The sequence below is a fragment of the Brachyistius frenatus genome, unplaced genomic scaffold, assembly GCF_029030835.1.
Source record: "Brachyistius frenatus isolate BFR_SWC_R1_liver_20210118 unplaced genomic scaffold, ASM2903083v1 Contig_148, whole genome shotgun sequence".
Taxonomy (NCBI): Eukaryota; Metazoa; Chordata; class Actinopteri; family Embiotocidae; genus Brachyistius; species Brachyistius frenatus.
In genome coordinates, this window is record NW_027210747.1 from 428091 (window position 1) to 715409 (window position 287319).

Here is a 287319-nt window from a genome sequence, read left to right on the forward strand (position 1 = left end):
ATGTTGCATTTGTTTGTTTTGCATATTTTAATCCCTACTTGACAATATAGCAAAATAATTACATACATTATATTTTTTTTCATTGTTATTCCCTTTTCATGAATGTCCTGCATGCTTATCAACTATTTTATTAATTGCTTTTCCTTATACTTTCCTGGCTTTAACATTTTTGTCCAGGAATTAGATCAAAAATATCTTATTGCCGACCGCAATGTCCATTAATGTGCACCGTCCATGTTAAATAACTCTATGAATAAATTGTTAATTTAATTACCAATTTTTTTTATTTTTTTTATTTTTTAATGCACAAATTGCATTTTGAAATGAAATTGTTCATCTTTGTTGTTTTCCTCACAGGAACTGCAACAGTTGAAGCATTTTATTTTCTTCTCGACACGAGATGTCTCCAACTGTCCCACGACAGCTCTTTACATAACTCTGATGAGGAATTTAAAAAGAGCTCAGAATTGACGTCGCGGTTTGCATTTTTTTAAGTGCCGTTTTATCCCGCTCTCCCTAAGACGACATGCATGTTCTAAAAACATTAGGAACTGCATCTTGGGACTTTATAATCTGATCAGTGCACCATATGCATGTCCCCATCCAGACTGCCGCTCCACTCCGCCTTAAGAGGCTTTTAAAAACTGCCGCTGAACTTTAGGTGGCTTGCACTTTCCTCGCTGCCCTGAATCCCGCTCACGTTTACAAAACCTGATTAAACCCTAAAACGCGGCATGTGTGTGTGAGTGAGTGAGAGAGAGAGAGAGAGAGAGAGAGAGTGAGGGGTTTATCTGTTGGGAGCAGCACCTTATGTCATCCTAAAAGCTGCTCATGTGAAGGTTTGAATGCCCCCCCCCCCCCCGCCCCCACCTCCACCATACCACCCACCCACCCAAGATGGTTTGATTGTCTACCTCAAACGGACGTTGTATAACGTATCAAGCAAATGGCCGGTATGAATAAACACATCACCACCAGGCGGGTTGAAGTGCCTTTCAGCAACACGACGGAGCTTTTTCTCGGGGTAAGAGGAACCTAAATGTCTGCTTACGACACTCGCAGCAAACTGCTGGCTTCGCTGGGAGTGAGAACAGAAAGCACTTCTTTTGCCTGAGCGCGGCGGTCGTGTTAGGAACAGGGGTGGGGGGGGTGTTGTGGCTCTAACTAATATCACGATATTATAATCATTTTACTTTCAAGTGACATAAAGAAAATCAGCAGTTCTCACAGTCTGGAAGCTATAACTGAGGCGAGGCTGCTTGAAAAAAAAAATTTGAACAATTAATCAATTATCAAAATGTTTGCAGATAGATTCAGTAAAAGACATTTGCAGAGGAGCAATCGTCTTCTATAACGCCCGACATGTGAAGTGTTACCTGTAGTACTCGTAGTTTAGTGCCTTCACTGACACCTATCAGATTTACTCAAAAGTGTGAATGTTCACGTAGATTATGAAAGAAGACAATGAAACTAAAAGAAAAAAATCTGTTAATTACAGTCTTAATTCAATTCTCACAACAGGTAAAGTAACTCAAGTTTAGAATTACCGCACCTTTGAGAAACATTTTAAAAAAGGACAATACAGGAACCTGAATTTACACTAAATATATTTTGATGCTACGACAGAGTAGATCTCTGTCATTTCATCGACGCCCTCCTGATGAAGAAAAGGTGAGCCATCACCCCCGCCTCGTCGCCCTCTTTTCCCCGTGGCGGGTCAGTGCGGGTGCCGCTGGTCGAGGTGAGGCATGAGTGACCACAGCATCTGCTCTTTCTGGGCCTCGTTCCATTTCAATCTCCGCTCCACTCCTCAATCTCTGGCCGGTTTTCATAACAATAACTGCAACAACAAAAATTGCCGTTTCTCTGTCTACTCGTTACGTAGCCACGTCTGTGTTTCCCTCAATTAGACCAAACCATCTGGGCAGATGGGCGAGGGAAGGTGGAGCAGTCGAGGAGATACGGGAAGCGACCCAACGCGGAACGAGTTCTGGCTTTAAGCCCTCTGGCTTGAGGAGGGAAAGCAATAAAGGTGGCGCGCAGCTGAGCCAGCAGCTGACAGGAACAGGAACCAATGTTTGGCCAAGGTCAGTAAAAACAGAGCGCACACACACACACACACACACACACACACACACAACACACGTGGTGAGCGTGCAACAGCAAAACAGGGTCAAAAAAAACCCCAGGGGAACGCTACCGTGGCGACCCGGTACTCGAGGGGTGCCGGAGATCCAATGGTCAGAGAGCAGAGGGACGACACCCGAGTGTGTCTGTGCGGTAAGTTGAGCACGAGGGCTGGCATCTGAGAGAGCCGTGCAATCAGTGGAGCTGCTATTGTTGGCAGGCATCACACACACACACACACACACACACACACACACACACACACACACACACACACACAGTTGAGCTGAAGCTTGTGATTTTTTTTTTAAACTTCCCCCATTTAAATTCTCACTACTTATAAATATCTCCCCACATTTGAACAGATTTTAATGTTTTGTTTATGCATAAAATTGAAAAGTAGCCCACATGTTATGAATGCGACCCGAAAAACAATTAGTCAATAAGTGAATTAATAGAACATCCAATTTATTCGAGCAGTGAGACGTAATCAGTTTCTAAAACAGTTTTTTTTGGCCACATTCATTTCAATCTCGCACATGTAGTGAACTCCCACGAGCTGACGCTCAGACGTGCCTCGCACCTCCTTCCTCCGAGGACGTACGTGTGCGACTGTATTCGGGCTCCCCGTTGCCCACTTTTCCAAAGTGTGCACGCGTGTGTGTGTGTGTGTCGCCGTGTTTGGCTGCCAACCTGAAAAACTGCATGCACAATTACACGCTGCATGGCCACGAGCTTGAAAAATAGCAGTGAAAAATTAATGAGAGGAAAGGGGGGGGGAGGGCAATACGAAAGAGAACAGAGAGAGGAAGAAAACCAAAATGAAAGTCTTAGACAGCAGACGGAAAGCCGGAGGGGAGCTTTATTTCGTTTGAAACGGGACCTTTTTTTTTTTAAAGCTCCTGGGAGTCCACGTGCGACTGCAGACCTCTCACCGGGAAACTGGAACGCTTTAAATATCAGCCTGCGCCTCCAAACAGTCGCTGCTGCTAAAGCAGGCTAATTGGCCGTGTAGGCCTCTGAACTTTACATATTAAATGAACTTTTCGGAGGAGATGCTGTTATTCGGGGCACAATTTACACTCCAGATATTCAAAACCAATCCCCGATTTTTTTTTGGTTTTTTTTGCTCTCTCGCTGTGGACTCTTTGCATTTTCTTGGCGCTCGTTTCGTCAAAACAACGGTCCATTTTTTTACAATCAACAAGGGCTCGGTGTCCTTTGTCCGCCCTCATTTCTAAATCCATTAAAATCCAAATAAATCTGAAGCCACAAAGGGACACAAGGAACACAGCGAGACACTTCAGAGAGCGTGTAAACATTTTTGATCGCACTCGCGGGTGCCAGAGCTGAATTCATTTTTTAGACATTAAAAAGGCAAACAAAATTCAGGAGAAGGACAAAAAAAGCCTCACCCTCTGTTTTTTAAAGTCCCGGTCATGCCACAGTGAATTAGCACTTGCAGCGTGACAGACATCAGAGGCTGCGGAGAGGAAACCCTGGGCCTGCTGTAACCGAGAGGGGGAAAGTGGTGTCAGCAGTGTGGAGACACTCAAGACAGCCAGATAGCTGTAATTACTTCAGCAGCAGACAAAGATTAATTAAGCAAGAGAGAGAGGAGGATAAATGAGGTTAGCTCGCATTTCAACCAGACTTTAAAAACTTCACACCGTTTCCTGTGGAGACTCTTAAATGCACGTGGTAAAGAAGATGCATTCAAAAAATGAGAGGGAAAAAAAAAAAAGAAAGTCACAGGATTCAATATCGTCCCAGTTTACAATTTGAAAAAAAAAAAAAAAAAAACTAATTAGAGATGTTATTACAAGAATATAAACTCGGAGGGATAATGAGGTTCTTTAAAAGCGCACAAAGCCGGACAAAATTTTGCAGATTCGACTCAAATAGCTTAAACCTAATCCCACTTTTAAGGCTTTACGGAGGTATCGGATGTTTTATTTCAACTTTGGAAGGCAACGAGATCACAGCTGATTATCTGAACTTGGTAGAGCGGTCAACACCAGATGAGACCAGCAACAAGAAACCTGGAAGCATTTACATCACCCACTAAAGGACAGTTTATATAGCTTCAACATACCTTCTGGTATTTCATGTTTTTCTTGAAAAGAGGAGCTCAAACGGTACAAAACGCACTTTCTGCATTTGTTTTCAAATGTTTTATAATGATATCATCTCAGCTTCTTCATGCACAAATTCACTCACTGACATAACCAGTGAGGTTCTTTAAAAGTTAATTCAACAATTACACCAAAAGAACATTACTTGCCTTCTTTTTTTTTTTTTTTTTTTTTTACTACAACTACAAAAATTATATGAGGTGTAAGGTGTGATAGATATTGTGGTAATAAAACCACAAGAGAGGATGTTGATCATTTGAACACTGAGAAAGACGTGTAGGCCTCCTTTATTTTTATTTTTAAAGACATGTATCATGTAAAATCTGCATTAGGTTGATAAACATTTCCTTCAACCTAAAAATTTAACATTCTGTAGATTTACATATATCCTATGTATATGGTTTTCATTTTATATAACTTCTCACAGCTGTCGTACTCTAGAAGGCAAAATAAAAACAGTTTAACCTCACAGTATTTTCTGCATGACATATCAGGTCATCTCATTTTTAACTTTTATACTGTTCTTTGCCTTAAGTGCAAAAAGACGGGAAAAAAACAAATACATTCTCTGAATCCTGTTAAACAAGTTATTAAGCCATACTCTCATGCAAGTAATCTATCCTGACAACACCTACGATATTCTCTCCTTATTCTGGCTGTGAATATCTACTTTCAGGATGGGTGAGAAGGAGGGAGGACGTCTGCAAATATCTCTGATATATTCATAAACTGACAGGATTATCACCAAGAAGGAAAGAACCACTGTAAAGTCAAAACTTTACAGGCAACACAGTCAAGACACGACAACATTGCAGCGTTTGTTTATCTTCTATAAATTACACTCACATTGCAGCACACCGCATAACAGTATCAATACATCCTGAGCAGATATCAATACGTTCTCCAGGGACTTCCACAAGGGAAGGAAATCTGTTGATTGAATTTTAAAGCACCAATCGGGAAGAGTACAGTGTTAAAAAAAAAACTAAAAAAAACAGACATCAGCAGTGTTCAGAAATGTTGAAATGCAGCTTTACTTTTATTCATTTACTGCATTTTTGTGCAAACAACTCTTACTAGACCTGGAATCTATATCACTGTGAATAGGTTTGACAGATAACAGCATGTGAAGGGACTTTCTGTCACATACACTCAAAGTACAGAGCCGTTTTAAAACAGTCTGAACAAAGTCAAAGCTTCCCCAAAGATTGTAAATCCTTTTTCAAAAGTGCTGAGAACAGGAAATGGCTCAGTAGTAAGACAACGTTCAGGTAAAAATGGGTGTAAAAAGTGGTATGTAGAGTTGAAATGGATCGGTATAAAGTTTTTCAAAAAAGCAATTGCACCAAATGCACCAAAAGGGATTTTCATAGCATCAGCAAGTGGAAACTTGAAAGTACAAATAGTTCAGAAATACAAATAGCTTCCCATGCTTTTGGAGAAAAATCTGGATGCAATTTTTAACGTTTAAATTATTTAATCTTGGTATCCATTTTTAATGCTCATCAAAGTGCACCAAAATGTCCATTTTCTGCTGGTGGATTGAGAAGGTATAACTATACGCAGTACCGTACACAAAACCCCGCAGCATTCCCACTCAGACTACGAGGCTGCAGAGCAAAGAAAAAGCTTTGGAAGCGTCGCTGCTGAAGGCGAGCTTCAGACCAGACGGGAGATTTACCATCAAACATGGAGAAAGTCAAGAGTTCAGAAGGCACCACAGCACAGACGAGTCAAACGCACCTCGTGACTTCTAAACGGCTCAGCAGACGTGCAGGGTAGCTTATATTGATCACATACAGCGGAGTGGAACGTCTCTCACCTCTCATGCAGTAATGTTCAGCCCTAATAAAATATGGATTAACATTTATTATTCACATTTGATCCGCTGCGAGGATCGCATGTTTTCAGCCTGTTGATCCTCATCTCTTAATTAGCGATGATTGAAAGCGTGCTCGTCGATCCTGATCACATAAATGTCTTCGTTTTTTTTGTTGTTGTTTTTTTTTTATAAGATATTTGAATTTATTTATATTCTTTACTTTACTGTGTAAAAGAGGACGATTGAAGCGGGACGCTTGCGTGGTGCGTCGACACTCTCAGCATTTGATTGTCGCCGGAGACGGGTTTTTTTTGTATATATAAATGATTGTAAACTGTCGAGTCAGCGGGGTCATTTGAACTCCAGGTGTGTAATGGTCTACTTCAACCCTAAACGCAGTAAAGCACATTGCAGTCAAAATATGTAAACCGTGTATCTGAGAAATACGTCGTCGTTCTGGGATGCAAAAGCTTCCAGTTCAGCCTCGTTGCAAGCGTCCTCTTTCGGCCAGCGCTGTCGTCACGCCACCCTGCGGAGGAGGTAGAGGATGCCGATGTTGTCGATGGTGACGAAGGTGGAGAAGTCGGACGACACGTGGATCTTCTTCAAAGCGCTTCCCGTTGGGTGGAAGGTCTGCAGGGCTTCGCCTCGCTCCACGTCCCACCACTGGATACGAGACAAAGAAAGAGAAACGGTCGCTTTAAACAGACCTGACGCGGTTGTAGGATATCTGGACAGGAGGAAGAATGAAGAAGAGGACATCGTGTACAAATCCAGGGAGCTTACAGAGGGATGTTTCTTTGGAAAATGTGACAGATCATCTCTCAAATAATAATGAATCTGATACTGATCACCAAGAAATAGTTTGACATTTTGGGAGCGAGCTTTTCTCTTCCGGAGGGAGTTGGAGGACGAGATTGATTCCACCCGTCATCCCCTTCACTGCTGCATTACTGATAAAAATTTTTTTTTTAAAAATCAGACGCGTTCGAAACTCTCACTGCTTCTGGACCATCGGACACGCCGGCCTGCGCGACTTGACATACACATTTAAAAACTGAAAACATTTCTCTGCGACGAGTAAATCGTGGCAGAAGTCGTGCAGCGACTGAATCAGACCCTGAAACTACGACGGAATAAGTCTGACAGACTGGCAGCTTTATGATGGTTGCCCAGGAGACCATGCTAAATTTAATGGTATAATATTAACACGCGCACACACACACACACGCCAACACACACCAGAAGCTTTCCTGAGTGATTCTGTTTAATCTCGGTTTAAAGTTGACATTTCCCATTGAAGCATCGTCTCACTGGGATGAAACATCAAAGGCACATCCAGTCAATCAGTCGCAGCGTGTGCACGTTCAAACTGGACAATATCAGCAAAGATAATGACACATCAGAACAAGACATTGTTCTCCTTCCAGCTAAATAAAAGACGACATGCATCAAATCGTTAGGTTGAAGCTTTCGTAGAGTAGTATGTTTTTCTTTTTTATGAAGCTAGCTGCTCTGTGAGTGTGTGTGTGTGTGTGTGTGTGTGTGTGTGTGTGTGTGTGTGTGTGTGTGTGTGTGTGTGTGTGTGTGTGTGTGTGTGTGTGTGTGTGTGTGTGTGTGTGTGTGTGTGTGTGTGTGTTCAGAAAAGAAGGCCAAGTGCTCTGTCAGGCGGACAAGCTGACTGCAACAGACGAGGTGGCAGCAACAGATGTCTGGCTTGTAGGACACACACACACACACACACACACACACACACACACACACACACACACAGTTCATTAATCACACAAACCCTTCATCAACTTTAAAGGGAAGCTCATTTACATATTTCACAATATTTTAAAGTTTTCCTCTTCTTTTTTTTCCTCACAGATTGTCATGCTGTACCATCGATATACTGCAGTGTGTGTGTGTGTGTGTGTGTGTGTGTGTGTGTGTGTGTGTGTGTGTGTGTGTGTGTGTGGGGTACGTACACCAAAAAATGGCCCACTCCATTTGTGTTGCTGCAGGGGGTTGGCGCTACTTCCTGTGTTTGGACTTCCTCCACTGCAACCATCACTCACACGAAGCGTGTTGGTGAAGCGCCGGCAGACAGAACCACGTCAAATGGTACAAGAACTGTCATCTTCAAATTATACACTATTTTATAATCATAATAACACCGTCTGTTTTAAATTGTTTTGAGTCGTCCGTTTTGTTTGTTTGTTTGATGTCGTACGTTTTAGTAATGGATTGATTTACGTTGAAAAAATTGTGAATAAGCTAAATAAAAGGGACAAGTGGTGGGATTTTGGACTCTAAAAGACAAAAGAAGAGTCTACTTTGACCGAATGGGGCAAACAAAACTGGGGGATCTAAAAAAAAAAAAAAAAAAAAAAAAAAAAATCTGTATCTCATGGTCTTCTGGTTGATACGATTTTAAAACTGCATAAATGAATATTAAAGATGCTTCCACAAATACAGCATGAATAGTTTTTGCAGCTGACCTGCGGTTGGAGAGTTTGGTGGACTTCACTTCACAGTGCCGTTAACTCCTTTCCTTTCTTTCCCTTTCTAAAAATAACTCTCATTATTGTCACACCATTTGCTTCTTCAGTCCTGCTAATCGACTTGAAGCTCGGATTGATTTTCTCCCTTAATTCAGGTAACTCTCTGCTGGACTCCTGCTGGCAGCCCAACGCCTGGGCACACCAGTGTGAAACAATGAATGAATGAAATAACACGGGTCAGATCCAACAATAAAACCTTTTTCATTTTCTGTTTGAAAACACACAGTCATCAATAATTCACCGTGTGGAGTCACGGTTTCTCTCCTCACGCGCGTTCTTTACGAACCCTCCGACTATCCCCGAGAATAAGGAAAGGAAATTATTTTTACAATGCATGCCATCAAAAAAAATACTTGTAAATGAATGCAAGAAAACACGTGCATGCTACGGCTGCTTTACATAACGCCAAACAGTGTTTACGTATGCAGCATCATGATGAATCTGTGTGATGTTTACTTGAACATTAGAGCTACACTGTGTAATTACATTTTGCCTTGGAGGCTGAATGTGACCTGAGAGTGAACACGGCATGAAGTAGTTCATTCTATATTTACACGTGGTTCATAAATAGAAACACGCAGGCCAAACATGATAAATCGTTGTTTTACATGATATCCGACATCCTTTGTAGATAACGCCTGATGATAAGGCACCAATATGACATGCCAGCGTTGTGATGATTATGATCAGACCACAGACCGTTATGATACAACGCCAGCTGCAACTTTAACCTGACTTCACCACGATGTCGCTCCAACTGCTGACGGTCAAATTAACCGTTTAGTTGTAGTTTTTAGAACTAAAAGCCCGTTTTCATCTCATGTCTGAGCAAAGAACTTTTCAAGGTCAAACAATGACGCCAGCAGTACAGCCTTAGTTTTAAACACTAAATTAGTGCCTGAGAAATCACAACATCAAAAGGTTGTAACACACTCTTTTTGTACAGATGATTCATTATAGATCAAATCTGGATTGTTTTTTTTCTTTTCTTTTTTGAGGGATTAAGACGAGAAGTGTGACTGGATGGAAAAAGACAGATAAGATAAAGGTGGAATCGGTTCGATCGGTTGGAGAGATGAAACACGAACACACAGCAGACACCGGAGGAGGGAACGAGACGCTTGGTTAAAATGTAATTGCCTCTCAATGGAAGGAAAGATGGCTGCCGGCTGCCAAAGCGCTGACAGCTCAAACAAAGAGGTAATACTCAGATGGCTGCTGCACACACATTTATGTATATATCGAGGAGTAAACAGCCAAACAAACAGGCCGAAACAGACGAGGGAGAGAACAAGTAGAGTCGAAGAACAACAAGACTGAATCCCACAATAAACAACGGCAACAGACGAGTGATGAAACTCTGCGACGAAACAGAGAATGAGACGAGGAAAAACACTCCCGAGCTCCAACTGGTTATAAAAAAAGGATTAGCAGAGAAATGTAATGTATGGAGAACAGAGCCGGTGCAAGATAAATGTTTAAAAGAGTCGACTGGCTTGATGGAGGGAGATGGAGGCAGATGTGGGGACAGAAAGTGTGAAAATGATGTTAGTTTCAGAGCGAGACTGGATTTTACTATGAGGAGAAAAAAAAAAGGCCAGAAAAATACTATGTTGGAATCATTTGCACGGGAGGACGGTGACGACACCAGACTGGACGGCATGCATATTTATGAGGTTGTAGGAGAGTGAGGACAGTAAGTTTTTTTGTATTATTCGGGACAGAGAGAAAAAAAAAAAAAAAAGAGAAAGGCTGCACATGGGAGGAAAGTAAACGACAGAAGGTACACAAACAGAGAAGTGTGCACTGAAAAGGAAAACATGCAGATTAAAGACGTAAAGATGCTGCAAACAGTGAAATGTTGCACATTTATCATTACAACAACTACATAAAGGATTGTTCTCTCTTATGGGAATACACAGAGTGTGACACAGTGCCTATATCCTCAGAGCAGATGGCTGGTATCAACACCATCACTGTAGGACCACTGATTTATGGGTGAGCCAGTGAAAGTGCATAGATGCTATAGTATGTGAATATATTTGTGTTGCTGGGCATGTGGACTGTGTGCGTTTTGTGTGTGACCATATTGTTTGTTGTTTCTCTCTGCTGCACTTTTATCTCTCTGCTCTCCCCTCACCCCGCCCGGTCGAGGCGGATGGCCACCCACCTCTGAGTCTGGTTCCATCTTCCTGTTAAAAGAAAGTTTTTCCTTCCCACTGAAGCTCACGTAGGAACTGTTGAACCGTCGGTTTGTACCGTAAAATGTGACTTTACAAAGTTGGCCCGAGATTACTTATGTTGTGATTTGGTCATTGACTGTATATAAAAGCGGGTGTAGTTTCTAGGTCTGAAAAATGAGGCCACTGAGAGTGCGTTAAGCTGCAATACCACCGAGGCCACTAGACTCCCATTCAACTTCTCTCATGAAATACGAACTCAAGGCCTCATAATGGCTGTTCACAAACCAATGGGTGACCCATATTTGACCAAATATGATGTCACATCTCGTGACACATGTCAAAATCCACTCTGGGGAAGCTGTGTGAGTGCGAGTAACCGAAACAACAGAGGAACACCAGATCTGCTCCAACAGGGCCTCACCATTAGCTGCGGTGAGGCTAAATAGGTCTGCTTATTCAGGCTACCTGAGGGAGCGTCAGCATCGCTTACATAACAGAAAAACCTGTGCGTTCTTGTCAGGGCCGGAGCCATGCTTATGTGTGAGCGAGCGCACAGTTGGGTCTTTCAGAAGGGAGTAATTTATCTTCCTCTTATATAAATAGCTCCAATGCAGAGTCCGGTGGGGGAAAAGGGACAGTTTCTGAGCTTTGTGAGGAAAAAAAAAAATCATAAATACTCTTCAGAATGAGTGGAGGGGGATTAAAGAAAGAGGGGACACCAGCTGGAGTAGATTTGAGGAGATTTTTGTAAGGCTACTTCCATTCAATAAATAAAAGTGTGTGTGTGTGTGTGTGTGTGTGTGTGTGTGTGTGTGTGTGTGTGTGTGTGTGTGTGTGTGTGTGTGTGTGTGTGTGTGTGTGTGTGTGTGTGTGTGTGTGTGTGTGTGTGTGTGTGTGTGACCAAGTCAAGAGTCTCGCGAAGCGGGACACGGTGTGACTCTGAATTATTCATCCAAGGTACCGTCCAGTGAAATATTGATGCTCAGAAAATCCTCTAGTCATCTCTCCCTCACACACTTTGTTCTTTCACTTTCTTTCTCACCGGCAGTTCCTCCAGCAACTCTTTGTTCATCACAGATAAGAGCAGGGAGACGGAGAAATGAAAATGAATATGGATTGTGATGAGCAGGAAGACGGAAGCTGAAGAGTATAAGAGATATTATGTCCTTGTATTAAACAGATTTTTGTTTTCCTCTTTTCATCTGTGCTGTCTCATTGTTGTTTCTCTCACACATCTCTATTTTTTGGCAAAAAAAAGATACATAACAAAAATAACAATATAATATTTATATATTAAATATATATATGTATATATATATATATATATATATATATAACTGGGAAAGAACATGAAAAAAAAAGAGACAGAAATATAAAATATATATATGCGAGAAACACAGATGGAAATAATAAGAGGAAGGAACGTTCAGAGTAGAATATACACTTTCTGTTTAGCCCAAATCAGGGAGAGCTATAAAAAAATAACATTTTAAAACTGGGTGACGATAAAGAAAAGCTTCTCCGAGTAGCGAGTGTGATTTCGGTTCAAATGCAATCTGCACCGCTGTGGTACAAAAATCGCATGATGTCATTGAAAGCAAAAACAATGCAACAGAAAAAACATCTCACTGATTACTGGTGCATTTTTCTCATTACTGTTATTAAAAAGGGCTGCTCATTGCGTCTTTTACTTTTTAAAACATACAGGTGTTTAATAGATTATCGTCCATTTTTCCCACCAATACTTGAAAGAAAAGTTGAAATCCACTTATTCTCTTTCCTGCTGAGAGTTCGACGGGATGATCGACACCACGATTGTATCTGGAGGGTAAAATCTTTTAGCTACAACCTGCAGGTGGGTACCTTTGCTTAGCACAAACACTGGAAACAGAGGCAACTAAATCTGCCAACTGGAACCTCTCACGCTCACTAATTTGTCTAATCTGTCCTTTTACTTGCGCTGTGAAAATAATGACATTGCATCTGCTGGTTGCCGGGCAACTGAGCTGCCTTTGTGGATTGGAAGATGTGAAAAAGATCCCAAAACTCTGCACGCACCCCAATCGACACGTGTCCGGCGAGACAATAATCTGTAAAGGCTACAAAACTTCACCAGTGCTCATCATTATATAAATTTATCATCAAAACTTAATGACTTTTCAACATGTCCATTTTGTGTTTTGTTTTGCTTGAAGATGAATCGTGAGCGAGGCAGAACTGCTGAGAGTAAAGGTGCAGAAATAAAACTCCTAAATGTGTCATTTTGATGACTGGGAAGGAGTTTAATCACTTTAAGGGACTTAAAGTTGAATTTGGAAGTAAATATGAACAATATGAGCTCCTATTTTAAGATGCATGTATTTGTAAAATTGCTTTAAATTCATGAAATTCAAGCGTGTTTGTAGATAAGAAGAGCCATATGTGAACGCCATAACTTATTCCCACTTATTTATGCACATTTGTAAATCTGGCATACATTTGGCCCAAACTTTTGAGACGCATTTTTCTTTGACTATTTTCTGGCGACAGCAGTAAGCGGCCGAACTAGATGCAAATGCACCGCAGATCAGAACAACAGTGAGCGGCCACACAAGTAGGAAAGACGAGAGACAAACGGAGTTTTGAGGGAGTTGGTGAGCATCAGAGCATTTTGCAAAGCACGGCAGTTTCTCGCTCTCTTCGTCTCGGTGCGATTCAAGCGCACACACAAAAGCCCCTTCTTCTCCAGCCAGAGAGACAATTAACCCCGGCTTAATGAGCAACGCAGGGGGAAACAACTGCCTCCCAGAGATAGATAAATATTTCACCAGCTTGTGTTTGTACCCGCAGCCCGACGACGAGAGTACAGAAAACCAGGCCACATTCATGCCGAGCGTAACTCTTTCAAAGTTCTTCGCTCTCGCTTTGTCTCATGCAGAAACCAACAGCAGAGATTGAAGGACGTGCGGGAGATGTTTCTGCTTCCGAGAGTGCGTTGACCACAAGAGGAACAGCGTGCTAAAATATGCAGTTTTACAATCTCTGGGAAAGGAAAAAGAGAACAATGATTTCAGAGAAAAAAAACAAAAAACAGACAGATGCACTTTCAGAGGCTGTTTTACATCTTACGAGTATGTGGAGGTATTTTTAGAGACAGGTCTTGTTCTTCATCCGAGTGGCACTGCGGGACGCTTATTCCAAGAAACAGCGTGAAGGAAGAAAAGCGCTCAATGAAAATCAAAACTGCCTGAACCAACACAATGGCCTGCTACTCTGGCTCATTTACAAACGCGTCCTCTCGGAAGACAGCAGTCATCAAAATGTGTTATTTCCATCTCTGGCCCCATTTTCAAAATAAAAAGGGTGGGGGGTGAGAGGGGGGGGTCAAAGTAAAAGTCGAGGGGGGTGCAACCAACATGCGGAAGCAGTAAGACCCAAATGGCTGTCGCAACTCAAAAGATTCAAACGTACGCAAAACTGTTACAGGGAGATCAAATGAACCTCATGAAGGAATCCAGTCATTGTTCTTGCAAATAGTCTTCAAAGCACAACAAAAAGAGAAAACAACAAAGTCAGCTAACTCACAAGCATCTATAAAAGTTGCAGCTATTAATAAAGCTGTGGTTTACTGTATTAATAGACTATTGACATGGCAACTTTTGTCCGATTAATTACAACATAAAATTACAACTGCAAGCAGTGACCTACGGGCCCTCGCAGCTGCACATCGGGGATCTAGCGGGTCGGGGTCGGGAACGGTTGTTCAAAATATGACCGGCATTTTCAAAGTCAAAACTGACTTATGACTTCTTTTTTTTTAAGTCATAACAAAGGGGGGAATTGAACCTTCTGGCTGAGAGGCAGCAGTGCTAACCACTGCGCCAACAATTTCCAGGAGTTGGACTCCATTGTGACAAATCTTTGGCTCACTGCAACCTATAACTCCACCGTCCATAAATATTCGTTCAAATGTGACCAAAATTGCCGCCGACATTCTTATAGTAGGATAGTAGATATACGTGTTTTCAAGGGGATCTGCAGTGATATTAAATATCTTCCTGTAATGTGTAGTGTATGGAAAACTTTTTCAAATTCTCCAAATGTTTCAACTTCACTAAAAGTTGAATCACCATCAACAGGCTAAAGTGGAATCTGAACCATTAATAGCAGCCTTGGTGAAGTAGAATCTTTTACCTGTTGAGTTAACCAGACTGTCGGTTGAGTCTCTGGAAGCTCTGAGTGAACTCCGTCAAACACTTTCTCCTGCCGCGACTTGTCCTCCGGCGCCGAAGATAGTCCAGCGGTCTACGACGCCGACTCCGAGCTGGAAACGACCTCATGAAGACACGGGTTCGAGCCCCGCCGAGGTAACACACACACACGGTTCACGGTTTACCCGCCGAGGTAACACACGCACGGTTCACGGTTTACCCGCCGAGGTAACACACGCAAGGTTCACGGTTTACCCGCCGAGGTAACACGCAAGGTTCACGGTTTACCCGCCGAGGTAACACGCAAGGTTCACGGTTTACTGAGGGCGAGTCCCCTTAATAAGCCACACGGTTCACGGAGAGCGAATCCCTCTAAGGGTAAGCCACGTGGTTCACGGAGGGCGAGACCTCCTAAGGCGAGTCCCTCTAAGGGTAAGCCACACAGGTTCAGGTTTGTATGTGCAGTCATACTAATACCAAACCAAAGGTCAACAACAACAAAAAAGTTTAAGTGACTTCTTTTTTCCCCATTGTCCACTGGTTAGAGTAGTAGTAGAAGTAACTTGAGGCATGTCAGTTTAGAAAAAGGTCATACTCCAAAAAGTGATAAAAAAAAAAAATAAAAAAAAAAAAAGTCAGTCATGTATATAGTATAGCCAGGGCAATGCAGCTAAGTTTGATGTTTCGCCGTGACACAGGAAGTTGATGTTTAAGGTCAAACGATGCTCCAAACCTCACGAAACATGCGTCAGGCACCAACTTGAGTTTTTTAAGATGTTAAAGCCGCCAAAAGAGGAACGAGATCGAGAAAAAAATTAAAACCAAGCAGGAATATGCGGACCTTGGCGTGCTGCACGTCGGGGAACCGGCGGCCCCGGCCCCAACCCGCTGGATCCCCGACGTGCAGCGTGCGAGGGCCCGCATATCAACGCTTGCAGTTTTAATTTTGTACACGTGTCCCAATTTGTTGTTACTTCCGATCAAAAGCACTCGCATATCCAATAAGTCAGGTCGTCTGAAACAAAAACAGACCTGAGAAAGATGGACAGGCAACATCTTGGATGTTTGAGCCTTGAGAGAAAGCATTGGGATCTGCTTTGCTAGACATAAAAAAACACATTTATTCATGGTTTAGTCAATCTAATTATACAAGAATCTTGACTGCTTGATACTCCGTCCATCCCTCAGAGAGGCGACTTCATTCACTCTGTCCTTTTTTTTTTTTTGCTCAGACTCGCGCCGCTCGCCGCTACGCAACCGTTTCTTAATCTTTGACAGATTCTCCATCCATCAGCCGTCTCTCGAGGGAAGGTCAGTGCAACCTTCAATACTTAATTTCATCTCGTCTCCCTGCCCTCCCGTCTCACTTCGCTTGGAGTCTTGCTTAGAGTGATGACTGGCTGTAACAGTTCACGGACCGCCGAGGCCTCGTTAGGATGCGCTTTAACGACGACGGCTAAAGCTGAGAATGAAGCAGAGGGACAGACTCAGACCTGATGGGTAGGAGCAATCCTCCAGCATTTTAAAATGGTTTAAAAAAAAACACCCAAAAAAACATTTAAAAAAACACCATCACGTAGGGAGTGTGGAAATCGAAAAAAAGCTCGCCAGTGTTACCTTCCAGCAAAATAAGACCGCTTTAAACATAAGGTCACCAAAGTGGACAGACAAAGAAAAAGACAGCAGAAAGAAAAAACAAAAACAAAGAAAGGTGTGAAGCAGAAAGATAACACTGGAGCAGAACACAGGAAGAGCGGGTCTGGTGGGAACTCAGAGACAGAAAAATCGGGAATGACGGCGAGGGGGGAGTGTAAGGTGAGATAAGGTGAAATTGTGTTTCTCTCTTTCTCCTCCATCACAGGCTCGCCTGAAAAGTGATGTCTGACAACAGAGGTGACAGGGGAAAACTGTCATCTAAAGCACTCCCATCCATCTGGGCATACACTGTTTGGGTGGGTGTGGGTGTGTGTGTGTGTGTGTGTGAGCTGCAAATGTCAAGAGGGTGAACATGTGGGCGTGCGAGTTAGCGTGAGTGCGTACAAGTCTGGAGGACAAAAATGAAGCTCGAGAAAAGCAGCTGCATGTTGTTATTGTCTTGTTTATGTTCAGAGTTGACATGTCTATTACTGGGCTGACCAAATATCCACAAATCTACAAACTTCACCGACTGCAGAGAGCAGTTATGTGGATGTGAAGATATACAGGTTTAAAACATTCCTTTTTAATAGGGATTATAGTTCGGGCGCCACAGGTGAACCATCCATTAGTTACGCTGCTATAAGTCTACAGGTCACTTTATTTCATAACACTGATGTTGTACTGTGTTTGCTTGTTATTTTTATTTGCTTGCTGTATGTAATTCTGGAATCCGTGTTACGTGGGGATTTTACACTTTAAATAAAATGTAATTGCAGTCCAGAAACCAGATGAACTTTTGAACTCTTAAGGACAAACAGAAGCTCATGAAATAGGCGATGTTAGAGGCTTTGTGAGGAAGTGACCACTCGCAGTTAGTAAGTGAGCTACTTTAACTAGAGAGGTGGATAACCCGCCAGCCAACCCGGAACACGCCAACGTTTAGCTTCAGTACCATTGACCCGTGTGTCTTAGCGGTCTGTGAACATTCCTCTTTTATGTTGGTTTTAATCCATTTTTGTCCTCATCTTCCAGAACTGTCTTGACAGTCCAGTTCTGCTTCAACGGTGCAAATTCCTGTGTCAAAATTGACCAAGTTGAACTGGAATGCAAAACATTTGCATTAATCTGTTTTTGCCTCTGAAAGAGAATTCCACTGATTGGAGCAATTCAGGCAAAATGTAATTTTAAGCACTGGTGTGAGTTGGCCCACATACTCATCAACAGCTGATTGCAGTAAGTTGCCAACAGATGTGCCGATGCACCCACAAAAGGGAGGGAGGAGGACACGCGTTATAAAACACACACATTTTTAAATTCCCTTTCGTCTGTTCTCTGCTATCAATGTACATACTCACAGAACTGAAGTTACATCCAACTAACTTCTACGTTGTGTGAATGGAGACTCGTGTACTTTGTTAATCAGCTTGTTGCAACTGTCTGTATTAAATGTAACCAAGTCTCTCCAGCTCCATGTCATTTTTGCAGCAATTCTGACATGTTAAAATTACTCCAACATTGAGGGAGGATGGAGGCTGTAATTGAACTACTATTCACACTCAAGTACAACCATATGCACGACTAAGCAGCAAACTGGGTGTTTGGTTGTTGATGGTTGATGGTTATAATTTCCCCTGCATCGATTTTTCCCATATAAAGGTTTTTCCTTTTTAAATTTGTGGTAACTCACTGGACTCTAAATGTTTGAAAATGTAATGGCTGCTTCAGTAAGTGTGAGCCAACTGAAATTAACCAAACAGAGCAGGTGTTGACGAGATGCATCCTCAGTCTGTCTTTTGACGGCTGGCTTATGGAAATAGACAAAGCCAAGAGCTCCCAGAGTTATTGACTAAGGCTGAAGGAGGACGAGTCTTTCTTGTCTCTGCTCGTTTGAATCCGAGAAACTGCTCCCAAAAATAAATTAGATGCAGTTACAAAGGCCCGTGTCAGTATTTACAGAGACACTTTAGTGCTATTCTTTTGTGTGCAACATGATGGTGTGAATTATTCTGGGCCGCCGGGCGTGTGCGTGTGTGTGTGTGTGTGTGTGTGTGTGTGTGTGTGTGTGTGTGTGTGTGTGTGTGTGTGTGTGTGTGTGTGTGTGTGTGGTCGGGATGAGCCTTTTCACACCTGCCGCCTCCCTCTTGGACCACGGCACTGTGACGGATTGTCTCATCGCCGTTGGGAGACTTTGTGTGTGTGTGTGTGTGTGTGTGTGTGTGTGTGTGTGTGTGTGTGTGTGTGTGTGTGTGTGTGTGTGTGTGTGTGTGTGTGTGTGTGTGTGTGTGTGTGTGTGTGTGTGTGTGTGTGTGTGTGTGCGCATCAAGGCCAGGTGTGAGACAGGTACAGCATTTCCTGGCAGGACCCAGAGCAGAAAGAGAAATGATGGGAGTCAGTGTAGGATGTAACAGCTTCTCTCAGCAGGCTGGGCCACGCCACTACAGCTCAACCTGACACAGACACAGACACACACACACACACACACACACACACACACACACACACACACACACACACACACACACACATCCTATGCTTGCAAGCGTGTATGTTTTCCAACTAAAAGCACTGATAAAACCCATTTTTTTATCATTTTTTTTGTGATGGAAAAATAAAATATTGGCGATAAAGAGAAAGAAATGTTTAGTTAAACACTCTACACCGGTACCTCCCCCACAACAAGGGGATTGGACAAGCGCATACCGCCACACAATGCCCTGCTGCTTTTAATTACACTCACACCATTCGCCCAGCCACGCAGAGAGGGGAGGGAGTGACACAACACGCAGTATGAACAAGTGAGGCAAAGACAAAAAAGCAGCTCCAGCCTGGATTAAGGCAGGAGCGCTGATGGAGACACGGCGAAAAGAAACATCAGGACAAACAAGAACACATCAGTCTACACGGGGAGCCATAGGAGACAAATAGAAAGAGGCAAGCAATAAGAACTCCTCCCGCTGCAGGCCTCGCGTTGCATCATATCAACCCATCATCTGAACGAGAGCAATGGGAGACATCACCCACTGTCACTGCTCTGGCTCTTATCCGACCAATAACAACATCATTCTGCTTAGCAGCAACACGCCGAGTCAAACCGTGGCAGAGCTTTTGATGTTCAGAGCTGCGATCAGAAGGCTGAAAACTCTCCACTGAATCACATACTGATGCAAAGTACAGTCTCCAGCCTCCCCCGCCTTGTTTACTACTTGTTTACTTCCAGTGCATACTTAACATATACTACAGTTTTTGTTTTGTTTTTGTGTGAAGATCTGCTAGAAAAACCTTATCTTAACAGTGCGGGTTTTAGGGGGAAGTACAGAATTTCTGACAGATCCAGATTATGATCAATGAAACAATCATCGTAGTAATTACACAAACAATGCTTAAAGGGATTTCGTTCATGTCAAATATAATCCAAATTATGCTTATCTTGCTGGTACTTACAAATAGCCCTTAAGATGTATTTGCTACAAACTCTGATCCGTTTGTTGCTCCGGATAAACAAAATGGTTTAGGTTTGTAGTGGAGCGACATCATTCAAGGGAGCTTAGAGCCGTGTAATACTATTCACACGTGATGTTTATTGAACCTCACATCAGAAAACATTACAGGCCCTGACCTCATTTTTCTAAATCAGATTTTTTTTTTTACGATGCGTGAAAAAAAAAAAATCCTACGTGAACACGCTGTTGATTTTCTTTTTCTTCTGACTCGATTGAAGTAGGCGGAGCTCAGGCTGGAGAAAGGTGATGTCACGTACTATTCTGCACCGACCGCATCAATCGGATGCTGGTGCATCTTCCCAATCCAGCTGCAGAGTGGGAGGAGCCGGTCCGTGCAAAAGCCCCATTCATTTTTTGAAATGTTCAGCGGCCTCTTCGGTGAAGAACTTCTGTGGCTTCGATCGGCATTAAAACTCTCCCAGACTGCAGCGATAAAACGTTTTGAACTCCCTCCCGTTCCGCTCCGTAGAAATGTAGCGCTCGAGGGTCACAGGTATTAAGAAAACATGATTTCTCAGAAGCTTTAACTGGCGGCTACAACATACACATGCGAGGTTGTTACGTTATCCGAGAGAGTGATTCCTTTTCGTCATGCAGAAAAGATCATATACATTTTTTGTTCATACGGTGAAGGTGTTGTTATTTTATGTTTTTAAATCAAGATTTTCTGTGACAAGTTACTTTATTCTCAAGTTTTTTCATCCCGCCTACTCCTCAACAGAGCTTCTTTTTTCTCTGTTTAAAGCTTTTATGGTTTTAACGCCAAACTTCAATATCTATCAGATTTCATCTATGATCCAAATGCACATCTTACACAATCCCACTGATCCGCCGTAATGAAATCGGTCCCGTACACCAGCTGAGGATGAATACAAACCAAATACCCTCGTGAGGACGTTCAGACGAATGCCAAACCTTTTTCCAAGACTGACAGAACAATAATTTCGACAGGAAAATAATGAATTGTTTTAAGATGTCAGTAAATGAGTTATTTGACCACGCTGGTATGGTGGCTTCAAATGTATATAAAAACGACTATAAATTAGAGACATGGAAGAGCGAAGAAACACCCCCTGACAAGAATCATTACAACGGATAGACTAGTGAGTATTGTGCCCTCTCGCTCCGCGGGCTATATTATCTCCCATACGAGGAACACACACTGTCACAGTAATTACTATGACAGACAGGATGGCTTCTCATCGCCGTCCGGCCGACACGCGGTACGATTAATCAATCACGGCTCGTGACTGCGAGGAGGAAGGGGCGGGAGAGAGGGTGAGTGAGGGGGGCGGGGAGGGGAGGGTTCACCCTTCACGACAGGCAGAACGATCCATCACCTCTCCTCACACCCACCCGCTGATCCATCAAATCAATAGGCTTTGCTGAAGGAGAGAGAGCGAGCGAGAGAGTCTGAGGAGGGCAGTGATGGAGTGATCTGATCCCCAGAATAATCATGACGGACATCATGATGTGACACAAGATGGAGCTTACGAGAACTACATTAGTGCTGCGAGCAGAGCAGCCCTGCCAGTAAAGTTTATTAATAAACAAGAAGACGGGTATATCAGTGGACTTCAGCTGCTATGATGGTTGTGGTTGTGGATCAGACTGCACCACGTATTTGTCTTGGCATGGTGATAAATATGTCGAAGCGGCGTAAATCGTTGCCACGTCTTTGTGGAAAGACGGCCAATAATAAAGTTATGATCCGGACAAATCATCACTCACACTCGTGCACGAGTTCATTATATGTTAGCTGTCTTTTGTTTACAAATGCACGCCAGAGAGCACTTTGTGATCCCATTGGTCACCATCAAGGATATAATAATAATAATAACAAAAGATTCTGACATGCTTGATTTTTCATCGGGGTGTCATGTGGCGTTCCAGACGCCGTATCGGTGTTCTTCAATTATGTCACGCTACAAAACCCATTTGTCTTTCCTGACATTTATACTCGGGCAGATTATGAACCGGAAGTTTGTCGGGGATGATTAAATCGTGTCTAAAATTTGGGCTGAATTTGTGTAGCGGGAGCAGATTTGATGAAATACAGAGCTGTTTCTTTAAAGCTCAGGAAATATTTGGGCTCAAATTTTGACTTGATTCATGTCATGATGTAACTGTAATAATGGAAATAAATCTTTTTTTTGTTTTTGTTTTGTTTTTTTGCTATATTATCCATCTGGATTATCCAACACCAGGAATACAAGCAAAAGTGCCGCTTATTATCTACATGCTCATCAATTTGCTTGTGTGCTTAAAATTGATTCAAGTATGATCTCATGCACTTTCCTAATAGAAAGGCAGCGACTTCAATACCTTTAAGTGTTCTCACATGACGTCATGCTAATACGTTTGGTGTTCTTTCAAGCATATCTTTGTAGTTTATAACAGCTTCTACTAAACTGCACGTGCAATGTGTATCCTGAGGAACACGACAAGGTCACAACCTAGTGCGTGGATGGACCACGTATGAAAGGGCTTTTAATTTGAAATGGACACAGGAAGTCAAGACGTTGGGTCAACCGATGTTGTAACTTTATCACTCCATCAGTCTGTGACAGATGTTAATATTTATAAGGACAAAAATGATGAATCTCACAACAGAGACTTTTTACAAAATCGTCAGATTCTGAATAAACAAACAGAAATTATATGAAGTAAAGGAAGTAAATTCGGGGCTGTTATTATGTTCAAACTCATTTCCAGGCTTTATGATCTTGTCAACAGGAGTCTGCTGTGGATGAGATTAAGATGTGATTTCGCCATCTGTCCATAAAAAAGCCCGAACAAGAGCATCCTCTGCTCTCAGCACAAACATCGACCCACACACACACACACACACACACACACACACACACACACACACACACACGAACAAAAGCGCGCACGACACCACCCCACACAGAGGCATCAGGAGTAATCTGAGATACAAAGCCTCATCGATCAGAAGTGTTCTCCCTGGAGAATTACATCATTGCTCGACAAATGGCCAATCAGAGCCGGGCTGAGGCTGCCCGCTCTGTGACCCCATCTGCTGTAAAGTAAAGGCGATAAGAAAGAAGCACACACACTATTCCAGTCACGTCAAAGGGAGGCTTTGATATCTTTCTCCAAGGTATTGAGTGTCTTTATGTAAACCTGCAGCACTGCAACAGTCCTCTGATTAATGCACACAAGGGGGCATCTTTCTGTCCGTTCACTGTGAAACGTCAAACATCTGCCGATCAACAACTCTTACAATACATACACATGAATATTGGGATTGTTTTAAAATTGCAAAAAGGTGTGCGTACATTTATGCTGCATAATTTTGCAGAAAAAGCTTTTTTCGAACATATATACTCGAGTTCATGAGTGGGCAGGAAAGGGACACGATGCTTTTTGGTGCACTACCCATCTACTTCTTTCCTATCAACTGCAAAGCATATAAGCAATGCAGTAGAAATATTTTACATATGATACATAATGTCACATGTTAAGATTTCTGAAACTCTGCTTGTGCACTGGAAATAAATAAATCTTGACCTGACTTCATTTTTGTAATATTTCTGGGGTTGTTTTTTTAAACTAAAAAATTTAATTAAAAGACTCGGTGACCAGAAAAAGTCTATATTTTGGGCCGTCCTGGTAGCAGAGGGGGGGTCGCATGTTTCCTATCAAAAACAGATGAATTTCCTCCTAAAAAAAACCAACAACCCATAACCTGTTATATAAAGGTGATTTTTCAGCACGCAACATCTCCACGTCATATCCGGCTGGAGACATTTGTCTTTTATTATTTCATATCTCCTTCATCATCTCGAACTGACTTCCTAATGAAGAAAAATGTCAAATGAAATGCATTTTAAGAGTGAACATATACAGTTCAAGTCTTAAGTTTCAGATTTTCTTGTTCTTGAAGCTTTAGCCCATTTAGCTGAAATAACATAATGGATACAACATTACAGCACCTAATCTGAGGTTTAATTTGAGGATGTTTATATCAGTATTGAAACACAGAAAAGTTGCAGTGGTTCAAATGTGAGTCGACACTAACTGTTTCAAAAAATAGTTCATTCACGGAGGAGCTGATGCGTGGCTCAGAGCTGATGGAGAGTTGACAGTAGCCATTCACATTGAGGCGGAGTTGTCTGTCAGTGTGAGGAGAGAAGAGGTGGCCGAGCGAGAAGATGGCAGTGACGGAAAAAGGAAACGGCTCATGATCCAAGACGTCTGTCTTCTGGTTCTTGGTTTTTGCATGAAACGAGCATACTGGCATTTATTAATGATTTACCAGCGACGCAAGCAACAGAATGAGCGCAGGCGAATACATTTATTATGTGTGCCGAGTCAGCCGTCAAACCTCACTGGACGACATTTTATTATACAGAAGGAACCAAAACATTACAACCGAAGAGCTTTTCAGCGCGACGCGGTGGAAAATCCTCGACTGGTCAAATCACCAAACCGTCTTTCTTTTCATCACACAACCGACGCAGCCCCCGAGAAGTGTCTGAACGTGAAGTGTGCGTTAGCGTACCTTGACGTAGCCCCCGGTCGAGACCAGAAGAGAGTCGTCGGGGGAGAAGTGCAGGTCTGTCACCCAGCCTCCGTGGAGGGAGTCCATGCCATCCTTACTGTCCCGGGAACAAATCTTCAGCAAGGAGCCTTCAGTGACGCTCCAGAGCTGCAGAGGACAGACACACATAATGAATTCAAAAGCGGATCAACTAAGGCCGGAGATATATTTACTTTAAACTATGCTTTTGCCTGAGAAAAAGATAGTAGGTAGCTAAAATATTAAATTTCATGAATTAGTTTGGTGGCGAGGCTCTCTAATTTTAAAGATGTTTTTGTTAAAATACACTTTTCTTGTTGATATACATGCATGTTTTTTCTTGTGTTTTTTCATGCTGATTGAAGCGACTCTGAGGTACTGTGATTACTAGGTTGTTGGGTTTTGATTCGTAAGAATTGTGTCTTCAGCCTGGTCAGTGTGTCCATGGCGTTTGGAGGTCGGCTGATGAAGGTCAGTTACTGAGACTTCATGGTTTGCATGAATTTTGCTGGAACCGCAGCATACAGGTTTATTGACTTTGCAATGCTGCGCCACCCTGCTGGTACCTGTGATGCCGTGAGCTTCTCTTCATCTTAAAAACACGACAAGGGCGACAAATAAGACTACAAACACGGCTCCTTATGATGTGAAACGAGCCAAAATACTGCGTGATAAACGACATGTGATGAAATGGTGGTCTGCGAGTTACTTGTGCGGCACCTCATGTCTATTGCAGCTGTTATGCAACTGTTCACATGCCATGTTCGTTTGACAATGACACATCACACGTACAGCTATATTTAACACTTGGCATGCTTTTGTGCTGAATGACTCACATTTGTTTCCATAGAAACAGGGGTGAGATTTCAGTGTAGTTTATGTAATTGGATCAGATGGAGTCGGTCATTTCTGAATAATGGAGCTGCTCGGCTCAGAGGCCACCACAGAGCATTAACCCTTTGTCGACGGATTTTCCCAATACGGCCTCAACGTGTTCCTCTCCACCTCTCACACAGTCTGACTTTACTTTTACTTTGCGTGTGCAAAGTGTGTTTGTGTACACGCAGCTCAGCTTCCAAAGCCTTGGAGAGTCAATTTGGCAGCCCGAGTCCTCTCCTTCACCTCCAACTGTCAGACAACTCCTCCTCTTCCTGCTCTCTTCATCCCAACTTGGTACACACTCCTCCAGCCCCCACACCCTCTCCTGAGAAGGAGCCCTGCCTCCTTTCATCTCATCCCTCCTCTGTGCACTGCAGCAATCATGATGTATTAGTAAGCACTTTATCTAAATGAGTGATGAGAGGTAATTATGGGGTGATTTCTGATATAAACACTGTATTTGCGTTTTTCTTCCGCTTGGTGCACCACAAATTAGATGGTTTAGGGCATTGTCGCTGCTTCTTATACCAGTAATATGGAGCAATTTGGTGTGTTGATACACTTATGAGTATCTAGAGGCACAAGTCTCAGTGGGAAGTCTTTACTCACCTCTCGTGCAGCCTCAGTTCTTTCTTTCTTGCTTGTATCCCATTTTTATTTTTTCTTACCAGTTTTCCCACATAAATCCCTAAAATCTACTTACTTGCGGCAACATTTTGCACATAGGCATTAGGCCAAAATCGATTTCCAACAGCAGAACGAGGCCTAATGAGTCTCCATTTCTAGATCAGCAACCATAAATGAAAACCGCAAAGTTGAAAAAAAGAAGGGTTGAAAGCTTTGAATACACACCCGGATCTCCCCGTTGTCATCTCCCGTAGCGAGGCGTTGGCTGTCCCACGAGAATCGGCAGCTTCGGACACACTCTTGGTGACCGCTCAGTGTGTAGATGCACTGCCAGGACTCACAGTGCCACAACTAAGGATGGAAAGCAGGAAGTGGTACAGGAGTTATATATCAAATTTACCCCTTCTGACTTGGTTATAAACACAAATCTGCATGTATTTCATACTAACCCTTACTTATTCAAGGGCTACATGTTTCTGTAATTCGGCGGAGTTGAGATAAAGTGTGTGACATCTACAATATGTGCTTTATGTCTGTGTGGATTGCAGTGTTTACCTCTGAACAACAGGTAATGACAATAAAGAAGTTTTATTTTGGTAGCTTCCTACCAGTCATCACCCCATGATAGGTCTTCTGAGGACAAATACTTGTGCCAAATGAAGCTAATGTTGTTCCAGCGCCGATATCTGTTAATGAGTCATCCCTCTCACTTTTTTTGGGGGGGGGGATAGGGTTTCCCTTTTTTCACTTCCTCCCCCATCCATTGTTCCCTTTGTACTCTTTCCTTCCTAGTTTTCCACTCTACGTTTCTTCCTTACCCTGCTGGCATCCTGCGCTGCACAGAAAATAACACGGCTCATAATTAGACACTACATTTGGCAGCCGACAAACTACGTCTGCACACAAAGTCCCATTCATCTGAAGGTCAGGGGAAAAGGAAAGGACAGAGGGATGAAGAGACACAAAGAGATGGAGGAAAAAGAACGAGCCGAACAGAGCGTTCTCCCTCTTTTTGTGGCGCTACACAAAGACACTCATGGCTGAGTCTTCTGGTTTGACCTCAGCATAGATGGAAACCAGGGTTTTTGTGTGTGTTTTTGAGCAAGCAAAGTCCCTATTCGGTCTGGCGAGCAAAGACGATGTGACTGGCTGCTAACCAGCCCTACAACACACACACACACGCACACCTCAATTATGATTTCTGCCAAATCCATAAAACACACATTCTCTCTCACTACCATTCACTGACAAAAGCCAGGTTGGCTGGCAACCCAGCGCCTGTTCTCTACAGTAAGTGTCAACCGAATCCAAATTCCCGTGTGAAACTCGGTGGCAGTGGCTCTCGATCAGCTGCTTTGACAAATGCCAGACAGAGTGGCTTTGAATTGTTTCTAATGTCGGACACTCAGGAGCAGCAGTTGTCATCCGTGACTGAACAACTGATGGAGAGTTATAAACCCGACACTGAACCCGCAGCTGTATTCACAGTGCAGGGAAATGAATGACACTGAAAAGAAGTCTATGTCAAAGAGCGTGCAGTCTAAGAACAGCTCAGCTTGTGGTGTGCGGTTCACTTGAGCCGGAAAAGTTGTGATTTAAAAGCTGCCTGCAGAGAAAAAAATGCATCTCCAGCCCACTGAGTCAGTCAAAGTCGGGCCAAAGTCAAGCGCAGTGGTGTCGGTGAAAGCTCCGTCCAGACAGGGAGGTGGTTCAGTTTTGGGCCAGCCAGCCTGCCAGAAGGACCGCGGGCTGCAGCGAGACCAGACATGGATGTTTGACAAACGGACATGCAGCAAACTCGCCATGCCAGGGGCCATCTGCTGCACGCTAATCTCTGAGGTCCCTTCGCCTACCTGCAGAAACTTGGAGCCTCTGATATCACACGTAGCAACGCTTCCATGTGTACGTACTGTAAGTAATCAGTTCGGAAGGAGCTTTGAGAGATGATGCGTAATAGGTTGTGTTGTTACTGGGAGCACTAAGAGACATGTCTCATCACGCGTGTGTGTGTGTGTGTGTGTGTGTGTGTGTGTGTGTGTGTGTGTGTGTGTGTGTGTGTGTGTGTGTGTGTGTGTGTGTGTGTGTGTGTGTGTGTGTGTGTGTGTGTGTGTGTGTGTGTGTGTTGCACCTTAGCACTCTTGTCAGCAGAGGTGGTGGCGAAAAGGCATCTGTCTGGCGAGACATGACAGGACAGAATGGCTCCCCGATGAGCCTCGACGTCCTGCAGTTTCTCTCCGCTCTCCGTGTCCCACACCTCACCATGTGCACAGGAAAAAAAAAAAAAAAAAAAAAGACATTATTTACTGTTTGATTTCATTTCTGCTGGTAAATCTGTTGTGAGCGTGTGTGTGTGTGAGGGAGTTTCACCTTCACGGTACCGTCGAAGGACCAGGACAGCAGTCTGGCATCGTTTGGAGAGTTGGAGAGCAGAGAGAAGCATCTGACCTGCTCCTTGTGACCCTGCAGTACTTTACACTCACCTGATTGCCACCTCCACACCTGCAGGGGACAACAGAGAGAGCGATCTTTCAACCACTAGTAATTTTACTTCAGTTCAAGAGCTGCTTGACGGATAGCCCATGAAAAAAAAACTTCGCCCCAAAACCTTTTACATTCACACTTTTTTTCATTCTGATTGTTCAGGTCAGCTGTTTACACGGGATGTGATCTATTACGATCTTTAAATGCATCAAATGATGAAAGCCTTTTAAGTGATGGTACTTTGGGATTCCTGTAGGCGTCCAATAATGTTCAGCTTTTCAAGAGTTTATATCAGAAAACAAACTCTCATCTGCAGTCCAGTTTAGCTTAAAGCTGTGATTTTTTTTGTTTGTTGAAGTGCCGGGAGAAATGTACATCCCCACACATTTAGGTCAATACTGAAGGCTTGCACAGGAAGTATTTATTTACATGGTACAATTTATCTTTTAATATATGTAAATAAAAAAAGGTTTAACAACCGATTGGAAACTCAATCTGTTTGGGCTTGTTTCTTTTGATGAAGGAGTTTATATGAGGCATTTTTATTATGTTTGGTCTTTCAATCTGAATAAGCTTCATGTAAATGTGGTTAGGATTCAGTGTTGCCTCCTGTTTATGTGCTATTTCAGTAAGTTCATGAGTGCAGAGATGCAACTGTGCAACACTGCTGATGGTAAAATTGATCACAGAATTTCATGTTTTTCGTCTCCTTTTGCTCTTCCATCTTTGATGAAGGTCCGCTGGGTCAATACATCTGTGAAGCTGTGTAGCCGTCGACGGGGTGCTTGGATTGTGTAAGAAAGCAGGTGAAAGAGAAACAGGAGAGAAGCTGAGCTCAAAGCCAGGACAGACAGAATCACCCGGATAATCCTATCAATCATGGCCTTGAGTGCAACGTTGCACTTTTATTCCCTGGAAGGAACCCGTCACTGGTCCAAAGGCTAGAATCCATCACCAGGTGACATCAGTGTCATTAGATCTATTGGCATTCGCTCTGCGTCTGCATTAACATCTCAATACACACTTGCCATTCCCTGGCAGCAAACGGCATGAATCCAAATAGTGTCTGAATAAGTGGCGGATGGTCCGAGTATAGTGATGGTGTACGGCAGCAGCCGCATGAATACGGAATGGGGCGCTGCGCTGTCGGAGAGAGGGAGGGAAGTGCTGCAGTGGACAGGTCTGTCGGCAAAAAGAAAAGATGAAGAAGGAGGAGCAGGATGAGGAGGAGGAGATGAGAAAGGAAAATGAGCATCAGAGCGTGAACGGTGGGGGTTGACGGAGCATAACGGCTGCGAAATGCACACACACACACAAACAGATAGTCAACACAAGAAGAAGAGGGAGATAAAGAGCTATCGAGTGTGGCGTAGCCAGAGGCAAAGAAAGGGAAAAAGGAAGGAGAGGAGACCAAAAGAGGGGGATGAGGAATGGAGAGGTGACGAGGCCGACGAAGACGCTGGTAGAGTGTAGCAGGTAGGGGAAGGTGAAGAGACCCGAAACACTGCGTGGATGAATGATGCAGCGCAGCAGACATTTTTACTCAAGGTTAGGAACGTGGGATGGGGAATTGGGGGTGGGGGGGTAATCAATAACAGGAGAAGAAAAATGGAAAGCGAGTAGGGGAAAGAGGTGAAAGAACATGCCATCAATTAGGCAGGGAAAAAAGGTGAGGAAGAGGGACAGAGTGATGAATGAGAGAAGGAGAAGCAGAAATGTATAAGGAGAGAAAAGGAGCAGCTGAGGGAGGAGAGGAGTCAAACCTACCCTGATGGTGGTGTCCTCAGAGGATGTGATGAGTGTTCGGCCGTTCTGGCTGAACTGGCAGTGGAGCACGGTCTTCGTGTGTCCCAGCAGAGTGGCTAGAAGTTTCCCAGAGGGCACCACCAACACCTGGAGGCAAGAAACAAAGAAGCATTAGCACCAGAAATAGTCAAGTAAACAGCAAGAAGAAGGGTTCAAGCACACAAAGATAGTGTGTTTGCAAAAAAAAAAAAAGAAAAAAGAGACCGATTGAGCAGAGAAGTCACACACGGTGTCTTAGAATGTGTATTCAAACCTCAAGAGTTTGAGGAAGATACACTCGGGTGACAACAAGTGTCCCAGAAAGTTTCCTTTAAAAAGATCCAGATAAAAAAAGTCGCAGTCCGAGGGAGTGCTTGGAGAAGGAAAGGCGTAAAGCGGCGCTGTTGGCTCGATGGTGATAAGCGCATCAAAAAAGAAAGTTTACAGCTGGAGAGGAAAAAGTCGGAGCTTTGAGTGTAATTGTTCGGTCTGGTCAAGACTGCAGAGGGCAGCCGGAGGTCTGACATCACTGCAGATGTTACTGGGGGGAAGAGGGGGACTCGGAGAACAAAACAACTTTGATGCTGAAAAGATCCAGCTCTAGCAAAAACAAAAACAAAATGTCCTCATGTGCTCTCTTGGGATTGCCACTTCTGCATAAAACCTAGTTTCTATGCGTTTTGAGATGGGAATCAGTTCAGAATATTCCTACCTGGTTTTCACACAGACATAAGATGTTGCAAATACCCTAAAAAGGTCAGCTGGATGGAGCCTGATGGTCCGAGACTTTCAAAAGGTCCTTACTGAGGCTTCAGGTAGGGCGGTCACCATGTCACAAATTTTAGCTGACCATTAGTAATTAAGTGATTAACGATTTAATCATCTTTTTTTGCTTCATTTTAAACCTCTACTACAGTATAAGCCTAATTATAGTTTAATAGCTGTGGTTTTTGGCTTTGCAACTTAATCCATGATGTTAATGTCAATATATGCTCGTAGAAATGTTTAAAGCTCTTGGTATGGCAGCATAAGTCTGTTGGTCCACCACTTTGGTCTGGACAGAAAAACCTCAGCAGCATGTTCACTTATTTATGTTTATTAAGTGTCAAATATCTTGACAATTACTGGATGGAATCTGGTTCCAGACTCAGTGTCTCACTCAGAATTAATTATAATAATTTGGATTTTCCCTTAACTTTTCCTTTAGCACCATCATCAGGTCAAAACTGTAACTTGTCCAGTAGTTTGGTTCATAACTGTGTTTCGCTCCAAGCACTTCTGTGCCTCTGTACAAGAGGGCTGCAAGCTTGGCTGTAGAGTCTGGTAAAGGGTTTTTCTGGAAGAATACAACATCAGAACAAAAATCCTCACCGATAATATTGCTTTGACAACTGTTTGTAGCTTTCTGGTAACCTCTAACCTTAAAAAAAAAAAAAAACTATTTGAATAGCGGAGGTTTATTTTATAACCAACCTATAACTTATTCTATTTGTCAAACACAGTGCAGTCTCATCAGGGTATTAAGAGGAGAAACATGGTGATAGATTACAATATTAACATATATTGTAATACTTATCAAAAACTTTGATTTGTCTAATTAACTACCTGACAGATTTATCCAGTAAAATAAAGAAATGTCTAGATATGAGATGGTTTCATGGCCAAGTCATTGGAGTGCATACCACATGGGTGAAAATGGCCTCTGCAGCCGAGTTCCCAGTTTAACTCAGCTGGACCTTTGCTGCATGTCACCCTGCTGCCGCTCTTTCCCAACATGTCCTGTCTATCTCCACAGGAACTATCCAATATAGGCAAAAAACATGGAAGAAAAACTTTCAAGAAGGACTCAGATTTCGCTTTGCTTCAGTTGAATCTGCAACTTTGCATACTTCAAGACAGCAAATTACTTTTAAGTAAAACATAAACGATCCAAAAAAAATATGTAGACACATCAAACAAATACAATTAAAGAAGTACAGCCCATTATCTTCAGTCCAGCACAGCACCTGTAGCTTTGAAAGGATAAAAGAAAGGCCGACGACACCTGGGATTTTACCAGGCACTAAAATATTTATGTTCCGGAGGGGAGGGTTGAAATGTCTGAGCAAGAACAAGCCTCGGGGCACGCCAACCATGTTTGTCAAGCTGCACGCACTGAGACGCGGGTTTCAAAGCCTGTGAGAAAACGCCTTGGCAATCTTTACGCATTCGGCTCAAGTATTTCTGGGATGGAGCAGTAAAGAAAATGCCTGAGGGTATTTGGTACAAAAAAAACAACAACAAAAAAAATATATATAAATAAATAAATAAAGTAATGTAGAGGGAAAACATGGGGAACACTTGTTTTGGAAACCAGTACCAAGGGACTTAAACAAGCCACTGAGTCGGTACCGAACTCATACAAAGTCAAAGAAACGTGGATAAGGAAGGTGATGATGATGAGAGGTGATGACCGATACTCTGCCTTTTCTATTACCAGTTAAAAAAAAAAAAAAAGCCCTTTGAAAAAGTAAATAAAGAGCCAAAAGTACACACAAACTGCAATTAGTGATTACGTGACACTTTCCCTGCCATACCTGCACGCTGCCTGCGCACAGAGCGAATGCCAGCACCAACCTCCTGTAGGAGGTCAGCAGTCGTCGGATCCTGCTGCCAAACGTCCCGAGTACCTGACTAGCTGTCAGCCCTGATGCCTGGCACACAACGCACACACAACGCACACAAACACAATTGCATTTTTCCAATCATAAAGAAACACACAGGGACTTGCTGTTCTCCCCTGCACATCTTTCAAAGTTGACAACTTTGTACATTAGCATAACAAAGCTGGCATCTCACACTGACAGATTATTACTAATTTTCCTCCAGTACACTGTTATGAATAAGGCAAGATGAGGGATGGAAATTTTTTTTGTTGTTTAAATGAATGCACTGCAGTCTTTAATGGCACCAGGAATCTGTGCCGCGAACACCAGAGCTCCACCCGGTGGTAGCTCAGGGGACTGCAACAAGGACTCAAAAAGAGGTTAAAGCACTTAAAATGTATCTAAATCTTTTCGTGGATGTAACTGATAAAATACAAAATATAGATAATGCTTAATGTGCATGCTGGCTTAAAATGTCAAGCTACACAACACAAAATCTCAAATTAAAAGGATTTGAGTGATTGCAAAATGACTTGGTCATTAACAATATAATCAACAGAAAAATGAAACCAAACAGTGTTATTTTATTTTCAAATTAATAAAATTGTAATTCAATAAATGAGGGTGTTATTATGTTGCAGGAGAGCGACAAAGCAACAGTGGTTACTTTTACAATGATTTCTTTCTCATTGTGAGACTGTTTTGCCACCGGCTGTTACCAAAGTCAAGAATGAAGTAATGACATATTTGAAAACTTATCCTAAATGTATTCTTCTAAAACTGGCCAAGTTCTGACTTGTTTTTCCTCCCCTCAATATCTGAAAATTATTAGTTTGTTCATTTAAATAAAACTCTCCAATCTATGTTTATGGTTGAATCTATCTTTTTTTTTTGGATACAATATGAATCACTGTCTAACAATTTTTATTCTGTAGAGTGCTGGTTTTGTTACTTTTTGACATATTTCAGTTGTTACTAAAACATGACTGTATTTAATTAGTCAGAGCAACACCACTAGTGCAAAAATCAGCAAGTTCAAAAGCTCATTCTGAGGCAACAAGTCCCGCACAAAAACGTTTTTTTTTTTACGTGCATTTACTGCTGTTATAGCTTGTTTTGCCTGATATGTCTTTATCCTCTCTTCATTCAAGAGCTCAGATCACTAATCATCTGTGCTCCTTTAAGTCCTGGCTGCATTAATCCTGCCCTCTCGTAATTTTTTTATTTTTTTCTCAGGCACATGAAGGGCCACAGAAGAGCTGTAATTAAAATCATTAACTCCTGTATTCATTAAAGCTGCAGGACCTTGGAATTCATTAGAGCTGCTCTCTGCTGTAGGCCGCTGGCCTGACCGCAGCACTGATGTGTCGGGGGACTCGGCTAGATAAGTGTTTGTGTTTTAATATAGGACGGTAACTTTGGGGGATGTCCTCTACCTCTGCAGTATATTCATAGCGTGAAATAGACACAAACATTCAAAGTACACAATAATACACACTTGCCACAAACCAGGCCAGGATCTCACTCTCACTCTCGGCCTGCAAACAACTATTTATCACCGAGACAAAGAGCAATGGAGCAGAGAGAGCACGGGGACAGACAGAACAAAGGCGGAAGAGAGATAAACAAAACAATAGAGGGAATAAAACAAAAAAGGATGTGACAAGAGATGTGGAAGATAAAAACAGCAAAGGAGGCGTGAAGAGCGCGGAGAATAAATCACAGGTAAAAAGACAAAAGGGAAGCGAGTGAAGGGAAAGGGAGATGAAAGAGGAGCCGAGCTGACGTACAGCTGACAGGACAGATGTGAAAGGGTGACAGTGCTGATGTCAGATCTCATGACTCGACATGACCTGAGAAACACCTCCTGCACAATGTGGATTTGAGATTTACACACGAATGCACAAAAGACACATCTTTACTCAAAAACACGCACACAAAAAAAGAAAAATCAGAACAATGCTTTTAGAAAATTGTCTTTTTGCTTAATTATTTGTTGAAGATGTTTGGAAATTTGCAGCAAAGATGTTTGAATTCATTGTCAAATTAAAACTGCTTTTATCAAACAGCAGCAATTGTTTAATATTTTCTGGAAATACGCTCAAACCACCACATCAGTACTCCTCATGTCTATGTTTGTTATATATAGAGCCCAGATTAGCTTTGCATAAATACAGAAAGCAGCAGGAAACTGTCCAAAGTTTAACGTGTCAAGACTCAACAATGGAGCCACAACTCATCAAATTCACATTTCAGTTTTTGTAGGGATTAAGTAAAGAGATATAAAATGCTCATTAGTTTCTTAAGCAGCATTTAAGCTGAGCTAATTGTCCCCCTGACAGTTTCATATTTAATAGACAGATATTCGAGTGGTATTGCTCTTCTGATGTAACTATTTCCTGACATGTCAAACTGTTCTTTAACACAGATAAGGCCGGTTGACTTGTACACCGTTTCCATTTATTGAAAAAATTTAATTATATTTGACAGTGAAATAAATTAGTGCTGCTACCACATTATTCTGCAGGATGTTTTTTTCGATTGTTTGTTTAGTCACAATTTCACAAAGCTCCGTGTAAAATCTTCAAAGTGTTTGTTTTATCGAACCGACAGTCCAAAACTGAAAACTATTAAATTTCCAATGGTATAAAATCCAATTTTGTGAATTTGAAACCAGCCTTTTTCTTTCTTCTCTAGTTATCAAAACACTCGCCATTTTATTGAATTGAGTTCCTGCGTAATAGAATTTTAGTATCATTTAAATATAGTGTCCAAAAGAATAGTTTTGTCATGCACGCAGACAGTGCGTGTTTTTACCTGCACAGTGCCGTCCTCTTGGCCGAGGACCACAGCAGGGGGCTGCCTGCACATACAGGTACATCGGATCCTGGACGACTTCTCCTCTGACTGGAACAGCACCGATCCCGTTCTGCCATCACGCACCTGGCATACACACACACACACACACATTGTTTTCTACGACAACCTGGTACTGTAGAACAGTAAATGCTTCTCTGCACTTGTCTGCACTCGCGTAAAAGTATTCCAGCTTCGTATTCCTGCTTCAAACAGGCACCCCGCCTTATTTATGAATGTCCAACTCACCTGCAGCCTGTTGGAGTTGTCTGCAGCCGACACGATGATCTCGCCATCGTTGAAGAGAACGTCAGAATCTCTCTTCAGGCAGATGGCTGAGGACGTGTGAAGCTTCTTGGTCTCCCATAACTACGAAACAAGAAACACAAGACATGTAAAGCCTGAATAGAAGATCATTTAGACTTCCAGGGAAAGAGAAACACACTGCGTTTCGCTCATCTCGTAAGCCGAATCAATTCAATTCTGTTTAATGTAATTTAACACGGCCCCAAAACACTTTACAGTTACAAAAGAATATGCCGCAAGAACAGAAAATAATCGTTCACATTAAAACATTAGTGTTAAAAGTGGAACAATCTATGCTGATAGCAATAGAACTCGTGGAGGGCGGGGGGGGGGGGGGTTTCAGGGTCACCTGAAAAGTATGGAACCAAACACAGAACCCTGTGGAACTCCATGACTGTTGTCATCGCTGGCATAAACAAATTGACCATCAGATATAATTCAATTTCTTCATGCCAATGATGACTCTTGACCAAGTCTAACACTGTGCTCGCAGATGAACTCTTGCCACAAAAATAATATTGAAAATTCAGGTGGAATAAGGTTATAATAACTACTTTGTACAGAAGGCTCTTTTGTAGCCAGTTTAGGATGGTTAAGGCCTTATGTTAACTTGTATTAAAACAAACAACACGTTTAACCACCTTAATATAAAACAACTGTAAATACCACCCTGACAACTTAAAACTGCTGAGAGATTTTATATTACATTGTTTTCAGGCCGTTTATGGTAAATACTTCACTGTTTAAAGGAGCGAGGAGTCAAGACAAATGAGTTTAAAAAAAACCTGTTTACATATCCTCATAAGCGAAAAGCCTCGAGCAAGTCGAGGAAAAAATTGCATGGAGCTCCAGTTTCTCAGTTTGATTTCATAATACTGTAAATTCATTATTTATTCTGTGGTTTGTGTACATCATTGCCTTTACCACAACATAAAGCTCGATAATTTCTTTGCACTACAGCTACGACACCATCCCTGAGCAGAACAGATGGTGGGGCAGACACAGACAGCCATTAGTCAACTTGTGATGCTCAGTGATAGCATGACTTTGAGTTTACTGTCAGAAAGATGTAATTAAAACAATACTGACAGTATCTCTAACAAGCTGGGAGCCTGACGTAGATCTATCAGACACGCACACACACGCACGCACACATACACACCCTGACAGTCTGGTCATCCGAGCAGGATAGCAGCTGTGAGCCGTCAGGAGAAAACTGGACACGCTGGACCCAACTCAGGTGACCACTGCAGTCAGCCATCTTCTTATTGGCTTCAAGATCCCACAGCTGGAAGACACGCATATTTTACACCTATTCAAAACTGTATTTAAACACATTAAAAACTTTTTACTGTGAAACTTTTATCCTATTTTTAGCTTGCTTCATGTTTTAATCACTGTTCTTAATTGTTTTTAAATGTCCTTTTCTTTTGCATTATGTTTTGATGCTTTCAATAGTTTTATGTGAAGCACTTTGAATTGTCTTGTTGCTAAAATGTGCAATACAAATAAACTTGCCTTGCCTTACAATGAGTCAGAAAGAAGAAATAATGCATAAAAAAACTTACAAAATATAATAAATAAAAATAACCCCTACATGTATTTAAAAAAAAAAAAAAGAAGAATCATCTATAAAGTATGATCTATAATGTAATGATTATAAATAAAGACATTGATTTTTAGGTCAAACAGGGGGCATGTGTGTGAGTGTGTGTGCTGTACCTCCACAGCATAGTTTGAGAAGGCGATGGCCAGCAGGTTGCTGGTGGGACAGGCATGACAGTGTTGCACTGTGCTCAAACGATTGGTCCTGATCTCCAACAACATGTCTGACGTCTCCACATCAAACACCTGAGAGACATTTACAGAAAACAAATCAGTGTCTGCTCTGACTTTGCACTTGGTCACAACAAATCTAACTGGAAATACAGCCGAGCAGTTGTCCGACTCCACCACCCACTCAAGTCTCATATCTGTCCAGAATCATGTAATATATGTCGCAAAGACTTTGAAGGAAATTGGCCAATAAATTTGATTCTGATAGAAGAAAAAGTTGTCGCCATGATGGCAGACGATGCTTCAAATATAGATGTTGCTGCAAAGAAGCTACAAATTCTAAAACGTGGATGCTTCATACACATCTTTAACCCGACAGCTCAGAAAATCTATACTATCACCAGAGTCTCAAGATGAATGAATGAATTAGTGTCATCAATTCAATAATTGTTGAATTTAGCCAGAAACGTTTTTCTGCAGAACGTCATGATGTCACAGTGAAGTCGGCCTTTGACCTTTTGGATATAACAGATCATCAATTCATTATTTTATCCTATTAAATATTTGTTTTATAACAAAGGACAAACTGTGGTGGATAAACTATGTAATGACAACTTTTAGTTAGTGACCTCAAACACAAGTAGGTGTATAAGAAAATAAGATCATCTGAAAATATCTGGCTTTCCAGTGTATTAGTGAGCTATGCTGTACTATACACTATACTATAACGACCATACACAGTGTGTACCATATTATAAAAAGTATTATCTTTTGCCTGAATATATAAAGCAGGTTTTTCCACCATACAAGTTCTCTTTTGCCCTCTATTTAAAGCCAAAGACACCAGCTCAGACATCTCCGCAGTGTTTGGGTTGTTTCCAGGAACACGAACGAATGTGGAGGACACAGACAGACTTATTGCGGAACAAGACTGACTGATTTGGGAAAGCTCAGGAAGAGGAGAGGCGGCGCGCATTTACAACCAGGACACGCACACTCCGGACCCTCGAGAAGACAAACAGACTCTCCTTCCTGTCTCCTTTGATGAAACCTCACACCAATAACAACAAGGGCAGAGAGGACGGAATGAGTGTTGCACTTTTACCTGTGCAACTGAGACATGATCGAGTTTAACATCCAAACTTCTGCCCACAAAATAACATACTAAAGCGTCTGATTTCCACGCTAAACACTCACCAAAACAGCATTCCTGGCAGCACAAATGATGCGTTTGCCGTCAGCCGTCCAGGTGCTGCACTTGACGAGGACGTCGTCGTCGTCGCTGTCTGTAAATATGCTCCTCACATCGATTGTCTTCCACTCATTGGCAGACGACACCTGAAATAGCTGCAGGAACAAAAAAAAACAGTCAGAAGAGAGGATGTAATAAACCTCGGTAGAAAGTTAAGTTTAGTAAATTGTTGAATGCATTTTGTATCGTGCAGGACAAATTCATTACCATGTCTTATAACGATTACTTTATCAGCCAGAAGAAAGCAACATCTTTTATTTATTACTTTTTTTTATTGCTTTTTCGGCTTTTGGGGAATTAAAGTTCTCCTGGAAATAAATTACAAATTGATTGGTTTTAGCATCTTGTATAACTTTTTAATTGTGTGCCCAGTCAGGGAAATAGCTGCTAATACTGAATTGTACCATAGTAAGATACCTTTAATATTTAAGGTATTTTTCTTAATCAAATAACTATGACAAGTTTGAGGGTGTTTTTTTGAGCTGATGTTACAAATAAACAGTTTAATGTGCATCGGGTTAGGAAAGGTGTGAGTTTTAAAGTGTTGAGGTTTAATGGAAGTCACCTTAACGGTCCCGTCGTTGGAGGAAGTGGACAAGTAGCTGTCGTCAGGGGAGAAACAGCAGTGGTTGACTGGCTGAAAGTGGCCAAACATGGTGTTCTGGCAGGAAGGCTTGTTGAGGTTCCACAGCTACAGAAACAAAAGGAAACAAGAATGAATTAGGACAAACAAGGTCATGAGAAAGAAAAATATACGAGTAAACATAAAAACAAGACAGCCTTGTAGAGGCAAATCACACAGACGAGCACACCTTGACATTGGAGATCGGGTCGTTGGAGCAGGTGGCCAGCAGGAGGCGCTGTGATGTGTTGGTAAACTGACAGTGGTTGACCTGCTCCTCATGCTCCTCATTGAAGACCCTCAGCAGCCTAGTTCGATCTGCATTCCACACCTAAAAAAAACAAGAATCACAAATGTTATGATAAAATGGCTGGAAATTTTGGGATTCAACGTGTGACATTGATGGAATTAAGTCGGTCATCACGAACCAGCGGATTGCATACCTTGACTTTCCTGTCACTGGAGCAGGTTGCAAGGAGATGGTCGTCAGGGGAGAAGGCGCAGCACAGTACTTCGTCATCGTGGGCCTGGGTCTCTGTGAGCTTCTCACCCGAGGTACTTCTAAACACCTGAGCACACAGGTACGATGGCAGCGGTTCAATAACAATGCATAAAGGCAGTACGAGCACTGAATTACTTACTAGAACCACAAGTTTACTTTACTTGTGTGACAACTATGCTGAAAGAAACATTTACAGATTTCAGAGGTCTGAAATGTCGCTGCTAAAACTGTAGAATTTTGGAATAAATAAGCCCTTGATGATTGTATTAATTTGTTTTATTCTGATATTCTGTTGAAAATGTTTTTTTCCTGTGTGAGGACCAGAGAAACGTTTAAATTGCCGATTAAAAAATTTAAAATTGACAGATAGAGATAAACATATAATACCAAAATCGAACATCAAAATCAGTATATCGTAGAAAAATATGTAGATAAGTAAAAAAGGTACATGCAGACCTAAGGTAGGGTGTTTTAAAAAGCTACAGTCCCTCTTATTGACAGAGGAAGTCTTGTTTATTAAAAATAAAAAAATGCAGCCCTGTGGTGAAAGTGGATTGCTTTTCATGTTTTCCAATATTTTGTCTCCATGGAAACTATTTGGCCTTCATAAGGCACTCTGTGAACGGATACCTTGACTGTCTTGCTCGCGCCACAAGAGGCGATCTTTGTTCCATCATGGGAGAAGCAGGCGGAGTAGACGGAGCCCTGTTGGGGGTGGATCACCAAACGGGACAGACTCTCCACACCGCTCTGGTTCCTGTATAAAAAAAAAAACAGTCAAAACCTGGTTAAACAGCTTGTGATTAAAGTTTTTGCACCATGTGGCAATAATTTACATTAGGGCTAAAACATTCAGGTTAAAGTTCATTTTACAAACATGTGTTTGGTTTCACATTACACCATAAATAAGAGACTTTCTTACAGTTACATTATTCCATTTTAGATGCATTTATTTGAGAAAATAAATGCTCATATATTACAATAAAAACCCAGCTGATCCTTAGATGCACAATAACAACTTGATTTTGACGTTATTATTAAGGAACCCCATTTTAAAATGCATCCTTTTCGTACAGCAAGTCAAAGTAGATTCCCCCGGCGCTGGCCCGGTCCTGCGCCTGCAGCCGGGCTTGTCTGTAGACCTCAGAGGTGTGTGGCTGAGACAGAGCGAGCTGCACGACGTCCGGGAAAGGACGCTGCTCCAGCTGATGGCCGTTCAGAGACAGAAACTCCTGGAAATGACTGCGCACGTCACAGTTCTGGGAGGACAGAAAGGACAAGCAGATATATCTGTGACGGACAGAAGAAAATCTGAAAATAACACAGAGGTAAAAAAAAAAAAAAAAAAAAGTTTGATGTCTGCTGACCTCTTTGTCCAGAATGGATCCATACTCCACGTAGTCATTGATGAGGTGGGCTGGACCTATTACCTGGGCCTTAACACTGACCCAGTCCAGAGAGAACATGAGGGAGTAGAGCTCCTAGACAGTGAGACAAGTAGAGACACAGAGAGACAGAGACAAGCAGAGAGACACAGAGAGAGAAAAAAGAGAAAAAACTATTGATATGCTAATGAAGTAACACCCTGCCATCAATCCTCTCCTGAACAGTGGTTGTGTGGGGCTGTGTAATATGAGTTAAATCAATGTCATCATAATAATATAAATGTTTTGCAAAGATTAAAACATGTGATGAATTGGAAAAGACTGGAAAGTCATGATTTTTTGTTTACTGAAATTTGATTTCACAACAAATTACAAACCCACTGAAAAGTGAGTCAGTAAATAAAACTATTGAATTTCCCTGTGTGTGTGTGTGTGTGTGTGTGTGTGTGTGTGTGTGTGTGTGTGTGTGTGTGTGTGTGTGTGTGTGTGTGTGTGTGTGTGTGTGTGTGTGTGTGTGTGTGTGTGTGTGTGTGTGTTACCTGGGAGAGGTTGGCTTTGGCCATGTGGTAGGTCAAAAATCTGATCCAGTAAAGACACTCTTCATCTCCTGTGGTGGGAGGACCATCTCTGTAGTACTGCTGGTACTGACGCACCACCTTAGTGTGAAGGCTCTAAAGTACACACACACACACACACACACACACACACACACACACACACACACACACACACACACACACACACACAGATATAATAAGTATTTTCTAATTATAGTTTTAATTAAAGCCGTGTTTATTATTCAGTAGCTGTTATAGCAAATCAGCCAACATGGCCTCTTAGGGCTTCTTGCTTCACTGACTTAATTACTGCCCACTTAATAACAAGTTTGAACTCCAAAAGCTTGAGCTCCTCTAAAGTTGCATCCACACTGACCTGGAGCTGCGTGCGGTTCTGCTCCACCAGGAAGTCCAGCTGGAGGTCATGGAGATAGTACAGGTAGGGTTTATTGTGACTGTCCACAAACAGCAGAGACTTGTTGACGAACTCCTGGAGGATGTCCTCCACCTCCTCCGCCTCCAGATCCCACAGAACAGACAGCACCTGGGACGGGAAATAACATTCGAAGTAACAGGTGTCCTTCACCTTTGTGGAGAAGAATCCTCTCATACCTTCCAAATACTGGTATTTACAGTTATCATTTCTCATAGGTTCAGGCATGTACAGGTGATATAAGCAGAATTAAACCTGATTTTAGAGTATTAAACCACAAAGAGTCATTCCTGAAAGCTTCCAGAAAAAAGAAAAAAAAAGCACTTTTACGACTAAAAGCATTATGATATATACACAGAACACTGGTGTTGTGTCCCACCGAGAGGTAACAAATGATAGGAATCATGTGACAGAAGCATGTGTTGCGCAGCCAAACCTTGGCCGGGATTTTGATGTCCTGCTCCAGCACGGTCAGGTCCTTGTAGAGCTCCCGATGCTCGTCAGGTAAGACCTCGATACTGGCGGCCATGGCCTGGTCCAGGGCATCGTAGTCGTAGGATGACGACTTCCTTATGCGCTTGAACTGCTTCTGCTGCAGCTGGCGGAGGTAGTACTGCCAGCGGGTGGGTTTCTCTTTGAGCAGAGCGCCGATCAGGGACACCACCAGAGGGGAGCCTGACGTGATGCACAAAGAAGCCCAACATGTGTATTAGAAGCACAACTTGTGCGCAAAAGCAAAAGATCTGATCCTGCACGAAGCACAAGGCTGACAGACAGCTCTTAAAATAATGAACACAACCACTAAATCAAAGTTATTATTGCTTTCTAATTTCAAAGATTAAATTAAATCAAGTAGTACGTGTGGTTTTACAGACCTTTACATTCTCGGACGATACTGCGAGCCTCGTCAGGTAGCCCATTAAGCTTCATGTTCGTGTACAGAGAAAGGACCTCCAGCGCCTTGTCTTCATCCAGACCACTTTCCACTCCCACCTCATATTTAGCGCCTGCAACAACAAAAAAGCACAAGTGCGGTGCAACTGTCTTTTTTTGTGAAAAGAAAAACCATCACAGAAGGTTTCATTCAGTGCAGTTTTCATGTTGACCAGAGTGAACAACAGGACACGTACCGCTGACAGAATCAGCGAGGCTTCTATTTCTGGTGGTCAGAAGGATCCGACAGTGGATATCAAACGCCTTCACCACCATGCTGTCCCAGACGTCATCTAGAATCAGCAAAGATCTAAAAAAACAAAAACAGAAAAAAACAGTTTACCACAACAACTAGACTAAACACGGCGAACATACTGTATGAGCATTTAAAGGGAAAAAAACAAAAAAGGGACAAAATATTGAAAAAAATCTCCACTAAAACAACAACTTGGCTGCAGCTAAAAGATCCTTCCAAACCTAATGTAGTAAATATCCAAACACTGACACCTGCTGTTGACTGAAACCAGTAAATAATTAAATATGTATATTTTCATTCTGGCTGTTAACTGATAGTAATTTCTGCCATTGTTTTATCGTTGTATCCTTTCCTGTAATTTTATAACCGCCGTCCTTTTTCCTTTAACATAATTTATGGTTTTACTGTTACCATAAACATTTAATCTGCTTTTTTATTAATAATTCTTAGTAATATGATGATTTTTGTGTCCTTATTTTTCAAATCATTTAGAAAAAAATCTACAAAAACACATCAAAAATTGGTGTGGTTATTACGATTCACCAAATGAGTTTTGTTTATGTCAATTTTCTTGCTTATATTTTCACTGTGTAATTCTTTAATGTTGAAATAAACTAGCTCTATTCTCTTCTGTCACAGTTTTACATCGTGAATTGACATCAGAAGAGTCTGAATTACTACACAGTACACAAGGATTATGTCATTGTAGGAACCTGGGATATTTGCGCAGCATGAGGAAGCGCAGACACTCCTTGGCCTCATCCAGAGAGGTGGGGGGCCGGTGGAGGGGCTGGGAATCCAGGCCCTGCTCCAGACGAAAACACAGAGACTGGATCTTCACCAGCAGGTTCGGTTTGTCCAGCTGGCCGATGGACAGCCAGTGGATGCCTCCAGGAAAGCACTCTGGACATAAAGACAGGAGTCAAAGGAGGACGAGGTGAAAAGCTACGGAGGAGTGATCGTAAGGCGTCCATGTTTGAAACTATTCTGTCACACTTTAGTGTTACCACTGTGTCATTTCATGGATCATTAAGAACACTTCTAGCAGGTTAATTGAGTACATTAGTGTCAATGAAATTCATTAGGAGAGACAAAGAGAAAGTTCAACTTTCTCCACTTGGATGTATTTCTTTCTTTAACACTTTTATTGTTTCAAAATAATCCATACTACGAGTAAGAGTTTAGGTAGAGTCACCTTCGATGAGTCCATGGTGCCTGACAGCCTCAGCAGCCAGGATAGACTTCCCCGAGCCAGCCATCCCGAAGACAGTGACCCAGCCGGGGTCCTTCTGGAGCTGGTAGAATTTCTCCCTGACCCGGTTCACCAGCTTTGGTCTGCTGACGAACACCACGGGCCTCTGTGGTACTCCGCCTTCACTGAGCACGGTCTGGACTGTTAAGTAGATCAGAAGGGGATCGATATAAAACACTGTGAAGGCATTTCAGTTGCGACTGAGTGTAGGAGGTTAAACATGAAAAAAGGGACACAAAGGAGTCAAATGAGAAGAAGAAGATTGAGTTTACAAGATGGCTCATTGAGCTGGTAACCAAAACAGCGCCCACACAAGTCTCTGCACTCTCCACAGCACTCATGGACTCCCACACGCTGACAGCACAACCTTCAAAAGTTCCACTCCCACCCCACGCACAGCTTCCCACTGCTCACCGTATGATGTAAAGCTATCAGAGGAGCTCTTCTGTGCCTCGAGTGAGAAGTGCGGTAAGTCGTCATGGAGCAGATTGGCCAGATCATCATATGTCTCCTTGACCAGAGCGTTGTAGAAAGAGATGTAAGCACGGTTGTCCTTCCTCAGCACGAGCTCAAGTAGGGCTGCAGCCTGATCCTTCCTGGTGGGCTACAGAGAGAAATATCAGAGATGAGAGGTGGACTTTGATTTTAACATGCTGCTATTTTGAAAGTTTTCGTATGAGCTGATGCCAAAACAATGCCAGAGAAAGTTCTGAAAGGATCTCTGATGTCAAAAGCTGAATTCTGACATCTTACTTTTTACTTACTTTTTGTGTGTAGGTTTTAGGAGGCTCAGTTGGCAGAAAGAGAATATAATAGCCATAATTATATTTCTAAAGTAGCCCAGATGGGACAAACCCCACTCTCTTAGACACTTTGATGAGGAAAGCCAGCGGAGGGGTATTTAGTTGGTTGCAATATGCAAACCCACCGCTAGATGTCACTAATTCTCCCACACTGGCCCTTTAAAAGATTCCAGTTGAATTACTTCATATTCCTGTTCCAATGATATTCTAGAAATTAAACACTTGAGTGTGAGATTGTGTGTTTTACAATTTGGGATTCTGCATGTCATGCTTGTTCACAGCATGCAAGCCAATAAAATCAGAAGTGCAAAGTGCAAAGTTCAGAACCACATCACCCAGGCAGTAAATGAAATATTCCTGTGATTCATAGACCTGAATTCAAAGACAGAACGTGAAGATTAAGATTAAGAAGAAATTTGAATACATATGTTGGTTACTTTGCTTCCTGTAACAGCCAATGAGTATACTGTTCATGTGTCCCTCAGCAAGGCACCAGAACAAAATCTGTTGACTCATCATTTAGTCGCTTTGATGATGTGCAAGTTAACTGATAAAAAAATCAATATTTTGAGCATGAGGTGATGAAGGGAGAGGCGTGTCCAGATCATCTGCACATAAAATAACAAGTAATGGGGAATACCAAGACCCAGAGCATGAATCAGTAAACTCCGGTAGGAAGAGAGTGACTCAGTAGTCAGTAGACTTTTTAGTATTTCCTCTTTTATACCTTCAGCAGAAACTCACCTGAGTCCTGATCTTTTCCTCCTCATCCACAGTCATCACACCATCACTGATCATGTGGTCCATCAGGTAGGCCGGCTTCATGTCCTGCTCCAGTCTGTGGCGAAAGCGCAGCAGACAGCTCCTCGGCCGTTCCTCCAGAGCCATCTCGGCACCACAAGCCGACCATGCAGGGTCTTTTATACTGCGAATAAATGAAGAAGATGCAATGGAAGATTAATGACCGAAGGACGGGTGGATTTATCACATGACGTGACATCAATAAAAGGGCAAAACCTTCCTGCCTAAAACATTAAAAAATAACTGAAACAATTTGTTGACAGCCAGTCTGCAACTATTAAAAAAAAAAAAGCTGTTAGAGAACTTCGTAATGGGCATTCAATGTGGAGATTTCCCATTAATCAATACAGTAAAAAAAAAAAAAAGTAATTGTCACATTTATTCACACTGAAAATAATGTGTCTTTAAATGAAGGAGAATACACAAAAGTTCATGACTATTTGAAGACAACACAATAAGAAACTGAGGAACGGGAAGGTAATGAAAGTGAAACCACACGAAGTTAAACAGGTGTTCACAGAGTTACCAGTCGATTAACCTCCCATTGTGTCAACAAAATAAAGGTGAGCGGTTAATTTCTGACATCTCTGCTCTGTTGCTGAACATGGAAGTGAATACCAACACCACATGTCGGGGTTAAACGGAACTGTGCTCTGACATACTTTACCTATCATCCTATTTTTTACTACCCGATCCACTTACAGCAAGCTCATTTCAATACTTGCCACGACAAGTTCACTCGCTTTGACTGGCATGAGAATGAAACAAAGAAAACAATCGCCAGCAGATACTTACAAATATCTTCTTTTGGCCAACGAGGAAGGTATTTGCTGGCTTGTATGTGCTTGAAAGGTAAAGTCACGGTTTGCAGAATAAAATGGATAGAAATGCCATTTATTTCTCAGCGGTAACGTCTTACTTACACGCCCAATTTTTAAAGGGTGGCTTCCTGAGTCCCTACAATAACAACTTGCCACGGTGCGAGACGGCCAATGGTGTGATGAGTTTTAAATCACGTGACCGATGACCTCACGCATTTAACAAACGTGTAACCGGGCAAACTGATGCGGCGTTCAGATACTACTCATTTGTCGTAAATATGGCTTTTTTACTCATTTAAAAACCTTTTCTCAACGCTAATAACATTCAAAGATACATCAATAAGATGCTTTATCCAAACAGGAAAAGTTTGATTTGTAAACTGATGCGGCACAGAGCTATTAGACGTTGATGAGACAAATAAGTAGGAGAAATCCCTTTTGTACTTTTTTAATCTTGAAATTAGTCGAATCAAAAGTGTTTTTGAGCTGGGTTTTTTTTTTTTATCTTAATCATTGAAACAGTCTTAATGCTTTCTATCTGCAAATTTTTTTTATCTTTGCATGCTTAGGAATTACAAAATTTGTTAGTTTGTGTTTTCAACACATACTTTCTTCAGTTTCCGTACTACAAGTGAAGGCAACAGTACTGCCTGGTGACAACAAGCGATGAGAGCATGTTTATTGCACGGTACACTGATGCACTGATAATGCAATTATAGGTAGCCATAAGTAGATTACCTGTATAATGCTGTAAACAAATCAGCTTTTTGTCACACCTGCATAGCAATACTAATATACTAATTTCTGAAAAGGACATTAAATTATGGTAGTCTGAGAATCTAAATCCACCGACTGTATCTCAAAAAAGAGAAAATACTGGCACCTGGAATTACTGTCACCCATATTTCACGAGTAGGCGTGTAAATCTCAATTTTTATTGTAGTTTGTTGATCATTAACTAACAACTATTTCTAATCACGGGTCTGATCTTTGTGATATAAAAAGTTGTATGTCATACTATTAATCCCTCTGCATTAATAGTATGTATTATGGTATAATGTTCTGTGCTCAAATACACCTGCCTTTTTATGTCTATTTTGTTTTTGTATATATAATGTAATATCCTTATAACTAGTAAAAGGATAAAATAGAAATTTAAGTTTTAGGGTTGAAGCCTAGCTTTCTATTAAGACTGTAAATTATTTATTTCACATATTTATACTATTGTATCCATGTTTTAAGATGTTCTGTTCCCTGTAATCCACTGTATTTGTAGTTATCTTTTACGTAATGTATTTTTACATTATTCTTGTGAAAAAAATCATATTTATGTCAAGTTTAATGCGTCACAAATTCATGCTTAATTTTCTTTTTAAAGTTTTATTATATTAGTTGTGTTACAGACGAAAAGAAAGAACAATACATTTTCATGTAAACTTCTGTAAAACTAACATAACCTCTGTTCTTTGTGCAATTTTAGCTCCGCTGGAAATTCTGGACAACAAAAGTCACTTTTGAGTTCAGCAACTTTTCATTTCTCTACACGTTCCAACAGCCAACACAACAATACCGTAAAAACTGCAGTACCTCAAAATGTAACAAGAATATAGCGACAAAATCAATATAAGTCCACTGGCAGATAATAAGTAAAAGTACAGAACACACAACATGAGAAATATTACAACTAATTACTTGAAGTAAGAACTCAAATGACCAAACCCCAACACAAAGCTACTCATGCAGACAAATGCTATTTCCTTCTTCGAGAAATTATAACGCAGAGTGGATTAAAAACAATGCAGAGCGTTTAGTTCTCTGGCTGATACAAAAAAATAAAAAATGGTAAGGACAACAATCCAAGTATTAACTTCATGGATAAAGGACTCCCTCATGTTTTACATTAATATAATGAAATGTGGCACTTACTATGACAATATATAGTTATCTTGAACAGTTATAAAGAACTTGTTCTTTGTAAAGAATCTGAAATGCTACTCTGCTATTATTCTAAATATATAAGCTTCTTCTTCTTTGATTTATAAAACTTGCTGTATGAATTATATGGTTTTACTTTTTATCTCTTATTTACTGCCTCCTAAATTAATAAAAAAAAATTTAAAAAAAATAATGAAATGAGGTGTCACCATGCGGTTGAAAAATGGATCATTGTAACACTGGTTTTTTTTCCTTGTAGTTTGTGCCTTTTCTTTCCTTCTTTCTACTAAAACAACCAGTTTGACAGTGCTCAAATCAACTTTTGACATGTCAAAGCTGCCTCCCCCCCGACACACACACACACACAAACACACTTCCTCAGCTTTAGTTGTTTCTGGTAGAAAAACAGACTCCTTCAACTGCATGAGCCAGATCTTGCTTTTAATTGGAGGCGACAGAGTCCTGAGCGGCGTCCTGAGGAGGGCGTCCTGCTGCTGGGCTGCTGATGAACATAAGCTTCCTGATGATGTCCGCATAAAAAGGTCCATAGACAGCCTTGTTGTAGTTGACCAGGGAGATGAACTTTGCTCCCAACATTGCTAGTTCAGGCTTGACAGCGGCCAAGCCAGCCGGTACCTGTTCAAGTTTGACCCGGGGTTTGGGGTCACAGATGAGCGCCTTGAAGTACTGCAGCACACGATCCTCTGCAGAAAAAAACAAAACATAGAAAGTGAGACAAGTTTAATACACTCGCACCAACGCACATTTCTCTTCCAATTAAAATAGTCTTTATGGTACAGACTCTTCACGTCACAGTCACCCCAGCTCACTCTAACTTACCAACTAGAGTGCGGATGGGATTGTCCTTCTGGGTGATGCTGCAGATCTGCCCCGTGAGGGTGGTCTGCAGCGCTGGGCTCAGTGCAGGGTAGTCCCTCTCTGTTAAAGACTTGTTGAGCTCACAGCAGATCTGAGCGCTGACGCCTTCCAGTGACTTTTCGAGGTTAAAGTCCCTGTAGACATAGAGGGAGAAGTGCGTTTCGGGTACGATCGAATGTTTCATGTGAGCAAGATCTTAGATAATCTGTAATAATGGATTTAATGTAAATTTGTGGATTTATGAGGGATAAAATAAAAAGGGAACTGACGGCCTGTGCATCCCATCCAACAGCACACTGATCATCTTCTTCAGGCGGTCAGACAGGGAGGGCAGACCCTCGATAGGGCCTCCGATGGTGCTGAAGATGATGAGCAGCACCTCATTCACCGCCTGACTCCGCTGAAGCTGCCACTGAATCTCCTGAAGACGCGTCTCATCTGTCACCAACGTCTAAAGGATATCCATAAAACACACACGGCCACATAAAGGGTGGAATACGCCCTCAGGTCACGCAAAATATTTAGATGTATAAGCATCACCTCCCAAGCACAAACTGTCTAAATGTCTTCTAAACTTTTATCTTAAACTGTCAAGAGGTATATTATATATATATATATCTATATATATCTATGTATATCTATATATATATATATATATATATAGATATATATATATATTTCACACATAAAGAGCAGAGAAATTGAAATGTTATACGAGGGACGATCAAAAAGTTCCAAGATTGCTACCGTTACACGTGAACAGAGCATAGTACCGTGATGTGCACAGAGTAGAGGGAGGTTATAACCTTCAGAGGTTATACCTACAGTATTCATTACAGTATTACATCGCTTGATCAACACCAGCACCTAAGCTTCACCTGTTTTTCTGCTCACTGGTATGTGTGCAGCCGCAATGTCACCATGGACCTGAAACTTGCGGAGAGAGTTCGCACATCAAATTTTGCGTCACATTTTTTGGGAGAGAAGTCACAGGGAGCTAATAAGGGTGGTAGAAAGCAACGATTGTGCTGTTGTGGGCGAGAAACGCTGTGATCGGGCACCTTTTCATGTCGGAGAACCAAAACGCCATCGCGCCACAGTTCAGGTCGTTTGCATCGGATGTTTCCGCTCAGACACTTCAGAACGTCACGGTAGCTCTCGGCGTTGACAGTCAGACGCCGGGTGACAGACGTACGGGTGCACAACCACCTCGGGTGTCAAAGAAAACCCACCTGGTTGTGCTTCTGACCTGAAACACCGGCTTTGGGTCTTGGACAGCGACCTCCTGCTCCCTCTCCTTCCACCTCTCCCGGCTCATTGCTTGTGTGTCGGCTTTCTGAAGCATTTCAAGGGTCTCTGTTGACGATTTCCTGAGTTTGACACACTATTCGATGTGCTCTGTCTGCTCAGGTTTACGGTGAAATCTAAGCTGCGCCCAGACCAGTGGTCACAAAAATGTGTGTGACTCAGGTGCCGATGTTGATCAAGCGACATAACTTGGAATACTAAAATTGCTCTGCTCGCAAACAGGAACAGTCTCAGTTCAAAAAGCCCTTTGTAAAATCTCTTTCTCTTAACTGCATATACAAATACAAGCCATTACCTCGGGCAGTAGGTTCTTATTGTAGTCCCATGTGAGGATGCGGAGGAAGGCAGCATTGAGGATCTGGAAAGGCCCGGGCACCGGTGGCTGTCCTTTCTGTTCCTGAGGGACGGCGGCTGACAGCAGCTCCTCCAGCACTGACTTCATCCAGGAGGTGGTGCGGTCTAAAGAATCTGAGGAAGTTTCACAGTAACTCAATATCGTAGTGGTATTTCAGATTTTTCTTTCACGTTGTTTTGTGGTGTAATTCCAGGACTTTCTCATACAAAATATCATATCCTTAAATTCTGTCAGATTCTGTTTGTCAGCAACAAATTCCTAACTACATACGAGTATATTTTCTGTAATGCGGCAAGTTATGTAAGCTGCTTTCACACATGAACTGCAACCCTGAGCAGACATTACCCAAAGGAGCTTCACGTGAGAGGGCAAATGATTGAATCGGTAGGATCAGACATTAAACAGACTTTACCCTGCCGGCTTTATGGTACAGAGTCTGTGCAATGTCCAATTAAACTCACATGAATAGAGTAAATTTTTGTCCAGAGAATTCACAGCGAACGAGTGGGCATGCTTTACATCGCCTGAACCACATCGAGTATTTCCAGCAGGTGAAACCGTGTGACGCATAGAATCTCTACTTGTGTGCACGAAAAGCGCAGCTCCAGACAATGTCCAGGCCTGATTCTCAGGACGCTGTCCAGAGGTTATATGAGAGAACAGCTATATATAGAAGAATGTGTTATTGTGAACTTACTGGGTACTGCATCCAGGATGCTCTGAAACCGTGCCCTCTCGTATTCGACACCGTGGCAAGCCAGCACCGGCTTTAAGCTCTTAATTGAATGGTTGACCATGTCCGCCTTCATCAGGTCCAGCACACGGAATATCTCCCTAGTGTGTAGAAACAAGCCACAGGAGTTACCTTGCTTCTTTTAATGTACATAAATAAGAAAAGTCACAGTTTATGCATTTTTCTTTGGTAATAAATGTTTGATAGCAGTATTGAAACCAAAGTTATGTAGTTACCTGAAGAGTGTCACTATGTTCTCTGGGCTTTCCTTTAGCTTCTTGATTTCCTCATCCCTCACTGGTGCACACATCTTGCCCATGGTGGTGATAATGTAAGAGGCAAGCCCCTTGATGTCAACCGCGTCGTTGTCAACCTGCTGACGAATCAGGTCCATGTCCAGCACCTCCATGATCTGAGTCCGCATCCGATTAGCACCCGGATTAAGGAACGACAGTAAGACCTGTGCATTGAGGGAAAAAAAGTTTATTTTTGAATATCATAATAAAAAAATTAAAAAAAATGCTCAGTTATCTTCTTCAGCCAGAGCAATGTGGTAATAGATTTAGATTTAGACTTTATTAATCCCACAATGGGGAAATTTAGTCATCACAACAGCATAGAACCACAAAAAAGGTGCACACAATATGAAAAAAATGTATAAATACGTATACATAAAATAAGATGAATAAAAATAATTATTTTAGAAAAAAATAAGAGCAATGAATAAATACACATACACAGACTATATACACAAAAACAAATACAATTTAATTAAAATAAATAAATACAGCTTGGGATGAATGGAAAAGTGTCAGGTGCTACGAAATGAAATGAACAGTGCAAAGTTATTTTAGGGTGGTGTTGAATAGTCTGATAGCCGTTGGAACAAACGACCTGCAGTAGCGCTCTTTCCTGCACTGAGGGTGCAGCAGTCTGCCACTGAAGGAGCTACTTAAATAAAATAAAAAATAATAATAAATAATTCCTACAGATGTAGTGAAGCAGTGAGCATCAGATTGTGTGTACTGACCTCTCTGATCTCCCCCAATAATCTGATGGCTTGTTCATACTCAGGCGGGTCGTTGTTCAACTCAGCCTCCAGGATGTCCCAGAATGCCTTGTGGAGATTATCACGAACTACCTTCAGTAAACTTTAAAAAAAAAAAGAAAAGAAAGAAAAACAGAAAGGGGAGTTTTAGTTTTGCAAACTCCCGGTTCGCTTGGAAACAACTCAACTGAATTCATTAGATCCACCTTTACTCTAAAGTAACTAAATTACCTTTAAAGAAGGAAACAGAAGTTAATGTTTTGTGGTTCCACGCCAATCATAAGCATTAGTAGACAAGTCCAAATAAACTGTGCATCTACTCTTTGTCCCTTTTGGTTAGTTTACATTTGTAACAGTGTGCTCCCTCTTCTCGGTACTGTGTTTGTTAGAGTTCGCCACAATTTCTGAAGCTGTTCTTGTTTTCTTATTTAAATATTTCATCAGTCTTTTGTGTGAACTTCTGGGCAGTTGAGACACAAATAATGGTGTTGCTTTTTTGCAGTCTCAGTCACCAGCTATTCAACTGTAAGTAAAACAAGACTCACATTCATCCTTGGTGATAACAGTCTTCTTTCATGAGAATTACACATTTTTATTAATTCTGTAAAGCTCTATATTTGTATAAAGCATAGATACCACTAGCAGCCCTCTCCGATCACGAACATGTTCCGAATTTCAAGTTAAATGTCTGTGAACATGACTGATAACAGTGTTAAGTGTGAGAGGCATCAATGGTATAAACCTAAAAAAAATTATGTTATTAGTCAGCAAAGCTTGTGTAATCAAGTCGTTTGCATTATTAAAAATTTTCTTAAGTCCCTTATATGACAAAATTATATTTAGGTTCACTACTAATCTACAAAACATAATGGCGTGTGCACGAATGGAGACCAAAGATCTTTTTCAAGCTTAGTGTATACCCGTCCTGACGAAGGCTATCTCGGTCCACATGGAAACTGGGGTTCACAGTGATCTCATGGGAAATGCTGAGATTGAACAGGTCTTTCGCAGTATCCATGACTTCATCCAGGGTTATAGTTTTGGGCGGGCTTGCTGTGGAAACCAAACATTGAACAACAACTTCGTAACTTGACAAACGAGAGTTTGTGTTAATCTATTAAAGTTGCATGATAACATGTAACTACTGATAAAATACTGGAAACCTAACAACACGTACAAACAATACAGCATTGTAAATATACTTTTTCAAAATCAAGCCTGACTCTGTGCAGAAACCAAACCAGCAAAGGGTCGAGGGGACCAAACTCACAGGAGGGCGTGCAATGCTTGCTGGAGCAGTCGCTAGTGAAGCTTTCGCGCGAGCAGTCCAGGTCGCTGGTCAACGTCATGCTGTCGCAGCGGTCCGACGACGAGTCCACATCGCTGCCTTGGTCCTCACCGCTGGACGTGGAGGTGGGTCGCTCATCATTTAGAGGCATCTTGGGTTACGGCTGCACACGAGAAGGTGGTAATGACTCTTAGCTTGTTGACAGTAACTTAAACACAAAGCCATTTCTTAACACTTTGTCAAACTCAAACAGCAAGTCTGAAATCAATGGATATGTTAATATTTTCAGAAAAACTTGGAAGAAACCAGTTTAGACCGAATTATCGTTAAGAAAACTATAGTTCTTAGCAGTTCCTGAAAGACACCTACAAAAACAGTAAAAAAAAAAAGTAAAAAAAATTAAAAAAAAGATCTCTGATGTGGCGATATTACATCAATATGAAGAAATCCCACAAAAAGACCAAAACAAACCAAATAATCCAACTGAGCTGTATTGTTTGGGTTGTTCAAGCCGGGTACTTTGTTCTCTGCAACGTATAGTTTTGTTGTTGTCCAAAAGCTATTTGAATGATGCAAATGTTTACAAGGGATGAGATGTTCCTTAGTGAATATATACACAAACACTGTAGTTAATTTTGAGGAAACCCTATGTAAACTATCTCAGAGTCCCAGATGAAGCTTTACCTTAATTTACTTGCGCTTGTATGAATGGGAGAGCGAGCATGTGACTGCCAGAGAGAGAACGCACATTTTTCATCTAAGTAAGAGTCGTCGTTGCCAATGCAGTTAACAGAGTGTAACAAAAACACCAGGCACGCTCAATAAAACAGCTGGCAGGCCAGTCACCATGGAAACAGAGATAGCAGCCTTTTTGTGCAGAGTTTCAACATCAACATCTTATTAAACTCACTGACAGAGCATGAAGCAATTCAATGGAAAAACACTGGTTACGTGTTTGTTTTTCTGCCACCGGGGTTACAACCCCATCCAAAGTCTACACACAAACAGAACCCACGTCCACATAGGTTTAAACAAAAACCTGTATTCCTTGAAGATGAAAGGGACCCTGTGTCCGTCTGTCTGAGATCAATTGTGTCTCCAGGGCAACGTGGGACAACAGAGGGCTTCTCAACCGTCAAACCGATCCCATTACACCTGTCCCTGTGTTGTCTGCCTTCCACACAAATAGATTGTCAAGCAGAAGAAAGGTGCCATTTGTAATGAAGAAACGAATATGGGCTAAAAAAAAACCAAAAACAAACTAAGTTAAACCATGAATCAAGCTAAAAGCACTCGCCAATAAAAACACAAATCACCACACTTGGCTAAATTTAAGTAATAAGATCTTTATTACTGTAACACCTACGACTAAGCATGACCTCTGCCTTTCTAATATTATCAAAGACATACAGTGCTGGCGGGATGACACTTGGGTGTTCCTGTCCCTAGAGTTATCTGCTGCCAAAAATTAATGCACCCTCCCTGGCAGCTCTTGTGGTTTAAAGATAGCCTGAGGGGGTGAGGATGATGTGTGCGGGGAGTGTGCGACTTATGTGTACCCCTGCTATATCCGCAGCTCGCTCATTGCATTATCTGCTAGACTTGACAGCTAGGTCAGAGCAACGCACCGGGCCAATTTTCCACGATTATCTGGAGGGATGAAAGCAGTGCAGTCCAGAAAACTGATTACGGATTAGGTGTACATCTGCTGCTTCATTCTGAGAAAGCCTCTCCCAAGTAGTTTGCGCGTTTGGTGTTACGCCGTTATAACAGATCACCAACGCAAAAGTAGGAGCTTTTAACCAAAACACTTCACAAATATGTGTAGGAAGTGAATGTTAAGAAGCATTAAGAATGATATTGATCAATCAGTATTTGGAGTACACAGAAGACTGACATACAGCATTGGAATGTGATAACAATATATCTGGAAGAACATTTCTATACCTTGCCCAGGTGTTTTGGATGTAAACAAATCAGCAATCAAAGGAAATGTATTTTCAAGAGGGAACAGGTACTCGAATGCAGATTACATATCGTTACAGCAACTCCTGCAGAGACAAAGACGGGCTCCTGAGATGCGGGGTTGACTGCAGTGTAAAGTAAACAAAGCAGTGGATCAAGGAGGCCGGGCCATCCACACGGGGACTCTCCTTACTGGCTGCAGCTCCCTGTCGCTCACCACTACATGGGACATCTTTGGTTACATCGCAGTGCACATGGATAAAGAAATATCCACACACACGCAAGAACAGGGTACACGTGATCCGAGCTGCAGACCAAAACAACAACTCCATGTACATTTACAGTGCGTTTTAATGAGACCCACGACAACAAGTCCAACGTTATTACGAGAGACGAAATGTGCTGTAGCTGTCAAGACTCATCTGTTGTTTACACTGTAAACTGTATTGTGTTACCTGACTGAATCCTGCGGCTGTGCAGCCACAAGATAATAAGAATAATAAAGAATAATTGATATTTATAAATGATTCATTTGGTTTTTAATAACACGCAGCAGCTGTACCGTGACATTAAAACGGACATGCTCGCTGTTAGTTTGAATCTTCGAAGACTATTTTGTTTCCGCTCTACAACAAAGCGACACCAACGTTAAAGTTAGCCAACGAGGAAGTGAGTCCCAACCGTGAACACGTGAAAATGTGCTGAACAAAAGCGACTTTTACCTCTATTAAGTCTCCGGAAAGGGAGACCGACGCCAGCTCAGCGCTGAAGTGAAAACTCGCGGCGGTCCTGAGCTGTTCGTGTCTCTTTTTAAAGGTCCTTCTCTCCCAGCTGGCTCTAAGGGCAAAACAGGCGAAACCATCTCGTCCGTAGGGGTGTTCAACTGCCAAACAAATGCGAATACATGAAAATGAAATGCTTTTATGGAAACACTTGAACATAACTTTTAAAGAGTACATATAGGGGTAAATATACATTTTTAGATCGATAAATATACAATTTTGCAAGATTTTTACACTGTATCACCCTTAGTTGAAATGGTGCGCTCCTCTCTGCTCCATCCATGTTCACGTGGGACGTTTTTGTTTACGGACGTGACCTCAGTGTGCTCAAAGTAGAGCACATATATACCTAAGGGCATAATAGTCATAATGATAATAATAATATATTATTCATAATAATAATGATTTATGAACAATTCATAATATAGTATCCAAGTGACAGCAATTCTAGGAAAAGCTTCTTTTTTTTTTCAAGAGAATTGTCTAATTTATCCTAATTTCAGTTATCAGCTGCCAGACAACTCTTTTGTCCTTTTGTGATATAGCATATATTCATACCTAGTTTGATATATTATGCATATCAGGTATGTGCTTTTTTTTTTTTTTTTTGCAGACTCTTACAAATATATTTAGCGGAAAAAAAATGTACGCGGTAATTTAGTTACGGATGACATTTCTAAGACTCTAGGGAAAACACTGACCTAAATATTATGTGAGAAAGTGACTTTTAGGGTGTTGGATGAAAAAACTGTTGAAAGAACAAAAGGCTCTGTGTGATTTTTATTTTTGGAGGAGTCTGTTAATATCACTATATTTGAGTCTTGGCAGACAGAATGTCATTATATTAATTCTACAACTGGGACATTGTGGTGTGGTTCTCTGAATATCACAGGTTAAATAAACATTCAAATGGTTTATGTGTGGCAGATGGGTACATTGCAGTATTATTTCCTGTAGAAAATAAATTATATAATTTGTAAAACCGAAGCGTACATCGGTTCTTTGACGTGTAATTTTTCATAGTTAAAAAAAAAAAACAACAGAATAATTAACCTTACGAAAAAGCTTTTTAAATGCCTTTTTTGTCAAATATAAATTGGAAACGAAGTGCACTTTATAGCCTGTAGAGGGCAGCAGTGCGGCGTGTGTACGTTACGTTTAGAAGAAGAAGAAGAAGAAGAAGACGATGATTACGTCACACTCGTGATGGCGGTTGATTTGACTCCTCGGTTTAGAAGGTTGAACAGCCAAACGAGAAGTTTTCGGGAAAATATCCAGCATGGTAAGGCCTGATTATTAATTATAAACAAGTTAGATGTTAGATAATCTCCGCTTTATGTTATTATAGCCACATAAACAAAGTGGAGTCGTGTGAATATGTGCGCATTGACAGATAATACTGAGGCATCACTACCGTGTTGATAGTCGCTGGTCTTGACAAAATTATCTTTTATAGACCAGAGTTTAAGGAACATGGGAACTCAGGATCCTTGTTTAGGCTGCTGCTTAGGGTTTCTAGTCTATGGAGAAAGTATTTCGACCCTTTGACCTACATATGTGGCAATACTTTCCTGTATAATCACTCCTTTCGATGTTCTGCATCTTACGGCAGTGTCGTACACCATTAAAGTTGCAGCTTTCACTTGTTTTCCTTTTTCACATAAAGTAAAATAAACAAACCTCAGATCAAAGATCAATGGGGGCGAAGTTTTGCAGAGTTTTCACTGTCACAAGTTGATTGTAATTGTGCCTGGTGTTTACCCTCAATTTTAGACATCCCATGTTTATTTTACTAAATGGTATGACGACATTGTTGAAGGTATGTTAATTAGTCTATCCAAAAAACAACAACCACCAGACCATGAATGAAGTCCATCATAACTTTTGAGCTTTGGGATTCAACAATTGATTGTGTCCCCTTTTCTTTTTTTTCTCCCTCTGACCACACGGCCTCCAATAGGTTTCTCAGGGCCCTTTGGTGCCACCCAGCTCTGGCACAACATCATCCAAGCCCTGCAGACTCAGGTGGAGGTGCGCCGCTGCAGGAGACACCTCCGCGTTCATGCCGAATGTTTCACAGGCTCAGACGCCGTGGACGCGGTTCTCAGTTACTTGATGCAGAATGTGGTGTTTTGCACGAGCGAGGTGTCTCGCCTCAAAGCTGCTCGACTCTGCCAGGCTCTGATGGAGGCGAAGGTGTTTGAGCCGGTGGGCACAAAGCTGTTTCGCAGAGACAAGGAGGTGGCCTTCGAGGACAGCAGCTGCAGCCTGTACCGCTTTCTGGAATACAAAGTGTCGTCCGATTCTGTCATGCAGGGGGGAAGTGGTGACACAGAAAACACACCACCGGAAAAACGAGCGTTAAAGAGGAAGAAGAGCTCAAGGTTGGCTTGACAACAAAATCTAAATGTATTCAGTGTCAAAGCCTTATTGCAAAGTTTATATGATATAATGTAAGCTATTGCCATATATCTTTTTGATTTTGGTTGATATTGTTATATCTTTCATGTCATCATCTCATTTAAGTTAAATCTATCTCTATATACGAGATATTATTTGTAAGCATCAATAGTCATTCCCCAAATATGATCAAATTTGAACTTATCTATTGATGATATTTGATTTTCACGACATTTTACAGTGGCTCTTCACAGTTCAGAGTGTTAATTAATCACCAAAATGCTTTGTTTTTGTTTCTGGAGGCTGTATGAACTGAGGACCATCTCCAATCCTCTCGCTGTTGGACCATCAGACCAGAGGGTAGAAAGGCTTTTGAGGACCATCAACCTGCAACCATCTGTCTCTCTAGCTCCGAACACAGCCCCCATGTCTTCTGCCTTTCTGGCCAAAGCTGGTAATGAGCTCATCTGTCAGTATTTGCCAATATGGCGGGGGCCCCTTTGCAAAGGGAGCAGCAGTCCATGACAGTTTGCTGGACAGATACTTTTCTGAAGCTTTTTTTCTCCTTCTGCTCTTTCCTCCTCCCCTAGTGGTGGATGAGGTCTGGAAGCAGCAGACCTTGCTGCAGCTGCTGCAGATAGTGGAGTTGCCCATGTTGGACTGCATCCTGACTTCTCCCGAAAGGGGTCAGCCACAGGCCTGCAGAGCTCCTCTGGCCAACCAGGACCTGGTTATTTCTAACACGTGCCTGGACAGAGAGCTGCCCGACTCCCTCAACCTGCCTCAGTCAGTGCTCCGATTAATACTTCAAAGTCTTTTTGCACCATGTTCAGAAGCTGATCCGGTCAAAAATGCATTGTCGTAATTACAGAGCAAATCGAGATGAATGAACTCGTTTTTCACCACATATTCGGTGATAGCAAAGCAACGTTTAGTTCAGTTTCATCCCTTTTTTTCTTTCCTCAGGTTGGATGGGTGGCTGTCGGCGGCGGCAGACTGCTTGGAGCTCTTTCCCGACCAGCTGATCGTGGTCGTGGGGGAACAGCTCAGCCAACAAGATGGCGATGCATCTTTAAAGAATGGAAATGCAGAGCAGATGGCAGGCCACAAGAAACTACTCTTTGACGCAATTGCCAAGCACTACAGTGGCCAGGAAAAAGCTCCACTTCTTTCAGGACGCTACCTGGATATACATGCTGCAATTCTGGATTTACTGGGTGAGACTTTTGTGATTTATTTGTGTGTCATTTTGAAAAATGTAGGAGATAAATTTGAGGGTTAACCCCAACCTTAACCCTGCTCTTGATTTCCAGATGAAGGGAAGGTGCCGGAGGCCATCAAAGCCTCTCAGTTGTGTTTGCGGCTGCTGGAGACGAGCGTGAGAGACGAGCTGCGGAGACTACTGGCCTTCATGGCCACGGCAGCTCCCTCAGATGCCTGTCGTCTGCAGAAACAGGTAGTTCACCGGTCTCCTCCAAACCACACTGACACTTCCAGCTCTTTGCACACACTGATAGGTGTAGGATATATAGAAAACACTTTATAGAGTACATTGTTGGTAATTTCATTGATTTATGTGATTCTAGTGGAGCTTTATAAGAGGATACAGTAGTTATTTTGATGGAATGACCTCTTACTGACAGGGATGTGGGTTTTATTTTTTTCTTCTTTCAGACTGATAACAGGAACTTGGTCTGCCGCACTTTTCAGAGAGCACTCGTTCAGAATCATGCATTGACTCGATCGCAGAGTGAAACGCTGGTGCTCTTTCTCATGGACAATCACACAGAGCTCTTCAAGGTACATTTCGCTTCTTTCAGACTTCTTTTGGAACTTAGTTTGCAGAAAAATGCATTTCTGAAGACCGTACATAAGCTCCACATTATTTGGATTTCATAGCAGGCGAAACTGAAAGAGGAACTTTTACAAATATCATTAGAAGTTCCTTCTGTCCTATACAGAGAGGGATTTGTGCACTTTAGACCGACAGGCACCTGTTAGTGGTGGGTTTCAATGTTTCCTTTCACTCTCTCCTCTTGCTATGACGATAGACTCCTACGAACCTTATCGAAGCTGTGAGGAGAACACTGAGGACGATGCAGCAGGGCAAAGACGCTGACTCCATTGCAAGTAAGTTAAATGCAACTTCAGTTAATTGTTCCCACTCCAGCTAACATTACACAGTAGACCGTCACATGAAATAAGAACTCAGAAGGTGTAAATATACGGAGTCCTTCAAACTTTGAGCGTCGAATCTGTTGCACGAAATACTGGTAGACACGTTATTTGCTGCAGTGTTTTATCTTCTGCAATAAAACACACCTGTACTGATTTATCTTGAACTTAGGGGCTCCACTGCAAAAACGTTTTAACCCAAATAGTAAAATGTTTTGTCTACATGGAGGCGCTGTTGCCCCAGATTCACCCCCACCCCCCCCAAAAAAAAAACAATCCCTCCTCACTGAACACAATTAACTGAAGTTGCATTTCGACCCGCTGTGCCGCAGCGTTCACCTTCTGCCAGCAGGTGACCCCACAGGAGTACGAGGACCAGCGCGAGGCGACCACTCTGGAGAGCCTCAAACAACTCCTGCATGACATTACCTCAAACACCAGCATGCCTGTCAAGGAGAGGAAGACGCTGCTCAAAGAGTTTGAAAAGCATCACCCAGTGGTCTTCCTCCAGCATTTCTCCAGCACTTTCTGAAGCGCACAACCTACCGGTGCCGGTTTTGACTTCATAGATCTCAAAGTCGGTGGTAAAATGCTGCCTTTGCATAAGTAATGACTTGCCTACAGTCACACCTCTGATGTCTAGTATGAGGCGACGATCAGCGCAGATCATCCTGAGTGCAAATGATGTTCTCACTACATGTTGGCACGACCAACGTCTCCAAATTCCGATGGAGTCACACGAAGTAACGAGAGTTGACGTTTTATTTGTAAATATGTGGTTAAGTTTGGATTTTGGAAAAAGTTCCTTCTGTCCCACAGCCATGGATGCCTTCCCTTTTTGTTTTTTTAACTGGCGCATATTGCGATTCAATATAGCGTTTAGAGTCTTGTTGTTCAGAAATCACATGTAAAAGGTTTTGCACTAATTTGAAAAATATAATTAAGATCTATTTGGTTCCAGGTAGCTTATCGAGGGTGGTGTGGAGTTTGGATTGTTGACACAGATGTCATATTGATGAATAATGTTTAAATAGTGCGTTTTCTGCTTTATATTGTTTTAGCATTACTAGAAGATAAACTTAAAGTATAAAAAGGTTGTAAAAAGGGATTACTGAAATAGACTAACTTTATCAGCCAATTAGCCAGCTGTTTGATGTTGCAAATAGTGGACAGCTTTTGTACTAATTGATGTGATTCTTTTAGGTCGAGATACTGCACTTGGATAAAGCTAATGTGGTTTACTAAAGGGTATTTTAGTTCAGTCGATTGGAGTGGTGTTGTGCTTTTTAGGTGCACATTAATATTTGTACACATCAAAAATGAAGAACAACACCATGGCGGCCATGTTGGTGTCTTGTTTCGGCTGCATGTGTGTTTAAGGACGAATACTGGTGAGAGTAACACTAATGTCGCCGAGTTAAGTTTAATACATGAAGCATGAAGGTTTTCATATTTTCTGGGAAGGTTTTAACATGACATTGAATATGACATGAAAGCAGAATTGTGTGTGAGGCTAACAATAGCTCAGGTTCATATTGAAGGTTTGTTTGAAACACCTTTAACTCAAACATGTTTTTAATTGTAACTTTTTAGGATTTTACTTGAAATATAGACATTATGACTTGATTGAAAGGGGGTAAAGCCAGGTCTACTTTGACTTGATATTATTTTAGGCTACTAATTTAATTTGACGCCTTTGTTGGATATTTTTTTTAAGCCGCGGTCAAAGAAAAATAACGTACTGTCAAACCTAATTTTACTCGGCATCTTTTAATCGTCGCAAACACTGGAATCATGTTCGAATGCACTTTATGATGCTGAAACATGCTTTACTTTCTGAGGAAATAACATCTCTAATAAAAGTTGTTCTCTCGAAGGAGACTTGTCGTAGTGCATGTGTTCTTCTCTCTTTCAGGGGTCTTGACGTGGTCATAAGGAGCTTAGTGACCCTCAATAAGATTGATTAAATAGTTATGTTTGTTTAAAATGATATTGCCATTGATGATTTCATGACACGTGAAAATATGCTGTGTTTTTCTAGCTCCTACCAATCCTAGTAGAGGGTCAACCTTCTTGTGAATTATTAAAAGGGGCACAGAACAGGCTTGTGACGTAACAGCCAATAAAATAAATACGATTTAGCGAATTATTAGTATAAACATCTGTGATGTAATCCTCGTACTAATTATCATTTATAAGATATCTAACACGGTAAAAAAAAAAAAAACAACAAAACAACCTCAGATGACGTCGAAAGCACCTGACTCCACTAAAAAAAAAAAAAAAAACCCGGAAGTGAGTTTTTTTTTCTTCTTCTTCTTCGTTCACGAGCCTGCTAAGCTAACTCATTTCGTATGCTACTGGGAGACATGGGGGCTGTGTTTCACAGCCAGTACTGACAGCGGCGCTGCCGAGAGCCCAACTGGGAACAAGAATTCAAACCGAGGGTCCTTTTCGCAGTGAGGTAAGTCGCTGCTATTGTATGTTTGTTTGTTGTTTGTTTTTTTGTTTTTTTAAAGTGACAGCTGGTTAGAAAAGAGTCGGCGTTTGACTGGAAAGGCAGTGACGTCACTGTCTACTTGCGCATTGTTGGCTAGTTAGCTCTCCATCGGCGACTTAACCCCGATCTGTTCAATACAAAACAAACAAAAACAACAACAACAGGCTTGGACAACGGGGTTGGACAACGACGTCGCAGATACGAGGTCTAAAAGAAGGTTTCGTTTGTTTGTTTTTGTTTGTGGAAAAGCTGTCGTTCGTTGTAGCGCGGACGTAACGCGGTTAAACTCGGGGCTAACGCAAAAGGTGTTTCACAATAAGACGTGGCGGTCCGACCCGACGCTGAAATGTGGTTTGATCTTTACGCACGAATCGCCGGTCCTTACCGGTAAAGAGAGAGGAAAAAAAAGAAAAAAAAAAGAAGCAAGTCATGTTTTATTCATTATCCCGACGGCTAACTGCTCGGTGGGTTGTGAGCAGGTGTGTCTGGGGAGCTTAATGCAGCTGACTAATCTGTGTAAAGTTAACGTGTAATTAACACTTGAAAGTGTCATACATTTTTTTTTTTTTTTTTTAGATCATTGGATTGACTAGAAAAAAAAAAAAAAAAAAAAGCATCTGATTGTGTTATTATAATTTACCCATTTGTTGTCGTTCAGCGTATAAAATTGTCAAAACCCTTTTTTTTTTTTTTTTGCCTCATGTTGTTAGGGGAAGTATGTCGGGAGTCATCAAGTCAGAGATGTGCATCATTTGGCCTCCACTGGAAAATTTGGCATCACGTTTTGGCCCAGAGCTGCTCTGCCCGGGTCTAAAGTAAATTATGAGCGGTGTCACAGTTCAGTGCATCCAGCTGTTAGTGCGTCAGACATTAGGCTTCATTGTTTTGGCTCTTAATATAGAATTTTTTTTTAAAAGGTTTAAAAAGAAAAGTCTCTTGGATGTGACTGACATCACTGATATAAATGGTGATGAAGCTGACAGCATCAGGTACTACCCATGCTGACTGACAGCAGAGGGAGGTGCTGCTGTGTAATATTATTCGGTATATCAGCGTTATTGGTTGGGAACTTACCACATATATATATATATATATATATATATGTATATGTAGTCATTTTTAAAATGTGTTTTTATGCAGGATCACGTACAGAATGAAATAAAAGTCTGCAGTATGCTCTTGAATCATGCATATGTACGTTATTTGCCAAAAAGCTTATTCAGCTTCAACATCAAAGGACCAGAAGCTTCCTTAAGACAGAAATAACCCGAAGAAACTGTTCAAATAGGAATAATTTAACTATTTTACCGTCAGCTGTGTTTTTTCGTCTGAGTTATTGTGGCTTTTAAGTCCCTCTGAAGTGTTTTGAAAGAGCGCCTGGCTGAGGTTTCTCTGACTCATTTTATATTTCTGAGGACAGCTTGGACCGTTCTGGTGCTTATTCTCCTCAGCCGGCGCAGGCAGGACGCTAGTGGCCACTTTGATGTGCAAATTTCCCAGGAGATGCATTAGAGTGCATGTTCAATGGATTTTTTTTTTTTTTTACGCTTTTTGCTTTGTAAGAATCGTACAGCTGCCTGTTTCACCGAGGACGGTTGCGTTCCCACATTTTTCTGAATGTTATTCACCTCCGTACATTCCTCGAGCCGCTGATCTGTCCTCTGTGATCATTGTCGATTGTCCCACCCCAGCTGCCAGGTGAAGCCTGAACATGGAGTCCATGTTGAACAAGCTGAAAAGCACCGTCACCAAGGTGACAGCAGATGTCACCAGCGCTGTCATGGGCAACCCGGTGACGCGAGAGTTTGAGGTCGGACGACATATCGCAAGTGGAGGTCCTGGCTTGTGCTGGCGGATCTATAATGGCACCAAGAAGTCCACCAAACAGGTGTGTGTGTGTGTGTGTGTGTGTGTGTGTGTGTGTGTGTGTGTGTGTGTGTGTGTGTGTGTGTGTGTGTGTGTGTTTTCCACCTCTCTCCTTCTTTGACGTGAATGGATAAATGATTTACTTCAGCTCTGAGACTGGATAACATTAACTTCAGCCTCTTGTCGTTTGCCTTGGACTCTCCAGGAAGTGGCCGTGTTTGTGTTCGATAAGAAGATGATTGACAAGTATCAGAAATTCGACAAGGACCAAATCATCGATTCACTGAAACGAGGGGTGCAGCAGCTGACCCGACTGCGTCACCCGCGTCTCTTGACTGTGCAGCATCCTCTGGAGGAGTCACGGTGATTACGCAAACACACACACACACACACACACACACTCAGATGTATATCAAACACACACAAGCTCACGCTCGTGTGTATATCAAGGACAAACGCAGTGTGTCACAGCACAAAGAGGGGTTTGACAAAGAGGGGGCGGGGAAGCGGCATAACAAATCTGTTTTGTATGCCTGTGTGTGCGCGTACGTGAACAAAAGCTTGTCGCGATGAAAAGAAGTGCAAATTAAGGTCGTCTTGCACTTTCCTCTAAATACTTTCCAGGTCTGTTTTTTTTTTTTTTTACTTGTGCGCATGTTGTGAAATGTCTCCGTCCTTTCCAGAACAACTCAACCTTTCAGTCAGCCGCCGCGTCACTTTATCCTGATGTTGTTTCTGTGTTCGGCCCTCAGGGACTGCTTGGCATTCTGCACAGAGCCGGTGTTCGCCAGTCTGTCCAACGTGCTGGGCCAGTGGGACAACCTGCCGAGCCCCGTGCCCAACGACATCAAGGAGTACAAGCTCTACGACGTGGAGACCAAGTATGGTCTGCTACAGGTGAGAGGGCAGGCGGAGGAGATAGTACGAATCGTTTAGCAACCATTTTCTCGGTTTAAAAAAAAAAAAAAAAAATCTGGGATTGTCAGATAGTTTATATAAATTATTTTCCGTTTACATTTACACATCGACGGGCATTTTGATTACCTTGCGTTGTCACATCAAAAGTCCAAACCCCCCCCGAAACATTCAGTTTAGTGTCTTAGAAGAAAAAAAAAAAAAACAAAACATCCAATAATCCCGTTTTAGAGTTTAGAGCGATTTCAGGCATTTTTGTGTAAAAGATTGGAAAAAAACAATAATTTACTTCTAGAATAGAATTGTTGCTCAATAATTTTCTTTCACATGACTAATCAATCAACTGAATCATTTCAACTATAGCTTGATGTGGCAGGAGCTTTAAGATGCCTTTAAGTAAAGGAGTAAAGAGACTTTGTGAGGTTTTGTCAACATCCGGGGCTGAAAAATTGCCACGGACTCCCGCGTTAAACTTTACAGCAGAAATGAGCATGTTTACAGTCTGATGCAATAAACAGCGTTGGTTTCTACAGCTAATTTCCATGTTAGTGACAACCGTGCGGGAATGAATATGTGTTTAACCGACTCATCTGAATTGTATTAAGTCTTATAGCTAGGCATAACTAGAGCGGGGCTCCTTTGAGTGACAGGTTGGGGGTTGTCACACCCGGCTGGCTGCTAACAGGTGTCGGTAACTGACTGTCAGACAGAGACTCTCCTCGGCGCTGGTTTAAACAACCAGACTTGATTCGGCTCCTCTTTGCTCCACCCACGCACACCACCTCTTTGCTTATTTCTGGGTTAGCTGAGTGTAAGGTGGAGTCCCGCACCAGCTGAGCTCTTCAGCTCACACACGGGCGACGTCACGGAGGCTACGTCCCATTTTTTTTTTTTTTTTAACATATAGATTCCACCGCCGTCGCACAATTTACATTTAGGGCACAGTAAGGCACACGAGAAGCTGTAATTCAGCTCGAGATTGTGTGATAAATATGTGCATTTTTCCCCTGTAAACCATCCACCTCTTTGCGCGTCGTGTATAATTCCACTGCTGCTCATTGGTTGTAGCTGTTGTTCTAGCTGGTTGTTTTAGTCGACTCCTGGAGATGCCGTATGAATTTAAATGCCGTTTCTCCTCGAAGCCAGTAGAACCAGCTCATTTCCAGGCCTGGCCTTTCACCTTTCAGTATCATGATGTTTTCTGACAGGCTGTAATGCTAATTAACTTTCTGCCAGACTGCTTTTTCCTCTTCCTACTTCTTTTTTTTTTCGTTTTTTTGTCTGTTTCACCCACATTGGGATTCATTTTCCTCCGCTCACCTTTTTCCACCGAGTACATACGTTATTTTAAAGGAGGGAATTTATGGCTGAGAGTCCCAGAAAATGTCTGCATAGGTTATGTCGACTGAAGTATATGGCAGCTGTGGAGTAACCCCGTGGTTATTACAGAATCACGTTCACCCTTTCGAAGCTGAGACGTGCCCGATCCCGAATGATGCCTGGTCACAATGTGTGATAATGTGTGTCGACACCGTCACGGTGATGGCAAATACTGTTGGGCTGTTGCTTTGATTTGATTTGAAATAAGTACGAGATTACAATGCTAATCCCGATCCAGTGACTGAAGGAGCAGAGGGTTTGCAAGTTAATGCAAATTATATTTTGGGGATTTTTCTTGCCGTAAACGTTTCTGACATTTCCGTGGTTCTGTCTCCTCAGATCTCGGAGGGTTTGTCGTTTCTGCACAGCGGGGTGAAGATGGTCCATGGCAACCTGTGTCTGGAGAACATCATCCTCAACAAGAGCGGAGCGTGGAAGATCATGGGCTTCGACTACAGCATCTCCTCGAACAACCCCTCGGAGGCTGAGGTATGTGGCGTTGTCGTTGTGCCCTCGGTTTTGCCTGCAAGGCGCAACTTTTCGCCAAGATTACTGCCTTCGAGAAGGCTCCAGCAAAATAACATCCAGCTTTCTTTACGTTCCCGTGGTCTCTCACCCCCTTTAGCTCAAGTACACGTGTAAAGAGTGGGAGCCCAACCTCCCCCCGCTCTGCCTCCCCAACCCCGAGTACCTGGCCCCCGAGTACATCCTGTCCGTCAGCTGCGACTCCGCCTCTGACATGTACTCTCTGGGCGTGGTCATGCACGCCGTCTTCAATGAGGGAAAGCCGGTTTTCCAAGTCAACAAGCATGACATTTTTAAGAGCTTCAGCAGGCAGCTGGATCAGGTGAGTGGAGGCGCGTCATATCATGACCCAAAGCATCGTAAATCTTAATGACATATAAACAATTCTTCTTCATAAACACTTTTAAAAGGTCACTTTAGGATGGACATTTGGTCTTTAGGACAGTTTGATCGTGGAAAAACACAGAGCCATAAAGAGATAGTTTACATTCCATTCCTTTTGTTGTCCTCATGTTCAGATTTTAGTTGTTTACCAGCTCAGATGTCTTCACTGTCTAGATTGTATTTGAGCGGGTTAATCAGACTGTTCCCTTCTTTTGCGCCTCGATTGCAGCTGAGCAGCATGAGTCCAGCAGTGCTGAACAAGATCCCCGAGGATGTGCGGGAGCATGTCAAAATGCTGCTCAGTGTCACGCCCAACGTCCGGCCTGACGCCGACCAGATGACTAAGGTTCGTCATTACATGCGCGAAGATATCAAGCCAAGTCCCGTAGCAGATTGTCCAAATCCGTAATTACGTGCACGACTCTCCTTTAACGGGCAAGTTTGTTGTGTTTTTGTTTGGAAATTCAGATCCCGTTCTTTGACGACATCGGCGCCGTGACGCTGCAGTACTTCGACTCCCTCTTCCAGAGGGACAACCTACAGAAGTCCCAGTTCTACAAAGGCCTTCCCAAAGTGCTGCCCAAACTACCAAAGGTAAATGCTTTGTTAGGAGGTTCTAGATTTGTTCACAGTTTTAAATTCTGCAAAATTTACAACCACTTTTGTCCATAATCGAGTGCGCATGTTAGTCAGATAATCCTGCGAGTTCCCATATGAGGCAGAACACATCCTTTCTGCTCAGTTGCGTATAAACTCCCACGTTAACACTATCGCTGTGCCATTATGACACAAGTTCTCTCGCCGTTTCTTGGAAATTGTGTTGTTGTTTTTTTTTCCTTTATTCCCTTTCCGCCGCATTATATTTTTGAAGTCTCTCGTGGCGTCTGTCTTCGACCCACTCCTGTTTTCTTTTTGTCACAGAGAGTGGTGGTCTACCGCATCTTGCCGGCGTTGACCTCCGAGTTCGTCAACCCAGACATGGTTCCCTTCGTGCTGCCCAACGTGCTGCTGATCGCCGAGGAGTGCACCAAGGAGGAGTACGTCCGCCTCATCATGCCCGACCTCACGCCCGTTTTCAAGCAGCAGGAGCCCGTCCAGGTAGATGCACTCGGAGGTGTAGTTCAACGCGCACAGCAAGCACAGATGCGGTTGTTGTCGAGACTGTGACGTCGTAATCGACGCATGTTTTGCTCAACTGGTGACGAGAGGTATAGGGAATGTGTCCTGTTTAAAACACCTTGGCATGATTTGTATTTTTTTTTTTTTTTCTGCCTTTAGCCGTTTGCGTGTTGGAGATTTAAACGGTTAAGTTTAACCTGACTAAAGAGCATGTTGTTTTGGGGCCTTTATCAAGACTCTTCTCTGTATTTTTCTCTCCATGCTTCTTCAGGCTAGTAATATGGTGAGTGGTCTCTCCGCTGTAAATATGCTCCCGTCACATCAGCTAACATACAAAGTTGTTGTTGTTGTTGTGGTTGTTGTTATTAGTACTAAGAGCTGCACTAAACCCACCGAAATCAACGTGTCGTCTCACTCCCACTCACCACCGCACTCATCCGCTGATTATGAGCTTTTATTCTCTCACTTTGGACTCCTATGTTCTTCTAACCGGGTCTTCTGCGCTGCGCAGATCCTGCTGATATTCCTGCAAAAGATGGACCTGCTGCTGACCAAAACCCCGTCGGAGGAGATCAAGAACAGCGTGCTGCCCATGGTCTACAGAGCTCTGGAAGCGCCGTCTGTACAGATCCAGGTACAGAGGCTGCACGGGGGAGATGTAAACCCTGAAAACCAGAAAAGTGACCAGCGGGTCGTCCTCATCGAACGGGTCACGAATTTGATTTGAGAAAAGGCCCGTCCGATATCTCTGATCACTCTTGTTGCTTCACGCAACATCGGTCTGAAGTACGAACACGGTGACGGGCGGTTTCTTGGGTGTGTACATTTAGCGGTCCACCCGGAAGCCTTGCGACATCTTAGTTCTCTTTTTAGTGTCAATCCCGAGAGCACAGTGTGAACGGAGGCCGCGCTCCATCATATATTTCATGACGTCTTTGTCTGTGGCTGAGCAGGAGCTGTGCCTGAACATCATCCCGACGTTCGCCAACCTGATCGACTACCCGTCCATGAAGAACTCCCTCATCCCCCGAATCAAGTCAGCCTGCCTCCAGACCTCCTCGCTCGCTGTGAGTCTTCACCGCTGATTCTCTGCTTGTCGCTTTGAGGCCGTCTGACTCCACGAAAATGCTGTTTTTCTGTGGTTTTTCCTTGGCCTTTGTCCTTCTCTGACACTTCTACACTCTTATTTTTTTACCAGCTGAAAAGTCTTGAGTTTGTGTTTTCAAATTGTTCCCCGTGTAATTTGCCGTCACGGTGCAGGTGCGAGTGAACTCTCTGGTGTGTCTGGGGAAGATTTTGGAGTATTTAGACAAGTGGTATGTCATCGATGAGATCCTGCCCTTCCTGCAACAGATCCCCTCCAGAGAACCAGCAGTGCTCATGGGCATTTTAGGTACACAAACCAGAGCAGGAAGTCTACGTCATTTCTTACCTAATGCTCGACTCAGCGGGCATCTTGGTTTACTGAAGCAAGTTAAGTCGGTTTCTTTCTTTCTTTCTTTCTTTCTTTCTTTCTTTCTTTCTTTCTTTCTTTCTTTCTTTCTTTCTTTCTTTCTTTCTTTCTTTCTTTCTTTCTTTCTTTCTTTCTTTCTTTCTTTCTTTCTTTCTTACTTCAGGGATCTACAAGTGTACCTTCAGCCACAAGAAGCTGGGCATCCCCAAAGAGCACCTGGCCACCAAGAGCCTGCCGCACCTCGTCTCTCTCAGTATAGACAACAACCTCAATCTGAACCAGGTACCGCACTGCCAAAAACAAAGATGTATTTAAATGTCATTTTGTTTTGCATTTGTTTGATGGAACTTCTTTTTCTCTGGCGTTGCTACTTGTCTGATTTGAATCGATGTGTTTCAGTTTAACTCCTTCATGGCGGTTATCCGCGACATGCTGGGCCGCATGGAGGCTGAACACAAGACCAAGCTGGAGCAGCTGCACGTCATGCAAGAGCAGCAGAGGTGCCTATTAATCCAATAGTCATAAATATAAATGGAATTTTTTGTTTTTGTTTGTTTTAGCTAGGACGTGTAGGCTAATTCTAGTCTCTAACTGAGCAGGTTTGTTTAAATGTCTCCATTCAAATTCCAGCTGCTTTCCGATTTTGTTCACCGTCGTCTCTTTTAACAGGAGTTTAAACATCTCAAATCCAGGGAACCAATCGGAGGAGACCAAGAGCCCACCCAGCTCTGGCAGCCAGGTAAGAGGTCGATTCCATGACGACCACATCTGAGAAAGTGCTTCCAGTACAATATATATTTTCTTCATGCCTTCGAAGATCTCGGTTGTAAATATCGGCACCTGGAGCTGCAGTGACTCCGATCTGTCTTCTTTTGCCTTCAGATTGACGACATCTTCGGCAGCACCGGGGTTAATGGGAAAGAGAACGGATCTGCAGCGACAACCTCGCAGCCTAATAGAGTACGCAAATGACGTCGCACTTCATTCGCACCAAATTTCTCCTTTCGCTCATTTAGCATGCGGTACAGATCATTTATCCCCCCCCCCCCCCCCCCCCCCCCCCCCCCCCCCCCCCCCCCCCCCCCCCCCCCCCCCCCCCCCCCCCCCCCCCCCCCCCCCCCCCCCCCCCCCCCCCCCCCCCCCCCCCCCCCCCCCCCCCCCCCCCCCCCCCCCCCCCCCCCCCCCCCCCCCCCCCCCCCCCCCCCCCCCCCCCCCCCCCCCCCCCCCGGCGTCCCTTCTCTTCGCTTGTCTCTAGATGTCTCTGACTCTGGAGGAGAAACAGCGACTGGCTAAGGAGCAGGAGCAGGCAGCCAAACTGAGGAACCAGCAGCCGTTGGCACCGCTGACCATCAAACCAGCCGCCGGCAACAACGCACAGGTAACGTCTCGTAAACGATCCGGGCACACCAACGCACGCTGATGCTCAAAGACTCAAATGTCCTGCGCCTGTCTTTTGCGTTGCAGACGAAAGACCTGACCAGCAGCCTTCTCAACAGCATGGCGTCCCTGAACAGCCTGTCTTTGGCCAACGCGGCACGGCCGGCCCCGGCTCAGGCCTCCACCATCTCTGCCTACCCCTCCACCGGCCCCATGGTCGGCTCCGTGGGCGCCCCCGTCTCCAACGGCTTCAACCCACCCATGGGCTTCCAGACAGGAGGCATGGCGATGGCCATGCGGCCCGCGGGCCCCGGCCTCTACGGCGGGATGGCCACCACCACCAGCACCCCGAACTTCGCGGCCCTCGCGCAGAGCCAAGGGCAGACGGGTAAAGCTGCCGACATGTCAGCCTTGGACAATCTTTTTACACCCAACAGGCCCAAAGTCACCCTCAACCAAATGGGTCCCAAAGCTCCGCCTGGAAGCAACACCCCGTGGCTCGGTCAGTTTGGCTCCGCCCAGAACGCTCAGACTCAGATGCAGGGTGTGCCAGTCAGCATGGGAGCGGTGCCCAGCGGGTTCGGGATGCAAGCAAATCCATTTTTCAGCCCGCAGAACTTCTCTCAGCCTGCTGCCACCCCCAGCATGAACCCAAGCGCGATTAAACACAGTGCGTCAGTCAACAGCGATCTGAAAGACTTATTCGGCTAGATTGGAAAAATGAAAAAAGAACAAACAAAAAAAAAGAAGCCCAGTGAAGTATATTCTTTTAATGACTGTGATCAGAAGAGCCTTGAATTCTCACACAACAAGACGCTGACTGAATGTGAAGATTTAAAGTCCTTTCAAGGGTCTTTGCTGTTTGTATTTTTAACCTGACCTGGTTCAAAGTCTCGCTCACATTCTGCTGGCAAATTAACCTGCACCTGAATTCCATTTCTACTTGACCTGAAAGACAAACGGTTTGGGCGGGAACTTCTTCTTCTTCTTCTTCTTCTTCTTCTTCTTCTTCTATGCTGTGGTCTTTAAATGCTGGGGGTTTCCTACCGTTTTTGTACTGGACATTCCTCGGGAGTCCAAATGTCACGGGTTGAACCCCAACCCGGCATATTCAGGAAGGTTTTGTCTTCATATCATGAATGAATGAGTGAACGGAGTGGATTTCACTTAATGAACAAGTTGCGTCAGAATCATCTCACCCCAAATTTCAAAACACGCAAAAAAAACAAACAAAAAAAAAATGGCAGAAAAAGCTTCCATGTTTCACATCTGCTCAGTTTCAGGCGTCTGTACCTTTGTGCTGCTTCCCACAGACTTATTTTAGGATTTGCTGCATGTCGAAAGAGATCAGAGGGTTGGCGTACAAACAAACACCACATCCGCCGAAGTATTTTGAGTCCCGGGTGTGCGTGTGTGTGCGCGCGGGTGGGGGTGGGGGGGGGGGGGGTTGGTTTGGTTTGGTTTGTAGCGCCGACAAGGCTGCAGTCAGTGATCTGCGTCCAGGAGGCTCCCCCGTGGAGACGCTGGGAAAGCGGACGTGGAAAGTTGAAAGTGGCGGTTCATACGGGGCGAACCAAGTGTGAGCCGCTCCGCGGGCCCGTCTCCATGGCAACCGCTCCTCTTCCTCCGCATCGCTAACCTCCATTTCTATGAGCAGAAAGTCGCTTCATGATGTAGCGTTCATTCCCTGCTTTGGTCTTTTAAGCTTGCTTTAAGCCGGGCACGTGAAACAGGAAGGAGTTTGATTTGTCTGGTCAGAGCCGGTCAGCCGCCGGGTCGCCCGCTTCGCCCACGAAAGACGGATCCCTTTCTGTCAACGCAGTGTGAATGACGCGCCTGTGTCTTCCTGACGACAGCGGAGTGAGGAGCACGTGCACTGCTTTTGCTACTGTGCCTTAACAAGGGTACATGTGTAAAACCAGGCAGCACTCATCTGTTCCTCAAGTATTCCTATCCCCCCCCCCCCCCCCCCCTTGATCAGCTGTCTGGCATTTGCTTCTCACATGACTTTGTCGCACGTCACTGAACCTCGACCAAAACTTGGATTCACATCTTGTATGATTCCTGATGATTCTAGCGACCAATGACTTTTTATTTCATCTTCTCTGATGAAACAGTTAAAGCGGGGGGGTCAGGCTCCTCCCATCTACCATTTATGTCGCGCAGTTTGTACGACGAAGATTGTCCCGCTGTATTTTGAATCCGGCACTTTTCAGCTGTCGGAGGATCTGTGCCGTGTGACGTACTATGAAGTGTAAATATATAGCTATTTAAAAGGGGATCGCTCCGTGGGGGGCCTCGGCATTTGTATGTTCTGCGGTTAAGAGGCCTTAGATGAGTCGTGTGCAATAATCCGTACCGGTGGTTGAGGGTCCCGTGTTGATTGAATGGCTCAAACCAGCGATCGATGTGTCCTTAACTGAAACTCCTTTGACCTACAGTAACTTCACAGGGCGGTCAGATTTCCAAAACAGCGAAACATTAACGTGTACTCGTTCTAAATTTCATGTTCTTTGAAGAGAATCGCACCATATTATATATATTTTTTTTCTATTATTTTTTTTTTTTAAATTAAAGATGCTTCTAAGTCACAATGTGTTTCAGCTGCCGATGGTTGTTGTTAACATGCTGAATTGTAGCGTCTTTTATTGCATTAACGTTTTTGTTTTTGTGAGAATAAAAAAAGAAGGAATGCCGTCGATGCAAGACGGGCTTTACTCATCAGGTTCTGTTCAATTCCCCCATTTTGGACATAAAAGACAAAAGACAAATGAGACTGCGAGTGGGTTTTTTTTTCCATCTGTGGATTGACGTTTTTGATTTCATCACAAAGTGCGTGTGTGTGTGTGTGTGTGTGTGCGTGTGTGTGTGTCACACATATCTTGGCAGAACCCCAAAGCAGAAAACTAAAGCTTATTCTTCTACAAGATCATTTGTATACTACTGCTGTCCATGTATGTGTAGCGTGTGGGCTTTGTTTTATGTGTCAAGGTTCCGGTCTCGGAGGTGGTTCAGTGAAAATCTGTACATTATAAAGGAAAGTACACAATCTAATACTCTCAAAAGGGTTCGTCTTTTATTTGTGCGATGGCTTTCAACCACTGCTTTTAGATTCAAACAAGCCAATGTGCATTCATTACAAGGCAGTTTTAATACGAGTTTTAAAATTGACGTGTAATATGCAGCGTTGCATCCAACTACAGAGTTTATTTAAAATAGAAGATAGTACCGTGTTGACAGTTAAAAAGAGAGCAAAATGGCAGCTGCCTTCACAGAAAGACATTATTTTTGGCTCTGTGCACACACAATTTTTTTCCCCATACATTTCATGTTAAATATTTAAATATCCGCTCCAGACAAGTTTTAAGATGTGCGAAACAACTTAATTTGTGACTGGTAAGGTATTTCCACTAAGGAAATGCAATTATCTTGTAAACAACAACAACAAAAATCCTTAAAATGACTTTCACTCCTTATCACGCATTAATAATTGCAGACTCTTATGAATATGCAAACATATTTCTTTTCTAAAGTTTCACCGATGGGCACACGGTGTCTCACACGTCACGGTGAAGTCCATTCTCAGGTGTGTTTCTGTGTACTGGAAGTGTCAAATGTCCACATCGTTTAGATTTGACCAGGATTGGCCAATTTTCAACGAACACAAAGAAACTCTCCGACGTGTCGTCTCGGTCACTGGTTGAGGCGTCTCACGGATCTGGAGGTGTTTGTGGACATGTTCTTCTGAGTCATGGCTGCAAAAGATGATAATAAAATTGGTCTGAAACAGCAGATACGGTGTCATCCTTTACTCGAATATTATCAGCTGATGTCCACGTGGATTACAGACTCGGATGTAAGATGTTCGCAGCTCACCTGAGAAGTTTAGCTCGTACATGAAGTCTTTGGTGGTGAATATCATCGTGGCGGATGGATTCTGTTGGAACTGGAGCTCAATGTCCTGACTGGAGACGCTGCACTGTCCCTGCACGACGCAGAGCAACACCACACAAAGATGCACTTCATCGATATATCGTTTAAAAGTTTGGTGACCTCACAAAAATCCTGTGTTTTTACTATTAATTAGCGTTGCCCAAAAATGTTGGCATGTACAGTATGTATACTTTTTTGTTTGTTTGTTTTTTTACTCTAACTTCTCTATTGATGTACAGGATTTTTTTTTTTTTTCCACAGCTCTATTTAGACACGTGAACAAAAGAAAGTCGTCTCTTACTTTGATATAATCTTCCCACGTCCCACCGATATCTTGGTACTGCCATCTTGGCTTGCCTGAACTGAAGAACGGAAGATTTCAAGATGAAAACATGAACAGTAAACACTGTCCCGTGCATATTACGCTAATTCTGCTCTCGTTTCTTTGCAGGTTTGGTGCGTTGTTGAGGCCACGAAACCAAATGTTTCTGCTGACCTGCTGTTCTGTTGAGTCCTGTCGTCAACGGTCCTCCTCACCGCTCGTTTCGTCCCGATTTCGTTGTTGACTTGACACATGCCTGTCATCAACCAGCGTAGACAATGTTTCTGAGGCAATTTAAACCGCTCCAATAAAAGTATTAAATTGCACAGTTTGAAAGGAATTGCTCATCTGTAGTCGTGCGCGTGCATTACTTGAAAAATCCAGCGTGTACGAGTACGGCTGGATGTTGAAGCGCAGCTGGCCCTGTTGGTTCTGCTGGTACTGCCTCTCGACAGCAGCGCTGTCCACTGAACAAATCTACACGCATACAAACGAGCACAGACGAGCAACAAACACCATCCTTCAGCTGCAGAGCCCTTAAAAACACATTTAAAAACAAGTATTAATCAGGAACTATTAAATCATTGAGGGGTTTTTCCAATCTGACCACCAGAGGTCGCTGCTGACCGCTCCTGGATATTTACCAGGTAAAAAGTGAACAATGAAAAGGTAAATCTCTTTTTAAAAAGCACCCTAATATATTAAACATAACATGAGTTCAAGTTTGTAGATTAAAGTGAAAACTGCTCTTTTGGCGGGTTTCATTCATAAAGCTTCTATTAAACTACATTAAAGTGCTGGATGACCTACTTACATGTGCTTGGTATTCTGTCCACTTCCCCTCATCTCCCATGACCTCCCACTTGTAGCCTCCATCCGAGGTGGAGGAAAGGCTGCAGAGACATCACTTTATTTCACTTTAAGTGTGTTGCACAAGTATTATCAGACATTAAACTGAGGAAAGGATAAAAAATAAGAATCCAATCAATAGAGAAAAGCTGAGAGTAAATCTGTGTGAAGCAGCCAAGAGGGTTGAATATGAACGTGTGCTAATGAGCAGAGAAAACAGCTAATTACAATCTATTATTTACAGTATATTAAAGTTTATATGAACATTATGTAATTGTGCAAAGGTGCATTTTGGTACAGAGCTCAATGAGGTTTTGTTTAAAGTGTCCACTGTATACGAAGAGTGCCACAGCACTGGACAAAAAGCTGTTGGCATGTCTTGGTGTGCTGACCTACATGGCCCTGAGTCCTGGCATCTAAAAAGAGTCATCTGTGAACATTTGCCTGGAACAAAAAAAAAAGAAGAAAAGTCTTACCCTCCAGAGTTAGATGTAAATTTTGGACGCCTGCGTACGTCCCTGCGTAAGCCTGTGGTGAGGTTCGCTTGGGACATGGCTGCAAAAACACAAGTTAGATTTAACTGTATAAAGAGGAATGTATTCAAATGAACGAGCTCACGCAAACAAATCAATATTAATGCCACATACTGGAGAAGTCGAGAGAGTAGTTAATGGAGCCCACTGAGAACGTCAAGGTTCCCCGAGGGTTCAGAGCGAAGTGACGTTCAACGTCTGCGCTGCTTATCGACGAGGACGCCATGCCGGAGCCCTGAAGAAGAGGGGCAGACGAGACGTTTAGGGCCACTGAAATTCAAATCTACTTAAGGGGTTAATACTTGAGATTTTGTCTCGCCTGGGATCCGTATTCACGCCACAGCAGGTCATCTCTGAAGTACCAGCCGACGGGCTCTGTCTGGCCCTGAGGCAGGAAGCTCAGCCTCTGCACCTGCAGGGCTGCGTTAGACGTCTGTAGTTTATCAAAGTCTATGAACACCTGCCTGGAGACACACATAAGTGATTCCATTTGATACGTTGCATACCTCTGTGAATGAGGCTCCTTCTTTGAAGTCTCGACTGTGCCAACACAAACCCCATCCATACGGGGATTTTTTTTTTTTTTTTTTTATCAATATGTTGTTCATCTTTTTAATATTATAACTTTTGTCAACATCCTCAGCTTCAATAATAGTAATTCCTTAATGTTAATACTGTTTCAGAGGTTATTCTACCTCATCTTTTCTCACTAAATCAAAATCAATTAATAATATGACACTTTCCCTTCAAATCCCACCGGATTATATGCAAGTAGTTTCAAAATAAAATACCTCAATTTTAAGATATATTGTCTGTGATTGTCAGACAAACGTTGAATCCTTTCAGTAGAAGTTCACTCCTGACTCTCTGTTTATTAGGCCCGCAGATGAGTTCATATAAAATCAAACCACACTGACCCATGGTTCGTGTTGATGCTGATTCCTTTAGCTCCAGGTTGGGCGTAGTAGGCCTCGATCACGTGGTCATTGTCAATCCGCAGCCACTGATGCGCAACCGACAGCTGCCACTCAAAAGTCTTTTCACTGGCTGTGAAACATAACAATATGTGATCTTATTATGCATCTATGCATTCTTATTTTGGAGTTTATCTGAGCAGATTGACTGTACCAAGATCGTGTTTTCATGTCCATTTTGTAATAGTTTACAAATGTACTATAAATGAAACCAAATTAGAGAGAATCCGCTAAAAGCTAAAAACACAATGCAAAAAACGTACAGAGAATGAACATTCAATGTTGTGTCATACAGACCCGGAGTCTCCAGTAGATGGTTCATCTTCTCTTCATTATCCTGAAACAAATGCAAATACGAAGATCACATAATGTGATTTAACATAATCTGAGGAAAATAAACGAGAACAACGAAGCGGATTAGACAAACACAAAGAGCTTCGATCAAAACATACGATTTTAATCGCCTCTTTCGATACCTTCAATAAAGCCCACTTTACTTAGTCGTACTCGATCATCGGGCCTTTCTTTGCTTTTCAAGTTCTGAGAGTGACGTGTTTTACTTTCGTTTCTGAGCCGCTGTGATCAGGGCGGACGCAGGGGATGGGAGAGGAGGGCTGGTTGGTGTGGCGTGTGAGTTAGAGAGGAAAATCACACCACACGGCTGTCTCAGTTGACTCGACTCAACTCAGCTTTATTTAGACAGCACCGTTCAGTTATGTGGAGCCTAAATTAGCATCGAGTGTCCTAGAGAGTGTCCTTATGCGTGACAGTAAAGAATGAAGTGCCCTTTCATTGGAACAAAATGTGATAAGTACCCTGAAAAATGCCCCCCCCCCCCACAAGCAATAAAACATGATAAAGTTGCCCTATGAATAGTGGGGTGATCTGGAGGTTCTATATGGGTGGCCCTCCAGTACTATTTTTTTTTTAAATTTTTTTAGGGTGCCCCTAAGTGAATATAGACAACCTGAGTCTTTCATTATAATATAATAAACTTTTTAATTAACTTTGGCACATCATTATTGGATTAATACCGGTTTCATTGCTTTAAGCACACATATTATTGATGCACATAAATCACCTATGAAATGTAAACAAGTTGCTGACGCTCTTCAGTTAAATTATTAATCTATTTTAATATATAACACAGGATATATATTTTAATATATAACACAGGATATATATATATATATATATATGATACAGACAAAAAAGACAGTAGGTATATTTTCTTTTTTAAAAGATTTTATTTTTATTTCAATTAATAGCTGAGAGCAGATCACTTTGTTAAAGTATCACCAATCAGTAAATATGAATATGGAGCTAAATAAACCATAACTCAACATCTGTGGCAGTGTAAAGAGGCATCAGCAGCTAGATTTGGCATTTCTGGTAGTTTGCATGAAAAGTGAAAGACTTCAAAATGGCCTTAATTGAACATGATTAAATATAGAGGCAGTAAATTGATATGTGGCAGCATAAATACAATATCAAATTTTGTCAATACCTTGTCCTGTACTTTGTTTTCTTGATACAATTTTGTAACAAAATAGTTACATCTCCCTGATGTGGAAGTGTGAACAGTAAGTACAGTACGGCATTTTTTTTTTAAATCACATTACTGTTGTAATACTTATGTGAATAAAAAGCTATTTTTCTGTAAACCACAAGCTAATACAGTAGATTATCATAGTGCATGATTGTCTGGCAATATTTAGATATAAGCGAGTGAACTTCATAACCTTCAAGGAAATTCAGACTTATCCTGAATTCCTTTCTAATGCAGCATTACAGTACCTGCTTTGAGGCCCATTTATAAAGGAACAAACTGAAAGCTAAAGGGTGCTGTAAACATCCAAAACAAGATCTAGAAAAATACGAGTAATACAGAGCAGTGCGCAGCCCGTCTTCTTGAGGTGATGACATCATCTTTAATGCTCACACCACCACACGTCTGATCCTGCGTGTCTTACCGGTTCTGAGGTTGGTTTGGATCATTGCTGTGGAAAATAATAATTACAGAAACAATAAGTTCTGTGTCAAATAGTGCTTGATTACATTTTTAAAAGAGGTATATTAGAGCTGAGAGTTTATCTTTAAGGTCCATATATTCCTCACTTTGCACTTATAAAAGCTCAAATAGAGACAATGTTTATTGGTGCACATCAAACGAATCAATGTATTAATTAATTCCAAATAAAGAGATAATTCTGTCACACCTGCACCTTCTTCACACAACTAACTGAAGTCTGAAAATAGTCTCTATTTATTTTTATCAAACAATTAATACCAACTCAAATCCTCCTTTTCAGAAAACCCTCAAAATATAATTAGGAAATAATGGATTCATAAAATTAAATACTACAGGTTTCTCTTAATGACAGTATCAATAACAAACCTCCCAAGTCCAGCTTGTGGGAGTTTCCGGACACTTGAAACTGCATGCTGTTGCAAGGGTTTTGCTGGTACTTCTTCTCAATGTCAGCGCTGGTTATTGAGCACTCAGTTGGAGTATTTGTCTGGGGAGACAAGGCCATTCAAATTTTCACGGTTTATCACAGCACTATAACTCAGAAATGAAGTAATTGTAACATCCACTCACACCGATGACGTACCCTGTGTTTGAACTTGTACCACGCTCCTCGGTTTCCCTCGAATTCCCACTCAGCTTCTTGGCGCAAAGTGGAAAAACCCGAGGCTCTGGAACAGCAACATCAAATTTGAAATCTGTCACAACATTTAAAGGAAAAGTTTTGGAGATGATGACAGCTTGATGAGAAGACTAACACCCCTTTCATGTCTGTAGGGTAAGGAAACTAGGCCCTAGTTTAGAATGAAGACATAATGAAACGGCGAGCCTGGCTCCATCCAAAGGTCACATTATCCATCTATCAGCATCTATAAAGCTCATATGTTTTTCATTATTATTAAATTTCTTTATTGAGCAGAGTCCAAACTCACCCTGAGCCTGCTTTTTTTTCACGGTACACCGGTCGACGAGTGACTTTCCTCTTTTTCTGACCCGTCTGTTGCATGGCTGACGAAAAACAAACAGAAACAATGAGGTTGGAGAAGAAGCCAAAAATGCTCCACATAATAGACTTTGGTTAGGCAGGTGTAGAAAATGTATGTGAGAATATACCTCACCTTTGAAATCAATCTCAAAGTTTTTGGCACCGATGTCGAAAGTAAACGAGCCTGTCGGGTTACGCTGGAACTTCTTCTCTATGTCAGAGCTCGTCACATTCCCACGTAAACCCTGTAAAAAAAAAAGTTAAAGATCATTAACAAACTGACAAAAGAAACGACAAACCCAATCACAATTTCCGTTTATAACTGTTAATACTCGCTGTATTTAGCACATGAAAATAGCGCCATCTACCTTGGTTCCGTACTTGATCCACTTGTGACGCATGATGCAATACCAGTTCCACACGGTGTTGCCGTCATCCAAACGTCTCACTCTCAGATCCTTCCCGTACACTTTCATCTTATTAAAATCCACGCTCACCGCCCTGCAGGGAGATGAGAGATGAATCATGTGCTGTCTCCTTTCCTGACTGGTTTTTAGATGCTTTTTTTTTTTTTTATCATCTTCTTTGCAACAGTGAACTATTGTGTAACCTCAAATTGAAAAGTGCTGAATTATACTGTACAATAAATGAACTTTAGCTCTTACCCATATTGTGTGTTGTACATTTTGATGCTTTTGGTGTGGGGCAGCGAGTACTGGGCCTCAATGACGTGGTCATTATCAATATTTTTCCAGCCACTTCCATTTTTCAGCTGCCACTGGTAGCGTCGGCCATCAGTAAGCTTCGAGGCTGGTTAATATATTTTTAAAAAAGGCATAAGATTAATTTCTAATTTCAAATGATGTCATCGCTGGGCATTATAGCTGCTGAAATACATGTCTTTACGTAAACAGTTTTTAGAGCCAGATTCTCAGGTGTAGGCGGAGACAAAAACAGAGCGAGGAGGAGCCTTACTATTGTTATAATGCTAAAGTGGCTCCATGGTTTCACATACTTTTAACAGACATGAGGTCATAATCAGAAAGTGTTTTACCACCTTGTTGCACTGTCCACAAGTGGCATAAAAAAAAAAAAATCTAGCCAGCAATAACTGAGCTCAAGTCAGATTTAACAGCTTTTTTACTGCTCATCAGAAGGTACTTCAACAAAATAACAGAAGGAGGTATGAAAAATATGTTGTAATTTTGTTTTGTTTTATGAAGTACTGTAACCTAAAATATATATATTTTTTTAAATCCCCCTGGAAGTTGAACAATCACACTCATTTCACCCTATAACATGTAAATCTTGATTATATTCCCACAAATCCCACAGCAGGCTTTACACTCCAAACACTCTGATTAGAATGAGGATAAACACATGACAGAGAAATAGAAATCTCAGGAAAGGCAACGGAGATGAACAAAAAGATGTAATATTACCCCACATGTAGAAAATGAAAATGTTTTAAGCACAGTGTATAACAGAACCTGATCCATTTAGTATTGTTTTGTTTTTTTCTTTCTTCCTCACCGCTGGGTGGTGTTTGATATGAACTCCTCCTGCTTCCATCTTCTGGGTGATTTAGTGAACATCGAGAGCCGTTGCGACAGTTTCCTTTCAGGGCAAACTTGCAGACGTGCAAGTAATTGCAACTACTCCCCTTCTTACAGCCACCACTGTTGTAAAACCTGCAGGGCTCCACCAAATGAACTTTAAGCTGAAAAGATGAGGTTTTCTGTCATTAGAGGTATGAACATACAGTAAGTGTGGACTCCATCATGTTTACAATGACAATAATGTCTCATCAGCATATGTAAATGTGATTATACGTCAGGAAACAAACCTGGCGCATTTCAAAAGCTGAAGATCTGTTACTGTTGTCACTGACTTTGCCGCTGTCACTGTCGCTGCCATTGCTGCCGTCACTGCTACTGTCACTGTTCAATCCAATATCGTCTTCAGATTCACTTTCAGAAGAGTTTTGCGTGTCAGAATCTGGAAAAAACAGACAAAAAAAACCCCACATGTGATATGTTAGGTTTCCCTGTTTTGTTGCCCAGTGTTTGATTTGATAACTCTGACCATGTTAGTGTATATAGGACATTTGTTGGTGACAACCTCTAACTGTACTTCACACAATGCATCATCGGGACTCTTAATTAACACAATATACAGACAAAATATAGATTGTTGTATATAAATTAATATAATGATACGGTTTCTAGTTCCTTAATACTTTGCAGCATGATAATACACAGGAGAGTGGGGTTGTAAACTGACAATACTTTTACTGTTGTGCTGTTGTGGAGCTACTTTTCTGTTGTTATATTATGTTGCTATACTTTACTCCAGTAATATATCTTCCAATAAGAACTATCAAACGGGTAGTTAAACTTAACTTGTTAATAAAAATGGGATATTCGTTATCTAAATCTAATTCAAGTCTAATTCAAATACTTTATAAACTTCTGATTGGTTTGTCTGCTGCCCCCTGCTGGTTGAATAGTTTACCTGCTGTACATGTCAGATTTCTTTAAGTTGATAAATACATGGTAAACAAAAGCCAAGCGTACCTTCAGTTTAACTCTCCAGAGGAGGAATAAAGAAAAAGTATGATCTTTCAATCCATATTTTAGGTTATATTTACGTATACGTGCTGCAAAGGACGTCCGTAAAAAGTGAAAGTGAAATTATTTTTTTTTTGTTTATATATTTGCCAACTTGTTTTTACCAAACCGACTGAGAATTCAAACCTGCTTCATTTCTATTATGTTCCCTCTGATATGGCATATGGCAGCAATCTCGTGATTTGGTTTGATTTTAAGATGGATGTTTTAAGTGTCTGTAAATGCCTCTGTGTCAAAAAAGTGGTTTCACGGAAAAGGAGGACTCCGGTGAACAAAAGACAATAAATAAACAAAGTAGTAACAGGGCAATTACATACATTTAAAATACACCGAAGGCCTACTTACCGAAGGCGCACGCCATTCTGCTGTTAAAAGTAGACTATAGTTTCGTTTTCACACTCAGCCCATAATATATCCCGAGAAGCCCCACCTATGTGTTGTTTGCCAAGAGGCTGGCCTCAGAGCCACAGTACCAACTCCATCTGCAGCAGCTGCTATAGTATCATGCAACTTAATGATATATATATATATATATATATGATTATATAATAATGTTTGGGTCAGAGGGACCAAACCACTACTTTTAAATTTATACTTTAACTGCATATGCCTGCTAATACGACTTTTTCTTAAGTAGGCTTTTACATGCGGGACATCTAGTATTTTTTACAATGCTGTATTGATAATTTTATATTGATTTTTCTTCAACCACCAAAACGATCCGAATATTATGCAAAACATGGATTTTTATTCCCAAAAGTAATGGAGTAAAAGTATACACTGTCATAAAATGGAGATGGACTACTCAAGTGCAGTGCAAGCACCTCAAAATTGTAATTGAGGAAAAACCCTTACTGGTTTTATTCTTGATTATATATATAATTTGTTTATTTTTTACTTCATCTATATTTTATTTAAACTCTTATTGTCGCCTATTTATTCATGTCCATCTAATCTAAGTGTGTGTTGAACCAAATCAATTCAAATCAAATCAGATACGATAAGGAAGTGAGCTGATTCTGCCACATGCTCCTCCCTGTCAACAGGTGGCGATGAAGCGCGCTGTTTAAAATACGGGAAGAAGAAGCAGTGACGTCATTGTGAACAACCAGGTAACCAAAAGCTCAGATGTCGAGATGTCTGGACAAGAAAGTGTTGTTAGGGGATCCTCTGCATTCACTTTAACTTACAAAGTTGTCTGTCATAACCTTGATTTGACATTGTGCACAGTTAGTTGTGTATATTTATTCAGACCATTTGATTTCTGTTTGGGCTCTCTATGTCCTTGACTCCCTTCTTTTTTCTTTTTTTTTTTTCCTTCAGCAGAGGTGAAGGGTTTTATAATTGGAGAAACATCAGTTTCATTTTGCAACGACAGCCTCATTCAGAAACATCTGTTGATTTGGAAAACATGGTGTGGTTTTAAATTGGTTTATTCAACCACGTAGTACACTTTGTGTACACTTTTTTCACTTAAAGCCATTTTGACAGATTCCCCCATTTAATCCTTTCCCCTTCTCTGTTTCCTCAGGAGCTGAAGAACCCCCAGGAGGGGTGAAAATGCTCCCTGAAATGTGGGCTTATTTCTCCCTGGTGGATGAAGCTTTGGTGAGCCGGCTGGACGGCCGCAACCCCCGTCCTCGAGGTCTTCCCAAACGTATAACAACAACGGCGTTTTGTTACCCATTTCCAAGCCCAAAAAGAGGAAGGTGCTCGTATCCTCTGCTGTGGCTTCAGCAGCTGACGTGCCTGAGTTTGAGAGAATTCAGTCGACAAAAATGAGGACAAGTAGGAGGATGAGTGGAAGATGATGGACAGCGAGCAAACACGTGATGAAAAGGGAGCGTTTGGTTCTGCAGCGGGGGAGAGCGGTGCCGGACGGGGAGATCGCTGCTCTGGGACGAGACTGAGTCCTTCTGAAGCGAGAGCGGACGATGACGGAGCCGGTGCGGAGGCGCTGACTGGCGCTGGAGCATAAAAGGCAAGACTGGAGAGACTTTCCACACCGTGAGACTGAGCAGGCTACAGAAAACAGCAACAAAGTGGAAGTCTTGGATACCATGCAGGGAAATGTAGCCTCTTAATCTGTTTGCAAGACTTCGTGAAAGCTTTTTATGGAATCTTTGCGAGTGCAGTTCAAAATGAATGTTTTATTTTTCTCAGCATTAAATCCTCTGCCCAAACTGCTCGTTTACTACATGTTTTTGTTTGCACAAATAAAGTGTTTCCCCCCTCGATCGTATCTTCGTATAGATCAGATCTTCGTAGTTCAAAATCCACAATATAATTCTCCTCCGAGTTATCAATAAAAACGTTGAGCCACTCCCAGTTTGGAGAGGTCTTCAAAACGACTTTATTCACTTGTGGTTATTCCATACAGAGCACACAATAGCAAGCAATTAGCATTATTCTTAACCCCATCCATAATAAAAAATTAACAAACCCCCCCCTCCCAAATCAAACAATAGTCTTTAGTTGATCATCAGACATTAGAGTCTTTGGTTTAGGCTATTGTGCAGGGTTAAAACATCACTTTTTGAAGTGTGATCTACCAAATATTGCAGTTCATGTAAAAAAAAAATCTTTTTTCTCAGAATATATATTTTTATATTACAGTACAGACTTTACAACCAATGATTGTGTTTAAATGCGTCTTTTATTGCATTAGATAGTCAATTTATTTTAATTAAGCTCCAGCTTCAATAAGTTTATGCTAGTATACATTGCCAAAAGTGTTAGAATCGTCATTAATATTAATATTATTTTTTAATTTTTACAAAACAAACATATTTAAACAATATATTACTGGTTGACTTCTTTTTTTTTTTTCTTTTTTTTTTTTTGCCAGTCATGAAAAGATAGTAAACAGAAACATCCATGCCATTTGAGGGTTGTTAATAAACTGATCTCTCCGAAGGCCACCGGTTGTTTAATCAAGTTGCGGAACAGTTTGGCTTTTGAAGAAGTTTGTGTATATCTATGTGTCTGTGTGTGTGTGTGTGTGTGTGTGTGTGTGTGTCTTTGTATGCGTGTACATGCATTTGAACGAATGAAACAATGATGGTTTCGGTGTGTATGGCATGAAACAGGAAGGCGCAGTAGAGCAGTGTGTATGTGCTTGATCATCAGAATCTGACTCAAAATCATCATCACTGATTTGTATTATATGTCAGCAGCATATATGAAAGTTTATTGATAACACTATTGCACTGATGGTTTTTTTTTTTTTTTTAGAGGAGAGAATACATCGTGTGTGTGTGTGTGCCTGTGTGTCGTCTTTGTGTCAATATGTACAAATATGGGTGCATGTGGTTGTATTGGTGCGCAAGAGTGTAGGTAATGGGTGTGTGTGGTTAGATGAGATCCCCGATGGGTATACGGGGCAGGCAGATGTAGGCCTGCGGGGTCCTGCTGAGATTGATGGGGTTGCCGTCCAGACGGATGTCCTCCAGTGCGTTCCTAATGTAGTTGAAATCTTTCAGGTTGCAGAACGTGTCCTCGTGCATCATTTGAATATTGTTACGCTGCAACAGAGGACAGATGAGGACACATTACGTTACATTACACTACATTTCATTTAGCTGACGCTTTTATCCAAAGCGACTCACAATAAGTGCATTTCAACAAATTCAGAACAACAACAATCAAGAAAGTACAGTTTTCTTCAAAGATAGCCAAACTTCAAAGTGCAATAAGTAAGTGCCATTTTAAGTGCTACTATTCAAGGTAAAGTCTGAAGAGGTGTGTTTTCAGTTTGCGGTGGAAGATGTACAGACTTTCTGCTGTGAGATACCATCTGCACGCATGTTGAAGTTGCTTCCATCAAAACTAATCATCATAATAGAGAAATTATATCATCATTAATGGCATTAAATCAATTAAAAAAAAAATTTTTTTAGGCAGTGGTCTGGCCCAGTAGTAGCTTGGAGTTGGCATAGCAACACCAAATTTTGCCTAGCAACCCAAAGACTTTTGATATGAAAAATAAAAGATATAGGTTGCATATTAAAAAAAAAAAAAAAAACCAACACATATTTAAATGTTTGACATCATTTTAAGGACAGGTAAAATAAATAATTAATTCCAGGTGACTTTTGGCAAGTACATCCTACAAAATAAAATCAAAGTGGGAATTCTCTCGCCCCAAATAGAGCGAAGTCCGGAAACGGACAGTTTGTCAGCGTTAACAACCGGGAACCCCAACGGAGACGTTCAACTCGACTTTGAGTACTCCACGACCACGGACTGTGACTTTTTATGGAGGGAGGGGGCGTCTCCTGGTTTGAGTGAAGGGACATCTTCGGGTGAGTAAACGCTTTCACTCTATATTGTTTTATTTGTCTGCGGTGCGCTGTTGTGATGAAATGTGTTGGCTGTAGTAGCTGCAGCTGTGTTGATTATGACGCTACGAACAGGCTACTGTTGTTGTTGCTTGTCCCACTAGTGTTAGTGGTTGTTTCTTAGTGTTATTATTATTATTATTATTATTATTATTATTGGTACACTACTACTGAGCGGCAGTGTGAAAACCCCGGCTCTGCCCTCTCTCACAGGTTACACCGGCAACATGTCTTTCTCGGGTGTTTTCAATTACTTAATTGCTTACTTACGACTCCTCGTTGTGGACTTGTGCGTGCTTGCCATATTTTAATATTTAATTATTATTATTATTATTATTATTATTATAAGGAACCGTAAACATCTTTTAAACTTACGAGCGCAAAGAACCTGTGACGTCATGATTTGAACAACGCAATCCAACCGGAGGTGGGGAGACGTGAGGTTTACCTGTAGGTGTAGAGACCGCAGGCTGTCTGGTAGAGGCACTGGGATGTAATCAATGTGGTTGTCTGTTATGTACAGGTACAGCAGGCCAGTCATATCCTGTACACGGTGAGAAAAGACATACGTCGTTATTGATCAAGAGCTCTCGATCTTCTTCATAATTAAAAGACCGGAGTGAAAGGGGGGGTTGGCAGTTATTTTTCTCAAAACTATGTATTTTGATTCACATAATTTTGGATTATTATGGGATACTATTTATTACTAAATGCATTGTGTGCCATTTAAAATTATGATCACAAAAAGTTGGAAAAGCAAAGCTTTTCCTCATCCTACCAAAGTCAGTCTGCAGCTAGCCAGTATAATTACTATGTTATTTTAACTTTATGCACACTCTTAGCTGTCTGTTTTTATATTCAATGCTAATATATATATATATATTTTTTTTATCAATAAAGATTTTTTTATTCTTCAGTTTGCTCTCTGGCTGACAAACTACGGGTGTTTTTCAAAAATGTCTTTGCCATTTTTGTACTGACATTTTGTGGCAGTTACTGGCAAATAAACAGCATATGTCATTTATAGTTTGTTTATAGTTGTAAGTAAATAATAATAATAATAATAAAAAAAGGTGTACATACTTTGAACGCCTCTCTATGAATACCCTTCGAGCCAATGTCGTTGTTGCTGGCATCAATCAGGGTCATGGTCTCCGGGAGAGCAGGCAGCTGTGGGATGTGATTTTCTCGGATCACCAGCTCCTCCAGCTCAGGCAGACCCATGAATGCTCTGTCGTCGACGGACGTTATTTCGTTGGCGGTCAAGTCGATCCTCTTCAGCTTGTCTGGGAGGAGGCGAGAGGACACCGCTTTTTTGTTTTATAGACATTGATGTTACTGTGGCAGCTCAATCCAGCGTCAAAGTCAAGGGCGTGGTTAACCTTTTATATTTGATTCTGGACATCGCTGGTCGAATATTGAAAACATTTTCATTCAAACGGGAGACCTACTCATGGAGGCGAAGTCTGACTTGTTGATCTTGGTGATTCTGTTGTAGCGGGCATAGAAGTGAGTGGTGTCTTTGGGGAGAGGTGGCACACTGTCCAGCTTCAAGTCATCACAGTAGACCGAACCACCAAGGCACGTGCACAGCAAGCAAGTGGGCATACCTGGAACACATGGATAAGAAAAAAAAAAGCAGAGAAGGAGTTGGAATAATTAAGATATTTTATATATATATAAACAGAGGTAGAATACATGCTATTTAATTGAATAAGTGTCAAATCCCCCCCACAGATGGGCTGAAATCCACAGGGAAAAGTCAATCAAAATTTAGGATCTAGGATATCAGGATGTCACAGGCAAGTTCCTCAGGGAACTGAGATTTTATATCGCGCTCCGGATTCAGAGCTGTTCGGTACTGACCTCGTCTGTCAACCACAGGCTCATCGGGCTCGTCTGGCTCATCGGGCTCTGGCAATCCAGAGCTCACTGACCCTTCTACAGTGCCAGCACCCTCCTGAGGGGTTTTTGGTGTGGATGGAAGCAGCCCCTCCTCTTGTTAGAGACAAGATTAGGTGTTAAGGAAACGGGTTAGCTCAGCATGGACATGGGACAGGAAGTCTGGCAATCAGCGGGCCCCGCTGTTTGCCGCAGTAAGTTGCATGATGTGTTTTTAGCAGTGTTAACCAAGTCTTTATGGCATTTAACTGTTGAGTGGAAGTTAAATGAAAATTATTATTACACGAAAAGTGATTTGCTGAGTGGGTACAAACAACATGAATGTTAGCAAAGAGAAAAACAAAAAAACGTAAGGGAGAATGTTCAAATGCGTTTCAGCTGCCTTTATGGTGGGCTGCTTGGCTAGACAACCGCAGTGGATGTACAAACGTATACGTGACAGTAGTCCTTGCAGTGTATAGCCCACATTTTTGCTCAAGTTAATCCACTATTGCCCCTATTTTCTGTTTTATTTTATCCTTGACTGAAACACTGACAGTGCAGTTCTGATATTGAACACAGGGTGGCGCATTACTGACCGAAGCGTAGCTGAGCTCCAATTGATTAGAAACAGATGTGTGGAACGAGAAGACTAACAGAATTCGATCGTGTCAGTGTGACACGCTTGACTTTGAATTGTTGAGTTTCAAAATAACCGTGATCGAATACGGTCAACGGCGGTATCTTCCCGTGTTACGGCGAGCATGCGTGTATGCCGAGCCGTTAATGAATGGATCTTTTGATCCAAAGTTATACAGTGTACTGAACATCGGTTTATTCGTAGCCCTGAACATGTGTCTCAAACGAGCTCCGTTGGTTCCCTCCTCAGTGGCTTATTTGGTTTAAAGTCACTACATTTACTGTCTGCTCATTCAGACCGGGCCACTCTCCCCTGCTGTGTTTTCCCTCCAGTCAATCACCTGTTCGTTCCCCGGCTGTCTGCACATCCGCGTCGTCTTCCCTGATTAGCCCTCTCAGTCTTCATAACCCCGTTTCACCATCTGCCTTTTGTCAAAAAATGTTTATGCTCTCTGCTTTAGCTCTCTAGCATCCCATTAACTGTTTCCTGCTTGTTATTGCTCCTGGACATTTTGGGTTGTGTTTAAACCCCCGATCACTAGATGGCAGTATTGCAATCCATCTTCTGCCATTTGACTTTTCCTCTCCAACGTAACTACGTAACCTGAGACGGGAAGTAGCGTTTCTAATGAAAGTTTTCCTAAAATTAGATATAAGACATAACAATATTGCCACGCTTAGTGTCTTGTACTACACTGAATGGTAACGCCTGTATTTAAAGGTATCGTGTTGCCAGATTCTTGACAATACGCAGTCCCACTTTTCAGTATGTGTTTTTCTTTCTCTGTAGTACTGTGAGAGATCAAAAACTCCACAGGGTACCTTTCAAGTGCCGGCTGTCCACCCCATTAAGCAGTGATTCAGTGCCGCGCCGTCCGCAGCACCTTGTTCAATTTAAGTATTCGCTCTTTTGTGGTTGTTTTTTTGCGTGTGAGTTATAGGCTTTAATTTTGACCCTGCCTTTTAACATGTCTCACACAAGTCTACATACTGACCTTTATCAGTGTAAGGGACCAGAGTTATCTCCGGTTCCTCGATGTCTCCAGAGCCAGAGGCACCGGAAGCCCCTGAGGCTCCGGAGACCCCTAAATCTCCAGAGGCTCCAATATCCCCGGAAGCCCCTGAGATTCCTGAAGTTTCCGAGAACTCCCCAGAAGCACCGGATGCCTCGTGGGGGGTAGTGGTAGTTTCGGGAATGAGGGGCAGCTCCTCCTCTTGTTAGAGTCAAGGGTTGGGGTTAGGAGACACAGTTAGCCGGTGAAGGGTAAGATGAACAATCAATCAACCCAGTCAGTCACACATTTTAGATGAGACAGGATGTAAGCAAGACAATGGTTATGAGTAAAATAAATACAGTGATAGCACAAATATATAACATCAACATTTAACTACATTTAAAAAGGAAGCAGTTAAATGGAATTGTAAGATAATCACTCGACATAAATCACACGAAGAACGACAAGAAATGGTTTTGCCAGAAGCTTTGGTAGCAGATCTGTAAAGGTACTAACCTCCAGATATCAAAGTTATCCCTGAGTCCCCAGAAACCCCAGACCCTCCAGAGGCCCCCGAGATCAAAACATCTCCAGAGAACCCAGATCCAGACTGGTCCCCAGAACCCCCAGAGCCCAGGGGTATTTCAGTGGAAATCCCAGAGCCTCCGGAGGCAAAGTCCCCGGAGGCTCCAGAAGTAGCAGATCCCATGGTATCTCCGGACCCAGAGAGATCCCCAGATATCAAGAGATCCCCAGAAAGCAAGAACTCTCCGGATCCTCCAGAACCGAGGAGCTCCTCTGTGGCTCCGGAGATCAGGATAATATCACCAAAAGCCCCAGAGGTGCCAGAGACCAGCATGTCTCCTGAGCCTCCAGACCCAGAAGCCCCAGAAGCTCCTGAGGCCCCAGACCCAACGGAGCCCCCAAAATCCCCGGAGACATGAAGAATATCAATGGGCGTCAGACGCAGCTCCACCTCTTGTTAGAGACAAAATGAGGTATTAATAAACAGACAGATGAGACTGAAACGGAGCATTCATCAGGTTTTGGAGTTCACTGTGATGATTAGGTTAAATAGGAAATGACAAATGGACACAATGACCAGGACACATTTAACCAATAACGTCTAGTTAAATGGATGACATGCACATGGAAAAGATGATTGTAGATGATGCAGGGTTTTAGAGGATAAATGAGTGTTTTTGGGGTAATGCTGCTTTCACAACTCCATCGGCCCCAGGAAGAGCAAAGCCCTCCCTCCAACTGAATGAACCTTCAAGTACCTTTATGGTTTTTGGGAGTGCAAATTTAAACGTGTGCTTTTTTTCAGACCTTTCTGTGTGTCCGGGCCCATGAGAACCCCAGATCCCCCTGAACCCTGAGGGACAAGCTGGGGTTTTAAGGGCAACTCTTCCTCCTCCTCCTCTTCTTCCACATCTGTCTGTGTTTCCAATGACTCCTCGGGTTCAGGGTAGTTATAGTCAGGTGGAGCCAGTGTTCCAATCTCTATCTGAGAAAAAGACAGCAGCAGTGAGTAAGAAATATGTCAGAGTTTGACTTGAAACGAAGCAGAAGTGACATTTGTCGGATTTTGTTGACACGCGAACTAAAGCTTTATAAACTAGGTGGTATGGGTTACACAAAGACACTTCAGCTTGTGGACAGGACGAGGTGGGGAATCAACCACCAACCTTACAATTAGTGGGCAACCTGAACTCACAGTCACTACTTTACCATCTGGGCCACTTTGTAATCAAAAGTATAGCAGTAATTTCAAGAGAGTATTAAAAAAAGATCCTTTCCCTTTACACTAAATATCATGGAGGCACAGTATGTTGTCGACCATCTCAGGTCTGCTTTCAAAAAAAAATCACAGACATTAATGGAATTGTGTAAGAAGTCCCCTTTAGGCAGGCAACGGCAATCCTTGATATTTCTTAACGGATTAAATAGTCTGCCTTGACATAAATATGCAATAAACTAATAACATCAGTGATTATTGTTGGGCAAGAAGCAAATATTAAGCCAAAATAGTAGATGCAAAAATAATAGTTTAGTTATAATTAAAGGAAAGAAGTTGGAGATCTGTAGTTCTATTCTGTATTTTTGTGTCGTTTTGGACATTTTTAGCATGTTGTACGATGATTTACCTGCCGAGTTAATATTGCCCGTCGCATGGTTGTAAAAGCAACACCCCCACGGCCCTTGACCCTGAACACTGTGTGGGTAAGTGAGTTTCAGCTTTTTATTCATCAAGCTGGCCCCCCCGCCCCCTCCCACACACACACACTTAAAAAAAAAAAAAAAAAAAGTATTTAAAATAAGGTTAGTGTCAGTATCGTACACTTAACAGATTTGAAAAACATTTTGGCCAATCAGGTTGTGTTTTGGGTTATTGTGGCATCATCACTGGTTTTGTTATCTTTAGTTGCACATCACCTTCACTCACTCCTGACTTTCTGGCCTTCCTGGAGTTATGGATCAAAATCTCCATAACTGAGGAAATACGATTGAAGGTGGCACCGTTCATCGGTTAAGTCACTGAATGTAATTGAACAGCATGGCAGCAGCACCGGGCCTCATCTCCAAAACTAAAAACGAAACCACCACTAGATGGCAGCAAAGTGTCCAATCTGAAGTGTCCACTGCAGAGATACCGTTTCGCCCAGGTACAAAAAAAAAAAACATTTTGGGAGTGGAATCACTAGAGATAAAAAAAATTAAAAAAAAGAGTTTATCACTACTATCTCAGTGCTAAACTTTTTCACTTGCCACCAGTCATTAGCACCCGTTGAGTGTACATCTATATATGGAAAGTACAAGAACACATTGACTGCTATCTTCCCATATAATGTGCCACAAATAAATAACCGTTCTCTTTAGACATTATAGGGATTTAGTTTTGTCTGCTCGGTTAATAGGTGATCACAAATAGGGGATGTTTAAGCCGTATTTCGTGGTGAAAGAAAATAGAAGAATAGATCAAGAATGGATTTTCAAATCTTTGCACTTTATGAATAAGCATTCTGTTTTCTACATATTTACTTAAATTAAGGGCACCTTTTAGTAAACTCAAAGACTGTAGAGGGTGCATTCAAGGACCACAACCATGAAAATTACTCAGTTTTGACATTATAATCTAAGGCTGAGCACCTTGTTTATCAAATAGACCTGCATTTATCCAAGTTTTGTTTGGTAAATAAATTAGAAAGCAACAGTGCCAAACCAACAAAGCTTTATAAATTGCAGTACTTTTTAGTTCCTTCATTAAAAGCTTCAGGCGTATCCTTCTGGTATTATGGTTGCGTTGACAGTCCTTGTAGTTGCTCTTTGATGTTTTGCTATTTGATGAAACCTGCAGTTCTATCTATTCTCCAGATGAGGGCAATGAACTCCCACACACCGCCACAGGTAGTACCTGACAGTCTGTGACTCCCGACAGGGCTGACTCAACCCTCCAAAAAGGGAATGGTCCTTGTGGAACCAAGACACACATGGTAGCTGCAAGGATCCATATCTGAGTCTTTTCAGCTGATTTCAACCAAAGTAATCAGCTGCCAATAAGCCAAGAGATATCGAAGCAACTGTAGGTACAGAGAATAAAGTCAGACCAAGTAGAACAAGGATAGCCACCAGAAATGTGACTGAATAAAAGACATCGAGTGAAGCAATGAAGAGATATTCAGCACTGAATGTCTTATTTTATAGCTTGGTTAACACACAGTTTGGGTTACAACAAGGTAGGCCTTTGAAAAGTCTTGCACAGACTGAGCTCACTGCAGCGCTCCCCTTCATTTCCCCCCTTTTTTCCAAAGCAAACATGTACACCCGAGGGAAAGAAGAGGCGAAAGGCTGGCATCCAAAAACACTGACAAAAAAAACAACTTCTGGAAACGGCATGGGAGTACAGTATGCACAGGGAGAGATGTTATGTTGCTGCTGCAGTGTATAGTACATCAGTCAGCACATGCATGCACTCTGCTATGTAAAGTAAAAGAAGTTTTAGACTGAGTTTTTGCAACAAAACGTCACACTCGTTCACCAGCTTCAAAGTATTGATCACCCATGGCTCATCACCGTATACTGTACAGCATGTACAATGTCACATCTTGTCCTATGAAAAGCCATGTGCAAAGATTGGAGTCACATTTATGAGGCTGTCCCGCCCAGACTGAATGCAAACAGAACTTCTGCACGTGTCGATCAAAGGGATAAATTAGACATCTCGGGAAATGTTTATTTTTTCCCCGTTTCCTGCAGAGAGTTAGCCGGAGGGTTGATAACACTCCCAATCTCAGTATTGTATCAATTAAACAAAGGAGACATGCTGTGTTAATAGACGAGGAGCTGGTTGGTGGATTTTGTTGCCTTGGCACAGAGTTAGGCCAGCGTCCCCCCCCTCCCCCCCATTTCTAGTCTTTATGCTTAGCTAAGCTAAGCAGCTGCTCGGCGTCGCTTCATATTTACTGCACATACATGACAGTGGTGTTGAACTTCTTTATTTAACTCTACAAGAAAGCAAATAACCCTGTTTCCTGAGATTCTGAACTATTCCTTGAAGGTTACAGGCTTGTTAAAGAAACCAATCCCAGGTCGAATTTTCAGATTTACTTTTTCACTTAAAAATATTTAACACGTCAACAAACATTAGAGGGAAATCTAATTTCGTTGGGTAAGGTTGAACTTTGTTCATGGCATTTGTTTGTTAGGTGTACATGAGCTACAGGAGTAACAGAAGCTATTTTAAGCATGCAGTGATAAATTCCAGTACAACGGAGGTGCAAACAGCAGCCACAGAAATTACCTTTAGACATGCTTCAACAGCTCCGTGACGGTGTGAACAATTAGATATAATTATAATGTGCCTGTGCAAAAATAATTGTGGCCAGACAGTGTAGAAAGAAAGCTAATATTTCAAATTAGCTGCTTAAATTGAGTAAAGCAACATGCTCCAAAAGATGTTATTCAACTCAAGAGAAAATGCTGAGAGACAGACTGAACACCCCGGTCAAACTAAAGTGCCTGAATGAGTCCGGAGTTGGTGATTTTAAAACATTTGCTGGGAATTTGAATGCAGCAGAGTGAAGACGAGTTGCTTGGATAACGACGTGGACGAGCCTTTTACTTCTCTCAAAAGAGACAAGCCCTGAGGAGAAAGAAGAGAAATACCGAGCGAGAGCTGGACGTGGAAAGTCAAGACTCAGCATTCCAGAGGCATGGAGCTCATCATCGCTTCATCTCTCCCTTGAGATCAGATGTGTGTGTGTGTGTGTGTGTGTGTGTGTGTGTGTGTGTGTGTGTGTGTGTGTGTGTGTGTGTGTGTGTGTGTGTGTGTGTGTGTGTGTGTGTGTGTGTGTGTGTGTGTGTGTGTGTGTGAATAAAATCCATTTAATCTTCACTGCTCTTAGGCAACCACTGTATCTGACGATATGCCCTCGTCACCTTGAACTGTGTTATCAACAACACCAAATGATGGATCCCTGCAAGATGCCATTTATAAATTCTTTAATTATGAGTCAAAACTTTGTGTTTATTTATTGCAGACAGCAGGATGAGAAAGAAACAGTCTCTCTTCTTCCCACAGACTCCCACAAAGTCTTATACAATGTGCTGTGTCATATACACTATTGCTAAACAGAAAGACATTATCAAAGCCATTCCCATGCAACACACAACAACTTTCCCACACTCAACAATTGCATGCCTAACACTCAGCTGTAAAACCTTGCACAACGGAGTGAAGTCATGTTGATTAAGGCTAAAAAGCTGTGGTGGTGCCTTTTTATCGGAGGTTTATGGCAAAATCATTCTACGACATCTTGTCATGTCTGCTACATCTGCGCTGGATTGTGGGATAGGCCTTCGATAACAGCAGGAGTGTGACTGCAATCCACATCAGGTTTAACTTAAGTCTCTGGCTGAGAGGCCGCCAGTTGAAAATCGTGTGTGGATGGTTTGCCTCGTGCCATCTTGACATCGCCTTGGCCTAATTTCCTTGTTACAAAGAAGTCGAAACGGGAACATGAGATTTGGCTAAAGCATGTCATCCATGTGTGCCCTGCAGGCTTGCCACATCACACTCAACTTGAGCTGATTTAAAGGGCGCTGCTGGAATCCATTTTTCATGTTGGTAACCCTTTCCGCCTCTACGCTCCACTCATCTTTTTAAAAAGCTGCTGTGCCGAACAGAACCTGAGTCGAATGACAAAAGAACAAAGTCCCAGAGGGCACAACTGTGCTGCTATTTTTCTCATTCATTCTGGGTAACGAGCTGGTTTAGTAACACAACGGCAGTTTACAAGAAATTGTTCCATAGCAGCTGCTTTGCTTCCAAATCGCTGACATGCGCTTGCTAAAGCCTTCTGTAGCGGGAACTATGTATGTTAAGATCCATCGGGAAAATGCTCCATTACTTGTACTTCACCTCTTTAACTGTCATTGCCATATAACTGTATTCGGTGAAATCTAAACGCCAAATTAAAAAAAGATCCAAATGTTCACTTGTTTCTTCCTGGATTTTTAAGTGCAAATTAAAAGCACGCCAATCACCTAAGGCATTAAATATCATTTGATTTCACAGCTTAAGCTGCTCCAGATGTAGATGGTCTTCAGTGTGGAAGATCGAAGGGCATCTAACTCAAAATGGTGGCAGGCCAATTTATGAAACTGAAACATTTTGGAAACAATAGTGCATTAAGCTGGAAAGCATATTGTCGAGGTTCCAAGTGGCTCTTGTTTGTAACCGCAGGATCTCTGTCTGCTCAGTGAACCTGCTGACCTCGCATACACATCTTACCAATATTACACCATCACAACTATGAAAAGTCAGAATAAATGAACCCTTAGGCGTTTGCAGGTGTCGTTCAAAAGCTCGGTCAAATCCATTTTCTCTTCTGGGCTGTGGACCCATTAAGTTTCTTACCTGAGGATCATCGATTGTCAGCCCTTCTTCGTAGTCATAGTTATCCTGGGTCTCCAAATTGATATTGTCTAGATCCATGTCATAGTTAACGCTGTCGTATGTGTCCAAGTCCACTTGTCGGGAAAATCTGGGGCTGGCCACCGCCGCTTTGAGGACGAAGAGTCCGAACACGAGCCGCACAAGCATCCTCATAGTCCACCTTGACAGGGACAGAGAGTTGTAAAGTCACAGGGGGAACTTTGGTGAAGAGATTGTACAGTTGTAGATGCAGTAGAGCACAATGCAGGGAAATGTGAGAATGTGTACACTTGTGGAAAACCTTAAGAAGCTGTCTGATACGATCAACTTCTACTTGATGTTACTAAAGGACAAAAGCATTTGTTGTTTGAAACTAGCACATGCTGTGTGTTGCAATATAGTTCTATTTGCTGTGATAATACTGGCTTCATAACCAGTCTGTAGTGCAGACCGAGGCTTGACTTTGGGTCCCATCACTAAGGTCAGTGATTTCATTACCAAGGTGCAGACAGCTGGAGGGATCAAGATACGAGGGCCTCTTTCCTTGCTGCAGCCAGAGCCTCGCTGTTCCAGTGGGGCAGCCATCTTGGCTGAAATCTTCTGGGGTGTGTGAAAGTTCAAATGTCAGAGGTAATCTGATAATGAACCATGTGGGTTTAGTATAGCTTGATTCAGGATGAACACTTCCAAGAAATGTATGTGCAGCTTGCTGGATGTTTGGATGAATGTCTTAGATGTATTTAAGGCAGCAAAGGTTTTTGGGTTGCATGTCTTCTGGAAAGACACTGTTTGAGTTCCTGCGTTTTTTGGCAGGGCCTCTGATTATAATTTTTTTTTTTTTTTTCTCCAATCACTCCACAAAGGCTTTCGCAGAAACGTGCTGCAAAGTTCTTGGCAACAACCCTAAAAATACGGGCACAGACAAGAATGTATTTTTCTACTTGAATCTAAAATTAGCCTGATTTCCCCGTATGCAGATCTACTCTGCACTGCCCTGACCTAGATAGCTTCTGTTCATAATCTTTGTTCATTTCCTCCGTAGCACAGACCTGCGAAGCTTAGCGAGGCTGATTAAGTTCATAAGTGTCATTCCAAAGTGAGAATCACTAAAGAGATTAACACGTGTTAAAGTACTACTTAATTAGTAGGCCTCCACAGAGGTTTCGGGATTAATCACCTGACGGCGGGGAAATTTCACGGCGCACTAATAGCAGGTGTAGACACATTGCAGCAGGCCTGCAGTTTATGTCAAGCCCACGAAATGTCAGAGGAGTTTTAAAGAGAGTCCTCTAGGCCAGGGCAGAGAAATGGAGAGCGAGGGAGGGGAGGAAGAACAGAAGAGTGCGATGGAGAGAGGGATGTAGACAAGATGTTGGCCCTCAGGGTTAGATGGAGAGAGTGAGGAAAGGGCTGAGCAGGAGAGAGAGAGAGAGAGAGAGAGAGAGAGGGGTTTTCTCAGCTAACTCGACCACTCGCCCCTTTACAGAGGGTCTTTATGAGGCCCGGTCGCTGCCTGTCTCAGCACTCAAACTCCAAATTCCACCGAGGTTTGTGGACAGGATGGCAGCGAGTTACGGCTGCAAGGAAAAGCTTCATTCACCAGTGACTGTGCTCAAGCACACACACACACACACACACACACACACACACACACACACACACACACACACACACACACACACACACACACACACACACACACACGCACACATTCTCACACGCACGCACGCACACACACACACACACACACACACACACACACACACACACACACACACACACACACACACACACACACACACACACACACACACACACACACACACACACACACACATTCTCACACACACACACATTCTCACACACACACATACTTGGAAAGATGCAATGCCCTCACAGATGCACACTCTGTCTTAACACACCTATCTTTCAGAGGGAGAAAGTTGAGAAACCTCGACTGCTATTTTTGGGCTGAGGACCGATATAAAACAAAAAACACGCTGCCAGGTTGTTTTAGTCATGAATCTAACCGCGTCGACATGAGAGGGACAGATTCTTTATGCAAATGTTTTCCCTTCATTGTCTCCACCGTGAACTTAGTGCACTCTGGTTGAGGGAAAAAAAAACGGAGTTAGCGTTGCTTTTGAAATAGACTTTCTGTCATGAAGCTGTGAAATCCGGCATGGCTCGGCTGAAAGAAGGACTATGCTAAAGACAGAGGTGTGCTTTTATACAGGCCATCACTCTGTACAGTGTGTGGAAACTGTGTGTGAGCGTAGCGTCTGTTATGCTTGGCTTCGCATTGGGCATTCCTGATATCCACTGATTCTACCCTTTTCCCCCTCAAAAGCCACAAGTAAACTCGATGTCGTCCCTCTGCAGCAAGCTGCAAAATGATTTGCAGGTGATTAGGCAGTAAAGAAACAAAATCCGTTTACATAATGATGCTTCGAGGGAGAAATATACTGATAGTTTCTAAAAGATTCTCATCACAGCTTCTGCATTTGGAAGATGTTTTCTGCAAAATTTCAAGAGCAGATAAATCTGTAGAGATGAAATTCACTAGAGATGGGATCAATAGAAGTTGTGAAAAATGCAAAATAAGTCTGTATTACCTAGGTTGTCATTTATAAAAAAAATAAAAAAATAAACACCTGTCTGACACTGACACCTGAGTTATATCTACAGAAGCTCATCAAATTACCAGCCGATACATCGCAGTCGAAATGACGGCCAAAGCACAGCAAAGACATCCACATTTCAGAGACACCTGCAAAACCCCCGAAGCAAACCCAGCAGTGAAAATAAAGCATCTGCACCGCTGGCCAATGAGTGTAGCGGCTTCTATCTGAAACCCCTGAATAGCAGTGTTTCTGGAGGGGCTCGTCGAGCAACCCTGTCTGTCTAATCTCCTGCACCAGAGAGCCTCACGGCCAGCATGAAGATAGCACCGAGAACGCTTACCTCTGTCTCCTGCTTTCCCGAATGGTCCCTACAGCCGTGATGGAGATGCTGAGGGCTCCGGGACTTGGCCAATGGTGAGAGGTCGCACAGGGTGCCTTGGAGAGGGAGGGTGTGTGTGTGTGTGTGTGTGTGTGTGTGTGTGTGTGTGTGTGTGTGTGTGTGTGTGTGTGTGTGTGTGTGTGTGTGTGTGTGTGTGTGTGTGTGTGTGAAAGGTGTATGTGTGTGTGTATGTGACAAGTGTGTAGGTGTGTGTGTGTGTGTGTGTATAGGTCTGTGTGCTCTCGCAGACCTGAGTGCCCTGCCGCTTACGTGTGAAGGTAGGCACTGAGACTGATTGGACCAGAGAAGATTGCTTTTGGTCACTCTGAGTGCACCCCCCCCCCCCACCTCCAAACACCGCACACCCGCATGCACAACCCTCCCTCAAACACACACACATCAGACACAAAGAGAAATGGAGAGCAAAGCCCCCCCTCCCCCATGGCAAAATACCTTTTTAATCCCTTACAAGAGTATCCTTTATTTTTCTAAGAGTGTGGCTCAATCACACTGACATATTTGTCCGCCTTTTCCTGAAGTGAAACTCTGGCATGTGTTGCTTTCATGTATGGGGGGGATCCACGGGGCCCTTGTACACAATGGGACCTCTGTGAGGAGCCCCTGTTAGCATGGTGCTGAGAGGAAGTCCCTGCTCGGAGGAAGGCCTCAGCCCTCCCTTTTGGTTGAAACGGGTTTCTCTTTGCGTTGTCACTTGCTCAGCGGTCTGCTATAACTACAGATCTCAGTTCAGTCGCGGGAGAAGCCACGGCAGCGTTCTGCATAGATGTGGGTGCGCTTTGAAAGAGAGACCCGATTAGACAGTCTGCCATTAGAGTCCATTGTCAAAACCCCCCCCCAAAAAACCAGGATGCACACACAGGAAGACACAGTTTTATTTGGCCACAATTATGTCTCAACCTGCCCACCTCTCCATCTCACTCCCATGGTAACTCTACACCCTTTGATGAGTGAGAGGAAAAGGAAACAGCCAGAAATCAGTCTGCACCTGCCACATAAGCCGAGATTTATATTCAGGGATTTCCTTCTGCCAAACATTAAGGAAAAAAAAAAAAAAAAGCAAAGAAATGAATGAAATTTAGCCCAAAATATTACATCTCGGGCGAATGATTGATGAACACGTTACATGACAAGAGTGTATTGTGCAGCACCCGAACAGGGCCGGCGGAGTTGCTCCCCTCTGTAGAAGCATTGTGTAATAACTGTCAGTGAGATGGAAATTCTACGCTAGCAGAGGTAATACGGTTTACATACAATACCTGTCTTTAACCTGCAGTCTAATCAAGTCAAATAAATGTAAACTTAGAGAACATTAAGTTAACATTTCACAAAATAATGCAACACACCCAATTTAAATTGTAAAACTTTATGCCAATAATGTCGACTACCTCACTCCGATTTCTTAATGAATGGTTAAAACATAGCCACATTTACAATGGATTGGAAGTAAATACATATAATTTGGCCTTACTTTGGAAGGATACATTACAGCTTGCGATGCACACGTCCTGTTTACGTAGTTGATTGCCGTTGATTAGATGCTATAGCACATTATTAACCCTTCGTTGCCTATGCTGTTCTTTCTCTCTCCGCTCTCCCCCTCACCTATCAAATCTGCTGTTTTAGACTAGTTTGTGAGCACAAAGTGAATGAAGAGTGAATGACTTGACACATAAACACAGTGATGCATCGATGAACAGCTGGTCCAGGTGTCTATGTATGTGACTATACATACTGATCTGAGCTCCTGATTTGTTTGTGCCAACGCGACTGCTCTCAAGGCCTTTAAAATTTGATGGTTTTGTCATGTTTTAGTCTTGCATATTTCAGGGAAAAATGGGATTCAAATCTAGAGCCATCTTTTTGGAGTCGGTAGTGTTGATCAATGCAGGTCATTTTATAACAACGTCATTTAGGTGTGAATGAGTCATTCAAGACAAACACAGACATGTGTCCCAGCTACACAGTTCATTTAATGGGAGTTCAGTTATTTGAATTTTTGTAGATGATGTTTCCTCTGTAATGAAAGTTGTCACACATTTTCCTGGGCATAATTGCGTGGAAGAATTCTTAATTTTAATAGCTAATTTAAAGTCTTATGTAAAATGCAGTCTACCAAAGATGTAATAATTACTGTCTGAAGTAAACATTTATGTGTAGGTTTATTCATGCAAAGTGCTGATTGTAAAAAAAAAAAAAAAAAAAAAAAAAGAAGAGATCAAGAAAGATAAAATTACACCATGTTCATTTTAGAAGTTTTATTCAAATTGAAGACAATTATAATGAAATGTCTTGCTCAGTTTATGCAGAAAAATAGTGACCAGACTGAAAAAGTGTGTAGGCATTTAAAAAAAAACAGTTATCACCTTTCGTGTGAATACAAAACATTAAGGAATGTCGGTCATTAATATTCACAGGACTCTTCTTCCCCAGTATTAAATAGAAATAAATTACCTACAGTAAATATGCATATTTATCAAAAAGAGTAGCAGTAACTGAAAAAGACTACAAACCTAGACGACAGGACCGTTCATTTGGCTTCAAGCCCAAAAATACAAAGTAGTCAAAGAAAAATTAAAAGCAACATTTTGCCTACACATTCAGAAGCTTTGCCTCCTGCTCAAAGTACCATCATGACATCAATTCCTTAAAGCTCCTAACATGCCATAAATACGTGTCCCACTATTAGTATATTTTCAAGCTACAGTATAATTTCATATATTTTGCTTCAGAATTCTACATGCAGATGTTTACATCCACGTAAGGCACGACGAGCGGTCAGCAGGCTGCTGCAATTTAAAGCGTACAAGCCAGTACATCCCATGATGTTGTTGTTTCCTTTGGATTTTTCCAAGACACAACAATAAACTAGTGTCAGATATCTCACAAACATGCAAATAAGTATGGCGTCACAGGTCTCGGGGTTCCAGACCAGCATCCAAGTCAAGTTATCAGCTGTGGGAATAGCTTGCAATATACTGTTGATTTCTCTGCTCAGATGACGATAGACCTGAGGAGACGGAAGCACAGGATGACGTCCCTGGGAATTGGAGGCTTAATCTCATTGCCGTCCAGTCGGAGGTAGCGCAATCGAGGAGCATTTTCGTTGAGCGAGTCGTTCACCGAAGCGTCGACAGGGACAGGACAGTAATTGGTGACACTTACACCTGTAAATAAACCAAAGAAGTAAATGTGAGTCATGGTAGCATCTCATTTGACCTCTCTCATAAACAATCTTGTTTTATAGATCCCTAAAAGACACATTCCCTCTATGCATCAGCTGTTTAAAGGAATCGCTGCAATCAGCAAAACAACGCTACGACTTACTTTTGATCTTGTTGTGGTCGAGGTAAAGGTGTTCAAGGCCTGCGGGAATGATGGGAACCTCGGTTAGCTGGTTGTGGGACAGCTGCAAGTCCAAAATGCTGGAGACATTGAACACGTCTTTGGGAACCCCACTGCTGCCGAGCTTGTTGTGGTTGAGCCTCAGAAAGGCCACTCTTGGTAAACCTTTGAAGTAGCCAGCTGGGATCTTCTCAATATTGTTGCCATCAAGGAAAAGCTGGGCGGTGGTGGGTGGTAGGCCAAGCGGCATGTTCGTCAGCTGGTTCTTGGCTAGATTGATCTGTACCAGGTTGTTTAGACCCTTTAGGCTCACTTCAGTCACGGCATCATCCATCAGCTTGTTTCCCTGCAGGTCCAGGAGGTTAAGATTATCCAGACCAACGAAGACACGAGCAGGGATCTTGGAGATTCTGTTACGGGAGAGACGTAAATGCTCCAGGCTGGCTGGCAGGGGAGATGGCACAGAAGACAAAAGGTTGTCATCCATGTACAGGTGCACCAGCTGAGTCAGTGCGTTCATGAAACCTTGCTCCACTCCTTCACTCGTGATTTTGTTGCGGTTCAGGTTAATCCAGCGCAGCTGGGTCGCATTCTGCAGGGCGTCTGCCGGCAGCACCTCGATCAGATTGTTCTGCAGATAGAGGTACCACGTGTGCGGAGGGATATTTGGGATCCTCTTCAGGCCTTTATTGTCACAGTAGACAGCACGAGGAAAGTTGGGGGGACAGTGACACTCTCGGGGGCAGCCTTGGATCTGGGCCATATATTCTTCATAAGGCATGTCCTGGCTGGAAACTAGACCAACCAGGCACAAGACACAGAGAAGGTTCAGGAGAAGGGCCATTTCACTGCTCAACCTGCATTGGAAAGAAAGAAAAAAAAACAACAGAATTATAGTCTGAACATCCAATGTGAAGAGGAGCAGGTAAGGTATTGTATTTTGAAAAGAATTGGGAACATTGAGGAATCAGGTCCGTATTGCAAGTTATGACACATATAGTTGTTTGCACGCGAGAACTCGAGTCTCTTTTGTGATTTGAGATTAACAGCAATCTTTTGATGCTGTGCAACTCTAAACGGTCACGTGAAACTTTACAAATAACATGGCCAACATAAAATACTGTATTGGCTGACCTGCTCTTCCCACGTCATTATTTTGCCCGCCAAGGACGGGTAAAGTTCACAAGACAGGACGCAAAGCCAGGTCAACTTTAATTGCATTAGTACAAACTTAAAGCCGAGACTTGACAACGTTGCACGTGAGTTGTTAGATGCTGTTAATGAGGTTCAAGCCCGCCACACACGTCAGTCCGCTTGCTTTGGTTTGTACAGGTGGTACAATGATGCATGTAAAAAAAGGGTTCTACCGAAAAAAATTACAATTACAGAACAGACTTTACATTTTACTGCCACAGAAAAGCACATTTTTGCATCATGTATGTAACATTCTGCTGGAGTTTCATTAAAGGATTTCTTTCTTTTCACAATAAATACCCCAAATTGCTATATACCTTCATAATATGATTACAAATTTTGACAAAGATTTAAATTCTTACTGCAAATGTACATCAGTTCCAAATATCAGCTATCGGTCTCCTTGATCATTAGACCCTAAACAATATCAAATCGGTCAACCCCAAATGCAAATAAGATCAAATCCAACATCAGCTCTTCCATCTTCTATCCACCCATCTCTAGAGCCTGTACTTGACTCCTTTCAGCTGCCATCTGGTGCTTGTTTAAATTCTTGATGCACTCCACATTTGTCTGGAACTCATTTCGGGTCGGCCATGCTTTTCCATAGATGGGCGCACTTCAAAGACAAAGCCGGATCACCTCTGTGCAGAGATGTGCTCCTGGTTTCTCACTGTGCGGAGGCCAAAGCCTCGTCACCCAGCTTTGGAATACAAGATGCGGTGCAGACGGTAGAAGAGTGATTCATGCTTCCTTTTAAAGCTAAAACACAGTCACTAAAGCTGCAAGACAAACACCTACCAACCACCAACCCTGTCATTCAGACACATCAGTGTCTTTGCCTCGCAGTCTATCTTACCTTTTAGCGCTCGAGTTTTCCTTGGCGGTGTCCCCCTTCTGCAAGTTATCCCAAATGACGAGGATGTGCTTCTTTCTCTCGCATATTTGTAGCGCTAGCTTTCTCATTCAACAAGTGCCAACCTGTCACTCAGGATGACACCAAAGCTTCTCTTTGCCAATCAGGTTCGCCCAGGATCAAGGGTCATAATCCTAAAGAGGTGTATAATGCGCTAAGCCTTTTCAGTACTTGAGACATGGCCCACTTAGAAACAGGGCAATGCAAGCCTACCTGTTCTTTTGTTGTGCCAACGCGTGGCATTATTTATCTTTTTTTAACGCCACTCGCAAATCCCTGCGAGTCTCCTGCCAACCATAGCACTAACTCTGTGCTTCTGGCGTCCGCAGTGTGATCAGGATTAATTAATCTGCTCGATGCGAATCACAAAGTCGTACAGTGTTTGCAGTCAAAGGGGTGACAAATACAGCTCAGTGTAATTGTGATGTATGGATGATAATCTCTAAATGCACAGTGAGACTCGCTGGAGTTTGAAGTAGTTCCAGCGAGAGGCCATCGAGCCTGACCGCCAGGACTCTACGCACAAGATCACCAAATTAACAAAACACTTCAATGAACTAGAGCGTCAGTAATTGGTTGAAGAATTTGCAACCAAAAGTCACGGCACAGAGCAAGAGCAGAGGGTATTTTCAAAGTGGCCATCGTGGGGATTCTGTGTTGAATAGAGAAAACTTAAGTGTCTGTTTCTGTTCTATGGTAAATTATAAGGATTGCAATGAGCATCTCGATGCGCGTCGTTAGGAGAGAAGGCATGATGTTACCGCTGCAGCATCAATTACACAGATGACGCACTCTGCTTCAGAACAAAACATTTCCTGCAGACAGGAGAGGCAATGATGTTATAGGAGGGAGGTCAGACTTAAGCTGAGGACATCTTACTGCAGGCCGGCCACACCAATTGTTTTTATAGAGCCCAGCTAGCGTCAGGATTGGTGAGCTTTCAGCACGCACGCTTGAGATTGTGCTCATTGCCAGTGATGACGGCAAAGGCTTGAATGCAACAGGATAATCCCAGCTCACAGAATAGGACCTACACGTATCCACGTTCTGCCATTCAAGCCCTTTACAGCTCCTCCGGTGTTTTCTCATTCCGCTACATGATCTTGTTCGATCAATGGAACATCCAGACATTATGCCAAAAGCACTTTTATGGGAGTTATACGTCAAAGACCAATTGCTATGATATGACACTTTTTTCTTGTTTGCAGTCACTTTACTGTCCTGCCGAGATGCCAAGTTCCTCCTAAAGCCACTTCTTCTTTTCTTTGCCAACCATTTCTAGTTATTTACAAAGTTGCCTGCTGTTGAAGTAAAACGCATATTATGGCTTTTTGAGCTCACAGTAAAGTAAAACAACAATGTTCTGTCTCTCAACATGATGCAACAGACATCCAGAATATGCATTGGCCCTTTTCCTACTGTGACTATGACTATAACTTCGACCAATCAGCTGCCTTTTGGGCAATTTGGGGAAGAAATCAAGAATCAGTCAAGTTGTCAGTCAGATTGAATCAGAATGTCATGTGTTGTACTTTTTACTGAAACTGGCTGTGATTTGATTTACAATGTTCTTTACTTGTGCACACACACAACAGAATAGGGTGCCCCATCATTCTCATTGCAAAACAATAGTGTGTGACAGATTTGCAATTAACATATCCCGGCTGCTGCAAATGGTGAGTCAGGGCTTTATACAGCTCTTCAAAATGGAACATATTTACAGAAAACAAATGTTTGGTACAATCTGCCTGACAGGCTAAGGAGAAACACATGCACAGGAATATGATAATGCTAATTTCCTGCCAGGGGCTTTGTGTCTGAGCCAGCTATGTTAATTACACAATGGCTTGTATTTGCAGTGTACGCGTTTTGCGGGATTGTTTCCAGTCGATGGCTTTCCTGTAATTCACTTCATGACTTTGAAATATTTGGAAGAGTTAGCATGGCTTACTGCACCCAGTGCTCAGAAACTAAATGTATTTATGAGTAATTATTATATGGAAATAACAGGTTTGGCAGTAAAAGTGACTTTCCAAGACGTGTTTTGCTTTGGAACTTCAAAAAAGCACACTTGTTTTTCCTTTGTTCTTTCATTACCTGATGTGAGCCTGTTTGTAAAATGGCTGTAAATTGATTACAAGGTGTCTATTTATTCTGATCCTGATCATAAAGTAAACTGTCGTTCCCATCTTTTTGCGAGGCTACTTTACCTCTCGTATGTATTACCACCATAAGTGTTGAAACTGAGGCTGGCAAAGTGAAACCACATCAAAGGTAAAAATCAAGCCAGTCACATGTAAACCATCTGAAAAATGCACTGTCCCTTTGTCCAAGACTTTCACCCCTCCTCTCTCAAGCACATTTATTACAAAAGAAAGAGAAAATCACCTTTACCTGCTTCTCCAACTGCTATGAGTGGTCTGCATGCAGTCAGGTGAGGTTTGGCTCCTCCAGTGATTAGCTCTAATTGTTGTCCCCAGTCTCAGTGGCTCTGAAGCGGTCAGTGGTGCAACCTAGCCTGGTCAGACTTGTGTTGTTGTTGGTTTGATTTCCCCCAAAGCTGCACCTTGGACACCAGTTGAACCGAGAGGATGGAGCATGTGTTGTTGGTGGGAGGACGATTGTGTGCGAGTCCTGTCAGAGTTTGTGTTGCCTTCTTTTCTGCCAGCCCAGCAGTTTTTTTTCCGCCTCTTTCGTTTTGTCTCCTTTTTTTTTTTTTTTAGAAATTGAAGTCACCAGTGTGCTGTTAAGGGTTAAACTGCTGTCACTCCACCCAACTTAACCATTTAGTCTGCAATGGAGTAACTGTTTCTTACCCATCACTCTGGGGGAAGTGTGCGTGACCAGTTTATGGCTCCTTTCAGCTTACAGGCCTCGGGGTGTGTCAGGTGTAAGACCAGAGAGGAGCTTTGAGGGGTTTTCAGACATTCACACCCTTCTTTTTATGGGAAAATTCCCCCTTTTTACCACCCAACTTTCGTTTTTTTTTTTTTTTTTTTCCCCATCATGCCTATCAGATAATTACTTAGTGACGTTATCGTAGAGAATTTTTACACGGGGTCACTGCCAGAAACACCTTCACAATACAAAGTTTACTATTGTGATCAAGTATGAGCCTCCAAGTTTTCAAAGTAAAAGATATCATGGGAATGCAGTTTGAGTAAAACTGACATAATTTATCCTCCTAGTAAAAGCATTTTTATGTATTTTTAGATTGATTTAGGGGGAGCTTGAAGCTTGAAGCAAAAGAACTAAGGGAAATGTCCAAGTAGAATTAGGAGAGAATTGGTGGAAATCTGTTGTGAAAAGTTAGAAACCACATCAAGGTGATGACGGCTGCACACAGAATACAAATAAAAACCGAGATAAAGAGATGGAACAGCTGGGGATGGTCTGGACTGAGGGATCATCTCTGGAGTTGGGCCGCCAGGCTGCAACAGCTGATTATACTTTCACTTAACGTCTGAAGCGAGGAGATGTGAGGCTTAAGGTTTTATAAAGGACTTTATTGTCTAGACACAGGCGGCAGGAGCTCTACTCAGGATTTAAATAAGGGCGACACATGAGGAAGAGGAGGAAATGGTCCTAGATTGGGAATTGGTACCAGCAACTATATAAAAACATGTGAAATGTGAAAAAAGCTGCTAAAACAAACATGTTAGGTTTTGTAATGGTGGTCACAGTGAGTAGACTGCTATTTTTTTTTTATTTTTTTTTTTACCTCCTGACTTGAATCAGGTTGAGCACTAACAGTTAAAACAGGCTTTTAAAGGATTCTCGTGTTAAATTGAAGAAGGAAGTGGTGTGTTTTGAAGCACAGACAACAACTGACTCATTTTAATAATTGGGTCAAATTTGAACTACAACTGACTTTTACAGCTGAATCTAATTACAAACACCTAGCAGGAATCGAATGGGACATCTGGAAACAATATATTTAATAACTATAAATGCCACGTATAATCAACTAACACAATGTCTTTAAATAGTGTCTGATCTAATAAGAAACTCTTTACTAATGCTAAGATGAAGGAGCAAGTCCAACATATATATATGGTGCATGTCAGCCAGGATTAATAGTGTTGTTACAGTTGATGTGCAAAGACACTATTGATACTTTAAGAATAAGGAACAAATGAATGTCTAGTACACACCTGAAGACAATGTCTATGAATCGGTTCATAATGTATTATTCACTGAGAGTGAGAATCTTGGCTTGCTGGTGGCACTAAATGAAAAGTAAGGGGATCTCTACAGTCATTAGACTTCATCCTCTTGGATAGATCGTCATAGATACCGAGATACCATATTTAATGGCAGTGCATCCAGTAATTGTTGACATTTTTTACTAAAACACGAAAAGGAAAGGTCAAGGGATTACCAGCGTCATTATTGATCATCATTTGGGCACCATGAATGTCTCTAGGAAAAAAAAACATCCATACAGGAGTACATTTTTCTCAGCTAAAATATCACACGTTGAGCACTTTGAGACCTCTACTGTGCTGGAGCTTCCAGAGATTTTATGGACATTAGTAACTCTGGAAAACATGAACACATAATGAAAAGCATACCTTGTGGGCTCTGACGGTGTCCAGAGTCTTTTTCTGGTGGTGTAAGCACAATTTAGTCCAGTTAAGAGGCCATCACGATTATACAACAATAGCTGACTGCATAAGCAGCTTGTTTTGCACAGCATAATAGGAAGAGTCAACAAACACATTTCAGTTAAGTCATTTACGGATTGACAATGTTCCTAAAAAGCTACAGTATGAACAGACAAAATACAGATGTAGTGTAGTAAAACATCCAACGCAGTAGTATCTTCTCCGCTCCACATGAATCTCACATGCTCCCATGTCTTGATTATGATTTGAGTGATATGTGCGTTATGGTTTTTTTTCAAAAATTTTAAAATGGAAGGAAACCCTTTGAAAAGGAATGAGCTGGTTTTATAGTTTTCTTCCCCTCTGGCACAGCTTTAAACACACATTTCTCAGAGTCCTCCAATCACTACAAGACTAAAACCACATCACACTCAAGAAGGAACCCAAAACCCCTAGAAACTCCTGTTTATCACTATAGTAAGATGGAAAACAGTGGAGAAAAAAGCAAAACCACTGCGTAAAAATGGCATTTATCGATAACTTTAAAGTTGTAGCAACAAATACACAATGGACTAACTAAATAAACTAAAATTGACCCCTCTGGGAACAGCATTGTAAGGCAAGTACAGTTTATGAAGTATGTTGGGACTAAAAAGTACTACAAAAGTTGTATTTTTAAAGATAAAGCTTCTGTTAGGAAAGAAGAAATACCAGGCATACCTCTGTTAAGGTAATTCACTGAAAGTATTCAATTCCGCTTTAAATCTAGGTTGAGTGAAGTGAGATTTCATCCTGGGTTTTATCAGTATGTTTCCATAAGCACCAGGAATGAATTATAGCGAGTTTTAAAAAGTGATATCATACTTGTATGTTGGAAACATAGTTTATTCAACTGTGTTTGATTTTCTCACAGTAAATCCTAGAACAGCTATGGAGACAAAGGCCACAAAAGATGTCATGATAAAATGAAAAATTACCTAAACAAAATGTGCTAATCTAATAACACAGATGCACCATTTTAAGAAACATGACAATGGTGCCAAATTGATGTAATACTGGCAAGAAGCATTTATCACTTATGGTACACAACATCGTAACAATGAAAGCACCTTAACTGCAAAAGCTGTAGTTTATTATCAAAGAATGGCACCATTGGGTGCATGCAAAAGTAATGAAAATGTTGTATACAAATCAGATATGTGCATGGCAGCGGAATGAGTTAACATATAGAAACAATTTGACTTATTATTTTTGAGAAAACATCATCCTATCATCTCAAGATCTAGCTGAGCAGAGGAAGTCATTTCAAGCGTAATAGCAATGTCTTTTGGGCTTAAAGTTATTGCTTTAAAGAACTATAAAGTTCATTCAGAGTAGAAAATAAGACATTCCTTAGTTGGTGATAGTTTATTTAATCAAACCAATAAGTCAAAGGGACATCATGCAATACGCATTTAAAGTAGGCAGACGATGGCAGACATGACGCTGGTATCTTTTCTTAAAACAACTTTGATTCATTCAAGATGTTGAAAGTATGATTGTTACTACTACTCTACACTAAACTTCTCACATTGCACACTGGAATCTGAGCACGCAGTCCATTCCAGCTGGTCCTTTGCACAGCAATGGATTAATAATTGTACCCAGATTGTATTGTGCATGCTAGACACTGGAACGTACAAGACAGACAACAAAATTATACTATGACTGGATTAAAACGTCCGAGAACTCGTTTCCTCCGTTTTGTCTGTATTCATTATACAAAGTTTGGAATGTTTGAAGTGTGTGTTTTAATCAAAGAATATGAATTACATTTTTATGCACAGATTATTTTTTTTGGGATTATTTCCTTACTTACACCTTATTTTTGTTTTGTATTGTAACTTTCATATTTTTTGGTTTTGTATTTCTTTAACAATTACAATATTCATTCCAAATCCAAAGAAACAAATATTTCTTCTGGTGAATAAAATAACTGATTGCTCATCATGCCTTTTATTGTACCTCAAATTTGCCCAGTTTTAAGTGTGTTCAATAGAAATTTAACAGACCAACATGAAAAATATCCCAGATTTGCATAACATTTGTGCCAGAAGTGCAGGGACATGTCAGTACTTCAAAAGGCATGATAAAACGGCACTCAATTCCAGAAGGCTTTGGGCTGAGCTAAGTCATGGCAATAGAGAAGAGGGTCGTAGAAATGTCAGAGATTTGACGGAGGTCCTTATTCAAACATGATATCTGAAGCTTGGCGCAGGCAGTTGGGAGAGTCAGGGGGCATGTTGCTGTGTGTGACGTTGTTGGCGTCCAGACGCAGATGCTTCAGATGTGAGTAGTTGAGGGGTCCAATGAACTTGCAGAAACTTGCCATGTCAATCTCTGTAGATAATCAAAAAGGGGGAAATTGCTATGATGGTTGGCAGACAACAAAATACTCACAAAATGTATTGGATAGCTTTTAACTCCTTTACAGTGGGGTTTAAAGGTGCCGTGTGGAGTTTTTGTCCACTAATAGTGCTGTGCAGTAATGTTTTTACAAGTTGATTATCATTTTTCTTGCGTGAGTCCTCCCAGGTTGAAATGTATGTAAATAATATACAATTTAAAATACCTTAAATCAGTTTTATAGGTTTGCTTGTGTGTTCGACTTTAAGAATGCAGACAATGTGTTTTTATTGAAAACATTTATTCTAAACATAATTTCAAAATGAAAAAAGCTGGTCACATGTTGTTGAACATGTTATATCACAATTCTTCTCTTTTCTTTAAAATGTAAAAAACAATTTGATGACACATCTTAAAGTTGGAGATGATTACATAAATTTATCCAATCTGATTTGGGATGACCCCACCCATCATATAGAACCACACTTTACATGGGCTTCTGTGGTATCCAGCAGGGCAGTGTCTTAGGACCTCAGTAGGAGGTGTAGTTTCAGGTTTCAGTTGGAAAAAAACGTTGTTTACATTTCTAAGTAGTGATGCTGAAGTTTAATTTCCTTAATTTACCCTCATCACTCTTGTCCTGATCTAACAATGTGGATGAGGGCAGTGAGGGTGGAAGCCAACAGTCCTGCAGTAAGGAACTCCATTTTGCTCCACAGCCTTGTAGAGCTCGGTATTGTATATTTTCTAAGCCACGCCCATTCAATAGCAACCCAACCATATCTGTATGATTTGATCAAAATCTCTCTTGTACTTAAATGTCACCTACTTATTCATTTCATTTGAAAATGTTTCACATTGCTGAAGTCAAAAACAATTTCCTTTTATGCCACTGTGAATTTAAGAAAACTCCAAAAGACACCTTTCATAGTTAAATAAGACTGAGAGAGTATCTTAAATCTACTTACTGTTAATCTCGTTGGCCTGAAGGTAGAGTTGCTCCAGCTGCTCGTTGATCTCAGGGATGGACTGCAGTTTGTTGAAAGAGAGGTCCAGCTCCACCAGCGATGTCACATTGAACACTCCGGCAGGGATCCCGGAGTCCACCAGCCTGTTGTGGGAGACCCTCAGGTACTGAAGTGAGGGCAGCTTGTTCAGGTATCCTGCTCCGATGGTGTCAATGTCGTTGTAGTCAGCGTAAAGGATTTCCAGTGAATTCGGGACTCCGGCTGGCAGCTTCTTCAGTTTGTTGTGGCTCACGTCCAGGGACAGCAGCTTCTTCAGCCCTTTGAAAGCCCCTCCGATGGCGTCAGAGGTTAGCTCGTTGTACTGAAGGTGGATGGACGTCAGATTCTCCTTGTCAGTCAGGAGTCCAGACGGGAACTTGGACAGCTTGTTGTGCATCATCTTCAGCTCATCAAGGGCCTTTGAGGGAGGGATGACTGGCTCTGTGAGTTCGTTGTTGCTGAAGAACAGCTTCTCAAGGGCTGAGAGTTTGTCGATTGTGCCCTTTTCTATCTTAGAATTGGTGATCTTGTTGTTGTCAAGTACCAGCCAGCGCAGCTCAGCAGTAACATTATCAAACACTCCTGCCTTGATCTCTTCAATCTTGTTGTTCTGGAGGTACAGGTACTTGATCCCCGTTGGTACTACGGGAACAAACTTCAGCTTGCGGTTGTCACAATACATGGCAGTGGGGAAATTGACTGGGCAATCGCACTCTTGATTGCAGTTGGGCCCTGATGGCCCCAGCATGGAATTAGGCTGGTAGTCGTAGTCATAATACTGGCACAGGGCCATGCTGACCAACGCAGCCAAGAAGGGTACACGGACAGGAAACATGGCTTCTGTGGATCCAACAGAAATAAGGGAAAGGAAGACGGGGAATAAGAGAAAAAGGTTAGCGTAGTCAAGAGCAACGCACAACCTACAACAGAAAGACTAAGAGTTAGAGTTATGGTAGCAAAATGGGCACTTCTAGCTCATAGTCAGATCAGTCACAGTTGCAGCAATTATTGATCAAAATGACTACAAAAATAGGAAATTAGAAGAAATGCAAACAGTCATAAAAAGGCAACATCAAAGTTTTGAGCTGTGAAGGTCAAACTTTCCCCCCCAACACACACAATGGCCCTACAGCCACACCCACTCCCCAGTGTATTATATAATCAGTCAAGAGTTCAACAACTGGAGACCAGTGAGTCCTAGATTCCTTGATTCAATCATGTACCGAACCATATTGGAGCTGCAGCTTGAGCCAAAGTGCTTGATAGATTTGACATAAAACAGTAATAGAAGCAATAACTGAAAGCAGATGTTCTAATGATACACACAAAATCTATGCATCCATAAATGTTTATCAAAATATGTTTCAAGTATGAAACTCTAAAGTGATTTTCCTCCTTTGTAGCTTGATAAATAAAGAATCTATCACAGAAAATGATCTAAAACGTTGACCTAATATTAGTTTCGGAAGCTGGCTGTGCAAAGTCAAGCCTGTAGACAATACAAAACCAGAATGATTAATTCCAGACTCTTGAAAAATGCAGACAGACAGCGGATCCAGGAGCAAGACGTTATTTTCTAAAGTCATTCACTTCCCTGAAACGGTCATAAAAAGGCACTTTAGATCCACACAAACATGCAAGATCTATGCTGTCATACCAAAATGCAAATCATCCAACTTCTACCACTTATTTTTTGATCCATGCACTGATATTTCTGCCCTCTCGGGTTGCAGCACTAGCCCATGCCCAAAAGCCCAGTAGTGACAACTGGTAATCCCATCCGGAAAACTGGAATAAAGAGGATAAATCAAACAGGAAATTACAAATCCATGCCTCTGAATGCAAAGCTTACCTGTGCTGAGCTCTCCTCGTGCTGTGTGGGGTGGAGGGCCAGTAGGTAAGAACAGTGTGCTGTTCAAAAATGGAAAGTCTCAGGAGAAAAACACAAGAGAGAAAGAAGGAGAGAGGGGGAGGAGAGAGAGGGGTTGATGGAGAGACAGAGGGAAAAGGGGAGGGCAGGAGGAGAGGAGGGGGGAGGATGTCAGGCTTCTTTAACAAACTGGAGTCAGGATGTCATATGAATTGAAGATGTCATCAGTATGAATGTCTGGGGGGAGCATCATCTAAAAACTCCTGTTCACTAACCAAGAGCAGGTGCAACAGAAAACGGAAATAAAGCATCGCAATAATGCAAAAAAATGTATGTATCTTTCTTTTATTATGCCAAATTATTACCTTTACAAACCCATCATTTCGTTTGCGTCCTCCACACAATCATCCCAAAGTGTTTGCCAGCAAAACCTGAGCTCGAAGCTTTTGTAGGCTGTGCATGGAAAAACCGAAAGAGTAGGAGAAGCTACGTGTGGAAAACTTGGAAAACAATATCTGGCAGACATTTAACCCAGACGCCTGTTATGAAGACGAATAAATTCAGCTCTACCTCTTGAGCTGTGAATCAGGCTTTGGAAAATCTGACAAAAGGGATATAAAACAGCCAGAGGGGACTTGCATAACACTTGACACAAACATTTCTTTTGGTCTGTTTTTGACCAGAAAGTCCAGAGGACGGCAGGTTAAAGCAGGTCCAATTGATCCCATATGTAAGGGCCATAATTTATAATAGTTGTCATTCCTGTAACCCACATTTTTCTTCTCCACATACTTTAAAGCTGCAGAGTCATATTCTATGGTATTCCTTTATACACAAATAGTGAGACGTAGCAAAGAGGCCCAGAGTGGTCTTTACTTATCTGAATGGTGCCGAAGCGGGGCATAGGGCGAGAAGGGCCAAATGTTTCTCCCCTTTGTTGGTGGACACCCCCCGCCCGCCCAACAATGCATACCGAGAGTTGGTGCCTGGATTGAATTGGTCGCAGCGCTGTCTGTTACTCCACTCACATACCACTCTTAGAGACCACTTCTAATGTGTGGAAAACGTCCATACCTCAAATTCTAACTCGACATATCTGATTTCCAAAGACATGTTGCAAAAATATGCATGTGCTCATTTTGCACATTATTTTTTTCACCTACACATCAGTTTTGTAAACGTTCGACTACTTTTTCAGATCTCATGGATCCATGTTGAGACCTTTTGGCTTTAAAAAGAGTATTTTGTTTTTAACTTGACAACATTTTGACATTTAGTTGGGTCTTCACATGTCTTCCCACGTTCACTTTAACCTGAATACATGGATTGAATTTAACAGAGCAGAAGAGGAATCACAAATGGATTCTGTTGTAAAACTGCACAAAAACCTTTAAAAAAAAGCACCAAATGTCTTTTTGATGTAGACCACCGATCTTTCAAACAATGGCAAAGTGGTTTTAAACTATATGACAGTGAAAACAAACTGTTTGTCATTCAGATACACAAAAGATCTCAAACCCTCTGTAATGACAAAGCAAGTTGTCAGTCTGTCATGCAAGCACACTTGGATCTCTGATTTATATTGCGAGATGGCGAGAAACTGTTTTATCTAGCTAATTTCCAAGTAATTTAAACCTTTGGAAAGATCTGGTATTTTATCCTGGTCTCTTTCTGTGAGTCATCTCTCTCTTTCTTGACAACTTTGTTTTCGGAGTAGTGTAAGAGACAACTCGCTTCCTTTATCCCCGTTGATTTGATGACATTCAGTGGAGTATGAAAATATCTTAAGTTTGTGGAACTTACTTAGTTACTAAGTTATGCACTTATTTGGTGGGGGTGTTGAGGGTCATCATTGCGTCAAACTGTTAATGTGAAGAAAAAAAAATACTGTCACAACCAACTATTTTTGACACTTATCTTTCAAAATTATTGATGTTTGGAAATGTAAAAAGCTGGCTGCAAGTCCAGTTTCACTTTTTAGGACATCCCAGCACCAGTTTGACACAGTTACACCAATTCAATTTACTCTCAGGCCACAAACTGGCTAATGTTCATCAGCCCTGTCTTCAGTGTCTGGATCCTCTGAATGACCCACAAGGGTGCATCCTTCAGCAGACCATTGGCCCTGGACAAAGCTTTGATTCATTTATAGACACAGCAAAGCCAACGCTGTTTTCAACAGACAAGAACAAAGAGTGGAGTTGATATTTTCTCTTCCTGAAAAAACTTGTAGTGGATTTGGTGTAGCTCCAGACCTACAATATGTCTGCACATAAACCTAATGGATCTGCATGAGTTATACCATATTTCCTGAATTTGAGAATGGATTTTTAATAAAGCCTACTTTAAATAACTGACTGGTGCACAGTTGACTGTTGGATACCAATAGCAGCAAGTTGTGCATTTCTGTTCAATTTATAGAAAAAAATAAAGAAGGCTTTACTTTTAAAGACTTAACCCTTGGTTTTAATACTGCTGCAGTGTGTAAAACAGTAGAAGAGTTTCCAGTCTCATCACTTTTAATCGGCTAGCTACACCTGGAGTCGTTTAGGCCCAAACAACACCGCTGGCTCGTTAGGGACCTTTGTGAAGGACTCTTGCTCCCTTTTCTTGAGGCCAGAAGGCTCAAATCCCCCAAACATTGCAGTCCGTGTTAGCTACAGACCTTTTTCAAAGCAGAGTTTTTAAGTAATAGTAGGAAAACCACAAGTGGAACTGCTGATATTAATGATGTTTCTGTTCCATTAAGTATCCCTGGAAGCTTCTCCAGTGAGCCAGCATGTACAAACACTAAACCCCGGACCTGTTATTAATCTTCTTTTTCTGCTTTGACATGTAAAAATGCTTCCTGTAAAAAAATTTAAAAGCAATTTAAGACGACTAATTGCACGTTTCTTACGGAAAATAATGGCACATTTACATGTTTAGTAGATGCAGAGTAGCAACAGTGTTCATTTGGAGCTGCTGGCCACATGGCGAACGAACTTTATGTCCAATACTCACTCTATAGCTCTTTAGCTGCTTGGCTTGGGCATCAATTCACCAGCCAATTGATAACTTTGTCTGTTTGGGCTGTTTAATGTGAGGCAGGTAACATGAATATAGTTTTTGTTTGCCCCATTTACTGCTGCTGGAAACAGAGTTTATTGGAGCTTGATGCCAAACCAAAACAGTAAAGTTGTGGGTCGTAAAACCAAGACAATGAGCTTTAACATGCTAAAATGGGGGAGAACTCCGGCGATGGGTCTTAACTTTTTGGGGTTTTTATCATTATGAATTACTCTTTTCACATCACACATTTAAGCCATTGATTAGAGCCACTTTAACAGTAGGAGTCACTAATCTACGTGCACAAATGGCAATAATTTGATCCTTGATACTTGCTGTTCTTTCATATTTTAAAGGGTAACGAGCAGACAAACAACTCATAAACTGAGTAAGACCTTTTTTTTTCATTGGTTCAAGACACTGTTGACATTTGTGCCACTTCATCAGCAAACTGCCTAGAATATTTATTTCTTTGAGGTTGCTGTGGTTTTACCTCTGTTACTGGCAGTGTTTTGAGTGACTTAAGCTGTTCCGAACTCTTCTTTCAGGGAAGGCTGGAAAACAGACATTTTGTCATCTTGCTTAGTCGCTGTCCCTTTCCTTGAGTGTGTTGATGTCTGCCCTTATGCTTTCATATCCTTTCCGTTACACCAGATGGTAGACGTTGGCTTTCAACACTGTTTTCCTAATACTTTGTTTGCACTTAACCGTAACTTGTATAATTCCCAAGAAAAAAATGACGTGATTACATAAGAAAATATATTAATAAATATCAAATTGACTTTCAGTGATCAATGAAATGATGTATAGAATAGCAAAACTTGAATATTTTGTTTATTTTTTTGGCAACCCTCCAAACAGTTGCACTTGTATCGCTTTCTTTACTCAAAGGGCTGCAAAGTTGTAAACTTTTTTTTTTTTAAGCACAAAGTACAGTAATTCATAATAATCATGAATGACTTCTTATAAGATAAAAAAGATTGTGCTGCTAATTGCACTGAGAATCAAGAGCTCAAGCTGTGTCTATATATGTATATACATGTGTCTCCCTTCAGATATGTATTTGAAGGAAGAGATACACTTTTATTTTAATCCATCCAACTGTCTGCAACAGCTTGAGTTTTGAGTGATGCAACAGCTTGAGTTTTACTCCCACCATACGTTATGCCTGTAAATGCAACGCCACATGCTCCAAATCTATTTTCCGGTGTTTCATATATATATAGCTAACAGTGATTGTGCATTTAAGCAATATTGCACGAGACACTGGAAACTGGGAAACAATCAGTCGCGTCAGCAGAAGCGAATGTAATTTACCGAACCTTAGCAACAAACCTAGCAAGAGACGAGATCTCGTCCGTTTTATTGCCTTCTAGTGATCGTTTCTCAAACTGAATAAATACAGCACGCAGAAACGCCAGACTTTGTTTGTGACAGACTTAACGATCTTATGTTTATATACTTTTTATGATATTTTTTTGGATATAAATAAGAATGGCTGTGTTCCAGGAAATGGATTTTTTTTTTTTTTTACAAGAAATAAACTGTAGATCTATAGATCCTCAGATAATTGGGGAAAAAAAGAGACGGCTGTCCACTATTGGACACACAATCAGCATAATACCCGTCCTCTGTAACTTGCCCAGGAAGTTATTTTCTTGCAGGTCGGTTGTCTTTCGCTGTGTTCTTGGTAGTGAACCCTAGAAAAGACACATTTTAAGTTTGTCAGTCTACTTCCTCCTGTAAAATGTGGTCTTGCTGGCTTTTGTCATTGTTTATCTCATTACTTTATTTGTCACATCACAGTAATTCTTTTCAAGTTAATTGTATTAATGCCAAATGATGGATGACCTTCAAATACGGTGTTTCAAGAAATGAAGAAGTAAAGTCGAACGGTGTTAAGTTTATGTGAAGCTACTTGGTAACGGTCACTCAGGCCAGCTGGCTAGTTAAGATGCAGCTTCTGCCTCAGTCTTTTAACTTTTGGTTTTAGATGTACAGATGGTAAAATCGACTTGTGCAGGAAATGAGAAGCCAATTTGCTTACTTGTCTTTGAAATGAAGGACCCATTGTTTCAAGAAATTTCAAAGGATCTCGCCTGGTAAATCTGCCACAACAGTAACGAAGGAGGGTGAAGCTAAACAGCCTTTTCTTGAGGAATCAAACCAGATTTGAGTAAATTGCAGTAACAGTTGTATTTATATTAATACGCATTTTAAAGGATTAATATCAGAAGTTATTGACCTATTTATTTAGCCTACACTGATCCTACACAGGATTTACTTTCTTTTTCTTTTTTTTAGCTCTTTGGGGCATGCAGTATTGACAGTTTCACATGATCAACTGTCAAAATGTACCTTTTATTTTTTCTACATTTATGATCTTTTAGTTAGTGAATAACATCTGCCTCCAGGTCTGACTGATTTGAATGAGCAGTCGCTCAGCAGTATTAATCACACAAGTAGATAAAATATAAAGGATCAAATAAAAACTGGCACGTGTGAAATTGCAGCGCAAACCATATCCTCCCTGGCTGCATGTTCCTTGTCAACACCTCACACGGACACGTTCACATTGAAACGAATATGAGCAGAGAAAGAAGAAGGAAACTTTACGACCAAGTCGACACGCGTGCACATGGTCTGACAGAGGTACACAGATGGAGATCCGAGCAAGCATATTAGCAAACAGGGATATTCTTGGACGTCTTGGCACAGACACACAGAAGCCTCTAATAAAATCTCAGACGGCACCCAGTCACCACCTTCTGTTCCTGCCATGTGGCCATGTGGTCATATGGTGTGAGCTTAGAACAGAAGAGACTCATCCCTTGGACGGCTAAGTGATTCTCCTACCTGTGTCTCATGGGCCCGCACGTGCCGCAAGAGCGAAATACAAAATATCAGCAGATATCACACAAGCGCCTTAATTTTCCTGCAATCCCTAAATTAAGGGATTAGGTGTAAACGAGTGCATTGCTTTTCTACAAAACGTCTCGTACATGGTAATTAAAGAGTTTTCAACACGTTGTTGTGGTGTTGACAGGAAGATTGGGGAATTCGCTATTGTATTACAGGTCGTCAGACAGGTATAAGCCCGGGTGTTTATGTGTAAACTGTATTTGATTGATGCAGTTTGGATTTGCAGATTGAAAAAACAGCTTTGACACATGTGCTTTCCAGCAGGATCTCACCACTCTTCTCTTTAGACATGGTGCTCGGGTTACTTTGGTTTGCATAAGCACTACACGACGGGCACTCCTGAACACCTACAGACACGTGCACACATGAAAAAACGCACACACCAAGCAAAAAGTGTACGTGCACATGTGATCTGAAATGAGTACGACCTAACTATTTCTTCTCGAGCTTTTTACACATAAAATTAAACCACTAGACACACACGCCTAAACTCACACTAATACTGGCCAGGAGCCTAAAGCAATAAGTCGAAGTGCTTATGGTCTAGAAGATAGACGTCTGTTCAGGAGATCAAGTTACATAGTGCTTACGCATGTGTGTGAGACTGAGGGCGGAGAGGCTGATGGATAGAAAAAAATGAAAGTACTGTACCAGTAACCTCCACATGGGGGCAACAGATTGAAGTACATTGGTGTTGCTGGACTGAACTCACTCTGAGGTGCTGGGATGAGAGCCAGAGCTCAAACACTGATGCTTTTCAGTCCGTCCTTGTCTCAAGAAAATAAATCCCAAGTCGTATCAGAGGGGGAGAATTTTGTAATACTCATGGCTGTTAAGTACTTTTTGTTTTTTGGGGGTTGACTGTTTGTTATTCGTAATCTGATTCCCCACATTTATCATTTTAAGTAAAGGAGGTGGTTTCTATGGAATCCCAAAAGTGACACATTTCCCTACTGGGCTATCTGATTAATTACATGTAAAAATGCATTCGGGAATATATGATAAATTGTCTTGGGAAACAGTTACTTGGCTCTCATTTTTTAGGTGAGGGCTGTTGTGACATCAAACTCACTTTGCCTGATGACAAAGCTCCTCATTGACTGTTGATCTGTGGGTGGATCGTCTGATGCTTCCTGCTCAAATGACTGTGTATAGTTGTGGTGAACTTATGAAATGATGGCTCTGCTGAGTTTGCGCTACACCCGGTTTTAGTATTTAAAAAAAAATAAAAAAAATGTTTTTAAGGAGTTCCACACAACTTTTTAACGACTGTTTTTGCCTTTGCATGCTTCTGCTGTTTCTACCGGAGCGTCTAATTTCACACCGACACACTTTTTTTTTTTTTTTTTTTTTTACCTGAGCTGCGTTCTTCTCCTTTTAATGTTTAAATTGGGAAATAGCTTTTAGGTGCATTACCGCCACCCTCTGGTGGTAGTATCTCATTAGTACCAGGCAGCGATTTAAAAACGAGGGAAACAATACAAAATCATACATGCATGATAATGAGAATTGTTTGATCGGTCGACATGTTTGTTTAACATCAGCAATGGATATAAATGTGAAAAACTGGAAAGGACTGTATTGATAGTAAAACAAAGGGGGGTGGGGGGGAGGGGTTCATTCACCAACAGTTCTCATGCCAATGACTTAAAAAGAAAAAGCTGGGGACATTTAAAAATTTGCATACAGAAAAGTGTAACATACTGTGAATAAATGAATTGTGTGGTAGAACCAAGTAAAAAGGCAATATGAAAAGGATACAAAAATTACAAAATTCTCATTTCTAAACAACCATATTATTCTATGGAATATATAATTCGTGTGAGAAAGCACAACGCGAGAAAACCTTGATTCTTATGCTCATTACACACCATTCAACCTGTTTCAGAGTCAGAAGTCTCAACCGCTACATGTCTCATGGGAGCGCCATTTCTTTTTCCTTAAACCTAAATATTCCCATTAAAGTCTCTTAAATGACTGAAGGACTATAAATCTCTGGTAGCGCAGAGGCCTGAAATGGTCCTTGAGCAAATATTTTTATTTTACCTCCATACACCAAAACCCATCAATATGAGTTGGAGCCTGCTGGGGCAGCGAGAAACGAATTAATCGACCACCAGTTTGACTTATTTTACTTTCTTTACACCCCCCCCCACCCCTCACCGCAGTGTTTTCACTCACCTTGGTGCCTGGATGTTGCTGTGTGGCGGCTCAGCTGCTGGTCAGTTGATGACACACATTGTCGTCTTACATTAACGAGGTCTATTATCGAACCGGCTCGCCCGTCTGAAGTGTGCACGTTCTGTCTGTGTCAGTGTGATGTCCTTGGGGAGCTCTAGTTTCCTCCCACAAACCAAAGACAGGGTTGATTGGAGACTCCAAACTGAATGTGTTGTCTGTCTGTTTGTGTGTATATAGATGCATATATGTACTGTAAATGTATACAGTGCATCTTGTGATAGACTGCGTCTTGGCAACTGCGTGCTGCACAGCACAAGTGAATATAGAAAATCGATTGAAAAGAGCACCTGGAACAAGTATGTTTTACCCATCGTTCATATAGTTGATGATTTTTCCGTACAGTTTTCAGTGCTCTTTTATTTAAAGCCAAAAAGACCCACCTTTTCCTGAAAAACTAGTCCTTGCAGCTCCATGAAATTCTGTCGTCATATGCCGAGCACTTTCAATTGATAAATGGCCGCTGTGCTGTAATATGTTTTGGATGCAAAAGAATTGTATCCATATTGACTGTCTGACAGGAAGAGAGCTCCGATGCTGTGTAGTTATAGCTGTAATGTGTATTATTGTTACCAGATGGTGAGAAACCAGAGCTTTGTTCAAAGAAAGTGCATAAAGGGTGCGATAGAAGTGAAATTGATTGATGACTTTGAAAGCGAGGTTGAAATATGTTTCAAGCCAGATTTCTTTTTCGTTTATTCCTGTTTTGGGTAGTCGGCCACATCCCTTAGGACATATCTAAAATGAAACATCTGTTTTGGTGCATATTTTTCATTTGACAAATCCTTATCTTTATAAATTATCCCTCTCACTAAAGATACCAGTCTCTAATCATTTCAAAAATATTTGACTGAGCTATTTGATAGTGTTATTGCACATTTCTAGTCTTTGGCAAACTTTACTCTCATTAATGTCTCGTTTTAGCTGCAGCACATTAGCCTAATATGAGGCCTTGTTCTGTGTACACGTTGGTGAAGGTGTCTCATCTGCTTCTCAGTGCATTTTGTACCTGTGCCTCCTCTTGACCTTGTTCGCCAGGAACCCGCAGCCCTCTCTGCACTTGTGCCGTCGTCATTGTCGTGCCATCGTGTGACCTTGAGCCCATTTGTCAATTCACACCATTGATAATAATGCAAATTCTGGTCATTACACCCATCAAAAACTACTTTTTCCATTAGTATTTTTATTTTGTTCAGGACACCTTAGCTGGAGCCCCTGCTCCGGAAAAAAAGAGGAACACCTTTGTTGCTGATATATTAAGTCTGAGCTATGATAAGTGCTTGTGCCTTTAAGCAATGAGAGGTTTTTATACAGCATTTATATACAGCGTCTATACATACAACATTCACACCAACATGGGTGCTGTGGGCATGCCAGTCTACATGCACCCTCCAATTCTTCTTGACTGTTTGAAATAAAGAAACAAAAGAAATAAAGGGCAGGTAAACAATGAGAGAAATACATACACGCATTAACAAGAGAATCCAGAAAGCACCAGCTTCAAGTTGAATGGAAAAAAAAATTAAAGAGCATGCATATAAATCTTTGGGAATGGCTTTCTGTTTTTAAACATATATGGTTTATTCTACATTTTTAGAAGCTACTTTCACTTTGTTTGTTTTTTTTATGGAGAAGAGAGACAGGGCATGAAATGTGATGAAGAAAAAGTGTAAAAACACCCAGAACTAAAACAACACTGAAGTAAGCACAAGAAATCACAATGTGACAGAAGTCATGGTTGCTTTTATCTCTACTTGAATTGAGTACAATGCAAATAGAAACTCTGAAGTTCTTTTAAGGAGTGCAGCTCGGTAATGTTACACTCTGAATGCTGTTCCTAGTACACAGGCAATATCTAGTACATTCTAGTATACCAGTTGTTAAAGGTATTGTAAAACACAAGTTAACCCCCTCGCTGCCTGCTCTACAGGCCAGCTCTCTTAAATTCATACAATGGCTTCAGGTCAAAAACCTTGATCAAACTGGGATTTACAACATTTTCCACTGAGATTTCAGATGTTTTTCTTTTTGGTTTGGGTTCATCTCTGAATTTCAATTTGACCGCTGGATGACCGGCACATATTATGCACATTATTGTTACAGCATATGTGTGAGGACATTAATTGCAGTGTTAATGCTCGCCGAACTGGTCCTATGAATGACGTGCCTTGTCTGAGAGCATCATCATAGTTGTGCCTGGTGTTTGCTGCAAGCTGTGTGTGCACTAACCTCGAAGCTAAATATGGAAAATGATATGTCATGTTTGAAGTCCACGTCCGGTAGAGTTGTGAAATGAGTGTGTGTGTGTGTGTGTGTGTGTGTGTGTGTGTGTGTGTGTGTGTGTGTGTGTGTGTGTGTGTGTGTGTGTGTGTGTGTGTGTGTGTGTGTGTGTGTGGATTAATGACATAATGACATCATCATTTGCGGGGAGGCGGTGTTGGTGAGGGGAGGGTGGGGGGGGATGTCAGTGTTGCGGGGCTCTGGTCAAAAACATGCACACTTACAAAACTTTCACACGCTCACTCACAAACACACACAATTCCTCGCGGAGACACACGGGACGCTCTACTTCTTCCTGTAGTTGCCGAGCTGGATGGCGGAGCGGTCGAAGACGCAGCGGAAGGTGACTGGCTGAACTTCCCAGTAAGACACGGGGTTGCTGAACAGGCTGATGCCGGAGTACATGGCCTTCTTGGTGTTGAAGCCAGGAGGACAGAAGTCCTCTGTTCCCACAGCGGCGATCTTGTTGGCATGGAGGTAGACCACCTGGAGCAGGGATTTAAATCACGACAACATTCGGTCACTGAGTGAGATGTGCATGGCAATAATTTAGTTTTTTCCCAAATAAAGCAGACAAATATGATAATAATACGTCTCTGAATGAATGGTAACAGCTCAAGTAAGTCAAATAGATTTTTTTCTTTTGTCTTCAGGATGTTTAACTAAAAACAGTGAGCAAGGACTTCCTACATGAGAACAAACGTAGCTTTAGACGGGTAGGAAAAGAGGGGCTTAATACGATCATGAACACTGTGTTGTGAGCACAGTAACCTTCGTCATGGACAACTGAGGAAGATGAGAAAGCTCCTAGGAATAAGAGCAAATAGAAGGAAGTGCCACAAACTAATTCGGACAGACAATATAATGCTAATTACAGATTGCAAAGCCAGGAGATCCCAAAACAAAAGACTATATGCAGAGAAAGGTCACATTGAATTACAGTCATCCTATACAATGGAACATGCAAAAGCAAAGCAAGGAACAAAAAGAAGGAACGATCACAAAAACATGAACACCCCATAAAATCCTTTTCTGAGTGTAGATCTTAAAACATAAACCATCAGGAGAACCTGCTTTCAGTTAAGAACCATATTGGTGCTTATAGAGGAGGCTTCTGCTGCTACAACTGTAATGTTCAGTTTTAAAGGTCAACTAGAATTTTGTATTCTTTGGATTTTCATATAGAACATCCCAAATATTAACGCGTGACATTTTAAAATGCAGATATTCCCGCATACATATTTAAATCCCATGTTTGTGCCATTTACTACCATTTGCATTGTCCCAGTCTGTAACAGCTTGTTGAGAGCTATTTCGGAGAACTCTGTGTCATTTCTCCGCAAAGTTTGTACCATTAAAACGCGTGTAGTCACAAAGTAACCATATAAAGATAGTTTACAGGTGTACAGTATTGTGGTTTATCAGGAGCTGTAGAAAATTACCTCAAAATAATAAACTTTATCGTGATAAGATTGATGCAGCTGTCTAAAGAAGCCTAATGAAGTTAAGGTGAGGCCAAACTAAAGTTGAATGGCCTGGAATCGGGTCTGTTTACACACCCCCTTCTGCCAAAATCAGTACCAAAAGTAGCGTGACAGGCTACCAACATTCACCTCAGTAAACAAACTAAATGAATCCATGTGACTTTTGTTATTGAAGCCTTGGTTGACTTGTAATCGGGGCGAGTGAACATAAACAAAAACCAAATGCAACCAGGTCATCGCTTTCAGTGCAATTTAGATTTGAGAAGATTAGCTGTGTGCGATCACTCCAGAAGAAAATGAGGAGCATAATTAACATTTTGGATGAAGAGTTTATTTGCTGGAACTACATGCTTGCAACACCAATCTTCCTTTCATCGCGTTGTGCATGCAAACACAGATCAATAATCCTGTGATTGATGCGGTAATCAAACGAGCAATCAAACCGGCGTGTACCTGGATGTACTTGTGGTCGGGCAGGCCGGGAGGAACGCTGGTCAGAGCGTTGTTGTCGAGGTGCAGCTCTCGCAGGTGGGGTACGTTAGCTAGTGTGCCGTTTTCCACGGAGCCGATCTCATTGTAGCTCAGACCCAGCCTGCAGGAAGAATCAGCAAATTCATGGAAGAGTTTCAAACTTCACGAGTCACGAAACCAAGACGGCGACATTGTTTGTCTCGTGTTAACAGAATCTTTGTTGGCAAATCCCCCAAAAAAGTGTGTCAGCATGCAATCTTGCGTAATAATCAGAGCAGAAATCTTATTAACATTTTTTTTTTTTTTATAAGGAAACACATTATTATGATGATCCAAAAACAATGGTTTTGGTGTCAAATATGGTTTGACAGATAATTGCTTTAGAAATAGTTGTAACAATGACTAGGAGACTGTGTCCGACGTATGCGTGTTCTCAACATTAGGAAATCATTAGCAGGCGGTGTGAACGGACATTTTTGAGTTGAGTTTAACATTAGAAAGTTAAGATCAAAAACTGGAATAAGAATAAATGTACAAAAGAGAACGGTTCACAAGTTATTGAGCTTACAGCTGTGTAACTGGTATAATTTAAGTAAAAACACTGTATGGCTCTAGGAGACTTAAATCAAGAGAATCTTGGGAAATGAAGGGGAAACTCAACGTGCAGTTATCCTGTAATTGCTGGTTGAGTGGCAACTTTAGCAGTAGCTGCATAGTCTCACCTAAAAGTTAAAGATAGTACACATTAATGTTTTTGAAAACGGAGAATCTTAGTCGTTATTACTTAGCCAGGTTCTTCAGGCCTTTGAGGCTCTCAGGTGTCACTTTGGTGATCTTGTTTCCATCCAGGTGAAGCTCGGAGAGAGAGCTGGGAAGACCTGCCAACCCACAAGAGAAGGATTACCATCAAGCACAAAGTGAGGACTTGAGTAATAACTACCTTCAGAGTTTACGTGACATTACGAGACCATTTTTACATAGAGACCATTTGCAACCCCTAAATTTGCAGCTCATTTATCAAAGAGTGTCTATTTCTAGTCGATCAAATCTAATTGCTTCTCATTACATGTATCATTTTACTAAATACATCTCCCACCCTGAGATCGGGTAGTTTTGAATTGCTATGCAGCACAGTGTGTTTCTTCTCTTCCACACTGAGCCCATTGTTTCACTGTAGACTAAAATCAAATCATGCATTCTTTTGACAGAAGATGGCTGTTTTTGGCCGAGCCTGACTGGATGTGAACTAGGATTAAGCCAAATCCTCTATTAGCGATTATTTGTGGAAACAGACATGAGAGCTGTACCTTTGGGGATCTCTGTGATGTTCGTGTCGGCAATACGAATGTAAGAGACCCTTTTCAGGTCGGAGAAAGCACTGGCATCGACTCCTGCGCTCTTCAGAGGGTTGGACCCGAGCTCTGAAAGGAAAAAAAAAAAAAAAAAAAAAGAAGAAGCATGAAGAAACAATTGAGGTCACTTAAAGAAAAACAACATGTCGATGAAGTTAATTTGACTCTTGGTGTGTTACTGGAATGAAAAGCTGATTTATGAGAAAAGACTTGGGCAAGAGAATTCTTTCTCCACGCCAGATTTCCAAATTTGTCACAGTAGGATCATAATTTGCATATCGCAGCGTTGTAAGTCATTGAATCCACGTATTGAGCTTTAGTTGATCAATGACGCTTTTATCTTATGGAAAAGAAAATCATACAAGTTGGAGATGAGCTTTCTAGGTGGAAGCAAATGAAGGTGCTTCTTGTTGAAAGAGAAAACCTAACACATCGCGTGTAATCGCGCATTAACAGACCAAAGAAAGATGACTTCCTACCCATGACAATGATGTGAGACATGCCCTGGAAGGAGGCCTTCTTAATCTTGGTGATCTCGTTCTCATGGATGCGAAGCTCCTGCAGGCTCTTGGGCATGTTGGCGGGCATCTCCTTCAGCATGTTCTTGGACAGATAGAGGCGCTGCAGCTTGGTCATGGGGGTGAGGGCCTTGGCGTGGATGATGGTGATTTTGTTGTTTACGAGGATCAGAGCCTAGAAGGAGGAACACCAGGGAAATGTTATTCTCTGTGTAGTCGAGCTGTTACCACCATCTCCACAAACACCTCGGTCTTGTAAAAAAATAAAAAAAATTGGAGTCGGAGGCATTCGGTCTGTGTAGTGAAGTCAAAACCGGCGGCGTTTGGTTTTCCACCGGTTTTTTCTTTTTTTTTCAAAATCAAGTCTGTTCTTGTTTAAAGTTCACATCATTGTTTGGCATTCTTTTATTATGGAACTTGAACTTTATTTGAAATTTTACACCTTGGTGGCTTTCACTCACTCCACTCAAACATTCATTGCTAAATGCGGCAGTCAAAAAAAAAAAAAAAAAAAAAAAAAAAACGAGCTGTACTTTCCAGATGAGATTCAAAAGCAAGACACGTTGAGCTGCGCAATTGTGTGACTCTCCGACCCGTTGCCTGCGCTTTCAAGATGGAGGGCCAAGTTCAGGTCCACTATGACTATGCTTTTTCAAAAGAATCTCACCGTCGCTGTTGCACTATCTTGGAGGCAGACGTGAGACAATGCGAGGTATGTGGACCGTTCCCCTAGAGAGGCCAGTTACATTACAGTGGAAACAGCTCTCGCTGTCAGACGGAGGTACTTATTGCAAGGAAAAAATGCTGAAGGAGTTCGGAGGTGTGAGGCTGCGAGGCTGCGAGGCCTGCGGGTGAATAGTTTTCGCGCACCTGGAAGAGAGGTAGTGCCGGTATTCACTGTGTCTGTGTGGCGGGGATGGAGGGAGGAGGAGGAGGAGGAGGAGGAGGAGGAGGGAAGAGTTCAGGTGGAAGGTGATGTAGACTCATTGAGAATGATTGAATTTCACTCTGAGTTGTTTGAAAATGTTTTGGCAACACACTTTACAAAGCACGTTATAATATGCTGGAAGAAGGATTTACTTCACTGCTTTTCTCTCAAAACAGCTGCTCTATCGTCGCAAAATAACACCCCCCCACCCCATGGTTACACAAGACCACGCATTACACAACATTTGGAAATAATGCGCCGCGCACCGACATGCAGCTCCGCAGGCGGGAAGTGAAAGGTGTCTTACGTGCAGCCCTTTGAGGTTCTTGAAGTCGTTTTCCTTGATCTCTGTGATCTTGTTGTTCTGCAAGTCCAGCAGGGTGGTGTCGTCGGGAATGTCCCCGGGAACTGCCTTCAGACCTGGTGGGGGATATTTTCATGAGAACCAGATTAACCGGATTGTTCTCTGTGTGACGGCTTAGCGGCACACAGATGCAATAAATCCATCAGAATGATGGATGATGGAGTTTGAGGCGAGCCGGTGACGGTCCCGGTTTAGGTGCTGAGAGGTTAACCACACTCCGACCTCAACAGGAAGTGGTTTCCAAATGGTACGCTACTTGTCTTCACGAGTATATTTAGGATGTTTGGTAGGCAGTTTGCAACAATTGTAGAGTTTGAATTGCATGCTGGAGATTTATATTCCTGTAAATCAGGCAAATTTGATCTTAAAGTTTACGTTTTTTTTGTTTTTTTTTCTGCCAGAGTTGTAACTGTTTTGGTGTTTTACTTTGAAGAGTTTTGTGTTTGTGCTTTTTTTTTTTTCCTCACTAATTGGAAGTGGGCAGGGCTTATTTGGGAAAAAAAATATTTCATATTATTCTAGAATTCAAGAATTTAGCATTATCTGGATCAAAATCTGATGACAGTTTTGTGTTTGTTTGCGTATGCTGCCAGCACTATTGACTAAAATGAAAATGACAATGATCTCTACAACTTTTCAGCTCCACCATTATGTAATAAAAACGCCTGCATAGAACAAATAATATGAATACAAATCAATTCAAGAACTACAACTATCTGTCTCTTATTTGACACATTTTAATAAAACTATCATATTAACTATTGAGAATCTGAAATCAGATCCATCACTAGTATAGACGACTCTTAAACTGGCCTCTACAGTCCTGATGAAGCAGACGAGTTTTTTTCAGTCTTAAACTTGAAAGTTGAGATGTTTTCTGAACTTAAACTTTGACTGTTGCTTTTTCAGTCACGAACATTTCGTGTCGCGCAGACGTACTTTGAATTTCGGGGGCTGCAAGCTGAACTGCTCATGTGCCAAAGGGACCGAATAACTTTTTCAGGCGGTCTGAGGCACACATGGGGGAAATGGACCTTTTTAAACAAATTTCCTTTGGACTAAGTAAGCGACTGCATACCTGGACACTGAGGTCACGCTTAATCATTTTGCTCGGACTGTAGCGCGGCACGTCATGGACACGGGGACACACACAAAAAAGAATGGCACCTGTAGTGAAAGACTATTTGGGTGAGGGGACTGGTTTGAAAAGTTTGACCAAAGATGGCTGCGAGACAAACTTTTCATGCATCCGTGGTGACGGCAAAAATACACAAAGATTCATGATGGGCAGTTTACATTCGAGAGGAAGAGGCGTACAATAAACTGTTTAGCAAAGGAGGGTGTCTCCGGTCCACATACGTACGTCTGGGACGGACTTCGTCTTAAAAACTGATGACGACTTCTGTTCAGCTCACCCAAACATTACTTCCAGCTGGGTTTGTTTTTCCGTCGGGCTTTTTCAGCTTGGCATTGACCCGCAAAACCATCACAGCTGTTTGCGGTCACCGCCGTCATTACAGCAGCACACTGTATAGCTCTACTCATGCACATTGTTTTTCATTGTTCTCCTCTCAAAGTCACACTACCGTGGCCCTTTCTGCTTGAAATATTCATTTTTTTTTTTTTTATGTGACTCTTGCAGGCAAACAAACTTTCATAAAATGAATAGCCGGAATATCCCTTTGAAAGAAATCCTAGTTACTGCAGACTGTTTTAAATGGATCTATTAGTGCTTGTGGCGTCAGTGAGGAGTTCAAAATGTCAAGATATCTCATTTGTCAAGATTTAGGGCAATGGTTTAATTTGGTTATTGCTTAGAGAAAAATAATACTTATGGCCAAGAATCAATTTGCAATATTTGTTGCCTTTTTTTACCCTGACAAGATGCTCTTTAAGAAATGCTTCCTGTGACAAACAATGAGGAGACAATGAAGAGTTTGTGATTATCCACAATTCTCAGAAAATATATTACAACCAAACGTAATCTAAATTTGAATTAACACAGATAATTCCTGCATTTTTAGAAATGAAAAACTGATAATAATACTGTCCTTACGCTACTAAAGAGGAAATGTTTTGTTTTGATGTCAAATAAACCAAGGAATAACTTGGTCATTTGAAACAAAAATGATTAGTGCTGTGATTCGTTACAATGATGACAATAATATGACAACAAGCCAGTGTAAATGATCTGAATGTCATGTTTCAGTCAGCTTCTCAGTTTTCAGCTGATCGCCACTTGGCAGGTAATAAAACAACGGAAATGAGAGTTTTCGTTTGGTCTCCGCTGTTTTAGTCACTATTAGTCACTCCGTTTAAAATCAAAGTGATTTAGGATATCAAGCGTGTGATTGCTTTGGACTGGACTGGACTCATGTGCGGCATTTCCAGGCATTAATGACACCATTTACTGTATGTCATTGTCGGGGAATGCGGCTGGGCAAGACAAATCGATGCTGTAATATCAAAAGCTCCATTTGCCTCCTGGGATTGATCAAGTTTGGATTCATCTTTGAGAAGTGCGGCTAGTTGTGATGTGAAATCTGCTCATTTATTCAGTCACTTCTTTTAAAAGTTGCAGTTTTAATCAGAGAAGCTGCTGACTGTGCCGTTAGTTAGATTTCCATACTTGTAACCGGGAACAAATGCCTGCGCAGTCTATTACTAACAGACTTGGCTATTATAATCATAACTTTTTGAACCCTTGTTTTGTCACTTGCCAACTGGAAACTGGAAACTTACTGAGAAAAATTCACATCTCCAAAAACCTGGGAGTGCTTTTAAATGGTGAGCAGCCTCCACTGTTGTACCCAGGCCTGTGTTTACTTGTGTCCGAACTCATGCATTTGCGTGTCTGGGCGTGTGTTTGCATGCATGCATGTCCGTAGGTCTGGGGAGCAGATGGGAATGGGGAGGGTGTGTGTGTGTGTGTGTGTGTGTGTGTGTGTGGGGGGGGGGGGGGGGTTGTCGGGGCCAACAGTGCTAATGCAAGAGTGGAGAATCAAGTCTTTGGGGGAAAGTTGTGCTGCTAACTGCACCAGCAGGAATGATGATGTAATGGAACCGGCCTTTTAGTGAACATCACTCTCTCCTACTGTCTGTCTCTCGGATCACCTGTCTGTCGCTCCAATGTTGGAGCCACCTGCTCATCTGGGTCTGTCTGCCTGTCTGCCTGCCCGCCTGTCTGTCTGCCTGTCTGTCTGCCTGTCTGCCTGCCCTGCTTCTCCTCCACACCATCAGCGATCATTGTTCTGAATCTGAAACATCTCTCGTTTAGTCATGTCTGCCTACTCCCCCATCGGTGTCACTCCCCCTCCTTCATCTGTCTCCTTGAAGCTCAGGCCCCTCCCTTTCAAAACAAAAGCAGGGCCAAGAAAACTACCAAACGGGACAGTGTAGCAAAACACTTTTATGTAATAAGCAAAAGTAAACGAGGTCGGGGCTTTTCCGTGACAGTGTTGGTGAGATGACTCAAACTGTTGCTTATGCTGTACATCAAATTAGAGAAACATTGCAGATAAGCTCCAAACAACAAAGATGACAATTGAGTAAATTGTTAAGACTGTTGCTGAAGTAAAGTGCTGATTAGGTAATTGTAGCGTTCCACTGTTGATAAATAACCTCGGTGAGATTTAGCTCGACAAACACGTTCTAGGTGATTTGAGGCAGAAGGATTCGTTCAGGAAGTCCAGATGGACCTTCAATCCCCTCCACTGCTTAAGAAAACAATTTGCCCTGACAGCGCAAATAATGCAATTGTTACAGGAAGTGGAAAAAGGCTCACAGCATCTGTGAACATTTTAAAAAATCAACACTGGTGTCGTGTTCTCTGGAGGACTCGGTTCACAGTAATTCGTAACACATAACACCCTTCGAATGACCCTGTGGGTTTGGGTGGAGGGAGGAAAGTCACTGACTATTTCTGCTCTTTAAAACCAATAATGTCACTGCACAATAAAAGTACAGTAAAACTGCTGCAGCCCCCATCTGACCTCGATATCTGATCCATCAGAGTGAGCTCAGCCGCGTGGAATCCGGGCCAGAACACCAAAATGGATGTGGACAAGAAGCTTGAGACATTTTTCTTTAACTTGATGTTTTCTACATTGCACCATAAGAACCTGAAGTTGTTCATTCAGGCCACATCGCCTTTAATTGGTTGTTAATTGGCTACAATTCTACTCGTGTGGAGTTTTATAGTCTAACCGTGTTTCACCTGTCTGTTGATCAGAGCATCCACCCCTCCCACCCCCACCCCACCCCATACCCCCACCCCCACCGTCAGCCCTAAATGGGGTACATCAATACACAGAAAAATAACTGTACACTGTGAACCGTCACTGGGAGGTGTCTCGTCTTACCAAGGTCAGAGCACTGGATCACACGCAGGTGGCACTGGCATCTGAAGGGGCACCTGGGTCCTTCAGGCATGGGAGGGAGGCCTACATCCACAGTCACCTCGGGCACTCCCGATCCCGCGTCATCCTCCATCATGAAGTCTAGGAAGCCGGACTGGCGGAAGGGCAGAGCCCAGCAGGCGGTGACCAGGAGCAGAGAGAGACAGGCTGACCTCATGGTGCTGCTAGCAGGGAGCCTGAGATGAAACGATTCAAAGATTAGGTCGGATATTCTTTGAAAATAGTTTATTAGTTTTTGGAAAACCAATCCATGCTGTTTAGCCGCCCCGTGTCTTGCGCTGTGGTGTTCAGAAACAAAAAGTAATAAGACAGGAGAGAAAACATTGAAGATTGTTTGTCCCGCAGTGAATCTAGAATGAAGATAGAACAAGTGACACCGATTTAGGTCCAGGGAGGCAAAAGGTGAGGGGGGGCGGGGGGGGGGGGGGGCAGGGACTGGACGCTTAAACACTTCAGTATAACAATTAAGCGAGGTTGGTAAATGCACTATTTAACTGGGTTTGTTTTAGGCAGAAGGTAAAAGGTGGTGGAGCGCAGGTTGGTGCAGAGCAGGTTGGTGCAGAGCCAAATGAGAAAACTACACATTACTTTGCCAGAAGGGACAACTTAAAGGGTATTTGTATTGCAAAGCATTAGAGAGAAAACCAAAGCAGTCTACCTCTCCAAAAGTGATGGTAATTAGATCTGAGGAATTTGCCTTTGGCTATGTGCTGTCTCCAAAAACAGTGATTCACAACAACTTTCGTCAGCTCGTGCCATCTTCCAAATGTGTAATTGAAACTTGAAGATTATTTTTAAACTGGATGGTGTTTAGCACTACATAACGTAACTAATGTAACTTACATCACGTGTTTAATGAAACTCGCACGACAAACGTATTTACGTACACTGAGCCGAATAGGAGGTGGCGGAGCGTCCTATCGGTCATATCAATGGCAGTGACGATAATGGCTATTTAATGGTTTGATAACATTCAAAGCAGGCGTTTTACATTTTTGTGCCATTTATTACCTTATTTTAAGCATCAGCTCTTTTGCAAGCTAATCGGGAGTCTTCACACACTCTTAATTAGTGTTAATTGAACTCCTTTACAATATGTCCTCATGCACTACGTAAACTAGAAGTACCCATATTTAGGAATCCCTCTACTTTACTGTTCAATTCACCAGCGATGTTTGTTGTTGATAAATTATTATACAATAATATATTATGCAATTTGCTCTTACAACAGAAATACACAGCATCGCTTTCTGCACCAGCAGCGTCTGCGTTAGCTTTTACAGTAACGCACAGGGGACGCGTCACAGGGGATTTCATGACTGCAACTTTACACCACTGTATTCAAATGTAATGAACCGCAGTGATCTAAAATACAGCGAGGCAGCAAGTGGACTCAGTGGGGAGAATCCTACTTCCTTGCAGTCGTCTATTTCTAAACACAACCCCAACACAGTTCACGCATACACACACTTTCTCCCACTCGAAACGCAGTGTGGACATCCATACAAACTTCCTGACCTTTTACGCAGTGATGCACGCACGCACGCACGCACGCACACACACACACACACACACACACACACACACACACACACACACACACACACACACACACATTTAGAGTCTTAAAGACCCAGCAATCTGCTGGTCATGCGTGAAGCCAGAAGTTGCTCTATCCCTCGTGGTGCCACAATAATTGAAGGGTGGATTTGAGCCGCAACTGCTAACAAATGATTTGGGAGCAGCTGGTCTGCATCGGACCTTGACCTGAACATCATGACCAGGATGATGAAACGTGCCCAAAAAAAACCTCGGTGTGAGCTGGTTTATATGGTGTGTTAGCATACGTAGGATGCTTATAAGCTGTTGCATATTTTATCACGTGAGGGTGTGTTGGAATGTTTTGAAGTGTGAAAAAAATAAAGGAATAAGTTGATGGTTTTATGTGTACTAATGCAGGTGCCAAAGGATGACTGGGTATCTGGGTATGTGTGCATCCTATGTATGTGTGTTACAATCTTTTTTTTTTTTTTTTAAGTTTAAGAGTGTGCTTGTGAGAATGAGAGGAAGAGATGTGCTGACGTAGTGTAAATCCAGGTTAGGGCTACATGAGGTCACGGCTCAGGCTGACTCTCAACACGAGAGGTAATTATAGTCTTTGTCCACAGAACAGCCAGCGCTTCGACACACTGTACCGCTGCAGTCAAGTGGTTACAGCGCTTTGCATACAGTATGACCGAGCTTGAAATCACTCCCATTCAGAGAGGGACTGTGCAGGATGGGGCGTCTCTGCATCTAAAAAGTTCTCCCCCCCCCCTCTTGTTCTGGTGCTGCGAAGCTTAAAAACCTGAAAAAAAAGACGAATTTCGTAGGTCAGCCCTTAAATTCTGGAGTTGTGTCACGCCGAGTTTAATGTCCAGATGCAATATTTTCCGTGCCGTCTCGAAACATGATGTATGTATGATAGCGGGATGTGTTGAAAGAGAAACGGCTCCGGCCTGAACATAGAGCAGATCCAGAGGACATGTTGTTCCAGTCATTGACAGGCTGACTAATGTTGGCTGTGTTACGGTCTCGTATCTAAGCAAAGCTGAAAGTTCACTGCAACAAAACCCTTGTCTGCAGACTTGGCAGCAGCGTCATCTTTTTGGATTTAGGGATGTAACGCACTCCTCAGTGCTTGTCTTTGTAGTTGCCTTTTAAAGGTCTGTTCCATCCAGCGTAGATGCCGAATCGATTGGGATTGTCCCGTTACGTGAATTGCCAATACTCAAATTTAAAAGTCTTGATCGGACTTTTCATCGAGCTGCTAATATTGTTAACTCCTCACATCTGGCACGTCTCGCAGGCTGAAGCACTCCGAGTTATCTACAAAGTGTACCAGCTCTTTTTTAAAGGAGCAGCAATGCGCACAGAAGAACAGAGGTTTCCCCCGCTGGTTGCTGAACCCGATCTCCCTACTTTGACCTGTGGCTACGAGCACATTAATAGAAATACATGAGTATGTTTACTGGTGCCCCTCGTGTCCTGCCATCAATCTGTCAACCTTTGTCTATAAACACTTCGGCAGCTTTTAATGGAAGAAGAAGAAGAAGAAGAAGAAATCTCAGACTGAGCTCTGTGAGCGTCACTGCTACTTTCTAAGTCATATTCGGGCTCGGGAGTGGCTGATGAAGGGAATAAAGCAATTTGAAATAAAACCAGGAAAAAGGAATACAAGAGATTTTCAGGGATTATAGTTTGGGACATTTGCAATTTGTGGCAGCAGCTTCAGAATGAACTTGAAGTGGTATTAGTGTTATTGAGTTGAGGGATTTTGGAGAGAGAGAGCTAAGGGTCTGGACGGTGAAGACATTCATGGCTTTATGTCAGAGATATAGTGACTAAATAAGGGGTCGGCCAAGGTCTTTCTTCAAGCATGAAAGCTGCTCCAAATTGCAAACATGCACGAGAACAGCTCAAATTCGAGGCTTTTCCCAGCTTTCTCCAATGCGATGAACCAATAGACACAACACACGAGACGACCTGCTGGGCGCCGGGCGTCGCTTCTTTCGTTACCAGCCTGCTCAGATGTGTCCACAGGCCCTGCAGGATGACCTGACCCCCCCCTCCCCACCCCTCCTTCCATGCGCACGCACACACACACACACACACACACACACACACACACACACACACACACACACACACACACACACACACACACACACACACACACACACACACACACACACACACACATACACACACACACACACACATATACAAACCTGGAGACTCTACTGAACATGCGACACTGGCTCCTCAAACACTTTCGTGTGTACTCAGCCCAGAGGGCTGTCAGAACAGCGTGCCGGAACACGACTGGACCACGTAAACGCTGCATCTCGACCGGCATCAGCATTTCTAATCCCCTCAAAGAAGCTGCAACTCTTGGTAATTAGATAAAAGACCTCCACCTTATCATTTTCACTTTCTCCCCGAGGAGTCCTGGTGATCACACCAAGCGAGAAAAAGGTTCCAGCTTTTGTGCCCTGCAGCTTAGAAAACACGATCTGACTTTTGATGCTATTTTCTTAAAGCCGATGCGTTGCCGAGATGGCAGTTTGATATTGGTTTTGCTGTGATGTCATGCTTATAGCCTTATCCAAATTTGTAATTATTTACCTGTTACTCAGTGGAGTTAGTTGGCTGTTGGGCAAACCAGTTGTTGACTGAAAAAGTTCCCATCAATCAGCTGTGTTATTTGCGTAAATATATTCACGGAAAATAATTGCATTCTCAGTTGTTTGCTTAATAGTTCAGGTCAGCGTTGCTTCACTCGAGCGAGATGGGCAGTATTGTGTTGGTACGGCTGTATGCCAGCTTGCAAGATGAAAATTAGGACAGGCATTATTCCCAAGAAGTGGACTGACACTAATGGGTAAAAAGTGGTGGACAATCAGTTTCCTGATTTTCACCATCAAGAAAACATTTGAACAAATGCAAAATTTGACACACAGGGACAAAAGATATCATCATGGCGTAACAAGATCAACATGATGAAGAGATATTCACCCGGTCGGTGCTTCACAATGCTTCTTCTCATGAATCAAACCATTTAGTTTCTAGCATAACTCTGAAAAAGTAATGTTGGGCTTTATGGTGACTTTTTCAAACAGATTTGGATGAGGATGTTGATGTTTTTGGACCGTTGGTCTGTAACTTAAGACGTTTCTCTGACATTTTACCGCGCTCAGACAAATGATGGTTTAAAGACTTCCAAAGAGTTTGAAAGAGCTTCAAAAGAACATCAGACGCAGATTGAAGCAGAATCCCCAGAATCGAGGGATAGGTACAGACAAAATGTTATCGAAATGACAAAAGCGATGGCAGCTGCAAAAAAACTTTAGTCTGAGTTTTCAAAGGTCATGTTGTTAGATAACACCAGCCGTCTCCATCTTCTTTTTCTCATGTCTCTGTAACCAGCGATTCATCATTCCGTGAAGATAAAAGGGGTGGAGGTTGACATTTCCTGTGGTGGCGGCATCCTTGTCAACTCTCCTGTGTCTCTCTTTTGTCTTATTTCTTTCTTTCATCCCTTCACCCTCCCTCTTTGTCTGGCCCCAGCATTACTAATGATTCCCAGACAGGAAGCAGAGCTTGCATGAGGGAGTAAAGTAATTTTCCCTTCATTGCTTTGTCACTTTCTCCTCTTTGTTGCTGCCCTTCCATTGGAATTTCCAAGCTACCAGTCGAAGGAAAACCGAACAACCGACAGCAGCATGGGAGAGGACAGCAGCAACCTAATTTGAGCAAATGAAACCACGATGGACAGAACAATATAAAGCAGACGCCATCATCCTCCACCCTTGTCCGCTACCTTCCTCCTCCCTTCTAAGTCTCCACAGGCCTGCTTCTGCCTCTGCAGAGCGTCTGTCTGCAATGAATCACGGGAAGGTATTTACAAGGCCAAGGGACATTTAAAACACGTGTGGCCCTTTTAACCCATCAGCAAATGAATGTGGGCTCCCCTCCCACATGGTTGCATAAACACATATGCCCAAACACATAAGTGTGATTGATAACAAAACTGAAATAAAAAAAAACCCCCACAAAAACAATAATTTTATGAGCTTTGTCAGCGGACATCATTCGCAACAAATTTCAGGGGGGATTTTTGTTCGTGAGATGAATCGGAAAATATGCACAGAAAAAGCCAACAAACAATTTCATGGCCAAAAAGTTCTTGTAATCTGAGGAAGGCTAAATCAGATTGGTCCTCCATGTATGTCTGCATGGGATGTTTTTGGCTCGAAGACACCCCTTTAGCCAATTACATTCACATGAAGTTCTTTATACAGCTAAATTAAAAAAAAAAAAAGTGTCAGTCCCATAACTATTACTGAAAGATAATTTTAAGGGTCTTTAAAGTATGCCTGCTGTTTGGAGTCACAGTATGAGAAAGCCAGTGAGTGGTTAAACCACATTTCAGCTGTTCCATGAGAAGAGCTGTCGGCCTGCCATCAACCTCAGTCCCATTATCAACAGTCTGTGCTGCACAGACGTGGACGAACTGCCCAACCTTCCTCTCCCTTTCTTCTCTTTCCATCTCCTCCTCCCATTTTGTACTCTTTTCCTTCCTTCCCCCGGCTTCTCTCTCCCATAGCTTATGGTATTTTCTTTCTGTCTGACCCTTAAAACTTTGGCCAGAAAGACTGACATGTGGAACTTTCTGGTATTCCAGCGAGCAAAGAGGGGGAAAAAAAAAAAGAAGAAAAAAAAGACTTCATGGCTGATGTCCATTCAATTCCATTGTTCTATTGCTCTTTTTGACCCAGAGACTTGAAGTCCAGATGGAAAAAATGCAGCCCCTGAGTGCAAATCTGGGCCTTGACTGCTCCAACCTTCCGCTCACTCATTTCTGGTTCAGATGTTGAACATCTGCTCGGCTCAACTCGAAAAATATGAACTGGTGAAGCACTTTTATTGCTCTGAGTGTATTTTTGTACCCAGCGTAGCGTATTCCTCTTTTAGCCTCAATTCTATTCTAAGTGACATTTTTCGGACTATTTTGTTTGTCTCCCTTGTTCAGTTTCACTCCTCTCCATTCAGTGCCATTTGAGTGCAGCTTAGCCTTATTAACTTTTTTTTCCCTGCTGGCAAAAAGGATGTAATGAGTTAGTTGAGAGTTGTGCAGTGGCTTGCCGGGAAGCCTTCAGACCTCTCTTTGATAGAGGAAGCTGTACCATTATGGGATTAATGGCACTGTGTGTTGCCAGGTAGGCCCTTTTTTTCATCTCCTCTTCAAAGTCTCTTACTTTAAGTTGCCCCTAGCAATTTGGTTGCTGTTCTGCTTCTGTGAAAACACAGCAGCAAAATGCCACGGTGGGCAGAGAGAGGTACATATTGAAAAGAAACAGGGCTAGCTGAACAGACAGATAAGAGATTGGGGTTAAAATGGTCTGGCTCGCACTCTCAAATGAACTGCTGAAATGGAAAGTGTGAGAAGCCCTAGAAACAACTTTTCCAATCAAAGTGTTGACAAGCAGTAATGGGCTGAATCAACACAAAGAAATCCTTATTGTTGCTTCAACTTTCTTTTTTTTTCTCCACTCGTTTGCCTGCCCAAAATGCTACAGGGAGAGAAAACAAATGAAAGAAAGCTAAACAAAGAGAGAAAATGGGGGGGGGGGAATTGAAGCAGCTAATCATAAACTTTTCCACTGACGTTAGCAAATGATGACAAAAAGAAGCAACCAAGTTAAGTGGGGGAAAAAAATAAAAAAAAAAAAATCAAAATTTCCACCCTTTCCTCACCCAAACCCCTGTCTTATAACAATTACAAATCTGATTCACTTGCAAAACACAGGTAAAAGAATGCACTCGCATAAGGGTTACATCTAAACAGTCAACAAATAAGTGTCCAAACATGTCACTTGTAAACTGAGAAACTGCTGAAAACATCACAGGGCAGTCGGTGGTGGATACTTTGGAGGTTAACGACGGGCCAAAAGAGTACATTTTTTTGGCAAGAGGAGTGAGGTACCAGCATCAACAGCGCTACCACACCCCCTTCCCTAGCCGCTTGCTCTTTTCACTGAGTTGTATGCAGATTGGACTGGGAATGATTAAGGGCTCACATCACAAAGCCAAGAGTAGCCGTGGGAACAAGACCTGGAATAAAAACATATCTGGAATATATACAACACACACAAAAGGGGGCTGCAGAGGGAGATGGAAGCAGTGTAATGTGTGAAAAAGAGAAACAGACACCGAAATCCACTTTAACACACACACACCTATACAAACATGTAATTGCAAGTATTTAGGTAATAATCAGCAAATACTGTGACTTTCAGAAGAAGAATAGATTTTTCTTTTTCTTTTCCACGCTTCATTTTTTGGTCAAAGTGCATTTAAATGATACAAAATCTGGCAACGGTGCTATTCAAACTCTTCTCAATCTCCTCACTCTTCACTCCCAACCCCAGATTGCCCATTAAAAAAAAAACCCACAGATCTCTCTGCTTTCCAGAAGTTAAAGCATCGACCTACCTGTTCTCAGTGGAAGCTAGGCAAAGAGAGTAGAAGTGGATGAGATGAGCTTGACTCCCAAAATCCAGTCGAGTTGGGGGGATGAGACTGAAGTGGCTGAGAGGGCCTATGGGGTAATTGGACTCGGAGCGCGTGCAGCCAAGATCAAGCAGGTGTGCTCTGTCACAACAAGGGGAGGAGAGAGAGAGGGAGAGGGAGGGAGAGAGAGAGAGAGAGAGAGGAGAGAGAGGGGGCGAGAGAGGACCAGCGCAACAGGAGAGAGAGGGGAGAGAGACAGTCGGAGGGAGGGGTCCGACCGCCGAGCTCCTCTCAGGACCGAAACAATTGGTGGAGAACTTCCCCTGTTCCTTCTCGCCGTGTGCTCCAAAAAACAGCTGGAAATGGAGAAGGGAGGAAGAAAAAAAAAAATTAAAAAAAGAGAAAAAAATAAAAATAAAAAAAGGGGAAAAAAAAGAGACAGCGAGAAGGAGAAAAGACAGAAGGGAAGAAGAAAGGAGGGAAGGGTAGGAAGAGAAAGAGGCAGTTTGAGTTTAAGGCAATAAGCAGTGATTCGGCTGGCAGCCGCCCTCACTGTGACATCTGGTAATGATAGGTCCTGTGTGGAGCTGAGCGGAGAACGTTGCACACAAACTCTCCTTCTCCCTCTTTCACACTCCGTCATTCATCCTCATTCAGCCGCCATACCGTCTCCCCCGAGGAAAACAAAAAACACACACACACACACACACACACACACACACACACACACACACACACACACTCTACACACACTTTTGTCTAATGCAGCGAGATTGATGCCTCCCCCTCGTAAACCTCTTTCTCTTTTTTTTTTTTTTTTTATAACCCCATCTCCCAAATCTTGATTAGGTTTGTTTAGGTTGCCTTCATGAACGAGCTTGAGTTTTACGAGATAAAAAGAGAGGAAAAAGGGAGGCTCTTTGGGGGACGATGTGGGAGGTAGAGGGCTCCCATTCTCAACCCTTGTTCTCGCTGGTATTTCTGGTGAATCTCGAGTGAAGAATGCCGAAATTGGACATTTTTGCAGAAGCCTGAATTAGGTTCTTCTTTCCATTCTGGATAACTTTTTTCTTTTTAAAAAAAAAAAAAAAAAAAAACTAATGCTAATGTTTTTTAAATTCCAGTTTGCCTACAAAAGCAGTTATGCTATCAGCTATAGAGGTTCAGAAAAGATTGCAGTTCATCTCAATATATTAGCTAATAATCAAAGGAAAAGAGAGGGGCTAAAGTAATACTTGCTGTGGGAACCGTCTGTACAAAATCGTGGGCAAATCCAACCAGTAAGAAGTCGAGTCAAAACTTTGACCTGCAGGTGGCGCAGCACAGTATCACGCCAAAGCCTGCAATACAGCCATCAGTCCACTACAGGAAAATGTGTGAGTCATGTTTTGTCACGCCATGAAAAGTACAGGTGTGTTTATGGCAAGGGTTGAAAGAAGGAGGTCATGTGACGGAGGCCTTTTTACGAAGTACAGAATTGTTAAAAGTCCGAGTGGGGATTGAACAAACCCAGGATTTTTCACCCGCAAGACCAATGTGCGAGTCAGCAAGAAAGTTTTTTTTTTTTTTAAGAAATCTTTTCCTCACTAGTTTTGGTGTCTTAACTCTAACCATGTGGTTTTTATTTTTCTAAAGCTAACCACATGGTTCTTCAAACTTAAGCGTGGCAAGACGTGACAGTTTGCCGTCGTAGGCCGGTGGGTGTATGACATGTTTTGGCCTGATGGATGACAATTGATGAAAGTCAGAGCAACACCATCAGACCACTCCTTGGCGCACCGGTAATTAACCGTGAACTGCTGAATCAACCAACATGGAGGTAACTCCAAGAAAAATATATCTACTTCCAGCAGCTACTCTTGTCCTCTGCTTCGTCTTTGTCTCTTGCTCTGTCCCTCCGAGGCTAAAAAGGATCAGATAGCAAGAAGAGCAGGTTCCATCCTGTCCGGCTCGACTTGACTGTCTTTCCCCGCAAAAGGCAAAGGGCAGACCACGCACGTGGTCGCCCCAAATGTGTGTCCAAATGCTCCAGAGGACTGTGATTTCACAGGTTTTTGTACAAGTCAACGACCTCAGCTAAAATGCATTACGTCACCTGGGATCCACGCTGTCATCCGTGGGCCACGCTTGAGCTTAAATTGAGTCCACACGAGGAATGAAGGAAGGAAGGAGTCGAGCGTGGAAAGAGGTCAGAGGCCGCAGGGATTACAGCATGATGTGGAGTATCGGATAAAACCAGGTGTCCCGACGCTTGAGATCATACCTGGCACACTGTTCAACAATGGAATCGAGCGAGGAGTAAAACGTCTGCATCGCTGGATCTTTGGAAGACGATGGAGAGCGGGCCCCCTTTTATAACTGTACGGAGGCGGTTTTGCAGTGAGACGTGGCTGTTTTGGAGATGTGGAGGTGTTGTGGAGATCTAACCTTTGACCTTCTGGTTACTGGGTGGCCTCTGCAGCCGAGTCTTTGAGAGGAACGCCGAGTCGAGCAGATGGACCTGACCTCCCACGGGCAAACACGAGTTGAAGATATTTATGGGGGATCAAAACAGAGCCCTATTACAAACATTAATTAAAGTCATCCTGCTGCCTTTGTTGCCGGGTTTTACTATCGAGGGAAAAACGTGTGGGATAGGATCGACGGACAAAAACAACAGCTTAGATCAAGCAAACGGAGTTCTTTTTTTCTTTAAAGTGGGATTGGGGGTAGCCTTAAGGTTTATTATGTGTGTAACTCCAAAAGAAATCGAAAGGCTGCAGGTATTATTACTTATAACAAGGTTTCAGAAAGAGGTCAAGGGGTCGATGTCAATTTGTGCCCTCAGTATCGTTCTGTTTTGCTGTAAGTCACAGAGGATTTGCCAGAAACAAAAGGGCAGTTCAGTTATCTGGATGTTGACAGCTGTGATCCTCTGGGCAGAGACTCTCCGAGCTCGTCTCAGTGAAGCGACTTGCGTTCGAGGTCATTTTGAGACCATTTTTCAAGAAGGATTTTACAAATATTTTACTTGTAGAAAATAAAAGTAGAGGATGTGCTTGTAGTTTCGTGCAGACCGTGTGTTGGTTTTGGCGTGAAAAGGGGACATAAAGAGACATCTGACTTCTATAGCTTTGTTTGCCTGTGCCGACGTGTTCAGTTGTGGTACTAACCTGCATCTTCATTGATCCATCACTCAGCATGCAAACGCACACATATACGCAATTTTCTGTAGAGAGCTGGAGGCTAAATATACGCTTGGTTTCACCTCCATGGATTCACAGTATTTCTCTATTATTTGGCACGCTTCCCACCATTCATACAACCTCACCTCTACATAATGAGAGAAGGTTCCCCCCCTTTTTTTTCTCCGCCAACTGAGACGACAAGAACAGTCAAAAACGCAGCTTACCACCACTCTTACACACACTCTATCTCCACCGGTGTATAACGCATACACAAAATCATTTCGTGGACCATTAAAGCAACTCGGTGACACCCTAAAGTGAAATGATGTATGAGGACATTAAAGTCGGATCATTTATGTGGAAGTAAAAAGGCTGTAACTGGCTGTATCTTTAAGTCTGGGCAGGTTTGACGGATGGAAGCTGGACAATGGGTGTGGTTCGAGTGAAAGATGTAGCCTGAGGGGACGTCTAGAGGAACCAACTTGTTTAAACAGCCTACCTTTTTTTTTTTTTTTTTAGTAGTGAATGGATGTCATTCCCCCGATGTTATAGTATTTGACAGCTGTTCTAATTAAAAAAAAAAAACAACTAGAAACTGCATATAGATTTTTCTGTGAAAACAAATTGAGTTTACTGAAGATACTCGTGCTATGACGGCTTTTGTGAGGAGTTGACAGTGTTGCACCCTTTTTTTTTTTTTTTTTTTAACTTTGCAGCAAAGTGGAAATTGTGTTAGCTACTCTCTGAGTTTGCTGACGTCGGCCGTAGCTTCTGGATAAAGGGATACCTTTGTTTCTCCAAGATTTGATCAGCTGTTCCTGGATTTGATGGTGGCATTGTGATTTAAAATATAACTTCTTTTTTTTTATATATATATAATATCGTGGAACAAGACAGATGTGCAACCTGCAGAGTCATGTCTTTGTCATGTTCTCACATACCCGCAATGACCTGGCAGGTCGTTTGTGGTCAGCTAGACGGCTAACTCTACTTCACTATAATGAAAAAAAAAGACGTTTCATTTCGAGAGTCGGAGCACTGGGAGCCTTCATGTGGCTCGATTTACAGGAGAAGGGTGACTCTGAGTTGCTGCATGTGTGAAACTGTAAAACCAGATGGCAGCCACACAAAGTTTGGGGGATTTTGTTTCTGCAAACTTTAAACTAATTGAACAAAGTTAGCGTTTAGCATTTCTGTCATCCTTCCCAGTGTTAAATATTCCAAAAGATGAAAATCGCCTACAGTCCTTCTTCCCTGCAGTATAGTTCATGGTTTACCTGCACATTGGTCACATTCCTCTACAAAGAGGCGGTTTGTTTGTCCGTCAAATGCTCATGGGGGACCATTCCCGTTGTTGGTGTGTCATTCTCAATGACACACCAACAGAAGCCTTTAAAGGAGTGAGTGCAGGACTAAACACACAAATCCCATCCCAGAGTCTCCTAAATAATTCACCGGCAGGGAAGTGGAGGAGATCTGTCATTCCCATCTATGAATGGAGTATCTCTGCTGCGATGGACAAAACAGGCCCATGCTCTCACACACGCGCGCACACACACACACACACACACACACACACACACACACACACACACACACACACACACACACACACACACACACACACACACACACACACACACACACACACACAAATGCAGAGTAGAGGCTCCAGTGATGGCAGTGACAGGCCGACAATCGGGTTCTGGGCCAGTGGTACTGTGGGAAATGACCTTATTTGGACCAATCAAAGTGAGGCTGTGTGGTGATGCTTATTCATATGATAATTGGTGCGGAGGAATCCCGTCAGCTTGGTCCACTGTTTACACCCTTTCCGTTAAGTTACGCAGGACCCCGCACACGCACAACCACACGCACAACCACACACACAACCACACACACAGACACATTGACACACAAAGCCCGTCAGCTGCCAGCTTTAATGGGTATTTTTCATGTTTGAGGTGAGATGAGTGTGTTACTGCCAGTCTGATAGCCAGTAACTCTGCTATTAGTGGTCTTGTGAATTTTTTTTAACTAAGCAGTCAAAGTACTGTAGGACAAGCTGTTCCCATTTGCAGCCATTCGTCATCTAATACTTGACCCCCCGGTATCAGATTCTGCAGTAAAATGAGTGCGAACATGGCTGATTGCAAAGCTGATGAAAAGATAGGGTGAAAATAACCATTTGCAGGAAATGCTGCTAAATCTCACTCTTCGTTCGATGTCCCTTTTAGGAATTTACTCCAGATTAGTAGCACTGGAAATTGGGGAAGAGGTGGATGACACCAATGCTGCACAGCATAGAAAACGGTCACCTATTGTCACAACAATGTACACGCACACAAAGGCCTTTTCAAGGAGACTACTCTTGTCTGGCATTCACTCCTCCACCTCGGCCCCACATGGTTCTTGGGTGGGGGTGGGGGGTGGGGGTGGGGGGTGAAAACGGCACACAGAGGACTGAAACATGCTCAAGTAGTGTTTTGGTATAAACGTGGCCATTCAGGGCTGGCAGGACTTTGTGTCTCCATGGTGACAGACTCCTGCGTGAAGTGCGAGAGGAAACACTTCACCAGCGGCCAAGTTTACATGGCATCCTGTAATAAAGGAGAGGAATATGGTGAAATAGGCAAACACAGCTGCCTGGCTGGTGAGCAGCGTACCATTAAAACACTGATTAATTGTGATTGCATGGTTTTAAAAAGAGGGGGAATGATTTGGGTTATTATAGATCAAGTTTTTACTAACCCAGCCTGTACAATAAAGTAGAAAATAATGACAAATTTGGGTGAATGTCCAGTCCGTCTGCCCGGTGCAGCTTTTACAAAGTAAAATCATTCATGTAGTCGCAATATAAATACCTCGTCAAACACAGATGCCTGGCAGCTGAATACTATGGAATTAAAACGTTGATTTAATGTGATTGCATGGTTTTAAAATGGACCAGTGGGATTAGGTTCATGAACAACAAGAGGAGTTTTGTAATGTGAAATGGAGTGTATGGAATGGAAGAGGAACATTTTAAAGAGTCAAATTGGATTATTTATGAAGGCCCTTACAAAAAAAAAAAAAAAAAAAAAAAAATCAACTTTAACTACTCTGTGTATCTTCTGATGTTTCCAAAGGTCACTCTCGGGTGGTTTTCTGTCTGTTTTTGTGCCACTTTAAATCTTTTCCAGGTGAATTTGAGCCACATGGGTTTAGGTAGCTGCAGTGTCTAGTGCTGTCTCAATACGCTGCAAGGCTGGGCTGCAACTTCCATCCACACACGCAATCTTATCAATGCGACCAGAACGGAATGCATCCTCAGTACTTAACCTAATCACATATTGTTAACTTCATGTGAGCATGAATCAATTTGGTCGCATCTGAATGAGGTCGTTTCATGACTAAATCCACATCTCACAATACGTTAGATTTTGTTTGATTGATGAGGTGTGTGTGTGTGTGTGTGTGTGTGTGTGTGTGTGTGTGTGTGTGTGTGTGTGTGTGTGTGTGTGTGTGTGTGTGTGTGTGTGTGTGTGTGTGTGTTGGACTGAATTTCTTGGCTTATTAAGAGAGATTTTTAAGAAATCAAGAATATTACTAGAAATAGTACAGACAGCAGAAACACTGGTGTCATTGAAAACAAAGACATTTTGTAGTCTGACAGTTTTAGAGGCCTTAAAACTGCATCTAACAAAACATGTATCTTACATCTGCATGTTTTGTTTACATCATGCGAATCAGGAAGTTCTAATTACATCCTTACCTCTATGGTTTGCCCTCCAGTGTGATGTAAAGTTACCAAAAACGATGACAATGCAGCCGGTTGTCTGCGCAAACACCCCCTTTACTGAAAATGAGTCAGAACTGAATAGTTGTGATGAACTAAAACACACACGGAGTTTTTCTGTCCGTTGGAGGCTGATTCCCAGTGAACTTCCACATTTTCAGGATGTGCAGGAAAACGTCAAATGTCACTTAGGGAGAAACCAAATTTGGAGTTCTAGTCCAAAGAAATTCAGCAGTTTTAAATGCACTGTTGCAAGTCAAAGGGCCATCACTGCTAAAACAAAATTAAAAAATACTGAAAAAACACAATTTGAGTGTGGCTTGAGTTCAGCAGAATCTAAGCTTATTAGAGGAAAATCCATCCATCCATTGGCAGGTGTTTTATTGAAGAATACCACAAATTAACAATATAAAACACACATTTCTGTTCCAACACGTTGAGGCAGCTGTTGCACATAGAAAGGAGTTTTATGATGTTTTTTTTACACCGTAATGAAGAACGTGCAATTTAAAAAAAAAAAGGCAATAAGATATTGTATAAGTGTGGTGTGAGGGTCAAACTGACCAGTTTTTGTTCTTATTGAATAACGTCATTAACTTTAATTCTGTCAATGTGGTTTGAGTTAATTGTGATTTTGACCAAATGCTTGACCAAAGCTGCTTTATTTCCTGCATTAAGCTCAACCGCCAGCAGCCTTTCCGCCAGCAACCTTTTTTCACGTAATGAACACACAAACCTTCGGTGTTCACTCTGGGCTGCTGTCAAATACTCCTTTCATTGTGGGGCAACATAACTTTCTCATTACTGATCAAATCCGCAGTGGATGCAACTCTGTTCATCCATTTAGTTAATTCCTGTGCCATTCGTCGCTTGAAGTACAAATGTTCACTGTGCGTCTGACTCTTCATTAATCTCTTGCTTGGTCCTGGATATGTTTGGTGGGCATTTTTCTTTCTTTCCATTTCAGTCTGTTTCTGATTTACTGGGCCGAGGTAAGCAGCCAAACGGCTCTCTTGTCTGCCAGCAGAGCGAGTGTGACCCTTCCAGAGCCGTTCGGGTTTAAACAGATATGTTAGCTGCCAAGCTTTTCGGTCGACGGAGCTTTGAGATATACATATCTGCGTTTTCCTCCAATCTTCAAATTAGATGTCATGGAAAGAAAACAGAGTGTAGTGTGAACACTGCGCTGCATTTACGGTTACTGATGATCCCCTAAAACACTGTATGTGCCAAATACTACATGCTAGTGTGTCTGTGTGACAGTTTTATTGGATGTGCCATCATTAATGTTGTACAAGACTGGAGAACCTAAAGGCATCCGAGTTTAAAGGGCCTTGGAAACGTTTTTTTTTTTTTTTTTTTTTTTCGTTGTTGAGTCAGAAGACACAACTTAACAACATCTGTGGTGGAAATTCATCACCGAGTTGTGCCTGAAAGACCGAAATGAAACCATGGAGGTGGAACCTTTCACAGCATTGCATGTGATGCATGATTTGTAAAATACAGACAACTCTGTCCACATTAGCAGGGGATATCTTGACTTTATATATTGAGAGCGTAAGGATCTGAATATAATGCATTCAGTATTTCAACACGTTACAAAATCGTAATTTCTTTAAGAAATCGAATTTCATGATTTGTACAATCTCATTGGGATGTTGCAATAATCCGCTTTGATAGGACATTAAAAATGTGAAAAAGCCGCTCCTGAGTCAGCACTTTGCAAGGGTGGGTTGAGTCATTTAAACGGGGCAGATTCTGACAAACACTCAAGTCACGAATCGAATACAGATGGAAATCAGTTAGACTTCCTGAGGCAGTTCATCTCCGCATGAGATACAAATTTGGCATCCAAAGAACTCTAAATAATCCCCTTTTGGCATAAAATTGAAGACGGGTGAATGAACTGCAGCAGGAGGCAAAAAACAAGTGCATATAAAGCGAATAGGAATGCGAACGCCTTTAAACCATCAGCCAAATCCGAATAGTGAGATGGCGCGTGGTGTGGCTGCAGTGATCCAGCTGTGACACCCCGCGTTCTGCCAAAAGGAATCATTTAATAATGAGTTAACATATTCAACATAACTACAACCCCTATACAATTTGGTTTTTTTTTACCCCTTGACCTTTTCGAACTTGCTCTCTAAAACATGAAACAGCCGACGGCCCAGTTTGATGTCCGCCCAAGTCAAATTGAAGGGAGTGCCCAGTCCTTTCTGCACCATCTGCTCAAATTGCCCTGTCATTTTTTGTTTCGAGACCTGGTGAATCTGTCTTAACTTTTCAGTTCACAAAAGCTGTCATGCAACGTCTTGAGCATGGAAAGGAATACTGAGGCAGTAAATGCAGGAATGGCATTTCTAAAGCAAAGCTTGGTTCGGCTCAAGGTTCCATATCAAAAAGCATTTGGTCTGGGATCAATCTGACTGATTTATAATATTTTCCCCAGGTGTGTTTTGAGGTAACTTCAACTCCAACCACAAACAACGCTTCACGTAATAACAAAAGTGCGCCTGATTGGAGGTGAAAGACGTCCCCTCATGCAGTACATTTAGGTTGTCTCTCTTTGTCTCACTGTGACACTTCCTCACATGTAGCCACACCTTCTTTTGTGTGAACGCAGTATTTATTTACAGTGAATGCAGATTTACGCCATTTTCCTTTGGAAAACAGTCAGACTATGAGTGCCTGAGTGGAAACATTCAGACTGGCTGTAAAATGGGTGATGTCTTCACCAGGCGATCCAAGGCTCTCGGGTGTCATTTGGCCGGCCCGAAGCAGAAAGTGTCTGCCTGGGAAAGACATCACCAGCCAAAACCTGCCGTGGCATCGTCCGCTCAGCATGGCAGAGACGATCATCCTCTAACAAGGACCGGTTTGTCTCTGACTGACAATGCGTACCTCGGAGAGAGTGTTTGTGGACATAAAGAGCACTAATGGAGTGACGACGTTTGGAAAAGAGAGACTTAGTGGCGGGAGAGTGAATGAAGTCATCAAGGATTTAAAAAATAAATTTAAAAAAAATCCCTCGACTAATAACGCAGAAATTACAATAATATGTAATGAGCTGGTGTCCATTTGGACTCGTCAGTCAACCCTGTTACTTTGGAGAAAGACGCAGCTGCCAAATAACGAGATAAACGGATGTTGATGCGCACACTCGTGGATGTTAGCATTAAGCAATATCTAATGCACCAGTCCAACAGAGATTAGTCCAGTCGGGCCTGTGCAGATGTTATTGTGATAGGTTAATCAGTTGTTTCTTAAAATTGTAAAATATCTTCAGTATTTTTCAGCATAGCACAAATAGAGCATAAGATAAAATACCCACAGTGCCTTCAGCAACAGCACATCGCCAGAGAGTTGAGGACATGGATTACAAACATGCTGTTAAAAAAGACGAAAGGAAAATGTTCCCGAATGTGAAGAACGGCAGAAGAACTCTTTATTTATTTGGAAAGGGATTCTGATGAAACGCAGCAGGAGGCTGATGTAATTAGCAAAAGAATGTTTTTCTCCAAGATGGATGTAAACAAAGGATCGTAATGAAAATAGAAACCAACACAGTATCCCCGTCAAGTACACATCAGAGTCACCTCACCCTCAAGATAAGATAGTACAAACATTTTATTGCTCAAGTTTGGGTTTATTTTTGTTTAAAAACTTTTAAAAAAAAAATGAAAAGAATAGATCAACATTATGGGTAGACCACTTATTTGTGTTGTTGCGTAGACTTGGATGAGAAGATTTGGTAAATATGAAGCCACTGCCAGCAGATTGTTATCTTAGCACATATAAATCCCCCTGCCAACAGCTCAAAAGCTCATGAGTTAACATGTCATATCTTGTTGTTTATTTTAATGGGAATATTTCATTGCTACTTCTGAGACTCTTACTGTGGTTGCCGGGCAACGTGTAGAGACGTTGCACCTGGTCAAGAAATCATGCCGTCAGTATGCGAAGCTGAGCTAATTGAATGCTGGCCCTAAGCTCGTATGTAGCAAACAGACATGGGAGTGGTATTAATCTTTTATTATAACTATCGGCAAGAAAGCAAAGTAGTGCATTTTCCAAAATGTCAAACTAGTCCTTTAAATTTGCAGCTGGTCCATTTGATGTCCTTTGGTATTATTGTATTTTGATATCAGGGAGGCATAGTAGAAATTAGGAAACCACAATTTCTTCTAGCATATTCATGTCCACAATAGATCCCCTTTTCTTGTTTCTCCTCCTTTTTTCCCCTGTAGTTTTGCAGAAATTAGATCCACAGCAGCCAACGTTTCCAGATAGATTTCAATCAAGGATGCAGTCAGGACTCTTTGAGATGCCTCCAGTTTTTTCGGCCTAGACTTTGCTGTTTCACTGTGAACGTTGATCTTGGGTTTCTGTGTGTGTGTGTGTGTGTGTGTGTGTGTGTGTGTGTGTGTGTGTGTGTGTGTGTGTGTGTGTGTGTGTGTGTGTGTGTGTGTGTGTGTGTGTGTGTGTGTGTGTGTGCACGCTCCACTACTAAATTCTCCTGCCTGATTAATGCAAGCGGAGCTCTGCCGGCCTTATTCAATTTATCACTGACTTGGCAGGGCAATTGGTACATTTGGCTAAAATATTTCTCAACAGATCCACTGGAAAATTCTTACCAAACATCTTGAACCATTTTACCACAGCATGGGAACTGTCTCAATCTATTCATAGACCTTCATGACTGTCAGTGCATTTGGAACAGGGCACAATTACAGGGAAAGAACAAATCAGCTGATATCATCAAATGTGAATATAATTTCCATTTTTTTTGTGCTTGCGGCTCTTCATCCGCAGAGTCTTTCTGTCACAGAATAATGTCTAAAAAAAAATGTCAAACTCTTCTTCACCTACCTCTTGTTCAGACATGTCCATATGAAAAAAAACTTCGATGTGGTACCTCTGGCCTACATAGTTCCTTGTAAGCCATGACAGTGTCCACACCCAGCTTTGGCAGGAGCAGCATGTGTCAGAGCTTTTGGTGAGTCGAAGGTCAGCCATCTTTCTTCACCGTGAATTTAGGGCTTATGACTTTTAGGTATTCGACGTGGGTCCTAACTAAACAGAGAGGAAGTGTTTTGCCTCTCCTTACCAGACAAAACGCTTCCTTTGTATCCGTTGGAGGGCTGTTTCCAGCCAGAACGACAGGAAGATAGACTGATGGTAATGTTTGTATCCTGAGAAAGCCTTTACTGCTCCATCCACATTTATCATTTAGTGTGCCAGAAGAACAGCAGTCCAACTTCCCTTTTTAGCTTTTTAAGTTTATTTCGTCGGTATGTGTGTGTGGTAGAAACCTGCCGGTTGTTACAGAACCGCACATGACTGGTGGAGGGGGGAGACGGTGAACAAAAACACACAAAGGAGACACTTGTCTTTGTTATTAGCTACATCTGCAACTAAAATGAATATTTATTGTTAATTCCTTACACCACAGCCGAGAAAACGAAGTCATGTCCTAATATCTTGGTAAAAGAGGGAGGACTCTTCCTTCCCTCTGTTTTTATGTGATATGGCATGCTTACATTTCACTCCCAGTCCCACATTGACATCACAGCATAACTCTGAAGCCGCATCCTATCTCACTTTATCGCTTCGCATGCATCCACATTCAAAAATTCCAAAAATCCCATTGGTGAAGAAATAGGATTTGTAGAAACTCTGCATATTCCACGCGATTGCATTTCAGGTAGCAGGAACATTTTGTACGGGGAGCACTCGCTCAAAGATGGAAAATGCTCTCGAGTAGTTGTCATGTGCAAGACACATGTTCAGGTCAGCTTCAAAACAATGATGCAGAGGAGAAAGTAAAGCTTCTGTTGGACGGATGGAGTAGTCGGACAAGGCGGTACAAGAGGGGGGGGGAGGGTTAGCAGACGGAGAGCATGTTGGTGGATCCAATTAGGTGTTGGCCACATCTGTTCCCTCCCAGACTCTTGATAATTTATCTGTGGTTAATGGCAGACTGGCTTCGCATGGAACGGATGAGATGTGGTCAAACTTTTCTCCAGCATTCTCATGCAGCTTTCCAAAGGGCTGCGAGCACTCCAGAACTTCAAAAAAATAAAAATAAAAAGACCATGCGTATTTCAGTGTGAGACGAAATTAAATATTCTTGGAGTGGCCATCTCTGACCACCTCCCTGTTGCTGTAGCAGCCAATGTGTGGCAGGGAATTAGAGGGTCGAGTGCCAGTGACTAGGTCCAATATTGTACTTATTGGGCCCAGCATTTTTGATCCAGACCCTTTGCCTGACTGGTTGAATCTGGATATTTTAGCTCTTAAAAGAGCAGCAGGCTGGAGGATCATTCAGTTGCTCTTGGATCAGTCTAAGTTTACTCTAGAGTCTGCCCCCATTCTTTCCACATACTTCACATTTTCACATCCAGGTTTGCGTTGCTTTGCAGTGTCTGAAGTCTTCAACTGATGGGAAAGATGACACGAAAACAGAGATGAAGATCACTTTTCTAACTTAAAACTATCTCTATTTGTAACCCTGGAAGCATGAAGGCCTGTTTTGCTGTGAAGCACCTCTGCAATGCAACAAAATGCAAGAAGATAATTGAAAAAACATTTGTCATGATTAAAAGCAAGTATCATTTTTGTAACTATTAAAGGTTCTTCTCCTGTTACATGCTACACAATCTAGCAGTCATCTTCGCTCAGATGTCGGCATTGTGAGAGCCCTTTAGAGTTTAGAGGTAATGGATGGCAGTGGAGCTGAGTCAGAGAACATCGGGTTTTGATTTAATATCCAAGGAAATTGGGAAATGTACAAAAGGTGGTAAAACCAAAAACATGCTCGGTTGCCAAACAAGCCTTGGGATCGTTATAAACACACACATAGTCTTAACTTGAAAAGTTAAATGATTAGGACCTCAGAAATATCGTGGTGTACACCATGTTCTTGAAATCAGCGCTCTCAAATTTACATGGTCTTATATTGGAACATTAAAAAAATAATTGAGGGAATTTTACAAATGCAGGTCAAATGGATTTGTTAATAGAGGCGTTACTGATTTAGTGAGAACTGTTGTATAATCGCTCTGTAATAAGTTTGGCAAGTTTGAGACCAGATGATATATTCTTTACAACAGCTCTTTTTATCAGTATTACAACAAGAGTGTATTACTTTTTTTTTTTAAGTCTCTCAATTACACAATCTAAGTAACACTCTCCGAACTGTAAATATCCGGATCTGAACCGCAGTCACTTTCAAGAAAATCCAATGATTCACTGGTGTGAGATGTAAGACATCTAGGTCACCCACTGTTTTTTTTTCCCATAATCCATCTGAAGCTTTCCTTCTTTTCAGACACTTTGATGACCCTGGAATGGGAAAATGGGCAGATGTTGAACTTGGCTGTAGCAATTTCACACAAAACACGGATGAAATATCTGATTTAAATAACACTCAGTATCAGCGAACTGTTGTACAACTAAAATGTTTGGCAACGGGTCACAATTTCACAACACTTGGCACAAACAGCCGGCGGGTTCATAAATCCTTTTTGAAAATGCACAGTAACTGGAGTCCCGCAAGTTTTTATGATCTGTTTGCTTTTTTCCGTAGACTCTGTATTTGGAACCTATTTGGGTGAATTAGGGGTATCCCTTCGATTAGTGTGTATCTCTAATGCCGTACAATGTAATCATCTTAAAGTAAAGCAGACATATCAGTGACTTATTTACTATCATTGCCAGTAATGATATTTTGTTATGTGAACAGAAATATCTATATATTGTTTTTTAGCGGGTCAATTTGTTTCCTTAAATTAGAATATAACTTCTTTTTTTTTTTTTGCATTGAAACACATTATAACCGCACTGATTTGTGCTCCTTTATAGAAAGAGTGTGAGAACTTAACTAGATAAAGTTAACTCATGAATAACTTTGTGTGGGATATCACTCACTGGTCCAGCTTCGTGTCCAAGTTAGATGTCACAAATTTGATGCATCTGGTTTCTTTCTCCCAACTTCTCCTTTCTGGAAACTTTTCCTCCCTGATGAAGAGTGAGATGTATTATGTTTTTGCCAAGTATTGCTTCATTCCCGCTGATGCAGCAAGAGTAGTGAATCTTTGAAGAGGAAATTAAAATCGCCATAAATGTTTGCAGCCAGGGTTACAGTGTCAAGTATAAAACATAGTTAGGAGTTAAAAACAAGAAACTGGAAGAAATGTTCACTAACTATTTCATTTTTTTTTTATATATAACTGAAGCCACCTAAATAAAATAAAAACAAACCTTTTATCGTTTCTTTACACCAAATTACTAAAAGTTCCCCGTTGATGTCAGACTCTGTGCCGGCAGAAGGAACGGTGTCTTAAATATTCCTCATCATACTTTTGTTTTTCATGTCTCTGATGATGCAGCAGGAGAATCTGCCACAGACGTTTTACTTGAGGAAAAAATATTATAAAATAATTTTTGTTGTTGTTAAAAGCAATGTACCGTGAACCGTTTTAAAATAATTTAGGCCAAATCAGACAAATCTTTTAGCTATGCTGCTCTATGCCAGCTGTAGCGACAGTTGTCGAAACTGAAATGTCAAAAACTATTGACATGAAATTTGGCACAGCCATTCGTGATCTGCTAAGAATAAAAACTACTAAATTCAGCCTTAATTATTTTGAGATTTTAAGTGTAATGTCAACAAGAAAATGTGTTGAATTGGTGTGAAATTTGGTGCATTTCACTGAGGATGAGTAGTAATAATTTTGGTGATCTTTGACTTTTCATCATTGGCTCAAAAGTAAAAATTGTATTTAAATACCTGCAAAACTATCGATTTAGTACCAAAGTATAGCGTTACAAAACCCCTAGCGTGGTGCTGCCAAATCGGATAACACACACAACACTGGATGAAGTCACCTGGAGTTACAGAAATGAAACCATTCAGATGATTTCTTTTTAATTGCACCGTTTCCTCAAGTCCTGTTTTTTTTTTTTACTTCTGCCACGTCTGTCATTAGTAATAAGAATTGAATACTGTGAACCAGCCGACTAATTTTGCTGTCACACTGATAAAATCAGAGGCTCTAGTTTGTCAGACTCATTCAAGTTGGTGATGGAAATAAATTAGCCGTGACAACGTTTTGGACAAACTCCATGTTGAAACGGCAGAGCGTGTCCGTAAATATCGCGCCGCCGCTCTCGGTATCAGATCATCTGGTGTTTAGACTTGTCTTTCCTGTCATCAAAGCATCCCGTCGCCCGTGCCTTCGGTCCCTCCACTTTCCTCAGCCTGCGTCACATCCCGCGACTGCTCACATTAAAGCCGTGTAATACCCGCTGCGATCAGAGAAAGAAATCACCTCTAATTTGCCGTCGCGTTGCCAGTGCTACTAATTCACTTTACAGCTTGTCAAAATTAGAGGCAAAACAGGAAGTGGAGCCAGCTCTCATGTCAGAGGTTTCAGTGCTATAGGTGACGGGAGTGATTTGTGGTGTTCTGGTGATTTGTTGACAAGCACTTGTGTTATATTTTAGGTCATGTAATGTGGTGCTGGTTAAGGTCCTGAAAAATGTTACCTCGTGACCTTGGGAGAGTTCTTAGCAGTTCTTTCCCTGCGTTCTCTTTCATAACTCAACTGGCTTTGTCTGCCTAACTTTCTGCTCATTGACATTCAAAACAGACATCAGTAAAATGGAAGTGGGGGGGAAACGATTGCTTAGGTAACGTCTACTGCTTAGCATGGAAAACCCTGTGTTCTAGTTGTCTCGGCAGACGTGCACATCTGAAAAATCCTTATTTATTTAAAGTTCCTGCTTTCACTGTTTGACTCGTTTTACCCAATGTTTTTAGGTTCTTTCAACACCGTTTTGTTATGACTGACCTGATTTGCTTCATGCAAACCCGTCTAGACTCTGCCATGGTAACAGCCAACACAAGAAGCTGGGGGAACGGGAGAAGTGCTTCCTGTGGGTGACCTGGTTTTATAGTTTTTGCGTGTCAAGTGCCCGGGGCAGACAGATGGTTCAAGACGCACACAAAAAAAAGGAGTCACATAGGAACACCTGAATTGCCAATGGCGTGCAGAGCGAATAATGATCAGCAAAAAGGCGCTCATTCAGATGTCATGGGTCGATGGTGATATTTTATTCGATGATTAGAACAAAGTACTTTTCCTTAATAGGAGTTACGTAAAGCCAGTTAATTAACAAACCCTATGAAATGTATTACAAGCACCAAGTGGAATGCCATTAAAGCCTGTCTGTGGTTTTGACTTGTTTCCATCCCGTTTTGGTGGACACCTGACGGCTTAGGGGCTTTTCAGTTTCACCGGCCTGCCAGTGTAAAGCCGGGAATTTTCTGAAAGGTAGTAGAAAAGATTAACCTTTGTAATGCAGAGCAAACGATCAAATCAGAAAAGAAAAAACAAAAAAACAAAAAAAGAGTTCTGTTCAGACTGGACAAACATTTCATGTGGATTTTCAGTGAAAATGGGCCGACACCTCAACTCGGTACAGAACTTCAAAGTTCCAACGGTAGGCACTGCCTAAAGATAAAGTGACATAATTGCTTATAAAACTGCAGGCAAACAATAATAAACAGTTGTCACCTGGAAGTGACTAAGGGATAGGTTTTATAATTAGGTGTATTTGCAGGCTTTGGAAAAAGACAAAGCACTTGCTTTTAGTCAGTTGTATTGTCTTAATGACGCATCAGAAAATTATTGGGGTGAGTAAAGTTTGGATCATATGGAATATAAAAGAGCAATTTTCCGGCAAAGTCTCTGTAGATGAATAAATAATCACTAGTGATACAAAAGCAAGCACAATTACTTGTGTCAATAATTACATGACTGATCTGGGACAACCAAGTCTTTGTGTGGACACAGAACAGGATGGCTTGTTGTCGCAGTCAGTGCTAGTGTTGTCCTATCAAGAGTTTCACATGACAGGATGAAAGAAATAATGTCCTAAGATGGAAATTGAGCAAACTAGGACAGTATCATCTGCATAAGATGTATGTATAGGAGTAAGGGTGGCACATACGGAGAGTTCGATTGGTTTGTCCGAAGACTTGTGGACTATCTGTCTGATTAACAGCTCCTTAACCAGTTCTGGGATTTCCTGTGGGATTAAAACAGCAGATTATTTTTGCATTGAAAATTCTTTGATTGACAAAAATGAAGGTTACAGTGTTTAACAATCTCCAAACTAAGTATCAAATCATTTCAAAATAAGTTAACAGCAAACACACTGCTTTGATTGGCTCTAAAACCTGGATTTAGAGGAAAGTCCGTGTGATTTAAGATTCTTTTTTTAAAAAGCTAACAACTTGGAAACTGAACAACAATACAGGTCACTGCAGTTTCCACCTTAATGCTGAGGGTAAATATATATGGACCAATTTAACAACACAAGGAGAATATAGGAGTTGTAATGGAAAGATAAAGCATACGTACTGTATAATATGCTCTAATGACTGGTGCAGATAAAAGAGAGGAAAGGATCAAAGTTATCCTCAGAGATCAGAGACCCCCGGCTGGCTCCATGCACATTCAGTAATTGCTATTTGCAGGAGTCCTTGTGCAAACAGCCTCAAACAAACGGTCAACAGCAGGAAAACGTGTTTGAAAGCTAAACAGATATTGACTTAATGGTAAACAACCATCAGATTTAATGCTAGGAGGCTGTGAGGAGGCGGCTTGATTATTTTATGTAAAAATTAATTGCCATCCAGCATTCCAGGTGGAACGTGTGAACAAGTCTAAACGGTATTCCTGACTTGGCAGGTCTGACTATTGTACATTTATTTCCTGAACACAAACAGGTTGAAAATGAATATCAATATTTCATTGCTTCCTGTAACCTTGCAAATCATTTTCCATTTAGTTGCTTTGACGTTTGAAGTCTCCTGTGGCTGTCAGATGACTTAGGCTGAAGTTTACAATCACTCTGAATATTAAAATGAATTAAGATAACGGTAAGCAATATTTTCAGTGGGAACCAAGAAAGGAAAACAGAATGATTTCCATTTAGGGGTTCTGGCAAAGTAAAGGATTTCTCATTTAAAATGTGACATCTCTCGAGTCTCCCTCCCTCCCTCCTTCCCTCCAAGCCACTCTTTGCTTTCTCTAAATAACTAGCTGATGAATATTATACTTCATCCATCTCCATCTATGTGGCTGATTTGAGTGTGTTTGGGATCGTAACCAGAAAAGACTCTTGTGCTCTGATGATGCGCTATCCTTTCTCCAGAAGATGCACATTCACAGGCCCCCTGGTGGAGCCCTTGAATAACATATGTGCACGGTGTGCGTGCATCTACTGTATGTGTCAGCGAGTGCACTGAATGTCTTTATTAAAAGTGAGTGCGAGTAGATTTGTATATGCAAGAACTGTAAAATCTTACGATACGTGGCGGTCCATTCTGCATATGTGCTCGTGCTTGAACGAGTGCAAAATCTGCGATTAGTTTGCGTGTGTGTGTGTGTGTGTGTGTGTGTGTGTGTGTGTGTGTGTGTGTGTGTGTGTGTGTGTGTGTGTGTGTGTGTGTGTGTGTGTGTGTGTGTGTGTGTGTGCGCGCGCGCGCGTTGTCAGTGCAGGTCCAAGCCAGAAGCATATGATGGGCTGTATGTGTGTGCATGTCGAGAGGTCCCTCTGGCTCCCATGGTTTCTCTTGCTTTCCCCTCCTCCCTCACATTCTCCCCTCCCTCTTTTCCTTCTGCCCTTCTTCATATCATCCTCTCCTCCACGCTAACTCAAGCGCCACCTTCCTTTCACTCTTGAAACAGCACCCTGGCCGGCCAACCTTTTTAACCCCTCACAAGGACTTTTCTATCCGCCTGAGACTTGAGAGTCACGATTGGGGTTATGGTGGTCGATCTCTTCTGCAGAGTTTGGTCTTAAGGTTAGAGTTAAGATTAGACTCTTCTATGATTTAAGGCTTAATGTTAACGTAGTGGACAGAATGGAGTTGAGACTTTGGGTCGGGCTTAAAGGATGAATGCATTTTTCATGGTACCGTACAGTAAGGCTGTGTGTGTGTGTGTGTGTGTGTGTGTGTGTGTGTGTGTGTGTGTGTGTGTGTGTGTGTGTGTGTGTGTGTGTGTGTGTGTGTGTGTGTGTGTGTGTGCACAAGAGAGAGAGGGAGAAAAAGAGAGACACACACGAGCATCGCTATACGGCGAAGCTGCATCTCTGTGTCTTTCTTACAACTGCATTCAATTACTGTATGTGAAAAAGGCCAGCCACAAATGATGTGCTGTCAATCTCAACCGACGCTGAAACACATCCTCTGCTTCACTTCATTTATATGTATTCTATAAAATTCTTGCTGTAGCTCTTGAAACTTTATACATAAAACTTAAAGCATTTGAATTTACGAGACATCGATACAGGCCAGAAAATGACCAAAATAACGAATTGCCAGCTCTTTTTTATGCATCATAAGAAGGTGGCCTCCAAGTTTTACGAATTTGCCAGAGGGAACGACAGACGGACGGTCTGTCTGTTCGTCTGGCTGGATCACATGTAGGGTGTGGTTTAATATCCTGTTCCCTCTGTTCTTTTTTGTCTTCCTGTTCTCTCTTTGCGTGGCCTGATTGCTGCAGGAGCTTAATAAACGTGTCAGCAAAGGACTCCAAACTTTTTTCTTTTATTTGCAGCTGCAGCAGTTTTAGACATGCATGTTGCGTATTCCAGCGCAATCGCAAATTATGTTACTTTGAAAAGAAGGTGGTCTGAAAAGACAGGCGCTTTCTGTTAAAGCTGCAGCGTAAGGCAAAGACAACCAACCACATAATACCAAGAGGCTGTGATCTCCATCCACGGCGAAGAGTTGATTAATAGGTGTTTTATAGTTTTGGGACAAGTGTTGTATAATCACACTGCCTTTTAAGTCATTTCTGAGTTCAAAAGAATCAGAAGTTCAGCAGGCTTTCCTGAGAGAGAGAGAGAGAGAGTGGCAGCAAGCCAGCGAGGAAGTGCCCTCACTACTACTACTAATCCTGCATACTTCCTGCTGGGATAAGCTTAAATATCAGACAGAATCCAGCACAGGATACAGAGGTACACAAATACATTCAACCATCTGCCAAACTGCTTAAATGAGCACATGGGTTCAGACTCCATCAAGGGAGCCGTTCACATGGTCATTACGTATCCGACTCCCACACAAGTACACCAGACCCACTGTCAAAAAAAAAACAACAAGTGCGCTCGCAGGTACTGTGTGCACGTATGTATGAATTGATGCACTGATTTGTTCTTAAGGTGATCAAGAGAAAAAAGAAAAAAAAAAGAAAAAACTTGCAGGAATCAGAAGGGAAAAAGGGAGAGAAAGGGCTGAAGAGACAAACAGAAAGGAGGAGTGTTTGCGGTAGATCCAGGTAGACGTGGTGTTGTGATACGGGGTCAGGGTCCTGCTGGACCGTAGGGAGGTGCTGGTGAGCTGCCTGCCCCAGCCAAAGCTCTTCCCTTCTGGACACGCGCTGAGCCAGTGGAGCCTGGATCCATCCGTCAAGCCCTCCCTCCTCTCCTTCACCCTCTCCTCCTCCTCTTCCTCCTCCTCCTCCTCCTCCTCCCGGCCCTCCCTCTCGCCCCCCGCCCCCTACCCCTCCTCCTGCTCTTCTTTCCCATGGCCCTATGGGTGCAGTGCCACGTTGCTGAGTGTACTTATTAGAGTGAAGGAAAAGAGAGAAAAGTGCTAAGCACCTCCACGTGGGCTAATGTCTTTTCTCCATTTTTTTTTTTTTTTTTTTTGCCGTCTTTCTTGCTTTCCTCGTATAGGAAAAAAAGCCCCCCTCTTCATTTATCAACTCTTACGTATATTTTTTCCAGGGTTGTGGTCGAGTTGGAAACTCACTTTATTGCAAAAGTCGTCCATAAACATATTTGCTTCTCTGTGAAAATCCTTCTTATGACTCATGCCTATGTGTGTGTGTGTGTGTGTGTGTGTGTGTGTGTGTGTGTGTGTGTGTGTGTGTGTGTGTGTGTGTGTGTGTGTGTGTGTGTGTGTGTGTGTGTGTGTGTGTGTGTGTGTGTGTGAGAGAGAGAGACAGTTTTCAGTGTGCTGTGAGCCTTAAATATACCATTTTTACCCAGAAGACGAACTTCCTGAAGCATATGCATTTAAACCAGTTTTCTTTTTCGATTTGGCAACTGGATCTGAGCCAAATTTAGATATATTCTGTATCACATTTTACACACTTGAAACAGAGGCTGCCCTCATCAGAACTATTTTCCTATACATTATTGCCATCTAGTGGCTATTTTGTTAAAAGCATATTTATATTTTATAACCACATCTTTTACAGTGTATTGGCATGTTTACAGACTTTACTGTATGGGAGCTTTTTAGGAAAAAACATGAGCAGCTGCCACAGATATATATATATATATATATATATATATATATATATATACGGTTTGAAAAACAAAAACATTATAAACACACAAGTTAGTCTAGTCTTAGTTAATAAAATCCTCTGGCACATCTCATATAACGTGACATCACATAATCTCACATCCTTCGCCCAAAATGTTGTTTATACATCTAACCATTTTCATTACAAAAGTGTTTAGAAGTTAATGATGTTCTTGTCCTGGTGTGAACACCCCAGATGAATCACCACTGCATAGACGTGGTTTACAAGCAAAAAAAACACCTTTGACTGATTTGTTTATGGAAAAATGGTGAAACATTGGGGTCAGTGTCCATTTATCTACCAGTGGAAATTGACTTTTAAACTGCAGCATCTCAGCGCGGACGGTTAATTCCTTAAAAAGCATTTTCCCTTTTCCAATAACTAGCAGCCAGGTTAGCACAAACAAGGATGAAGCCTGAGAAAGAAGAGCTCCAAAATACACAGGAAAGTGTTTCATTTTAACCTGCTGTGGAGAAAAGAAATGATTTCAGGAATAAACATCCCTTGAGCTTTTTTCCGTGAAACCACCTGTACCACAGAACCACAAACTGCCGAGTGTCCCTGTGTTGATTGCTTAGGACATTTGATAAATCTAACTAACAAATAGGCAGCATGAATTGTGCGGATGACGTCACTTTGTCTGAAGACCTAAAGGAAACAAAGCACCTACTTTTGTGAGGTGCTAGCTTGTCCGTGTCATTATGAGTACTCTTAAATGCCAAATGAAACACGGATACCTTTTGACCGCTGAGCGCAGGGACAAAGTCACAATGAAAATAACGATATATATATACAGTATAATACATCTATATATGATTACTCATGCAGGTTTCTGCAGTGTTTGTAAGTTACGGCATTTAATGGAAACCAAATGTTGCCTGAAAATGAATCTAAATTGTTGTGCTTTGGAAAGTGGTCATGAAAAAACTCAATAAAAGATTCTGGTTGAGTAATCGTATAATTTGGGTTCGAGACACCTTTTTGTTTGGCTGCTCCAGATGGATTGTTCTCCCACCCTCAAGGCGCGGCGGGGTAAAAGCGTTTGGGTCTTAAAACAGTCCGTTTGACTTGGGTGGGTCACGCACAATGAACTGAATTTCACACACCATAAATATTGTTGTTCAGTATCACCATTGGTTTATGGCAATAGGAGAGGCCTTCACAGGTTTTTGGATAAAATGATGTAAAAAAAAAAAAAATACTCTTTTAAGTGTGTGCAGCAAACAGTCCAAGCAGCATCTTGATCTTTTCCTTTGAAAGTTCAGCGGCTCAGTAGAAGTGCACCACCTGGAATCCCCGTAAGCATCTGAAAGCCTGAGCATCCAGCCTCCCCATATCAAGGACATTGTGTTCCAGCTGCACTCGCACGAGCCCGCTGAGACTCGTGCTTTTATTACCCCAGCAGAAAGCATCGCGAGGAACTGACTGAATCTTGTTGTGGGTCAGCGCTACCGAGTGCAAGCCGTGAGGCAACTGTCTGGGGACTTGGCGCAAGGTGTTGTGGCACAGGTCCAACTGGTGCAGGACGAGCAGCGTCCCGAACGCACCCGGCGCCACTCTGAAGATCTTGTTCCTCGCCAGGCCCAGGTGCTCCAAGTTTTTCCATGCGCTGAAAGCCGCTCTCTTTATGGAGGATATGAGGTTGCCCTCCAGATTTAGAGTTTTAAGTGACAGAGGAAGGTGTCGCGGCACCTGTTTTAGTCTGTTTCCCTCCAAGTTGAGGCTTTCCAATTGTGTTGCGTTGAGAAGAGAATCCCTCAGGAGCCCCCTGTTTGTCAGTCTGTTGGCACTCAGATCCAGCACCACCAGCCCCGACGTGCCGTTGAAAGCCCCTCTGCGGAACTGCTGAATGCGGTTCCCTTTGAGGTAGAGCTCCTTGATGGACAGCGGTAGCCCCCGAGGTACTGAGGTCAGCCGGTTGTGATCCAGGTTCAGAGTGCGCAGGTTGCGCAACGGAGCGAGCGCCGCGTCGGGAAGAGATTCAGATCCGTTCCCCAAGCTGTTGTTGCTGAGGCTCAGAACCAAGAGGCCCGGGCAGCGTTCCCACGCTGCCTCCGACATCACCTTCACGTGGTTGTTGTCCAGTCGAAGCTCCTCGAGAGAAACCGGGAGATCGGTCGGGACGCTCTCGAGGAGATTCCTATCCAAGTAGAGGCGTTTCAGAGCTGGGACCCCCTCAAACGCTCCCTCTATGGCGCCGTCTGTGAGCCGATTGTTGCTCAGCACAAGGAACTCCATGGAGACGTACTCATTGAGCAAGTCCAGCTGGATGCTGTTGATGCGGTTGTTCATCAGGAGGACGTAGCGGGCATTATAGGGAATACCGTAAGGGACCTTGTCCACACTTTTGTCCGAGCACTGGACCACTCTGGAAAGTAATACACGAGATGAATGAGACACTGTACATTGGTCATCTCCAAATCCTCCTGAGAGTGTTGCTCCTGATCCTGCACTTCTGTTTTTCATGTCTCCATTGCACTAGAAGGGCTGCAACTATCATCGTTCAGAGAATGAGGCTTACTTGCACGATGGTTCGCACTTAGACCAACACCACAACACGTCCTCGTACCTAAACGACACACCGGTCAACTTCTTGCTGACGTCCAAAAGGACACGAGCGCCCTCTATTGGAGCAACACGACATCACACCTAAAGTGATATTGTATTTCCGAACCTTTTGGACATAATCGGGCGAGGTTTTCCCCTCCGTTTCCAGTTTTTATGCCAAGCTGAGCTAACCAGCTGCTGGCAAAACCCTTCATATTTACCATAAATATTACTATTGTAGTATAATAGTACAGACCTTCTAATCCAATTCCAAAGCAAAAAGGGAAAGAAAGGTATTTTTGTAAATGTTTAACGCTTCTTTTTTTTTTTTAATGATGAAGCTGGTTTTGATTAATCTGTTTTAGTATATAAAATATCAGAATACAGGGAAAATTTACAAAAGCAGCTCTTAGAGCTTCATGTGACATTTTAGTTGCTCGTTCCGTGTTTAAACTCCCAAAATATTACGTTTGATAGTATGAAACGGAGAAAGTAGCATGCAGTGACTTAAATGACAACAGACTGATTAAAAACTATTGACTGATTAATCATTTCAGTGCAAGAAAACGTGACCTAATGATGACGCTAAAATCATATTTACTTGTATTATGAGTCTTACTCATCGTCTTACCTTCCATAGCAGGCACACTCAGGTGGACAGTAGTTGTCCGTGAAGTAAGGAAAGTGTGTCGGTGGGGTCATTTCCTTCTTCTTCTCTGGTGGTTTTGGGGTTTTATTGTCATTCTTCCTTTTCTTTTCCTTGGACTTCTTACTCGTCCTGTTTTTGCCTCTTTTGCTTTTCGTTGGCCTCGTTGAAGGTGTCCTGGCCGTTGTAGCCGGCGGTTTGGCCGAAGCTTTGGTCAGTCGCGGTCGGGCGGGGGAGACTTTATGTTGCTTCACAGTAAATTTGGTGTCATTTTCCGTCAGTTGAAGGGTTTGGGGTTTGCCTGTGGGCTCTGTCGTGTTTGGCTTATGTGCAAACACGGCCAGTTTAGCAGTGGATATGTTTTCATTCGATTTTGATGTGGGAGGATTTGGCCCTTTGCTTATTACTCCGATTGTAGACGTTGCTTCTTTTGGATTTGTCGTTGCTGCTTGCACCGCCGAGATAAATTCTCCCTCTTTCGGTCGATCATCTGTGTTTATTTCCCTTTCTGCTGTGTGTGTTTGGAGCTCTTTCTGTGCTGGTTTCAACATATTTCTGTCCGTTGCATCTTCCAAAACTGAACCAGCCTTCACTTCTACGTCTTTCAGCTCGAGATGATGTCCGTGTCTTTCTGTTGCGATGTGATTGATTGATTTAGGAACGGGAGTTTTGGCAGAAGGAAGGGAAAACGGAAAACTAGCTTTGGTGTGAGGGGTGGGCGGGTGAGCGGAGGCTGGAGGAACTTGGGTGGGTGTGACGGGAAATGGAGGAGGGACATTGTGATGATGATGAAGGACATTGTGATGATGATGAAGAGTGGGGGGAGCACTTGGAGGATTTTGAGACGGAGCGATAATTTGAATTGCGGCAGGAATCTCCGGTTCCTTCCCCGCTTGAGCAGAGGATGTGCTTAGAGGAGGTGTGAGACTGTTAATTAGGTGATCTTCCTTTTCTCCTTCTACCGATTCCTCACAGTTAGCACTTTCCACATCCTCCTCCTTTCCCGCTAGTTTTCCCTTTTCCCCGATTTCTGCTTTCTCTTCTACAATATCCTGCTTTGCTAATATCTTTTCATCCTCACCATGAGTGTTTCCTCTTGTCTCATGAAGATGAATCCCTGCAACCAGCTTACTTTCTCTCTCCTCTTCCACTATTTGTTGCTTCAGCCTTTCTATCTGATCCATTTTCTTAAATTCCCCATCCGTCTCGTCATCCTTTGCTTCCTCTCGATTCCCTGTACTACGACTATCAATAGTTTTTTTTATTTCCCAGTTTTTTCTGCTCTCTGTGAGCGTTGGTTTTACCATCCTGCTCTCATCATCCGTCTCCCTCTTTACGTTAGGAAGCCCACTTTCCCTCATCTCTACAACTTCTGTATCTGTATCAACATATTTCACCGTGTCAAGTACAGAGTATTTCTCTCTTTTAGTTTCCTCTTGTAAAATAATACTTGTGGCAAATGTCCCAGGGGTCGGCCTGTCCACGATTTCTTCTGTGCTCCTAGTTTTTGTAATTCCACGCTCAGTCTTTTCCCCGATCATCTGCTTTCCTGGGCTCGTCTGTGAAGCCAGCCCCTCTTCTCCCCTTTGTTCCTCCACACTCTTCTCATTCTTGACAGGCTTCCTCATAGGGTTTGTCTCCAGAGTCTCTCTTTCACTCCTCAGTTCCTTCTCTGTTTTCCTAATCTCACTGGATTCTGCAGCGACGTGTTCTTCCACATCTCCCCTCACCTCCGCTGATATTGGAACGTCTCTCAGCTGCTCACTTCTCAAGTCCGACCGGTTATCTGTCAGTGCAGCTGTCCGTGGTAATGTCAGCCCTGTTGTATGTACAGGGCACATGGAAAGTTTGAGCTCCACGTTAGCAATGCCACAGTCGACGTTTCCTTTCAAAGGCTCATTAAATGATAATCATGAAAAGTGTTTGACTCGTAAAGTAGGATTGTCATTACTCGGTTTACAAAGAGATTATCTTTGTTTAAGTCCAAATCCTCGCAAAAGAATATCTTGCAATATGTTAAAAAAAATACTTTGTAGGTCTATCGTATACTTACTGGGATCCAGTTCATGTGAAGATCCCGAAACGGCGAAGAACATAAGCAGTAGTGTGAACGCTTTCATTTTATCTGCTGAAGGGCTAAAGAAGAGAGCAGATTTAAGGTGAGAATACGCTGATAAATGACATTTTCTGGACAGAAAATTATGTTTCTAAGAGTCACTTTTAAAATGAATTTTGATAAAAGTTTCAAGGTTTTTATCCTGATGACTATTTGGGATAAAAAAACAAACAAACACAAAACATTGTCATGACTCTTGATATGTAATGATTTTATAAAGTTTAGAAGAACTGCCTTTAAACAAGGTGATTGCACATGAATTCAGAAATCTGCTCCAGAAAATTATGGAGTACTTGTTATCGGCTTAAAATATGAATACAGTAAATAAAATAGAATTGTCACATGTTCTGTATCTGTGGTGCTGACAGGACTTTTTACACACGATATATTGAATTGACTTTTTTTTTTAGACCGCCCTGTGGTCTTATTGATTGCAAACATAAGTAACATGACTACATAGGATACCACAATGCACACTACTTTACTTCTTTTGTGCAAACATTTCCTCATTTGCAAAAAACGATGGTTCACTTCTGTGTTTTGATCATTTTACGTCAAAGTGGGTTGCCAAAAATATTTTTTTAACAAGGGTAGAAGAAAATGAAAAACGTTTGAGAAATGCGTAGTTGTGCACTTATTATTTCTCCACGTAGACAGTCAAATTAAAATAGGTCTCTGTAACCCCGAGTAATCAGAGCAGCAAATGTCAGCGTAAACAAGGGTTTAAAAGATGAGAAAGAAGTTTCCCGAATAACACGGCAAACCCCACTGTGTGATTGATTTATGAGAACTGCTTACCTGTCACGAAGGCGGCCTCCTTAAGTGTCAAGAGTTCCTGCATTTGTCAGTGCTGCCCAGTTGACCCTACACTTGCCTCTCTGTGTGGATTCGGACGAGTTGAAAGCTGCTGTGCCGGACGGTCCAGAAGAAATGGGGCAACCTTTGAACCACACGCACCGGCCCCACCAGGCATAACTGACTTCAATGATCCATTTTCGAAGCTCCCCCCTTTCCATTCCCTCCTCTGTATGGGGAGTTTTCACACACAAGCTCTGGGTGAGTCATGGGTAATGACTCCTGAAATACCTTTATCTGGAAGAGGATTCTCACACTTACCCTCAACGTCAGAAGGAATCTGAAGGATCAATAGCGGGGAAGAGGGGCATCTTTAGGAAGAGGGGTCAGAGGTGACGGCTGGCTTTTACAGGGGCTGCTATTTGCTCCGCTGAGGGGAGGCATTAGCATCCCAGTGGTTGTACGGGGATGATAAGTAGCTCCTGGAAGCTGCTTGGCCTTTGACCCCATGCATATGCTAATAATCTGCTGTATTTAAGGAAGTCTTAGAACTGCTGATGCTAATGTGTGGCTATAGAAACAAGTTTAAGGTTAGGGTGTTTTTTTTTTTTTTTTTTCATATGTCTCCAAGTTAGATTCTTGATGGCGCTTCAGTAATGAAGAGGGAAAAACATTTTTGCCTGGTATGAATAGTCCGTTCCAGTTTTGAAAGGGAAAATCACTTTAAATGAGTGAAGATTACATTTGTTCTCCATCTAGGTCACAAATTTGAATAAGCGTAAGGTCTCCAGCGACTTTCACAGATGCTGTTAAAAACAAGGATTTAGGTCATGATCATATTTGCCTTGATAATCTCTGCGATGAAGACGCAAATGAAGTGAGGAATGCATCATTAGTTCTGATAAGAGCTGCAGCTCGTGATTAATTTCATCATCAGTTAATACGTTCTTTTATTCATTGTGCCTTGAATGTGAAAAATACCAATTTCAAATTCGCATGTAATGCAGATTATGTCTTAAAATGTCTCGTTTTATCCAGGCAACAATCCAGTCGTTCAAACTGCAGCATCTACAAGAAATGAATTCCTTTCATAAGTTTAAACTAACTCAATTTAGCTTGAGTGGTGCTTTAATACAAGGTTGATCACTATTTATCAGATGTTTATCACGATTAAATCTTATTACCAAGTATTTTAATTTGTTAACTATTTCTTTAATATAATTCTGTTGGATTTACTTTGCACTTAGTTTTCCAAAAAGTCTTCCCTTATCTCACAAAACAAATGAGTAAAAGAGACGACAAAGTGACTGCAGACGCCAAACACAGATGGTTTCTCTTAATCTGGAGATATTGTTTATTTATTGTGTTGCGAAATGATTTGGGCCCCGAGCTGGATATTTTCTCTTGTCATTGTGAAAACATGACTTTTAACTGAAGAAGCAGGTTTTTCTGAGTCATCTAGACAACTCGGCAAAACCCTGAAACTATTCCAATCTGGAACATTGATTTGTTTTTATTTTTTAAAAGGTGCTGATTTAGATTTTTGTGATTCAATTTTTAACGCTTAATTTATAGCGCAAGTGTATCCTGAACCAGAGAACTGTTTTTTCCACAAACACACTTTTTTTTTTTTTTTTTTTTAAATACTGACATCTAGTGTGCAAACATATCGACTGTGAAAAAGGAATACACTGAATTACAATTCCTTTGAAGACCACAAAGAGGCAGCAGATACTCATAAATAATTATTCAGGTTGCCTTCAGAGAATCTTGAATTGCATAACATTGCATAGAGAACACAACAGATAGATTTTAATGTTTGTGAGTGCCCAAATTGAATATCTTTGTCTGGAATATGAAAAATATAATCTTACTACACGTGAATAGTGACTGGCTGGAAAAGCCGACTGAAATAAAAGCCCATAAGGAGAACCGGAGGACCTCTTTAACACCTTGAGCTGTGGCATCTCATTTCCTGGCCAAGGTGACGTAATGTATAGGAGAGTAGGTGTGAAAAGCGGCAATAATGGAAGAAGCGGAGAGGTGTGGGCTGTTTATTATGAGACCTGCACCTGTTTGGGTTAAATATACTAGTTCCTATCGGCGTATTGGCTCACTGTATGTATGTGGAGAGAAATTGATAGAGAATCTGCCCCTCCCCCGTCCCTCAGCTACCCATTTTAATGGTATTTATCTGTCTCCGGTTTTGATACCTCTTCTGCAGCTTCAAAAAAAAAAAAAAAAAAAATCCCTTTTACAGACAAAAGATTACGATATACTGTACAATCTGTCTGTCTGGATTTCTGCCTTCCAGCTAAATCACTTCTACAGTTGAATGATTGTTCCCCGGTGCACCCAGATGCTCTGACAGCTGCCCAGCGGCCTCACCAGTTACGCATGTACTACTCTCCCGGTCCCCGAGGCCCAAATGAAAAAAAAAAAAAAAAAAAAAAAGCTATTTTAAATGATCCAAGAATAATCATTTTTCCAACCGCGTCACAGATTTGAATCTGTGTTTGGGTCTCCAGAGGTTATAAGCTTTGTTTTGGGTTCTGATATTTGTCTTAAATCTGCAGATAGGAACTTTTGTGCCCCCCTCCCCCTTTCTCTCGGTACGAGTAATTACAAAAACTATATTGGCCGACGCTAATGTCGTAGGCTCCGCGGTAACCTACTCTGTCGCTGCTCGGTAGATAAATGGTGTATAAACGAAGTGAAAGTTGTTTGTTGCTCGTTTCAGGGTCAGAATTTGGTTCGCCAAACATTTTAAAAGTCCAGAAAAGCCTCATGATTGAACTATTTCGCCACCAATCAAGTTATTTCGGGGCTAAACCACGACTCGCGCTCCGCCTCGAGAGCGTCGCCCGGGTGGGAACGTCACGGACATAAAGAAATAAATAAATGTGTGACTTTAGTGATTTATGCGCGCCGGTGCACAATCGAGCTTCTTGGATGTATTGGTGTGGGTTATGGTAATTGGACAGATAACTGATGACAACATTAACACCATTTGCCCCGGGATCTTTTTTAAAAAACATTTCTTTTTTAACACAATCTAATTTACAGTAAAAGGAACCAGACATCAATATTATGTAACTTGAGGGCATAAATCCAAAGGAGACGGTGACGGAGAGTGAAGAATTGAGTAAAAATGAGGTTCTGGGAAATACAGGCGGCAGAAGAAAAAAAAAAAAAAGCCTGACTGACTATTATAAAAAAAAAATACAATAAACCATCCCCCAAACCTTCCCATCTGCTCGGCTGCTCGTAGCCTGTCTGCTGGTAGTAGCGGCGGTGGGGGGGGGGGGGGGGGGGGTAACAAGGGCAAAAGGGCAAAGGTCACAGACTGCGATCAATTTGTTGACCAGGAGCCAGACCGCCGTCCTCCCGTTCGACCCGCCGGGGACAAACAGGTTTACGTGCACTCCTCCGCGTCCCCGACGTGCGACCGAGCCCCCGTGGCGCTTTTACAGCTTACACAGTAAACAAACGTGAAAACACGCGGTCGAAGTAAACATAAACACCCCGACGTGCCCGTTTGGTTCTGCACAGCGTTTCGCCGATTTTCGATTGACGTTAAAATATTTGCTCAATCAGACATTATGAGGGGGTTTGGGGGGGGGGGGGGGGGGGGTCAGTGTCACATGAAGTTGTTTAGATAAATGTAAATATAACGTAATGTTTGTTAATGCTGCTTTATACCCGATGAGGATCTCATTGGCGTTTTTCACTGGAAGGTTTTGAGCAACAACAACAACAACAACAACAACAACAAAAAACCCATTGAATATCTTACTTTTTTCTTTTTTCTTTTGCTTCACAGTTTCTATTTCTGAAATCATTTCTCGACTTTCTTGAAATCTTCACACCGTGAACGCGGTAGAATAGTTCTGAATTTGGGGGGCGGTGAGTACAAAGTAAACATTGACCCGGCGGAGAGGAAGTCCCGCCGCTGTCAAGGACGGTTGATTATTATTATTTTTTTTGAGCGAGTGAATATTTTTGCCGGCCGATGAACGTCGAGTTCTTTTCGCACCAAACTCTCCGCCGAAGCGTCTCGACGTTCAAGAAACGTGCGTTCGAATGAGCGCGGCAGAGATTTTTTATTTTTTTTTGCTTTATTCCTCCTTTATGAACATCGATATTTTTGTTTTCCTCCTCTCCTCTCCAGAGCGGGTGGGAGTAATCATGAGCGAAGCCTCCCCTCCCTCGCCTCCCCCCCCCCCCCAACAGTCTGCAGCCCTCTTGTTGTCTTAACCCTGCCTAGAATAGCTGCAGCGAATTAAAACTCTTGTTTTTGTTTTAGTGCCGAGTTCTCGTGTGTCAGCAAGTTCAACATGGCAAGAAAGGGTTAGTTTAAAGCAGCGTTTTGGCCTCTCTGTCTTTTTATTTATTTATTTATTTATTTTTATATATACTCGGCTGAAGTCAAAGGCTCAAACTGCCAAATGCGGTTGTTTTGGAGGGGTGTTAACAAAGCTTTTATAACCCGCAGGTCAGTCTGCTCCTCCAAAAAAAACCCAAAAAACACCACGATCGGGTCAAAGAGGACAGACTCGCCCGAAGAAGAAGCTGTTGAATCGGTAACTGAAATCATCAGAAACCTAATGAGACGGTGAAAACGTACGATATTTCGGTTTCGAACTTCGTCTGTTCGTCTCTGAAAGAAGACTCTTGAAATGAACTCTCTCCTTGAAGAACACACCTCGCGGCATTATTGATCGCACGCACACACACACACACACACACACACACACACACACACACACACACACACACACACACACACACACACACACACACACACACACACACACAGACAGGCCTCCACCCACCGACACCCTTCACCATTGATGTTTCCCATGGAGCCGACAACGGGCTCCATTATATATATATATATATATATTTTTTTTAATTTTCTGCTTCTATGTGGAAAAGAAGCAACAACCCGAAGCAGCTTTGACATTTTGGTCGCCGCGTATTGCGACGGAGAGCGAGCAACACTGTAGCGGAGAGGGTCCTTTTGTCCTTTTGAAATTACTCCTTTGTTCTTCTGGAGTGACTCATATGTTGCTGAAATCTCTATTCAGAGCATGATGATGATGATGATGATGATGATGATGATGATGATGATAGTGCCCTGTGTGTGTGTGTGTGTGTGTGCGCGCGCGCACGCACGGTGAGCTGATTATTGATGCGATCGGGCGAAGGAATAAAAAAAGCTCACCATATGCTGCACGATTTTGCCATCGCAGCATATTCCACTCGTTCAAAGCGGGTCCCCCCCCCACCACCACCACCCCACCACCACCCACCATCCACCACCACCCCGTTGAATATTACAACCCCTCATTTCTGCCTTCGTCCTCCGCTGCCGGTTTTGTTTTGTTTGCATGATTTGCAGTCAACAAGTGTGAAATATTACCCCCCCCCCCCCCCCCCCCCCCCCCCCCCCCCCCCCCCCCCCCCCCCCCCCCCCCCCCCCCCCCCCCCCCCCCCCCCCCCCCCCCCCCCCCCCCCCCCCCCCCCCCCCCCCCCCCCCCCCCCCCCCCCCCCCCCCCCCCCCCCCCCCCCCCCCCCCCCCCCCCCCCCCCCCCCCCCCCCCCCCCCCCCCCCCCCCCCCCCCCCCCCCCCCCCCCCCCCCCCCCCCCCCCCCCCCCCCCCCCCCCCCCCCCCCCCCCCCCCCCCCCCCCCCCCCCCCCCCCCCCCCCCCCCCCCCCCCCCCCCCCCCCCCCCCCCCCCCCCCCCCCCCCCCCCCCCCCCCCCCCCCCCCCCCCCCCCCCCCCCCCCCCCCCCCCCCCCCCCCCCCCCCCCCCCCCCCCCCCCCCCCCCCCCCCCCCCCCCCCCCCCCCCCCCCCCCCCCCCCCCCCCCCGGGTACACGCGGGGTCGCATCGGGACGCGCGGACTTCTGGGCGAACCGTGTTTTCGCCGGGCGGATGCGGGTCGTCGGGTTCGGTTAGCAATTCTCCGCCGCTATTGAGCGACCCGTCCAACTGCGAAACAAGGTCAGAGTCTCGGTCTGTCTCGTTCTTCCCTCCCTCTCTCTCTCTCTCTCGTGGTTTCCTCTTTCTTGTTCGGCGTGAAGAAAAAAAAAAAAAAACCAAAAAACTTGCGCAGCGGCAGATGTTCTGTCACATACTTTGAGCCGCAACAGACCTTTTCCTGTTAACGCGGTAGTGAGAGGCGTCTCCGAGTGACTGTTTTGGTTTCCTCTTGCTGCCCCCGTCTTTGTTTTCAGAGCAGTTGTTTTTTTTTTGTTTTGTTTTTTTGAGAGGAAGAAAAAAAAACATCCTCCCACCGCACACTTCTTCTACAGCAACCAACACCAGACAGACAAAACCAGCCGCTGGTATATTGGAGCATTTTTTTTTTTTTTTTTTTTGCAGCTGAAGAGGCAGATATTAAACCCTCAGCGTTTGGCCACCAAAACCAGAGCCTGAACGTGAACATCGGGCTTCGAGGCCCGTCGGCCGACTAGAAACGAGCTGCAAAAAAACCCCCAAAAAACGAACGCCGCCTCTTTTATTTTAAGATTCAGGCAAACTTCAAAAAAAAAAAAAAAAAAAAAAGGAAAAGAACTTGACTTTGCTGGTTGTTAAGAAGTTTTAAGTGTCTTCTATGTGTTTTCCTGGCGTCACGAGGGAACAAAGAAAAAAAATAAAACAAGTTGAAGGAGTACGGTCTTCTATTTTCTTGGACAGGAAAGGGGGAAAAAAAAAATAAAAAAATAGAGCGCATACAAATAAATCAAGGACGTGTGAATGCCATTTCTGGTGTTTGAAAGAACGCAGATGTAGACGGGGCAGAAAAAACAAAAACACAGATAACTTTTTGTTATGACCACGAAATCCAGTTCAGCCCACATTGTGAGTCTTTGTGTGTGTGTGTGTGTGTGTGTGTGTGTGTGTGTGTGCGCGCGCATGGCGAGGGGCCCCTGTTATTATGTGCTGCTGCTTTTCAATGGAACAGCTGTGCAGAGCCTCCAGCCGCCTCCAAACAAGGCGCAGCCCTGCCTGGCAACTGCCCTCCCATTGGCCAACTTTCCACCTCCTCCGACCAATCGTGCTGGCCACGCTAGGAGGAAGCGCATGGGGGAGAAAAGCACAACAGAGAGTGGGTGGGTGGTGGTGGTGGTGGTGGCGGGGGGGGGGCGGGAGGGGGTGGTGAGGCTTGTGAGAAAGTTTGCTGTGAAAAACATGCGAGGAGTTTGGGGCGAGATTTCAGATGGTGTTTCCAACGGGTGGGGGTGGGGGGGGGGTGATCAGACCGAGGAAGCAGAACCGAGCACAAGGAGACCAATCGTACTTCGAAGGGAGCACTTTTAAAAAGCTTTCCCCTCTTTCCGGGCAGATTTGCATGGAAATCTTTTAAGGTTCCTCAAATCCTTTCTTTGGTAAATTCCAGCGTCCTACTTTATCACCGCTGACCTTTTTTGTTGTTGTTTTGTTTCAAATACAGAATACATCCGCGTGGTTTACTCTTTGGAAATGTGTCAGTCCTTCCCTTTGATGTTCCACCCAAACTATCGGCGCTCACAACAACTTTGTTTTATGGACGTTTTCATTGACGACCCTAATAAAAACAACAACAACAACAAGAAGATAAGATAAAATCCTTTATTAGACCCGCAGCGGGGAGATTTATAGGATTACAGCGGCACAGTGGATAGTGCAGACAAGAGACATAGTAAAACAAAAACAAACAAAAAAAAAAATATACAAGAACACCAAAAAGACATTAAAGAATTGACACAAAAACAAAAAAGCAGACAGGGGCGCGTCAACGAATAGCCGCATGTGCACATTTCTTCGGGATCCTTTCGACTCCCGTCGAGCCCGTTTTGAGTGACAGCATGAAGGCGGTGGCTCTCTTCTCTATTGATGTTGTGTCTGGCAGGCCGAGACGTGCCACAGCAGAACCTGCGTTACCGGGGCTTTGAGTGGGCTTACTGGGGGATTTGAGTCACATCTCTTGGGGGTGGGGGGGTGGGGGGGGGGGGGGGCAAGGGGAGGGTAGGTGGGGGGAGGGGGGATAATAGGTGTTTGTTTTACAGTAGCTGTGACGCATGCGGTTGCTAAATCTGAGGCCTGCAGGAGAGGGTGGGGGGGGGGGAGGGGAAACAAGAAAAAGCTTGTGAAGACTGCTGCAGGTGATAAACAACTCCGTTTGTGTGGGAACTTAAACTTTAGGTGTAATTTCTTTTCTTGGTATCTCACCTCGTTATACGACATCCTGTGCGGGTGCACCGTGCATTTGTTTATGGTGTGTGTGTGTGTGTGTGTGTGTGTGTGTGTGTGTGTGTGTGTGTGTGTGTGTGTGTGTCGCAGACAAAGTGGGTGGACTCGGCTGCATCCTGCAATTACCAATCAAAGCGCCCCGCGGGTGCTTCGCGAGAACATCCGACACGGTGCGCCGCAGCCGTCCTCGTCCCCGGAGGTCACGCTTCTCACAAAATCTCAGTTGCAGTTTCCCGTAAAAAAAAAAAAAAAACAGCGAGAGCTGCGAAGAGGAGGCCGTGTGATGTGGTAAAGACGAAGGCCGCGAGCCGCGCGGGTCCGCTTACCTTAAAAAAACAACAACAACAACAACAACAGGCGCGCGAGCGCTCTCTCGTAAATTACACTCAAACCCGCCTCGCAAACGGCGTCAAGACATGCGAGCGGTAGTTACCGGGGGAGTTTGGCGACGCAGCCGACGACGGTTTACGTCGCACGGCCCCGTCTGCCGCGCGCGGACATTTTGCGAGCGACCCCCCCCAAAAAAAATGTGCCGCACAAATGTGCAACAGAGCATTTGTGGCTGCATTTTTTTTGGATCGGGAGCTTATTCATGAAAGTATATTCATTTGCCACAATTTGGATTGTGGGGGAATCGTTTCAAATTGGTAAATAATCCGTCGAGTTGATAATCAGTCGGCTGTTGAAGTAAATACAAGAGACGAAGGTGTGTTCTGTGACATCGTCAAAGAAATGACATCAATAATTAATGGTGAATCATCAAACCTGGGCTCGTGATTGAAGTTGTGGGAACGTATCGCATGTTGCATGCGCTTACATGTGCTGTTCACAGCAGCCACGTACGGACGTGCAAAGACACATCACACGTGCGGGAACTCGGTTTCTGAAGGGTGTCAGCTTTATGAAGCAGCTCCACTCAGGAAAGTCATTTTCATTTTAGGTTTTAAAGCAGCAAACCAAATTTGACCCCTCCTGTCAAGCAGACTAATGAAACCTCAGGCCTCGCGGGGCTTCAGGTGACGATTCCTCAGCTCCTTTCCTCGGTTGGAATAAATGAAGTCGATTGTAAGTGCCGTGAGCCCTTCAGGACAATCATAACGTGATATCCGACTTTTCCTCTTTTAAGGATGAACTATTATTCCATTTAAAAAAAAAAAAAAAAATTCTGTTATTGATGATATGATGTATATTACATCACATTACAACAGTGAAACGTGTCTGTGGTCCTGCTTTCCCTACAAGGACACGCTCCAACCGTTGTTATTCATCCGGATGAGCCGTTTCACTTTTCTAGCCGGAGGCGACAGTCGCTGCAGTTTCACTTCTAAAGTCGCCTCGGCAGCCGAAGAGGGAAACGACGAGCGCTGCCGTAAACAACAGCAGGACCGGCGTCCACCGGGGACTTTGCCGGCTGCGTGGCCGGTATCGCCGTTCTTTCCCGGTTCCTCTCTGCCATGCGGCGCCAGTGTTTTGATGATGCTCCTGCACTGTTTTTTTTTTTAATTTTCTTGAATTATTGTGATCCCAGATCAGTCGGATCGCATTTGTGATTCTGTGTCTGTTTGGTAGTTTTTGAGGGATTTCGCTAAACTTAACGTTCGTGTGCAAGCAGCAGTTTGTTTGCAGACAGTTGACAAGAGTTTTAGAGATATTAGTTGGGTTTTGCAGACCGCCCACCAGATTATGGGACGTGAAGTCAAAGCTGAACTGTTTGGGTGACAATAAACAAAGTTCTGGTGGGAGTTCACCGAAACGGACCAATCGCTGTTCCAATCAATAATGACCCCGGCGTGTGTGAGAAAACGGCTTCAATCTGCTCCCTCTCTGCTGCCCAGACAATCCCAGCCTAATCCCTGGAGTCCGGTCCAGGATTACAATGTCTGCTCCACCCACCACCTCCCGCATTACAGAAATTAGACCGGATTATATGAACTATTAAAAAAAAAACACACACACACACAAGGACACGGACTCCCCGCTCCAAACCTGAGAGCACAACTCACTGGACGTGTTTGTGTTTTGCTGAAAAGGGTGATTACACCTGTTATTTCCCCCAGATTAGTCAGTGTGGGGTAGATATATATATATTTTTTTTGGGGGGGGGGGGGGGGAGATCAGCGCCGCTCAACACAAACAAAGCATTTAAGTGCTGGTTTCCTTTTATCTGGTCGGAGTGGGAACAACGGGGCAACTCTAAAATGCAGATTTGTTTTGTTTGGAGCTCGGGAACATGTTGCCATAGTGACTGTGATACTTAGTTCTCCATGGATGTGTTATGGAGGCCTGCGATTTCAATCTCCAGCAGATGGTTTCGATGCAGCGTCACTGTAGAGGTGTGTGTGTGTGTGTGTGTGTGTGTGTGTGTGTGTGTGTGTGTGTGTGTGTGTGTGTGTGTGTGTGTGTGTGTGTGTGTGTGTGTGTGTGTGTGAACGGTGGAGAGCCAGTAAGTGAACGAGGGAGAGAAAAGTGAGAGATTTTGTGAATGTGTGTTGTACATTTGCACCTGAGGACGAGTGTGTGTGTGTGTGTGTGTGTGTGTGTGTGTGTGTGTGTGTGTGTGTGTGTGTGTGTGTGTGTGTGTGTGTGTGTGTGTGTGTGTGTGTGTGTGTGTGTAGCCTCAGCGCCTGTCTTGATGGTTCTGGATGGGGCTGATCTAGCAGATGTTTCAGAGACTGTTTCTGAAGCACCGGCAGCTCCAGTAGGACTTTCATCAGCCATGTGATCTCTCCGTTGGTCTTATTTCTTCTCTCTCTGCGCAGCAAAAAATGTGCTGAAGCACTGATGTGGTCTCGGTTCACATGAATCACCCATTTTTTTTTTACCAGCTTTTATTCCACATTTATCCACTGATAGGGAAGCTTGAAGAGCTTGTGCTGAGACTTTGAACAGAAAAGTGAGTGATATAGATGCTTATATATCTATAAATAGATATAGAGATAGAGATATAGATATAAAGCTGCTAGTTGGCACCCAGCCCGAGAACCTGTTATTCCTCAAACACTTCAACACGTTACAGAAAATATATTGGTGATCATGAATGAAAGACTGAGACTGTTGTCCGAGCTGCTTCAGGCCCACGGACAAAGCTGAAAGAGAGGCAGGGTGAAGAGTAATTGTCCAAGGTTGGTAAAGATACCTGACCAGACACAGTAGGGTTTATCAAAGTGGAAACTCGGCGAGCCCGGCCTGTCCTCGTGAGCTTCTGCTTGTTGCTGAAGTCGTGGAAAGAATGGGGCTTTAGAGACACAACAGGACCCAGAGATAGGTCTTAAGTGTAAGATTGTGCCCTCATTCAACCACACTAAAGAGCACCTAACATTAAAGAAACATAAAAACATGTCGCCGCCCTTTCCCATATCCAATTTTCTCTTAATAGTGGTTTACCTACTTTCATTTTCCCTCCGCTGGCATTCTTTCCTGCCATTACCTTTGAGCACAGCCCTCGTGCGGAATTGGATGATGAGTGGTTTAGTGTAAATGATCCTGACTTAAACAGTGATTTACATCCCCGGTTAAAGAGCCACTGGTCCAGACACATTCCCTGGACGCTCAGAGGCTTTATTTTCCCATTCAGTCTGCAGGCTCATGCAAACCTATGCAGGCAGTAGACATTAAATTATATTTTTCTGTAGTTTACCAGTGAAGTGGCACATTGAAAATAATGAGGTGTGGATGTATATAAATTAGAAATTTTGAGAAAAATGCTTTGCACATACGAACTCCAGCTGAATGACTGGTCAATCTGATGGTATCTAATTCTGATCCCAATGAAAATAAATCTAAAAGTCAAAAGTCAATGTTATATTTGTCTATGTGCATGTTTTGGGTCGCGAGTGCCGACCAGCTCATCCTCTGAGAAGTCGGCCTTGTTTACCAGAAACTTTTAGAGCAAATCTCATCCAATTACAGTCGGAGTTAAAACTCTGGTGTGCAAAAAAAAAAAGCCCGTTTCATTTGCAAAATTGCCTGTGAAGACTCATGCACGAATGCTTCTTCAAAGAGGCCACATTTAAAACGTTGTACTGGACTTTTGAAGCAACGTTAGCGCAAACCGCTGGGAACATGTACGGTGTGTCGCCTTCACAGTCATTTGCGTTCATTTATGCATAACACGCCCGGGATCCATGGAGGTGGGTGTGATGCTATCGGGGTGAATGCTTCTTTAGTTTAATGGTATTCTGCTTCGGAAAAAAAAATGATACATGTCATTTTAGATGATTGGATGCAGCGCAGCTGTTCAGTTTTAGGAACACAATCCACCACCGTGTGCGGAAAATGCTCCGATTCGACTCGGTGAAACTGGAAGTGATCCGATGGAACAGTGGTGTTTCAGCTGAGTCCCGTATAATCCTGGCAAAACATTGACAAAGGTTATCATCGCTAGTGTGATCTCCGCAACAACAGCAAATAGAGCGAGCGCTGCGCAGCATCGTATCGATGTATGGAAGCTGTCCGGGTACCTCTGGAGAGCAGCTAACTCGCCTCCAGAATTATAAACCGATAATCAGTTAGTGTTTTCTGTTTACCTCGGTGTATTTGTGTCCAATCTGCCCACCGTGCCAATGCAATTGACAGACTTTGCACAGTGTTGCTCATGGATGACAAACTGGCACACAAACATCTAAATAGGTCACCAAGAGATTCATATTATTCCAAATATGTTGCCACAATTTTAAGCCACCATTTGAAATGTCATGTTCTGGATGTGACATACAAATCATAAATGCAAATGTTCCTTTTTGTGGAACATTACATTTCCTTCAAAGCATATTTTAGTCTCAAATTAGTATGATATAACTGTAATTTCAGTGAAATAGGCCAGAAGGAGACTTAATTGTTCAAGCAAAATGCAGAAATTAGGTACATAAGCTGTATTTTTGAAACAAATATGAATCTATATTTTTGCTTTCAAGTCTACCTTTTTCCAAAATAAGATGCCTCTTTTAATTGCTGTGAAACTGCAGCAAGAGGATAAAGACGTTGCGGTAAAACATTTGTTTCTTAAAGGCAAAGGGCATCGTAAAAAATATCCCGCAGAATGTCAGCTAAATCAATTATAGATGCGACGTAACCAAAAAGAAGTGAAAGGTAAATGATGTTAACATTTTTCTCATGATTCAGTTTAATGTGCAGCTGAACAAACGTTGACATTCAGAAGACCCGGCTGTGTGTACGAAGGAAACTTACTTCAAGAAAGGGGATAAATAGTGATTCATGCTCGTGTATTTCACCGTCTGTAGTTCTCCACGCGTCGTGGTTATTTCTCCCGTCGGCTTCCATCACACTCCGAATCATAGTTTCATGAAGGGGTTTAATAGTGTCATGTTTGCGGATGGATTTCGCAGAACACACATAAACACGGCATGAAAACACTCTTGCAAACTAGAAACCAGACTGGTTTAAGTCATCAGATCATCTGCACAGTCTTTCCTTCTTTCCTAACGGTCCTATAATAAGAACCTGATGAAATACAACGCATAAATTCATTTGGCATCATATACTTTGTCACATCGGTCATGTCGTGCCACCACAAATGCAACAGAATAATCTTCGCTGGGGATTAATTCGTGACAAAAGGATTATTTGATGCAGCTGCCACGTCAAGTGGAAATGTGTTGCAAACATGGAAATGGGAAAAACAAATATCTTGACAAAATTGAAAAAAAACAAAAAAAAATCCTCTTCAAACTTAATCGTGTGCACATATAGAAGGGGGGGGGGCTGTAAATTGCATGTGTAAATTTGATCTGCGGTTGCTAAGTGACTAATTCGCCAAGTGGAAAAACTCCTTTAGGGGATATTTGAATATGGAAAGTACGGAGATAGAGGAAGAAAGAATCTGTGGGTGTGTCTTATGTTTGCGGTTGTGTGAACAGGACTGACATGGATCACTGAATATGGAGCAGAATGCATCAGCAAGGCCTCCTGACTCTCTTCACCCACTGCTGTTTGTGTGTGTGTGTGTGTGTGTGTGTGTGTGTGTGTGTGTGTGTGTGTGTGTGTGTGTGTGTGTGTGTGTGTGTGTGTGTGTGTGTGTGCGTGTGCACGATGCAGGCAAATTTGTAGAGCTCAGATCACTTTAATTAGAGATTGTCCTGTTTGAAGAGGAAGTGTGATAAAAGTTTTGAGAAGTCAACTGAAATGAAACTGAAAAAAAAAAAAAAAAAAAAAGAGAAGTTATAGTGACAAAGAATTATATTAAACATGTATTAATGTGGTTTAGAGACAGATTGTCATTCTTCAGTTTAATTAGTTGCCAAACCCGAAGAGAGCCGGTCTTATCGAATGATAGCCATCAGCGCAAAGACTTTTACTTTATTAGATAAATAATAAAACACCTTAAATACTCGAAGTTCAATATTAGTTTATGTTTAAGTTCACCACACCCACTTGAAATGTCATTGAAATATAATATCATCAGACACACAAATGAGACTTCGCATGTAAAAATAGACTCGCATCTTGTTATTTTAAATGTAGGAATGAATAGTCCAGTGACCAGCTTCAAGAGAACATGAAATGTGATGCCACGTAATGAGTATTAAGATATCAAGATGGACATCAGCCGAGTTCAAATCAGACCATGCCTGTATACGTAGTCGGTGCACAGACACCTGGACGGGTGTTACAAGTTTGAGCGTAAAAGAAGTCTGGCAGCCATGTTTGGGACCAAATGAAGACGTCGTGTTGTTGTTGTTGTTGTTGTTGTTGTTGTGCTAGAGAAAAGCACACGGCGGTATTTGATTCTTGATATTACAGAAGCCCTTCCGAGGACATTTGCGCCCAGAACTTATCAAATGCTGTTTATTTCGGCGACCTCACCTTTGGTAAACTTTAGGTTTGTCGTTGCTCTTACGATGAATGAAGTCTTTGTGCAACAGGTGCACAACCTCAATGAAAAAAAAAAAAAAAAGGCAAAACGGAAAAACCAGTTTGTTCTGCCTGGTTTTCACCGTGTGCAGTGACTTACTGCAGAGACGCTTTATTAAAAGCACGTAATAAATACAAGCAGAGTCCGAACATCCTGTCCGCATAACTGAAAACCTGTGTGTGTGTGTGTGTGTGTGTGTGTGTGTGTGAGACAAGAAAGAGACGCAAAGAAAAAAACAAAGGCCGTGAGACAACGAATAGGACGTCCACAGGTAGTCTGTGTGCATGCGTGTGCGCCTTTGCGTCGGTGCCGTCATGTAACTTGATGATGAACAGTAAACAAGGAGCTTAAATGATAGATGAACGCCGGCAGGCTTCGCCGACCAAATGCGGGAACATTAGTGTTTGCCTGCTGTATAGACGGCACATGTAACTGCACTCTAGATAATATATAATACCGTACGGGGCGGGCTTATTAAAAGGCCTCTTTAATCACGAGTGGCGTTGTTTGTTCCACTAGCTCGGGGAGAGACGCACACTTTTATTTTGTGTGTGTGTGTGTGTGTGTGTGTGTGTGTGTGTGTGTGTGTGTGTGATAGCAGATCTTGGATGCAAAGAAAAAAATTATCAGAGGGGATGAAAACAACATGCATAACAGGTGACCTCTTCCTCAGCAAGAAATACAGCGAGTACACGGAGTGACTGGCCATAAATAATGAGAGGTCATCTGCATGGTGTGAAAACTGCTGTTCAATCCACAAGCATCGAACTTTCACTGATACAAACAGACGGACCAGCTTGTGCGTGTGTGTGTGTGTGCGTGTGCGTGTGCGTGCACAAATTTATCACAGCTCATGACTCCATTTTTCTTCCCTCCTCGCTTTTCACGCTTCACTGTGCTCCATATTGTGAGTTGACAATGACAGACCGATGGTGCTGACCTGATGAAGTATGATGCCTTCAGGTAACCGCGGCGAAAGCCAGGATTACCATTTAGGGATGCGCAGATGTAGGATATTACTCTTGATTTTTTTTTACTTTTTTTTTTTTTTAAACATATTTTTATATTGTGAGAGGAGATAAAGGCGACTTGCGACTACCTTGCTTACTCCAAACATCCACACGGTACGGCCAACGTTCCCTTTCTCACCGCCTGCAAAGCGGCAACCGCTGATACCGCAAAGGACGCCAGAGAGGGGAAACTGTAACATCATGGACAACCTCTTTATTGTCGCAGTTTTTGTTCAGATCCATCGAGCCTGACTGCGCGATCAATGTGGGGACGGACCTGCGTCAGTTCTGCTCATCAAGCCCTCGATACGCTCTGTCCCGTGCGTGTCTGTGTCTGCGTATGTGTTTGCATAACCCACTCAGCCGCGATTTCATAACCCCGTTCCTCTCGGACACTGCCGCCTACTTCCCACACAGCTGAATGTCGATGGCGCCAACAGGTCTGAATTGGCATTTGTGTTGCTCAGATTCCTCCGAAAACGCATTAAATGTGAGCCCTGGATGTGTCGCGTGGGGTTTGAAGTGCAGAGAAACAAATCCCGGTGATCTCAAGACAACAAAAATGAGAATTTCCCACGTCCATCGCATCGTTTGTTCAATCTCTTACGGGAGTCGCAGAGGGTAGGAACTCAAAAATGACCTTTTAGTTGCTGGAAATCTATTGGTTGGTTGAGTTTTCGTGTGCACCATGTGCACAATCAGCAGTTCATTTATTGTGCTGTATTTATTTTGACGTTGAGTTGGAAAAACAAAAATCGACATTTGCCAAAGTTGATTGAAGGCCTGCTTTTGCTGAATGTTCCTACCGAACTTAACAATTGGCCGAATGAATTTATCTGACACGCATGTGCGTATAAGCACGCAAGGCATTAACAGGATCTCCACCCTCCCTCGCTCCGTGCCAGGATCAGAGATTATACAACCAGCCCCTCCAGTTGGTTACCATGTTCCCCGGGAACACTGTACCACCAGCTGGTCTCTCTCTCGTGTGTGCGTGTGCGTGTGCGTGTGCGCACCAATCCAAACAGCTGCGTTCAGGCGTACTTTTCTTTGGTTCATTTGGTGTTCACAGTTTTGACCTTTTGCGATTGCGGGTTTGATCGTGGGGCGACTCGTCTGCAGAGATCCGGCAGTTTGCCGTCGATTCATCCAGCGGACGCGGGCTCTCGCGGGCGGAGGACTTCGCTTTGAGGACTCCTCAAGTGTCTCACCCGCTGTCTTATCTTGTCTGCCCGCGCCCGAGGCTTCAAATGCGAAATCTCCCGCGTTGAAAGCACGTTGCTTAACGCACAATCAGCGAACTATTCAGGCGTGCCGGTTTCTGCCGCTTTTAGAAACGGTCATTATGAGGTGTTGTGCGCTTGGCGGGGAAGCGAAACACTTTCAGGTGATGAATGAAAAGCTTCGCAAGCCGATTGCTGTTGTTTCACAAGTGGGAGGGTTTAACACTTTAAATAATGCATGGAGGAATCTGCGAGGCTTTTATGTCACCCTCCTTCTCTCTCTATTTCTGTATCTGTTCTCTCTGGGCAACCGGTGTCATCTGCCTCTGCACAGGTTTTGTGCCACGCTAAAAAAGACAGATGGCAGCTTATTATTGTTAATTTTTTTTTTTTTTTTTTTGCTCCATTTCCTGTCACCGCTCCGTTTGGAGTCGAAACCAAATTAGACGGTGGATCCGACTCATTACGGCCGTTGTCACGTCGTCTTTTAACAGCGTGCTGACATCTCTTAGCGCGATAAAGCATATTTACCTCATCAGTGACGATTACTGCGTGGGCTCGAGGCTGCTGTCATGCTGTTGCCATGACATCTGGAATCCACAAAAAGGATTCTGGTTCGGTGCAACAAAAAAAAAAAAAAAAAAAAAAGGGGGGGGGACTGTCTGCTGACAGACATGAGACCAAAAGATGCAACAACACATGATCAGGAAGACTCACACAGACAAGTACAAACATTTTAATTACTTAGATTAAAAAAAAGAAGAAAAAAAAAAGGATGTGTGTGAGGGGAGAGGAGGGGAGAGGAGGGGGGGGGGTGATAATCCCAGTGACTGCTCTCATGAAAACATACTGAGTGATTAGAGGTAATTACAACAGTGTGTTTCGCAGGTAGCCAATCTGATTATATCCCCACAGCAGCCGAAGACAGGCTTGAGTGGCTTTCGGGGCCAACTTTGCATCAAAACACATTCCTGATCCGTCATCGCAGGAGTTTCCTGATCTCTCCTGACAAATCTGTCCTCCTGTCAGTAAATATTTTATTCCGGGGGAGTATGGAAATGTGGCGATGAGCAAAAAGCATTGCGGAAAACACACTTCAGTGCCCCTAAAAGAGGCTATAAAACTGAAGTTCTGCGCTATGGCTTGAAGGGACCTCAGGGTAGACAGAAGGAAGAAAAAGGGCACGCAGTATTTACAAATAGCAAAAAGAAAAAAAAAAAAAAAGGCATAAAAGAAGACGCCCGCAGACTTCGGAAGAGGCGTCGTATATATTCAGTCCTCCAGCATATGTTTCCGTCCATCCTAAACATTTTAACGTGGTATTTATATGTAGCGCGTTCTATGTTTTATGAACCTATAGCAGCCAGGCACGCCGACATCTCAAACTACAGGGCGTGTTACTATTGGACACCCCACGGCATGGATTTTGAAACGCACACGCTGAACCACTATAACGTCAACGTAAAGAAAAGCAAGGCTCCTATTTTCAATGGACTTTCACGTTTTCAATGGGCTTCGGATTGGATTGGAAATAAAGCAGCAGAGGAGGGAAAAAGCAGGAAATCGCAGTTAAATGCAGCCGAACAATTCCACGGGGGGAAAAAAACAAAACAGTGTGACGCCGCTTTTTTTTTGGACAACTTTGTTTAAGCCCTCCGCGGGATAGGAGGGGTTGGATCGACTCTTACGTAACCTCTCTCCGACGGTTGCCACGGTAACCTCTGCCGGACCATCATCTTTGAGAGGCACTGACCCGCCCCGGTTTGCAGCCACATGGCTATACTCCGCGGCCTAATAAGGTTTACCGGACCCCCGCTGTTCTTGTGTTTCGCACGTCCCCGCTCAGGATTTGTGCGTGTGCCGATTGTTCACCAACACGTTAAATCAAATGACGTGGCATCAAACTGATTTTGTTTTCTCCTCAGTGTGAGTTACAAAAATCTTCCTTTTTTTTTTTTTAATTTACTTTTTTTTTTTTTTTTTTTTTTTTCAAAAATGTCCTTTTAGATCCTCTTCTGTTGTTTGCAGGATGCATGCGGTTTAAACTCTTTTGATCGTAACATCATAAGGGATTATGTAAATCTACTAATCCAATCATATTTTCAACTGATCTATCGTAGAAAGAGGCAGGCGGTGTGATATTGAGCTACGTGCTACAGGCTGCTCTTCAGCAAGCGAAATGTTTTGCCGTAATTGATCACGTAAGCATGCGATCACGCGTTGGATGGAAAGTCAGAAGAGGATCGAAGAGACGATAGTTGTCGAGAAATTTCACTCGAAACAAGAAATTTAACTTCCAGATGGTTCAAGATAATACAATTTTTTTTTTTTTTAAAGTCGTTACTGCAGATATTTGTAACATGTATCTCATGGTGCGGAGTAATTGGATTTAAAGAGAAATGCAATCGTAATCACCAGCATTTTGAAAAGTCATTTGAATTCCTTCAGATGTTTGTAATCCGTTAGAGTTACTGAGAAAGGAAAAGGGGTTACAGCCGAACGTATTCATGAACGTACCAAGCTGATGTGTAGAATAAAATAATGATTGTGCTTTGAAATCGAAACGATCGGTTCTTAATTCAAGTTATGCTGAAGAACTTTTGAATAAAGTTTGACAGTAATCAGTGTTGAGTTGTGTTTGGAGGTTTACACTGCCCGGTTCAGATTTAGTTGTTTTTTTTTAGGAATTTTCAGCTTTATTGACCAGTTTAACGCATTTGTTAGAAATAGTTGCGTCACTTATAACATTTCTAGCAGTCTGTGCAAAACCTTGTGCCAATCCATCCAGCGTTTTAAAGACGTTTCGATGTACCCCGACGCGGCGGACCGACAGACGATGCCGCCGTCCTCAAAGCCGGAGACGACGCCGAAGCTTTCAGTCGACGAAACGTCGTCGCGACGGCGTTTCCTCGGGGTGTCTGAATAAATACACAGACAACACGTGTGCTCGTGCACCAAAAGACATCCAAATATACAAACTTTGTAACTTTGTGAGGACAAACCGCCCGCGTGTAAAAGTTCCTGGACGAAATCGGTCATCGGCGTCTTGATTTAAGTCGCCTGGTTCACACCGCCACCTCCGTCGTGGCGTCGGGATCCACCGGGTGGCGAAATGAGGTCACCGAGGCGGGACGCCGTCCTCCTGAAATATCCTGTCGAATGTACGCGTTGCCGCATCGAGCTCATTCGTATTCTGAATGGCAACAGACCCGACCGGACCGACCCGCATGGGCACGAGGGGACAACGTGGCGTGAACGTGTGAACGCGCGGCGGCTTATTGTTTCAATGCGGCGGAGGTGAATAAAAAAAGGCTCGTTCGGCGGCGTAGATCCGGAGATTTGAATGTCCCGACCTCGGTGCTCTTCCTCGGTTTTCCGCCCCCCCCCGTCTTGATTTCTTCGAGTTTTTGTTGTTCTGCCCGTCCGAACAGAACGGCGCCGTGTTTGTTTTGACAGCTCTTTTTCGCCGACGCGTTCCCCGGGGGGGGGTAACGCTGAATGTTTGGCCGGCTTCGCGTGAAGCCGTCCCGGCAGCAAGTGTCCGCCGTATTTTGACTCCCCGCTAAGCTGACATTGTGTCTCCCGCCTTGAGGTGCAGATGAGAAAATAAATGGCTCGCTCATGGTGGCACCGACCTATTGTTCAACAGACCACATACAAAATACAAGCTGCTGACTTGCTCAACCGGCCCCTCGAACTTGGCAAGGTGCTGATGCAGTTGTTTGTAGCAGGAAGGTTTAGCTGAGGTGGGGGGGGGGGGGGGTTAGAGGTAAAAACCAAGAAAACAAATTAAGCCAGGTCGGCGCCCAGTCATCAAATTAACTACGTCTAGCGTGTGGATTGTTGATGAGAAATCTTTCAGCGATTTGGGGTTCTTTCTTATTGTCTCCTTTTTCCACTGTTGACACCAGCGCGGTGTCATTTTTGCTTAAAATACCTCATGAACTTCTCGATTACAAATCAAGCCATCGAACAAACGCAAGTATCCGCCTCGATAAACTACCCGACAATAAAAGCAACTCCATTAAATAAGTGTTCTCGAGTGCCGAAAAACGGATACCAACACTTCAAACTCCCCCAAAATGAATGCTTGAACGCACAAGACGTAGAATCGAGTAGATTGTTCTTGGTTTGGGGCTGAAGGAAGTTTGGATATCAAGAGTAAATGACCGAATGAAAATGAATGATTTAAATTCACATTTCAGAAAATGGCCTCGAGTTTTTCCTGATTTGTGAAGCGTACGCGCTCCTTCTTACGACCTCTGCGGGTCACCGTTTGAAGTTACTTCATGGTATTCATCGGCTTACAACGCCGAGCGTAAGTGTCGGTCCAAGGCCGTGTTTATTTTTCAATACGAGACCGGTGTATAGAAATGTATTTCCAAAGGCCTTTAAAAAAAAAAAAAAAAAAAAAACTTGAGAGCCTCAGAAAGAAGTACAACACTGAAAGGAAAGACGCTTCTTTAATGCAGGAGTCGCTTCTCTTCACCGAGCTGCCCTCGCGGTCGCCGAAACGTCGACCGGCGTCGGTCCGCTTTCGATCGTACGTCTGAACCTTACGGCAAAGGTAGATTTCTCAAGCAGCTTATTTTCGTCGCAGGTGCGCCTCGGTGAAACTCGTCCCGTCGTGGAAGTGCTTCGTCGCGGGCCCTTTGTGGACTTAATCCTCCTTTTTTTTTTTTTTTTTTTTTTCCTTTTAGGGAGCGAGACGAGGAGAGGAGGGCGTGCGGGAGGCAAAACACACCCGCGAAGTCGGGGGGGGGGGGGGGGGGGGGAGTCAGACCTAATCAGTGAATGCAAATGCCGTCCGTGCACCGGGCCTCGGGGGCCGCCGTGACTTTGGATGCCGAGTACGTGTGGAACTAATCCTCGGGATTTGGTATGCTTTGCCCCCTCACCTTCCCGAGCCGCTTTAAACTCCTCTCCCCGTCTTCCCTTGTTCTTGTTCTCGTCGCACCAGTTTCTCCTCGATCCTCGATTTATGTTTTTATTAAACGTTGGCGTACGGTTGCCACCCCGTGACCTTCTTTCCGTCGAACCGTCCGGCGGCTCCCGTTCGCTCCGACCCGATTTCCCGCGCGTTTGTACGTCCCACGCTTTTGATTGCTGGCCTTTTCTTGTCCTCATTTTTTGCTTGTCGCTCACTGCTCCTTCCCCCCTCCCTCCCTGCCTCCTCCCTCATTATCTCCTTCCTCTATCCCTCTCTCCCTGTGGTGACTTCAGTCTAAATCCCTGCTCCACTTCCCCTTTCCCGTTCTTCTTCTCGCCCCCCCCCCCCCCCCTTCCCTAATCCTCTCACTTACGGTACCACGAGCACACTCACTCTGACGGGGTCCTGAAGTTCATTTGCACCTCTGCAGCAGGCTCCCGCGAACCACTTTGTGGGTCGCAGCTTTGACCTTGGGAGACCAGTGCTACTATGGCAGCAAGCTAAAAGGCATGTTGAGATGTCACCTCCATCTCTAGCTGCTGTGGCCTAAAGGTGGAGGCCATCTTCTCCACAACAGAGACAAGGTTGTTTGAGGATTTTATAGCACTGTGTGGCCATTAAACTCAGTTGCTTGTGTATCACTGTCAACAGAAGTGGACTACGGAGGTTAACTTTCTGTCCTCAGAGCCACACAATACAAATTATTTTTAGCAGTGGGACTTTGGGGTGGTGTCATTTTGGGCTACAGTGATTCATGCTCAGGACCACCCAAGCGCTCCGGCTGGATTTCGGCTTCAGCTTCACTTTTTTTTTTTTTTTTCACGAAATGCATTATTTTATTGCAGTATTTCTAAAAGATTAGACATTTTCTAGCCGGCCTTGTGGCTTTGGCTGGGCAGTGTCGGTCGGTCAGTCAGTCCACCGGGAAACGTGGCAATCTTCATGCTGACGTTCCTACTTTAGCCTCGGGGTCAGTTCAAATCTGAGAAAACTGCATCCACGGTCGGTAAAACTTCGTTCCCTCTTGTCTGAAAGAAGTTTAATTACTGTGACAAAGAACACCGCCAAATGTCAAGCTGGCTCAACAAGGTTAAGCAATTGAAGTGTTTAGTCTGTTACATCACGTTTTAAATTGGGGAGCTTTGCCCCAAGGTTGAGGGTCACTATAGAAACAATAAAAATGTCTGGGCTGGATGGCCTCTTGCGTCAATGCCTGACTCAGCGAGATCAAATAAGGATATCCTGCTTAAGCTGGAAAACAATCTGTTTCTCCCAAAGACCTCAAAGCTTAATTGTTTCACTGTTCAGTGTGTACATTCAGACTTCCATGTGAACAAGTTTGAATAAGCAAGTGACTGATAGAGAGACAGAAACAGTGCTCGTAAGATAAAGGGAGGATATGTTACTCAAAATACTGGCTCGCTGCTGATGTTTCATGTATTTTATGACGTTTAAAAAAAATGAATTTTTCCTGGGAAGAAATCTATTTCAATAACAATGCTTTTATTGTATTACTTTGACATCTCAAATATGAAATAAAAAATGAAACACTGAAAGATATAACTCAAGGCCGCAGGTCTTGTTTTCATAAACCGAAACGTATCTCCCCGTCGCCGTGACAACACAAATCCTTCAATGCTCTCTTTCTCGTTCCTGGAAATTTCCCTCAGTCACTTAAGTTTGCTCCTGCTGTCTGTCATCTCACAGGGCAGACCTGCTGGACTGTGACTCCTGCGTCACCGTTTGGCCAAATCCAGGTAGCAACAGCAGAGTTTAAGTGGCGTTACCACGGAGACCGCTTTCCGAGTCTTCAGAGATGAGGATGGAAGATTCCACGCGCTCGGCGCCGCGGGGTCGAAAGCTGCGATGTGGATGTAGAGGTAAGTGGCAACAGGAAACATGACCGATTGACCTGTCCCGACATTCGTGGGATATCTTCCCATGTTTTCAATTTATCTTCCGGCTCGTCTTTCGTTCCTACGAAGGTGTTTTTTTTTTTAAATTTTAAAAATTTTTTATTCACACTCTCACATTTCTTATTCGCATAGCGAACGACCAATCGCACTGTTGACCACGGGACACGCTCGGAGCGTAGGAAGCGTTTTCCCCACACACAAACAGCAGCAATCATCGCATCACCGCGGCAACCGCAGGGGAGGTTGACGCTCAACCCCTCAGACAACGCAAACAGACGCGCGCGCACCGCTTTCTGTGAGTAAATCCACATTCCAACATTAAGTAAATCGCATGCTTCACAGAGACTGTTGCACGCATCCTGTGACGCATAGTAGAAATATATATTTATACATGCATGATCATCCAATCGCCATAAAGAACTGGCACTTGTACGGGCGCAGCGGCTTCCTTCCATATGCATAGGTACTGTCTAATTCTTATTTACATGAACGCATGTAAAGGCGCAGAAACAACAACTTTGTGCCCCACTGTTACCACACACACACACACACACACACACACACAGATACTGTATAATGATGACACTTCTTCGGTCCCCAAGCAAGATTATTCCCACATTTTTATTCTTCGCGCGTCGATTGTTTGCCGTCTTTCCCTCAAGACTGCATTTCCATTTTGTCAAGGTTTTTTCTCACGTGCGCAAATGTTTGGAAGGTGCGTGTGATGTAAAATGTTGAAAATTTACATGCACGTATGAATAATTATTATTTACTTCGAGCAGAACCTGTTTGTTTTGTAGGTTCTGAATTAACATAGAAACAAAAAGTAGCTTCGAGAGCCCGAAAGCTTAAAAGAAAGGAAATTGACGGGGGGAAAACAGATTACTGGTGCTTTTTAAATTAAGGTATTATAATAATGATTCCTCTGTTTGTCCGTTGCCCCCGTCATGCCCTACATCCGTCAACTTGTTAAGAATACCATACTTGCGTCCGGGAAGCGAGCCGACCAAAGTGGGAGAGCCGGAGTGTGGCTGCATAGTAACAAGGCCTGCCCAAGCATGAGGAATAATAATGTGTGTGTGTGTGTGTGTGTGTTTTTTGGTGTGATGACTGTCTGGTGCAGAGGCTACAGTCTGCAGGGGGTCTGTTCCTCTTCACTGGGCACAGAGATACAATGTAAACAACTCCTCCAATCAGCCAATCAGGCAACACGCTGCGGTGACCACCCATGCCCTGACAGTAACCGTGATGGCCGACCTCACTCTCACCCCCACACACACACACACACACACACACACACACACACACACACACACACACACACACACACACGGGGCACGCGCAACCTCACACACGCACCGTACGGCATGAAGTGCTAGAGGACACACAGCAGAGACATCCATGACACTATCTGACCTCATTTCAGTGCTTATGTGTGTGTGTGTGTGTGTGTGTGTGTGTGTGTGTGTGTGTGTGTGTGTGTGTGTGTGTGTGTGTCTCTGAAGTGGGGGGAGGCTGCAGACAGACATGCATTAGTGATGGAGCTCGGTCTGGGGTCCCACACAGCCGATGTAATTGTAAACACGTGACGCCGACTGTAAACGTTAAAGGTACTTCACGGTGTACAGCTTCGGCCTCCGCCTTGGCTTGGCAGCACGTGTGATTATTGTCACCTTCAGAAAATACAGCGTGAAAAACTCCAGCACAGCCTGTTATGTTGTTTGTCCTTGTGTAAGTCCTTGTTTGCCGCCGTTTAGTTCCTCTGGAAGGAAGCCACGATGAAGTCCCTGTGCGGACCACGGGATCCCATCGCCCTCGCCCGTCCTTGTCTGCGGAGCAGAGTCGGCAGGACGAGGAGAGGTGTACCCAGACAGACACAGTCAAATTAATTAGGAATTAAAAACAGTGACAGATTTGTCTTGTGGGTGCTGTTAGAGAATGTGCAGGAAGCGGACGTAGAGGACAAGCTGCTAGGTCTGATCCTGATGTATACAAATATTTATTTTTCCATTTTACAAGCAACACTCCAGGACTGTTGTAAAATGCAGCTACCGTGCCAAAATGGTTGATTGTCACTCTAGAACGGCTGCGGAGGCACCACAAATAAAAGGAGCCGAGTTTGGATTAAGCGTTTGAATTAATTAGGTTGAATTACATGTTAAAATTTGAGTTTGTGAAAAAGTGACGGCACTAATGCCTGGAGCGTCTACACTCAAAAATCCAATCCAGCGCAGTACGTCGTCAACACTAATGTAATAATGCTGCAAAATAATTAGTAACAGTCCAACATTTCTCACGAGAAATAATAATACGAGAATAAAATACAAAGGTTTGAGTGTTTATAATGCGTTTTAAAGGCGGATCAGTGAACAAGGGAGTCATTTTAGACACAGCTGGCTATAATGTCTGTGCTACTATCAGTATAAAGCAGTAACGTTAACTTTTTGAAAAACTACCATTTTTACGAAAAGACATTTGAGAATTCTGCAAAATCGTTTAAACTCTTGATAGAAACAGGAGAAGATATATTTACGTACGATAGTACGTTAAATGCTTGCAGCCATTCTCTCTGTTGGGTGTACTGCTGTGTCTGTGTCTCGTGATTTAGTGAATAGTTTTAGTCAAGGGCGTGTAAAGGCGGCACCGGAACAATAGACCTCAGGGTCAGATCCATTTTCATTTTACATCACATTTATACGCGACACAATGCAGATAGATTGATTCAGTGCTCTGATACATGCATAAATAACAGCGATGGTACAGCACCTACGAGGCTCACAACACACACACACACACACACACGAGCGCAGACGGTGACCAATACATCTTCATAAAGTGCACATGCCACTGTAAATTTCTGGATTGTATTGACTAAGCAGAGTGCATCTCTCCCTCTCTTCAATATTCACGGTGATGGAGGTAGTAGCAAGGGGCAAAACAGGCCAAGCTAAACAAGACACGCACCGAAACGTACTATATTAAGTATGTTAGACCCAAGACATTATATCTTGACTGCGTTGAATGTTTCCCTCAGTGTACAGTGAATTGATTTATATTGATTTTAGTTTTGTCGTTGCAGCGAAATGTATTTCGTTTCCTGAAGAACGTATTGGGGCTTAAAGAGGTTGGGGTTTTTTTTTGCGATTGTGCTGCAGTCGTCCTCTTTGCTCGGTGTTGTTGTGCTCCGCGCGCAAATTCGGGGTTTCTGTAGCTTCTCCGCTATGGGAAGCAGGATTAAGAAACAAAATCCCAGCATGCTGAGTTGATAATATTCAAATCTTCTTGCACTCCAGACAGAGGATGAGCGGAGGTGTGGGTGCAGTCAGGCTAAAGACGGGATTGTCTTTTAGGACACGGTCACTGAACCCACAGAAACTGTCTGGGAGGCTGTGAGCCTTTTGGGATATTGTGTGAGTGAGCGTACTGCATCCATCTGCCCCATCATTCCTTTCCCCCCCCTCCATCTCCGTCTCCTCCCCTGTTTGTCTCCTTTCATGTCCAGGTGGGCCTACTACAGCCCGTTGCATGCATGTATTAGCGCTTTCTTGAAGTGAGGCGACCTTCAGACGCCCTTTAGTTTCCATAGCAGCGAGCGGGTAAATTGTGTAACATTAACATTCGCCGAGCTGGAGCACCGGCCTGATCAAAAGCTCCATTGATTTTGTGTCCTACATTAATTCAAAATGTTCCCCCTCTTACAATTAGAGAGAGGTAAGACATCTTTCTTTATAACTAAAATGGGACATGTAAATGAATTTGGCTGGTGAGTGGAGAATTAGATGGAAGATGAAGGGATGGAAGTGCAGTAAAACACTTGAAGGTCCAATACTTTACACTTTTCTGGTGTTTTATTTGCAGCCTTGATCCATAAGAAGAAATATTTCATGGTTTTAAGTACCAAAAACCCTCAATATGGTTTTACATCTCCTCTCTTAAGCATCTCTCTGGAGCTCTACCAAGAACAAGTTGTTTAGAGTCTGTTTCTTTAAGTGTGATTGATATCAAATATTGTCTCTTCTGATTGGTGGATTATTTTTCTGAGTGATGCATGCTCAGGCCCACAACAGGTTTCCTTTGGTGTTGTAATTTGCTAGATTCATAATGGAATGGCTCGTCGGTGTTTGCTGCCAGATAAAAGGTTGGACCGTGGCAAGTTTGTGACATCACAAACGTACAGAAGTTCAAACGCCTCGTCCGAACGACACAGTTGCTGAATTACGAGCTTTGTGCATTTCTCAGTGGACGGACCCTTTCACAGTATTTTTAATTGCACCTCGACCTGATTCATAATCTGAAAAGAAAGAAAAGAGGTCGGAGAGAGTTTTGGCTCCATGTATGGCAACGACACTCTCATTGCCAACTATTATATTGATATTTATCACATTTTGTTTAGAAGTTATGGCTCCTAGAGGACGAAACTTACTGATGCCCCTTTCATTTTCCTTTAGCACATCGTTAAGTCAACGTTTAAATGTTCCCAGTACTTTGATTTATAACCAAATACCTGCAAAACTAATGATTGTCCCATCAGCTTTGTATTTAGTGCTAATTAGCGCACATTAACATGCTGATAAAGTCACCTGAGAAATAGAAAATAGCATTTTAGCGTTGTCATTGTGAGCAGTGTTAATATACTGATGTTAAACAAGGACTCCAAGAAAAGTTTTGAGTATTTCTCTTGGGTAAAGATGTCTTTACTTTATCGATATTTAAAAGTGTCCTTCATCATGGCATAAAAACATAGTTGAGAATAGTTTCCCCCACAGACAGACGTTGTCTGTGATGGTTGAGGTAGAGTAATGGAGTAAAGTCCTCAGAGGCTCAACGGTGCATCGATTTGTGTTTTAAAGGGATCCCGGTTTAACCCTTTTAAGGAGACTGCAGAGCTGCGCGAGTTATAGATTAACAGAAATTCATCCCGGCCGGCTGGAATGCATTCATTTAGTTTTACGGACTGATTGCTCGGAACAATATTTTGAAGTATTAATCCAGATTTACATGCACACACACACATACAGAGTATCAGAGGGATGGTGAGATTAGATGTTGCTGGGATCGGGCAGACGGAGACAGATAAGTAGATATAGATACAGGATCAACACACGCTGTCACACATACACACCTATTCAAACGCACACATACAGTGAATTTAAGAGTCGTCGGCTAACTGGCCTTTGCCCTTTAAGCCGATACAGGATTACATGTGAAGCACACGAAGGAATGAACAAAGTTATGTACTAAAAAAAATGATTCAATATTTGGAGAAGCTTGTTGTTTGTCTGAACGCCTAAAGAAGAGAGAAACGATAAAAAAAACAAACCAAGGGCAAATAAAGACTCAGTAAAACACTCCACAGGGGTTTCTGTCTCTCCCCTGGTCATCCGCTGTCTAGTCTCTCATTTAGCTCTTGGGTTGGGATTTAGCATAATCAATTACAGAATGAGTGCCTCCTCCTCCTCCTCCTCTGTTTCTCCTTCGTCCTCCTCCTCCTTGTCTGCCTCCATCCATCCCCTTCAGTATTTCAGCTTTTCGGCACAGATGATTGAATGTCAGCCTCTTTTCATGCGTTTGCGTCCGCACACGGGCAGAATATAGAGACATTGTGACATTTCAGCTGCCCTTTGTCCCCGGGCCGCTGCGCGACGCCGATTAAAAAAAAAAAAAAAAGAAAAAGAAAAAAAAGAAAGAAGGCGCAACAAGCTCCGTCACAGATCAACCTTTCAGTGCCGGGAGAAGGGATGAAAAGGGGAAGTGCTTCAAAAAGCTTGACGGCGTGAAAGAGTCGGAAAAAAACATGAGGGGGCGGGGGGAGGGGGGTGCCTGAGTGGGATGTGGTGACGTACGATGGCAAGGGTTGTTGGATTGTGACAGTGCAGGGAGTGAGCATATGGTTTCCCGTGTTTGAGTGTACTCTTTTAGGTGCAGGGACATCGGGTTGCAATATGGAGCAGTAACGGTGGAATCTGAGACGAGCGCTTGTTGTTTCCATCTTGATTATGGCTCCCGTAACGTATTACAATGCTGCGGACCATACGGACAGAGCTCGAGGCCCTTGCATGAGCATGAATAATGCAATGATCAGTCGCTACCGCTCGTTTTTCTCCCACTGTGTGCGTGTCTGCTCACCACTTCGGGGCTAAAGGGGGGGGGGGGGGGACGTAGGTGTTGACGATACAAAACTCCCCCACGCGTGGAAGGATGCGTTCCCTGCACTTCAAATCATTCTCATTAACCAAATGTTCATTTTTCTTCAATGTTTTTGTCAAGTACACGCGGCATATGTTAAAGATTCTGTTTCCACCGCTCGGACCAAAAACGGTCTTGTACGTCACGGGCCGTTTTTTCCGCGGTAAAGCAAAGACAGACTTGCTCGCTGGCTTACAGCTGACATCTCCTGGAGTCGAAGCGTCTTCGGTTTAGAGTAAATGAACGCTGAATGCGGAGTCCTGCAGTTGAAGAACATAAGATAACCGAACACCTCTTTATCGTTCAGTCGAGGCGTAACTGCATATTTAACAGGGACTTTTAACACGGTGAGTTCACTGGTTGTTGCTCGTGTGTTTGAAAAAAAGGAACGTGAAACATTATTAACATTGTACAGTGAAATAAATCTTGCTGCACTCGTGACCTGGAACTTGCTCTATAGGGGGCCACTGCCAGAGGCATCCAGTATAAGGTCTCTTTAGCATACATTAGCATAATTGTGCCAAAGTAGGAAAAACATATTGCTCATTTAATCAAATTATTCCTTTTAACTACTCAAAAATGAAGATAATCTGTAAATTAGCCACCCGAAAAATGAATAGATAAGGTTAATGAATATATATATGTATGATGTGAAATAAATCACTTTAATTGGAAGTGTTGTGGGCACATCACTGGGCACCAACTGGTTGGACCTGACCTGGTGACCAGTACTGGCTGTAAAACATCGCTGGGTGGCCACGACGAGAACTGGCCTGGATAAAATAGATCGGATAGGCAGACTGATTGGGAAATCTAACATCATCTGCTATTTAAAAAAAAAAAAAAAAAAAAAATGCTGTACATTGGGAGAGATCTCATCAGTCACTCTATCAGACTCGGTGCCATTTCACCAAAATGATGAATCTCTGCGTCAGTGAACATCACACAACCTGACCGCATTTTGAAAATGACATGTCTCTGTTTGATCCCCCAGCAAGCTCCTTTTCCATACAGTGCGTTATATTTGTTATTAGTGTGGAGGGAAAGTGGTCTCCTACCCACTGATATCATCTGACAGGCTGTGAGTGTTGGTGAAAATGTGGAACGATTCGGTAACGGGGGTAGCGGAGATGAGGGTGGAGATGCAATGTGCAGCCTGATGCAATGTGCTGCAATCGCAGAGCTGTCAGATACACACTTTAGGTGATGGTGTGTGAGAGTGTGTGTGTGTTCATGCAGAGAGAGATTAAAGATAGCGAGAGGATCCATTGGGTCTCAGTAATATGGATGAACCAAAAATAATGAGGCCTTGTGTTTACACTATTTGATGCTTGTGCAGCAGATGGTAATTAAAGCAATTAACACAATTGCACAACAGTGACATGTGTGGCTTGTCGGACCATACAAACAGCAGCAGCAGCTACAAAATGGCTGCTGACATGGTGGCAAATCAGGTCATAAGATGGATGCAGTTGCATTTAAAGGTTATTAATAGGTGTGCCATTTAACAAAAAAAATATAAATTTTTCTTTAAATGCCAAAAGTGTCAGGCCAAACATCTTTGCATAGAGTCCTTGTCTAGTTTACAAAGATGTTGTCAGTGTGTTTATGGACTTGAAGGGACATTCCAGCTGTAAACAACCAATTGTGACCACGATTCTTATCTGTATTGATGACTTCGTACCGACGTTACTGACACACGAGGAGTCAGGGAATCAAACAAACCTTCTTGGTCAAATTTATTTAGAAGAGCCATTTTGTGGCCATTTAGTTTAGCTGCAGAGATAAATCATATGACAGTTGGCCACAAATTCTAGCGTTACTATTTAAGTGGAATATATGGCAGTCATCATTACGCAACGTTACGGGACATCCTGCACAACCCGCCTCCCCAGCGGAGCTACTGCAGGTTACTACAGCAACGCCAGTTCATTCAATCCATTGAACTACTTGGTCAATAGCAACCTGCATGACCCCTCCGTGGTCAACTGAGTCAGTGCAGGTGTTCCTCTGTGCCGACATGATCCAATAAGTATTATCCCATGACGTCGCTATGACAACTGGCTATATTGAGGGTCTACTGTCTGCAGTGTAAAATGAAATCCAGAAAAGTACCTGTTGTTTTTTGTTGTTGTTTTTTTTTTTTCAAATCAGAGCTCATTTGGTTTAAGTGGCTACGTGCTTCATCCAGAAACACGGTTCATCAAAAATATAAAAACTGTGGGTCATAAATGCAAAACAAGGAGCTGAAAACACCATAAAACACAATAAGCAACCCTTTCAACATTAGGTGTAGACATTTAATCGATAGTCAATAAAAAATATTGACGACGGCAACATAAGTCATTCTGTGTGTGTGTGTTTGTGTTGTTATAGACTTTAAACTGGACAAAGAGAACATTAATGAGCTGCTGTAAGCCCGTTCAGTCAGACGTTATTGTCTTTCCCGAAGCCGCTCTGTGATGCTTTGCTGTTTGTTCCACTATGAATCAACTGCTCCTGTGTTCAGCATTATGTAATGGCAGACTCCAGTGGGGGCTGCCATTTGATGTACTTATGTAAACAGCTCTCCTGCTGTTCTTTCAGTGACTCATTCCTGCTCAAAACCTGCACTTTGTGGGTGGCTCTGTGTTATTTAGCGTGTTCTTATGTCATGATTGCACCAAGGACCACATGACGCTCTCGCACACGCAGTACAATCACTGCACCGCTAAACTGCACCCATGTAACCGCAACATGACAAACAAACGCAAGCACACGCATACAGAAAACCCCTTGACCTTTGACAGCTCTTGGTAATTGGTTTTTCAGGGAGAGATAGAGCTCTGAGATTGGGTCAAGAGCAAGACAAGGACGGCTTCCCTTTTCATAGGCCAAGCTCATCTCGTCAAAAAAAAAAAAAATAGCATGTTTGTGTTGCCCCCCCCCAGCATTTCTCATCCCTTTGTCCCCCCCCCCCTTCCCCCTCTCCTGTGCTGATGTAACTCTGTCCTCCAGCTGAGGGAGGAGACCGTGGTCTCACGAGGAGGTGACGTGACTATAGGAGTTGTATGGTGGGTGGAGGGCCCAGTGGCTCACATTAACACAAGTGGATGATCGCTTCGGGCTACACTCTGCATGTTGAGTGAAACGAAACGAGGGGAGCCACACCCTTACACATTGTGGCATTGAAGCCCTCCAGGAGGGCTTCACGTATCTGATGCATTCACAGCTGGAAAATATGTGACATCCGTTAGGGATCGTATTGTTTCTAAGTGTGTTCCCTCCCTCTGGGCAACAGCCGTTTTTCTGGCTTGATGGTTTGCAGAGGAGGCCTTTTCTTCAGTTTAGTCAATAGTGAGTCATCTTATAAATTGCCATAGTTGAAGAAAGGCTCTTTAGAGGCAACTGAAAAAGAAAATTATTTTGAAACCGTAAGACGTCATCAGGCTGTATCTGGTTGTAAACCTGCAGTTTGGATCTTTTGTGTCCCCCTTTTGACAATGAGACGGATGCTTACGTCACGGACTTCACTGTATCTGTTGTTGCTGTTGCAGCTAGTGGATGCATTGTTTTGAGTGCCACAACCCCTGAAATGACTTGTTTCACTTTAAGAATTGAATCCATTTATGTTGTATTTTCATAACACACTAAAACCAGAAGAGCCAGACGAGACAATCCTTTTATGCCCATTCAAGCTGGCATTGGGCTGAATCGAAAGGTAGCCAGCCTGTCCGATGCAAGTCTTTTGCTCTGCCCATAGATCACGGCTAGTATCCCCTAGTCTCACCAGAAAGCAGGTTGCAAAACTCGAGATATTTATCTGACAGTGACAGACTCAGCCAGCCCTGTGTGAACTCACTTGGTAAGGCCTTGGATGTCATGGTTGTCCATTTCTATGTAAAAAAATCCCACACAGTAGCTTTAAACATTTTCAATGCCTTTTCAAAGGTTTATTTCTTTCAACACATGGTATAGCAAGGAATCTTTACTAGTTTTGAGATCAGATAGTTTTTCATGCTGACAAGTTTTATGATTTGGATTTTCTCCACATTACACCGTATCGTGCTTTGAGAAAACAATCTGAACTCAAGAGTCCACATGTGCTCTTCTTCTGGAGCTTTCGACCAAACTCTGTGGTTTACATAAATCGAGTTGGCTCAGTGGTCGTGGAACTGCAGATGCTCTCTCTCCATTTATCGACTCAAAAATATGTTTGACTGTCGTTACGGTAAATTCGCACACGATTCTAAAGCTTGCACTTCTCGCTTTTTCATTTCATGTGCCAACTGGAGTGCATTTTCCGTGATCCACGGCCTTCTTGCATTAGTTGCAACGCGCTTGGAGATTCATGAGAGAGATGACTGTAACCACTGACATAGAGGAATTACAGGAGAGCAGAATAATTAAAGGATACACTCATCATCAATCATATGTGCTATTAGGATAAAATGTTGCATTTGGTGCGTGCAGCTCGTGGCATGATGTGCTATAAGTGCAGAGTCGGGGTGCTTATAAAAGATTTATGTGGCTGTAGGTGATGAAGGGTATACGGGGAGGGGGGGGGGGCACAAGCATGCCAGCGGGATAGACAAGGTCACAGGTGTGTAGAGCTGCTCAAGAACACACAAAACATGCCTCCGAAACATAAAAATACAGAATATGTCTCAACCTGGAGAACCCAAAATCAAAGTTGCGACCATCAGCATCATCCGTTATTGGAAGGCAACACAGAATCACTCTTCATTTGATATTCCATCATCTGCCTTTTCTACTTCCTTCCACAGAATTTATTTTTTGCTTCGTTAGAAGGATTTTTGTTTAGCTTACTTGCCGTGGCATTGTCAGCGCGTCGAAGGAACAAACCGGAGCCGACCGGCGAGGAGAATACACCCTTGAATCTGCTCTATGATTATGTATAGAGGGCATCTAAATTCCATCTCTTGTTCTATTTGTGAACCTCAGCACTTTCCAATAGTCAAAGGAATTCAAGAAATATGAAAATGGGTTGGACGTCAAGAAGACATCGGCATACAAATGCTACACAAGCACTGGGTCGCATTTGACATGCGCAAGCATTACTGCGAAACAACTCGGTGCCGTTGGCTTTTAGTCCTGCAGAATTGTATTTGTGCTGAAGTTCAGAAAGACTGAAATAAAGCTCGAGTCTCGTGTTCTTCAAACAAGAACAATGAGCTTTTTATGGCAGTTTGTCTGGTGAGGGATTTGAAGTCAAAGAAGGAACCATCTGCTGGGAACATCATCCAGTCCAGTACCTCTCATCATAAATCAGTCAGGTTTGAGGATTAGACTGTCCTCTAAAAATACAACATAATAAACAAATCAATCGTAATCATTTCATCTCATATTCAGTCTTAAAAGCTTATAGATATTTTGAAAGCAACTAAAATATTCCGATGGAGTCGTCGTGTTTGCGACACGTCTCAAATGGAAACAAGGGGCTTGAGAGTTTTGATCCAAATTTGTCTTTACGGCCTCAAAATTGCACTGTGACCCAAAACCACGAATGCGTTCCAATATTAGGCTACTGCTGTTCATTTTTAACTGACTTAAACAAGAGCTTTAAAACACAGCTTCACACTTCAGCTGTTCGGCTGAGAGAGCTGGTGCAAACCCTGCTGCAGCATAAATGCAAAGATTACGTGTAAACGCAGCTCTTGTGTTGCTTCATACACTGAAAAGTCAGCAGGATCTCGGATAAGTGGCTCTGAGAAATGATGATGATATATTTCTGCTTCTCTCGGTCCACACTAAAGCTGCATCTCCACTGACTGTGCCGGCTCTACTCGATCAGTGCTTTTCGTATCAGGTACTTTTCTGGATTTCGTTTTCCACCGCAGATAGTACTGCCTCAAGGCAGCGCCGTTTCTATAGCGACGGCGCATGAAGCCGCCGTAATGCCATTTTCAAAACAACAACAACAAAGTCACCTTTCATTTCTGCAAAAGAACATTCCGCGGTACAAATAAGTTTGGGCTTCGTGGCTGTCCTTAGAAAATCCGTCATACACGCGTTTTATTTTTTTTTTTAGTGTTACGGTTTTCACGTCAGTCTGGCTGAGCCGAGCTGCTACCGGCGGTGGGAAAGAGGCTACAGAGTCTACAGCCATGCAGGCAGCTTTGTGTTGCAGTACTGTCTAACATTAACATGCTAACACACTTGTATTCAGATTAATCCTGAGAGTTACATGCATACACGGGGACCAGTCATGTCTGAACGAAATCTCTCCTTTGATAGTTGTTGTTCAGTCTGGACTGAAGAGGTGAAACCACGGGACGTTTCTATTCATAGAGCCGCACTGTGCAGTGAGTTTGAAATATGCATTTGTCATTTTTGAATTTAATTTTTTGTTTTGTTTTAATACCGTCGTGGAAACCTTGGATAAAGATATTATCTGGAGCCACCACCATGCAATCTCTGCACCAATGACACGTTTTGCAATTTTGCACTGTGATGGTTCAATCTCTCAGTCGGGGGTTAAAACCTTCCATAATGGGGCCATCCATCCTAATAGTGGGACTTGGGGAGGGAAAAACGTCATGCTCCGTGCTCTCCGCCACACACGCACACGTTCACTTTCACACCTGAGCCAGAATAAATGAGCAGCAACCCCCTCCACCCCCTCCACCCCCCACCCCCCGTCGCTCTAATATGGATGAAGGAGCTACTTGGCGACTTGACGACCCTCATTTCCACACCGATGGAGAGCGTCCGATACAGCTGCAGCTGATGAAATACATAAGCAGGAGATGCAACTCTCCCTCCACAGATGATACCACCCGGCAGAACAAAGGCTGGAACACCTGTTTCCACCATAATGTGCTTCTAAAAAACAAATAACAATCAAGATGAAGTTGTTCTGCTGTTGCAAAGAACTGCAACACTTGAGTTTATAGTGTAAGCCCAAGTCGTTCAGAGAGTGAGATTTTTGCTCTGGCAGGATATTTCCGACAGCGGGTTGGCATATATAGGATTGATTCAAAATAAACTACAGGCCCCGTCTTCATGGTAATGAAAGGAACATGTCACCCTGTAAATTTTGATGGCTGACTGACATGTTTATGTAACAGCCATGAAGATCTGCGAGATAAAGGAAACTACATAAATCAGGATTTTTGTTACACGGGCATCACCTATAGTGGGCTCAGTTCATTGTTGGTTTTATACATTAAATAAATGTTGAATATCGCCAAATCTATCCCTTAAATTCACATTAAAATAAATTCAAACTGTGTCATCACAATAACAAAGGTTTTGCTATTTTAACTCGACCTTCATATGCTAATATAATACACACGATAAGGGTCCACGGTGCGACGCGAGTTTGTACTTTGCAGAGCATACAACCCCCGCTTCCACACACGTGTGTTTGCGCACACTTTCTATGTTCTGCGTGTTTGCTGGGTCCATTTCTCCACTGATGTGTTGAGCCCATATGGTCGGCAGGTTGGCCGGTCCCGGAACACTCCATTATGTGGTGATTTGGCAGAGCACACCCCGTTACCTCCGCCACCCTTTTTCGTTCCCCGCTGCACGGATGATGTGGCACCGCGCACACACGAGGTGTAGGTCGGTGTTTGTTTGAGCGTTCGACTGCAGTTTGCGCTTGTGCGCGCGAGGTAGCGAAGCATCCAGTGTGTGGGAGTGCGTCATGCCAGGAGGGAGCGTGCGTTGTGTGCGTGCGTTGTGTGTGTGTGTGTGCGTGTGTGTCCGTCCGTCCCTGGAGCGGGCATATGGGCGCAGGGACGGCCGCGAGCCAGCCTGGCTCAGGTTGCTGCTACTTCTCGGTCACCTGCAGGACCGCAGCAGATGCCGCATCGGCACGGACGGAGGAAAAGATAACTCGCAGAGAAAGAAAGGCAGAAAGGCAGTCCTGTAACAAAATATAATGCAAAGTAACAAGGCCCACTCTTTACATTTATAGTTAGGTCTCGTGTGGTGAAGTACCTCGGCAGTTCTGGCTCAACGTGGGATCGTGGTGACGACAACATTTCTGGTTTTTCTTTTTCTGTGCACTCAGACAAGGAAAGAAACACAGAACACTTACTTAAATCTTCCTTTATCATTCGGAGGTATAATTTACAAGTGTTTCCATTTCATGAGACTTTTGCGCCTATAATCAAATTCATGTTTTTACTGGACTATATTTGTCTAAAGGCTGATATAAAGTTTCTATCGCAACTCTCCTTAAATATTCTTGAACAATTCAAGTCCTTCCTGTCATTAAAGCTATGAACATTACAGCGAGCAATAAAAGCGATCCCGCATTTTAAGTCGCCAGATTTTAATGCTTTTTTTTTTCTCCCCCAACTGCTGTCTGTAATCTGCCTGAAAAGAAAAGTGTCTAACGTGAGTCGATCGTGTGAGGTCATTTCACGCCACGGAAAAAGAGAGGAGAAAAACAAAGAAGAGCAGCTCGTGCAGGAACGTCCATGACACTGAGCAGCAGCGAGAGAAAGCCACATCTGAGTGCCATGTATCAAAGTCAGGCCTTTTGTCAGGAGACTGATGTGCTGTCAGCTTTTTGCAGTGGTCACGATTCTATTTTCTTTAGAGAGGAGGTGAACCTCCTCGGAGGTGAGCGCGCGTCCCGCTCGGCTGGGGCGATGAGGTGTACATTCATTCACAACGCAGGGAACAGACTGGCGCTGCTGCCACACGAGACAGCAGTCCGCTTTATGAGACGAACACGGTACCGGATGAACTGATTCATCCCCAGGTGATGGTGTAGACAAATAAATGAATATGGAAAATTGAACCATCTCAATTTTAAGAATGGGTCACAGTGGCAGCATAACAGAAGAACAGCAGACACCCTGTATAGCTAGGGCTTGAAATTGAATGCCAGAATAGCCAAAACATTTTAATTAAGCAGCCAAATCGACCTGCAAAACAGCTTTCTTAATGATTTTCTAGTGCTCGTCTTAGTCCCTGTGTTCCCGCCACGAATATGTTGTTCAAATGTTTTCAATAAAACTTTGAGGATCAACACTCAACATACTGTAGATTTCAGAAACCTGATTATCAGTTTGATTTTTCATGTTTAATACAAACAGAGGTTAACGGATGCCTGCTTTTTGCAAATCCCCCCCCAATTTACTGGAAAGCACCCACGCAGCACCCACGAAGCACACCCCTTTCCCCCCCTCCCCCCACACACACACACACACATGTAAAGCGAAGCTGCAAACACCCAGCGAGCCAGGAGGAGACAGGCAGTAGTTGTATTTGTGCGTCTCTGCCGCAGGAACAATACACAAACACACTGTGAAATATCTATGTTGAGCGCACCCGACTACAACCATGGGCTCAGACAGACGTACAGACCGAGCAGTGGAAGTGGGTCATCTCTCTATGGGGCAGGAGAATAACAACAGAAATATATAAATATAACACCGTCCTATCAGAATCAGCCCCTACTGTCTGTCTGCACAAAAGTAATTACACAGCAAGGGGCTGCAATACACGTCGCTGCTTTCAGAGCAAGAACATCCAGATTGCTCTTTTTTTTTTATTATTATTTTTTATGAAATGGAAGAATTAGGAGCGCGTAGGCGAGTAAACATTGTGAGTGTGTGGGGGCGGGGGTGGGGGTGGGGAGGTGAAAGGTTGCGATGCCGTGTCTCGTCTTTTGTCCTTCTGGCTATGCCCAGTTGCGTTACATTTCAGACAAACGTGCACACGCTAATCGTTACGCACATACAAACACACACGAGAGCCATATTCCCCGAACTTGACCTCGCCATTGGCCATTAACTGTCTACATCTGTTGTGCACAACCATGACCTATTGCCATCAATGCAAAAAAAAAAAAAAAAAACAAGGTTAAAGCCGGCGCTCATGTAAGAAGCAGGAGGGCCGAGGGCGCCGCTTCGAGTCACGAGCTTCGTTTACGCGGTTTATTACTCGAAGCTGTAAATATATTGAATTGGTTACATCTAATAACTGCAAGACGCTCTTTTTGAACCCATGCCTGTTAATGGCATTCAGCTGACAATCAATCATGTGCGAACACACAAACACACACTCCCTCCCACGCATTTCCACCTCCCCTCCCGCCGTACGCCCGAGCTCCGTCTCGGCCATGCTGGTGTCCCTTTGTGACGTACTCTCTCTCCCTTTGTTGTTCGTGCCGAGTGGGATGTGCATGCTGGGCCGTCCTTCAAGGCCTTTTTAGAAAAGTACAGAGGTGTCCAGCGAGGCGCCTGCCCGGCCTTTTACACCCTCGCAGGACCAAACACGGCTTGAAAGGCGCCGAAGCGGAGGCTGAGATTAAACTGCGGCGTGGAGAGCCAACGCGACTGGAATTTGTGAATAGATTTGCTGTTTTTCCTTTTACAAGGGCAGGGTACTGCACACGTTTAGAAACCAAAGGGATTCAGACGCACACAGAGACGTTGGGACATTATTCGGGGTCGTAGATAATCAGGAGTAGCGTGAAAAGGGTACGAGCGAAAGAAAATCCAAGATATTTGTTGAGTTAATGGCTGTGCACCACCCGACTGATGCCTCGTGTGATGTTGGCATGTGTGGTGAGACATTTTATTTTTACTTTTTACAGGATTGTGTGTGAAATATTGTTTGGACCAAATATTATTCAGTGTATTAATAGTTATTTTGTTTATTTTTATTGCAATTTAAATGAATAAACCAGTAAGAGACGTCACAGACGAGAGCCGTCTTTCAGGACAGATATACAAGAGGCTGCATGAAGTACAACGGCAATGTTGACAAAGACATTCACAATAGACAAGAAATACACCTGCAAAGTAGCAAAGCAGGAATAAGATGATGTTTATATCCAAGTTTAACAACTCAGCCTTAAGTATAATAAAGGGTGATTAGTCTGGACATCTATAACCTGTCACTGCATGTTATTTTCCTAATATAGTCTGTGTTATAATTTGTGTTGAAATGGCCTCAAAGCCCATTTTAATTCCCGAATTAGAGAAACGCTTCAACTGTGTACACAAACCTCTGGCTTTTATAGTTCAGTATGAATCACTTTAGTTTGAAATATGCCGGGATTTGAATATTTTTGTGTGCAAATGAATTGTCACTGGGAGCCAGAAATAAATGAATCACCATTTAGATGGGACAGCAGTGTTTTCTAATGGGCCAATGAGCTGTTAACCCCCCCCCCCCCCCCCCCAAAAAAAAAAAACAAAAAAAAAAGCACACGCATTACTTTCAATCAGTACAGGGCCAAAAAATATCCATCGCTGGAATGGTTTGATCTCTGAGACATTTGGGTCTTTCCCTGTGGTCATTAAAAGGCTGTTTACTCGAGCTCTGGACGAAGTGGTGGCCACTATGGTTGAGTGGACGCAGAGAGAGAAGAGGAAAGGGCTGCCCAAAACCTGCCAGTGCCAAAAACACTCTGGATGGGCCGCCTTTAGCCCAGCAACCCCACTCAGAGGCAGCGCCAAAGCCAACGCACACACACACAGACACACACACACAGACACACACACACACACACACAGACAGACACACAGACAGACAGACAAGCACTCGATCAGTTGGCCGTGCCAGCATCACCCCTGGGGCAGAGGGTACATTAACTAATTGCTCAGCCCAGCTTACGGAGCACAACAGCATGAACGAAGACAGAGACAAGTGGGAGAAGAGTTGGACATAAGGACGGAGAAGGAGGAGAGACACGGAGAGCAGCAGAATAAAGTGGACAAGAGCGATCGCGGTGACCGTGAATCGATGCAAAAGAGAGACAGGCCGACAGAAAGACAGACGGACAGGGAGCTTGTTTACATGGGCATGAGTCCAACGCAGCATTAGGACTTTGGCCAGCGGTGGCAGGACAATGGAAGCAGGCTGCAAGGCCGTGTGTGTGTGTGTGTGTGTGTGTGTGTGTGTGTGTGTGTGTGTGTGTGTGTGTGTGTGTGTGTGTGTGTGTGCATGTGTGCGTGTTATTTTGTTATTTAGTGCGTGGCGTTTGGGACAATGGGCCAGTGGGGTATTGAAGGATGGGGGGGGGGGATTATAGGTCAGGCCAAAGAGAGAAAGACATGGGATTGGAGTAACAGGGAAAAAAGAGAAGAGAAGAGAGAAGAGCAAAATAAAAGAATGAGACAGGGAGGCTGATCATCCATCCAAACCAAACAAACAAACAAACAAACAAACAAACAAACACAACACAGGTACCGACACCGGGGAGATACGTCGAGACATCACACAAACACACATCGGCTGTTGCTTCAGGCAGCTTTTTTTTTGTCTCGGCTTCAGATGTTGCCCCTCCGTCTTTGCCCACTTTGCCCACAGAAAGTGTCCAAAAACCCTCCCCGGACAACAACCCTCCTCCACCTCCCCCCCATCCCCATCCCCATCCCCATCCCCATGCCCCCACAGCCTGCCTCACCCCTCCTCCTTCTCTTCAACCTAACACACAAAGGAGACCTACAAAACGAATCGGCCAAACAAGTGTATGTATTGTTGCCGGCGGTTACGCAGAATGGCAAGGATTTGGCTACTTTGTGGGTTGTGAGGGCCCTTTGGAGAACTTCGACTGGGTATCTATGGTGATGAGAGTGAGAGAACACACCACTTTTGTTCACAGGAGTGTGTGTTCATGTATTCGTGTGTGTGTGTGTGTGTGTGTGTGTGTGGGAGGGAGGTACTTTCCAAAGGCACAGAAACGCAGGTGTTGGTATCCTCCCGAACATTATTTCTTCCTCGTCTTTTGTTTTTGTTGTTTTGTTGCTCTTTGTTTGCTTCTTTCTTTGACAGACTGGAAAGTTGTGTCTGGAGCCAAACTTGAAAAAAAACAAAAAAAACAACAACAACTCCTGCATTGATTTTTGTCACATGAAGTTCATCAACAACATTTAAGTCAGTGGAGTCAGTCACGTTTTAAAATAGCTCAAATGAGTTATACCTATTGAGGTGTTGGGAAGTTGAGAGAATGGAACCTTATTTGCGTGGAGATAAAAAACAACAACTAAAAAAAACATTGTTAATAGATGAAGTGTATCTAACATTTTTGAACAACAAAATGTGCAATACACAATTTTGACTTGTATTTAAATAAACTTTTTACCGTCAACAACTCTCGGCCTGACAGTTTAGCCACACCTATCCAAGTATTCAACTTCTGTCCACAAAAATAAGAACTCGGCATTTAGAAACATCCTGCTTGTCTACATAATTGTGCTGTTTGTTTTTTTTTCCCCATTAAAGCATTTATTTTGACAGTGGCATTGTCAACTGAACGGCACAATATATTTGTGAACATGAACTACGATTATAAACATATTACACAAATTTGAAATGTTAAGTAAGACTAAAAGGTTACCGCCGGGCTTCGCAGCTCTGTGTGGCTGTATTAACATAGCGCTAAAAAGAAAGCTGGGGCTAGTGGGATTATTGTATCGAGTTTACAGGTAGTATATAACATCAAGTGAAGAAGGTACCATTTTTGGTTCATAATGGTGCTAAAAGAAAAATCTGGGGGATCACCAAAATTATGTTTCCTCTTCTGGGCACAATGAATATCTGTACCGAATTTGATGGTAGTCTCGGGGACCGATGGACATCAAACATCAACTCCAATATAGTCAAATGCGGCCCAAATGTCCTCTTACGCTGTCTGAAAATAACCACAAATGTTTGAAACACTGCACCTCGTAACACAATCAACTGGCCGGTTGTCCACAGAACATCCAATACCGAGCCCATTACTGACAGTACATATTGCCCCGTAATGTTCCCGTTCACCAGGGTGATGCAACCATCCTTGGCAGAGGTGACTAGCCGGGTATTTCAAGCCTGAGGAGGCTGCAGGTGGCGTCATCTCCATTCATGCACCGATAATGACCCTTGAGTGTGTCGGGGTGTGGGGTGGGGTGGGGTGGGGTGGGGCGGGGGGGAGCTGGTCCCGCACAGGAAGACCGGGGTGGACGGCGACGGAGGCAATTTCTTCGCCGGTAATTGTGCTGCTCTTTTCAATGCAGGCTGTCCTGCTGCGTGATGCCCTTGAATGATGGGCACTCTGGTGCCCTACTTTGGGACGGCTCGAAATGCGTTTTCCACGTTAATTGTGTCCCTGTGAATGTGCGTGCGTGTGCGTACGTTGGGTTCCTGACTGACAAGCGAGATGATTCGAGTTGTCACCGACATACAGAGCGTCGCGAATGGCTTGTGTTTCGGCTTGCATGTAGGGAGGTGTACTGTGTGTATGTATAATCCTCTCACACTATGTCTTTCTGTGTGCGTCTGTGGGGAGTGTATTGTGTACTTCCTCCAATTCTTTTCAGCGGATTTGTTTTTCTCCAGCGGGCTACAGCACAGGACAAGGTCGCATTACCACTGAGAGAGACACACGCACACACACACACACACACACGAACACGAAAACGAACATACAAATTTTATTTCTTAATCCCCTTTCAGCAGGCGAGGCCCACCTGTTCAGTAACGCTGAGTCAGCGTTTGCATCTGCTGGGAGTCCTGACTCTACGCGTTAAGACAGAGAAGCTCCAGATACCGTACGTAAATGTGAACCGTCCACCTCCTCACTGATTTCCTGACTTCTAATCTTTTGACCTAAAGTACCGCCCTGCGATTGGTCCGCAGCGTCGCCATTACAGGCCACATTCTTTTCTTGGAAAGGGAGCCGATAAGCGAGAGCAGTTCTCCCTCATCCTCCTTTCCCTTTTGCTTGATAAACAAAAGAAGAAAAAAAAAAGAAGCAAGTTTCCATGACCTCAATGACTAATTGGGCCTCTTGCTCATTTAATGTCCCGCCTCTTTTCCTGCTGTATCCGCACTGATGCATGTTTCGCCGTCTTTGAAATTGTGCCCTGATGACAGATAATCACCCCGGGGGGGGGGGGGGGTTGGACGAGAGGAGGAAAAAAATACAGTGGTGGGAGAAAACGCAGCGACGTCAACCGACTGGTCAATAGGTGACGCGTGATTGCGCGTAACGGTTTCGTAAATGCACACAGACAGCGCGGAGAAGGCGGAGAAGCCGCTGATTACCGGCTCGCTCGCTATATGTTGTACGAAAACACACATCGCTTTGCGGCCGTTATTAACTCTTGATTACGGAGCGGGAAGCGTGTTGCCGACCGAGGAAACGCTCACGTTAGATCCAATCTGTGGTTACAGCTCGCTGAGGTCACTGAGCTTCCCTTACGTCCAGGAAGCTTTTCTCTCTCGGTCAAGCACACAAACACGTGAACATCCGCAGACAGACTTTCTCTCTCTTCTCTCCTCCCCTCGGGCTGTTTGCCGTTTTCATTCCAGGGAGTGCCCGGCTTCGCTGTCAGAATTGATTTGTGGCGCTGCTATTGCACTAAAAGCTGTAAGAAAAAAAAGAGAAAAGAAAAAATATCTCCACATAAATGCTCCAAACTGGTTCCACAACTTCTCAGCGAGTTTCATCTTACCTCTCTCAACTGCAAAGTATTGACTCAAGTGCTGTAATAACAGTGATCTTTATTACAGTAATAATGAAATTTCTCTTCCTTCTTCACACAACTGCAATATTGTGCTCAATATCCTGAAGCCAAAAAAAAGATCTGATACAGACAGCAGGTGAAGAAATGAGTGGATCTGGTCTTGGGTGTATTTTCTTGAACTCCTCTCGCTCAAGGTCGCTTTATAAAGGGCAGATATCTATTTACACTTTTAACAATGTACAACCAAATCCCACTGTATTCCTGACGAATGGCAGAAAAGGTTGTTTTCCCTCGACGGGGGGCGATATTTTACACGTTGTAAATCGTTCACGGGAGAGCCGTTTTGATTACCGTGGTTTGACTCTGAATGGATGAGATGATATCACCATTCATGGGGGTGTAGCGTCAAAATAAAAATGTTTAAACCATGTATTTAACTGTTTGGATTGACATCCTGCGAGCTGACAGCCTATTTGCGGTCATGACACAGCGAGACACTCGAGGTGCTGAGTTAACTCGTGACATGACTTGACAGCGATGCTGTGTCACGTTAAGCTCTAAGAAGAGTAAACAAGCATTTTGTAGTAAAGGTTATAACAACAGCTCATGAAATTCAACAACATGTAGATGCAGAAGAACATCACTGATTGAACACCAAACCCTTACTGCCATATACGGTCGCCCTCATTTCACCGTTGAACACCTGCTTGAGAGTAAACGGGCTCTATTTCTGTGGTAGTAAATAATAAAAATACACAAAGGAGTCCTATGGTGACACTTTTGCATGCACACTCATACGCAGGCAGACGCACACCCGTCGCTATGGGGACGCCCGGGCCGGGGTTACGCTGCGATACCTCGTTGGCATTGTTAACTTTTCCATTACGCAAGATGGTACAGGATACAGATGTTGCATCATGTGTGCCGTGTGAACCACGCAAACTCAAAAACACACACACAAATGTAGAGTTAGATCACACTGGGTGAACAGGTGTTTGCAGGTTTATATCAGTTTAGTCATCTGCAAACACCTTCGTACTTTTACAGCTCTCATTTTCCACCAGCAGACGGACTGAACAGCAACACATAAAGTTTTGATTCTTCTTATTTAAAAATCACATGAAAAATATGACTGCTTCTTACACCGTCAACCAATCCGTTGTAATGCCACATATACGACATGTTGCAATACATTGCAATAAGCAGAAGGTCCGGGCGTGTCAGCGGGATATGACTGGACGCGAGTCACGCCCGTCGCAGAAACGTTTCACCATGACAGGAGGTGAGGTGTGACATCAGCTGTCATAACAGATAAGCTCGTACTTGTTTCTTTGCAATCATTTAATTAGCTGACGTGGAAAAAAAAAAAAAAGAACAAAGAAACACTCCAAAGAAGTACATTTTTACCTAATTTACAATATTCTTACCCTCTATAATATTCTCAGAAAATCAATTCTTCTTTAAAGTATATTTATATATATAGATAGATAAACATTCATATACATACTACACTTTAAATATGTGTATATCACTGGACAAAGGCAGCAGAATCTCCTCTCGGTTGGATGGACAGTCTTTTCTCCGATGACTCTTTCTTCCACTTCCGAAGACATATTCGTTCTCTCTGTGACACACTGATACAGTACAGTGGCTCTTTCCATTGCTTCAGCTGGCAGGTCGGAGGTCACATTCATAGAGAAAAGACCTCGACCTCCCTCTGCTCCGGGGACCTGGGATCTGCTATCGACACTCGTGCAGGTGTCTGAACTAAAACCTCCTCCAAAGCCGCGTTTGAAGCCGCTGAGGCCTAAATTGAGAACAAACCGATGAAAGCCGCCCTTTCTTTGTGAGCACACACTGTGAGAGACGGATGGGAGGTGCGTGGAAGGAGACGGAGAGCTCTGTGACTCGGGCAGCTGAGGTTGTTTGTGGAAACCTGAGGAGCTGGAGATGGTATCAGCTTTCCAAACATGGGGGTCTCGGGACAACGGGTGACAGCTTTGCCTGTCCATATTATCTATGTTCTCTCTCTTACTCTCCTTTCTTTTCTTTCTTTTTTTTTGTTGTTATACTCTGCAGCTCTATATAGGTTTGTCCTTATCAGATCAAGGAACGATAAGGAAGTAGAGAGGAAAAGGAGGGCCGGTGAACAAACAGAGAGAGGAAGAAAGTTTCATTTGTTTGGGAGAATGCGAACAGAAAATACTTGTGACAAAAGTTGGGAAGGGAAACAGACAAAAACACCAAAGTTAGAACAAAAAGGAACTTGAGCAAACGGGGAGGTAGAGGAGCAGCTTAAACTTGCAGGAGGCCTGGAGGGGTGTTGTTGACATGCAGGGTGGGTGTCTATGTGTCATTGTCTGCCCCATCTGTCTGGCTTTATCTCTGCTTACCACCCCCGTGGCCTCGCCTGCCACCTCCTCCTCCTCCTCCTCCCAAGCTTTCCCCCCCACCCACCACCATGTCAGCTCACACCCTCCTTTGTGCCGCGGCCCGGTCCCCCCCTCGCACGCTGGCAGACGACCAGGGAGCTTCCACCCCGCAGCAACTGGTGGCATTGTTTACATGTGCAACACACATATGCGCACAGTTGCCTGCTTGTCTACAAAGTATGCGCTCGTGCACAGAATGTGAGCATCTGTTCTCACTGGAGGCAGAAAAGCATGAAATACACTGATAAATATCAAGAGGGCCGAAATACTGTTTGTAGTTCGTTGTAGATTTATGTCAGAAGAATTAGTCTTAGATTGATTAGATGATGGATAGAAAGTGAAGTAAAACCACTATTATGATAAGTGATTTATCAGCTCACGTCAAAAGTACTAAACATTCACTGCTTCAAGCTGGGATCAATTTGTCTCGTTTTTGGCTGTTAGGATCTTGTGACGTGGATCTTTCAGATGTTGTTATAGTTTATAACAACATCTAACATTTAATGATTTTCTGATGAACCATTATGGAAAATAGTAACTAGTTGCAGCAAGACTTATTCATGCAATTTACTTGACACTTTCAGGCCCTGAGTCCAAGATAAAAGATAATGAAATCGTGCAGAAATCAAGATTACATTGCGGCCCATGAGAGTTTAATAAATACTTTTTGGGAAATACTCATATTTACTTTCTGTCTGCACATTACATGAGAAGATCAATATCACTCCCGCATCTCAAACAAAGACTGTAAATGGAGTTGAAAACAAATGTCCGCCCGGCAACAAATTTACATGTATCTCTTTGTTTAATAAGTGCATATTTAAAACTAAAATATGTATCCCAGAGGACTCCTGTTGTCCATTTAAGCGGATTATCATATGAAGCGATCGTATTTCTAGAGTTGCCTATGTTTAGTCACTGTTGAGCTTTACCACCGTGTAAGATGTTTGGCCTTTTGTAGGTCAAATGCCCTAAAGAAAGTGAACAAATTATATATAAATCCACTCCAAAGCTGAATGATCTCCTCCTCGACTCCTGCTGCATCCTTCCACCAACTTTCATGAAAATAGGGCTGTTAGTTTTTTTTTTCTATGATCCTGCTGACAAACAGAAAAAACAAACCAACAAACTGCTCTGAAAACATCACCTCCCTGGCAAAGCTAATGTGCTGAAACTATTCTTCACCAGGTGAGCTGGGTCCCCTGCTGCCAGTCTGTATGCTGACGAAGCTAACCGAATGATCCCCTACCTTTAACTTCAAACTTCAAACACAAAACATGAGGCAGATATTGATCTTTTCATTTAACTCTTAAGACATGCAGGCGCTGTAATAACGCACATGCCCGTGCAGCATGTAGGGATGACTCCTAAACACAGCTGCTGGGGTACACGGAGGAAAGATAAACATTGCTTAAGATGACATCAAAGATGTCCTTGGTGAGGTGTAGGGATGCGGGAGAGGAAGATTTAGTATTTCTCTTTGAACAGGATTTGTTGTAGGCAGGAACCATGCGGGCTTTCCTTTGTTTGACTCCCTTATTGAATCTGACGGAAGAAAAAATACAAAACTTGTAAAAACAAGTTTGTGTGGATACCTCTACTGAAAATTAGTTTAACAGATTTGTTCCACCCTGGAAAATAAGAGAAGCTTGGGCCGCTGCAGTTCCCAGGAGGAAGAGATGTGCACACACACACACACACACACACACACACACACACACACACACACACACACACACACACACACACACACACACACACACACGCAAACAGATCTAACGTGATACTCGGCACATGCCCACAAACTCTCTTTTACTTCACATGAGCTCATTGTGCAACACGCAAGGCATTAAACATTTGGAGACAATCATCCTCTCAGTCACGTTGTTTCTCTGAGAGACAGGCACAACTGCAGGCAAACGTAACTCTATCTGATCAGCTTCCCAACACAACAACGTTCCTCCACCTCAGCCGGTCCGAGTCATATTCATCATACACAAAAACAGGAAAACCTCCACCTATGAAGACAAACGAACAACTGCTCATCATTCTCCATTTTACTCACCTTTCTGTCAACGTCAAGACAAAACTAACAATTTACAGAGTCCACTGTGAATAAAAGTAACCAAAATGCTTTTTTTTAAAAAATTTTTTTACTTATGTGGCATTTTTGACCACTAGTAGTGATAATGAGCAACGTTTTTTTTTTTTTTTTTACAAGTTGGTCGCTGCTGTGTTTGTTTCAAACACAACCTCGGACGCTGGAGACCTGCCCCTGATGCTGGTCCAGTCAGCTGATTGACAGTTAAAGGCAGCTGCAGCAGTGGACAAACAAAGACAGCAAACATGGATGGAAACGCAGAATTTCAAGTGTTCACTTGAGCAAGCTATTGTCTGCAGCTCAAAAAAACGGAGCTCAAAGAAACGTGCAGTTTTTGTAAAACCGAATGTAAACATAACTTTTGCTGTTTACAAAGAATTAAGAGAACCTTTAAAACCTAAATGAAACTGATCTATGTGTACATTGAATTTTCACATTAGCCAATAATGCTGGCAGCATGGAAACTTGTGAATTCCAACGAGTTCAATCCAAATAAACTACAGCGTTAACAGGCACAGTCGCTCTGTTGCTGGACATGTTGCTCCAGGTTTCTCTGCCTCAAATAGCTTCTTCCTCTCCCTTTCTTAATTCAGTTTGCCTCTGAGTCAAGGTTTTTGTCCGTTCATGTGAGTTTGTCACTTGTTTCAGATTAAAACATCGTAGTAACGTCCTATTATTTCACCGAAAGCCACTAATAATAGTTTCTAGACTTTGCAGACTCAAGTGGAGATGCAGTAAATGCAAACAGGTCATCTTCACACTGGACAAAATATTTATAATGTAAAGATGTACTTTCACACAGTCGTAAATGTTTTGGAATCTAACTAAGTTAATACATTTCACAACCATAAAAATACCGTCTGTGGCTATTTCCACACACGCTTAAATCAACTCCATAAACAACAGATCCCCGCCTCCATTTGGACTCCCAAAAACACATGAAGGAACACACACACACACACACATATTCGCGGACACACTTGTATACGCCATCTGACATTCAATTTGCTCATACTTAAAAGACAGCGAAGCCTTTCCTCCCACCCACCCTGACAATTTAATGGAATCAAAAACTAGGCCAAGCATATGCAGCCACTGTCAAAGACTGCTTTCATGTTCCAGCATGCCACTGCAGTTTACATGGTGGATCTACACAGCGTAACATTTCCATTTTTATCCCTATAAAGGAAGGAGGAAGAGAAGGCAATGGCGAAAAATAGGAATGAAGTGGCGGCTGTAAGAGGAGCTTTTAGTATAGTCGACCTCAAACGGTGGACTTGACCAAGGTGCACAGTTATTTAGGAACGTATTTAATGGCCGAGATACGGAGTAGATGGAAAGAAAGAGCGGTCTTAGCTTCGAAATGCAGGTTAAAGACGATTCATTATGTTTAATTGTGTCATCTGTCCAGCAGCTTGTTGCCCTCTCAGATGGTCACAGCGGCCTCTGTTTAACATTTCATTAAAAAAAAAATTTTTTTTTAAAAAGATGAATGTGTCCTTTTCTGTGCAGCCTGGAATTCTCTCTTTGATTGAACCGTGCCAGGATGTAGGATGTGAACCACAGCTGTTTAAACCTACCGTGCATAGTTATGAAAAAAAAAACAGAAATATGCATGGAAGCGCAGAGAAAGACGAGAAGACGGGGAGAGACAGAGAAGCCGTGCCTTTTGGCGATGTCAGCACTTCTTTGCAGGGAGCGCAGTGTCTTTTTTTTTTTTCGCAGAAATGCGGCCCAGTTGTTTTTGGCGGCCGATGCGCTCGACGGATCAAAAACAACCCCAGCTGTGGTCGAGAGTCATCGAGGAGCCAAAAGCTCGGGGGCGCACTGCAGAGAGAGGATGGTGAAGAGAGGGGGGGGGGGGGGGGCGGGATCAGGAGAGAAACAACTTCACAGAGAGATCGAGCGAGAGGGCGACGTGGAGGGAGATTAGAAACGAAGAAGTGCGGACTCGGATATGAAGGGTAGCAGATGTTTCCCTCGTGAGAGGTATTAAGAGTTGAATCCCTCAGCCCACACACTCTCAGTCGTGGGCTTCACTGTTCAATGGGACGTAGGCCGACGGAGCACATTGTGTTTACCTACATTAAGGGAGCGCTTCGGTGTAGTTCATGTACTGTATCCCCCCCCCCCCCCCCTCACACACACACACACACACACACACATAAGTAGGCCAACAGAGAGTACACTGCAGGCTGGAATGCGCGGCATCGGTCCAACCCATTCCAGTCGAGCCTGCGCTAAATCCTACTGAAACTGGTCCGAATGCGAGCGGAGGTGTTGTATCACCACCACCACCACCACCACCACCACCACACCCCAACAGCTGCGATGGAGGAATGCGTGTCTCACCTCCTGAACCCTCCAACGGCTGATGAATGTGTGTCTGTTTCTATCAACCACGTCTGTGTCTGCCGACGCTTCGGTTTGTGTTGAAAGTTGGAAGGAACATTGAGTGAGAATGCTTATTATGTTCCTGACATCCTGCTTAGATCGAGCTGCAGTTGGATATATCACTTGTCCGTCATGTCGGGAATCCCCCTTCGCCCCCTCCCTCCTCCCCCCGCTCTTCCTCTCTTAGTCTGGATCTCGCCTGTCGTGATTTAATTTTAAGAAGTGAAATCAATGCGTGATAATGAGTCGCCTCGTCAGCGCGCAGCAGTCAAACGAGTGTGCGTCGCCACCGTTCCCTGCTGTTCAAATGAAGAGAAAAAAGTCCCTCCCCTGTGGCTTCTCTGCCCCCCCCCCCCACACACACACACACACACATACATTGCCTTGCTTCTCCCTCTTTCAGTATCTAATTTACAGCCAATGGTCCTCCATCTGCTCAGCGTGTCTCCAGGTGTCTCTGGAAAGCTCTTTAAGTCAGAACTACCAATGTCTCCAGTGGTTTACGGTCATTGGCAGAGGTCCAAAATGGCAGAAGGAGTTACTAATGGACTGTATGCGGAGACATGCCTCCTTCTATCCGATTCCTACATTTAAAACTTAAGCTAATCCAGTTATACTAGCCAATTTCTCACAGTCCCCACGCCCCGCTGAGTCTCACTCTTGGTTCTGGGGGTCAGTTTCTGTTCCGACTTTCATTACCTTTTACCTTCTTCAGCGCGGTTTGTTCGTTTTTCAGACGCTATGGAAAAACTACCAGCTGTATTTTCAGGGAACTTGGTGGAAGGGTGAAGCAAGAGCCAAAGAAGGAAGTACTTCTGACCTGAATCATGGCGCAATTATTCTTAATCTTTCAGTAACACTGCAAGATGGGGCATTTGACTGACTACATATATCTTAAAAGTCGAACCTGTGCGAATGTAACATCGCCCCGCAATTGTAATAATGAATAAATACTAGACAAAAGCTTTTTTCTGAAACTAAGGTGCGTATGGAAACATAAACACACACATATTATCCAACTAACTACACTCTAAATCACATTGAAATGTGAATTGTCTCCAGTGAACTCCACCAGAGATATTTGGCGGAGGTCTGTGCTCTCTTCTAGTTGCTCCGTGTAGTTTCTCACATCACTTTAATATGTCTCTCAACAGCCTTTTTGAAGACCTGAATCACAGAGTGTGAAAACCATTCACGGTCAGCTGGATCGGTTTAGTATCAGGGTGGATTTTCTTAGATGCAGCTGTCAGAGATCACAGCTTCGGAGCCATCTTAACACCAGTTTCTTTGCACTTCTCTTGTTCTTTTCACCACCATATCAAGTATCGGTTGATTGTTTTGTAATTCATGCGCTCATATTTATTATCTCTCAGATATGCGAAACGTAATGTATTAGGAAAGGAATTAAAGCCTCTCTGCAAAAAGCATCGAGTGTTTGTGTGTTAACGAAGCCGAGAGCAGTTTAAAAGAGGCGAGCAGGAGTTGGCTCTCTTTGAGCCTTGACCGCAGGGAGCAGCATCAGGTTCCAAAGGTGGGAACAACGTCCCACTCGAGTCCCTCTGGACAAAGACAATCATCCTGACAACCTAAAAAAAAGTGCATGCGAACACTTCGGCACTCCTTCTCCGCACCGGAAAAAGTGACAAACTCCAAAAAGCCCAACACTGTTCTCCACCTGTGCTCCTAGAATCAGTTACATTGTGCAACCTTAATTATTTATGTAATTCCAAGTTGTGTATCTTCCATGGCGATGCGGTATATGGGTTATGAGTAACACATTAGTCCTATAGGGAAATTAGTCTGCTACGGTTACTCATTAAGCTGCCAGTCTTATGTAGGTCACGGCTGTTTTTGCACGTTAAATGTTTTGCTGCTGCTTTATCATCCACATCTCACAGTCACAAGGGGCAGAATATCACCCAGAAACACTAACTCGGTGAGCGTGGACCAATTTAATGATTGTCAATGTTTGGAATAAACAAATTGAGGCCGGGATGTTCAGTGGTGACTGTCATTATGTTCCGAAATACTGGGACTATTTTAAGACCCATGCTGGTAGAGAAGTAGCTCCTGATTCGTAAAATAAAATGTAATTGTATGAAAACCTGTGTGTGTGTGTGTTGCCCAATTATGTGTGTGCACGCCTTTGTTCCTGCTTATGTACGTGGCTACAGCAGGTTATGTTCCCTTTTTTTTGTTTTTCACCGGGGCACAATGTGTTCTGTACAATTCACGCCCGTGTGTTTTCGCTAAGTCGTGGCTGCTGCTGACTGTTACGTCTCAGCTGCGAGTGTTATGAAGCCGCTTGACAAAGGATGTGCGTGGTCTCGCACAGCTGTGTTCATAGTAGAGCAGAAGAAGAACCGCAGATCTTCCTGTCAGCTGTTTTCTTTCTTGCTCTCTAAGTGTATTTCCACTCGCTGCCTTTCTCTCGTTTCCCACCGTATTTTTTTTTTTTGTCGCTCTCGCGCGCCACATTTCCCCTCGTTTTTCCTCAATCTCTCAATTCATCTCTGTGTCGAAAGTCTAATTCCGCCCAATGCCCGATCTCGCCTCCTAAATCACCTCCTTTTATCTCCTCATTGTATCGCTCCATCTCTCCGCGTCCCCTCTCGCAAGCAAATTACATCTTCTCATCAACATAAACAGGAAACAGCTGAGGTGCTCTGCTCGCTTGTCGTTTTCCTGTCAGTTTCTCAGTACACAAAAAAAAAAAAAAAAAAAGAACCTCTCCACCAAAGTGGAAGCCAACCTCTCCACCAACCGTACAGTCAGACGAGCCAGGCGCAGCAGACCGATCATGTGGTCGGATGTTAGCAAGCTGGTCGTGTTTACAATCATCGTGAGGCTTTAAATGAACACGTGCTTCATGGTAAACAGCTTTTACAGCTTTTGTTCTTCCCTCTGGTGCTGAAATGTTTTTTGTTGTTTTTTAAGGTATCTTAATTAAGCTGAAACCCTTGATGAGCAAAATTTTAAAAAAAATTAAACAAAATGCAGCGTTCAGAAATGATCCACAGTTTGTGATGCAACAGCAGCATGAAGTCGAAAACAGTTGAAAAATTTGAGGATGTGAAGCTTGCTGCTGGGATGTTTGTGAAATGGCTGCCGTCATAACACCTCTCACTTGGGGATTTTCTCCTCCAGTCAGCAGAAAGCCGATGACCATCGATGCAAGTGACCTTTGGGCCGAGCCGGTGTGTTTGTGTTTGTGTGTGTGTGTGTGTGTGTGTGTCCGTTTATTGAAGCGAGTGCGGCCGACCCACTGTGTTTGTCTACGTGAACGGACTGACGACACACTATTAAGAGCATGTGATTGATTGTGAGTGCCTCCTCCTTTTTGTATTATGGCTCCAAACTAAATAAATCTGCTTGAGTGTGTGTGTGTGTGTGTGTGTGTGTGTGTGTGTGTGTGTGTGTGTGTGTGTGTGTGTGTGTATATACATACTTGCATGTCTCTCTGTGTGTGTGTGGCCAGACCTCATAGAGATCATCGGGCCTCTTGCTGAGCCCCAAAGCCAGGCTATATTTAGGCGGCTGGTTTTCTCTCCCTCTCCCTCGGAGTGGTTGAGTGTTGCCTACTGATTGGGAGAGGCCAACCACAGGAATATGTTGCCTCAGTGTCTCACCACCGACTTTTAGATAACCATATGTGGGAGAGGACAAATGGACGAAGACATCAGCGTTGGTTAGCATGTTAGCTTATCATTAGGGCGCAGAGCGGGCCGGTATCGCCGCAGCCGGGTAGAAACGTCATGACTTAACACTAACCGGAACCGTATTTACGTTCTTGAAGAGTTGTGAAGTGGGAAGAGTTTCTGCTTCCAGAAGTACTTTTTCAGCACTTTGGACGAAAGTCTACGTCAGAACTGTCATAGATTTGTTGTTGTTGTTGTTGTTGTTGTTGTTGTTTTTTAAAGCTGCACTTTGAAGCTGACGACGGATCAAGTACGGGGTCCTGCAGTGGTAATGGACCCGCAGAGAATTATCCTCCCGCACTGCCCCTCGGCTCTTTGGAGTATTTTAAGCCTCTCGTGGCGCATTGTTTTGGTTTTATGGTCGTTTCAGTTCAGTCTACCTGCTTACTTTTACAGCGATTCCAACTGCTGCATTGTAAGTGAAAAAAAAACAAAAAAATTCCCCCCCCACACTAAAAGCCACCAGTCCTGCACTGAATGGCAGACTGACAAAATTAGCAACTTCCTGCTGAATTTCTGCTGCTTTGTCACTGCATGGTATGGCTCAATCAGACTCAACTCCAACTCACCTTTTTTCTGCTTCCCATCAGGCAAAGGAAGTCGAGCTGCACTTAAAACACATTTTACAGACAAGCTTTTTCAAGCTGTCTCTGGGTATTAAAAAAAATACAATTATTAATCATATTTTTCATGTTTATATATGGATCTGTTTGATGGTTCCCGGTTCCTTTTTTATATATATATATATATATTGGAATAATTGGATGTTTTACTCGTTAGGAACCGCATTCGATTCCTCTTTTACCTCTTTAACCATAAACGCAAGGGTTGCGCGCAAATGGAGACGCGCTGTACCGCGTGATTCCCGACGAGTCCCCTCGCCTTACCCCAATAAGGTCTGATGCCAGACTCTGGAATTAATTCCTCCGCTGTGTGAGTGCGAGATGACTGGTGACACCAGCAGCTCTGGAGAAGGAGGTATAAAGATAGACAGCGGGCGAGGTGGTGAGACGGGGGAAGCGATATGGGAAGAATCTGGGAGAGGGGAGGGGGGGAACGAGAATACATAACCTGAGAGGGAGATAAAGAGGGTGAGTAATGAGAGGATCTATTTTTACTTCAAGAAAGGAGAGAGGGCATGAGGAAGTAGCTGGTTGCTGAGGATAGACCGGGAAGGGTATCAAATCGCACGCTCTTACTTACGTCCTTCTTACTGTTGCTATAAAAAAAAATAATTTACTCTACAGACAAGATGGTGAAGAAACTGTCCGCCTATTGAAAGCCATTCAGTCGTGGCAAAATGTCTCGGTACTAAAACAAAATGTATGCCCCGTCACCTGACTTCTTCCCCCCCGCTCCCGCCATCATTACCTCGACCACGAGAGGTCGCACGAAATGCAAAATGTAGGTCGGTTTAAACATCCTTCAGCGATCCACCAGTGTTTTTTTTTTGTTTTCTACTTGAAGACGGGCTCTGAGATACCTGTTTGAAATAACTGTTTGTACTTCGTGCACGTACTGTTTGCATAACTGCCGTATTCACGTCTCTGTTTGCCAGTCACCTGTAGTTTTGATGAAATCAGCATCTTTGGCTGCAGAGATCAGCTGACAGTCAAACAGTCAGCATGTCTGTCGTGACCCAAAGTCGTCATTATAACTAGACGTGATAGTTTCTCTCATTCTGGACTTAAAAAGTTTAAAAACAACGCGTCTTCTGTCTGATTATCAAGCGGCTAACTAGCCGCAGACTTCATACAATGTAACTTGCTTCTTTTGGTCTGCAAAAACAGACACAAAGTATTAAACTTCCATTCATAACAGTAAAAGTACGTGGCGCTAAGCACGTACGCATCCAAGTAACTTACCGGTGAAACGAGCCATTAAAGTCCAAGTAAAATCCAATTTTCAATTTTGAAACATGTCAGGCTCCTGTCGAGTTTGATATGTTGTAGATAACAATTGGGGGATTTCTAAGAATTAAATGACAAAAAGAAGCAATTTTCTCTGTGGAAACCGTTGAATAACTCGGAAATACTACGAAAACATTCAGTTATTTGAGTATTAAAGACCAGGAGCTGCGATAGGATTACATTTGAACTCTCTGTAACCTGCAGCGTCCTTCTCATTAGTCAATTTAATTTCAAGCTCTTATTTACACGACCTCCGGAGCAAAGTTGAACTCAACCACTGGGGATGTTAAAAAGACATACGTGTGCGCAGACCAAACTCGTGTTTACGCATATCATTTATTTACACACCAATAACCGGTATAAAGCAGCACATTCACACCTTTCTTGTCTGATTTAGGACGAGGTTGTCCGCTATTTAACTTTCCCGCTATCTCCCCTAAAGACTCCCTCCGTCCCTTCATCGATCCAATCCGCCATTTGTAACGTGGGCTGCCCAAGCTCTGAATATCTTTGTGTCCCCCCCCCCCCCCCCCACACTGTCTTCTGTTTCATTCATTGTCCCTTTTCGGATGCTGGTGGGAAGGGCGTGTGCAGAGGGGGCAAAGCCAGATGTCAGCGCTGAGGATGAATTGTGCCCCGAGGGAAAGGATCGCTGGGTACGGCCCTCCTACCCGGGAGACCCCGCGCAGGCGAGCGAGGCAGGGATCCGTTTCAAAGAGGAACCAACTTGTCCTTGGCCTCTCAGCGACGCTCACGAGGTAATACAGTGGAAATCCAATCACGCCACCCACCTCCCTACACGCTCACCAGGCCTTTGTTCTCACACTGCTTGTGCACAACATTCAGACTCGGTGTGCATAAATGGTGCCAAAGACAGAACAGGAAAAACTACATTTGCACATTCGTGTTTTATAAATTAAAAAAAAAAAAAAAAAAAAAAAAAAACCGATTATAAAACGAGGAAGTAGAAATTCAGTCCATAACTTTAGTCGCAGCCCGACTTTGTTCACCGTTCCACGTAAGCTTATCTTTTCACAGTCAGCCACACCTTCCGGGACCTTCCGCCTCATCAAACCGTCTTGACCAGCGTTGACCTCTGTCGCTGTGCGAGTGCGAGAGGAGGGCAGAACATGTTAACTCTGCTGGTTCATCAGTGCGCAGCTGAAACTTCAACGCAATTCACGGATGACAGCTTGATGGCGTTCTGTCACACCTCGCAAGAGCGAATAGCGATCTTTTACGCCGGCATATCTCTAAATTCGCGTTAAATTTGAACGAAGTTCATTCCCATAATTTGGCCTACCTTGAGGGATTTTTAAACTGAGCGGGAGCATAAATTGAGCCTTTAAAAAAAAAAATACATTTTAGTGCCGTATTTATGTAAAAAAAAATCGTCTGTCGTGTTTCCAACAGCTATCAAAGTTTTATATTCTCAGAATGATAGCATCATATTTCCAGCTCGAGCTTCAGCCTCTGCGAGACGAAAAAATGTGTCAAAACAGCTTGCTCAAATGAGTCATTGCAAAATCTTTTCCTGGGAGAATTGCAAAATCCAGTTTAAATCTGAATCGCGTGTGTTTCCTGTGTTACTGTTGGACGGTTCTTTATCCGCGTTCCCCGGGGGATATTTTCAACAAAACACGCTTTTCTGACGGGCCCGTGTGGTCGAGACACACCCCGGGAAACTTTGACCCGCTTCTTCCCACACCGATCAAACACAGCAGCGAATTTTGTACAGAATAACCGGTAGAAAACGGGTTTAAACGCGAGAGCCCCTCTCTCGTCCTTTGCGCTTCGGTGCCGACAGCCTCCGATAATTTAAAATGACACTTCCAATTACACAGCTGTTCAGGCGTCATGCTCGCCAGTGTTTGTGGAGGTGAAGCTCGACTTAAGCACAAGCCCAGTCACCTTCCCCTCTGTGCGCCCTCGGCCCCCACGCCCTCAGCTCCCGCTAAACCGGCTCTTCTCGTTCCCCTCCTTTGTCCGCTCGAGCCACGTCTTTTTCTTTTTCCGCCTGCTGCCGAGCAACACGGGGACAGAAGTGCCGCAAAGGATCGCAGTCTTAATCCAAACTCTGGGTTTTTGCCGAGTCAGCTGTTTCGGGGCGAAGCGGTAATCGTGCAATATCGGCGCCCCAGCAGAGGTGGCACTTTTCCTAGGTAACACTACCATCTGTCGCATCCCGTCATTTTAAGCGGCGGAAGCGAAGGATGGCTCCGTTTAGACGGAAAATTAGTTGTTTTGTTGTTGTTGTTTTTTCTCCTCAAGTGTCCCCCCCCCCCCAAAAAAAAAAAAAATATCGCGTGTTTTGAAGCTCTTCGATGTGAAGCGATTGGATTTGGTGATCAGGGCAGGCAACAGACCTTTTAAGGGAAAGCGGGAGAAAGAGCTTATGAAATGTCGCGCAGTCGGGTCTCCAAATGAAGAGCTGCGGCGCAACCGGCAGCCGCGCCACCCGTTAGGGAAGCAGACTTCTAGTTTGCATGTTTATGTATTTCACAACAGCTTAGATTTAGACATTTCGGCACCATTTCTTTTCTTTTTTTTTTTTTTTAATCAAATTTACCAGCAAACTGGTGTCAGCTGCGGGGAGGGTTAATGCGTTTACACAATCTGTGACCTGAAATCTCTTTACACACTAAGTGCAGTCGACTGTCTCGGGAGAGAGACGGATGTTGGGAGAGGCGACGGGACTTGATCTCCTCTCCGGTTCTCTCTTTTGCACAGATGGCCGACTCGGTCCTGAAAGTACCGTCGTCCAAATTCAGATCCGGGCCCCCCCCTCCCCGGCGAGGCCGCGACGCCGGTTGTTCGTGTACAAAGATCCCCCCTTCGGGTAAATCTCGGGACGTGCGAGAACGAGTCACGTCTGTTACCGCAACGCCGTCGTTCAATAACAGGGATCGCCGAGTAAATGAGGACACGGCTTCCAGGGAATATGATGCCAAGATAGGAAATCTTTTATTACAGAGAAAAAAAAACTTTTTCTTCCAAAATATAGAAATCTGTACAACTTCCGCACAATCAATTTACATGAACTGTACAAATTTACAGCAGTTCATCACAACATACCCAAGGAAAAGAAACTGAACACAATAAAGATGTACTGACATGAGATCACACGATACAGCTTTTCTTCTTGGGTAAGCTCAGATTTTTTTGTCTATTTTCTGGTTTTGTATGTAAATAGAAAAAAAAAAAGGGAAAAGAAGAAACTGAAAAGAAAAGAAAAAAAAAAAACAAAGGATACGTCTACACTTACAGATCATGGAAACTAATATTTTTTTTTTTTTTTTTTTACCAAAACAACTTTGGTCCTTGCCAACACTCCCATCACAAATGGCTTCACTTACAAAAAGCGTTATCCATGTTAAAAGATGAAATACAAAAAAGGAATACATCTAAAAAAAAAACACCTCAGGATAGCAATTATTGGCACTTCCCATGTGTAATGTTATGTACTCTAACATTTGTTGTACAGTTACAATACATTCTACAATATGTAAAACACCTCAAATGTGAAAGTGGCAATAATTCAACTAATCGATGACAATATTGACAACAACAACAACAAAACTGCTGTTCCCTTCCTGTTTCATGTCTTAACATGCACAACTTTTTCCATAAGAGTATTTATTGAATGTCCGAGGCCTGAGTTTGGCAATACATTCCAGGAGAGACTCCTCGCGTCTCAAAAAAAAAATGTCACACAACTTCAACTTGACATTTAGTGCATTTATGTGCTATTTTCACCTCTTGACTACTCGAAGCACTCTCACGACAATTCTGTTACCTATGTGCGCACAAGCTCAATGGATGCCATTTAAATAATCGATATTACTGAGGACTTAAAAACCATTTTGGGTGGTTGAGAAGGTGTCGAAGGGGATTTGGGTTTCGTTTTTGTTTTTTTTGTTTTTTTTTGAAATTTTGTTGCTCTAAACACAAGGTCGGTTAAAAAAAAAAAAAAAAAAATGTGGGTTAGATCACCAGACTGAAAATCCTCTTAAAAAAAAAAAAGAGGATGAAGAGGAGAAAATGGGGATGAGTGGAAAGACGAGGAAAATCTACCAGTGTGACCATAAAATACATCGAGAGAAAAGTGAGACGAGAGCGATCATCTCGCGTCCGAAATATAGACCAATCTCAAAACATCTTGTCACATGACATTAAAAAGCTATAATGGAGCAGCATGATTTTAAAACCGGTGTCCCATCATGGAAACCAAAGCTCTGGGCTCCCATCCCAGCGGGCTCCTCTCCATCTGGTCAACATGGAATCACTGCTTTTCACAGATTGCTGAAGGGAGTATCAGCAGAGAGCAGGACGGGGTGGGGGTGGGGGTGGGGGGGGCGGGGTGGGACGAGGGTTAGGGGGTTGCAGTGCGTCAAAGGCTATAGCTATATTACCCATGATCCTCTCAGGCTTAGGGGAGCTTAAACACCCATAGGTCTGGTGATGAGCGGCGAACCAGCCTGCCGTGACGGATTTGGCCGGCGGCTAAAGGGCCTGAGCAACACCCGTAGCCGGTCCAGCATCTGTTCCATCGTGCTGTTTAACCCCTCAGACCCAGAACCACTAGTGAAGTGGGGGGGGGGGGGTACATCAGACAGCCATCGCATCCTTTCATATGTGTAAACAAAGTTGCTACTCAAACTCAGTAATTAAGTGCAGCGCAATCCAGTAAGATGAAAACAGAAAACAATGGCCTAGTACCCTTGGTTCTTCATCTTTGATCCATGTTTCCTTGTCTCTCACTAGCCCCCCTCCTCCCCCCCCAAATGCAGCTTGAGCACGCCAAATGCGTGTGCTGGTTATCCATCACTGCTGAGGGGAGGGTCGAGGGCTTCTGGTCAGGGGTGGGGGACGTTGAACAAGTCCAGAGTGTGGGGTGGGGGGGGGTGTCGGGGGGCCGGAGGGATTTTAGCTGCCCTGGACAAAAGAGTCCGGCCCCGGCCCCCCTTCGCTCACACCAGCTCCCCACCCCTGCCTTCCTTACCCAGCTCCCCACGGTGATGGATGATGATATGTGTCACGTTAAGTCTACCTGCATCCACAGGGGGTCACAGCCAGCAGCATGCCGGCTCGCTTTTGGCTGAACAGGAGGCCTGAGCTGAGGGGTGATATGTGGCACTTGAGGCACTCTAACCCCCACACTTAGAAGGGGCGCTGGGATGGGGTGGGGTGGGGTGGGGCGGGGCGGGGCGGGGGTGGTGGTGGTGGGGTATGAAGCTGCCAGGCTGGAAAAAGGGGGGACAACCTCCAGTGAGGGTCCAGGCAGCGAAATGCACCAGGCTGGCCCTCGTAAGCCCAATGTTAGTTTAATATCACACATGGCTCATAATTCACGACAATGAGGTCTCCGTAAGGCACCTCCCTTTTACAAGACCTTAGAAATAGCTCATGTAAATGAAAATAGAAGAGCTGATTAGGCCTGGTGTCGTTTTCAAATTAACCTCCGAACACTCGGTGCTCCAGACCTCCCTTTGGCCAAAGTCTCACACAGTCATCACTTAGTCCAGACCTTTCAGACAAACTTTTTCTTTTTTTTTTCCTCCTCTTTCTTTCTTTCTTATTTTTTTTTAAAATTATTTTTTATTTGTTTTTAAATCAGCAACACAAATCTCCATCTGTGCGCGCCTGCGGTGGGGGGGGGGGCGGCGGAGCTCAGCTCTGCATCGTGCCAGAGTCGGACAGTGCTATACGAATGGATGACAGAATGTTTCCCAACATACCACCCAGGATACTCTCCACTTCCAAAACAAAAACAAACAAAAAATAAAATAAAATCAACAGCTCTGAAATGTTCACAAATACAGTGTTAAAAAGATTTTGAAATCCAGAGGCGCTCACTCCCAGTTTTGGCGGACGTCGGCCCGCGTGGGAGCTACAGTATGAACAAACGGCTACAAATGGTAAAAGGGCAGTTTAAAAACGGCGTGAAAAGATGACATTCGAATGGATGGAATGCAGGCGATTTTCTCTAGAAAAGTACACATCCCACACAATCTCACGTCAAAGTGCATTCAATGTCAATTCTAAAGTGGGCCACATGACCATAATTTGGGTAAATAAGTGCACCCTCTTTGCTACTTTTTTTTTTTGAGTTTTGGAAAATGCCTGGCGATGACAAAGCGGAAGGGCGAGGAAAAAGGGGTGGGGGGTGGGTGGCAAATTAACAACACAGGAACTTGATTGTGAATTTTCGACAACATTCGTTAACTCGGGAGCGGGAGGCTGGGGGGAGGGGGGAGAGACGGATCCCCCTTCAATCTCCCCGTAGAAAGCTACACGTAAATGGGTGACGGGAGGGCGACGGTGCAACGGGACACGCTGGTATCCATAGGTAGCAGGTGTCACGACACGTTCCACTTACGTACGGGCCGAGAAGAGGAGGCTGAGATGAAGGTTTTCTGAAGCTCCATGTTGATAGCGGGAGGAGGAGGAAGAGAAGTTGAGACCCCAAGCCTTATTTTTCAATAGCTACAAGATAAAGAAATCTTAATACCTGTGGTCCAAAAGGGTTTTTTTTTGTAGTTTTTATTTTTTTTTTTTTTAATAGAAAATAGAGACGCTCTCATCGGGTGTTTCTTTACCTTGAGCTTCGATTGCAACGGGCACAGTCTGAACCTCAACTTCCTCCCCACCCAGGAAACAAAACAAATGGGGAATAAACCTCAGCGTTTTCAAATTCGGGGGTGGGTTAGGGGGGGAGGAGATGGTGGGGGGGGGGGGGGAGTTTGGTTCTTTACAATTTAAACTGGGGTGTTTTTGCAGTGGTGTGTTGAACGTGTACCCATAGTAACCACAAGTTAGAAAAGTGCAAAGTCAATGCCGATTGCCCCTTCAGAGATGGAGCCGATCACCATGTTGTTTAGTCGGGGGAAGGCGGAGCCAATCTCCACGGGGGGGTTCCTGGTTGGTTGGTTGGTTGGTTGGTTGGTTGGTTGGTTGGTTGGTTGGTTGGTTGGTTGGTTGGTTTAGCTGCCCCAACAGTTCCATTTCCACAAAGCCTCTCCTTAACAAAACGGAGTGCCCGGCTGATCCAATGACACAACAGAACAGATAATAATGGGGGGAGAGAGGGTAAAAAATATCAAACCTACAAGGTTTCCATCACCTGGACGATAGGCCACATCCTCTGTTTTTTTGTTTTTTTTTCTTTTCCTTGTTTTTTTTTTTCTTCTTTCACTATTTCATTTCATATTCTTAGCTTTAAAAAGGCTCACCCTGATCTGGCCAAATGATCCGACCAGCCACGGCGTGATCCTGAACAAGAGTAGGCCGGTGTGACAGCGCGCCTCTCTAACTGGACACAGTCATCATGTTGTAGGCTTTGGAGGGACTGGTTCTGCCCAGCACCATCAGTTCCTCCTTGCAGCTGATGTGACTGTCCACCATGGGGCTCCCTGACCCGCCGTTTCCTGAGGGGGCGCCGGCGGCGGCCATCACCTGCATTCCCACAGGGACGGGCTGCGACTCGTACAGGACGCAGATGGAGCCGTCCTCGCCGATGCGGTAGGACACCTCGAAGGGGTCCACCCAGAGCGTGAGCTCACTGGGCAGCAGCAGGTAGAGTTGCTGGATGGTCAGGCCGATGCGCTGGCCCGCCTGCCCCACCAGCGGGTCCATCTTGTGGTTGATGCGGATGCAGCGGTAGCCCGAACCCTTGCAGGGCCTGTCTGGGAACCAGTGGTGCTTGTATTGCTCTGCAGGGACACACGGGAAGAAGAGAAGGTGGAGAGAGGGTTTAGCTTCGGTGCCGGTCGCATCGGATCACGGCAAATGCGCCGACTGTACAGAAATTGGTTGGGTTTCTACGCGGGCGCGCGATCTGCGGTAATCTGGAGCCGAGCAAAGGTTGAACTGAAAGTAGACAGACTGTACTCTTGTGTTTGATAAGGCCACATGATTTAATAAGCATCTTATGGCCATAAAAACAGGGACATCATAAAAAAAAAAACAGCTCATTTGAAAGAAATGTATAAATCCTGATTTATTACTATATGTTACATCATGTCAAGTTATTTAGTGATCTCAAACCAAACATCCCTGCCTGTACTTTAGGGTTGTCTCCAAGTACTAAACAAGAGCAGGGCTTTTGATTAATTAAGAGGACTCGGTCTTAATCTTGTGTTCTGTGTCTTTTCCAGGCAATTCGAGCAGTTATAAATCAGAGAAACTGAACTGAAAAAATATATATTTTGTCTGCTCAGGAGAATAATCTTTACAATCTATTTCAAATGTAATAGCCAAGTACATTTATGTAATGTTTATAAACAGGATGTTACGTAAATGACAGATTTAGCCCGTAGAGCTTGTAAAAAAAATAAAAAATAATAAAGTACACAGTGCACAAGAACGGAGTTATTATTGCGTGCTGTGGCAAAAGAAAGGGAAGAAAAACATGACCACCTGTTAAAGGCCTGATAAGCAGCCATAAACAGGCAGCCAGTAGCACCCTGGGCTACATGACAAAGAGACGGCCAATGAATTGCACAATCCCTCCCCTGGCTGTCGTCAGTGTCACGGTCTCTCCCATGACTGGCTGAACAAAAACACCAAAAGTGCCCTAGTGGCCGGCAGTCTGGGACACATGGCGCCGCCTCCTAAAGGGAACAGAGCCTATTTTATTTTTTTTCCCTCCTCCTCTCTCTCTCTCTCTGTCGTCTTTGTGAATCACTGGTTTCACTGCACTTCGAAAACTTCCACAGTGACGCTACTCTCAGTATGCTTCATTTTACTGGTCGAGATGATGAGTGGAAAAATTCAACGACTTGAGTGTTTGCTTTTGGGTGCACGTGGAGGTAAAAAAAATAAAAACGAGGCCTGTGTTTTCCCCCCTTCGCACGTTCACTTTCAGCCCGTAAAAAGAGCTTCTTATCTTTTTTTTGTTGTTGTTGTTGTTTTTGTAGGAAAGCTGGACAGTTTCCAATCCCCTTTTGTTAAAACCTTTTAATTCTGACAAGGCTCATGCATATTGAATTCCCATTGATGGCAACCGCATTGTGGCCATTGAAAAACAGGGGTTAAGTGAAAACTGGCGGGGGGGGGGGGGGGGCGTAGGCCACCTGTATGTATCCACAGGATAATAACAACAACCCCCCCCCCCCTCCCCGTGCCTTATCACAGAAGGCTGTATACGGCTGAGCTAATGGAGGGGCTGGCACTCGTGAAAGAGCACAAGGGGGCTGGGTGAGCTTTCAAGCCTCAGACCGAGCGACAAAGGCGGCTACCTACAAACCCCGGAGCAGCTGGGAAATGATCAGCTCAGCAGGGCCTATTCTTAAAAACCAGGGCACATGGGAGGAGGAGGGGGAGGAACCAGTGAGGGGAGGGGGGGTGGAAAAGTAAGCAGTGTGCTGCTTATCCTAAAGAGTTTAACCAAAGAGGGTTGTTTATTCATTTGTCGCCGACCTTGAATGCGAGAAATACATGACGCAATGCTGTTTTTCTTCCCCGTCTGCGGGGTCTTGGTTTTTTTTTTCCCTCTCTCTCTCTCTCTCTCTCTCTCTCATTTGAGGGCCCCTTTTCAAAAGAAGCACTAAAAAAATAATAATAAATAAATAAAAAGTCACGCTGCTGTTGCTGCTAATAAAAGAGAAGAACCGAAAATTACAATTATGCAATCAATGTGGTTGCAATCTGGCCAACGGGCTCTAATTTCCACCCCCCCCCACACTTCCCTTCGCTCAGCACAAACACGAGGAGCCAGGCACTCGGGCTTTTCAGCATGCAGACACAATAGTGAGTAATTGTGATGATTCCAGGCACAAAAGAGCTCCGGCCCGGTCTAGTTTGGGAAGCAAAGCAAAAACCCCACAGGGTGCTACCACACTCACTTTCTGTCGTCATACATTAAGTCTTGTCCTGGGGGGGGGGGAAAAAAAAAAAGGAAAAAAAAAAAAAGGGATTTACATTCACTCTCGTTTTGATTTAGATTACAGGCTCGTTTGACGTTTCAAAAAAAAAACAAATACTCTCCCGATTTAAACCCATAATCTAGATTATTCCGATGCAAGTAACGCTGTAGTCGGTGGATTTCCCCCCTCCATTTCCTTCCCCTGTTGCCCTCCGTCTTTAATGTCCTCCTATAGGCGCACACCAAAACATGTCTCTCCCCCCCCCCCTCCTCCCTACACAAGGCCCTCACAGCAGACTCCCCAACTTTTGTCTGTTTACAAACACCACCATCGAAACGGGAGAGATGATTTTCCAGCCTTTTTTTTTTTTTTTTTTTTTTTTTGGACAAAATGAATCTCTAAAAGAGAACAAACGCAGCACTGTGCACCTTTTAACACGCTGAATTGGGAGAACTCTTACAAAATGAACTGCTGCAATCTGTGGTGCCAAATGATGAATTAGCCTTTTATTTGTTCTTTGTCAGAACATTTATCCTATTTGCACAGTTCATATAAGATTTGTAGTGTTTTAACTGGAGAGAAAAGAAGAAAAAAAAAGGTCTATTTTTTTTTTTTCTTCCTCCTTCTTGCTGGGGATTAATTGCTAAAAAAACAAACAAAAAGCAAGTGAGGCCCTTCTATAGAAAATGTAGGTCATCTGCTGCTGTATGTGGACAGCAGGAGACAGATGTATGGCAGATTGAAAGCCCCGAGTCTGGAATGTGTTTACAGCAGGAAATGAGGCACAATCCCAGAGCTGCTGGGCTCCATGAAAGCTGCCTTAATATGCAGTAAGCCTGCCAGTAACACTGAAGGAGGGAGGGGGGGGATAAATAAATAAAAATAAAATAGGTTCGGTGTTCTGGAGATATAAAAAAAAAAAAAAAAAAAAAGGAAATATTGTGATTTGATTTCCATTCACAGTAATAAAATATCGTATGGAGGGCTACTTAGAAGAATGGGGGGGGGAGAAATGTGGTGAAATATCATTTTCTCTTATTGTTAGAAAGCCAAATGGCGTCTGTAAAGGCCGTAAACATCCCATTTCATGTCGCAAAATATGACGTTTCAAACAGGACTAGAGTGTATATATATTCAAAAATAATAATAATAATAATAATAATACAAAAAAAATATGTTGTGTTTATATGGCCCACGATGCTGATAAAAAGTTTAGTTTGGCAGTGCTCAGGTTTTTGATAATTGACCCATTTCGTCGAAAGCATTACGTAATCGGGCAGCCCCGACTTGGGGGCTGTTTTGCTCCGAGAAGCTTCACCGACCGAAGGCGCACTTCCTTGTTCCGAGCCAAAGCGTCTCTTCGCCGCCTCCTTCCCTCCCTCCCTCCCTCCCTCCCTCCAAGTCCAAAACACAGCACAACACAATTCAACTCGGAACCCAAATCCATTTCTCCGTAACGCCAAAAAAAAACAAAACCGTCCCATTGTGTTCAAACGTAAATCGTCGACGGATTCGCCCGAGATCATCCGGTGTGTTTATACTCGATCGTGTGTTTTTTTTTTTTTTTTTTTTTTTTTCCCTCCCCGACGTGCGCAAACAGTGGTGCGCGTTGGGAGCAGCGCCGATAGTGATACTTGCGAGAACAAAGAAAGGCTTCTTCCGACTCATTCTCACGTCTATTAAAACAGCCCGCGGTTTGAAACCACTTATTTGTTAAAAGCAAAACAAAACACAAAAACCTAAACTTCACGCGTGTGCCCGTGTGAGCCGTTTTCTCGTGCGTGAAAAGGGGACTTTTTGTTTGTTTGTTTAGTTTTTTTTCTTACCTGCCAAAATGTCCTGTAAGCTTTGGCTGAATGTTTGGACCTGTCGATCGTTTACGTGTCCTTTTACCCTCAGAAATCTAGACAGAAATCCGACGGCGGCGCTGATCTCTGGCTTCATCGTTCCCCGGGCACAAAGGGTATGCATTGAGAAAGGCAACGGCGACGATCTGCTCGCGTTGTTTCTTTCTTTTTTCTTTTTTTTTTTCGCTCTCTTCCTCTCTTACGTGTTTTTCCGACGGTTCGTTTTTCTTTCCGATTCCGAGCAGCAATCCTCGTCTGTTGGCGCTCGTGTGGTTTCTCTTGGCATTTATCAGTCGAGGTAGAGGGAAGTCTTGACAGAGGAGAGTCCGCGAGGACGGTACCGGTGCTGGGAAATAAAGACGCCTGTTTGTTGGTAAATACAGGGTTGTTGTTGTTGTTGTTGTTTTGGGGTTTTTTTTTTTGGAGGAGGGGGGGGTGGTCCCTTGGTTGAAACGTTTAGCCCGACTCTCCCTGCTCACTTTCCTCCTCCAGAGTGACGCTCTCCGCGACGGGGACCGGACCTTTATAAAGCGCCCCGCCCTCCCCGCAGCTTTGACACGAGCGGCTACAGCAACCGCGGCTCCGCCAATCAGCGGCGCCGCCACGCACTGACGAGCCACATACAGGAGGAGCGCAAAAGCGTTCGCGTCACCGCTCTGAAAATAAACAGAGGTACACGGCGTGAAATCGTGCTGCGTTCCCGTGCTGTCGGAAATACGGGCAGTAAGGAGGAAAACACAACAACAACAACAACAACAAAAAGAGGAGAGGAAACAAAAAAAAGCGAACGACGGAGGGAGACAAAAAGAGGAACAAACGTAAAACGCACATGACTGCTCGAAGAAGGTGAATTCTGCAGTGATAGATAGTAAAATGTTACATCAAAAATATACTTATATTGTGTTGTGTTCAAATGTAATCCATAAACAAAGGATGACTGAAAACACCCGTAGGGCTACAGAAAAATATATACTTTTTTATGATGAAATAAAGTGCCCAATTATTCCAGATCTTCCCCAAGGTTTCCTTTAATCCAGGATCATTTCTTTGTTTGCCACCACCTTTATTTCTTTTATATTTATTCATATTTATGGTTCTACGTTTTCAGTGTTAACGTACTTCATACACAAAAGCTAAACAAGAAGTGTAATCAAAAACGGTAAAATTCAGATTAAAAGGATGACTTTGGATTGCCTAAAATCTATCATTACAATACAGTGTAGAATGAATGTTCGAAAACAGGTTTTTAGTGGACGTGTTTTTTTGTCACATTTGAAATGGAAAAAAAAAAAAAAAAAAGTCAGTTTAGACTGCATCTGTTTTCGGTGAATCCTTCCATATATAAATAAGAAAGTGTTTGCGTTGCTGTAGGTTTCCTCTCCTCCATCCTCTGTGAAGGAATACGTTCCAACAGGTCACCCTCGGTGGCCTGGAGGAGTTTTCATGCCGACCAGCTGTGTAGCTTTTATTTCATGTCAACCCCCGTCTCTTTCACCCCTTTCATCCCAGCTTTCTACTGTCTCGCGTCTCATAAAGACCACCTGCCACCTCCACAACGGTACATTAAAATACAAACACATTCCAACTTTTACTTCATTCACTGCTTCAGCAGCATAAGAATGAAAGAAAACCTGAATAATTCAAAAGGTCTAGTAGGCTAGCCACCTTTTTTTTTTTTTTTTTTTGATTGCGGCCTTGTGAAAACCATGTATCTCCAGCACTCAAACTGTTCTAAGACATCCTAGTTTTCAGTTTTTTGACGATTAATTTTTTAAATAATCCAACAGGTTTTATTTAGTCAAAGTAACAGTAGAGTTTTGCATCCCCAAAGGACCACTAAATGTTTGAGTTTATAATAATTCAGTCATTCAGAAAGTTCTCATTCTTGAAACATCAATGATCAGATTTGATTGAACCAAACGTTAAATAACCAATATTTACCACAATAGGTAATAATTTCTGCCTTTTGTGTGAAGTTTTTAAATTGCGAGATCTAAATTTAGGACTAAAATGACTGTTTGTGAACTTCAAACAAATGGGTGTGATTAGATTGTTTATGGTGCTGTATATTCAAAGTAAGGATTTGCAGGTCAGGCCATGGTCAACAGGCTTTGAAACAGGTGTGTGTGTGTGTGTGTGTGTGTGTGTCTGGCAGGAAGAGAGAGCAGGACTATTTACATTACCATAGGTCAGTCTATCACCTCAGTACCTGAGTCTCAGCTGCTCTCATTCTTTCACTGTATTCGTCAGTGTGAGCGGCTGAGCGGCCCGAGGGTTGTTTGTTCACGTAAGAAACAGGAAGGCTCTTCGATCAACGGAAAAAGCTCATCTTGTGTGACCCCGTTAAACACAGAGGAGGCATCACCGTGCCGGGTTTCTTTTCAGCGGGCTGTCCCCGTGCGTTGGTTAAAAGCAGTGGAAAAGCACCGGCTGCTGCTGTTTGTTTGTTGCAGACACAGTCGCGATGACCTGCTGAGCCTTCCAATCATGATGCAATCAAACAGGCCACGGGCGCACTGATTGGTTCAAGAACTGACCGGAGGGCATCCAGAAAAATGCACAAAATATAGACATGTGTGACCGAAACACAATGTCATGGTGATTTAATCACGCCGCCAACATGGAAATCTTCCGGTCCGGACTTGCTGTCACTTATTTGACAATCTCAGAATCTTTCCGCTATCGTTCTGACATCGATTCAGCCTCTGGGGGCAACGGCCAGTATGGCAGTGTTTCCACTGTAACTGACGTATATCAGGGACAAGATTTGGTTCTCTGTGTGCTGGTTGGTATTTACAGTTCAATGAGCAACATTAGACGCAAGAATAACGTTTGCAACCGGATTGTTTCACAAGCAGTCGGTTTACACTCAGTTAGCAGGTTAAAACTGCAACAACAAAGCCAACAAAGGGATAAATCGTAATCAGACTATAGCTGATGTGCACCGAGATTGCATTTCAGCCAATCTGTGTGTCTTCTTCTGCTCTCAACACGGACTGTTTACCTGAATGCGAACACAGCCCACTCAAACGTGATTGGTCAGTATGACTCAAACTACCGAATTTCCCCACTGTGGGATTAATAAAGTCAAAATCTAAATCTACAATTCTACAAATCGACTACAAACGGAAACGAAAACGCTTTCAGGACCAAAGTCTCGTCCTCTTACGTACAGACTCCACTTTCGTTTTAATCAATCCAACCTTTCTTTCGAATACGATTTTTAGTTTTTTATTCTGAGTAACAGTCGTAAAATTTCACATTTAAATGTAAACGTCTCCCCCCCCCCAACCTGATCACTTGATGACCACCGCCACCAAAACTGTCTTAGTTCCAGCTCGTGTTCACTAAAGAACGCAGTGTTCAGGGAAATCTTTATATCACATACAAGTTCATACATGTGCAAACCCCCACCTCTTCACCACAGACACACGCGTCGTCATAGTTTCACCCACGCACCATCTTGCTATTTTGTGAAATAGTGGAGAGAGTTTTGGTGTGTTACAGAAGGCCTGGATGTTTCCGCTTTACAGATTTAAGCAAATACAGAGGAAAACGTTGTTACAGCTGCACCAGATGTGGTTTAATACAGAAAGCACATTACTCCCGCATTCCTGTCAAATTCACACGGCAGCGTTGTGCCATTTTTTTTGTAGGCCATATAAAGTATTAGTGACCTGATGAAATGTAATGGCCCCGTATCAGTACTTTTATAGTTTTATCTAAATAGGTGAACACATTTTTTTTTGAAAGTATGAACATAAAAACAGACACTGCAGAGGGATAATTCACTTCTGTGATATTTCATCATCTCTAGACATTCATATTTTAACCCAGATGTTTTTACAGTAATTGCAATTTCTATTATTATCCTCACCAAGTAATGTGCGTTACCTTAAAGAAAATGTTCAAAATTTTGGAAACTGTAATTTTCTTGCTGGTGAGGAGAAGGCAGACATATATACAGTGGTGTGAAAAAGTGTTCGCCCCCTTCCTGATTTCTTAATTTTTTGCATGTTTGTCACACTTAAATGTTTCAGATCATCAAACAAATTTAAATATTAGTCAAAGATAACACAAGTAAACACAAAATGCAGTTTTTTAAATGAAGGTTTTTATTATTAAGGGAGAAAAAAGTGTGAAAAAGTGTTTGCCCCTAAACCTAATAACTGGTTGGGCCACCCTTAGCAACAACAACTGCAATCAAGTGTTTACGATAACTTGCAATGAGTCTTTTACAGCTGTGGAGGAATTTTGGCCAGCTCATCTTTGCAGAGTTGTTGTAATTCAGCCACATTGAAGGGTTTTCCAGCACGAACCGCCTTTTTAAGGTCATGCCACAGCATCTCAATAGGATTCAGGTCAGGACTTTGACGAGGCCACTCCAAAGTCTTCATTTTGTTTTTCTTCAGCCATTCAGAGGTGGAGTTGCTGGTGTGTTTTGGATCATTGTCCTGCTGCAGAACCCAAGTTGGCTTCAGCTTGAGGTCACGAACAGATGGCCGGACATTCTCCTTCAGGATGTTTCGGTAGACAGAAGAATTCATGGTTCCATTTATCACAGCAAGTCTTCCAGGTCCTGAAGCAGCAAAACAGCCCCAGACCATCACACTACCACCACCATATTTTACTGTTGGTATGATGTTCTTTTTCTGAAATGCGGTGTTACTTTTACGCCAGATGTAACGGGACACACACCTTCCAAAAAGTTCAACTTTTGTCTCGTCAGTCCACAGAGTATTTTCCCAAAAGTCTTGGGGATCAAAGATGTTTTCTGGCAAAAATGAGACGAGCCTTAATGTTCTTTTTGCTCAGCGGTGGTTTTGGTCTTGGAACTCTGCCATGCAGCCATTTTTGCCCCGTCTCTTTCTTATGGTGGAATCATGAACACTGACCTTAACTGAGGCAAGTGAGGCCTGCAGTTCTTTGGATGTTGTCGTGGGGTCTTTTGTGACCTCTCGGATGAGTTGTCGCTGCGCTCTTGGGGTAATTTTGGTCGGCCAGCCACTCCTGGGAAGGTTCACCACTGTTCCATGTTTTCTCCATTTGTGGATAATGGCTCTCACTGTGGTTCGCTGGAGTCCCAAAGCTTTAGAAATGGCTTTATAACCTTTTCCAGACTGATAGATTTCAATTACTTTCTTTCTCATTCGTTCCTGAATTTCTTTGGATCTCGGCATGATGTCTAGCTTTTGAGGATCTTTTGGTCTACTTCACTTTGTCAGGCAGGTCCTATTTAAGTGATATATTGATTGAGAACAGGTGTGGCAGTAATCAGGCCTGGGTGTGGCTAGAGAAATTGAACTCAGGTGTGATAAACCACAGTTAAGTTATGTTTTAACGGGAGGGGGCAAACACTTTTTCACAGGGCCATGTGGGTTTGGATGGTTTTTTTCTCCCTTAATAATAAAAACCTTCATTTAAAAACTGCATTTTGTGTTTACTTGTGTTATCTTTGACTAATATTTAAATTTGTTTGATGATCGGAAACATTTAAGTGTGACAAACATGCAAAACAAATAAGAAATCAGGAAGGGGGCAAACACTTTTTCACACCACTGTACCTGGTAGCATTAGCCTAGCTTAGCACAAATACTGTAAACAGGAGAAACCTTCACCTACAAGCACATCTAAAGCGTCTCTATGCCATTTTATGGTGGTCATGTGTTGCAGACACGACTGCTTTTGCAGAAATGCAGAAATAGTTTAAGAAGTAAAAACAAAAATCCCATCATGACAACTGGTCAGACTTCAATTTCAGCAGAACCACAATTATTTCAAGCAGACCACAGCTGTTTCATCAGGGATAATGAGAACAACAACCTTCTTGCAGACAGCTTAAAAGTCCTCTTGGGTTGAATATTAGACACCAAAAAGGCAGACTTTGAGCAACACATCACTTTAACCGTGATGTGTTCAGGTGACCTCCAAGTTGGCGCCGGCGTGTGGAGACGACTCACAAATAACACACAGCAGGAGACACTCAAGAAATTCATCAGAAGTCCTCTCATCAGTTCAGTTCTGTTCACCTGTGAGTGCAGCAGTAGCAGCGGAGCAAGCAACACATATGCAAGCCAGGGTTATAGTTACCATCTGTACCACACACGCACATCTGCGGACGGGCAAGTGCCTCATTACTGACAGAGAGTGTGGGAGTGTGTGGCTGAAGTTTGGCAGCTCTGCAGGGGAAATAAAAGACAAATACCATAAAAGAGAAAGAGAAAGAAAACCTATGCAATAACAGCGCAGGCGAGTGAAGCTGGAAATCCCCAAACCTTCCTGCCCTTTGATACACAAGGAATATTGTGGCCACCTGAAAGAGAAACGCAGAAAGTGCGGCACACAGGCTGTTTTTAACGTGTGGGCCACCAGCACCGGGTAAAATATGCCCCTGCTTGTTGCCAGACAAGGGTGGGGTATCCTGTCGTTACGTCGGGTGCTCAGTCAGAGTAATGAATGGAGGCTTTTATCTCGAAACCGCACGTGAACTACAGTGAAGGAAAGAATGTCAGATCGGGAATGAAGAGAGAGATCCTGGACCGCTCGCTGGAGTGGGCTGAGTTTTCCAAACACGGTCTTCTTTCAGGACGGTGAACACACACGGTGTTCAAGCGCACATGCTCGGATGTCCATGAGGGTACCGAGAGATAAACACAGAGCAGCGAGGAACATCTGCGGGTCAAACAAAAGCTAAAACCAACTTCACGTAGGCTGCATTCATCAAGGCACGAGACACAAAAGTGGCCCTGACGTTCCCGGCACACACGTACACCGATCTCAAGAACATTTCCTTTCGGTGTCAGCAAAGTATGCCCCTTTGTACCATTTCAAATTACCCGACCCACTTAGCATATTTGTGTTCAGTGTACTAAAACCAGAGACCTGATTATGCCTGAATCGACAGTTACATAAAGCACTTATGTGTATTTTATTATTTCCATATTATTCTATTTAAAACTTGTTTTCCACGATACTTCAGGTGAAAATATTTGTAACAGATTAGGATTTTGCTCATAAAATAGAATGCATTTTAATATATGATGCATTTACCTGACAGTAAAAGTGCTAGTTCCACTTTATCCGCCTACAACAATAAACACTGCTGTCGGTTAATGCATCATCAGGGATGCAAAATAATGAATATATAATTTGAAAGGGGTCACCTTAAAAAAAAAATTGGAGAATGTTTTTACTAGTGCTACTTAAAGGAAGCCTTTTCAGTGAAGAAATAATACATATTTTCTTACAAGTGAAATTATTAGTAGTAAAATGCAGCCCGGTTCAAGCATATAACTCCGGGGGTTATTAATGGTACAGTCTGATGACTTGCAGCTTCAGGTAAATGTTGCAGGGTCGGATGCTTTATTGAATCGGGACTTTAAAGGAGCATTATGTAGCATTTAGTGTAATCTAGGGGGGAGATAGCAACCGACTCAATACCCCTCCCTCCTCGAGCTAGTGTTTCGTTTGTCCCTACCGGGCTCCTGTAGGAACAGCATGGCGGCCTCCATGGCAGAGGACCTGCTCCCTATATACAGGTCGTGTGGGTAAACTAACAAAAACAGAGCAGTCCTTTGTTTCAGGTGATTGTACACCAATGAAAACATAGCTATTCATATTATGTTCCATTTTTGCCAATAGATCCCCTTAAATCTTACACACGGGTCCTTTAAGAATCCACTCGGTATGAGTAGCTTATGGTGGTTAATAATATTTGGGAAATTTAAGCAGATGTTGTGGTATAAATTCCATTACTGAGTCAGGACTTTGTGACTCGTCTCTACTTGTACTTCCCATTATCCCTTAATATTCACTTGTGACCACAGTGGCCGTTGTTCAGCAGAAGTTAATCTCACTTTAGGTAAATTTCCTTCATGTAAAATGTTGCACGTGTATTCAGGAGGAGAAGCCTTTTTTTTTTTTTTTCTTTCTTTTTTCTTATTGCTGCTTTTTAGTCGAGCATCTGAACGCTTCTCCCATTGTGCAGCACCATAACACACCCTCGAAGTACTACGCAAACTAATGCGGCGCGTTTTCAGCAGTGTTATGTTCTTACTGGAACGGCTTATTCTTGTTTATTTGGTGGAGCAGAGAGCAGCTGTCTGCTGATGTGCTTATCACCCAATTTATTACCCAAATCAGCATAAAAAAAAGAAAGATACTCTTAACACAGAATAACTTGTTTTGTCACTGGCTCCGAACATGGGAACCAAACACCAGTGATGACATTGTGAGTATACGGGTGGGGCTCAGATGGAGTAAACACCTTCCACAAAAAACAAGTTGGAGAAACTCTCTCCGCCCTTCCCCCTTTGATCCTCAGGCACCAGGAAGAGACTCATCTGAGTAAACCACAAACTTTCCATGATGCGCTCTCTCTCTCTCTCTCTCTCCCTCTCTCTCTGCTGATGTTAACTCAAGCAGGAAGCTGTCCTCTGCACTGTCGGTCTGTGGGCTCTGGCTTGGCCTTGACTCCCTCACAAAAATGAAGCGACGTGCACAACGAATACCTCGGAAACCGTACCTTTCCTGTAATATATATATATATATTTCTCCTCCTTCTGATTTGGCCTCAGTTTCTCTGTTTATTTAATTTATTTGGGTTTTATGGATCTTCAGAGTCTACGCACTGTGCAGCCTTTTTTTTTTTTTTTTATGTAGCTGCACTCCATTATTATTCATACTCATACAGTAGCTCTCCAGAGTGTTATTCATGTTCTGTGCTAAGATAAAACACCGATTTGAGTTGGGAGGAATAAACTTGCCCGTAGTTGTGTTTATATCGTTCTGTTTATTTTTCCGTTCACACATGAAGCTCTGCGTGCCCCGTGACTCAGTTCCTCTAAAATCAAAGAAAAAAAAAAACCCGAGAGGAGTCACACATATTTGACCCCATGAGTTAAACAATATAAAACCCATATAGCTGTGTATGTGTCTGTGTGTACGCTTCTTCTGTAATATGTATTTATAGCAGTGACATTTGAGATTGTGAGGAGCCTGCCAAGAGCAGCCGAGTCCATCTTCTGGTCGTTGCCAAATGGTCCCTTCAACACCTTCGCATGTCTGTGAATCACTCAGCTTTTGTGATACATTTGCATTTTTCAATCTCCACATTAATCTTCAGCCCTAATATGTATATAAACTACAGTTTGTGTTGAGTAGGTGTGTGTTACATCAGTTAGTGTACATTTCAAACCTTGCCATATTTGAGTCGTCTGGGCTCCAGGCTGTGAGACCGTGATGTAAGATACACCTGCTTAGTTGCATATAACGTATTTGCAAATGACCTTTTAAGGATTCTCAGCTTAAGCCATTGCATAATAATAAAGGGCGAGTACCACCCAAACAAGATCCAGATTCCCGGCATGGAGTCCTGAAAGGAATAGCCCACAGAAGATCTGTGCTTTGGGGATTAAATATTCACCTTCTCTGAGAGGTTTGTACTGCAACTATGTAGTAAAACATTTTCTAAATATCCTCAGAAATCTGTTGCACCGCTTTAGCAATGGTGGTGCGATGACGGCAATGTTGGTTTGCCAGTCAGTCCTCCATTTTTTTGATGGACCATTTGATGGTTTGCTATGAAAGTCAGTGAAAACTCTCACGGTCTCCAGAGAATAAATGCCACCAGAGCAGAGGTTCCCAAACATTACACACCATGTAGCTTCATGCAGTATCACTTCCCACATCAGATACCAAACATTTTTTTTCATGAATTAGAATTCACTGATTTAACCATGCAACCATGACAACATCAGGATACTGTGGTGGGAATACATTTACACCTCTGTTAGAAGTGGCACCACTCAGCGGTTCCTCCTCAGCGATACGAGATCCGTCCGACCCGTCAGGTCGAGCGTTGTCACTTTTTGGGCCTTGTAGCCGTTTATAAATTCCCACTGCCTTTGCACTTTCCACTGCATCAATCTACCGTTATGCCAAAAGACATGTCATGCTAAGTGGCTTGGTTATATACATGAGAGGGGCAACAAATAGTTGTGTAGAACAGAAAACTCTGGATATTTTCTTGGCAATCACAGCGTAAAAGGTATGTGACTACCCCCTCCTCCCCCCCGCCTTCCTCTTCTCTCTCCACGCCCAACAACTCCAACCCCACATCCGATGAGCAATTCTGGCAAAGTACACATCGGCGGAGCATTCCTTTGACATTGTTTGAACATCTAAGCGTTTTGCTGGCAAGTTGTGGCCGAGTCTGTGACTTCTGCCCAATTATACACTCACACCCAGCCACACAGACTGCTCGAGCGGGCCGCATAGCTCAGCGTTTGACTGCAGCATGTGAGATATAAATATGTAACATTTTCGATGAATATTACATACATGTTCCTCTCACTGTTTCTAGGGCAGAGTCTCCCCCACATACTGGATATTACTCTGCTGTGTTGGGAACAAGAGTGTTGCATCCTGTGCGCTGCAGCTCAGCATAGATTAATACCATATTATACTATGCCCCTCAGTTAATATATCATTCTGAGCAGTTGAGGGGCTGCAGTTATTATTCATTTTTTTGCTGAAATGGACACTTCCAGAGTATTTGTCTGCCATTTCGTAGTGTTTAATTGAGGAAAGTCTGATCGTTGTTTAAGTACATTGCAGCCACATTGTACACAAGTGCATACCCTCTCTAGTTGTGTTTTTAGTTTGCCCTCAAGGATATAGGTTTCCTATAACATGTACAGGAACTAAATGAGAAAGATATAAATGAATAGTTTGACATTTGTGAAATCTTCTTTGTCACTTTCTTGCTGAGAATGAAACTGTGAGTATTAATAAGTGAGCTTTAGAGGTGCTGGGAGGACATCTCTACCTAGCTGCTGGGTGTGGCTTTATGTATACAGCACAAACTTCTTATTTCGGCAGGAAAACATTTCAACAAAAAGAACATTTCACAAACTGTTCCCTCATAGAATATATTTAGACACAGCATTTTCCTTGTAACTTTTTGTTTCTTTCTCTGAATTACCCTCAAAGAACAACCAAACTTAATCCAGGGCCCCCGTGTGAATTTTTTTTTTTTTACTGCCTTTCGTAATCAGGAAGTCTATCTGTCTGGCATATAACCATGTTACTCAGTGTACACTTTAAAGACCAACACAAAGTGTACGATAATCTTATCACTGAGGTAGATTAAAAAAAAAGAAAAAAAAAAAAAGGAACACACACACACACACACACACACACACACACACACACACACACACACACACACACACACACACACACACACACACACACACACACACACAGGCTTTATCATCGGCTCCTGTCAGCGTACTCTGTCTCAACTTGAGGGAAATGTTGTCAGCCTGTATCCACTCTCTGGCACAGCAGAAAATCAGAGAGAGAGAGAGAAAACAAGAGTGTGCGTGTGTGAGGCGAAAGTTGGTGGCAGCGCTACCTGAAGCCCTCGACATGCTTTAAGCGGCCTCAAACAGCTGGGGATCAAATCCAGTCTGGGCCCGAGCGAGCTGTCATTTCACTGCGAGCTGCTATTCGTGACACAAGCTATAGTTTCGCAGAGCGAGGCGATAAATGTAGACCAGTTGGACCCAAAGTGTGCAGCTCTCCCCTACAGGTCTGCAAACACATAAGCTTGGCTGTTGTGAACAGAAGCTAAGCTAACTGTGACTCACAGGTTTGTTGGATTTTCCAGCAACTAGCTGTCATGAAGTCATGTTATTTCCATGCGATAGAGAAGCATGTAACTGTCATGTATGCAGAACACCTGAAACAATGGAGAACTGTGTTGGTTCTATCCATTATGGTCGACAATAGAATTTGAATTGTACCTCGCAGAGGCCATAAATATTTCATTTCTTGCATATTTTTAATGTTTATTTTAATATTATTCATAAAGTAACTCACACAACACTCCAAAACAACTTGACTTATCTATATAAACATATATTAGTTCAAGACATGGTTCTCCTATAATTATTTATTGGACTAAGATAGAAAAAAAAATCTGAGCAGCAGGATATGTAGTTGATGTGGACAATGATAGACCAACTCAAAGAATATTTAAAATGGATAAACAACTAGATTTGTTAATTTAATGAATAATAGATTACACTTTAAATTAGTTTGGTTAAGTGAGATGTTCTAAACTGATGTTCATGCACCATTATTTTATAGTTAAAATGCTCACTGTATCCAACGCAACATGATATTGAAACCCCAGCTCTGTGAAATTTAGCCTGAACCTCACCCAACATGTAATTAATGCTTCCCAGGTTTGTCTTCAGATGTAACCCACTTCAAGGTTGATAAACCTGCGGCTGCCTGTCAAAGCCTGTCAAAGCCTGTCAAAGCCTGTCAAAGTGCACTTTAAATAATAACGTGTGGAAAAATAGCACTTATTGATTGCGGTATCTCCCCCTTTGCCTTTGCCAGCCAGCTGAGGCAGGCGAACGTCAACTGGGATCATGGAAGTGAAAGCACTGGTGTCAGCATGGAGGCATTGTAAGAGGGAGAAATAACGTGATTCGGTATTAAGATTCAAGAGAACTTTGAAGTTGCAAGCTGCTCCTGCAAAAGTAAGCGTGTTGAGCTGATGTGGTGTCGAGGAGACAGTGTGCACAGAAATCCACGGAGGTTTGTCGAAGCGCTCCCTCTTGTCAGGAAATTGACTGCTTGAACCGGTGACGGCTTCTTCTGTCTGTAACTCCTCCAGCTTTAATCATTAAATCACTCCCTGCATCCGCGCGCGCACGCACGCACGCACACACGCACACACACACACACACACACACACACACACGCACACACACACCCCAAAACAAGTATTATCTGTGTATCCAAAGCCTGATATAGCTTATTCTTATTTGCTCTGGACCTCCATAAATTGATTAAAAACATACCGATGATGTAGTGTTGCAGCGGATGACATGTTCTTTCATCATGGCGAACATGTGCACTGTTGTATATTATAACTCAGTCCAACAACATTTTGCTGCTGTAAAAAAAAAATGTGTTTTGGATTTAAGTGACTCATGGGGACAACAGTTTTTGAAATGGGTCTGGTATTGAGCAAGAGCCATGATGTAATACTTTATTGCACATCCACTAAAAGTATGTTTTTTGCCACAGACGTGTTTATAGTCTTATAATAATAGACTGACAACATTAAGAGATAAGATCTGTAAACCTTTATAGGGTCTCTCTACTAAATATAAATATGCCATACTGTTTTATTTCGGCGACAAATATCACTCCACCATATGGAAACGAAAACTGTTTCTGGTTGACTCAGTGTTGGGAGACGTGCCAGGTCATGTAGAAGAACTGCCAGACCGATGACTAGTCTGCGTGATGGCTGGGGTTGTGGTGGGTGGTGAAAAGGAAATACAGCCAAACTTTCATTCACTCTGACCACTCAAGTTTAATAGGAGAGATAATTTGTTATATCGTCCTTTTCTGAAGTGGCAGGTGCATGTGAAGTTGTGCTACTGAACTCCAACCAAAGTTAAAGCTGTGTTGTTAGTTTACAGATGCCATGCTGGTGAGTTATGTCAGGACATGTTTGGCTGAATCTGGGACTTGGTCCAACAGGATCCTGTGGGGTGTGTGTGTGTGTGTGTGTGTGTGTGTGTGTGTGTGTGTGTGTGTGTGTGTGTGTGTGTGTGTGTGTGTGTGTGTGTGTGTGTGTGTGTGTGTGTGTGTGTGTGTGTGTGTGTGTGTTTGTACGTCCTCAGAGGAGGTGCTAACGACGCTTAACTTTCTTCAACCTGTTTATTTTTTAAGTAACAAGCCAGATCTGTTTCTGTGAAGACTTGACTGACTGGATCAATCCTGACATGTTTAGGGAAAACAGGCCACTCGGATGTCAGGTCAAAGAGTTCACAGACAATGAAACATCACAGGGGTGCCATTTTCTCTCGGTAAACCGCAGCTCAACATCAAGAAGCTTGAAAATGATGTGCTGTTGTATTTATAACGCTTTTTAAAAGAAGAAACAAACTGTTCCAAAGAAAGGAAAAAAAAAAAAAAAACGTTTTCAAAGGGAGATTATGTGACCGCTGTTGCCATGGTGATGTCCACTGATGTCCCGCTCCCATCTTCAGTGTGGGTTCAATCTAGACATCAGAAAGGACTGGGAAGCTGCGTCTGAAACATGCAGGAACAGTCACAGGGAGCATTCCTGTGGGAGGAGAAATTCAACCACGCAGAGGAAATGGATGTGATCACGTACGGGCACGACAAAGGGATGCAATGCTATTACAGTGAATGTCATGTGGCCCCTGAGACTCACCAGTTGATTGAAAAATCCTAAAATGCCTAGCAACAGCTTTTTAACGATCTTCCTGTGTAAAGTTTCTCCTCTCTCATTTTCTAATTGTTCTCAATATCGCCTCATTTTCTTATTATATCGTAAACTGGCGGTTCAATTTCTGTAGCACTGAGATGTATGTAAACACGGTACGAGGAGCAAGTTGTTGTCTATATGTAGAAACAACTTTATAACAGGTGATAGGAAGGAATCATACTACACTTTAGCATTAGGTTAATGTGGAAAACACAGGACTGTTTGCAACTAAAATCGACCCATCCTGCTCAGCTGCAAAGAAACTTAATGTTATTTTTTTTCCCATTTGGGGATCTGCACCACCTAATTGTTATTTAGATTGCAACATGTGTCATCTTAAATAATTCAATTCATTCTGTGCTACTGTTATCACGGTTGTCTCGTGGCTTCTGTTTTCTTGGCACCACATGTATCAGCTGCTGAACAGGCTTTGGCATGTTTTCAGTAGACACTTTGACATATTTAATTTCTACACATACATATTGCAAGAAATCTTAAAATACCAGACTGGTAATATTTAGTGTTTTCTTTAATATTACCAGAGTCTGTGAAAAGACCAAAACCAACAATGTATTAGCCCGTTTCAGTGCTTTCTGACTTCAGTAACCTGAAGATGTAAAACTTTAAGTCTTTGGGATCGACTTCAAATAAATTTGTGCTTATGTTGGAAAAATTACTCGAGAGGCTTGGTTCAAAATCAAACACATCGGACATTTTATTCTTGCAAGAAGGAGCAACTTCATGCACCCTCAAAGAGAGGTGTCCAGCAGTGCTCCCCCCAGCAGTCCTCTCCTCCGCCGCCGTCTTCCGTTCTTCACCTTTTCACAGTCCTTCTTTTCTCTCAGGGCAGCTTTTATACAGTTGACAAACAGTAGACCATCACCCCCCATTCCCTTTGTATCTGATTTTGCATGGTAATACAGAGTTGGTTGTAGGTCACAAGATAAGGACACAGGGGTGTCGTCAATTAGATGCGGAAAGAATCACTTGCAAATAAAACAGAAAACAAAGGAAACTTTTCGGAGTCTGCTTGACAAAGAGACTTTCTGGAGCCATAATGCAAACAAGAGGAAGAGACAAATCCTTTTTTTTTTTTTTTTTTTCCATCAGCTTATGTTCGTGGGAGTGAAGGAATCTGGTGCAGCAGTACGACTCAGGAGTTTTTGGCAGTTTTTAGACAACACTGCATATCTGTAGCACAGAGTAGTTACACATTAAGAAACACAGACAATAGTTGCAATAGATTTTACTTAATTCAAGTAGATGCCCACAGAAAAGTTTCCAATGTGTGTGTTCCCTTTTGGGAACAAAAAACAAGACCTCTCATGGTGAATTAGTAAATTTAAGGGTGTAGAATTGTTTTGATTGAGGGTTAGGAAAGTAGTGGTTAAGGTGAGGGTAAGTCTCCAGGAAATTAATTCAATGTAGAGTCCTCTGTGATGATTGAAACGTGTGTGTGTGTGTGTGTGTGTGTGTGTGTGTGTGTGTGTGTGTGTGTGTGTGTGTGTGTGTGTGTGTGTGTGTGTGTGTGTGTGTGTGTGTGTGTGTGTGTGTGTGTGTGTGTGTGTGTGTGAAAGAGAGAGAGAGAGATGGAGAGAAGGAGAAGAAGAAGAAGAAAAAAGAGACTCCAAATCAAAGGCATTTCTACATTACTCTGAACATATGGCCACCAAGCCTCAGGACTGAAACAAAGAAAGCTAATCTCTTGTTGTCAGCTCAGGCCCATATACAGGCTATAGAATATGACAGGTACCAACTCCACCCCACGCACACACACACACCACCTTCCCCTAGGACAGCAGGAGTTGTGAGGTACCACACTGATCTGGGCTAAAGCTGTGACAGGCCCTGCCTCCCACCTCTGTCTCTGCAGTAATTAAATGAGTGCCGGTGGTGAGCAGCACTCAGGAAATTGGCCCTGTGCAGCCTCTGTCTGTGCTGTCAGTGCTTTCAGGTGGTGGAAGCAGAAACGACGATGGCTGCGAAGTAGAAAATAGGTCGAAACGAGGGAATGAAAATGAGGCAGGGTGGCAGAAAGCGACAAATCAAGAGACAATCTGGATCGAGAGACAAAGAGTTTGAGTGAAATGTCCATCAAGATTAGAGGGGAAATGAGCTCGCCGCGGAGGAAGCGTGAATGTCGGCGTCTCTCCTCTCTCCCGCCCAGTTGTACATTAATAAGAGGACCAGAGTGAGTTCACATGATAGCGAAGAGCTTCGGCCGGTGTGTTTCCGCGCTCCCTTTAATTTGTTCTCTTGGGACACGGCTGAGGTGGAGATTGTAGTGAGGTGAAAAGGACCTGGTGTCAATGCAGAATTAGTAAGACCACTGCAGAGTGATATTGTGCCGGGGTGACAGACAGACAGTTTAGCCAAACAGAGTCAGAGGAGACAGACGGTATTTACCTCCAGTAAAAATCTATGTCGTAAAATGAATGCCATAACAACAGCATACTGTTATTGCATTACTGCCAAATGACCTCTGAACTATTCCTGCAGTAAATAAAAGGACATCTTTTATAGAAAGAGTCCAACGTTACAGGAACTTTGTTTGTTGAGCGAGAAGTCTCATGATGTTACCGGTTCTTGAAAAACAACACTTTATCTTTCCAATCAGTACTTTTTTGGAGGGTGTCCCGGTTGCCTGGCAACCTGATGACGACAACAGGACTCAGGTTCGTGGCCATAGATATTCATAGAGGATGAACTCTGCTGACTCCGGTGAACATCTGACTTTTCACATGAGTGTGAAATCTCCATTTCTCCAATACTTTTATTTTTATTTAGCCTTAATTTAACTCGGTTTGTCCCATCAAGTTCAAAGGTTCTCCTTTTCAAGGGAGACCTGGCCCAGATTAGCAGCAACACACAGTTTCAAAGGTTATCATAAACGCAAATCGATCTGACGAACAGTAAAAATGATCAGAGCTAACTCATTTAACTGCTTTAAGTTTTTATGCTCAGGTAAGCTAAGCTAATCGCCTCTTAGCTCTAGCTCCATACGTGAAGTCCAGATGTGTGATATCCATTTTATCATCGCACTGAACTATTTCTTTGACACATTTAGAAACTGACACTTAGGAACAAACCCTTTCGGTTTTCATAAGGTTAGTTGTTATGTGTAGCCACAGTATGCAGGATTGTAAAAGTCCTGTCCTTGTTATGGTGACAAGTTTGTGGACTCTTTTAACTACTCCATGAAGTGTGAACAAGAACCAGGTGATCATTAGGGATCTTTATTTACAGTGATTTGCTTGCTGCTAACAAAACAACTTTGGAGTTGTGGGAATGTGCAGCTTTTTGATGCTGGTGGATCTATCCAGGCAATTTCCATTTTTATGCCAAGCTTACCTACCTGCCTTCATACTGGTGGTCCAGCAATTCATTTGATGTCGATTTGACCATCTAATGGACGAGCATATATTCCAAAAATGTTGCCCTGTTCCTTTAACACCACTGCACCTGCTGTTGTTGCAACCATCCACCCTCCCCTGGGCTGTTGCCCAGCCTGCAGCTCAACTAGGGGAGCGACTTTGATGGGCCAAACCCAATACTGAGCAGCAAGTGCAAGTCATCATATTTCTTCAGATTGGATTTTTTGCTGTTCTAGAGAGCCTGAGGTGTGTGTGTTCATCTGAAATTAGATTCCTGGCTGCAATTTGTCCACCCTTCAACGATGGTTCCAGTTAGCTAGAAGGTGACAGAGGACGTTAATTGGCTTCTTTATTTGAAGCAGCAAGACTGTTGATCAAGCGTTGGCATGCTACACGCCCTGGGAGGCGAGACATATTCGCACTTTGTGAGGATTTGTTGATGGTATCTGATTAGGCCACCCTCTGCTATTGTTATTGTGCACTATTGCCAGATTAAATACCCAAGACAAAACACCCAGCATGTTTATTTAATTTATTCATATTTAATAGGATACATGAAAGAGGGGTTGGAGGTCAAATCGGTCAGTGGAAAAAAAGGAATGATTAAATGCCAAGGTTGCTTCAAGATTGCAAACCCTAAACAGCGAGAGAGCTGTGACAAGACAAAGGGGGATTGAGATGTGAAAGGTGATACGCGCAACAGTGGCAGGAAAACAACTCCGAAGACGTGTGTGGCCTGCTAACCAAAGTCATGTGGAGCAGAACAGGAAAGGACAAAGGTGAAGTTAGAAGCAGGAAAAAAAAAAAATGCAAATACTGCTCTGTTGGGTAACGACGAGAGCGAAGGAGAGCACGGAGAGGACCTAATAACGAAAGATAGGAAAGAGAAGGCGAGAAGAGGGAGAGCTTCTCATGGGTAACACAAAACTGAAATGACAGTAGCGTTATAAATAAAAGTGAACACAGGGCAGGTTGTCACAGAGTGTCATGCACAGGTCAGGGCCTGGCAGACAGTGTCGTGAATCCCCCCCCCCCCCCGCTCTCGTTACAGCAGCTGTCCGACCTCCGCTCGTTCGTATTTCTGTCCGGCTTCTGTTGACGTGCGTCTTTCGCATTAACCGATAATCTGTGACCCTGTAGGGAAAAAAAATTCCAGCGCTGACCTAATGCGGGGGGGAAGGGGGGGGGGGGGGGGGGGGGATTGTGGGCATGTGCGTACGGCTGTTTCACATTGTTTGTGTGTGCATGAACGTGTGATTGGGGCGGATTTATGAGCATGTTTATGTGTGCGCAGCTGGTTGCGAATGAAAGCACGCGTGTTCATTCCTGCAGTTTTTTTCATTTTGCATTTATATCCGCGCGTGCATGTGCAGACTACGTATATTTGCCTACGTACAGTGTGAATGCAAGTGTGTTCTGCCTCCCGATTTTGCGAGCACGTGTGTTCCACTTTACCGTTTCTGCATGGTTGAAGGTTTGTTTGCTCTTTGTGAGCGTGTGAGACTCTCCTTGTGCGTCCTGGATCACAAATCTGCGCAGCTTTGATCAAGGCTCAAAACACACACGTTTAATACACGCAGATCATGTTTAATCCAAATGTTAAAATGACCCCTTCCTACGCAGCCAGCATCATTTCAACCACCTCCGCAGTGTGACACATGGCGCACGTGTACGCTGCACAGACAATCAACCGCAATTACTTCTTCCAACGACCACGTCTCCACTGGAAAACACTAATCTAAGAGTCAGATTCTCCCAATAACTACATAGTTATTTTGTTCATGCGCCTGAGCACTGTGATACATGAGCATGTGAGCGTCTAGCCATGGTTTAGCGGCTTTTGTTTTCGGTCACTGGTTGGTTGAGTTGGCACAAATTTGCTGCTGAGTAGGTAAGACTGCTTAATAATGAATACAGCCTCCTGAAACTTGCTGTGTACAAAACCTCACCTGCACGCACTCACATTTACATTTACAACAGAAGGTATAATGTGTAAACACACCTGCCCAGGCAACCAGACACAACTGCCGTCCAGACTAAATCTGTCATCACCCCACAAGAACAGGGGTCCTTGTTCCTGTGTCCAGCCAGAGCTGAGCCCTCTGTATTTATGAGGGTATTTCCTGCCACGCAGTATTAAGTAAAGGCAGGAACAGGTTAGTGGAGCGTAAAATGCCCCCTTCATGTATAACAAAGCTGTTCTTTGAAGATTAGCATGCTGTTTGCTGCTGGACTTGCGTTTCGGTTCGGTAAAGTAGCACTAACATTATTCAAATTGCACATTTTGCAGCCAAAACATTGTGCTGTTTGCAATACGAGTGTGCGTTTGTGTCAGCGCGCAGCTGCTCGCGTCTGTGCATGTGTGCAAGCTTTTGCAAATGTGTCTAATGCAAGTGGAGGAAAAGGAGAGACAGCTGATTGTAATTGGCTGAGGCAGCGGCATCCCAGTGCCTCAACTCAAGAAGCTCTTTGATTGTGGGAAGTCAAGTGTGTTTAAATATTTTCACTCAGGCAAATACTGACCTCCCCCTCACTGGAATCATAGTTCCCAATCTGACTTTATTTTTCCCACAAGGCCGAGCAAAACTATAAGCTGCAAAATAAACCCCTTAGACTATCAAAAGCAAAACGTCAATATAATTTGTGAGTTCATTATGTACTGAACAAGCACATACGTTAAACAAGAACATAAACCCAGAATGCCCATTCTTGACATATATAATACTAAGAGAAGGAAACAAACAAGTGAACCCAACATTTTTTTTTACTGTAAGACGTTAAAGTGAATATGGCATGACAGGAATAACTTCATTTAACATTCCAAAAACAGCAAAGTTTATCATGTGTACTTCTGACCTTTGTGGATTTATGAGTTACAATAAAATAATACACGAAACATTTATCGCAGCAATTACGCTGTTAGAGTTTAACTTAGAGATATGTTGGGAAAACAACCATTAACCTGTCGTCTCTTTGGTCAACAGGTCAACAGTCCAAAAGCTTATAGGAATTTACTCTCAGTTTAATAAACAGGTAGTACAGGAGGAAAATGAAGATCAATTATATAATCCAAGTTAGAATTTGCTAAGCATATTTCTTTATGTTCATGAACAAACACATTGAGGGATCTAGGTATCATTTTTATACTATGAATTCACTACAGACTCTTCAAATTGTTGTTTGAAATGATATGAAAAGGGGAACTAGGAAATATATCTGGTCTTTTGTGGATTATGTCACAAAAGGGACATGATAGCTACTGCACACACATCAGCACACACACACAAGACGTACAACTCTTTATTAGTAGCAGCCTGCACAGTCTGGCCAGCCAAAGAAGTCCAACCATGTGGGGCAGTAAGCAAACGGCAGCATGTGTTTGTAAAAGATAAAGCTCTGCCTTGTAGTGCTGCTGCCTTCAGGGAACACTCTGCAATTTGTGCTCACCATCAAAGAGACCAACATCAAGACAAATGTAGCATTAACAATGGGACCTTCATGGATATTTAGAAGCTGTAAGGTCGTCTGGTTTTATCTGTGTGTTAAACATTACAGTACATTTCAAATGCAGATTTAAAATACAGTATCACTCGCTGGCCTTTTAACCACAGTACGTGATGGAATCCATGAGGTGGCAAAGCTTTCCACAAGACCAGCACTGAGGCTCACCGTGCTCTGGCTGTTGTGTCCCACAGGGGTCCATCCGGCCCACTGCTATTGCCATGGTGACAGGTACTTTGAAGCACATCCCCACGTCACCTTCAAGTGATTGCGTTTTGCTTTTGTTCTTGGTAATTAAAATGGATTAACTGGCCTTTTTTTTCCCCCTGCAATGCTTTTACACACTGTGTACTTGTCCGGTGTTGATAGAAGGCTTTAACTGGAACAATTAAAGCGGAAGAGAGAGACAGATGTGCATGCAGAGTATATAGGCTCTCTTGTATTATATTCCCCCCTCCCAGTATTTCAGTGTCAATATTCTGAGTGTGTAAATCATAGACTGTATAAAAAAAACAAACATGAAGGTAGTCCAGGGTTTGGAAAGTATAGCTAATGCAAAAGGGCCTTACATTGCAATACCACTGGGAGCCACTAGGGGCTGGCTCCAAAAGACAAAATGTCGACTAGGCGGTGCAGAAAACATTGGGCGATGTCATGTTGGATTGCCATTTAGTGCAAATTTGACCACAATGCAGTGCCCTCAAAAATTACCCCAGTAATGTCCATGTCAAGGACCATATTTCCAGCTACACCTCACATTTTATTACCACTGTGGGCTGATGATGATTTAAGTTTCCAAAACGTTGATTTTCTGCTCACTATGGAGTGAAATTAAACATATTTTGAGCGAGCAGCTACAAGCTTCCTCCCCCTCAAAGGTTTAGGTCAAAAGTTAAAGAAACCAACTCTTCAAATGTCAGGGAACATTACTATGATTAGTAACTAAAATGTTATTTCAGATTGTAACTTCTGACACGGCATGTTAAAAAAAATTTAAAACATCACTGTCGTATCGCTGCCTAACATTGATCCTAAGGTGGTCCTCATCCCTGTACGAGTTGAAAGACTCATAATTATCTATCCTCCAGCTTTAGATGACAAGATGACCCGGTCGTCAGAGTGCCATGACTAAATGATTTCACTTTCAATCCCTGCAAAAGTCAGAGCCCTTTAACATTACAGGGAGACATATTAATAAGAGCATTAGCTAAACTGCCTGAACTGCTGTACAGGAGCTATCAGAGAGATGTAGGCTGGGGTCAACCTTGATGTATAATTTCAGCAACCCCGCAAAGGAGCGCAGTGACAGTGATGGATAACCCGAGGATAGGGTAAAGAGGAGAAAAGACGGTCGGATGGACGGAGAGAGAGGAAGAACAGGTTTCAGGCAGATATGAAGAGAAAAGCAGCTCCATGAAGAGGAGGAATAAGACGAAAGCCACAAAGAGAAAGACGAAATTAGCTTGAAGCAGCTGAAGTCAAATCAAAGCACCCAAGTCTCATCTGTAGCCATTTTTTTTTTCTCCTCTTGGAGAAGTGCTTTGGATAGGGATTACATAGGGAACAGTGCCAGCGAGACACAGCGAGAGAATGGGGCAACAGAAGGAAGGAGAGGGGGTGCTGACCTACTTTGAATGGGAATTCTAATACGGCATCCGAACCGGCGAAGGAGAGGAAGAAGAAGAAGAAAAAAAAAAAAGAGGAAATGAAAAGAAGAGCGAGATGATAGAGGCTCCTCAAGCAAATTTAAACCAGGCTGTAATTCTACTGCAGAGGACTCTGCTGTCCTACGCAGGTCTTTGTCTCGGAGAGGCTCTTTGAAGAAATCGTCTAACTCTACAGAATTTCCAGCGACTGCGATTCAAACCAGCTCCAATCAATCTTTCCTTATAATTTGTCTGCATTAGGCTTTAATGGAAATAACCAATACAAAGCCAATTCATCTTGTGTCACGGCGCGTGTGAAGCCCTCAGTCTATCTGGTTTCCTCCCCTACACTCCGTTATCAGAACCTGGATCCTTAATCCATTTATAATTGAATGCCATATATATCAAAGGACAGGGGATTCATAAATGGGAAGTTGAGAAATGGTGGGCAGAGAAACAAATGTTGACCATAGGAACGTGAAGGTACGTATGGCCACGGGGACCCGGAGGGAGGATTGTGTGTCTTTGTTCTGTTTGATAGATATGACAGAGAGAGAGATGAATGGTCAGAGAATTTTAACCTTAGTGCTCAGTATGAGTGAGCACACACAAAGACGTAGACACACAAGCAGCGCTGTCCTGCAGGTGCGTGTTTCGATTTCCACCACAAATAGCTGGCCACACACAGTTTTCCTGCGAGCACACAGATTAAAAAAAAAAAAAGTGATTACAGCTGTACATGCAGATTGTTGCAGACATTTAAGGCAAAAAAAACAAACAACAACACACACACAATGAAAGAAATTCCATATGCATTCAATTTGTGCAGGTTTTATAGCATCACATTATTGTCACAGTGACTTTCAAAGAATTTCGAAATAGACGACTGCTAATGTGACGCACACGAGATTCTTCTTTCTCTGACACAGTTAGTTAACAGAGCTGCTTTTGTGTTGTTGTGTGGATACGAGGAAGTACACTCATTTCCTTTCTTGCTGACAGTTGGACGAGAAGATTTGCTGTTGCCAGCGGCCAGTTAGCTTGGTTTAGCAAAATGACTGGAAGCAGGATTGGGTCTGTCCCGAAGCCAACCAACACTTCTAACGCTCACTAATTAACATAGTGTGTTAAATTACTTCTTTCATTTACAATCCAGTAAGTCAATTTGGAGTAATCCTTGAAAGCTTCAAACTGGGGCAGGCAGTTTTGAAAAAAAGGAAAACATGAAACAATTTTTTTTTTTTTTTTTTTTTTAAAGTACAACCATCCTCCTGCCTCTCTCTCCTCGTCCTTTTCGTATCCTAAGCTCCTCCCACCAGATGAGCGAGGGCATATCCACTCGCTTCAATCACAAAGCTTTCTCTTTCCTTCTCTGAAATGCTTCTGCCATACTTGTTTTATTGCGTTCATCGGTGTACTGGTAATCCTCTCGATGAGTCTGTCGACCGTCAAAAATCAACAAAGTGTTTACCAGCTCCGTCTGTCTCTTTAGTGCACATGAAAGTGCGATACGGTCGGTTGGGTCCAAGCAGATGAGTCCAGGGATTCATTTCTTTCCCAGCACACTGCTGATAGAGTCCATTGTCAGACTGTCTTTTAGACTCACTTTCTGATGAGTACATCTTCCTTTTTTTTTTTTTTTTGGAGTTACTTGGCAGTGTAGGCAGTTACTACCAATGCTGAAATAGCAACTTTTTCTCCAGGATTTTCTGACATTGAACCAATCTAAGTCTGCATTTGTAGAACAGCAAATGGGATCCGCGTCTCTGTGAAATGACCTGTGATTGGTGTAAAGTCTCCGTCACGGCCTAGATTTTCTAAAACCTGAACACAGACCCAAAAGAGGTTCACTTAGACTACTTGAATTGCTTTATGCTCAAAGGTTATTATGACAAGATGATTGCATCCAGAAAAATATAATTACTCCATTCTTTTATTTTCAAAGTATTCTACTAAGAATAAGTGCTTGTTTCTATTTCATTGACCTTTAAGTGTTTCCAGATGATGTCATATGTGGTGTTGAAAGTCGAGCCAGTGTTTGCTTCCTGACCCTGCTTCTGATCTGTACCCACTGCTGAAGTCTCGCTGGAATAAATGAGGAGGCTGAGTTTTTTTTTCACATAATGTCGGTCTCAACGTGGCCTAAGGGGACGTTTTGTCATGCAGCAGGAAAAGGTTTCCGCAGAGAGGTCAACCCACCACCTCTTGAGCTGATTCTGGGTCTTCCTCAAAGACACTGCAGCTCCGGATAAACTAGAGCCAAAATGTTGCCTTGTTTTTTTTTCTATTTACAACCTCAAACGATAAACCCGAGGCCGTTTTTGAGTGTTCTCTGGTCGAACCTTCGATGGGAAGCGGTGGAGTGCAGGTGGTCATGCCCATTTCTGCTCCCCTGAGCACAGACAGACGATGAACCCGAGATGGATGGGAATAGTACAGGGTGTGCTCGCTCTGGATGAGTCACCGAGCGCTCTGAACATACACACATTAGCACACACAGACACAAAACCAGCCACAGAGGGATCGAGAAAATACAGCAGTGGTAACACAATCTCCTGTAAAATCACAGGCATGAAAATCTCTCTTACACACATAAACACACTTTATTTAACCATGTGTAATTTTCTTTCCGAGGCTCGGCTAATGCGTAATTTTACATTTTATTGCTCTCCTGCACGTTCTTCATTGAGTGTTTATAAATTTGGTTTCTGCTAAAGTAGTTACGGTGGCTATGAATTGGTCCGAGCTTTAAACTCGCTAAAAAATATTTGAAATCTCCGAGCAGCCAGAAAGCCCCGCAGCCTAATGAAACACCCTTCTTTCATTAACACTCAAAGCCAATTAGCGCTTAATACCCGTATGCCGCGAAACTTCATATGGAACGACAATATTTATAAAGTTGAAAAGAAGCACAGCCGCACGCTAGCTTGCCCTTTACGTCGCCACCGACCGGCCTCCTTCCAACACACACCCGCTCATTTTCGTAAGCTCTCGCTCTAAGTCGGTGAGAAGCTTTTCCACGCGCATTTGGCGCTCTAATGTAATTGTCTCATAGATCGTCTACCCGGCTTCGAGCAGACTAATGTGGAAACTTCTATAGTGCAGTAAAAAAAAAAAAAAAAAAAAAAAAATCCCTCTCCCCCATATCACAGATGCTCATCAGCTTGATTGTTTACGTGACTGTGTGAGGGATGAAAATCCAAGACGGGTGAAAATGAGCATTGACGTCTCTCCTCTTGAAAGGGTTAAAGAGTTTTCTCCCTCCGTCAGGGATCTAAAGCTCTGAGGGACGAAGGGGATGATGTCATTCTCACAATCGATGAAGCAACGAGTCCACCTGATGCGATTTATTTATAAATTTATTGGCATCTTACACCGCAGGAGCCTCTGGGGTGAAACCAAGCAGCAGCAAGAGGGATAGCATGACCGAGTCTCCTCCCCACTCCCGTCTGCACACACACACACACACACACACACACACACACACACACACACACACACACACACACACACACACACACACACACACACACACACACACACACACACTCACTCACTCACTTTTCTAACACAGACAAAATATAATTCATCAGCCAAGCGTCAATATAGTGATGGATCCACGTGCTGCTGTCATGTAGCCACATATAAAAAAAAAAATTAATATAAGCTAATCACGACCAAAAGGTCAAAACAACGATTTGTAAAATGCAAAAAGTTAGAGGAAGCTGCACATATCTCCTCATGGGAATTGAAGGGTTAAAGGTATTTACTGTATGTCTCTATGGTGTTGACCTCAAAGTCTTACAAATAAGAGATAAACCCATCAGATGCTTCAGAGCAGGCAGCTACTAACAGACAGGGACCAGAGGGAGGATAGGATCCATGTGAGCTCATTGTTTGTATTGTTTCTTTTTTTTTTTCTTTTCATGTGCTGAAAACGTACAACTGTTTGTGTGTGTGTGTGTGTGTGAATATGAATCAACAGCAAGTAATGCATTGTGAGCATAAGGCTTTGCGTCAGTCTGAGTCTTGGCATACATTGAATCATCATCATAATTTTACGGGAATGGTCCGTCTTTGTGTTTATAGTGTGTGTGGGTGTGTGTGCTCAGTCTAAACCATGATAAGAGAGATACTGCACTCACTGTGAAAAAAACTCATAACTACTATAACATCATACATAATGTTTTGTACAGATATTCATTGTATTCACAATGAATCTTAAAGACTTCGGTAATCCCTTCACTTCTCATGTAGCGTCATTATGACACCATTTTTTTTTTTTTTTTTTTATATGTTCAGGCTTATTAACATGTTAAACAGGATAAAATCACCGATGTTAGCATGCAGCCCAAAATCCACCTTAACACCCGTCATAATCACATAAATAAGCATCCAAACATGTACGCAGGGCCATGATGTTGGAGAAGTTGATGTGTTGTTCTCGAATACTGAAAGAAATAACAAAAGCAAAGAGAGAATGGAGTCAGACAGTCAGGGCAGGTAATGTGATGACGATTATATAACCTCATAAATGATTGCACACCGGCCAAAAAGTGGAAGGAAAGTATCCATAAAGTGTGCCTATGCGTGAGGAGATGCAGTGTGTGTGTAAAGGCATCTATTTAACCCGAGCTTGCTCTGACACCGTGTGCCGTAGTTGATGTGCTTCGACAGCGCGTACGTGGAAACACCTGCTCGTCCCTTACTTATGTAACTATGTGGGGGATAAAGTGAAACTGGGGTGGGAGGAGGGTGGGAATTTTGACAATGAAGCTAACATTGGGGGCCGGCCAGGGGGTAAACATGCCTGGAGATTAACGGGATCCAGGGTCTCATTGGTGTCCCAATGTCACCCAGTGTGTCTTAGCTCCAGGGATAACCGGGGGTCCGGTTCAGGGAATATGGGATTTACACCGATACAGCAAAGAGAAGGGAGGCCGTGACCTCCCGTGAGAGACCGGCGGAGCGCATTCGTGTGTATGCCCACGTCTGCAATACATGTCTGTACACCGTGTGTTGTTCTTCTCCGCGCACGGGGGTCGTTGGGTTTGTTGCCTTACCTTTGTACCTGTAACCTTTCACAGCATGCTGCAGAACGTGTCACACTTCATCAGGCCTAATTACATGTGGGGGGAGCAGTTTAGAGGCAAAAAGCGTCCTTCACGGCGGGTAACAAGTTCCAGTCTCCTTGACCACAAACACATGCATATGCGCACGGAATTGCACACGCATCGCTGATTTACGCGTGCTGCTGTTTGCACATAAGTGGCCACTGTGTTATAGTCCATAAATCAGTTTAGAACGTCTTGATGGTAAAAGTGGCCGGTTGGTTAACTCTCAGGAGGTAAAAAGGAAAAAAGAAAAGAAAAGGAGGACATGTTGGGACAAACATCCCTTTGGGTTTTCTCCAAACTGTTCTAATCTCCCTGTTTGCTTCATGTGTCAAATGACAGATGTGAGCACCTGGTGGAAATCTAAATGATGTCAGATCAGTTCACTTGATTTTTTTTTTCTCTTTCATTTTTTTCTTTTTCATCTTTCATTTATTTTACAGCTGATATGAAGCTGATCATGAAGATATTTCTTTATTTTATCACCCATCAAGGAATAAAGAGAAGTTTGTAATCCACCAAGTAATGGTTTATGACACAATAGTGTTGTTGAAAGAAGACGTAAGGACATTTTGTTTGCTAATGTATTTATCAATGGTTATCAAAAAAAAAAAAAAAAATGCTTGAAAACATAATACCATAATAATGTTTGTGTTTTAACTATAAACGAACGGTTTTAAACCTGTAAGAATATGTCCATGTTATACTATTCATACTAATATTTGCCTGCAATGACTTACTGCCATACGAACGCGTAGGAGCATGTGATACTTGGCTTTATTGGTGTGATAACATTTGCATGTTGTCATGATTTGAGTTTGCATACGTCCGGATATTTACTTACAAAGACATTAGAGTGTTATAAACAAGTATGTAGTGTACAACATTTTTACGTTATATTGAAAGTGTCACAAAATGTCAGACACTCAAAGACACCAGAATAATATACTCGATTGGTGGTTACAAAATCTAAGGGGTTGCAAGAAGATTACAGGGAAGGGTAAAAGATCAAATATTTTATCTCAAATTCTATTTATTTTTTATCTTTATTTGCCTCTAATTTTTGCCTATTTTTTTTGTAAAATACTGTTTACTGCTGTCTCTCCAAGCCTTTCGAAATCCTTCACATTCTTGGCTGGCACTGCATGTGTCTTCACACTGTGAGCATTATTATATTCATTTAAAATTTTGAAAATGTTTTCTCAAATTCAAAACTTTATTAAAGCATGATCATTTCGAAAGATAAAGATAAATAGTATTTCCACCGCAGAACAAAACAGAGTAAACACCAAATCTAAATACCTGTTCTATCTGCTCTTTCTGTAACTCACGAGGAGTAGATGTTTTCAAATGTTTCAAGATGAATTATAATGACTTTTGAGGACTGATGAATAGTTTTTTTAGAAACCCTCTCATGCACTGCTTTTCATGTTTTGGCTGGTTACAACTCGAGTTTCCACTTCTGGGTAACAGCAGCTAATTTATTCAGCTGAGTCACTTGATGCTCTGTTCTACCACCCATTATGGTTTAAGGGCAAGCATCCCTTTAAGGTTAATTCACCATTGTCTGCTGCTATAAAGAGATAAGTACAGTTTATAGTGTATCTTAATCCTGGGCGCTGACCAGAGTGCTCAATAACAGTGTAGTGTAGCCGCAAGGCGAGACAATGAACACTGGCTTTCTCCTCTGTCTGCCAGGAGACATCAACAGGGCCGATTGTACTTCAGGGATTGGTGACATCATTTAGTCTCTCTGAAAGGCCATCTACGCACGCACACACACACACACACACACACACACACACACACACACACACACACACACACACACACACACACACACACACACACACACACACACACACACACACACACACACACACACACACACACGTGATCCTGGACCGCCCTCTCTGAAGGCCAGTGGCTCTAAAAGAAGCCTCTCACAAAGCAAGAGGTCAAAAAGTCCAGTTGGAGAACTCCACTGACCTACATCACAGACATAATCAACAATGGTCATTTGAGGCTTCACAACAACTTTTGCGCACACACACACACACACACACACACACACACACACACACACACACACACACACACACACACACACACACACACACACACACACACACACACACACTTACAAACACACACAGGCCTACTATCACTTTCCAGCAAACATACTACACCACAACCTGCATCTGTCTCCAATTCATAATAGGCGGCTTGTTATTAGGCATCTCTACCAACCCCCGCAGAACTGTCTGCTGGGGCCTCGGCGCTTCAATGGGTCTCTTATATCTGTGGAGAAAACAGCCAGTGCCAAACAAGACTGGCACAGAGAGAGAACTGCGTGGGCACGTGGGAAAAGCTTGGGCGATCCGTGGCTCATCTCGTGATCCAACACAATAAGTTTTAAATGGGGAAGCTGGCAGAGAGAAAACAAAACTGATAGATGGACAAGGCTGAAAGTCTATAGTACCGTCCCTTGTGACATGGTGCTCATTTTACGGCACAGAACAAAGCAATTGGATGGAAAAACCTGAAGAGAGAAATTTTAACTCTCCAAATCGACAGAAATAATAACAAAAACTAAAGTTTGGACTGAGAGAGACAATATTGAAAGGTCATGTTATTTCCCTGTGTACAGTGGCTATTTTAAGATATTTAAAGGTGTTTGAATGATTAAATCTGCAGTGTGGAACTTTTGTCTTCTCCTTCTGCCAGTGAGAGTAAGCACAACAACTCTTCAAAAACTCTTTACACTGTGAAATACAGGGATTTAGCATTTGGTAGCTGTTATCAACATTGTCTGAATTTGTTCATCAAGGGCTTGAATGGAAAAGTCCCACCCTATAGCTTTAAGTAAACAAGCTGTACTTAATCATCTTGAAGTGTAGCTAAAATTAGCATGCTATTACAAATATAATTAAAATGATTATCATATAACACTTGCTAATAAAAGGGTTAGGGTATTCTTGTAATTAAGTAAGTAAACAAAAATATTTTTTTACTGGTGGCATAATATATATATATATTATTTATAAAAAAAAGATACAAATCATTGTGATCCCAAAACAACTTTTTTAAAACCTCAGAAAACATGAAAGGCCACTGGATTTTTACACAGGAAAGAACAGAGCAAATGGAACACATGCAATATATCAGCTGGTTACACCGGTGTCACGAAATGGCCGACGGTTTGGAGATACAAATGGTGAGGATCCAGAGATGCCTTGAGTGGGACATCGTTTCTGCTGTGTTTGCATGTCCTGAGGGTTTGCTGTGGAACAAAAACAACACAGGGACAGCGAGTCTGTTGGAAAAACACACAGAGGACTGAATCACCAAGGACTTGTCTCTGAATCAACACAGGCAGACTAATGACAGCAGATGATGGGTGGATTTCAGGGCACAACTGTCTTATCTGGCAAACTGCACTCTGTGTACCATAACAAGATGGTCTGATAATCCCTGCGGTCCCGAAGACCAAGTGTGCGTGTTTGAATGTATAAGAGCAGAGGGTTGGAGAGTCTGTATGGGTGTATACAAAATGGATTGTGTATTCGTGTGTGTGGCTGATAAGCGTAAACACTCCTCACAGACCGTGGCATTCGCCTCCACTGATTACATCTGCCTTCTCCGGCCAAATCGGTCTTACCCCGTCTTACAGACACACATACACACACACAAAGCACACAGTGTGGACGCACACAAACACTCAAGCAGCCCCTGCACATGCATGTGGCACAGCATGTCCAAACTTCCCCTTTTAGCTACAACGCCAACAAACAGGCCGTTTCGCCCACGCAAATTTGAAACCCCAGGGTGGCCAGATGGAAATCTCTGACAATGATGAACTCCTACTTTGCTGTGCTCCTGTATGCAAATGAGAAGCTTTGTGTGGATGGGTTGTCAGGGGATTTATAATTACAGGGCTGCAGAGGAAGGCTGCGGAGCTGTAATGAGCCGTGCAGCCCGGTAGGTCCTCTAACTTGGAGAGCGAGAGGCCAAATCCCTCCTGGAGATCCTCATGTGTTTGTGTGTGAGTGACAGAGTGTGTCTGTAAAACATGCGTAGGGAAACTTATGAGAGGGCTATTTTTTTAAAATATTTTCAAGGGTGTTCACATCCTTGAAATTTGTTTTGTCAAAGCTTTACGTGGGTTTTGAGTTGCTCATTCAGATGTAGGTTGTGTGTGCTGTGTTACGTCGTTACCGTTTGGTTTGACAGGAAAAACAGTCGAAGCTATTTGTCCACCTGCTTTGACTGTTATTATTACACATCTGTCGTAGTAGGGGCCCACTGAACTGATTGGTGCAAGCTGTAGTGGCCGGAGTATTTATAACGGGAGCAATGGATGACAGCGTATAAAGAGCAACAAAGTCCACAAAAGGACATGTGTAAAAGTAACATACACAATGTGTGAGCTCGTCCAAATATGTCAAATTTTATATACAGTCGATGGTCACAACATTAATGTATATTATTGTAACCGTGACAACGAAGGTCTGGTGTGCCTGTCACTGAAGGTCCAACTGTCATGCATTTCATTGATAACGGCCTCCTGAACCCACCAACAGGTTTAGTAGGCTCCTACTGGCTCATGTATTATATAATATCCTATTCAATGTCTCGACAGTAGTCAAACTGGGCGATCCGTCAATACAACCATAATATGAAGGTTACTGAAGGTGAGAATGTGCGTTAGTCAAGATTTAGTCTGATTTGATCTGAATCATGTCCTCATGTGGCCTCAGGCTTCAAAACGAGCTTCACGTTGGCTAACTCACCGCTTTACTGGAATAGTTTAATCGAAACAGCAGATGTTGTCTGACATTGAAGAGCGAATAAAGGCCTCCCAGTTCATCATCATATTGTTCTGTATTTAACTTGGTGGTTCGCTCTGCAAAATGAGATGCCGCCGTACCTCTGGCAGATTTCATTCAAAGCATGCCAAACAGAGCTGCTCGCTTTATTTTCCCCAGGTGATAAAAACGTTGTCTAAGAAGCTGTGTGACGTCTTGTGGTGGCCAAGCATCTGCTGACGAGGCATCGATAGCGTGGAAGCCATGTTGTCCAAAACAGGTTTTTTTTTTTTTCCAACTGCTGCTACCTGACTGTTCAGCCGTTGGAGGCATAAACAAAAAAAAGCAGTTTAAAACATGATTCATACGTCTGATGTTTCAAACCAGGCGCTGGTTTATTTATCTATTCTTTCAGTGTTAGACCACAGCTGACCACTGAGACAGACAACAGACGTACAGGAGGAACACAAGAGCTTATTCACCAGTGGGAAGCTTACAGTGGCTTGTGATTTGTCCTTTTGACATCTGTTGCAGACTGAGTGACTTTGTCCGACAGCGAGATTTCTGCAGAATGTTGTTTATCACTGTTTGGCTGCCGGAACCATTATTTCGTAACGTGGATTTAAAGTGAGACAGAAAATATCTTGGAAGGAAAAAAAATGAAAAAAAAGTTTATGTTCACAAAACAAAACTTCATTTTGTCTTTGTTTGAGGAACAAGAGACATTTAATGCCTCTACAAATCCCTCTCTGCTTTGATTGTTTCCCTTTTCTTTTCTGACTGTCAGTCTCTCAAACTCCCCTCTTCTTACCGAAAATGTTTTTGCACCGCAAACTGTAGCTGCAACACTGACATCAAAATCCCCACACTTCCCTGAAAGAGGAAACTAGTACTGCTTTACTGCCATCAGACAGTGAAAACTACTTCTGTCCTGAAAATAAAAACAACTAGGCCAATTCATTTTTTTTTTTTTTTTTTTTTTTAAATGCTTAAGAGAGGGAAAAGTGCATACTTTGATAAGTTTGCAGCTATCCTCTCATACCTCAGATAGTGGCGCTTCAAAAGCCTCTTAGAGTGAGAAACACAGGGGTCCACAATATTTGCCTCGCAGTCAGAAACGTGCACAGGGGCAGTCATTGGATAAATAGGTCCCACGGAGAGTACTGTGCTTCGCCTGTTGCCCGCTCTATCAATCTGATCACTAATTTGACAATACCTGGGAGAGACGGGGTTAATGTACAGACCGAGGTGGAAACAGTGGGACAGAAGATGAGAGGATTATAAGGACAGAATGACAAAGAGCCTTAAAGAACATGATACTGTGTGGGTCTTCGGGGAACCTTAATGCAGTGGTTCTCATCCTTTTTGTTTTATGACCTTTAAAATGAAGAAACGTTTATGTTGCATACTTCAGCAAGTTGTGTGCAGTGACTTACCCCAGTACACAGAGCTGGTGCTAACCTCCCTGGGGCCCCAAGCAAAGTTCTGCTCAGGGGCCCTCCTGCCTGATTCATGAGACATGTAAACCATTTCTGAAATGGCAAACGGCTACTTCATCTGACTCCAACAGATTTTTTTTCATACATTTATAAATGTAAAACACTATTCGTACAATGGTTTGGCTGAATGGTTTGAAACTTAAATAAACAAGTTTAGTAAAATAAACACATCTTTTCTGTCCACTAGTCTGAAAGTAAACCTGTTCTGGAAGCGCAACCGCTAGTGAACTGGCGGGTGTACTGCATGCTTTGTCGTGATACTGGCCTGGCGGGCAAAGTAGCCCAAAATCTCAAAACTGACCAGTGCATGAAAAAACTATGTTTTAGCCTGCAATGTCTCACCTTAAATGAAATAAATAAAAAGAAAGTCTGCCAGGAAGGTTGAGAAAACTTTGTCCTTCCTCATACGAACCTAAAGCCCCTGGACATTTCCTGGCCAGGAGAGGGGGACGTTTCGACAGGTTTTTCAACTTGTGAGGACCTTTACCTCTACACTACCAAATTATTCCCGGATTAGACTGAATACTTAGGCAGGAATTGCTGATTGACACACATATTGAAAGGTAAGCCATGTGCTTGTCCTGCAATGTTAATAATTGTGAGTATTATTTTCTTGAAAAACATTGACTGTCCTCTGAGTGAAGTTGCTTGCTTTAGGTAACAGAAGGAGCGCCCCCTAATGCCCCTCCTCATGCCATAATAATGACATGTTGAGGCAGGAAATCGAACTGACAAATCTGGAAATGACTGAGCTTCCACTCCAAACCCGCTCACATGTACTCAGATCACATGCAAGTGGAGAGGAGAAAGCCAGCGGGTCAGCATAACCTGATTTAAGATATTCAGATCAGCTCTCTCCACTTGTGCCACATGTGTCGAAAATTACATTTGAATCAATCTGCGCTCCTCTTCACTTGCACTTGGCAATCAGCTCCATGACTGAATCTCCCTCCAAGCTCAATAATAACCTGATTTCATACATATCTTCACCTTGCTGCAAGGACGCTCTGTAAGAACCCTGAAACGGTTTTGCATTCATTAGCATACAGAACGCCTCCTAGCTTAACATCTTTGGTTATGAAGGCAGTGGAAACAGGATTCTAGAAAAACAGAGGGCCACTCAGGTGTATTGTCTATGATTGGTTGTGTTGTGTCTTTCTTTGCTGCACAATGCCATATGGATTATATTTGCATTTGTCCCCTAGAGATATTATTCCCTGTCAAAAGAAGAGGGAAAAATCCAGGAGGCTTTTTCAAGGGGGAGGGGAAATGTGTTTAAGAAATGTGCCATAAAAGCATTTTCTTTTTTCTTTTTTTTTTAAATGAATGGGCAGCTGAAGGTTTATATCTTATAATACCTCCTGTTTGACTTACTACGATTAGAGACTTGAGATGTCATAAGGGTATTAGTTGTGAAACTTCAAAACAGCAGAATTAATTTGTGTGATTTTATCTTTATATTTATTTGTACTGTATGTGTCTATTTGATCATGGAAAATCACCTGCAGCCAACCTAATACTTGGTCTATAGTTAAATCAGCATAAAAGTGGAAAGACCACAATAGCCTTTTGTGTTTTTCTGGAAACTTTGACAATATAACATTTTCCATACTGAGCAGTGACGGGCAACCATTGGGATTTTTTTCCTGGAGACCGTGTTTTGGCTGAGCATTGCTGTGACTTGTAGTTGGAGCATATTGGTCCTCGTGTTCTGTTTGCAGCCAGTAGCAGTTGTTCTCTCTCGCTCAGCTGTGCCAAGGAAAACATCCAGGACGCATTTACTATCGCTTCATAAAAACTAATGCCATGCTGCCTCTTTCATTTAAATGTTACAGCCTTTAAATAGATGCAGAAGCATCCAGAAGCCTAACAATGCTTCCTTTATTTTTCTCTGGTTATTTCCATGTCAGTGACATTTATCTAATGTGTGTGCAAGTTATGGAAAGATCAGAATGGAAATGGAAAAAAAACAAGCAAAAGTGTTAGAAATGAAAGTGTTTGTCCTAAAATCCCATTCTATAAATCTAACCTTGAGTTGCTTGTCCAAGTAATTTATGTACATCAGTAAAGATCTAATCTTCATTCAAGGACAGTCTGCTATATACATTTTTACTATAATACTATCCTGCAGTACAAGGTCGGTACTTTTTATTACCACGTCAACCAAAGGAGATATTAACTGAAGATGCTGATCTTTTAACTGTTGGCTCAAGCTTCAGTGTTTAGTGTCATCACACCACTGAGATAGCATAATATCATATAGGCAGTCATAAAAATTAACATTTAACACCCCTTTGCAGGGAAACATTAAAGGGAATGTTAAAAGGTCAGGTGCAGCTTGATAATGGTAGCAACAGTAACATGGAGTGCATTGCTCAGTGAATGGTTGGTTATTGATCTCTCCGTCCTTGGGACGGTCTGAGCTGTCGGACACGGCGTTGTGCAGAATATCTTAAGTTTCTCATTGCAAATTTGTTTTCTATTTTAACGACAGCAAATCAGCAAAGGGTTGAAAGGACACTCATAGAAAAAAAAAAAAAAAATCAAGCTACATTCATTACAAATTTTGCAATCTGCAGAGATCCTCCTGTGAATTTTGGAAGCTTCCTCAGCTGTGAGCCTCTGATACGACATCACTACCATCATTTCTCCCACTGTTGATGAACGTTGATTCAAAAAAGAAGCACAAAACTCAATAAAATCCGCATTATCCGTCAAAGTCTGCAAAGAGCCAAAGAAATGAAAAAAAAAAAAAAAAGAGAAGGTAATTACCAATGTGGATATGCACTCCATTAAAGTCCCAGTGACTGGTGTGTACTACAAGGCAGAGTGGGAGGTAGATGGGTAGCGGGGGAGTGTTGGGAAAAGTCGGCAGAGGGAGAAGCAGACATCACCCATTACCTCTTTACCATTACTCTTAGTGACTCTGGAACTGATAAATGAAAGAGAACGAGAGCAATCTCATTACAGGCAGCGAGGGGGAATGGAAGCAGGATGAGAAGGGAGCAGTGGTGAAGAAGATAAAAGAAAATACAAACACTGAATAAACAAGCAAAAGCTATTATTTCAAGCTAAAAGTCCTCTTCCCACACACTGGTTTTATATAATGAACTTCCTTTAAAAGCGTGCCTCAGGGAGCTCTTCATATGGCGTAAAACCTTATGTAACGCAGCATACATAGTGTATAGAGCGATGCATTAAGAGCTTCAGGGTGCTGCATATTTCATATCGTCTCTCGCATCGGTGTGTGTGTGCATTCGAGTGTGACTGCCCATGTCTAGACTCAGATCAAACGGAGAGAACAAGCCACCTGGAGTTTTTAAAAAAAAAACATTTTATTCACGTCTTGCACAATACAAACATCGTCCGCTGTCCAGTAGGTCAGGCTATTTTCCTCAAGCAAATTAGATACATTGTTTGTTCTGCCAAAATAACCACAGAGAAGCAACCACAGCTGTTATTCAATGACGAAGGTGTGTGTGTCTTCCACAGAAATACCTAGCAACATGGAGGAAGGGAGATGATCAGTGACAGGATAAGCGAGAGCTCATCACAGCTGTTATAGCAGTGTTGGTTTGGGTTTTTTTGTTTTTTTTTTTTAAATGACATGTGCCTTGACTGAGTGACAGGTTGAGGGTCCCGGATAGCGCAGGCTCCAGAAATGGAAACATGGGCTGCAAAAAGCTGATAAACAAACAAGACCTCTTGTGGTCATGCAGACTGCAGACCATCAAGAGGACAAAATTAGAAGGCACTCACTCACCCGGGTCAAAGGTAACAGTCACAGAAGTGAGGGCCACAGCTGTTCCACCACTATCATTTTTCCATGCACTCAGCACCTGTTTCTAGTCAGTTTAGTTTTGGGTATGACATTTGAAATCACCTTTTTTTTTTTTTTTTTTTTTATGCGTTCAGCATGTTAAGACTCACCGTTCCCTCGTCGCAAGAAATCCTCAATAGTCTGATGGTGTTTCTTTACAGCACACAAAAACAGGTGCTGACATTTACTGAGGGAAGATTGGAAGAAAACGGTTTGCTGATCACAGGAAAGCTTCCAAAGGAATACAAATTCAGTGAAAACAGTCTGCTCTTTCTGAAATCATGCCTCCTAGAATTTAACACTATTATATCGAGCTAATTTTCAACAGTAGCGAGGAAACATGATAACCACCACATTATGATTTCTATCAACATAACGAGGAGGTGGTTTTAATTAACATCTCTGGCTTAATTTATTTCAACAGATCAGTGATGTGTTTAATTTCTTTTCCCCAAAATCCTTTCTAAGCAGTCATAGCAAGTTAAGCATGAATACATTTCGGATGGTTATGACATCACTTAGATTACTTAGGAAAACATTGTGGCCTTAAAACTGTTCTCTACTAATTCGTCCTTGCAGTCCCACAATACCCACAATGCTACTTCACTGCCAACTGTACGGTTGGTGATTTGGGTGTGTAATGCTAACAGCAACTAACGTAGCCTTTAACTAGTGAAGATGATAACACTCAGAGATGTGTGTTTGCTTCTTTCTAACTCCGTAACACACAGATTTTATTTTATTTTCAGATTTGTGGTCTCCGGGCCGCAACCGACTCTGAGCTCACTTGAGGCAATTTGTCAGATTTCACAGAGCTTCCTCTGTAGCCACGCAAGGCTTTATACAACTGTTTCCCACATGTTGCATAGTGCTTTTCAAGTCCAGTAAATAGACTTCATTTGCACAATAACAGCACTTAGTTTTCACTGAACATAATACAGTCTGCAGTTACTTTAACATAACTGCTGAAACAAACGAGTGTATAAACGTAGTTTCTAGGAGAGATTTGATGCATTTTTCGGTTCTTCTCTGGTTCTGCTGTGTTGTGTTCTCGAGTCGTTGCTGTGAATTCTGCTGTATTTCTGTTAGACAGGATCTAACAATGAGCTCCTGCTGAGGAGGCCGAGCCTGGAGTTTTTTTATGTGGCCTGTAACGATGCAGTTCTGGATCGCTGACACCTGATAAACTCGACTCCTGAAGAGATGAAGACTTTGACATATTTGGCTAGAGCTCCTGTGAACCTGCAATGCTGTACATGCATCTGTTTGTGCATTTCTATATGCGCTACACTGCTTCTACAGTGTATAGGGCTTGTAAATGGAATAATATACGGAGAAACACCTACTCACAGACTGGAACACGTGCAAAACCAAACATTCATTAGACCGAGTGCTGGTCGGCCTTCCCCCAGTGTGAGCTACGTTTTATGATTGTAGGGGAGCCTTTCCCCTCTCAGCAGGGTCACTGGTTGAAACTATGTCAACATTTGCAAAACACAATTCAACCGTTCCTCTATCGCGAAGGGAGGAGCACCTTATGTCTAACAATACAGGTCAGAGGTCAGTCTGCTGTCACAGCGGTAAACAACAATTATACTGGACACGTTTGGTAGCGAATCCTACAGGTAAGACCACTGTGTTTTTCTATTTATGAGCGAGAAAGTGGATGATTGTATCTGCAGAGATCAACATTTCCCCAAAATTGCCAAAGAGCAAGAAACTGGACCACAAAATACTCAAAAGAGACACTTTTCGAAGGATTGAATCCCATCTTTTTCTATTAATTCTACTCTCTAAAGTCACAAGATCCAAATGTTTGCAATGAAGCAATCAAGGATTAAATGTCTTGTTCAAGTAGATTTTAAGATTATTTACCAAAGAACAAAACACAGTGCTCTGCTTTCTGCCCGTACTTCTTCCCAGCCCATCCTGGGACACCAGCCAGTATTTTTTTCAGCCATAATCTCCCTCATTAAAACCTCGAGGCTACCGCTGCACCCTTATGACAGAAGAACACTCTACGTGAGTATTCTCAGTCTTGTGCAAATGAACAACAACAATGTACTTTTCTTCTTCTCTGGCAAGGGAGCTGAAAGTTATAAATAGGAGTATAAGGGGAAGTATGTAAAACTGCAACCAGAGAAACAAACTGCGCAAGACACTCCGAGGAGCACTTATTTTAATCCTTTTATATCCTTCACATCCTCTGCCTTTCCCCCTTATGGTTGAAGTGGATTTTGTGGTAGAAAATAATTAGAGATCATACTTGTCTAATGTAGTTTGAAAGGGAAAAGAAGTGGCTCTTAATAATTGTCAAATCAGCAATATGGCATCTGTTGAACATCAGTGGAGATACCGTATGTATAAAATCCACATGCCAATTGTTTTAAGTTGACAACATGTTCTTCTAAGATGAAGAGGAGGAGGTCAGGAAGATGTGAAGAGGGGAAAAAAGGGGGTATTTTAAACTGCCAGAGCTTGTTAGGTGAAAGACACGTTATCTCTTTGATTAAATGGCCATCTTCGCAACAGCCCCTTGTAATGGAGCTGTGTCCCTTTGTTGCTTCATACAATTTATGTGCATATACACTGTGCAAGCATGTGACATTCCCCTGCGCGAGTTGGTGTGTGCGTCTCATCCTTCCTTGTGTCACCCATCCGTCCCTGGTGAACTCTGTATGCCATTAAAGGAGGGGAAGACTGCAGCCATTAGTGTAACAGGATCAGACCACTGAGAGCTTTAGAAACCGACTGCACACATGCACATATGTGCTGCAAACATTCGCTCAGTATCAAGAGGGCAGACGCACGTTCTCCGAGACACACTAGAAACCATTACCACAGCTCCCCTTCACTGCACTTAAGTGGGCAGTTAGTTATTTTGTGCACGTGTGTGTGTGTGTGTGTGTGCGTTTGAGAGAGCGTTTGAGTTCTTGACTGTTTTAAGTAAGAAGGAAAAAAAAAAGGGGATAAAAAAAAAAAAAAAATCATGACAACAAGCGGGCATCCGCCCCTGCACCTCAGTGTTGGCAAGAAGTAAAACGGAGACGAGAAGCAGAGAAGAGTAGCAACAATCCTGTTTATCCCCCTTCCGCCCCCTCCTCAATGTCACCCGCACAGCCCTGCGTTCTGTCTCCCATAGGAGAATGGAAAATGGAAGTCTCCTTGTTTTTCCTGCTCTTTTCCAACCCAGGAGGCAGCGCTCGCAGCCTGCCACATCT

General features: G+C 42.9%; 12 protein-coding genes and 1 long non-coding RNA gene across 20 annotated transcripts; 3 read left to right on the top strand and 10 right to left on the bottom strand.

Annotated features, from left to right (window-relative positions):
• The first annotated feature begins 1773 nt into the window (after positions 1–1773).
• LOC138631047 (uncharacterized) lies at positions 1774–11988 on the top strand. 2 transcript variants are annotated; one of them, XR_011311693.1, is made up of 4 exons: positions 1774–2087; positions 8094–8193; positions 9632–9833; positions 11865–11988. It is a non-coding gene; the product is annotated as an uncharacterized lncRNA (long non-coding RNA). The 2 variants fall into 2 exon arrangements; XR_011311694.1 differs by lacking the exon at positions 1774–2087 and adding an exon at positions 2192–2280.
• Positions 4593–47787, bottom strand: apaf1 (apoptotic peptidase activating factor 1). Of its 3 annotated transcripts, XM_069715761.1 has the most exons (28): positions 47637–47787; positions 46785–46965; positions 45652–45841; positions 45181–45378; positions 44699–44888; positions 43927–44039; positions 43672–43803; positions 43233–43471; positions 42740–42907; positions 42346–42477; positions 41789–41902; positions 41496–41680; positions 41052–41178; positions 40363–40488; positions 40110–40250; positions 39863–39988; positions 39243–39392; positions 37992–38120; positions 37432–37557; positions 36213–36332; positions 35925–36050; positions 33039–33155; positions 30445–30570; positions 28564–28695; positions 28325–28450; positions 26422–26547; positions 24673–24819; positions 4593–6750 (listed from the first exon to the last, which is right to left on the bottom strand). In XM_069715761.1, the coding sequence occupies exons 2-28, from the start codon at positions 46926–46928 to the stop codon at positions 6604–6606; spliced, it is 3897 nt and encodes a 1298-aa protein (XP_069571862.1). In that variant the 5' UTR covers positions 46929–46965; positions 47637–47787; the 3' UTR covers positions 4593–6603. The 3 variants fall into 3 exon arrangements, with proteins under 3 accessions (XP_069571862.1, XP_069571860.1, XP_069571861.1); XM_069715759.1 differs by lacking the exon at positions 33039–33155; XM_069715760.1 differs by lacking the exons at positions 4593–6750; positions 33039–33155 and adding an exon at positions 7892–8130.
• Positions 47788–49026: 1239 nt separating this feature from the next.
• tcp11l2 (t-complex 11, testis-specific-like 2) lies at positions 49027–57996 on the bottom strand. Of its 2 annotated transcripts, none has more exons than XM_069715789.1 (10): positions 57896–57996; positions 55191–55371; positions 54841–54973; positions 53903–54023; positions 53109–53332; positions 52837–52973; positions 52080–52252; positions 50746–50927; positions 50438–50610; positions 49027–50301 (listed from the first exon to the last, which is right to left on the bottom strand). In XM_069715789.1, exons 2-10 carry the CDS (start codon positions 55357–55359, stop codon positions 50039–50041), a joined length of 1575 nt encoding a protein of 524 aa, XP_069571890.1. In that variant the 5' UTR covers positions 55360–55371; positions 57896–57996; the 3' UTR covers positions 49027–50038. The 2 variants fall into 2 exon arrangements, with proteins under 2 accessions (XP_069571890.1, XP_069571891.1); XM_069715790.1 differs by lacking the exon at positions 57896–57996 and adding an exon at positions 57156–57264.
• A 1152-nt stretch (positions 57997–59148) lies between these two features.
• On the top strand, positions 59149–64406 carry depdc4 (DEP domain containing 4). The gene is made up of 9 exons (XM_069715798.1): positions 59149–59237; positions 59916–60339; positions 60658–60809; positions 60946–61141; positions 61322–61572; positions 61669–61811; positions 62030–62155; positions 62407–62485; positions 62863–64406. The coding sequence occupies exons 1-9, from the start codon at positions 59162–59164 to the stop codon at positions 63060–63062; spliced, it is 1647 nt and encodes a 548-aa protein (XP_069571899.1). The 5' UTR covers positions 59149–59161; the 3' UTR covers positions 63063–64406.
• Positions 64407–64870: 464 nt separating this feature from the next.
• scyl2 (SCY1 like pseudokinase 2) lies at positions 64871–75313 on the top strand. 2 transcript variants are annotated; one of them, XM_069715766.1, is made up of 19 exons: positions 64871–64994; positions 66722–66918; positions 67102–67259; positions 67649–67793; positions 69531–69680; positions 69817–70038; positions 70330–70446; positions 70569–70694; positions 71022–71198; positions 71491–71502; positions 71731–71853; positions 72173–72286; positions 72480–72612; positions 72836–72954; positions 73072–73172; positions 73342–73411; positions 73555–73632; positions 73928–74050; positions 74137–75313. In XM_069715766.1, exons 2-19 carry the CDS (start codon positions 66742–66744, stop codon positions 74758–74760), a joined length of 2769 nt encoding a protein of 922 aa, XP_069571867.1. In that variant the 5' UTR covers positions 64871–64994; positions 66722–66741; the 3' UTR covers positions 74761–75313. The 2 variants fall into 2 exon arrangements, with proteins under 2 accessions (XP_069571867.1, XP_069571868.1); XM_069715767.1 differs by lacking the exon at positions 71491–71502.
• A 2372-nt stretch (positions 75314–77685) lies between these two features.
• Positions 77686–81242, bottom strand: LOC138631060 (uncharacterized). Its single transcript, XM_069715783.1, has 12 exons — positions 81137–81242; positions 80958–80997; positions 80604–80733; positions 80006–80150; positions 79801–79921; positions 79630–79708; positions 79119–79197; positions 78676–78781; positions 78479–78560; positions 78284–78344; positions 77926–78034; positions 77686–77804 (listed from the first exon to the last, which is right to left on the bottom strand). Exons 2-12 carry the CDS (start codon positions 80980–80982, stop codon positions 77743–77745), a joined length of 999 nt encoding a protein of 332 aa, XP_069571884.1. The 5' UTR covers positions 80983–80997; positions 81137–81242; the 3' UTR covers positions 77686–77742.
• An 887-nt stretch (positions 81243–82129) lies between these two features.
• LOC138631077 (protein mono-ADP-ribosyltransferase PARP12) lies at positions 82130–86706 on the bottom strand. The gene is made up of 10 exons (XM_069715805.1): positions 86650–86706; positions 85521–85672; positions 85208–85394; positions 84340–84484; positions 84043–84175; positions 83808–83919; positions 83622–83697; positions 83276–83360; positions 83059–83179; positions 82130–82660 (listed from the first exon to the last, which is right to left on the bottom strand). The coding sequence occupies exons 1-10, from the start codon at positions 86663–86665 to the stop codon at positions 82599–82601; spliced, it is 1089 nt and encodes a 362-aa protein (XP_069571906.1). The 5' UTR covers positions 86666–86706; the 3' UTR covers positions 82130–82598.
• Positions 86707–88656: 1950 nt separating this feature from the next.
• Positions 88657–104277, bottom strand: epyc (epiphycan). 2 transcript variants are annotated; one of them, XM_069715762.1, is made up of 8 exons: positions 104064–104277; positions 101082–101280; positions 95492–95669; positions 92511–92642; positions 92096–92254; positions 91728–91930; positions 91093–91188; positions 88657–89828 (listed from the first exon to the last, which is right to left on the bottom strand). In XM_069715762.1, exons 2-8 carry the CDS (start codon positions 101271–101273, stop codon positions 89658–89660), a joined length of 1131 nt encoding a protein of 376 aa, XP_069571863.1. In that variant the 5' UTR covers positions 101274–101280; positions 104064–104277; the 3' UTR covers positions 88657–89657. The 2 variants fall into 2 exon arrangements, with proteins under 2 accessions (XP_069571863.1, XP_069571864.1); XM_069715763.1 differs by lacking the exon at positions 92511–92642.
• A 2613-nt stretch (positions 104278–106890) lies between these two features.
• On the bottom strand, positions 106891–108309 carry kera (keratocan). Its single transcript, XM_069715779.1, has 2 exons — positions 107448–108309; positions 106891–107287 (listed from the first exon to the last, which is right to left on the bottom strand). Exons 1-2 carry the CDS (start codon positions 108307–108309, stop codon positions 107115–107117), a joined length of 1035 nt encoding a protein of 344 aa, XP_069571880.1. The 3' UTR covers positions 106891–107114.
• Positions 108310–115292: 6983 nt separating this feature from the next.
• On the bottom strand, positions 115293–127684 carry lum (lumican). Of its 2 annotated transcripts, none has more exons than XM_069715778.1 (4): positions 127596–127684; positions 119427–119504; positions 117536–118414; positions 115293–116561 (listed from the first exon to the last, which is right to left on the bottom strand). In XM_069715778.1, exons 3-4 carry the CDS (start codon positions 118407–118409, stop codon positions 116407–116409), a joined length of 1029 nt encoding a protein of 342 aa, XP_069571879.1. In that variant the 5' UTR covers positions 118410–118414; positions 119427–119504; positions 127596–127684; the 3' UTR covers positions 115293–116406. The 2 variants fall into 2 exon arrangements, with proteins under 2 accessions (XP_069571879.1, XP_069571878.1); XM_069715777.1 differs by lacking the exon at positions 127596–127684 and adding an exon at positions 119810–119846.
• A 1134-nt stretch (positions 127685–128818) lies between these two features.
• dcn (decorin) lies at positions 128819–148088 on the bottom strand. Its single transcript, XM_069715776.1, has 8 exons — positions 147505–148088; positions 139411–139643; positions 134993–135105; positions 133719–133932; positions 133195–133308; positions 132672–132765; positions 131870–132008; positions 128819–130418 (listed from the first exon to the last, which is right to left on the bottom strand). The coding sequence occupies exons 2-8, from the start codon at positions 139622–139624 to the stop codon at positions 130218–130220; spliced, it is 1089 nt and encodes a 362-aa protein (XP_069571877.1). The 5' UTR covers positions 139625–139643; positions 147505–148088; the 3' UTR covers positions 128819–130217.
• Positions 148089–171131: 23043 nt separating this feature from the next.
• LOC138631058 (podocan) lies at positions 171132–173283 on the bottom strand. The gene is made up of 2 exons (XM_069715780.1): positions 173041–173283; positions 171132–172230 (listed from the first exon to the last, which is right to left on the bottom strand). Exons 1-2 carry the CDS (start codon positions 173109–173111, stop codon positions 171132–171134), a joined length of 1170 nt encoding a protein of 389 aa, XP_069571881.1. The 5' UTR covers positions 173112–173283.
• A 63954-nt stretch (positions 173284–237237) lies between these two features.
• Positions 237238–246514, bottom strand: btg1 (B-cell translocation gene 1, anti-proliferative). Its single transcript, XM_069715807.1, has 2 exons — positions 245990–246514; positions 237238–242009 (listed from the first exon to the last, which is right to left on the bottom strand). The coding sequence occupies exons 1-2, from the start codon at positions 246132–246134 to the stop codon at positions 241606–241608; spliced, it is 549 nt and encodes a 182-aa protein (XP_069571908.1). The 5' UTR covers positions 246135–246514; the 3' UTR covers positions 237238–241605.
• Between the last annotated feature and the right edge of the window lie 40805 nt (positions 246515–287319).

What these genes read in the sequence shown, in the direction of transcription:
- lum (XM_069715778.1), bottom strand. Translation starts at nt 118,409, where the DNA reads ATGTTTCCTGTCCGTGTACCCTTCTTGGCTGCGTTGGTCAGCATGGCC. An exon ending in TCAGGCCAACGAGATTAACA is followed by an intron (nt 116,562 to 117,535) that starts GTAAGTAGATTT and finishes GATTATCTACAG; the next exon opens with AGATTGACATGGCAAGTTTC.
- LOC138631058 (XM_069715780.1), bottom strand. Translation starts at nt 173,111, where the DNA reads ATGACCCCACCGACACACTTTCCTTACTTCACGGACAACTACTGTCCA. An exon ending in GAGTGTGCCTGCTATGGAAG is followed by an intron (nt 172,231 to 173,040) that starts GTAAGACGATGA and finishes ATTACTTTCCAG; the next exon opens with AGTGGTCCAGTGCTCGGACA.
- LOC138631077 (XM_069715805.1), bottom strand. An exon ending in CAGCTTTTGAAATGCGCCAG is followed by an intron (nt 85,395 to 85,520) that starts GTTTGTTTCCTG and finishes TCATCTTTTCAG; the next exon opens with CTTAAAGTTCATTTGGTGGA. An exon ending in CCACAAGCTGGACTTGGGAG is followed by an intron (nt 82,661 to 83,058) that starts GTTTGTTATTGA and finishes TATTTTCCACAG; the next exon opens with CAATGATCCAAACCAACCTC.
- LOC138631060 (XM_069715783.1), bottom strand. Translation starts at nt 80,982, where the DNA reads ATGAACCATCTACTGGAGACTCCGG. An exon ending in GTACACGCTGGATTTTTCAA is followed by an intron (nt 78,561 to 78,675) that starts GTAATGCACGCG and finishes GGTTGATGACAG; the next exon opens with GCATGTGTCAAGTCAACAAC. An exon ending in AGGACTCAACAGAACAGCAG is followed by an intron (nt 78,345 to 78,478) that starts GTCAGCAGAAAC and finishes TCCGTTCTTCAG; the next exon opens with TTCAGGCAAGCCAAGATGGC.
- dcn (XM_069715776.1), bottom strand. Translation starts at nt 139,624, where the DNA reads ATGAGGTCAGCCTGTCTCTCTCTGCTCCTGGTCACCGCCTGCTGGGCT. An exon ending in GGCCTGAAGAACCTGGCTAA is followed by an intron (nt 132,009 to 132,671) that starts GTAATAACGACT and finishes TTCTTCCTGCAG; the next exon opens with GCTGGGTCTGAGCTACAATG. An exon ending in CCGACCACAAGTACATCCAG is followed by an intron (nt 130,419 to 131,869) that starts GTACACGCCGGT and finishes TCCCTGCTCCAG; the next exon opens with GTGGTCTACCTCCATGCCAA.
- kera (XM_069715779.1), bottom strand. Translation starts at nt 108,309, where the DNA reads ATGGCCCTTCTCCTGAACCTTCTCTGTGTCTTGTGCCTGGTTGGTCTA. An exon ending in CGACCACAACAAGATCAAAA is followed by an intron (nt 107,288 to 107,447) that starts GTAAGTCGTAGC and finishes GTTTATTTACAG; the next exon opens with GTGTAAGTGTCACCAATTAC.
- btg1 (XM_069715807.1), bottom strand. Translation starts at nt 246,134, where the DNA reads ATGCATACCCTTTGTGCCCGGGGAACGATGAAGCCAGAGATCAGCGCC. An exon ending in CTTACAGGACATTTTGGCAG is followed by an intron (nt 242,010 to 245,989) that starts GTAAGAAAAAAA and finishes GTGTCCCTGCAG; the next exon opens with AGCAATACAAGCACCACTGG.
- tcp11l2 (XM_069715789.1), bottom strand. Translation starts at nt 55,359, where the DNA reads ATGCCTCTAAATGATGAGCGACCCACCTCCACGTCCAGCGGTGAGGAC. An exon ending in CAAGCATTGCACGCCCTCCT is followed by an intron (nt 54,974 to 55,190) that starts GTGAGTTTGGTC and finishes TGGTTTCCACAG; the next exon opens with CAAGCCCGCCCAAAACTATA. An exon ending in TATTGGGGGAGATCAGAGAG is followed by an intron (nt 53,333 to 53,902) that starts GTCAGTACACAC and finishes CTCAATGCACAG; the next exon opens with GTCTTACTGTCGTTCCTTAA.
- scyl2 (XM_069715766.1), top strand. Translation starts at nt 66,742, where the DNA reads ATGGAGTCCATGTTGAACAAGCTGAAAAGCACCGTCACCAAGGTGACA. An exon ending in ACAACCTCAATCTGAACCAG is followed by an intron (nt 72,955 to 73,071) that starts GTACCGCACTGC and finishes GATGTGTTTCAG; the next exon opens with TTTAACTCCTTCATGGCGGT. An exon ending in GTCATGCAAGAGCAGCAGAG is followed by an intron (nt 73,173 to 73,341) that starts GTGCCTATTAAT and finishes CTCTTTTAACAG; the next exon opens with GAGTTTAAACATCTCAAATC.
- depdc4 (XM_069715798.1), top strand. Translation starts at nt 59,162, where the DNA reads ATGGCGGTTGATTTGACTCCTCGGTTTAGAAGGTTGAACAGCCAAACG. An exon ending in TGCAATTCTGGATTTACTGG is followed by an intron (nt 61,573 to 61,668) that starts GTGAGACTTTTG and finishes CTTGATTTCCAG; the next exon opens with ATGAAGGGAAGGTGCCGGAG. An exon ending in AGACGCTGACTCCATTGCAA is followed by an intron (nt 62,486 to 62,862) that starts GTAAGTTAAATG and finishes GCTGTGCCGCAG; the next exon opens with CGTTCACCTTCTGCCAGCAG.
- apaf1 (XM_069715761.1), bottom strand. Translation starts at nt 46,928, where the DNA reads ATGGCTCTGGAGGAACGGCCGAGGAGCTGTCTGCTGCGCTTTCGCCAC. An exon ending in ACCCGATCTCCAATGTCAAG is followed by an intron (nt 39,989 to 40,109) that starts GTGTGCTCGTCT and finishes TTGTTTCTGTAG; the next exon opens with CTGTGGAACCTCAACAAGCC. An exon ending in CTGCTGACAAGAGTGCTAAG is followed by an intron (nt 26,548 to 28,324) that starts GTGCAACACACA and finishes TTCCATCCTTAG; the next exon opens with TTGTGGCACTGTGAGTCCTG.
- epyc (XM_069715762.1), bottom strand. Translation starts at nt 101,273, where the DNA reads ATGAGGATGCTTGTGCGGCTCGTGTTCGGACTCTTCGTCCTCAAAGCG. An exon ending in TGACAATCGATGATCCTCAG is followed by an intron (nt 95,670 to 101,081) that starts GTAAGAAACTTA and finishes TCTTTTTCTCAG; the next exon opens with ATAGAGATTGGAACACTGGC. An exon ending in GTCAGACTTCGCCTCCATGA is followed by an intron (nt 91,931 to 92,095) that starts GTAGGTCTCCCG and finishes GCCTCCTCCCAG; the next exon opens with ACAAGCTGAAGAGGATCGAC.